This window comes from Primulina eburnea, chromosome 17 (assembly GCF_022965805.1).
Source record: "Primulina eburnea isolate SZY01 chromosome 17, ASM2296580v1, whole genome shotgun sequence".
Classification (NCBI taxonomy): domain Eukaryota; kingdom Viridiplantae; phylum Streptophyta; class Magnoliopsida; order Lamiales; family Gesneriaceae; genus Primulina; species Primulina eburnea.
The window spans coordinates 169,367-376,096 of NC_133117.1; the positions used below are offsets into that span (position 1 = coordinate 169,367).

Sequence of the window (206,730 nt, forward strand, 5' to 3'; positions counted from 1 at the left end):
AAAGTTCTAAAATTTTTAGTTTGGTTCAACTTTTGAGATATTTATGTTTTGACTGTTAAACTCAAAATTCTAACGTAATACTTCAAATTAATTCAAACTTGTATTTATTTTTCAATGACAAATTTGCTCCCGTCTATAAAATTGTCCTTCCTCTTTGTCAAATACGCGATAGATGACAAGGTAAATCACTTAGATGTATTTAAGTTCAAAACTTACTTACACATTAATTTATCTGAGTTTTATTACACAACATAGACTTTTCGTATATGGTCGGTCGGTCGACCCAATTAATGATCCAACAAGTGCTTAAATGGATTGATGTTGCGGATTCTTGGGATTATTTCACCCTACCCCTGCAGGCACTGCCTGCAGAGATACATCAAAAGGTCAGAATTTTTTCTGGCTCAATTTTTTATTTTTTTTATAATTTTTTTTTCCCCATGATATGAATCTCAACCCTTGATCCTGGGTGTGGGCACTGCCCCCACACCCAGGATCGAACCTTCCGGATTCTTGTAACACTGTCCTAAAGATCGATCCAATAACCATCAACCACAGCTGATTTTTACGCATGAGTATGCATAAATAGCCGTCCTACTAAGATCGTACCAAGAGATCACTTGTTCAATATTCTCGTGTTTTTGTTATCTTAGTTTTGAGCATATTATACAGAGTTTGTCCGTTGTAGTTTATCATTAGCATAATTAGCAAATTATAACGTTGATAAGTTAAATTTATCCTGAACGCACTAAATATAACGATGAGACGTGTAGGACCGAGTGCTTACCGTTTTACCAATAGCTATAACTAGTGGTAATAGTGCAACTCAAATCTTTTAAACCGCACAACAACACAAGCAACACGGTTCGATCGCTCTACCAAGCAGGGACAATTATTGCACCCAACAATCTCCCTCCCAATAATTGCACTCCTTGCAATCAATGAGAATCGAACCCGTGACCTTGGCTCTGATACCAATTGTAGGACCGAGTGCTTACCGTTTTACCAATAGCTATAACTAGTGGTAATGGTGCAACTCAAATCTTTTAAACCGCACAACAACACAAGCACCACGGTTCGATCGCTCTACCAAACAGGAACAATTATTACACCCAACAAGACGAGATTTCAAAAGTTTAAAAAATAAAATAACGAATAAGTGCAGATGTTGCATTGCTTCTCAACCAATAATTGAGTCTTAAGTAAGCATCGATTCCTAAAATTTTATTAATATTATAAAATTCATGTAATTATTACATATCCATTTTGAAAAGAAATAGAGACTGCTGCTAGAACTAATTTACAATGTCATTTCTTGGTTGCTTATCTAGTTCTGCGCCACGTAGGAAATAAATCCAACATATGTATATATTTGTTTATTTATATTATATTATATTATATATACGTGCCTAACCGCGTAGTAGAGCGTGAACGTTTCCTGGAGATAAAAGGAACAACGTGGTCATTAAGTTATATATTTGGATAGATCCAAATTAATTGTTTGTCAAATCTTAATACCAGAATGTTGACGTGACCAAGCAGAGACGGATCTATGCTAGAGCTATACTGGGCTGTAGCCCAGCCCATTTTTTTTAATTTAGCGACGGTTTTAGCGACGGTTTTTGATAACCGTCGCTACTTTTGCGACGGTTTTAGTAAACCTGTCGTCGATGTGGATCGGCGACAGTTTTATCAAAAACCGTCGCAATTATTAGCGACGGTTATTGCTAAAACCGTCGCTACGTTATTAAAAAATAAAAAAAAGGTGGATCGGCGGTTTTAATTAGCGACGGTTTATTCAATAGAACATCATTACCACTTTGATGTTTATAATGCAGCAATAGATTTCATTTTGATGGAGTTAAATACTCGGTTCAATGAGTCATCGGTGAAACTTCTTTCTCTTAGTATAGCTTTAGATCCTAAAAATTCATTTGACTCATTTAACAGTGATGATATTTGCAAGCTTGCGAAGAAGTTTTATCCTGGAGATTTCACAGATCAAGAAATTGTTGTTTTGAAGTATGAATTGATACATTTATAAACTCGATATGATGCAGAATTTAAAGGTTTCTACACTTGTTGAGTTGTGTCAGCAATTGACCGAGAGTGGACGGTCAAGTGTTTATGTTATGTTGACTAAATTGATTCATCTTGTTTTGACATTATCTGTGTCTACTGTCACTATTGAACGGGCTTTTTCAGCAATGAAGCATGTGAAGACGGCACTTCGCAATAAAATGGAGGATGACTTTCTTGCCGATTGTTTGACACTCTATATTGAACGAGATTTAGCTAAACATATTGATGTAAATTCTATTATTAATGAATTTTATGTTTTAAAATCCCGTAAGGCACAACTTCGTTGAACGATATAATGTACTTTTTTTTTTAATAATATATAACTTATCATATTGAGTTCAAGCCCACCCCAACTCTTATTCCTGGATCCGTCCCTGTGACCAAGTACTGGACATGTGACAAGTCTACTTATAATCATAATATATTTATTCTATTGGATTAAAGAATAATAATGAAAATTCTACTACATATGTAATAAAAGATCGAGAGAAAAATATTTAATAAGATAATTCTTGGATTTTATAGAACTTTGGCAAATATTATATCATTGTACTCTCGTTTTGGTCAGGTTTCATACATTTTTTTGTCTTGTAGATTTATTGACTGAGAAGAGGGACAAAGTCAAATAATTAGAAATCGAGATCCCAATACTAGTTCAATATCACACACTGTTTGTTTGGTGGTGACGTGTGTAATATCACGTCAACAGTTTCGATGAAAAAATAACGAAACTATTAAAATTCTGAGAATAAAAGAATATGTCTGAAATTTGATTGCAAGAACCACATCAGGGACCAAGCTGGTTGTCTGCTGAATTGTTTTGCCTGGAAGTAATGCAAATCCATGATCATTGACGCCAATCTCCCCGACAATGAAGAGTGAGTTTTTAAGAAATTCTGTGCAGTCTATGGAAGAAGAAAGAAAATATCTCAGTAAATAACCATTCCACCATTTTTAATACAAAAAAGAAAATCCAATTAAATATCATGGAATTCAAGAGGAGAAAGAGTGGATTACCTTTGGTGGCAAATAGAACTGAAGTGGGCAAACATCGAATCAAGTTGTACGTGGAGAGAGGTTGATGTAACTGGAGATGAAATGTTCTTGGCTTTCAAAAATTGTACAGGCAGAGCGGTACGTGGCTCCGGCCGTAGCAAAGTTGTTTCCCTTTCTGAAGTCTGCATTTCTATCTTGGTACGAATGGCAAACCAGATTCTATAGCTACAAATATATTGCGAAGCTCGCTTATCTTCTGCTGCTGATATGTCCAATGTGACATCAACGTTCTTATGGCAGATATATAAAACTAGGGGAAAAAGTGTAAATGGATTAAGACCGTAGAATCGTAGATTGATTAATAATATGATAAAAAAAATAAAAAGAAACGTACAAGTTATATGACAAAAATGTAATTTCTCCGGTTGATGTATTTGTATGTCGAAGTTATATGAATTATTAACATAAAATATGAAGACTAATATAAAAAAATAACTCTAGAACTAAATCAAAACTCAAACAGTAAATGTAATCGATTATAAGAGCAAAGGCCGGTTGGCTTCGCCATAAGGCAGCCTTGCTAATGCTCTCACGAATGTAGTTCCCAGTATCCGACGAGGAGTCCCCCAATTGGTATATCTTATCGATGTTAATATTTCTCCAAATCAAGTGCATTAATTCAATCCAAAAACACAAACAAACAAGAAATGAGACCAATAAATTCAAACTCCGGCATTTTGTCCAATGAAAAATCAAGAATTTGATGTGTTTCTGTAGTGGTGACATATATATCTTGCCCAAAACGTACGTGCATGGATTTATACCAAAATTAAGGCGATGACAAGCTGGCTAGTTAGGGTAATTGGATTAATTATTACAATCGTTTAGTCCATATTCAAATATCATCAAATATCATTTATGAGGTTTTTCTTTTCTTTCAAAATTTCTAATCAAGATAAACAATTACAATTTGGATGCATTTTACAGAGATTTAAATATATTATTAGATTTGAGTAACACACACACACACAATGTATAATAGATAGAAAGTATTTTTTTTTTCCTAATTATGATAAAAGTTAATATGACACGAAAATAGTTGTCCAAGTGTAAAAAATAGCTAGCAAAAAAAAAAGGATAACTGAGAGTTAGATTAATTATACTGACGAATATTTTAGTCATGACAACAATAAAATACAAAAAATTGACCGTTGGTGATTTGATGGATATTGTACAAGAAAATCAAGTTTACAATAATGTTGAAGAACTTGATTTTTTTTATGGATGATAGTGATAATAAAAAAAATTATTTTTTGAGCTTATGGAGTTCTGTCATGGACAAACTGAATGAAAAAATAGCATTAATATCATGGAAGATGATTAATATATAATATATGAATTAAGAAATGAGATAAATATGATACAAAAATATAAGGGTTTATTAGCTGAAGAAGATACAAATAAATATTATGTTGATATATTGTGACAAACTTTTATTAATAAAAAATGATGGTCTATTATTTGAGGGATCCAATTTTCAAGTCCGTCTCAATCTTTTAAATCAAATCACGTTACTTAGATAAATCGTATTGAATAAATTCTGTTTGGATGTTCGCTCGAGAAAATGTTGATAAGAAATCAAACTCATGATAATTGTCAAAAACTCTCTTACTATACTAATCGAAATACTTTTAAGAGACTATATATTTAATTCGAACATAATATAAATTTAAAATACTTGTCTTTTTGAATCACGTTCAAATTTAAATATATTTGGTTTTAATTAGTTTGGTTTTATTCTTTTTTTAAAAAATCGTTAGTATTTGGGTTTTTCTTGAAGGACCCTAGCCTCAATCTCGAACTTTTGTTGTCCGAACAGATTTGGCTACTTCTCAAGTTACTGTGTATCTTTATCAGATATTGTTTTGATTGGTCTACTAGCTGAAAAGTGAAAGATGTAATTTTTTATGGGCAACTTACGTATCAGTACAAGAATCTTTCAAACTTTAAATTTAGTACCTAGCTTCCCATAATACCCTTCATCCTTTAATTTTTAAATAATTGATTTTTCTTTTATAAATAAAGGCCCATCATGCTTCCGTAAAATAAAATAAAATCTTATACCTCTTTGACCGGAGTACCACCGGGTTATATCCACCGTATTTTACGAACTGCTCCTCACAGTCTAACCACACGATCGCAACCGATGGTTACAGACGTAGATTCCTTCAGCAGCACTTGGCACAACTCTAATTCGTTTCCTACCTTAGAGTGTACGGTATAAAATAAAATTTTGAAAATAATACATGAGAGGGGCTTAGAGCAAAGATCTCTTTTATTCAAACACAAACATTTATTTATTACATAGTAACCTCCTGTAGAGGAGGAGAAACTTGTTTAGCTACTTATCGTAGCTGAACTCTTAACACTCATAAAACTTGAAAAGAAAATATTACAACCTTGTATGAAAGAAATGGAGAAAATATTTGATAATCTTCACTTCCTTCTTCTGCCTTATTTATAGAAGGCTCCTTCGGATTTGAACTTCGGATTTCAAATCTTCATAAGCCTTTACAGCTTGCATTGGGGACCATTTGGTGGTTGAGGGGTCCCTGTCTAGATTATCAATCTTGACACCAACTTCTCATCCTCTTTTATCTCTCTCAGATACCATTGACGATGAGTTTCCAATATATCGGCAGTAATTTCATCTCCTTTATATTCTCGGAAATGATTTACTAACCATTTAAGAGCTTCTGCCTCTTTTCTCTTGTATGTTAATCTTCTTTTCAAAACTTTCAAATATACCCTGTACATTTTTAAGTTTTGATTCTGGTGTGTTAACTGGTTTCCATTATGTCCTTTTATAGATGAATTTTTGGGACCAGTTAATTTACTTTTTTATTCATTGGATTCCTTTTGTGGTATCCAATGTGTCATCCACCATCTATTATTGATGGTCCATTTGTCCTTTTCCACTAATTAGTGGTTGTCTTGTTTCTACCACTCACATGGTAGTGGTCCTGCTTTTGTAATTGGGGGTCACATGTCCCTTTTAATTTTGTCGAGGAATCTTCGGCTTTCGGCTTCCTCGAGGAAATCGTGAATGTGGTCCATCCCTACTTGTACTGGTATCGGTAAAGTGTTTCCGATCAGATCTCGGTTTGAATCCTTTACCAAATTCCGGTTCCTTCTGGTTTTGGCATTCTGGACAGATGTTTTCAGATCATCTTCCTACATGTGCCATATTACAGAATTTCCGACGAGTTTCTTTACTTGCCGGCAGCTTGCTATTCCACAAAAGATTTCTTTTCTTTTCAAATAGATCTTCTGCAAAACTTGTTGTTTTTCTTGTCATGGTATTTAACAGGAATGATCCGTTCACTGAATGATTGTAGAATTTGAACGGAAACTTGACTTTGTCCATCTCAGTGAGACAGACCCAAATACCCCAAGCTCTTCTGGTAGAAATGTCATCTTCAGTTATTGAAGACACCAGGGGTGTTTCTTCTGTCGGAGGGTCATTGATAAATTTCTGGACATTTGAATCTGGCCTCCTTAGCTTGATGAAATGAAAGGCTTCGTGAGAACCTTTCCCTGCTGGTTCTGGTGCTGCACTAAAAAAGTATAGCTCCAAAACATCTCCTCTGGACAAATAATCATTATTCGCCCAAGTTTCGTGAACAGCTTCCTGGATCCATTTTGGTAGACCTGAAATTTCTGGAAAGCTGTGTGATGTAGTATAAACTGAGGCAAGAGCCCCGAATTCATACCACGCTTTAACCTCCTTTGGATACGAATTTTGTTTCATCCATACCCTTGGATATTTTCCTGAAACATCAACCCTATTGGTAGCTGGGTTAATGTCAATTCTTGTTTTTAATTTCTCCCAATTCTGCTGATAGACCTGAAATGGAGAAATTGTTGATTCGTTGGTACCAACCTTAGTTTTGCCTTTGTCAATACGAGGCTTAAGGTTGATCTCTCCCTCTTCAATCCCCGAGGTGAAGGGTTGACTTGATGACTCAAGATAAGGATCAGGAGTCTCAATTTTTGTTTCAGTCGACTCATCTGGTGATGATCCCGACTTAACACTTGTGCAAGGGGTATTTGAATCCCCCGCTACAGGTATAGAGTCCTGTACTCGAAAACTCTCCATTTGAGAAACCAGTGGTCTCTCAATGCCCTGGAGGATAGGCCTTTGCGTTACAGACCATAACTGAGTATATGCCTGTAAACATCCTGTAATTCGATCAGAGACAATTCTCTTATCAGCTTGTTGTAGCCTTCCCGCAACTTCTGCGTTAACAGCTAACTTGTTGAACTCGGTTTGAAGCATTTCAAGGTGTTCCCTCAAATGCCTCTGCATCTTGATAATAACATCAATGTCAATGCTGTCCATCTCTTGTTAAAAAATCTGCCAGAATATTTTCATGAGATTTTATTATCATAATATCAAAAATATAATTTTGACATAAAGCTTGCCATCGTAATAATCTAGCCTTATCCGGTTTAGACTCAATTCTATTCCTCAAAAAGGCTTTAACTTGAGTGTTATCAACTTTCAAAGTGAATTTCTTTGCAAGTAAAAATAACGGCCATTTTTCAAAAGCCCTTTTTACTGCATAGAATTCCTTTTCGTTGATATGCCATCTTATGGCTTCTGCATCTGAGAATAACCCACTATAATATCTGCATGGTTGTTCTCCATCTGGTGTGAGCTTGGTTAGTACTGCAGCCCACCAATGATCACTGGCATCGGTATATAATACCAGATCATCCTCGTCTTGAGGAATAGCCATCTTTGGAAGATTTTTGCAAACCTTCTTTAAATGGATAAGTCCTTTTGTGTGTTCTTCTGTCCATATAAATCTAGCATCTTTTTTCAACAATGGACTGAACACTTTCCTGTGTTTTGCTAGGTTTTTGATAAAAATCCCAGCAAAATTAACAACCCCTAAAAAACTTTGAAGTTGCTTCTTGTCTTTGAGATTCTCTGGAAAATTCTGCACCTTTTCCACTATGTGTTCTTGCAGAATTATTCCTGACTCATCGATTTCAATTCCGAGGAATTCAATCTTTCTTGTAGCAATGACTGCTTTCTTTTCCGATAAAACCAGTCCTTCTTTTATACAAACATTAGAGAAAATCTCCAAATGTTTAACATGTTCATTCATATCTTTAGATGCTATTAAAACATCGTCGATGTAAACAAACATAAACTTAAAATAATCTTTAAAAAGATTATCCATTTTTCTTTGGAATATCTGTGGTGAATTAGCCAATCCCATTGGTAATACCTCCCAGATATAATGTCCTTGTGGTGTGGAGAAAGCTGTGAATTTCTTGCTTTCTTCCTGCATCTGAATCTGATAGAATCCGGACTTGCAATCAAACTTAGAGAATATCTTGGCGTTGCGTATGCAACTAATCAAGTGTTCTCTACTAGGTATAAAATACCCATCAAACTCCAGAATCTTATTAATTTCTTGATAATTAATAACCAATCTGGGTTTCCCTCGTTTAATCTCACCATGATTTCTTACCAGAAAACCTGGACTGCTATATGGTGACATTCCTGCTTTGATCAATCCAAGGTCCAAATGTTCCTTGATTATAATCTGCATATCCCTCTGATCAATGATGTTCATTGGGATGGGTTTACAACGGACAAATTCATACTCTTTGCCTTCCTTAATCTTAAGGCAAGCCCTGAGTTGATTTCTGTCCCACCATGCCAAGGGATCTTCGTTGTAATTTTCTTTGATCCTCTTCTTGACATCTTCCAATGATACCTTAGACTCGAACTCTACTTCATTTGTTTGTAGAGTTATATTAAGGCATTCTATATCTTCTGGTTGGAGTTCTTTATCTGCTCTCAACTGGAGCATTGTTTCTCCAAACCGTCTTGAATCCTTCATTTTTGGGTTCAGAAGTTTTCCTGAATCACCACGCTTGCTGCGAAACTGGATCGGCAATTTTCTGTAAAAATGCTTCTCGAAGTCTCTGGACTATGATTTTGTGATCACATGGTATTGTGAACACTAATCTTCTAGTCTCATTTTCTTGTGTATAGGATTTGAACATTTGTAGGAAATTATTTCCTAACAATATGTCAGCTCCTGTATCATGAAAATAAATTGGTGGTGTTTTTACCTTGTACCAAGGTGTTTGTCCAGCACCGCCAATCATAATTTCAGTCATCTTAATCCCTTTACATAAGATTAAGATTCTTCTGGAAAAATCTCTTCCAGCAATCTTTGGTAACTCTTCTTCCAAATTATTTGGAAAAACGCCTCGTTTTGCTGTACATATTCCAGCACCTGAATCAATATATGCAGCAAAGTATTCTGCCTTATATTGTTCATACAACATTCCTACTGGAATGTATATGGAGAATGGACTTGTGGTCATTGGATTTTCCACATTTTTTCTTCTGCCATAAACTCCATTCCATGTTCTAGACGTTTCCAAGGTTTGTGTTCCTCGAGAAACTCTAGTCCAAGAATCAGTCGATTTGATTCTTTTCCCGGAATTCCTTGAATATGGACTTCCAATTTTCCGATATTAATCAGTCCTTGGTAAGTTCCCATCGCAGGTTGTTCTAAATAGTATATTGAATTACAAGGAAATTGATTCCTTTGCTTTGTAATATCAAATACTATTTCAACCTCCTTCCTCCCTTCCGGGCATCTAAGTTTTCCTATTGTAGAAAAACTTTTCAGCTCCTGTTGGGTGTCTATGACAGGCCTTTTATCCCATCTGTAACTTGTAATTCTATCTCCTTGAAAAGATAGCCTTCTTGATTCCAATCTAAGACTATGATTCCTTTGTAGAATCGGTTTGTCTTGGATCTGGATATCTGTTTCCTGTATTAAAGGAAACTCGACTCTTTCTGGATAAATTGCTTGTGCAACTTTTCCGAATATTTCAGGGATTTCTATAAACTCGTTTCTAATAAACAATTCAGAATGATGTGTATTAGATAGAGCATATGAAATCTGATAGGTAATAGAATATGGTCTATTACCTTCTTTCATCAACCTTTTTTCCTTGAAGTTCTAATGCAATGTCAAGGCTCGGCTGAAATCTCGATCTGCCAGGTTGTAGGCTATCCTTGGATAGATTACTCCTACAATTTTTCCTGCACAGAGGTTTCCTGAGATTGTCCCCAGTACTGAATCTTGTAGATTCCCCATTCTTTTATCGTATATAGCGATATCAATTGGTGAATCTATCCCTTCTTTGAAGGTAGCCTTTATCATAATCTGGATTGCTCCTATATGAATCCAGGACATAGTCCTTGCTACTTCTATCTTGAGTTTTTGTAATTCCTCCTTGATTTCTTCGGAAGGAATTAGCTGCATCTCCATTCTATTTCCTGTAAGTTCCATTGGGATTGCCATTTCCCTTCTAGAAACTTTATAGATTAGATGATGCTTTCTGTTTCTTAGGCCAAGACTTCCTAAGAACTTTTCTACCTGTCCTGCAGAGAAACCTTGATATCTCTGTAGACTCGGATTTTCTCTCATGATTCTTTGAACCATGTTATGAGATATTGTTGTCTGACTGAAAACCCAGACAGATCTTCATGTGTTTCGTGTCGAAACACCTCTTCTTCAGTCAGATTCCGATTCTGTTCCATCAGAGTCTTCCTGACTTAAGACTTCTTCTTCTTCATATATACTTTCATCTGAGGCGATGTCCTCAAATCGGTATACTTGAATAAGATCTTGGTAATAAACTGCTTCTTCAATATTCGGGGTAGGATCAAAGCGTTTAATACCTCTGTTTTCATTTTCTGGACAGTTGGTCGATATATGACCTCTTGCTCCACATGTCCAGTAATTACAATCCTTGAAACTTTCATTGGCTCTAGTATGAGCTCTTCTGAAAGTTTTCTTTGTAGGTGTTCTTCCTGTGCTTCGAGATGAACTCGATGCTTGGGATGATATCCTACTTCTCGATGGTCCGCTTCTTTGTCCAGATTTATAAGATCTGGCTTTCTGTCTAGACCATACGGTTCTTGGTTTCCAAGAACTTCTCCCACTTCGTGCATAAGGATGAGTCCTAAAGCTTTTCCTTTTATGCTTCTGTGGTTTACTTCCAATAATTGTTGGAAGATCATTTTCTTTACAACACAAAGGAGTTCTTTTGTTGATACCCCTTAAGCGTTTGTAATTCTTTTGTAATGCTGCCATATGGCACCATTCTGCCAGTTTTCCTTTAAGGAAAGAGGCTCTTCTTGCCAACGTATCTGGATTACCAAGTACGTATTCCCTTATGAGCATTTCTCTCCAAGGGCTCGGCATTTTTGCGAAGAAAAGCTGCATAGCTATATCCTCTTCGACTCCTGAATTCCATCGGTATTTAGTGAATAACATAATGTATTCATCCACCAAACATATGTCATGTAATTCAAGACTATACAGAGCTTGAGTGTATTTCTTCTTCTTCTCTGTATCTTGACTGTTGAAATAGTCTACCCCTATAAAGTGTGCTTTAAATAGGGTAGCCATTTTTCCCGCGATCTCACTAAGAGATTCTCCAACTAGGACTGACTCTTTCATGTCTGATGAAGTCATGTCCCAAGCAATTTTCACTGATCCCATAAGACTCATTTCCAAAAGTTTAATGAATCCTTCTTTGTTGAGATCAAGTGTTCCTGCTGCAATTCTCATAGCAGATGTCCAATCGTCTATGAGATCTTCTCTGTTTTTGAAGTCTAATACATCAAGGTTAAGCATAACCCCGTAAGGATGTATAGGATCTAAAACAGTTTTCCCATAGGGTGTTTGGTGCAAAGGAATTTGAGTTCTCCTTGCCCTTGTTCCCGCCGGGTGTGATCCTCCACCAGTATGGAAATCAGTCTGAGATTCTCTCATATTTACATTATGAGATCCCATACTTTCCCTTAGTGGTTCCTGAGAAGATGACCAGGTTATTGCAGGTGGTGTTTCACCTACTGCTGTGTTCATTTTTAGATCTACTACTTTGAGATTGGCGAAAGATTCCGCAAGCTCTTGTAGATCCTCCAAACCAATCCTTTCTAAAGTTGTCATCAGATGAATTTCTTTTCTGAGACAGATTTGATTAGATTGATCATCTTTTCTTCTTCAGTTAAAGGTTTTGACACCACTCTGGCCTTTCCTTGTTGATGTAACAAAGGTTCAGTACCAAAGGATGGTGGTAACCAACCTCCTGAATTTCTTCTACTAGAACTTGGTTGTTGTTCTAGTTTCTGAATTCTTGTTTGAATATCCTTTATTAATCCCAGAATTTCTTCTTGAGTCTCAAGGATCTTCTCAACTCGTTGTGGTACAAAATACAGCATATTGCCATAATTTTGGACTGTCTTTTGAATTTCTCTAAGATCTAAAGAGAGCTTAGAGGAGTCTGGAACTATCTCCAGAAACTTATTATTTTGTATCATAAGTTTACCTGAGATTTTACCTGAGGGTGCAGTAGCTTCCCTTCGTAAATCTGCTGTCTATACAGATCCATTGTTCTCTGAAGAATTTCTTCTGAGTAGATTTTGAAGTATGTTTTTACGGTTCTTTAGACCTTGTAAACGCATACCTTTTGTGCTGAGTTCAGTGAAGCATGTACTTCGCTGTAATTCTTGCTCTAATTGAATTATTTTTAGCGAAATAAGTTCAATTTCGAACTGGATGGTAGTTCCTGACATATTTAACAGATCAATGAAGATCTGGTCTTTTTGGCCTGTAAGAGTCTACCTTTTGTGTATGCAACGTTTTGCAAACACTGCTTTCTTTTATCAGGGGATGAGTTTCCTCTGTTCTCCCGTTTCTGATCTCTAACAATAGTTAGATAAACTTGTGTATATTCCAAAATATTGGAATAGTTCTTGTAAATTATTGTTCTCGAACTAAAGTTCGGATTCATAATTTTCGAAATTCTCCTTCTCGTACATTTAGTTGCTAGTAATAATAAAATTTGTGTTTGAAATAAATCAACCTTCGGCTCTGATACCATTTTCGGGAGCGCGAGGATCAATTAAAATCAAAATAAAAGACAAGGATATTTTTGGTATTTTTAGAAAAATTTTCATCTCCAGGTACTAAAACCAAATTTTATATGTTTTGGATACTGATACCCCATTAACCCATTTTTTATTACCAGGTATTCATTCTTTTGCTTGGTTTTTGTTTATGTGATCGATCCAAGGTTCTTGAACTTTTCCCCTATGGACGGTGTAGGGAGACAGGGTGGGTTCTTGAACTTTATTTTTGGTGTAGTGCGTGTTTCTGGAGCCATCAAGGGTCAGAGACAGAGAATTCGCGTGAATTTCCGAGGTTTGATTTCTTTTGCATCGATGAATGCCTCTTGTTTTCCCTGTATATGAGTAGCTCAATCCACAATCTACAAATCAAGTACGTCCAATCATTGTTTGCAGTATGATACGTGTCCCATTAGTTCTGTTATAAAAAAAAAAGAGACTTTTTAGCTTTCTTCGTATTCAATTTATGACTCAACTAGTCGGATATCAAGTATGCCTTGATTTGTATCTAGGTTTTCGGGAGTATCAAAGGACCTTTTAGCTTTATTCGTATTCAATCAACTCATTTCGATAATGCGCGAGTTTACCAGAAAGCAATTGGTGTCATGTTTTTGGTGTATTCATGCTACATTGCTACTGATCGTGGAACTAATTTGTTTGCTGTTAATTGTTGTGGAAAATAAATCGTCTGCTTTATCGGAAGCGATGAAGGAATTTTTTAAATAAGGGGGTTGCTGTGTATTTGAGGAAAAAGAATTGAACTTTATTGTGAAATTTTGCCGCTGGCTCTGTCCTTCTTCCAGATTGAGAAAGGTTATATATGCGATTCTACTTTACTCGTTGTCTTATGTGAGAACAATTTTTTGTTTTGAATTTTATAGGTATTGTATAACAACTGTAAATAAGTGAGTCGTATAATCGTATTAGACCACAAGCCTAATACAAACGCGTGAATCGAAATTACCAGCCTTCTAGGTGGAAGAATTCTTCAACTTTGTATCTCACTTCACAGTTCATCGTGGAGCCAACATGGGATGTAGCAATTGCCAAATCCCCGAGAAGCCAATGCTTGCTGTAGCCCACTATAAATGGCTTTCATTCACCTATCAATGTTTGGTGCAGAGACCATACTCCAGCTATAATGTGAACATGGACCACATCGTCAGCTCTCGATAGTGTTTAGTAGCTCTTTTCTATGTTGTCGCTTTCACTGTATCGATTTCTAGAAGACTACCACATTTAGACCATATGTTCAAGAGGAGAGTATAAATGAAATGACTAGCTTTCTAGGTGGGAGACTTTAAGCCAATCAGCCATTCTACATTTGTTGTTGAGCCAATACAAGGCATGTAACAAACCATGTGGTAATATTGTGAAAAAGGATTGAATGAGAGGCATGTCTTGTGTTTTTGGATTGAGAATTGCATATTCAGTGAAATAATGTTTACACGATTGAGAATATATAGCATACATACGACTTGGTGTGATCTTAAGAAAGGAACAAAAAACTTGGTGTTAGCTCACCTGTTTATAATATATCTGCTCTTGCTTGGTTGATGATTAGGTGTGAGGAAATGGCAACGAATGCATTAGAGGATTCAAAAAAAAATCTGAACCTAAATTGGTGAAGCTGGACAGATCATTCAAATTGGTACGCTTCTTGCTATGTAACTGAGGGGTCTTGTACATGGCAGAGATAAGAAATCAGTTGTGGAAATGATTTTCTTAGGAAAATGCTTTCTGAAAGTTGCCAAAATTGATATGTTTATAGATTTGTATTTTCAATTGAAACCTGGTCTCCTAAGAACCTTTCATTTGATATTCCGATGTTTTAATTCATTTCTTTCCTGCATACTCGATTCTCGTCATAATCCAATGGGCACCATGGCTTACGTCAATGGTTTCTTTGTTCTATTGGCATGTAGTAAATGCAACATTCTAAAAGATGTTCACAATGAATCATCGTATTATATACAGGCTGAGCAATGGGTCAATAACATGAGTGCATCCTCAATAAATGATGAATCCGCTGTGGTGGAATTGGAAGGGTGGCCTGCTAGGTAAGTACACATCTTCGCAGTTGAACTTATAGCTGTGTTTTTATAAGCGTAGAACAACATCTTTAAGATTTTGTAGGCTTGGTATTGGTGCGACAGTTCCCAGAGTGTCCAGAGTTACGCTCTCAAATGATCCTATTGAAAGAAAATTACTTGCCAAGTTAAATGCCTACAAAAGAAAAGTCGTTGAGAGCTGATGATTCGGAGCCATCTGCGAGAAACAGGCGTGTGGATGAAGAAAGTGAGGAAGATGAGTCCGAGAGTAAAACCAAGGTCTTTGGGAAGAAGAAGAGACCCATGAGTTTGTTCAACGCCGACTGTTGTTGCGAAAAGGAAGCATAAGTAGACATAGTTGATATCTTGTGTAAGGTAGCAATGGTCAGATGGGAACCGAAACTTGGGGCAGTTTAATTTATAGGCCTATTAATAAAAAATCCATACGGCCTATTTTTCAAAATCCACTCGAAACTGAAGTCCGAGTGACCACAACTCACACCACACACTACCATATTATCCTTTAAGGAAACCTTCCCAAGGGCTTTATGTACTTCGTGTGTCATTATTTTACGTACGATTGGTGATATAAATTAGTATCATGGGACGGACACACCCTTTCCATATAATACAATATAACAATGATTACTCTAACTTCGGAAAGAAAGAAGGTTGATTAAACTGTAATTATAGTGCTAATCATGATCACTTGTGTGTTAAAACATTGAATACTTCATGCATCTAACTTGGCATTACCACACGTATCTCTCTCTCTTTATATAGTTTTGATATACTGATCACTCATCATGTTCATCTCCGTGCTTATCAATTAGATGTCACTTATCTATTGAATATGATGACGACTGTCGTCTCATTGATACACACGAAGACGGTATATATCACAATAAAGCAAAATGGCCATGACTAATTATTATCTGACACCTATGTTTTAATTTGGGACGAGATATTGGGTTGAAAATCCCATTATTACGACTCTTCCCTAACCAAAAATAATAATAAATTTTTTTTTTAATGAAAGTGTAAATCTATTTAGAATAGAAATCCTAGACTGATTCAGAAATAATTATTTGGTGATGGTAGTGATGTCTGAAGGTTAGGAACATTTAACTTTCTAATATAATAGTTAGAGGTCCAAAGCTCAAGTGTAACAAAATGATATTTAGTCTCAGTTGGAATCTGTTTTAATTTTATAATAAAATTATGGTATAAGTTAACTCTCTCGTTGCAATAAGATATGTATTCCCTGTTATCTGTACTTTCACGTCGTTGTACTATACAATATGCTATACATATACATCAATTTAATTTTTTTTATTAAATTGGTGGAGTCAAATGTGGCGAATCATATTAATTGAATCAATAAATAAGTAGTATTATTCAAAATGATAATATCGTAAGGTAGAGGAAGGGTAGTACTCCCCATTTCCAATTTTCCATAAAATAAATATCCATATATAATTGTTTAGAAAAAAAATGTAAAAGATCTCTAGTTGTATAAATCTGAAATTTAATGCGAGTTAGTTCTTGCTTTACGATAATCAATCTAATATTTTATTTATGATATATTTCTAAATAAAAGCATCCCATTATTACCATATATAATTAATAAATATACAGGTCGTAGATAATAATGCAAGTGAGAGTGAAATAAAAATAATTAAGGCGCAGGAACAATCCAAACGTGCGAGGCGGTCTATTACAATCCAAACAAGACCCAACCTTAACCATCGGCCCAAGACCTCATTTGTGCACGCGCACACACACACGCGCGTGCACACACACAAATATATATATTAAGTTGTAAGTCATATTTTTATGTATTTTATGAGATTTTATTCTCTCTTAAATATGCCAAAGTGGTCGCATAACAAGGATGCCCTTTCGAACTCGCTTGAGTGCTTTGGTTCTTGTCTAGCTAGTTGGTAGATGCAACATGTCTTTAAAATAATGGAAAATATTATGTGTGGCCATTATCCTAAGAACAAAATTTACGTGCATTTTCTAATCACAGCTCATGCCATTCTGGTTCTAATTTTAATTTTCTAAAAAATAATCACCATATATAAATTAATTATTACATGAATTTGATATATATATATATATATATATATATATATATATATATATATATATATCACTTTAATCAAGGAATTAAATATGAAATTAGTGGCAAAACACTACCAATTTACAATTTATCTTGAAATTCAATGTACACTTTTTATATTAACTAGTATACTGATACACGCGTTGTGTGCTTGTACAAATTTTTTATAATTCATTTGATTTATATTTAAATGATAATCAATGTAATTATAAGAAATAGCGAGGGATTACACTGCAATTTTCATATAAAACTATTTTGGTGAATTTGTCCATAATGGAGGGGCAAAATAGATATACATATTTTGGTGTCCTCATGGTTTCTATGATTCTATCATGTCCTCATCTTTAATAAAATAGAGTAGATATATTATTTTTATTCCAAGAACCAAACCTTAGTTTACATGTTAAGTGGCAGCATTTAAAAAATGACATATTTAATATTAACAATCTTAAAAAAAATCTATTTATTATATTATTAACTAAAAAATTAATCACAATAAAATTTTTAAAAACAAAGATAGCAGGTTGATTACGCAAATGGCATTTAAATTTTTTTTTAAAAATGGAAATGTGTACCATAAATTTTTGGACAGTTATACAAGTTATTGGATCCTAGAGACCCATTTAAAAAAAAAATGTTCGTATGCTTATCTTTAATTCCTCAAATCAAAATTAAACATGGATTTAGATTTTATTTTTTAACATAAATATCATCATGTACTCAATCTTCTTGACAATATCACAGCTTGCTCAAAAAAGTATTTCTATACTAATCAAACACTTGTTGGTTTTGGACCTATTGCTCCGATTTTCTAAAGCAGGATCTCAAGTTTGAATCTTGGAGCTCTAAACATATTATTAATTTCATCGTGACACCGTTTTCCGTGAAAAATGATACATTAATTATTTTTCATTTCATCCCACATTTGACTCAAGTTTTATAAAAGATCAAAGTTATAAATTATTATATTATCCATATAGATTGATTTATTGTCCCTTTATTATCTCATTCCACGAGTAAAAGTGTAAAACGATGCCTAATAATAGTGTTCACCGTTCAGTTTTCAAGCAGGAAACATGAGAATTGTTCCATATACTAATTCGTGTAACACTTCTTAATCTTGTAATGTAGTTGGAGTTCTAAACATTACACACTCTCTCTTTATTTATATATTATATATATATATTTATTACAGTATCAAGATTTAGATATTTTTTAAGGTTTTTTTGGAGCATTAGGACAGGAGCTAAGCTTGGGAGAGATCGTGTCTGCTGGGGTTTGTAGAAAATGATATACGCGGTTGTCCGACTCATCTCCACGTCCAGTTTTCTTTTGTAGATGATGTCACTTTCACTCACCAGATATGTATATCATCTAGGGTTAACGAAATATTAATTAATTAAGAATAATGTTGTAATCTGATAATGATTAATTATATAGGTTTAGGAGAGTAATGTGTTTCTTAATTAGGGATGTGTTTGTGTAATAATTAGTCGATATATAGAAATTTCATATGCTGAACATCCACCGTAATCGTTGAGTTGTACGTGTAGGTCTCATGCCATTATTATTACTTAATTAGTAAATGAAGATGATATGATCTCTTTCTTATAGGAGTAGGTAGGTCTCTTGTGATATTGTCTCACGAATCTTTATATGTGAGATGGGTCACTCATATCGATATTCACAATAAAAAGTAATACTCTTAGAATAAAAAGTAATAAGTTTTCATGGATGACCTAAATAAAATATCCGTCTCACAAAATACGATCCGTGAGACCGTTTCAGACAAATTTTTGACTTGTGCTTCTAGGTTTTGTTTTTGCTCCTTTTAAAATAACTTAAAAAATCCAACTTATTGGAATATGACCAAACTAGAAGCTTATATAGGACTATCTTTAGTTGCAATTTCTTCGGGAAAAACATTATTATATATTCACCATATTTCATATATTGTTTTAATTTTATAAAATACCAAATGATAGTAATACATGGTTTGATAAATGAATTTTTGATTTTTAAATATTTTAATACTTGATAATAAGTTATGAGCACGTATTGCTTGTATTCACCAACCAAGCAGTATAATAATTAACCAAATAATATAATATAATTTATCTTTAGCTAGTTAAGGTTATAAATAATGTCTTCTCCACCTCTCAACACTTTCAAGAAACCTAGCTAGCAACTAAGAACCAAGACACCCATCTATTGTTTAAAATTTCAAGATATTTTTTTAAAAAAAATCTATGGAACTTCTTGGTGCAGTGTATGAAGGGGAATGGGGTTCATTCAATGGAACGTGCTCAGATGAAGGGGATTTCATGTCGAGTTTACCTCGAAACTCCTCGGATACATACGACATATGGGGTACTAGTTCTAACTTCTCAATTTCATCTACTTTTTGGCCCGATCAGGGGTCGATTATGGCTGTTTCTGCATGGGCCGATGATCGTCAAATAGAAGCATCACAGGGGAATGATATTCTTCGTCCCTTCTCAAGTCATGAAACATGCTATCCAATGGCAACGGATTACGGTTTAAAGGAGATTAAAAACGACGGTTCCTGGTGTCATTCATTGACGTATAATAATGTCATGAAAGGGGATCATGGGTTCCTATACCAGGAAACAAGTAGAGACAGTGTAGGATTAAACGAAAACCTGCTCGAAGCGCCAATGTCTTTGCCATCAGAACAAGATAGATTCAGCTGCAACCCTAGGGAATCATCCAAGAAAAGACTTAGAATGCCTACAGAAGTAAGTACCATGCATACACTTATTGCCACCTTCTTATTTTATGATACATGGATCATATACTAGTTTCAAAGAGGAGAAATGAGTTGATTTTTTATAGTTTAATTACCTTTTCATTTGTTTATTTAGGTTCACAAGAACAAGAGAAACATTAAGACGAAGATTCTTGACGATAACAACAATAACGACTGCAATAATACCGAACTTATGAGGCATAGCACAAGTAGCCGCAGCACGGAAGCTGATTCAGCCTATGGTTCACACGAACTAAACGGAGGGTTGCCTTCCAGTTCAGACTCGAAAGGCAGTGGAAAGGCTCGGGCCAGCCGGGGTTCAGCAACTGACCCTCAGAGTCTTTATGCTAGAGTACGTACATATCTTTAGGGTCATTGCAATTTTGAATCTTTAAATATCATTCAATAATTTAGATGTTTGAGTAACTAATTAAATTGTCTTACTTAATAATTTGCAGAGAAGAAGAGAGAAAATCAACGAGAGATTGAGAATCTTGCAGGGTCTGGTTCCCAACGGAACTAAGGTGAGAACAGTTGATAAAAACTGGTGTTCTATATATATATATATATATATATATATATAAAATTCTATTACATACATTAATGTGGATGGCCACACGTAAATTATTCCCAGAAATTAAAATATTCAAAAAAATTATATATATTCTCTAAAAATGTGTGGACTGAATTTTGAGTCCATGCTCCAAGGAGGATCTGAGAATTAACTGGGTTTTTTTTCTCCTTATATGACAGGTTGATATCAGTACTATGCTTGAAGAGGCTGTGGAGTATGTAAAGTTCTTGCAACTTCAGATCAAGGTAAGAAATATATATTCTCGAATTCTTTTTTCTTTGTTTTTTCTTCCCTTTTTCCCAAATATAATACACAAGTCGATCGGTACAAATTCAATGCATTTCAATATTTTGATTATATTATGTATGTCTAAGTTGATTTGCCAATAAATACCAGACACGAGACGAACATCCAACTAATATATCATATATCGATAGGTTCAAAAATCTAAAATATTCATAACTTATTAATAGTTTGGAAATTGAAATGTGTATTTTCAAAGAAAAATCATACGACTTCTTCCATTAATTTATCTTTCAAGATCTTAATATTGGCTTTCTTTTTACAGCTTCTGAGTTCTGATGAGCTATGGATGTATGCTCCTATTGCTTATAATGGAATGGACATAGGGGCGCTTGATTTAAGGATCAAAGCAGCTCCAAAATCACAAAAATCCTAAACAATGAAGGATTCTGCCCGACACCAAACCCGGATTATCGTAACCCTAATGTGGCTCCAAAACAGGGGATCCATACGAGATACCACATTTTGTGCGAATGAATAAACACCGCATACCATATTGCATGCATGCATGGTAACCATTTACGAAGTGATTTTTTTCGGAATCGTTATATTTTATTATTATTATTATTATTATTATTATTATTATTATTATTTTATATATATATATATATATATATATATATATATATATATATATATATATATATATATATAAATGGATTTCATTGTTCTTATACCCCTTTTTATACAAATTTTCTTGACCTTTGAATTGTACAAAAGGCTGAGTTAAGGAAAAGAATTATTGTATTGTGAAAATATATAGTCTATCGATCCATATATATATATATATATATATATATATATATTCTTTTCTACGTGTGTCGACATGATCTTGTAACTTATCCTTTGAAAGCCTTAATTTATTAGCATATACCACCATGATGCATTTGTGAACTCATATATATTATATATATAGAGTCTCAATCCCAATGAATCATCCTTCATGAACAATTTGGGAATATTATTACAATTTTTTTTAGAAAAGAAATCATGTCCAAAATAAAGCCTTGATCTGCTACTTTTATGCATACAAAATATCAAAATAAATATTTTTATTCTCGAAATATTCTTTATCAACTTGACTTGCAATCCAATCCGTCAAAGTTTGACATAAAATTGTTAATTAAGTGTGACGTTTTTAGGTAACACGATCTTTACAAAAGTAATCACGCACACACATAATGATAATATTTTTTTCCATTTCGACGCCACTTCTATCTCGAGTCAAAAGTAGGCAACAAAAGATAATCTTCATTTTTCTACACAGGAAAAATTTCTTAACCTGCACTTATTCATAGAGTGTGCATACAATTTATCCCCAACTTTCTTTTAAAAAAAAATTAAACAAATATGGCAATTACAACGTCAGTTAACACAATAAAAAAAAGTGGTTGCTTCTCTGCTACCACAGCCATGGATGGTTCGCCTAGAATGAAAGAAAATCACCGGTGTTCGTTACATAAAACGACCATAATCGATAAGTGAAAGAGGAACAAAACCTTCTCACAAACGAAAAAAAAAACGTCACTTTAATTAGGACTGCTCTTAGACTTCGATGCAATGATATCATGTAAAGTTACATGGACTATGATACCACAACACAAGCTAAACCAACTTGGAGATTTTAATTATCCGTGTTTTCGCCTAAAGTATACACTTGGTCACCTTAAAATAGACTAGATCATCTCCATGATAAATCATGCAAGCAGATTGTAATCACATTATTGCATAATGATCACTGACCCTCTGAACTTTATTTTATTCTAAATTTATTTGAATAGGAATATAACTACTGTCTATATGTGATATAAAATCTGACACAGATAGAAAATCTTGAATATCAAGAAAGCCGGTAGATCCACTTTCCTTGCAAGCTAGTGGTACTGATGCACAATATTTTCTGGTACGCCTTGGATTGAGTTTTATATATAGTTTAGCAGATCCAACTAAATTTTGTAATATGATTCAAACCCAATATAAGTTTCATCTATGTGACTGTGTCAGCAATTCTTGAGATCTATGCAATTTAATGCTTAATGCTAAAAACAACATTATCTGAATAGACAGAATTCTCAAGCACCATCATTCCAAAAACACACATGCTGTATATTAAAAAATTTCAGACTCTGGCTCATCGATACAACGTTTGACTCTCTCAACATAAATGTGCATTCACGGCGTACATCAAATAGGAAGAAAAAGTCACGTACGACTAAGGGATCTCGATTAATTAAAGAGGGAACAACCTGTCACATTATAAAATTTACAAAGTGATGACCTTTTCTTATACCTTAACAAGATCGTGATTTGGACATGTTCAGTATTGTGAACCAAGTTTTACAAAACCAGATAATTATACCTTCAAAAACTTTATGATGGAGACAAAGGTCAGTGGTACAAGTCCCCACATCAACCTTGCAATAGAACAATTGTTTGGATTCAGTTTCAAGCACGATTGTCATTAACATGATTGGGAACTTCGTTTTGGCTGTCTAGAGGCATGTATTGTGCCATTATAGCCCTGATCTCCGAGTCCATGTACATCTGAAAATGAAAAAAGGCAAAAGATGAGCTGATCACAAAATGACTGAAGTTCCAGTTCCAGTTAACAAAATCACTTAATGTTCAATGTTCAACTTCTCCAAAAAAAGAACCTATTTTTTATCTACATTAACATGTTCGGAGTCTACATTTCAAAATAAGGAAGTGAAGAATAGACAGAGAAATTTCGACTTTTGAGGTCAAATGGATAAACTAATATAGAACACTGACGTGTAGAAAACTCACCCTCAACCTATACTTGTAAATGATATACGCCCCACCAGAAGCCATGGCCAATACAATCATAACAATCCAAACAGCTGTCCAAGCAGACTTCACTTCGGTAGCCCTCTTACCTGCACAAGAAACAGAATTAAAAAATGTGAGTCTCAGACATGCACCTTAGATACTGTTGAACCTGCGTCTGTTGCTAGTCTGCTACACCAAATGACCTAACCCAATACTGATCATACAACTAAAATATTTTACAATAATCTAAACAGTGTTTCAACCTATTTCACACGAAAAAACACGCATCGTAGCAAGGACAATTTGCTGCTTTCCTACATACACAGAGGGTGATGTGTAAATGAACTCACTTATGCATGTATCATGGTCCCTGATATATAATAGATCCCCACTACAGGTACATTCGTAACCTCCCCACAAGTTCTTGCAGCTGCATTCTGGGCACTGACATGCTTTCTTTTCTTTACATTCATCAACATCTGTTTTTTAGAAGAAAATTCAACATGGACAGAGGTTAAACCAAGAGAATATGCTGGTGTAAACTGTTGAGATTATGGACTTTTATATACAAGTCACAAGAAGTTAATCCGGCCGACGTGGAACATCTAACACCTCATCGCCCATGAATGAACATCTAGAGCGTGAAGTTTACAAAACATTAGCGGGTAGTCTATTAGAGGAGTCCAACGCATGACGGTGGATATAGACTTTGATACCATGTTAAGATTATGAACTTGGTCCAGACTCCACCCAAAAAACTAGTTCAAGGGGATGATTATCAAAGTCCATATACATAACTCCCAAGAACTTACTACAGTCGATGTAGCACATATAACATAAACTCTAATTCAAAGTTTCAGACCCAGGATTGACATTAAATGACGGGGAACTTAGTGTCTGCTTTAAAGACATAATTCCTAACAACTTCAGGCAATTATTACAATTCTCGAATATATTTCCATCAATATAATTCCACAATGTCCTTTTAAAAACGTAATATAAATTCCAAAAATACCAAGTGAAGATGGGTTCATTGTTCATGCTAGTAAATGATATTTATGACTTAGCATATGGGTGTTAGTATTAGGCGCCAGGGAGTCGTTCACATTTAAAATGAACAACATTGAACTAGTATCTGTGTTGCATTGAGGTTTAGATTAATGACAAACAGTGGATTGAGATGTGCTCAAACATGGATGTTATCAGGTCCATTAGTATGTGATCTGAAAAAAACCTTACCGTCACATGTTTTAACGCCGTCACCTTTAAATCCTGGAGGACATGCACATTTTCCCTCCTCATCATCCTACATATATAATACAGGGATTCCCATCTGAATCAATTGTCTGGCAAAAATTAATAACAATATAAATACAATTAGAAAATTAAAAAAATACAAACCAAACAAGCGGAGAAAGTGACTCCATTTCTGGTTTCGTGCCAACAGCCTCCGTTACTGATTTGGCACCGCCCAGGCCCACTTGCTGCATGGGGAAAAAGGAATATAAGACAATATCATTGCCATGCCTTGAGATATTTGTACAAAAAAGAAACAAATCAAGGATCAGAATCCTTCGGAACGGTCACAAATATGAGTCTGACCCTCGATCAAGGGATGGTGAATCCAAAATCAAGGGTTATGTTGCCTGCAATCAAAGGTAACCTGAAAATAAGGCTTTTGGTTTAAAATTAGGGATAATACCTATTTCTTGTCTCCATAAATTCATATTTTGGCTATAAACTGAATTCATTTTATGGATGAATTCTTCAACGAGGAGAATTATTTTCTTCAACTTCTTCTCACATGATAGGTTGATCTCTAAGAATAGAGAAAAAAGCTGTATAAACACTAGGACGCGACAGTGCTATCCAACTTCAATTGCCGCAAAGCCTCCCCCGTTTAGGTTCTATAATTCCATTCTCCAAGCCTTAGTTTCCATTGGTAGAATAATTTTTATCTTTCTTAAAAGAAAACTTGAATTGTGAGTCAAGATAGAGCAATACCATTTTACTCTAGTGTGACCAATATTTTTCGTTCCTTGTGTTTTTTCCATTTAATTTAACTTAAACATACAAAACGACAAGCATGAAACACCCCTCTACAATGTGGAAGAGTGATTTCACATAGATAAGCACCATTTAGTGCCGATTTGTGGTGGAGAGGCATAAATGGAGCAACTCAGCCTTTTAAGACTACTTATCCTGAAATCATCTTTGGGTGACAAATTTTGTAATCAAACAACAATGAAGATATATGGAGCAACCAGAATTTTGCAGCATTGTAAATGGCGTTAGGCGGAGGCGGGGCGATCAGTCGGTCACTCAGCTGCATAGGTGGTTGAATTTATTTTTTCTATTTTTATATATAATAATGCAATATATACAAAAATTAAATGTGGGTGAATGGGTTGACTATTATGTTTTGAATAGAAAGTGTATAATGTATTAATAATTAGGGTTTTTAAACTTCTGTTGAATTTTGACCCCTTCGCCCGCCCGCCCGCCCGCCCGCCTCGCCTTCCCCGGCTCACCTTTGACCGCCTACAAAACTGCCTAAGGCAAAGGCGGTGCAGTTGATGGCCACCTTGGCCGCTATTTAGAACACTCACACTTTGTGATATGATTATATGAATTTGAAGACCAACGCGAGTGTGATCAAAATATGCATCACATAAAAAATTAAAACATGAGCTTCATAATGTCCAAACTGCTTGAAGCTCATAATTATTTCCTGGATGAATCGATATATGAAGAGAATTATTTTACTCAACCTTTTCTCACAGAAATATATACATACAAAACAGACGTGCACACCAGTAAACAATCAAGTAACTTCGCTAAAAAATAAGAAAATAATGGGAAAGATTTGAAGAAGCAAGAACTGTTATCCTCGTTAGCAGCAATCAAAATACTCAATTTGCATTTATATGGTCTCATATAAAGTATATGCAAAAATAACATAATTCTGATGTGAGATAACACCGTCGGTCAAATAGAAGAACATATTCATGCCAACTCAGACTGGTCAATATCTCTCTTTTTTGGTTTACTGTAATACCAAAAGAAGTGTAAAAATAGTGGAATGATAAATTACATGATTTATGGGTTTTCAGATGTCCGGTTATTTTTCCACTTTATCTCCTCTTTATTTTTAGTTTTCAGCTGGAAAGAGCACCAGAGGTGTGTTTTCAAGGTATTTCCATCAAAATTTTCTGTTGTTTGGATACTATTCCTCCTATTTGAGTCACATCGATGTAACCAGACATAAGTGGAGAATATAGTGACAAAGAAATCTCCAAGGTGGATGTGGACAGAATAAATTTGGAAAAGAATCGATCAACGTCGGATCAGTAGGAAGAGCGTGCAGCACGGGGGATAATATGGAAGAGGATAGGGGTGTTAGACCTCCTTCAAAATCTGTTATCATTACAAACACAACGTCTGAACCAAAAAACCAAACATCCAAGGCAAAGGCAATGAAGATACTGAGAAACCTTGATCCAAAAGAAGCACATAAATTCAGATGTTCTTCTATTGCTTCTGTGCTTATTGACCAAGGTGATGAGATTTTCAACAGGGAGGGATCAGATTTAAACAACAATATATTCAACAAGTTTGGGAAAAGCTATTACAGAAAAAGGAAAAAGGACAGCACACGAAGTACAGAAGGAATAAAATTAGGGGGGCATTTTGTATCAGACATTCATGTCACGGGGCTCTGTGGGAAGATGGAAGCTGGTGACGCCGAAGGATCTGAGGAAATCGCATTTGAAGACTCTCCAGAAGAATTATCTGAAGGGGAATTTGACTCATCAGATACAGGTACAATGGGCTACATTAGCTCGGAAGCTCCAGAAACCGATGAAGATGTGGCAAAAGAAATGGATACATTGTTCTCATCACCAAAAGGAGAAATGACTTTCTCAAGCTGCAATTCATTAGAAAATCCAGCAACTTCAGTGGGACAGGTTCTTGCACAAAATCACTCTATATCTTCAATCCAGTCATTGTCTCTAACTGTTATTTTACAATCTCCTTTTACTTACTTGGGTCTGTCTAGAGGATTTCTAGGTGGGGGGGTAGGAATAGTTGGTGGAAAGCCAGGTAATGGGAAATGCATACCTTCAAGGAATGTGATGGAGAAAAGGATAGTGGAAGTAAGAGAGGAGGCGACAAATGGAAAAGTTATCAGGTGTGGAAGAGGGGTCAAGATGTCAAATGGCAGTTTAAAGAAGGAATTGTACAGACTTCAGTGTGGTATAGATTACGAAAAAGGTGCTACTTCGAGGGGTCCCAGAGTGTTACAATGAAAATATTTTCATGGAATATACGAGGTGGAGGGGCTGCACGAAGAAGACAGTTGGTAAAAGTGATCATCCGCAAAGAAAAACCAGATATTGTTATACTACAGGAAACAAAACTTGAGAGGGTGGATAGAAAATTTGTGACAAGTGTGTGGAAGTCAAGATTCGTAGAATGGGTATATCTACCTTCAGTGGGAAGATCGGGGGGCATTATTGTGATGTGGGATCCACGAGAAGTCTTAGTTACCAACAACCTAATTGGGGAATTCTCGGTGTCAATTGAAATAAGAAGGAATGATGATATAACCTGGTGGTTCTCGGCAATATACGGACCGGTGAAACCAAGAGACAGAGAGTTATTTTGGGATGAATTGGCGGGGTTGAAATCGCTTTGTGGGGTTAATTGGTGTTTGGGAGGAGATTTCAATGTGGTAAGGAATGTGGGAGAAAAAATTAACAGTCAATCATCAAATACAAGCATGGCATGCTTTGATGCTTTGATAGAAGAGTTGGAACTCGTAGATCCTCCGCTGCTGAACGCTAAATTCACGTGGTCTAACTACAGAACGGAACCGATTTGTTGTCGGTTAGATAGATATCTCTTCTCTAGGGGATGGTCGATTTTATTCCCCGATTTCAGACAAAAGGTGCTACCTAGAATCACGTCTGATCACTGTCCTATTGTGCTTGATACCGTGAAAACACGCTGGGGGCCAGTACCTTTCAGATTTGAAAATGCTTGGATGACTCACCCAGAATTCAAAAAACAGGCGGAAACTTGGTGGAGCAAGGAGGGAATCCAAGGATGGGAGGGATACAAATTCATGCATAAGTTAAAGACGTTAAAGGCAGAGGTCTCCAAATGGAATAAAGAAGTCTTCGGGGATGTCAGAGTGAAAATTCAAGACCTGAGTGACAAGATTAATCAACTGGATAGGCTTGAGGCAGAGGGACTATGGTCTGAAGAGCTACACGCTGAACGGAAGAAAGCAAAATGTTCGCTGGAAGAATTGTCTTTTAAACAATTTCAACTAAACAGCCAAAAAGCGAAATGTTCATGGCTCAAATATGGGGATCAGAATTCCAATTACTTCCACTCTTTATTGAATAAAAGAAGAAACAGAGCAATGATCGATAGATTGGAATTGAGTGATGGCAGTATGGTTACGGACAGAGGACAAATCGAACAAGAAATCTTGGAATTCTATGCGGGTTTGTTCAGAAAGACGGGAGGTGATGTAGTGAATTTCGAGGACGAAGGGAGAGGTCTTCAAAGTATAGAATGGAATCCTATACAACACTCATTCGCAGATGAACTAGAAAAACCTTTTGATGAGGCAGAAATTAAGAAGGTGGTGTTCGAATGCGATGGTAATAAAGCACCGGGGCCGGATGGATTCACAATGGCATTTTATCAAAAAAATTGGGAAACAGTGAGGGAGGATTTGTTAAAGGTATTCGACGAATTTTTTAACAACGGGATCGTCAATGGAATCACGAATGAAATGTACATATGTCTCATCCCAAAAATAAGAGATGCAAGACGGATCAAAGATTTTAGACCAATCAGCTTGATTACGAGTTTGTACAAGATCGTGGCTAAGGTATTGACTACGAGACTGAAGAAGGTCATGTGCGATATCATTGCGGAGAATCAGTCTGCTTTCATAAGAGGAAGACAGATATTGGATTGTAGCCTCATAGCGAATGAGATTGTTGAGGAATATCGAAGGAAAAAGAAGAAGGGTTGGATCCTAAAAATTGACTTGGAGAAAGCTTACGACAATGTTGATAGACAATTTCTAGATTTCGTGTTGGATAGAAAAGGATTTGGGGAAAGATGGAGGAGGTGGATTAGAGGATGTGTATCGAATGTCAATTTCTCGGTTTTTATCAATGGAAAACCGTGTGGGAAAATCAAAGGAGAGAGAGGCTTGCGACAAGGTGATCCGTTGTCTCCCTTTCTGTTCAACATTGTCGTTGATGTGTTGGGGAGGATGATAGACAAGGCAAAGGTGGACAACAAGGTCAGGGGACTTCAAGTTGGGAAAGATAAAATTGAGATATCACACTTACAATTCGCGGACGATACACTTTTCTTCGCAAATAAAAGAGCTGATGTGGTAGCAATTGTGGAGTTAATAAAACAATTTGGAACAAGCTCAGGGTTGAAAATTAATTTAGGAAAAAGTGTGGTTTTGGGATTGAGTTGCTCGGATGATGAAGCAGAGGACTTGGCAATAACTTGTGGGTGCAAAAAAGAAAATTGGCCAATCAAATATCTTGGACTACCATTGGGAGGCAACCCCTCAAAGCTGCATTTTTGGGAACCGGTACTTTCTAAAATGCACAACAAATTAGCAAGCTGGAAAAAATCGTTCCTATCAAGGGGGGGAAGATTCATCCTGATAAATTCAGTATTAGGAGCGATGCCATCGTACTTCATGTCATTGTTTAAGGTTCCGAAAAGTGTCGCAAAGTCTATGGAAAAAATAATGAGGGACTTTCTTTGGGATGGTGCTGACGGGGAATACCATTGCCATGTGGTTAGATGGAAGCAGGTAAGCAAACCAAAGGAAATGGGAGGGTTGGGAATGGGAAATATTTGTCTAAGGAACAAGGGTTTACTTGGTAAGTGGTGGTGGAGAAATTCGGTGGAAAAGGAGTCATTGTGGAAAAAAGTGATTATGAGTATCTACGGCCTACATGATAACGGATGGGATTTAGGTTTGGCGGAGAAGGTGACATTCAGAAGCCCTTGGAAGTGTATATCCCGATCATACCAGGCTTTCCATCAGCTAGTTAGGGGGGTGCTAAGACAAGGTAACTTAATTCGTTTCTGGGAGGATGTTTGGGTGGGTGAGTTATCGTTTAATGTACGGTTTCCATCTTTATTTCGAATTTCTTGTTTTGTTAACAAACCAATTAGTCATTTCGTAGAATTCGTCATTTCTGGGGGTATTTCAACAATTATTTGGGATGTGAGATTTAGAAGAGCTCTTAGCGAGGGTGAGATTCACGAGTTCACAAACTTGATGTCAGTGTTAGATCGAGTCAAATTGCAGGAAGGGGTTCAGGACTTTAGAGTGTGGTTGGGGGACGTTTCGGGGATCTTTTCGGTCAAATCTTTTTACGGGTCTTTCTTTCAAAACCCTTCCTCTATTTTTTTCAACTATTACAACAGCATTTGGAAAGTTCATGTCCCACAGAAAGTCAGGATTTTCTCATGGATAGTAAGCTTGGGGAGGTTGCCGACATGTGATTCTGTGCAGAAAAGGTGGAAGAATTGTGCCTTAAGACCGCAATGGTGTTGTCTATGCCGAAATCATGAAGAAAGTCAAGATCACATTCTGTTACATTGTCCTTTCGCAACAGGTATTTGGAATAAAGTGCTAAATGAGCTGGAATTTCAATGGGCTGCGCCAAGACATGCAAAAGATTTACTTCTTGACAACTCTTGGTATCCGTTCGCGAACAAATTTAGAGAGTTTTGGTTTATCATCATTCATACCATATTGTGGACAATTTGGTTGGAAAGGAACAAAAGGATATTTCAAGATGCTTACGAGTCAAATGACCAAGTATGGGAGAGAATAAAATTGGGAGTGGCCACTTCGACGGTCAATCTTACTCAGTATCAACATCTAAGGGCCTCCGATCTCTATAGGGACTGGAAATTTGTATGGTCTTGAGTTTTTGTTTTGTGTTTGGTGTGATTAAACATGTTCAAAACTTTGTGGTAGTGTAGGAATGTTGCGGATTACTCATCCGTACATATGATGTAATTAATCCCTAAATTAATAAAATTTGTTTCTTATCAAAAAAAAAAAAGAAACTATATCTGAAGCAAAATGCTCATTCGTAGCAAAGTAAAGCATAAAGCACTTTGTGATAAAATTATGTAACTAACCATATCCAAGAAAAAGAACAAATTGCATTCACTTACATACCCACACAAGAACTGTAGCCATCTCCCTTAAACCGCACACCATTAACTATGGGGCATTCACACACTCTTCCTCGAAATGTGTCCTGATATAAACATCGTCAAACCAAATACATAACACTCATTTTTATTACTCAGCAATTGAAAAAAGTACCTTGCAAGCTGAAAAGTTAGCTGTCTTGTCTTGCCAGCAGCCACCATTATTATCCAAGCACTCATTTGTTTCTACATCTATAGTTAACAAATCATAAGCTCCAACTTTATCATAAAACCAATTAAGCTAAAGACGTTAAAATCTTCCTCAGAGTGGAGATTACTTACCACCACTCAGACAAACAGATGGTTCTGTCGTTTCCTCAAAACCTGCACAGAGAGCCTTCAAAACAGAACCTTTCTCCAATTTCCCTGAAAAGTAACCATATAAGACAATATAATAAATTTTATAGCTAAAAGGAAAGATAATGTAGTACAGTCTAACCTCGATATTGTCGATTATTGACAACAAGCGTGGGCAATATGGTCACATCACCCCGCGATCCTTTTCCAATCTATAAGTACATATTTTAGTTCTCACACAATGAATGCTATTCACATAAAAATATGAAATAAACACATGCAGCAATATGATGAAAAACTTATGTCAAAAAAGTTGGTCACAAAATCTCACTTGTGCATCCTGTTCTAACTTAAGAACTGGATTGTCTGAATCAGCCTCAGGATCACCCATGCACGTTTCAATTTTTTTCAGATCAAGACCTGAAGGAATAAACAACAGTATGTTGACATTCAGTAATGAACGTGGCAATATAATATGAGAAATGAAAACCTTACCTAAAGATTTTATAACACTGTCTGCACATTCTTTGTTGTACTTCTTCTCTTTCATGGGGCATCTAATTTGAAAGTCAGTAACGTAATCCCACCATATCCATGGTTTATTGGTCTCATTGGTCACTTTGAACACGCAAAGCTGTCTCAGATTTTCAAGAACCACATCTCTTCCTTCATAGCCTGTGCTAAAATCCTGTTCAGGGTCCGGAGCACAATACCTTCCATGGTTTATGCATTGAGACTTGCACTGTTTGCTAATGGTAAATGCCTGCGGGCAATACCAAGTTATATAATGTGGTGTAAATTGAGTATAACCGCCTTTCTCAAGAATTTGAGCTGCTCCCTTAAAATCCTTTACAAACTCCATCAACATATTACACTTAACGCCACATTCATCATTGCTATTAGTCCACAGTTCATATTCCACTCGATCATCTGGGTGTGGAACAGCTTCCCTCCAGTCAAGATTCACATTCACCATATCTCCCCCACCGATTGCTTTCTTCAATTTCTCTCCAAAACTTTTGTCAATCAGTGCCGATGGAATTGTTATGTTCTTAATATAATTTGCCGATGAACCATCCTCTTCAGGTGAGTCCATAGTTATTAATGCTTCCTCGACGTCATCAGCCACTAGAACTGCAGCTGCCCCAGCATTTTGGGCATTCCAGACTTTTAAAGCGAAAAAGCAATCTGTGTAGCAAGCCAAGAAAAAGATCCGTAAACTTATGTCTTATTAAACGCATGTGCAATAGTACCTAGTGGAGTATCTTAAGAGACTAACATTAATCAGAATTTCTCAAGCCATGCCATTAAAATGGTAGTCAACATTTCCAAGCATTAATTAATAACAGGAAAGGTGAAATTGTAGAAAAATTGTACATTCTAAACTATGGAAAATCAGGACATGGTGGATTTCTCCCAAGAAAAATACGGGATAGATTGACAAGCTATGCTTACGCTTTCTAATTTTATTTTCATGCTTTGAATGAATCTCCGAATCCTTTGGTAACAAGAAATTATCCAGCTTTCAGCAAACGTTAAAGTAGTCTAACGCTAAGTCCTACTAAGAATCCAATTCGAGAAGTTGCCGTAACCCTGAAGTAACTATGTCAAGAACAGTGGTTCTTGTTAGCTCATCAGAATCACCTCCTCACCGCTAGAAATTCCATTTTCCAAGAGACTAAACTTATTGCAATCACAAAAGGGAACATATTATGTATGTAGAATTCAACTTCCATGTAGAAATCTAGAGAAGTTCAATCCACATCACTGAGCCTTTAATACCAACATTTCATTCATGAGAAATCTGCGAGTGGCAACATGTATGTGACTTAATTTCCATCCAAGCCTCAATTGATTAACATTCTTAGAAAGAGCTTACTCAAAAAGATCTTTGAAGAGCTATAAGAGGCAAGTCGAGAATGATCCACACTATACACATGCTTGAGTGAGAGTTTTCGAAACCGCTGCATTTGTGGATTTCTACCCATGAATTAAGAGAAACTGGTAATCTTTTCATGTGCATGAGCCATGATTTGATAAGACAAACTTAAAAACATATTCCTCAACTCCATAATTCAAACAAAACAAATGATGATTAAAAAATTATAAAGTATTCCTCCAAACCAGACAATTATTTTGCCCGAAATGAGAATGTGATTGAATATAAAGGCAGAAGGAAATCAAAATAACCTATCCAGATAGATCATTTATTTGAACACTGAAAAGGGAAATTTATCAGAAATTACCAAAAGGAAGTCTTTTTGTAATGACCCGAATTCTTATTTTGAATGAAATATTAATTAAGAGATAATTAATGAGTTGTTAATTTAAGTATTATTAAGGATTAATAATTCAGGATCAAGTTGTTGGTATCCACCGAATTTTAAATGGATAACCCGACCTACTTCGGATTACATTATCTCGAGAAATCCAACTAGACCAATGAGATTCCGACACGTGGCAGATAAGATTGGTTCGGATTTTCTGAAATAGTCCGGATGCAGCCTATAAATGGAAGCCGATTCTTTTGTTTCTTTCACCGCATTCTTCAGAGAAAGTGCTAGTTTTACCATAGTTTCTAGTCAGTTTCTAGGGCACTTTGGTGTCGGGAAGTTTCGGAGCTAGTGTCGACTCGAGGAGGGTCGGTGAACTGAGATCGAGACATCATCAGCAGGCTGACGACGGACGCAGGTATAATCCTAAATCCTTAGATAGTGATTTAAGGATCATAGGGAGATCTTTGTAGCATGTTTGATCTGGTTTGTTAGTGATTTCATTATGTTGGTATTGTCTAGGTTCAGAGCTTTCTGTCAGATTGTTTTAGTGAGGTACGTGATGTACTGACTGAGATATCCAAGCGTAGTATACACACTTATATGCTGCATATTTATCTGTTGCATGATACATGTTTTACTGCTTTGGCATATTATGCATGACATATCATGTTGAGCCTGATATCTTTTGAGATATACCTCGTTTGTTGGGGCCGCTCAGCCCTATTCTGTATTGTGGACGATGGGGCATCGAGAGCTACAGTGTCCGACGGGACCCGCGGGCTCTGATGACCTGGACATTGCAGGTCCACGTCTTGATGATGAGTGTGGGAGCCAAAACATGCCTAGGGCAGATCAGAGACTACACACTCAGGCGCCTCTAGACTGAGCATGAGATTCTTGACTTGATCCTTGATATCCGAGCATATTGCATTTTGCATGCATCATATCAGTTTGTATACTCGTACATTCTCGTATTGGGCGATTGTCGCCCACGTCCTTGTTTTCATCTTGGGCACCCCATTCCACGGGGCAGGTCTTAGGTTGGACGGTTCGGACGACCAGGACAGTGGCTAGAGCAGTTGGGTTTTCGGTGATGATCCAGTTGAGGTTTTCTGTGGTTTATCGTTTTCTCGTTCAGGGTTATGTTTTGTATTTGTTATGGTTGTATTAATGTTTAAGACTGTCGTTATTGCTTTGTTTTCATTTGGGTTGTAAGATGATTACGTATTTGGTTTCCGCTGTTTAATTGTTGGTATTAAGTTTAATGTTACATGTTTATTAGTCTGTTTAGTAGTGGCTCGGGTAAGGGCGCTACACTTTTCCATCAAATCCACTTCAAATAAACAATTATCCTCTAAAGACGAGCGTTCTCAAATTCAACCTCAAACCAGCAAACTAGCGAAAATGGACTAAAGTACATGCACAAGAAAATAACAATTCACACCTCAAACAAGAAGGTCAATCACTGCATACTTCTTTAAAAGTAAAGATAACCCACGCCATAAACTGAAACAGAGAAATAACCAAGATAAAAGAAATGACAACTCTAGATATCACAATGGAAATTTCGGCTTAAAGTAACCGACAAGAGAAAACAAAATCGAAATCTCCAAAAAGTAAAAGAACAGATACCTCCACGATCAACAAGTACAAAATTCGGCAGAGCCCCAGGCTTGGCCTTGAAAGAAACCCCAAAATCGTCAAAAATTTTACAGCCTTTCTTGTTATCTTTTGGGTACAATACAGTTCCTGCCATACTTCCCCCGTACTGCGGAATCCCAAAGTTTCCAATAGCACTGTCTTGAGTCCCCTTTATGCTCTCCGGTGACGTCACCCTCAAGCTGTTCTTCTCCACAACAAACCGACCCATCACTGATTCTGCGAAAGCCAGCAGCAAAAACCCCAGTGAGATTGCAGACCTTGGAATTTTAAAAGAACCCATTTGCTCGAACAGAATCAAGAAGAAGGAAGTTCCAGGCTTTTGCAACTGCAGCTTAGCTATATGCTGGTTATTTTGTTTTTGCTTGAAATTGATTTCATGGAGTTCCTATAATGTGAAGGTGTTGTGAAAACACGCGCTTTTGTGCGTGAGAGTTGGTTGACAGAGAAGGAAGTCGTAGTTACAGCAAGAAGCGTCCTCTCTCAATCTTGGGAATATTAATATCAAAATAAAAATAAAAATAAAAATAATGAGATTTTTTTTTTATTTTATTTTTTTTTTTACAAGAAATTATTAAGTTTCATAAATTGGACAACGCCATTAAGCTAGCTAAAATACTTCTTTCCATTTGTATGGTATCTATCAACATATTTTTATGATTCCTGACTTTTTTTGGAATGATTATAATTCCTAAATTTGTTACTAAACAAATTGTTCGTTTAGGAAAATAAAGTAGAAATAAATTAAAGTAACAAATCACATATTTATCCATGAAAAATATTATTTTTTATGTCAAAAATAATATTTTTGACTTCAATATAGATCGAGTAAATCCGTTTCACTTATATAAATCCATGAGATTGTCACACATAACATCTACTATTGTTTGATTTTCACAAAAGCTATCAACATATTTCCATACTTGAATTTTAAAGGTTTATCTTAAACAATTCAAAAAATTCATGTGAAACAGTCTCATGGATCAATTTTATAAGATAAATATTTTATTTGTGTCACTCGTTAAAAAATTATTTTTTTATGTCAAAAGTATTATTTTTTATTATAAATATAAATATGATTGACATGTCTCAAGAATAAAGATTTATGCGACGTGCTATAAACAATTTTATCTTGTGTCCATTGATAGTCCATTCATAGTTGTATGATTTGAAATAGAATAAAAATTGAACATTGATAATGAGATTTTTAAAGCTTTATTATTTGGCAAAAAATTGTGTGAGCCGGTATCACAGGTCGTATTTGTGAGACAGATCTCTTATTTGGGTTATCCATGAAAAAATATTATTTTTTATACTAAGAGTATTACTTTTTATTATGAATATGAATATGTTTGGCTCGTCTCAAATATTAGGATCCGTGAGATGGTCTGACATGAGACTCACTCTTATTATTTTTAAGTACTTCTCATTTTTAAATTATAATGGAAGTGGTTCTTGAACATGTTAAGTTAGAGATAATTCCAAATAAATTTAGATAGCTAAAGTGTTGGAAAAAGTTAAGTTAAATGGTAATATACTTGTTTCGATTGTAACAAAAAATTCGAGTGATTGAAGTTGGACAACTACTTTCGAAGTCGTAGATAGAAAAACAACGAATAATTCATGTTTACATGGTTCCTACATTCAAATTTTTTAAAAATGATAAATTATGCTGAATTCAAATTAATTTTAAATGATACCATTTTTTTCAAGTCATGTTACAAGTACAACAAGATTTGTATAATAATTTTTATAACACAAAAAATAATATAAAAATTATACTTATCAAAATCTCTCAATAAATTCACATAAAATTTTATTATCTATTTTATAAGATAATAAGAAAATCTTTTTTTTTTTTGAACAAGAAAAATCTTATTATATACCGTAAAAAAAGAAAATGTTATTATATAATTGATGAATATTATATTTGTCAAAAAATTATTTTATTTTAGCAATTTCACCATAATTTTTTTGGATAAATATAAATTTTCCCAAAATCATTTTCCATTTCCTGCTACTCCGTAGGGATGGCAATGGGTAGGGTATGGGTCGGATTTCATACATCCATCCCCATACCTATTTATTAAATTCATCTCCATACCCATCGGGTATTGAATTTCATCTCCATCTCCATCCCCATCGGATTATCGGATACACATACCCTACCCAAATACTCTATTATCATATACAATTGAATTTTTTCAAATTTAAATTGTTTTAATGAAGTTATGAATATTTAAAAATTTATTTAAATGAACAATAAGAAAAATTATTAATGATAAAAATTTGCAAAATAAATTTTATAGAAAAAATAACAAAATTAAAATAGCCCAAGTTAAAAAAAAAAATATCAAAACCAATAAAAAAACAAAGTCACGTACATTTCAAACTCCCAAAATTAATTGGTTAAAAAAACACTAAAATGAATTGGGAAATATTCAAACAAAAAAGGAATACAATGAACCATAATCAAGAAATAAAATATTTTTCAATTTTTGAAGTCAAACATTGAATAAACTTAACAATGGAGACGATGAGAAATTGAATGAAAAATAAAAGAGTGGTAAAACCTTGAAACGTCAAAATGAAAGTGAAAGGAGAGAGAAAAAAAAAAATACCGATTTACTTGGATTTGAGAAGATGAATATTTAATATAAATAAATATAATTACTATATATATATATGTATTTATATATATATTAATTTAAACGAGTATTCGGGTCGGGTGTGGGTCGGATTATATCAAACTCGCTTCCATACCCAAATCCGAAAATCCACATATCCGATTACTCAATTATTTAATCGGATCTAAAAATCCCTCCATACCCTCTTCTATTCGGATCGGATATCCCAACGAGTTCGGAGGAAATTTCCATCCTACTACTCCGGTTTCAGATTCTCGAAGCTCCAAGCCATGAAACTCAGGCTCAGGTCCATTGAATCCAAAGAAACCCTAAAAATGGAAGCCCCAAATCCATGTACTCTTCGTCAACTCAAGAAGATTATTTCACAAAACCTCCCGAATTTCCCGTCGCCCGCTTCGATTCGCCTATCCCTGAATCGAAAAGACGAGCTTCGACCGGACTCGCCTGGTGGCGAGGACTCTCTCCAGCTTTTAGGGGTAGCCGCTGGTGATCTTATATTCTATACCCTCGACCCTGATTTAGTGCAGAATTATCCGCCTGTTTCGGAGCGAGAAGTTGGAAATGATTCGAAGTCCGTATATATTCATCCCTCCTTGGAATCTGAGGCTTCTCAACATTTGAATGCCGGTGATAGCCCCAGCGAACCCAAGATTTCTGAGTTTGATGGGCTGGAAAGGAAAACACTAGATACGGCAACCCAGTTGGAGGAATCTACGGATTGCATGGAATTAAATGATAATTTTGATGAAAATTACAATATTAGTGGTGGGTTTTCAGCAGACGTAGTCGAGGAGTCATTTTCTGTACCTGGGTATTTGAGGAAAGTATTCATGGACGAGTTGAATGATGATCGTGGACGTGATCATGAGTTGACTGTAGTGGCAATTCATGCTGTATTTTCAGAATCTGGTTTTGTGAGATTTGATCGAAATTCAATTAAGCAAGTTGGTGGTTTTCAGTTTAATGATTGGCCTTCAGGTAGTTTTATGCCGTCAGTGTCTTACACTTTGCCAGATATTGTTGCCCGGGGTGATGGAATTGACAGCATTGTCTTGAAATTTCACAGCTTAGGGAAGTTCATGTCTGTCTATGGATCATTAAGGAATGAATCAAGGGGACACGGTACACACTTTTTAAAATTGAATGAGGATCAACTAGTGCCACTTTTGAATGTTGTTTGGGCGAATTGTGGTGTGACCGAAAGTTTGAAAGGATTCGGTGGAGGTGTTTCAACTACGTCACCGGAGAAAGAGCTGTTTAAGTTTTGGAGAGATGTAAAAGACAATCTTGCATTACCATTGTTGATTGGTTTATGTGAGAAAAATGGTGTAGCACTACCTCCCTGCTTTATAAGACTACCCACTGATCTAAAAATGAAAATCTTGGAGTTGCTGCCTGGTGTTGATGTAGCTAAAGTAAGCTGTGTGTGCTCTGAACTGCGATACATTGCATCAAGCGATGACTTGTGGAAGTTGAAGTTTAATGAGCAATTTCAAAATGAGAGAACGGAGGGATATGCTAGTTGGAAAAAGGCGTTTGCCGTGGCTTGGGAGAGGGAGAAGTTGGGGAAGGTTGAGGAAAGGAGGAGATCAGAGCAGCACCTAGGAGTACAAGACATCTGAATCCATTCTTTGCCCCTCAGGTACCTCGTGTAATAGGCGGTCCACACGATATTTGGCCTGTTCTTGGGGATGATACACTTGCCAGGCTCCGTTTTCCGGTCAATCCTCTGATTCAGAATTTTTCTCCTCGCTGTAGACTTGGAGGGCAAAACAACGTGGAACTTATCTGAAAATAGAAGGTGGTTTAATGGCCGTTAGTTCAGCTTTTATGGTAGTAATGACCGTTGTTGAAGGCGAGCAAGGAAAAGTTGCCTTTTGATTTATAAATTCATCATATTTATGAGGATGGATCGTGGGGAAACGCCATGTCTCTGTCATACTCGGTGAGTAATAACCGTCGGACAAAATGCATGGGTCTCACAATATTACAACATGCTATCCAAATATAAAAACTACGTCGAGAGTTTTATTCTACATAGAATCTATTCTGGAAGACCAAAGATTTTGGATGCCATGTTAGAAAATTACACGAAGTCTGAATTTGAACAAGATTTGGACGGTTTGAATTTGGAGTCTGAACAGACAAGACTCCCGATGCAAATTGAAAAAATTATTATTATTTTTACTAATCGATCAACTCATTAATAAATAGTAAATAAGAAATTCTCGGGTCTGTGCTTGGATCGAATTTTTTCTTCCTTTACATGTTGCACACTATTAATCTATATTATGATATTGTCTGTGAGCCTTATTAAAAAATTTATACCAAGTTCATAAAAATAAAGCGAAAAATTTTAAAAATCCGAAATTAGACACGTGAGAATCGCCATTGTAGTTTATACCTACATATTGTTTTCCAATAATTATATGTAATAATAATAATCTAATAAAGAGTTTAGCAAAAAAAATTAAATCAATATTTTTAAAAAGTAAGTCTTTTATAAGATATACTAACAAACTGACTTCATCTATATTTACAATCAAAAATAATATTTCTGAAATAAAAAACAATATTTTTTCATGAACTAAATGGTATTGAAAATCGATTTCACAAAAATAATAAATGAAATAATATCTTATGTTAGTTTTAAGTACGAATATTTTTAACAAAAGTTGGGTAATAGTACCTATCCTAACAACAAAAGACAACCAAATCAATGATTTACTCCAAAAGATTAGGAAAGTTATTTATTTTATATAGTGCCGTATGCTCACGGCACCTCACATGTACGTATATATGGGTATAACCAATCCGGCATCCTCCACATGTTCATTATAAGATATATGCCTAACATACATGATTTAGCATCAAGTGTCGCATCACATTTGATGATCTGAAACATACAACTTTTGAAGATCAAGTGAAAATAAGCTACAAAACAGATGTTACAGTGCTGAAACTTGCCGCAACATCAACCATGTTGACCAAAAGATGTGCTAATACACGAAAAACTAGGGGGGAAAAATCAGAAACTCGATTATTCCTGACTGCGCTTCATTCGACAAATGACTACTGAGGACTGGTTCCATAACTAGCTAAAGTCCAGTTAGTGTAACTAGAAAATTATTGCCTATACAGGGTGTTGCGTAACGAGTACCCCAGATTTAACCACATTGTCACGTTATAGTTGCACACCCGGTGTAAGCAAAAGTCTCAAGTAAAACCTGCTAACAAAAAGGATGTACAAAGATTTACACGTCTCCACAATGCTACGCTGCAGGAGGTCTCTGTTTATTGTGTTTGTTTTGCACCAGACCAAGAACAAAATCAGTAAATATATGTTCATATTCCGGCATTTTCCCATATCCTGCTAACATGGGTAAAACGTTAGCAATTCACGTTTTCATACTTTCATGATCCAAAAAAAGGAGTAAACAAAGAAACAGTTTTGTACTTGAATCGGTAAGGGTCCCTAAAACAAGAAAATCAATAATCTAGAATAGGAAATGGCTGCTCAAGTGATCTGATCTAGGGATTCAGGATCTGAGGATAGATACAACCAAAGATTAAAGGTAAACTACACAGGCATCCATTGAGGCTGGTTAGTTACAAAGACAAACCTCGCTCCTAAAAAAACTACAAAAACCACCCCTGCGTCTAAAGAAAATTTGAATATAAAAGCATTTGTTATGACAAGTCATCATTGCCCTTCACCTCTTATCTTCTTCCTCAGCCAACTATAGAAATTAGTTTATGGCCGCCGACAGTAGCACATAACTGCCAACACCACCGTATCCTTTCCATCACTGCTACCTCCCAACCCATTTCAGTGTTCACCATCTCTTCCTGACATTGACATACCACTCGTTACCATCTCCCTCACAATCGCTCCCCCTCCCCAAGTTCTTTCTGTGCACCACGTCCTTTGTCATTTTACAGCCACTTTTAGTTCTTTCAAATTTCTCTCCACCGCCATAGCAGCGTTACCCTATCGCCCCAATTATGTCCTCTCCCTCCAACTTATCATTAAGCCACAACCCTCATCCCCGTCCTTCGTCGTTCTACAGCCACTTTTGTTCTCTCACTTTTCTCTCCACCTCCATAGCAGTGTCACCCTATCGCCGCAATTATGTCCTCTCCCTCCAACTTATCGTTAAGCCACCGCCCTCATCCCCTTCTTTATTCCACTTCCTATTGTTAGTTTATAGCAGAAAAGGAATAAACTCTCACAAGAGTAATATAAGAAATGAATTTTTGAGTTTGATTTCGTTCAAATAACTGATATCAAATCTTCTGGTGTTGCAGCATTTGGGTAACCATGTAAATTAATTCCAAATCCGTATAATATTTTGGTAAAATATTTTTAAAGTTTAGGTGTTTCTATAACTGATTGAAAATGTTGTACCTTTTAACTGTAAAAGATCCGAAGTCTTTCCATTAATTTACCAGGAATTTTATAATTACAGTTTCGCTCCTAAAGGGCATTTTAGTCCGGAAAATTGTCCAAACCCTTATTATTGACCTGAGGATATTCCCAAAAAACGTTAATACTATGACATCAGTAGATTTTTCAGAGCAGCACGCCAAAAAACTGTTGGACAGTGTAATGCCTAAGGGCTGGTTATTGTAGTTAAGAAAACTCAAGGGTGGTTATTGTAATTTGGAAAACCTAGGTAGGTGTGAGGGTAAATTTCCGCAAAAGAAATCATGTACAAGCTCAGATGATACACTTCATAAAACAAACACGCTACAAGGGTTGAAATAACTGTTTATGAGGATTCAGCACTTAAAAATCAAATGAACTCAAATATCATCACTTTACCAGGGAAGTAGTTGATGTCAATGACGTAATACAGATCTTTGGTCCCCTTTTGCCTAATCATATCAACATTAAATAGCCGGAGACCCTAAACATCAAGTAAAATAACACATCACACATAAATGGTAACGACACTTTATATACTGTAGCATCAAAAGTAGCAGAAGACTGAAGTTCCCATATAAATTGGAACGGAATTAAAATTTTGTTGGAAAGATATTCACCAGTCGATTACGAAGTTCTCTTGCAAGTCCCTCAAGCAAAGGTCTTGGAGGAAGTTCTACATCAATCAATGAATTACTATGAAATAAAACTTCACGTTTTGAATAAACATAAATAAGACAGCAAAACATAGCTGACATGATCTTATGGTTTGTCCAACTCAGTTTATGAAAGTTGTGAATTAAAAAAAAGATAACAATGATCTAAAAGGCCATAGATGGAAGTTTTTGAGCAACTATACTTGAATGGGGTATATCGTGTTTAAATCATTTCAGATAGTGATGGTTTATTGTCCCCGTGCACCAATGTATCATCACTTTTTTGGTTGGTGAATGAGCACCCAGTACACATACCACCTGGCTTAAGATATATTGAAGTACCAAAGAAGTCCTATTTGCAACAGCGTAGATATCACTGCTGTAAGGGGACTCAAACTCACCAGCAACAGCAGGATCCAGATCAGCCTCATCTGCACTAGCTGCAGCGCAGGAAACTCTTGGGAAGCGGAAAACACCAGAAATTTTAGGTAAGTCACATTTGGTTATATCAGGCAGAGAGAAACGCCGGACAACATTTACGGACTCGCCGATGACATAAACTTTAAAGAGAACGCCGCCTATCATTTAGCAATTAAACATTCATAAATCATACAGGCAACACCAGAAAATAATGGTGACGAACTAAGGAGTAAGGAATACACATACCGTGATTAATGAACTCTTGTAAAACCATTGGAGGCTCTAGTTCTGAGGGGGACAACTGATCGTATGCAAGGAATAATTCATGCGACTTAGCACTTCCATCAACAAACAGAGGTTTCACAACTGAAAAAATAGCATTTGAAAAGTTTATGTCAACAATTAAATATTTAAGCAGAGAATACAAAATTTACTCATGGAGTGACAACATAAGAAAAATCTAATGTATTGCACAACAGAGTATCGGATTTTAGTATTTCAAACTAGGTCAACATCACATTCTATGGGAAGAAATCTTCAACCACTTAAATAAAAAAGATATCTGATTTTGAAACAGCATGCTTCTTCCAGTAATACACAGCCACTACAAGTATCCTTTTTGTATAATCAATACAAGATCCTTTTACTGAGCACGAACAAACCCCCTTCCATGATTAGAGGGAATTGGGTAAAAGCTAGATTTCCTACAGTATTTCTTATAGTGTCAATGCAATAATAACGTGCATTCTTCCAAAATAAAATGGAACAATACTAGCATACCGAGAGGTAATCTTAATCCAGCTTTAGTAACTTCATCTGGTATTGCAGCTGTATCTTTCATAACAACCAATTGCCTTGGGATGCAAACTTTTCCTATTGCAGTTCACAGGAAAAAGTAGCTAGTGAAAAGGAGATAAAAAAATTACATCGAAAGTCACCTCAGAGAAAATACTAACATCAACAACACACATGGTAAGAAGAAAGGCAACATTTTAAGTTTTTTCATTTTTTTGGTGTGGGACTGCCTACATGGTGAGAAATATATGTCACACAGCCCCAAAGAAATGAAAGTACCATAGCAATCAGGCAATTTCAGTTCAGCGACCTCTTCAAGCATTGATTGGCGGTTGTGAACATGTTTTATGGCTTGAGGAGGATCCAGAATTATAACCTCGGGATATTCTCTCTGATAATCCTTTATTAAAAATAAAACTAAACATCAGTGACATTGAAAGGAGGCTGTTTCAGTAAGATAAAAATCATTTTTTAGTCACTATGATTGGCCAGAAAAATCTAGACTGTTTCTCCATGTTGGAAGTCATTTTAGTCACTAGGTGTTCAAATCTACCACCTTCAGACTATAACCTGGCATAAAGTATCTGGAATATATCTCTATCCTAGCAAGAGAACACCTAGAATTTGACATTAGAAATATTGGAAACACAATTCCACAGCATCATCGGAAAGAATTAATTGTCATTCCATACAATTTTCGTAAAAAACACTATGAAGATTGAGAGCACGAACCTTAATAGATTGGGACCACTCTTTTCCAGCTAACTAAAAGAGAAGGGAAAAATCAATCAAGAAAATGTTAAACTCGAAACTTTTAGAAATGGCAGCAGGAAAATAATGAGGTTGCCAACAATATGATTTCATTAGCCAGACCTTTTTACTGACAGGAATTCCTGCTGAAGGCAGGATGAATTGACAATTTATATCATGATAAAAATCAAGCATTCAATTCAAATAGAGGTTTTAACCAATTAACAGATGGTAACTTATTCTCCAATTCATACACATAGATAGCATTCCCATTGGATTTTAGGGTCAACATTTTATAAGCCGGATAAAAAAATACCGTTTTCAGTCATCACATATTTGTATTTTCATATTCCAGAGAAATTCAGAATCTAATATTTTTATATAGCTAAGGAAAAGGAAATGGATAGAGTTGTGACAGCTGAAAGTTTTAAAAAACTAAGATTCTGTGCTCTCCTATTGTAAAAAGTGAGCTACCAAATAACATGGAGTTGGATTCGGATAATAGCGGTAAACTCCAGTATATTTTGGTAATATTAATAAGAACCAGTGAGGTGTCGTAGGGAAATGCCGGTGGCAAGTAGCGTGTGAATAAGAAGAGAAAACAGATGAAAAGAAAAGAACTCTTGGAGATAAGATATGAAACTATTCATTCATATTGAGAAATGTTTGAATTTTTGTTGACTAAGATAAGTACGACAGTGGACATTTGAAACCATATGTTTGTTTAATGGGTCAAAGCCAGCTTTTATCCATCATTCATTTTTTGACTTCTAACTCTGCATATCACCTCTTTGGCACAAACAAACTAAATGTTTGACTCATAGAGATTACAAGTTCCTTGATAACTTAATCCACAGGATGCAGGTGAAAGATTTGCCATTGTTTTGTTTCAGCACTGAAAATAGTTACTGTGCAGATCCCTTGAAATTATAATAGGATTACAAAACATGTACAATCACTTTACAGAGAGTTCAACTCTGACCTTTTGTAAAATTATGTCAAATGGTCCTTGCTCCAATAAAGGCCTGTTCAAGTCGATGGAGACATATTGTATCCCTTTACTTCTGCATCGAATATTATATTTACAAACAACGCAATAGAGAAATCTTAGGACACACAAACCTCAAAACAAATTTTGCAAACAGACAGCCGATGTAAAAGAATATAACTAAGATAAAAAGAGTTAACAACACATGACAAGTATAACAAAAGGTTGCAAAATTAGATAGCTTTATTTCTTTCACCAGTATGTAGAGATTTAAAAGTAGTAACAAATTCCAATTCAAGGCAATTCCCCAGGTATCGACGAGGGAGGCAAAGTACTAAGAACATCGCTCTAATATATCATATTCCCAGCCAACAATATGGCTTCCTACAATTGGCCATTCCTCAAGGGTTTAATGAGTAAAGTGGAGTCAGAGTGGCATAAATTGAAGATTGAGAAATACAGAAAATTCCCTTCCCTTTTCAAAATAACAATAATAATGATTCCCTTTCGGGCAACTCGGAAGAAACAAAAAAGTGGATGTAGAGCAGAAACACAAGAAACTTGAAATTTTTACTCTGAAAAAATTGAATTTGGAAGATCTTAATTAACGACATGCGAAGAAAATGATTTCTTTTCAGGGAAATACTCATCATTAATAACAAAGTTGGCTGGGACAAGTTTTCCACTTGCACAAGGAAAATAACAGGATTGACTTCGGTAAGATCACCAAGAAGTCAAAAAATACTAATCACCGCAGGTTAAGGCATATATTATGGAATATATCATACAATGATACAGACTGTAGCCTAAAGAGAATATTATTATGGAATATACCCGATAATAAGTTACAACTTCCTGCTAAAACCATTGAAGTAAATGTACAAGTCAAACAAGTATTGACCAAGAATTGTTCAAATCGTACACCACAACAATCCCAAATAAAACTTACAGTGCGCGATTTTGGTGTACTCGAATTAATTCCTTTTGATTTTTTAAGAAAAATCTAAAAACTTTAACCAGATCATTTATCCTTGAACACTAAATAATAATGAAAATAGTAAAAAGATTTGAAGCATCCGAGTACAATATAAGAAAAAGAACTCAAATACACCTGAGTATTATTCCCAGAAACAAAAACACGAAGGTCTGTAGGCGCAAGGATCTTTAATGTATTAGAGCATGAACTACCTCAGCAACACAAAATAAAAATTTACGCGGCGGACATCTACAGGGGCAAATTCAATTGAAACATCACATCAAACGGCATAAAAACACTCATTTCACACAAAAAGTACGGTTAAAAGACACAATTGCATTCACAGATTTAGTTTGCAATGGTTACCGGGATAAACGGATAAGTTTCTGCTGCAAGAAACTCTTCTTCTTCTTCGAAGTAAGAGCACAGCCGACCACAACACTAGGCGATGGCGACAATGACGGAGACGTAGGCGGTGAAGAGGAAATGTCGGGCCCGCCTGAATTCACATGTGTTTCGCCAATCTCCTCTTCTTCCTCATCACGGATGCATGGATCCGAAATCTCTCCGTTCAACTGCATACCCACCAACGCTTCACCAGATTAAAAACCCTAGTTCCCGTATTCAACCCTCAGATTCCCACTCGATTTCGTCACGAAATCTTGGAAAACTGTCTCAAATCCTTCGCCTTCTTTCTTGGATTGTTAGATATACCAAAACTATATGCGAGTGACTGTTAATTTGTGGAATGGAAAACTTGAATCCTCGATCGTCTTCCCAATTATTAATATTTGTTTTTTGGCATAACATAATACATTTATATAATTATATATATATATATATATATATATATATATATGTATGCATACAACGGAATATATACGATCGAGTGCTTCGCAGATATATATAGTAGGCTCCTCAAGTGGCATCCCTTTTTCGATATTGGGGGAAGGGATCTGCGCGCAATGTGCCACCAGCGCCATCCCATCGTAAATATATATATATATATATTCTAAAAACAGCATATGATCGAAGCTTGTTTACTGTCTAAGAATAAGAATATATATTCGATTTTTACAAGAGCACAAATATTTATTGTCTGAATTGGAACTTTTCGAGAAAAAATATTATTTATTATGTTAAAAATATCTTTTTATAAATATAAATTATGTCAATTTGTCTCGCTAATATATATCCTTGTCTGAATTGGAATTTTCCGAGAAAAAATATTATTTATTGTGTCAAAAATAATTTTTTTATAAATATAAATCAGATCAATTCGTCTCGCTATAATAACTTATTAAAAAAACATGTTTTTAGTGTAATTAATTAACAATTAAAATGTATCAAGCGGGACCACATATTCAATACATTTTTCTTTATATGCCTATTTTATATTTAGTTCCAAGTATTTGTTTAGATTGATAATTCCAAATCCTTCATATAAATTTAAATCTATATTAAGATTTAATTTCATATATGTATAATCCAATGATATATGTCACATCTCAGCAGTTATCGGGTACTAATAAATTTTTGGATTAACGTAATAACGGCAAATCATATCAGTCGTATTGGACAAACTTTGTGTAAGAGACTATCATGAGAAAATGTTGAATAAGAAATAAAACTTCTTATCGTTAAAGCAATATTCAATATTTAATCTACCAAACCAAACACTGGACATAATTTTTTTAAAAAAATTCGGCTATAAGATAGAGATAGAGCAACCGGATTAAAATTTTATGACTGAAATTTTATATTGTTTGGAGATATTGATCAGTAAAGAATAAGGCAAAAACTTGTGTGAGACGGTCTCACGGGTCGTATTTGTGAGACGGATCTCTTATTTGGGTCACCCATGAAAAAATACTACTTTTTATGCTAAAAGTATTACTTTTTATTGTGAATATGGGTAGGGTTGACCCGTCTCACGGATTATGACCCGTGAGACGGTCTCACATGAGACTCACTCAAAGAATAAAGATGATTGATATTCCAAATAAAAAGAGAAAAATCCGGATATTTTTTGCTATCCTCGATGGGTAAAGTCAAATTATTTTTCCAACGATTCTTGGAATTGCGTCTATATCAATGGAAGACTCCATTTTTATCTGATTTTTTTAAACGTCGGTCAAATATTTTTTTAAGACAAAAATGATCTCCTCAAGTGTATTTAAAATATATTTCTAAAAAAAATTCCCAAAACTCAGGTTGTTTCTCGCTTTATTTCAATCTCACTTGGATTCGAATGTGTTTTGTAGGCGTGTATTTCGATGGACCATACATAGATTTTGTTTTGTTTCATATTTGGTTCATGCCGAACTCGAGATTCTTGAGGAAAAGGGGATCAAGAATCTTGAGTCCTCAAGATTGTTGCGTCTCAAATTGTTGCTATATGCGTCTACGCAATGTGTTGTGTGGATGTATTTTGCCAGGATGCGTGATTTTTGTGTTCATGTGTAACTTTTCTACTTGTTTTACTGGAAAAGTTGTTCAGTTTTGCTTTGGTAAAATCACACATGCATGCACAGCAATGCTACGACAGAAAATAGCAAAAATACACAATGCCGAGTTATATATTTCGTTTTCTTGATTAAAAAAAATATTTAGCTCTTCTCTTTTTGTTGCCAGCTTTATTTTCTCAATTTCATACTGTCTTTTGAACTTTGGTCAAAATCTTGATCGACAACGTGAATGGTGTGTGCGGGCCGGGGAGGACTAGTTTTTCTGCTCAAGTTCATATTTCTTGAGTATTGTGTTTGGTAAATTTTTTTAAAAAAACTTATATATATAAACTGAATTATAAAAAAATTTGGGTATCCACACTTTTTTTTTTCTAATTTGAATTTAATTTAAATATCAAATTATTCTCGTGAAATATAATATATAAATTGGTTAATAGCAAATTAATATCATTATTAAAATAATATTTATTTATTATTATTATTATTAATAACAACTGTAATAGTAACTATAATATTAATACACGTAATATCAAGAATAGTTCTTGCTCATATAAATATAATAATTATAATCAGTTTTATAAGTAATATTAATTTATTATAGCAGTAACGAAAATATTTATAATACAATAATGATGTTAATAATCATGTACTTATGCTAATTAATTATTACTGTTAAAACAGAAATATTAGTTTTATTCAAACATTTTAACAACTTATTTTGAAAATAATACCATACAACTCGTAGAGGTAATACTATTTTAGTTTCAATATTTTGTTCTTGTGTCGTACTTCTTGTGCATATTGTTCTCATAGAGATAAATCCATCAATTTGCATAACTAGTTGTTTGACAAAAATTTGTGTGAAACAGTCTCACGGGTCGTATTTTGTGAGCAGATTTCTTATTTAGGTCAATCATGAAAAAGTATTATTTTTTATTGTGAATTTCGATAGGTTGACTGTCTCACAGATAAAGTTTCGCGAGACTGTCTCACAACAGAACTGCTCCTAGTATTTTAGCATACTCAACCTTCAAATTTTATATGTTCTGCTTGGGTTCTTTTTTGGAAAAAGATAATGTCAGATCTTATTAATTAATTATATGGAGCTTATTTGACCTTTTGATAATATTTCATTGCGGCCAGTAGTTTTTTTCCATGGAGGCCCCGGAGGAGGGACTTCACCGAGTTACAGGAAATTCTTTGATCCTAATTTTACAGGATAATTTTGTTTGACCAGGTTTATTATCTGAACTGTCTGGTATTGGAGGATACTAAGTTTTAGTCATATTACATTTCTGTACGTGAAAAATTATTCTGTCAGCAAGGTGCTGGTAAAAGTACGTACACCTCATGCTCGCCTGGAGGAGAATACAACATAGGACCTTATTGAGGACATCGAAAAGTTGAGAGAACACTTGAAACTCACAGAATGGATGATAAATATTTTCTTCCTTACGAACTTTGGTCATTGCTCCGATATGTGCATCCCATTAGCGGACTTTGCAGGTTTTTGGTGGTTCATGGGGGAGCACATTCGCCATAGCATATAGTCGGTCACCCATATAAGGTTTCAATAGGTCTTTTGTGTTGGAAATTTGAATCAAATTTAGAGTTTGGAGAAAAATAATGAGAACTGAATAGTATCAGGGAGAGTCTTGTGTGAAGTATATCTTAATTTACATAAACAGTAGAACAGTTCAAGGATATCATGTCTACTGGTTAGCTAGTAAAGCAAATATATTTTATAAGGGAAAGTTCAAAGGTAACACCTACATATCCTATGCATGATACAACTGTAGAACTTTGTCACCGAGGTTTGTATCAATTTTCACTCATGTGAGAGATTGTTGAAAATTTGAATCAAATTTAGAGTTTGAATAAAAATTACGTCTTATGAATGTAAGAGTGTCTTTTGGCTCTCCACATTCTTGAGTTAATTGAAGAGTTTTGGCTCTTCATATTCTTGAGTTAAGGAAGATTAATTGATTTAATTAATCTTGCATGAGTCTTGGTGTGCATTTTGGGACTTATAAATACTGTGTTCATTTCCTTATTTCATATACATTAAAATCTTATCTCTTTCAAGTATTCTCTTGCATTTCATATTGTTAGCTTTCCATTTGGGCTCCATTAAATTTTGGTGATAAAGTAAATGTACGTTTTCAGTTCACCGTAGTAGTGTCTCGTGCTAAGTCACTGCTGGTTGTTCCGTTGTATCCTGAAAAATAGACATCCAAGACGATCCTCGAAGCATGTACAGGAGGAATCTGTTTTAAAGATATTGTACTTCATACATGTCTCGGTTAAGTTTATTTTAAGCTTTGCTCTAATGTAATTTCCTCACTATTTAGTTCATTGATTTTTACGAAAGTTACTGTATCGTTCCATAAGATCTTGCAAATACTAGGAAGAAAGATTATTGCATCATAAAATATAGTTAATGAGAATATATTTTATCTAAGACAATAACGAAGCCAATTATGCAACTTATCTGATAGTGTATCTAAAAATCAAAACATCACACATCACAAATGTGCGAAATTGCCACAATACATAATTCATTCACGAACCGTTTCTGAATTCATGAAGACAAAAAATTCTGAAAAACGCTTGAAATCAACAAAAAAAAATTATGCTCAAGAATTCGGGAAATGGAAAAATATTTCATAATTTAGCAGCGACGTCTTCGAGGGGCGTAGAAAGCGAGGGATCTTTCTCTAATTCGGTCTCGAGCTGGCTGTAATTTCCTTTGGCCTTGAAAAGTTGGATATGGTGGTGCTTGCAGTAGAGCTTGCCCTCGTGTGCTATGTAGTTGGATGGACTAATGGTGCAGCCTCCATGAGTGCACTTGAAGCAGCTCTTGTGGTAAGATTTTCCATTCACGGTCACCTTTTTGCACGATAATATATATGTCATATAAGATGTATCCGTCTATATTTTGTCATCTATGTTTTTTGAATTTTAGTCTTTTTTTCGACGCTAAAGTTAAAATTTGAAAATTACTAAAATCTTGAAGATGAATGATCCACGGCAAATGCAATTTCTCCATATTTTTATGACGTGAAAACTGATCAGAAGATCGGACATACCTTCTCAATTGGGTAAACTGTGCTGCTACATCCCACACATTTGTCTCTCGTACCTCCAAACATACTTGAAACTTTGCTTGCATTCTATTCAACATTACATATATCCAAAATCAGAGTCATTCGTTCAATTATTAAAAGAAAAAGAAACAATCCTCTGCGCCAAATTGGCGCAGAGGCATTCCTCTGCGCCAAAATTTGGCGCAGAGGAGTGCCAAAATAGCGCAGCCCCCATTGGAGCAAGAAATGCTGCACCATTTTGGTGTTTTGCACCAAAATGGTGCAGCGTTGGAGATGGCCTAAGGATGAAAATTACCTCATTTTCCGATGCCTTATCTGGTTTCAAGACTTTAGGAGTACCTGGAGAAAAAAAAAAAAGAAATGAAGCCTAATAAAGAAACCAAATTCAGAAATTTAGAAATAAAGTTGGTGGTAATGAAATGATGATATATATAGAGTACCCTCGAAACTTTTCTCCAGGCTACCAGTTCTCTTGAAGATCTGATCATAGTGAGGTCTGCAGTACAGCACCCCGTCAATGGAGTTGAAGTTTCCGAGCTGAATTCATATGATCAAACAAAGGTAATCAATGTTAGACATGGAGTAGATCCCGATATAATATATAAACCAAACCAGATTTTGCCTTATCCGCTCAAACATAAAATATGTACGTACCTTAAGGGTGCCATTGCAATGGTGGCACCTGAAACAAGCCTTGTGATAAATCCGGTTATCCGCTGCCAGTCGATCGACCAGATACACAGTCAGGCTACAAGCTCTGCATTTCTGTGTCGTGCCCGCAAACGCCATCTCTCGTTGTTTTTATTCTAATCCGAATCTGAGAAAAAGAGAGCAATCTTTCAACTTAGATTGCCTCTCTTTCTCAACTTTTTTTTTTATTATTTCGTTATAACAAAATCTTATTCAAATGTTTATAGAAAGGTATAAATGGGCACGAAGATTGAAGAAAATGGAAGAGTGGACAGCAGCGAATTGCGGGTTGGGATTTCGGAAACGAGAATACATAATGTTTCAAGGGAATTCTCTGATAGCACATCATTTCTTGCGAAGTATAAGCAATCTTGTTGGAGGCTTATGTGTGACGCCCACTATATTTGGAATATGATTATGTGCAATTATTAGTCATTACGAGAAAGTAGTTGGCCTTCTCCTTCTACCCAAAAAAAACTATAACTAATGTTATCATTGTCATTGAAACGAACTTTTTGGATTTTTTTCTATCAAATCTTATTCATATTTATAATAGTAAGTAATGATTTTTGGTATAAAAAATAATATTTTTCATTGACAACTCAAATAAAAGATCTGTGTCACAAAATTGATTCGTGAGATTGTCTCACGAAAATTTGTGTGAACACAATATAATTCAAAATTGTTAAAAACTAATAATAATACTAGGGAATAATTACTTAATCTTAATAATAATTTTCTTATTAAACTTTTCAAGACTATATTTCATTATCATTTTTTAGTTTGTAATTTGATGTCCGAATCGAAATGATGCGGATCGTATTAAAAAACAGACAGAAACTTGTGTGAGACGATCTCACGGGTCGTATTTTGTGAGATGGTCCAGACGGATATCTTATTTGGGTCATCCATGAAAAAGTATAACTTTTATGATAAGAGTATTATTTTTTATTGTGAATATCGGTAAGGTTGACTAATCTCACAGATAAAGATTCGTAAGACCTCACAAGAGACCTACTTTAAAAAATTTAAGTTTTGAAAAGAATTTTAAGGTTGCAAAAATATATAAATTTTAATATTTAAAATTAAATTATTGAATCGGTATAAAATTTAAATACCATTATTTATAGAGCCAAACACAGCAGTAGCGTGGCCGGAGCTTTGGTTTCCGGATGGCGCATAAATCGGTTTTCGATGCTTCCGCCGTCAAATCCGAGTTCGAGGTGGCTGGGATTAACCCTAATTTCATCCCCATCATCTGGAAGCACGTTTTGCAAAACCCTAATTGCATGTGGGATGAAATCCCGTCTCTGCCTGTTGCAGTTTACTCTCTCCTCCGCTCCAAGTTCAAACCCTCTACCTCCACTCTCCATTCCGCCTTAGATTCCATTGATCAGACCACCACTAAGCTCTTGATCAAATTGAAGGTAAATTTGATATTGAGACTACCCCTGCAAATCATGTGTTCATGGTTCACTGGAACATCTGTATCACAGATGGGATGTAACTTATGCTATAAAGGACGTAATAGAGGGCCGGAGGATTGGTGTCGGTGTGGAATATAAGCAAAGTTCCATAAATGGTTGTGATGCAGTACTGAAATTGCGTGAAAATGATTTTGGTGATAGGATGGTATAGAGTGTTTGCAACCTCTAAAAAAATTGATTATTTGATTTTCTTTCACTTAGTATATTTTATCTGTTATATAATTATATAATATGTGAGTATTTATTAACTACCAAGCCACAATGGCTATCATTTCTAACTATAATCACATTCCTGCATTTAATTTATCTGTGTAGTTGATATTATTTGGTTTATCTGTACCAGCCTTATAGTCTGTTAGAATATTTTCTTGTTTTCCATACATTTTTTTGTTTGCTAGAATGGAGAGTTTGTGGAGGCTGTGATAATGAGATATGATACCCGACTGGGAAAATATAATGGAAAGCCTCGTCCAGGTGGTCTTAGGTCGACCTTGTGCATATCTTCACAGGTTGGAGATTCTCGTGTCTATGCCCACATGTAGTCATTTTTTAATCTAAAAAAACTTGCTTACACGTCACCCTCCGTACTTCAATCTTTTTAGTCATTGATTGTCATTAATTCTGATATTAGGTTGGATGCAAAATGGGTTGCAACTTTTGTGCTACAGGAAGCATGGGATTTAAAAGCAATCTTTCATCTGGAGAAATCTTGGAACAACTAGTGCATGCTACTCGCATAGCATCTATACGAAATGTTGTTTTTATGGTATAATATTTTTTTCCATATTGTATGCTCAGGTTTCAGTATTTAATCAGATAATTTGCACATCAAGGTTTGCTAATTGTGGACTGGATGATATGTATTTTTTTACCTCAATGCAATAAGTAGTAAGAGTTAGATGTAGTTATTTGTAGTTTATGCACTATGTTGGTGGTTGAGCGCCATTGTATCAGTCCCTTTGAAATTATGGTTTTGCATTGTTCTATCACGTTGCTTTTGAGGAACCTAAAAAATTACTGGCTGAATGTAAAGCTTTGAAGTTTGCTTATTTAGTTATTTGTGGATTTTGCTGTTGTTAAGTGAAGATCAACTTGTGTGAAATGTTATTGTTCTGAGCAGGGAATGGGAGAGCCACTTAATAACTACTCCGCAGTGGTTGAAGCTATCAGAGTTATGACAGCACCTCCATTTCAGTTGTCACCGAAGAAAATTACTATCTCAACGGTGCATGACATACTTCTCTCATGCTATGAAATATCTTCTTCTTTATTCTGCACTTATAAGTTATCAGTTTTGTTTAGTTTAGACCTTATAGAATTTTATCAAAACCTCTGCACTTATTCATTGTAATGAAGATATTTTCTTCAGTTCGTATTTATATGCAATGTTGTGCCTGCTCTATGGCGGGAAGTATGTAGTATTTGTTCTCATTCACATTTAGCTTGTTCAGGTAGGCGTCATCCACGCTATCAGCAAGCTTCACAGAGATATACCAAACTTGAACCTAGCTGTGTCCCTTCATGCACCAGTGCAAGAAATTCGCTGTCAGATAATGCCTGCAGCAAGGGCTTTTCCATTAGAGAGACTGATGAATGCATTGCGGGACTATCAAGCTTGCAGGTTTATTTCCCCCTGGTATCATATGTATATCCATTCCTGAGCAGTCATATGCGTAAGATGAAGAGAACATATCTCTATCTCACTTGTTTGTTTTGTTGTAGCCAGCAGAAAATATTTATTGAGTACATAATGCTCGATGGGGTGAATGATGAAGAGCAGCATGCGCACCAGCTTGGCAAATTGCTTGAGACGTTCGAAGTGGTATGCTTTACAGTGAAGAAATACTAGCTTTGCATACTATGTAATAGTAATCCATCCATTTATTGTTGACGTCGATCTTTGTCGTATGCAACAGGTTGTGAACCTAATTCCTTTTAACCCAATCGGTTCTCTGAGTCGTTATAAAACCAGCGACGATCAGAAAGTCGCGATTTTCCAGATAATACTAAGAGGCACTTACAACATCAGAACGACTGTTCGTAAACAAATGGGTCAAGATATAAGCGGCGCTTGTGGCCAATTAGTAGTGAACCTACCTGGAAAAGGGTTAGTAGTGAATCTACCTGGTAAAGGGTCCTCTCGAAGCGCGGATCATATAACAGACATTGAAGATCTTCGCATTTGATGCGAGATGGATTTGCTTATGTAAAAATATATTAGTTAAAAATTAAAATACCCTTTCTGTTCTTTTCAGTGTACCAAAATCATTTCTTTCCAAACTTTTTTCTGTTTTGTGCTTGTATTGTTTATATGTCAAAATTCTTTGAACTCTTTTTTTCATCAATTCTTGTACAAATTACTAAACTGGTTGGTTTCTAAAGTATATTTTCTAATTGAATATTTACACGTTAATTATTATATACCCTACTGATCCTCTTTTAATTTGGAAAAATGATTGCTGGAAAAAATACCACATAATTATGTATTTTTCAGTCATTTCAACAATCAAACTATTTTTGAATATTTATTGCAAAGGTCGGAACAAAGATTTATATTTGTCGAGGAAAAACAAGTCATGGGGGATTTTTGGATATTTTTACATATAAAAAATAAATAAATAATCAAGAAGAACTCGTGAGATATAAAATTTAATATTATTTAGAAAGAGTTTTCAATGTTCAATTATATAGTTTAGTTATCGGTTAATAAATTATTTATTAATACAGTTTCAATCAATTAACCTTAAAATTATTGGGATAACCAATAAAATTCACGTGTTTTCTTAATTTAATTTACCAAACACAATATACAGTTAAACTTGATTTTTTTCGAATTAAACCGTGTCGAGGTGGTGAGTCGTGTCTGATTTTGACACCACTGTCAATAATCGATTAAGTACAATAGTGATTTATATTGATTAAAAATAATTTTTTACTTTATGAAAATAATTAATACTGAAAATCTAACAATGTAAATCCAGTTATGTTGATTTATTTATATTAAATGCTTTATGATAACGGAACACAAAAAAAAAAAAAAAAAAAAAGTCCGAGCTCAAGAAAATAGAAATGCTGCTGCCATTGACATACACTGCTCTCCCACCTATTCTTTTGCTGTATCACTATCAACACTCTTCCGGCTTACTCGGGTACCCTTCCTTTCCACCTCGAAACCGGGTCGGTTCATCTTCTATATATTTTACTGTGAAATGATTAAGAATTATTCTCTCTGTTTTTTAAAGTTTATTTTTGAGACGTAGAGATGTATTGGTGTTGGAGAAATATATGTTTCCATGACTATTTATTGACTTGATGGTCTTAAGAACTATGTTTTCCCGACCGCAAAACCTGAATACACCAGAAAGCCACAAGAATTTACATCACATCCCAAGTGACGAGGCTAGCAAAATATTTACAAACCTGAACTGAAATCACAAGCTCCAGAGACATTGGCATCCTTGAAATGAAGGTTCACAAAATCTGCTTTCACCTGTATGTCATTTTGCCAACAAAAACCATGCTGATAAAGGAAGCTCCATCTGTTTTACAGGTATAGGAAGAAGTCAAGGTGAAAGTAAATTCAAGGTGGTTAAATATAATGCTCACACTTTCATGTGGATGGTACTCGATTTTCAAGATACTATTTATCGACCATTCAAGACAATGATGAATCAGCCCACAACCCTTTCACTTCTTTCTCTTCCATGTCTCGGCTGGAAATATGCTTCATCTACCCATATACTGCCTCTTCAACTTCTAAGCCTATCGAACCAGCTCAGCGACCGACGGATGAGTCTTGTTTTGTGACACAGATAGCTCGGATTCGCTCTAGTGTTGTTTGATTTCAAATAAGCGGCCTAATACATACTCCAAGGCTTCCAAATCCTCCCTCCAGCTTCACCGTGTCAAATGCATGCTCTCAAAGCTCATTTCCAAGACTAGCTAGGGAATCGGTTTCCTTTCCAAACCAAGATTTACTCGGTGACTCCCCGAAAATAGCATGGAGCAGAATTTATTTTCTAATCGTATAGTGAAAAGAAGTCAGAAATATTGAGAGTATGCCAATTATTAATCCACTCAACCAGATCCATTTTGTGTGAAGAGCATGATATCACTTGAAATGATCCGCTGTCTCCTACCACACTGAATGATATTCACGTCACTTGATCATACTTGATTTTATTATAATAATTTCTATGCTACGTCGAGAGTTCTTCACTCGTTTTTATTAGCTATAATGCATAAAATCTCTAAAAAATAATAATATAACTATAAATTATCAATTTTTTTTGAGTAGATCTCTTGTGAAACGGTCTCACGAATCTTTATTTGTGAAACGGTCAACCCTACCGATATTCACAATAAAAAGTAATACTCTTAGCATAAAAAGTAATATTTTTATGGATGACACAAATGAGATATCTGTGTCACAAAATACGACCCTGAGACAGTCTCACACAAATTTTTGTTTTTGTTTTTTTAAAAATAAATAAATAAATGAACACAGTTAACCTTGTGTTAAAACGGGAAGTTTTTGGATTTTGAACGTTTCCAACTTTTAATAATAATTGTAAAAAAGTTATAGGATGTGTTGTCTAATCAAGTTTAATTTATTTAAATTTAATTTAAATAAATTATGAAACATCATTTAGAAATTTCCGATTCCGATAAATGCTTTCATAGATTCACCAGAATCATCACGCACGCGTACAGAGACTTTCCGATTGCCGGAGTGTTTCTTGAATCAAAAAAGAATATGTTCACCCTCAAAATCCACACCATCGACTTCCCTCAACAACTCCATAACACCGTGATTTTCGCCGCCGACAACGCGATCGACGGCGAAGAAGATGTGAAGCCCGCGGAACTGATCGGCGTGGCACACCTCTTCCGGCAGCTTCCAGTGACTGCTTCTGCTACCGTCCTCTCCACGGTGGCAAACATAAGCATACGAACCACCCTTGTCTTTGTGGTGGCCGTGCCCAATTACATGTCAACGGATGATTTCCTGATCTTCTGTGGGCCCCACCTCTCTAGCTTTACCGATATCCTCTTCCTCAGGTTAGTCGTGCCTCTTCCATTCGGTATGCACGTACTCTCCTCCACCTCTCATAATATTTTCCATTTATGGGTTGCCGTTTTCTTGATATTCGAAATGGTATGAAACCCGTTTCCATTAATATCGGGATTTTGGTTACTCCTGGATTCAGATGGAAATTAAAATGAATGTCATTGTGTAAACATCGATGGATTCTTACGTGTTTCTTGGACTTACCGCGACTGGCGGTTGAAGACAAGTTCTTGTGCGTAGTTGTAAGGAAACTGATGATGCATTTCACAACAGCTTTTACACGAGAATGAAGTTCATTAATTTATTCCATAACTTCATTTGTACAAGAACTTGATTTGTTGAACTAAATAGTTCTTTTTCATATGTTACATACTGTAGAACTGAATCTTTTATTCTATAGATGCTTTATTATGCGTTTGTTCATTCTTATTTGCCAGGAATGAAGGAATGGAGGACCGGTACAGTGTGTTAATATGGTTAGAAAATCAGTTGGCTGCTGATGGATTCTATTGTAGTTTCAATGGGAAGAGATTCAAGCCATCCGAGGTACTAGAATTGATTTTACTCGAAAAAAAACTCCATTGTACATCTGCTTTTACTAGAGTTTTACTATATTTGTTTGGGTGTAACGGCTTGTTATGTTCAGGTTGAAGTTTGTCATATATATTTTTCCCAGTCACTTGAGTATACTGAATCAAACGAACTTGCTCGCATACCTCCACCTGATTACACTGAATTGCCATCATGTCCAGTTTGTCTCGGTACCTCACCTTACTTTAATATTTATACATTTTTAGCATGTCCGCATTCATCTTTGTGTTCTTCTGTGCATTGCCATATGCATCAGCATCATTTTTAGCCAGATTATGATGCACTGAATGACTCTTTTCCTGATTGGTACTTTTTGATGAAAACTTTAGAGAGATTGGATCCAGATACTAGTGGAATACAGAGCACCCTGTGTGACCATTCGTTTCAGTGTGCTTGTGTTTCGAAGTGGACCTACTTGTCTTGCCAGGTCTGTTACCTATTGTTCATGTTGTAGTTTTAATTTATTTATCTCTTCTTTTTCCAGATGTGATATCTATGTTAAGCATATCGGTCGTTCAATACCTCGCTTCGCTTTTCTATTGAATATTTGGTCGAGTTACTTCTGATTATGTTCCTATCAACCTACTAGAATTTAGGCGTGTTTAGATTGGAAATATAAAAGAATTTGTTAAAACACTGGAAATATAAAAGAATTTGTTGATTTTAACGTGGTATTTCTGTTGTTAGTTCTTCAACTTCTTGAAATTTCTTTAATCAAGAAATTTTGTTGGACTGATGATTGAGATGTTACAATTGAAGCAGTCTAGAAAGTGCCAGTCCATCAAACTCGGAAAGACGCTTTAAACCATTGAACTGGGGTCCTTAAGTTTACAGGAGATGTAGTGAAGGTGTGACAAATTCATGAATAAGTATTTTGTAACTCTCTTTTGAATGAGTGAACACTGAAGAGCTCAGTTTAACCAACGCAGTCAGCGTGGTTCCAGAGTGCCGAATGAATTCCACATTTATCCCTTCTCCTTCGCTCGACATATTCATGGTCTTTCCTGTCCCATCTTATTTGCAGGTTTGTCGACTTTGTCAGCGAGGAGATGAAAAACCTGCCTGTGCTGTGTGTGGAACTTTCAAGAACCTTTGGATCTGTTTGATCTGTGGTTTTGTTGGATGTGGAAGGTAAATTGTTTCATTTAAAGTTTTCTAATTTCAGGCTTTGAGTATTGATGTTCATGACCATTTTTAATTGTTCATATCTTGTCTCATTTGATGTCAAATTATCTTCCTTTTTTTGGCACTGCAGGTATGAAAAAGGTCATGCTAGTGGACATTGGAGTGACAAGAAACATAATTTTTCGCTCGAACTAGAAACACAACAAATCTGGGATTATGTTGGCGACAAATATGTTCATCGGTTGAATCATTCAAAAATTGATGGGAAATCAGCAATTGTAAATTCGCGGTGTAGTTCAGTTGACGAATATGGTTCTCACGGATATAATGAAGAGGAGGGACTAGGTGGTGCCCTCATTAGCAGCAAAACTGAAGCGGTAGATCTAAAAGCAAGATAGTATCAAGCCTATCAGAATAGACTACATAGTTTACTTATTAATAACCTTTGTATTTACATGTATTTTATTTTTATGTTTTTTTTTTATTTCTTTTGCTAATAGATTCTGGATGAGTACAACCGTCTTCTTGCAAGTCAGCTGGATATCCAGAGACAAGTAAGTTCAGCCAAGACTATTTGAGATCAAAGTATTGATTTGAATTTTACCTTGATACTGTAATAACATTGTTTATGATATTTAAACAATACTACTCGCAAAGAGATGTCAAGTTGGTGGACGATAATACTACCTTCAAAAATCATAAACGAGTTTTAAGAAACCTATCGACTTTCATGTAATTTGTTGATGATTATACCTTCTATTATCATGCAGCATTATGAATCTTTACTTGAGGAGGCGAAAAGTAGAAAAGATAGTTCAATAGTGAAAGCAGTTGAAAAGGCCATATTTTCGAGGACCCATGATTTACAATATAAGTTAGAAAAATACTCAGAGGAAAAGAAGGCTGTCGAAGATGTGAGCTTCCAATTCTCTGTCAGAACTCTTGGATTTCATCACGTGATTTTTGTGTAATTACCTAAAATAGTGTCCCTTAACATTTTGATGTAAAATGTATTTTAATTTTGTGGTTGTTTCAGAGGAATCGAGAACTTACAAAGAAACAAGAATTCCTGCAGATTAAGTTGAGGGAACTCGAGGAAAGGTAACCCTCTTTCGCCACCTTTAGTTTCATCTTAACTACTTGGGGCTTGGTATAAATCCGTATTGTACTACTCAGAACAATCATCCGTTCTTGAAATGCGACTTTGGGGTTAGAATCAAGAAGTTTTCAGTTACTGAAATAAAAACTATCCTGGATATTTCAAGGCTTGGTAAGTGAATTCATCTCAAGAAAACTTTTGCTTCCAGGGAAAGATTGTCTCTCAAGTCGAGTGATGAAAAAATAATGGATTTAAAAGAACAGGTATTGGTTTACTTATTCACCTACTTACTTTCAACTTCCTCATTCACCCATCAACTTAAGAAGTCACGCGTTTTGATTGCAGATTAGAGACCTAAAGGTTTATCTTGAAGCCCAAAGAAAACTTGAAAACATGACAGATTCAGATGGTATTAGAGGAGGGACTGTGTTGCCTGTAGAATCGACTCAAATGGTTTCCGACAATTCGAGACGACATAAAAAATCCCACCGCCGACGACATTAGATTTCATTTCATCTCCGGCGTTCCAAGAGGGAATCTTCTCAAGTTCAGAAGCAACTATACCATCTCTTGTAGTCCATGTGGCATAATAACAGAATAGTGCAATGGTTTTTAAATTGCAATTTCTGTTTCATAGAAACTAATTGATTCACTCCACAAGGAATTTTATCAATTTGTAGTCGGAGTCTTCATATATCAGTGAAAAATTCATGGAAGATTGTACCAATCATAACTGTGTATAATTTAAATTTGTAAATAAAACAAGGTAATGTGTATATCTATATTTGTATTTTCTATATATGTATATATATATATCATAATAAAATACAATAGTGTACCAGTGTAATTTTTAAAATCCACAAAATTACCTTACGTTCCTTTAGTTTCCATGTTTTTTATTTTTTATATGAAAAATTAAATTTATGTAGAAAACATCTTTAAAAACTTATTAAAAATCAAAATATTTTAAATTGTCTTTTAAATATCGATATTTTTTAACAAAGGTACTAGTGAGAAAAAACGATTTAACATGTACACAACGGTGCATTGTATACATTAATATCATATATCACTAGCATACACATCAGTCCATCAATCAGATCAGCAAAATTCTATATATTTATTATCAAGTTCTAAAATTCGCTATTGGCATTCGTCGAGTCCTAGACCAGCGCATAGCATCTAACCCGCCTAGATGGAGAATAGGCGGGTTCATAATAACAAGTAATAATAAAAAAAATTATGTTTAATGTTTTAATTATTAGGGATTAGACCCATTTATTAATGAGTATGTCTTTTGTGAAACGATCTCACGAATCTTTATCTGTGAGACGGGTCAACCCTACTGATATTCACAATAAAAAATAATACTCTTAGCATAAAAAGTAATACTTTTTCATAGATGATTCAAATAAAAGATCCGTCTCACAAAATACGACCCGTGAATTGAAACTATCTCACACAAATTTTTGTTTTTTATTATATTTTTCATTTTGCCCTTGTTCTAACCGCCAGAGATAACTATCATTCTCTCTCTTCTTCCTAGAAACTCATCAACTATATAATTCCAAAAGATTGTCGCTTCTGAAATCTTAGCTGTTCGTGTTGCATACATAACAGATACAAATTTGCGCTGAAAAGCTAAAAACTCGATGTCAAATTCAATGTTTCCTCCATTTCACCGTCATCGAGCCCCAAACTTTGCGATACCTCTTTCACCAATCTTTCGATGTGGTCGAAGAGTCTTCCTTTTATCATCATCTAGCCCCAAACTCGATTGGTTTTAAAATTAATCAGATCGAAATAATTGTTTTGGTTCAAAATTTTGATTAAAAATATTACCGATTGTATAATTATATAATATTTTTAATTGTATATAAATATCATTAGTATTATGAAAATCCATCTTACTTTTATAAATTTTAATTTTTTCAATTATTTAAATTGAAGTTGAATGGCCATCGAAGCTAAATAGCTCATTTTTAGGCGTAATAGCGGATGATGGTGAAGTTTTTTTAAAAAATCTATTTCATCTTAAGATTTTTTTATTTTATTTTTTCAGAGAAAATAATGTTAAATTGTTTAATATCTATATCCATAATGATATTTGTCTATTCACAATAGTTAGTTTAGAAAATTTAAATTATGTTTTAAAAATATTCAAAAAAATTATTTGAACAAAAGTTTTAAAGTGACTATACAAACCAAGCCGAATCGAACCTCGATTTTTGTTATTTTTAAGGATGATGAACATTTCAGTCCAGATTCGTAAGCAGATAAATTTATCCTGGTCTGAATAAACGTGGTACCACATCCATACACAACCTGAAGCTAGGCCGGGTTGTCATAATGAAGAAAGAGGATTCACTTGGAGTAATGGGATTTTCCCAAAACATCAGTTCAAATACAAAAATGTTATTTACAACCACCCAGGCAATTGCTCCCGTAGAGTTGAGGATGCAACACTCGGACCTCGTGACGACCTTTACTCCGAGATTATTTTTTTATTTAACAGGGGATCAGGAATGACCTGAGGTTCGAATTCAGGCTTTAAATATCGATCGAGCAAATCTGCATACAGTTCATATCGAGCAGTCATGCGAAATCCCCACTTGTCTTTGAGTTGCCTACAAAGGTTGAGATCCATGTCTGATATCAGTAACCCATCTCTGTTACGGGATAGAGATGGGGTGCATGAGGCATCGGGTGCTGAAACGTAGCTGGAGCCATAGAAATGGCCAAAATCTGAATGCTGCGGTTTTCCATCTCCTGAAGTGAACGGATTGGGAAAGACCTCGGTCCCAACACGATTGATTGAACAAACGAAGTAGCTATTCGCTATTGCCGCATTACGAGCCTGAAAATTCAAGTTCGTAGCTTGCGATGAAAACAAGCTAGATCACACGAGTGCTGCCTGGATCATTTTTCTCCAGCAGAACTTATTCGAAGAGGAGATTTACAAAACATGGAGGTTCAGAGAAACATTGGCAAATATATCATCAATATAACAATGTGTTTGGTTAGTGATGCCATAGAAGTAGAACCATACAAATTTAATTAAAAATAAAATCACGTCGAGAGATGTGAAAATGCAATATAAATATGTTTTTGATGATTCGTACTGGAGCATATATGTCCGTCGGATTTTATTTTCAGAGATGGAAAACATGATTTTAAAAACAACCAAACACAAAGTAAATTGTTTTTCATGCAAAACTCGTCAATAGAGATAAGAAGTTAATGATTCATTGAAACAATAAAGGAAAACAAGAGAAATAATGAAAGGGTACCTCAACAGGCCACATTGGTTCACTCAGTTCGCCAACAGTTGCCGAAGGGTTAAAAACTATCTCAGCACCATTCAAGCCGAAAGCTAGCCAATTCAGAGGATGATGTCTTCCATAACATATATTAACTGCAATCTTTCCAAAAGCAGTCTCAAATACAGGATGGCCGGTATTTCCTTCCATATAATACGTACTTTCATTGAAGTCCCCAACTCTAGGTATGTGATTCTGCAAATGCCATACAATTACGCTTGGAAATATGGTATGTGTCAGGTAAATTCTATTCAAAACTTGGTTGATGCTCATGTACCTTCCTATGCTTTCCAATTATGTTTCCGTGATTTCCAATTATTACAGCAGTATTCCATAGTGTCTCCCCATGTTTCACATCCCTCTCAAGAATGGGACTTATTATGACCATATTGTACTTCCGTGCAAATTCCACAAGAAATTGTGTTGAATCTCCATCAATCGGCTCTGCAAATTCACACCATTTCTTCTCACGAGTGCAAAATGCAAATGGCATCATCCAAGCCTCCTGAACATGCACAATATTTAGCTGACGATGTTTTGATAAAAGCCTAACAGCGACAAATTATTCAATAGAAGGGACAACTACCTGTAAGCATAATATATTGACTCCTGAGGTGCCAGCAGCTTCAATAATTGGCGTCAATTTCCGAAATATGGCTTTTTTCTGGTCCAAAAGGGGTGCCGTTGTCGGAAGAGCTACAGAGTTCTGAATAAGACCCACCTTCACATCGCAAGGTTGTCTCAGAGATTCTTTTTCGGCGCGAAATGAGAAAGCCTAGATGGGAAAAAAAACAGAAGCGAAATGTTAGGATAGGAGTTTATTTGAACTCTATTTCTTCTTCCTTATCTTATCTTTAGTCCCTATCTTATCTTTTCTTTAAATTGTTAGTTGTTGGGTTTATCGGGTTTATCCCTGGTTCTTTGCTAGTAGTTAGGTTTTATCCTTTCTCAAATGTATTATTTATGCTACGTTTGATATTCAATGGAATAGAATGTTTTTATTCCCTAAAACTTACATGGTATCAGAGCCAGGTTACGTTAACCTCTCATGGCCGCCAACAACGGAATAAATTTTGGCTCGTTTGGGCTAACCTCTGAATCAGAGGCAACATCGGGAATTTCTGCCTCATCCTTGCCTCACGACATGACATCCACCTCGATTCAAATTACTGTCCATCGCCTAAATGGGCAGAACTTCTTGGAGTGGTCACAGTCCGTCAAGCTTGCAATTGATGGACGTGGAAAACTGGGGTATTTGACTGGAGAAGCAGAGAAACCGGCTGAGACAGAGCCAACATACAAAACATGGAGATCAGAAAATTCTCTTGTGATGGCATGGCTTCTCAACTCCATGGACATCTCAATCGCCAGACCCCATATGTTCATGAAGACCGCGAAAGATGTATGGGACTCTGTAAAAGAGACATACTCAGACTCCGAGAATTCATCTCAGATATTTGAGTTGAAGGCAAGGCTTTGGAATCTGAAACAAGGTGACCGTGAGGTAACCATTTACTATAATGAAATGGCGGCTTTGTGGCAGGAGCTGGATCAACACTATGATGATGTCTGGGCCAGCAAGGATGACTATGCGAGACAAAAGAAGAGGGAGGAGAATGATCGGGTCTATATGTTTCTGGCTGGAATGAATCAAAATCTCGATGAAGTTAAAGGACGAATACTTGGAAGAAAACCACTTCCGTCGATCAGAGAAGTTTTCTCTGAAATTCGTCAAGAAGAGAGCAGGAAGAAGGTGATGCATAACCAGGCCGAGAACAATATTGGCCCGATAAGTGATAACTCAGCCTTGGTATCTCGGGACTCAGACTCAACTCCGAATACTGATAAGAAGAAGAAGCCCTGGTGTGACCACTGCCAGAAATCCTGGCATACTCGAGAAACTTGCTGGAAGCTTCACGGAAAACCACCTGGTTGGAAGAAACGATCTGAGAAGGAAAGGGCGCTACAAACCATGACTGAGGCCTCTCAAGGAACTCCAATCACCTCTGGACAGCTTCCATTCACTCAGGACCAAGTAGACAAACTTGTTAGGTTACTTCGAACCTCAAATCCAGCCCCTTCCTCCACAAACTGTTCTATCACTCAAAATGGTAAACGTCCTATTGTTTCTCTCATGTGTCCTAAACCCAAATGTACCTGGATCATAGATTCAGGTGCAACTGATCACATGACTGGTTCGTCTCCTTTTTTCTCCACTTACAAACCGTGTGCAGGTAATAGAAGAGTGAGGATTGCTGATGGATCCTTCAACCCGATTGCAGGGATAGGAGAAATCAAACTCACACCATCTATTACCCTTTCAAATGTCCTCCATGTTCCTAAATTGTCTTGTAATCTTATATCTGTTAGCAAACTAACTCAAGACCTTAAATGTCAAGCTAAATTCTCTAAGTCTCATTGTATTTTTCAGGAGGTGGACTCGGGGAAGATGATTGGCAATGCTAGGGAATATGGTGGACTCTACTTTCTTGATGAGGAAATCGACTCTTGTAAAGTTGCTCAAGCATTCTCTGGTTTGGAGACTACCTCTATTGATCTGAATAATGAAGTTTATTTATGGCATTACCGTTTAGGACACCCTAGTTTCTTTTATTTGCAAAAATTGTTTCCTAAGTTGTTTCTGAATAAAAATCCTTCATTGTTTAAATGTGAAATTTGTGCTCTCGCTAAGCATCATAGATCTATGTATCAACCAAAAATGTATCAACCTAGTAGACCCTTCTCACTAATCCATAGTGATGTTTGGGGTCCCTCTAGTGTTACAGGTCTTCTTGGAAAAAAATGGTTTGTCACGTTCATAGATGATCACACACGTGCTTGTTGGGTTTTTCTATTGAAAGAGAAATCTGAAGTAGAACAAATGTTTAAAATCTTTCACAACATGATTGTCAATCAATTTCAAACAAGTATCCAAATAATAAGAAATGACAATGGAGGGGAATATTTTAAAGAAACCTTAGGCAAATATTTTAAAGAGCACGGTATCATCCAACAGAGCTCTTGCACTAATACTCCACAACAGAATGGTGTGGCTGAGAGAAAAAATAGGCACATATTAGAAGTCACCAGAGCACTTATGTTCTCTAATCAGGTCCCGAAATATTTGTGGAGCGAAGCAGTTCTAACAGCAGTCTACTTAATTAATAGATTACCATCTAAAATCCTCAACTTTAAAACTCCTCTAGGTATTCTCAAAGACATTTTTCCAAACTCGAAATTGTTCTCTTCTTCTCTACCTTTACGTATGTTTGGATGTACTCTTTTTGTGAGAAACCTAGATCGAAACATGGGTAAATTAGATCCTAGGGCTAAAAAATGTGTTTTTATTGGCTATGGTTCCAATCAAAAAGGTTACAAATGTCTTGATCCAACTTCAAAAAAACTATATGTACCTTGTGATGTTTCGTTTTTTGAAGAAATTCCGTTTTTTGGGACTCATCTTCAGGGGGAGATAAGGACTAGTGAAGATGATGGTTTAGGTTTTTTATCGCCCCTTTCGGTCTCTAACAATCAGAGCATAAATGAAAATACTAAAGATCCTAATATTTCTGTTGAATTAACTTCCAAGAATAAAGAAACCATCCCTGGATTATATGAGGACTCGATTGTAGTACCAGCAAGTCCTGAAATTGGGGGAAACATTGACCACTTAAATGTGGACCATTCAAAAATTTTGCATAATAAAAATTCTTTCCCTACTAGCCCAAGTATTCCTCAATCTTCACCAATTGATAAAGGTAGTACTCAAAGAGGAGAATTCTATGAGCATGTCTACCAGCGAAGAGCTCCACATCAAGAAGGGAGAGACATCATATCTCAACTTGACCATGAGTCCAACTCAGAGCCATCTTCTGAAGGTAAGTCCCCTACCCCTCTGGATCTCCCAATTGCTATACGAAAAGAAAGAAGATCATGTGCCAAATACCCTATATCAAACTTTGTCTCCTATTCTAGACTGTCTCCACAATTCTCCAGTTTTTCAGGTAATATCTCCTCTGTCCATATACCACGAGATATTCAAGAAGCCTTAGAAAGTCCTGAATGGAAGAAAGCTGTACACGAGGAACTTGGTGCACTTGAGAAAAATCAGACTTGGGTTTTTGAGGAGCTGCCTGTGGGGAAGTCTACCGTTGGGTGTAAATGGGTTTTTACACCGAAATTTAATGCAATGGGGACACTTGAAAGATACAAGGCACGCCTTGTGGCCAAGGGCTTCACACAAACATACGGCATCGATTACTCGGAGACCTTTGCACCCGTTGCGATGATGAACACTATCCAGGTGCTGCTGTCCATTGCTGTAAATCTGGACTGGCCTCTTCAACAACTTGACGTGAAAAACGCTTTCCTAAATGGAGTGTTAGCGGAGGAAGTGTTCATGGATCCTCCTCCTGGATTTGAAGGTACATGTGGTAAGAAAGTATGTAGATTGAAGAAGGCTCTATACGGCCTAAAGCAATCCCCAAGAGCCTGGTTTGAAAGATTTACCAAATTTGTGTTGAAACAAGGCTATGTGCAGGGGCAATCCGATCACACCTTGTTCACAAAGTTCTCGGGATCGAAAGTCTCGGTTTTGATTGTTTATGTGGATGACATTATCCTCACAGGTGATGATATTGAAGAGATGAGTTCGTTGAAGGAGAAACTATCGAAGGAATTCGAGATCAAAGATCTAGGTGGTCTTCGGTATTTTCTAGCTATGGAGTTTGCTCGGTCAAGCAAGGGGCTGGCTGTTTCTCAACGCAAATACATCATGGATTTGCTAAAAGAGACAGGCATGAGTGATTGTAAACCAGCTGAGACTCCAATAGATGCAAATAAAAAACTCGGGGAGACCACCACTAAGAATGCCGCAGATATGCATCAGTATCAGAGACTTGTAGGTAAATTGATTTATCTATCTCACACTCGGCCAGACATAGCATTTGCTGTGAGCCTGGTAAGCCAGTTTATGCACGCTCCATCTAGAGACCATCATGAAGCTGTTAACAGAATCCTAAGGTACCTAAAAGGGTGCCCAGGGAAGGGCTTATGGTTCAAAAAGAGTGAGAGCAAGAAGTTGGAGGCTTATACAGATGCTGATTGGGCTGGATCCATCTCCGACAGGAAATCAACTTCGGGCTACTGTACTTTCTTGTGGGGGAACCTTGTCACATGGAGGAGTAAGAAACAGAATGTTGTAGCGCGTAGCAGTGCCGAGGCCGAGTTTAGAGCTATGGCTAATGGGATATGTGAAGCTATTTGGGTCCATCGAGTGTTACAGGACCTGAGGATTGAGGCTACTCTTCCAATTAGACTGTATTGTGACAATAAGGCAGCGATTAGCATAGCTCATAATCCAGTCCAGCATGATCGGACTAAACACATTGAAGTGGACCGACACTTCATAAAACAGAAGCTAGATAATGGGCTGGTCTGTACTCCGTATGTCTTATCAACCGAGCAAACCGCGGATATCTTCACCAAGGGGTTGTTTAAGCCAATGTTTGAGAGTTGTATAAGCAAGTTGGGCATGATAGACATTTATGCACCAACTTGAGGGGGAGTGTTAGGATAGGAGTTTATTTGAACTCTATTTCTTCTTCCTTATCTTATCTTTAGTCCCTATCTTATCTTTTCTTTAAATTGTTAGTTGTTGGGTTTATCGGGTTTATCCCTGGTTCTTTGCTAGTAGTTAGGTTTTATCCTTTCTCAAATGTATTATTTATGCTACGTTTGATATTCAATGGAATAGAATGTTTTTATTCCCTAAAACTTACACGAAATTCAATCTCCGACATAGAAAATAAAAAAAGATTAGCAAGTAAATAATTTCCTCGATACGTTTAAAAGGAACTGGAAATCTTAAAAAGGCCAACAATCTAAAGAAGCAACATGTGTTTTGCATTCTTGTTAGCTCTTCTAGATTTTCTTGATAAATTTTATAACCAGTACCTTTTATCAGTTGGTGCGATTCACAATAATTCCCTTAAAAAGATGCTATTTTCTCACTACATCATTGCTTTCATAAATACTCACACACATGAAAATCCACATTAGTTCATAAAAATCAGCAGGTCTTATGACCAACAGCAAAACCAGTTCTTGGAGATAGATAGATGTAAATCAAATTTCACTAACATAGATGTAAATCAAATTTCACTAACAATTTCAAAATAGCATACAACTCCGAAAAGGAAGACTTGGTAACTATTAACATCATTTACCTGAAGATCAAAATCATGTTTCGAAGAAAGAGACTTTGCTGGTTCGGCGATAGTCATAGTAGAAAGGGCTCTTCCACAGTTGAGCCCAAGTAATATGCGGCTGACTTCCTGATACCCACCGAAGATGACAACAGTGAGGTTTACCGTCAATAATCAGCATAAATATCAATCCCACAAACAAAAAGAATTGAAATAAAATTTTAAAAGATGAGGTGAGCCCATTTATTGATGTTTATTAAAAAGTACAAAAAAAAAAAAAATTACTTACATAGCTCAAATTGAAATCCCTATAATTTCTAGGCCTTTAATTATATATGGTCAGTCTCAGTTCTAACATCATGTGCATGATCGGGTACAACAAACTGAACCACCATTAAAGATTACAAATTTATGGATTAACGATCAAAGAAACTATAAAAAAGCGCTTTAAACGAAAAGTGGGTGAGAGCTTAACCTGGAAAAGTTGGGGACTGAGGGAAGATTGGAGTAGCCGGTGAAGGGAATCGAACCCACAAATGGAACCATCTTTCGGGATCTCAGAGTTTCTATCTCCTGCAACAATTTCTTCTTCCTTCCTCTCCATTTTTTTTCGTTCAAACCGAACCGATGTGAAGGAGAAATTTTGACGTGAAAATCAGGGACGAAAAGGATTCTGATGACAAATACAATTAAACAGAATGGATTTGTTACACACCCCCGAAATAAGGATCGGGTTAAACGAATTGTTCGTTTTTTAGATGTATCGATGGGTATTTTTTACCTTAAGAAACAAAGAACACTCACCGTGTATATAATATATACATGGCAAAAATTTGTGTGAGACGGTCTCACGAGTCGTATTCGTGAGACGGATCTCTTATTTGAGTCATCTATGAAAAAGTATTACTTTTTATTCTAAGAGTATTGCTTTTTATTTTGAATTTGAATAGGGTTGACCCGTCTCACGGATTAAGATCCGTGAAACGGTCTCACATGAGACTCACTCATATATATATGAGTAGGTCTCTCGTAAGACAGTCTCACGAATCTTTATCTGTAAGACACGTCAATCTTACCAATATTCACAATAAAAAATAATAATTTTAGCATAAAAAGTAATATTTTTTTTTATGGATAACTCAAATAAAATATTTATCTCACAAAATACGACCTGTGAGACCATCTCACATAAATTTTTGCATATATATATATATATATATATATATATATATATATGTTTCATTTTAAATATAAATTATTTCATAAAATTAATTTTTTTAAACCTACTTGAGAATTAATTATTTATTTTGAAAAAAAAAATTCGCCTTCATAAAATTTATTTTCTTTACGAACAACCACTTGAAAATTATTTATTTATTTTGAAAAAGATATTCTTGCCTAAACAAGTCGAAGAACCCTCAAACTGCAGCATTAAGTTCTATATGATCTCTGCAAGGCTCAACATATGGGGCATCGCTGATGATTGGAAAACATGATGAGGAAAATACTAGAAATGAATTGCTTTACATATTCCATTTCAGCCCTTGATTTTTAAGGAACTGAAACAAAAAAAAAATTATCGTTTTGCTCTCTCTTTGCTTCATTTGGGTTTCAAAAACTAGAGAAGTCTCCCTCGTTGATCACACAAAAGAGAGAGTCCTCAATGTTCTAATCTTCCATGCTGCCATAATCGAGTCACCAAAATGTAAACCCGACATTCTTGCGACTAAGCATGAAAAAGAAATACATGACAAGATTTGTATAGCAAACATGCTGCTACCAAAATTCTCCACATGAGCAATATCCATCTCTATAATGGTGAAACCGATTGTTATCCCGGACAATAATCTCCCGATTCGTCACACTGGAGGCAACCTTCATAAACTCGTGACAATCCCCACAGATCCTAAGGTTCTTCATGATTCTTATAGGTACATTTGGAGGTAAGCACATTAGCCCAAAAATAAAGGCTAGCTTCTCGCTATGGTGTTTCAGTAGTTCCCTTTTGCAGTCATCTTCGACATCATGCAGTTCAAGTTCGACACGACCTTTGAAACCCCGTTTCTCCACATCTTCAAGAAAACTATCCAGCCTTGAGTGAATCTCCGAAATTCTTGGATGAGTACTCTCCCCTGCCATGAATGAGTGAACTTTGTCCTTAATTTCAATCCAACTCTTACCTCTCTCCTTCTTAGCGTCACTACTTTTCAGAAGCTTCCTTGCAGATGCAACGTCCTGCCATTTCCCATTTGCAGCATATATGTTGGAGAGAATTACATGATTCCCTGCGTTATTTGGTTCTATCTGAAACAATTTCTTTGCAGCAATCTCCGCAATCTCAACAGCCCGGTAAACCCGACAAGACGCTAAAAGAGAGCCCCACATGGAGGCTGTTGCCTCGAGCGGCATTTTTTCGATCAAATCCTTAGCTTCTTGGAGATGTCCCGTCCTACCTAGGATATCAACCATACATGAGAAGTGAAACACATTGGGTGTCAAGTTATGATCTTTTTTCAGCATGTCAAAATATTTGCGCCCCTTGTCATCCAGACCCATATGCGCACAGGCAGATAACATAGAGACATATGTTACATCATTCGGGCACAAAAGCGTCTGCTGCATTTTCTCGAATAATATCATTGCCTCTAAAGATCTAGCATGTCGAGCAAACCCCGAAATCATTGTGTTCCATAGCACAACACTTTTCTCTTCTGTGTTAACAAACACAAGGTGAGATTCTTTAATGCTTCCACATTTAGCATATACATCTATAAGAGCAGATGAAATGTATACATTTGTCCAAAAACCGGATTTACATGCTACCGTATGTACTTGCCTCCCTTCTATTAATGCAGCCAAGGCAGCACAAGCACTAAGAACCGATGAAATGATGAACATATTAAATTCTACACCGGACCTTTGTACCCTTTGAAACAAACTAAAAGCCTCTTCATGAAGCTCGTTGTGTACAAACCCAGCCATCATTGAACTCCAAGTCACATCACTTTTTTCAGGCATCAATTCAAATAACTGAAAAGCATCACCAATTAAATGACACTTGGCATAAACATCGAGCAAAGCAGTACTCACAAATGTGTTCGATAACATGGACACCTTGACTGAAAGGGCATGCAATTCCTTGCTTTCAAACACTAAAAGGTTTGCCGCACAGGCGCAGAGAACACTTGACAAAGCAAACTCGCTGAACTCAGAAATTTCTCTCAACATCCTCAAAAAGAGTTTCAGAGCCTCTTCTCCGTTACCATTTTGTGTATACGACCCAATAATAGTGTTCCAAGAAACCACACTTCTATTACGCATTTCATCGAACGCTTTCCGTGAGTAACCCACATCGCCGCACTTAGAGTACATGTTAACAAGCATGTTCGAGGTCCAAGTGTCTGCTTGCAAGCCGAAGTGCACAACCTGAGCATGACAAGCTTTGCCTTGAAGAATTATTCTCTGCTTCGCACATTTTTTTATAAAGTTTTGCAGGATATCAACAAAGTTGGATTTCGTACAAATTCCAACATGGTACTCTTCTTGGACTGAAGGCTCAAGTTTAGAAGAGGCAATAGATGAAATGTATACGTGAAATTTTAGATTAAATCTTGAGCAAGGCTTGTTGATCAAACATAAGGCGTTCATAAGAAAGAAAGCAAAATTAATTAGATTACACAAGCGGTGTACATCAAGATTAATACAGTCATGTGTGTGAGATGACACTCACTTAATATAGTCATATATATAGTTTCATATATTGTTCGTATACTACGAGCACATATGTGAATACTGCTGAGATGACACTCACTTATTTATATGTGATAGAATAGTATATCCGATACCTGATGCTCCAAATATTTTAAATATCGTCTCACCTCTAATAAACAATGTTAATTTTATGGATAAATATGTATGATTTTAATCAAGATAGATTTCTTGGAATAATTACCTTTCACATTATATTATTTTGCTAAAGTAATGGTAAGAAGTTATAAATATTGTCATAATGTTACATATATATTTTTAAAGTTTCTAATTATTTTTGTTAAATTTTTTTATATTTTTTTACAAATTTAAATGTGTCACATGTTTAAAGTTCAATCACCCTATTTGATGCCACGTATGCCTTTCCCTTATTGCTGATGGCTTCATCAGAAATCGAAGTCGTCACCGTCGGCAACGAACAAAAAACATCCGAAGGAAACACTGACCAGGAAGTCGACATCATCGACGTTTTCTCAGCTTCAGCATACGGAGACTTCTTCAAGCTCCGGAAATTCGTCGAGAACGACGGACTTTCGGTCTCTCAACCCGACGGAAACGGCTACTTTCCCCTGCAGTGGGCTGCTCTCAACAATTTTGCGGATATTGCTCAGTACATCATTGAAGTAATATGTTTATCTTTTCAGCTACTTTTGTTCGATTACTCTTGATTTGTTTATATCTGGTCGTGGTCGTTTATAAAAAATCTCTTTAAAGTCCCGAACATACGAGACTTTATCATAGATGTTATTATTAGTTCCATGATATATAGCTCAAGCTTTCAGATTATAGTCGATTCATCGAAAACTAGTAACGGATTGACGGCCATCAGGCCTGTTGGAAGGCAACATTATTATTAGCAAAGTTAATATTGGGATGGTACTAAGCCCTGATATTCGTTAGTTCATTTATTTTAGCATGGTGGAAATGTGAATGCCAAGGATAACACCAAGCTGACAGCATTGCATTGGGCCGCTGTTCGAGCTTCTATTGCTGCGGCTGATGTGTTGATGCAAAATCGGGCAAGTGTCGAGGCTGATGATATTAATGGTTACCGGGTAATTTCTCTACAGTATCTTGTTGAAGTTTTCGTCTCATATTTTTGTGACAAAAGGATTGATATTATATGCCATTTTTTTACTTTATTCCTGTATTAATGTTACTGAAAAGAAAAACATGGACATGATGCTGAAGATTGTGTGGAGGATTGGATTATTTTGTTTCCTGTTTGTATATTACCTAGTTTGTATTAATGATTCATGGTTGTGAGCTGTTTCATTATGTTAAGTGAATTAGAAGAGATGAAAAAATAATACAGACTCATGTATCTTGCAGATTGTATCACCTAGCAAAGAAAGTTGTAAGTAACAAGTTAATGATTAGGAAATATTATTGGTTTGGGTGTTATTATGCAACCATGCGTTTATATGGTGTATTATTTATGGCATGGTTGTCACCTCACAGCAATCAGGGTTTTAATCCCTCATTCACTTGTTGTCATGTGTGCTTTGGAGCGTTTTACCTTATTGCTATCTATCTCGACTGGAATAATAAAATATTGTGGTTTGGCGTTAAAAAATTCCATGATAATATGATATAGATTATTGACGTTAATGTCATTGTTGATGCTGAACAGAATTTGGTAAAATACTTAAAGAATTTGATTGCAGGCAGTTCACGTTGCTGCTCAATATGGGCAGACAACATTCTTGAATCACATTATTGCCAAGTATCATGCTGATTTTAATGTACCTGATAATGATGGAAGAAGCCCTCTTCACTGGTATGGTAAATGGTGTGGCAGTAAATACACTTGACCACTCTCGTTATTGAGTTTATGCTGATTCCTTTCATTTATTTCGTTTGTAGAATTTGACAATGTACCTTAGAAGGCACATCTCATACTTGAAATTTTATATTAATTCACTATTGATGATCTTTTGCGTAAATGCTGTTGATTATATGTTGTGAAGCATTGATTGTACTTCTCTTGACCGCAGTTTGACTTCTCTTCTCTTCTCTTCTTCTGACTAGGGCTGCATGCAGGGGATATGCTGATACTATTAGATTGCTTCTATTTAGAGATGCTTTCCAGGGAAAACAAGATAAAGAAGGTACAAAGTAAAATGATATTTTAGAGTTATATAAAAGAGAAAATGAGAAACAAAAAAAACGCGAATTTGCAAATGCGTAAAACTCATGATATGTGTGGTCCTAGTTCGCCTAGGTACTGGGCTCAATTAGATGCAGCCCATGATCCCCCCATGCCCCTTAGCCATTAGGTGTAGCCCTTTCAAAAAGAACATGCCTTTTGTGTGGCGCAAATTTGATGAAAATAAGAAAATAAGGGAGTATATGGTGCACAAATTTGCTAGATGTATGAACAGTGTAAATATTTCACTTTATTCCGTGAAATATGATAGCTTTGAGCCACTAATTGAAGCTATTTTGGGATGAAGCTCCCGATTTATTTTGAAGATAACTTACTTGAAACAGGAGTTGGTGGTACATGCTGAAATTTTTTGAAAGACCACGAAGATCTTGAAATTTTGTTTGCACTCTAATGACTAATTGGTTGATAGGTAGAAAAAGAAGATATTGATCAAGTTCTTGGTAAATGGTCCAAAAGGTAGTGTGTTTGTTGAATCTGTTGTTGGGTCAAGTTATTCTTCCTAGGAGACAATGAAGGTTTTTTTTATTCATGCCAATTATTTACTAATGAATATTTAATTTATATTACTGCTTAATATTTTGTAAATACATATTTTGTGCTATGTGATATTGTAATAAATTTAGTTCATATATGCATATCATAAAAAATCATGTCTGGTTCGCCTTATTAATAAGGCGCCAGTCTCCGCTTTCACTTTGTGCACAAGGCTCCACTCCATGTGCCTTTGATAAATATGAGCGTGAGATAGATGTTATGGGCGATTGTTATATGTTAAAACTGTTTGCCAGCTTGGCAGCTTAATCTTACCTCTTAGGACATTTCTTGTGCTTAAAGCCTGTTCGTATAAGTGGATATGAACATTAATGTAATTGAGGATAAATGATTTTAAAAGTGAGTTTTGAATAACGGGTTTATTTTGGCATTATAATCTACTTTTTTTGTTTAATCACCATGCATTTATGAAACCTAGTAGCACGATACTTGCACAATTGCACGTGGATGGATCTACACAGGTTTTGAAGGAGGTATGGGGAGTGCTTAGTGACCATAATATTTCATTCTTCGCAGCGGGATCTGATTTTCAATTTTGATAATGTCAATAATGTTTTATGTTTACTAGGTTGTACACCTCTGCACTGGGCAGCTTTGAGAGGAAATGTTGAGGCATGTTCTGTGCTTGTACATGCTGGAACTAAGGAGGAATTAATGGTAAAAGACAAAGCAGGAAACACCCCCCCTGGAGCTTGCCTCTGACAAAGGTCATCTGCAAATCACAATTTTCCTTGTATGTAACTTCAATGGTAATTATTATCGATTTTTTTTTTGTAAAGCATGGACATGCCCCCAAAAGATAATACCTATGGTTTAGGCTTTCCAAGATTTGGTGCAAACCATTTAATTGTGTGTTATTGATGATAGATTGACTAATGCTACAAACAATTTTCTTGCTTATTTTCTCCCAAGGGAAATTCATATTTGTGGTGCATGGTAATCTTGTGCTGACGAGAGGTAACAGCTGTACCTTGGTTCCACTTTGTGCACCCGCACCTGGACAGTTATCGGGTTCTATCATAGTTATAGGCACATATGAGTGCTGCTTGGTGAACTTCTGCTTAAAATTAGAAGGAAATACATTGGTAATTTGATGGATTTTAACTACTAACACTGTGGATACATGGAAATATCCACATTACCAGTGGGAGTAAAATTATATCTCGCTTTTCAGTATCCTTCTCTGGATAATTTCTCATAAGTTACCATTTTTTCGAGCGTAACATAAAACTTTCTGATGCAGTCAAATGCACGGAGTGCACTGAGCAAGCGTGGGAAAGACAGACTTTGTTCAGGAAAAAGAGGGGAAGTTGGTTACGCACCTGTTCTCTTTTCTGCTATAGTTGCTAACGTGATTCTCTTTATTACCTCAGTCCTTTTTGGTGAGTATCTGTAACATATTTTTCTTTTTATCGTGTGGTTTAATTCCTTTGCTGACTTTTAAGTTCTCTCGTGCTAGCTCCTAATCTCACAAAGGTTACTGCTTTTGTTGCACTTTGGGGCTGGGGCGGGATTTCTCTAGCAGTTGGTTCTTTATTTATGTTTGTGCGCTGCAGTAGGTAGAGCTTTTCCATAATTTTGAAGGATATATGTCTTAATTAATTGAGCTTCTTGTCATTTATTTTTATACATTTAGTGAGGTGTGTGAAAGAAATGATTTTAACTTTATAAATTAGTGATGTTTTATTTGTAATTATTTGACGGTTAGAAAAACATTCGTAAATCATAAATTCAGTACATGCATTGTATGATTTATAATTTAATGTTGCCTCTTCCTAATAATTGCTGGATCAATTTGAAGATCTTAATATTATCAATCTTGTCCCAATTCATTCTTTTGGCGTCTTGTGTCTGGCTCAATGATGTGGATGATTGGGTGTTTCCCAGTTGTGATTTTTCAACTACTGTACTAACAAGTGAATGCCACAATTTTGTTCTATTATCAATCAGTGTGCAGCTCATTAAATTGATTTTCTGAATGATGTGGGTGATTGGGTGTTTCCTAATTGTAATTTTTCATCTGCTGTACTAATAACAAGTAAATGCCACAATTTCATTCTATTTTAGTGATGTTTTAATTTTTTTTTATGTATTTCATCAAGCAGTGTGTAGCTCATTGAATGGATTTTCTGAATGTCTTTTTCGAAGAAAGATGGCACTACATGTATGGACAGATGTATCCTTAAGACTTTGAGGGGAAATGAAATTTTAATTTGACAATTGATACCAAATATTACCAACACCCAATGGAATGTTAAACGTAGGCAATGAACATTGTTTTTCACATTATTCATCTTGTGCTTTCACTCATGGTTTTCTGAGAAGGAGGCTCATCTTTGTCCTTTTGCATTAGCTTGTTGATAATTTTCTCTAATTTGTCTGCAGTAAAGATCCAGGTTATGTAAAAACAGGAAAGGCAACCCCGTGTATTTCATCAGAAGTATGTATCTCTTTTGTTAAAGTTGGTTTTTGGTCTATTGTTTGCATTGGATTTTCCTAGACTAGTTACTTTTCTACCTGTTTGGAACTAATGAATTGTGTATCTCATGCAGGATCCTTTGTTGAACATTAATCTGAATGACAGCTCTATATGGGCAGGGAACTGGTCTCAGCTTTGTCCTACTTGCAAGGTTCATCCGTGATGTTGCTTTGTCTGCTAATACCCAATACCGATAGTTAAGAAGCAGTTGACATCTCTCTGATGCATTTGGGGTTGATGAATTCGTTAATCCATTGTTTTTTCCTTTGATTTTAGATAATAAGGCCTGTTCGCTCAAAGCATTGTCCTACATGTAAGCGCTGTGTGGAGCAGTTTGACCATCACTGTCCCTGGATCTCAAATTGTGTGGGGAAGGTACAAATTGTTTCATGCATGGAAGATGATTTTTTTTCCCTAAAAAATGCACTGATATGTGGATATAAATATTTTTTTTTGCCTGAACCACATTTTGTTTAACACTGATATGAAGAGTGACACTGAAGCCCTGTCTTTGATGTCAAATTCTTTATAACATCTGAAAGTTCTTGACTTATGCCTTCTCACCAACAGCTCAAGTAAACAACATTGTGCCATAATAATGTGGTCATAAGGGGACTTCATTGGACAGAAAGCCATGTTCCTGAAGCCCAAGTCTAGTATTAACCTATGGTTGGAAGGTATAGTGGAGTCCATTAACCACAGCTCAAGTAAACAACATTGTGCCATAATAATGTCTTTCACTGTTCATTGTTAGTGTGATACATCAAAAGGCTCTATCCTACGTGAAAGTATCCCTTTCTCATCCTATTTAATATTTGGTTAACTGACAATCAATCTCACTGTCTGACCTATTGCCAACATTGAGTGTAGTAATTCTCATACTGTGACAAATGGATTATAGCTGTGGACCAAAGCTAATAATACTCATAATAATGTTAAACATGTGCAACTCTCGTAGTTTTCTATAATGGTGGGGAGTTTGACAAGTTTCTCATTTTCATTGCAATTTCATTTTTGTCTTTGCAGAGGAATAAGCGGGACTTTTTCGTGTTTCTCTGCATGGGGTTTATGACAGCATTGACTGGTGGAATAGTTGCTCTACAAAGTATGTTGGATGATTAACTTCGACTAATTTTAAGTTTTAAGTTTTAAAATCTACAGTTGATAACAAAGTCCCTAGAGTTTCAATGAAGTCTTGTTTCAGTCTCTCAGAGTTGCATTTTTTTAAAAATGTTGTCAAAGATTTTTGCCACAGTTTAGTTATTTTAGATTAACTTAAAGGCATGGATAAAGTTTCTGAGTGGGCAAGTGTGTTATACGAGGGCCTTTGTTTATTTACCCAATACTTGTAGCATGCACCTACTTTCTTAGCACGACTCAAAAAGACTGGCACGAACTTGGCTCACGGGCATTTTGTGCTCACACTATTGATTATTTGGAACAAATCAAGACTAGGTCTAAAAGTAGGGATTGATGTTATACAATAATGACTACATTAGAGTGAAAGCGATTTACCGTGGTCAAACTCCGACCATGTTCTGAAATGTATATCTGATTTCGAACTACAGGAATTTGGACATCAGTACCACTCTTGCAAACTGGGGAAACGTGGATTAGGCCCGTGCTTTTAAATAATCCAGGCATTATTGCTTTCTTGGTCATGGATGCGAGTATCTTAATTGCTTCTGCAACTTTACTATCTTTTCAGTCTATACAGGTGAAATTTGTCTTCTGGTTGATTATTTCGTTTGATGTTCTAAAATTTGTGGTGGATTTTGTTCGTAACACTGTGGCTCTCTCCTTAGAATTGCACTTGGTGGTTGTTAAGTTGTTGATGCCAGCTTCTAACTGTCTACTCTCCTACTGTCCTTGCATATAGATGGCCATTAATTATTTTTTGCCCCAAACAGCAGGATTTATATGGTCTGGGAGGTCGTAACATTGAATATTGCTTTTATACTATTATTTCTAGATATATTTCTATAGTCGGAAAAATTACCTTTGCAAGTGCTCCATATTGTTATAAATTTGTTAATACATGCAAATTTTAAAATACCTTAATGGTACAAATTGTGCCGTAGGTCCTGCTTCCCTCGTTTGCAACATATAGCATGTTGCTGGCTAAAATTGGTTTGATGTTTGTGTATTAGACATAACATTTGAATCTTAGTAATCACCCGATGAAAGCCAAAGATATCACATTGTTGCAAAAGAGAAGTGGAACATCAAAACTTTTGAAGTTTGTCATTTCACAATAGCAAGATATTCTATTTGTGTCTCCATTGTTCATTGGGTCTTAAAAGGTGACTCCAACTAAGGTTTGGGTGAAAATAAAGATGATAGATAGCATTGATGTTTGCTTTTACAGATTGCTCGGAATATCACCACCAATGAATTAGCCAATGATATACGCTATGGTTATCTGTGTGGCCCGGATGGGCGGTTTCGCAACCCATATAATCATGGTTGGTGGAAGAATTGCTCAGATTTTCTCATACATGGCTACACAAACGATGATGAGGTTGCTTGGCCTTCCCTACAGCAGGTTACTAGGTAGTAATAGTATATATTTCTTAATGACGTAGAAACCTTTGGTTTTTGGATATTAGAAGGTACAAAAAAATACTTTTATGTATATGACTACACAAAAGCTCAGACAGAATTTATTGTGTATTCAGTACTCCTACATTCACACAAATACTAGAATGCCGATACTCGTTAGATATCTCGCTCTTACACTTCATTGGTTCCCCCCTGTCTGAGGAATTTGCTCCCGTTCCCTTTCTTGTTTTTCCGGGTAAATATTTCTTGTTTTTTCCCCAATTTATTGGTTATTCCTGGAGGCTTCGAGTGGACACCCTATTACATGATATATCCCTTCGTTCGGGGGAGTATTAGACGAGAGATTAATTACTAAAATCGTGTCGGATACTGATAATTGATGGATACTTGATTTATTTTAAATCTCAGAAAGATTAATATTTTGTTATTAAATTTTAAATTATTGTACTGGAATTTAGAAATATGATTTTAATTGAACTAAAATATCTAATAAAACGATAATCAATTGAAACTTTAGAGAATGGAGATCAAAACATTTCCAGGTACAGGAGTATTTTCACATCTTAATATTTTAAATACAAATTAAATGTTTGATAAAGTTCATAGTTAAAGAAACTTTCAAAATTCAAATAAATAGATATGCAAATAAGGAGGAAATGCTCGTGTTTTGATCTAATACATTTAAAAAAAAACCACCATGATTCACGCATTTGGTTAAAAAAAATAAATTCATCATATATAGACATGGGTAATCTGTCCGCTGGAGAAGAAGGGTCATTCAAATTACAATTCATATAACTACACATATTGAAGTTTAACTGAAAATATTCAAGATTTTCAATATACTTGGCGTCAACTAGGATAATTATGTAAAATAAACAAAAGTCAAATTAGGATGGTTCGCCTAGAGATGTAAATAATCCAAATCAAATCAAACAGTATCAGGTTTGAGCTTGACTCGTTTAAGATTGATAGAGGCTCGAGCTCGATCCGAGCTTTTATCATCAGATTCGAGCTCGATTTGTTTTGAAATTACTAAACTCGCGAAAAGTTCAAACTCAACTGTTTAAAAGCTTGTTTATCATAAACGAGCTGAACTAGAGCTCGAGCACGCGAACCTATTAACGAACATATTTGCAAGCTCACGAGCCGAATTTTTTTAGACTTGAGCTTGATTTGATTAAATTGTTGAGCTCAAGTTTGGTTTGATATGATTAACAAACGAATTCAAACGAGTTTTGTATCGAACTGAGCTCCAAATAGCTCGCGAACGATTTAATTCGTTTACATTACTTTCGCCCTTAAAACTGATTACAAGGTTTTAAGCCAACAAAAGACACGACTATGGAGATAACAATTGTCCTTGCTGGGATAAGGATCCAAATTTAACATTTAAAATAGCAAATTTGAATTGTATCATTACTGTCAGATGACTTTGGATACAAGAGCAAGTGCTCAATCCCACAAGATGTTATACCATACGATTTTATACATTAGAGCCAATCTGTTCTTTATGCAACATTCCCCAATTTCTGTAACTACAAAAAAAACTCAGACATCGACAAACAACTCTACTCTGCCACAAGAACTTCAGCGAATCATGTGCTTTACCAGTTACAGCACGTAACCAAGAACCAGAGTGTTATGGACCCAAACTCATTGGGCCCAGAGACTTCTAAGTTAGCAAGTCCAGAGAATGAAGAGCCCAATAAACAGAGGCCCAAGATTGTAAACGTATATTCTAGAAGAAGGAAGGAGAGAGGTGGGTGAGAGCAATGTATAAAAAGAGAGGGGGGTAAGCTAGAGGGCATTCAGTTATATAGATTGATGAGTCACTAACAGTTTGTTAGTGTGAGAGAGTGAGAGTGATTGTAACAAGATTCTGTTATTCCCATTTCATATATTTCAATACATATTTTGGTTGCAAATCGGAGGTTCCTAACAATTTGGTCCGACCTGCCGGATCCGCTCGAGCTAAAGAAACATGGCCAGCACACGATCAGAAGCGAAGATAGATGGCATGGAAAAAACGTTGATGGGGATGCAAGACCACATGATGCAAGTGCAGGGTCGATTGGACAAAATCGACAGCGCGGTGGGAGGATTACTGGGACTGAGGGAGATGATGGAACAAATTATTAAGGCACAAGGGGGAGCAGCTGCTGCATGCAGTGAAGGTGGCGAGCAACATGGGATTGGGGGTGATATGTTGGGGAAGGATGAGAGTGTGCGTCAGGAAGGGAGACGAGAGGAGGGTGAAGAAGTGAAGTTGGCACTTAAAAAAATTGATTTACCAGGGTTTGAGGGAGAGGACCCGTTGGGATGGTTGGGGAGGATGGAGCAGTACTTTGAGGTCCATGAAACACCAGCAGGGTGTAAGCTCAAATTGGCTTACATCTGTATGCAAGGGACCACGGTACATTGGTTTCGGTGGATGAAGGTGAGAATTCCGAACATGGGGTGGGATAGGTTTGCGGAGGAGCTGATCAAGCGTTATAGTGGATATGACGCCAACCCCTTCGAACTCATGGCGTCATTAAGCCAAGGCCAACAGTCAATAGACGCTTACATCGAGCGTTTTGAGGTGCTGGTCGCACAACTGGGGGACGTCCAGGAGGACCAATGCTTGGGCTATTTCCTGAGTGGACTGAGGGAGGAGATACGGCGGAAGATGATCGTCCACTCTCCCCGAACGGTAGATCGTGCGATGATGTTGGCTAGGGGACTGGAGGAGGAATTGTATGGGACGGCGGTAGACAGGGGAAGAAATAAAGTTGGATCGGGCCTGGGGCATACGCAAAAATCGGTAACTAACATGGGCTGGGCCAATCCATACCCAGTACATGATAGGGACCGTAACAAAAATCTTTCAGGGCCCAATGTTAACATGGGGTCTGCTGGTCAAGGGGAGCAACGAATGAGAAACCCAATTTCGCAGCAAGCCTACGGCAGTGGGCCTCGGGGCGTACCAGGAGGAAGTAGCGGGGGAGATCGCGGTGGGATGGCAGCGAGGGTACCACCATACCAAAAAAATCGAGATGGTAGGGTGGTATCTCACCAAGAATTTTTACACCGACGAGAGAAGGGGCTGTGCTTTAAGTGTGGGGAACCTTACCACCCAATGCACAGATGTGTCAACAAAAGCTTGAGAGTGACAATTCTAGCGGAGGAAGAAGGAGACGAGGGTGAATGGGGGCAAGCAGAGTCAGTAGAGCATAAGGATGAGGTGACACGAGAAGCAGGGGAAGAACGAGAGCCCGAAGTGGAATACAATACTCTAGAACTACCCTTGTATTCTGTAAATGGCATCAACCATCCACAAACATTGAAGATGAAGGCAAAGGTGGCAGAGCGAGAAGTGATAGCCATGGTGGACAGTGGAGCAAGTCACAATTTCATATCGAGAAAATTAATCACGGAATTGGGGCTTGAATGGGACAGGAGCGTGTTTTTTGGGGTATGTCTGGGGGATGGCTGTCGGGTGGCTTGCCAAGGGGTGTGCAGGGGATTAGAGGTGGATATGGGACAATGTCGAATTCAAATTGAAGGGTATTTGTTTGATTTAGGGGGAGTTGATCTTATTCTGGGGGTTGATTGGCTTCGCACATTAGGTGATGTCCTGATCAATTGGGGCAAAATGGAGATGCGGTTCAGCTGCAATGAGCAAACAGTAATCTTAAAGGGGGATCCATCCCTCAGCAGATCATTAATCTCATTAAAAGGCATCTCCAAAGTGAGTGAAGTAGAGTTTTGCGGAGCAATATTGGTCAAATGGAGTGAAGAAAAAAAAGGAGGGGCAGACATGAAGGGAGATGAGGAGGCCATCAATGACATCATTGCCAAATATGGGGTGGTATTCCAAGAACCCAGTGGATTACCCCCTTGTAGACAACAAGATCATGCCATATGTATTAAGGAGGGATGCGGACCAGTATCCGTCAGACCTTATCGATATGCCCATCATCAGAAGGATGAAATTGAGCGAATGGTGAAGGAGATGCTTACATCAGGGGTGATACAAATCAGTAACAGCCCCTACTCAAGCCCAGTAATACTAGTGAAAAAAAAAGACGGAAGCTGGCGGTTTTGCATAGACTATCGGGCCTTGAATGATATCACTATCGCTGACAAGTATCCAATTCCGGTGGTGGAGGAACTATTTGATGAGTTGCATGGAGCAATGTTCTTCTCAAAGCTGGACCTTAAATCTGGCTACCACCAGATTCGGGTGCGAGCCACGGACGTGCACAAAACCGCGTTCAGGACACATGAGGGCCACTACGAGTTTTTAGTCATGCCTTTTGGACTAAAAAACGCTCCGGCCACATTCCAAGCCACCATGAACGAGGTATTTCGCCCTTACTTGCGAAAATTCGTATTAGTTTTCTTTGACGATGTTTGATTTACAGTAAAGATTGGGAAAGTCATATGCAACACGTCGAAGTCATATTGGCATTGTTACAACAACACCAGTTGGTTTTAAACAAAAAGAAATGCCAATTTGGGTTGAGACAAGTTGAGTACTTGGGGCATATCATCACGGGCCGGGGAGTGAAAGTGGATCCCAACAAAGTTGAAAGTGTGGTGCAGTGGCCCCAACCACAGAACACGAAAGGATTGAGGGGATTCTTGGGACTCACCGGATATTACCGGAAATTCATTAAAGATTACGGGAAAATTGCAAGGCCACTCACTGAGCAACTAAAGAAAAACAATTTCGGGTGGAATGAAAGGGCTCAAGAAGCCTTCGAGTTGCTGAAGCGAGCAGTTGTGACCACGCCGGTATTAAAGATGCCAGATTTTTCGAAAGAATTCACAATAGAATGTGACGCATCAGGGACTGGAGTAGGGGCTGTGCTAAACCAAGAGGGCAGGCCTATTGCTTTTTATAGCAAAGCTCTGGCGGACCGAGCATTAACCAAATCAACCTATGAAAGAGAGTTGATGGCATTGGTCTTGGCAGTTCAACACTGGCGTCACTACCTGTTGGGACGGAAGTTTCTGGTGGTGACAGATCATAAACCATTGAAGAACCTGCTGCAGCAACGTATAACCACACCAGACCAGCAATATTGGTTGGCAAAGTTGCTGGGATATGAGTTTGAAATAAAGCATAGAGCGGGGAAAGAGAACGGAGCAGCAGACTCTTTATCACGAAGGGAGGACATTGGACTTTTGGCTGCTATCTCCAGGGCAGAATGGGGAGGAATAAGGGACATCCAACGGGCCGTGGAAAATGACCCAGCATGTAAAAAGATAATAGCAGAGATGAGCACGGCCCAAGGCAGTGGCAAACACTACTCAGTAGTTAATGGTTGTTTACTTTTTAAAGGAAGGATAGTTATTCCACGAACCTCACAGTGGATCTCCACATTATTGAGGGAATTCCACATGACTCCAGTGGGGGGCCATTCAGGAGCCTTGAGAATGTATAAAAGAATAGCAAGCAATTTTTTTTGGCCGGGAATGAAGAAGGATGTGTACACATTTGTTTCCGAATGTGAAGTATGCCAAAAACAAAAATATGAGGCGGCTTCCCCGGCCGGATTATTACAACCCTTGCCTATTCCAGAAGCAATTTGGGAGGATTTGGCCATGGATTTTATTACGGGTCTACCTAAATCAAAAGGGTTTGAAGTAATCCTAGTGGTGATCGACAGACTCTCTAAGTATGGGCACTTCCTACTCCTTAAGCATCCGTACACTGCTTGCTCAGTAGCTGACATCTTTGCACGTAATGTGATCAAATTGCATGGGGTCCCGAAAACCATTGTCAGTGATAGAGACGCGGTGTTCATGAGCCTATTCTGGTCCGAATTATTCAAACTACAAGGGACTCAACTCAAGATGAGCACGGCTTACCATCCAGAAACGGATGGGCAAAGTGAAGCTTTGAACAAATGTGTAGAAACCTATCTTCGGTGTTTCTGCTCGGAGCAGCCCAAGGGTTGGTCGCAGTGGGTACACTGGGCAGAGTATTGGTACAATACCTCTTTTCAAACGTCGGCTGGAATGACACCTTTCGAAGTAGTGTATGGGAGAAGACCACCAACTCTCATTAAGTTTCTTCCTGAAGAAACTAAGGTGCCAGCAGTAGCCCAAGCATTAGAGGATCGAGATGAGTTATTGAGGCAGCTGAGATACAATCTAGAAAGGGCCCAACAACGCATGACCAAATATGCTAATAAACACCGTCGGGAGGTTCATTACCAAGAAGGTGGTGTGGTGTACCTGAAGTTGCGACCACACCGCCAAAATTCAGTTACTACAAGGGTCTTCCAGAAGCTGGCAGCAAGGTACTACGGACCCTACAGAATTTTGAAGAGAGTGGGACAAGTGGCATATCGCTTGAAATTACCGGAAGGGTCCAAAATACATCCAGTATTTCATGTATCTTGTCTGAAAAAGGCAATGGGGCATGACCCGAATGAAGTTCAGTTGCCAAGAGAGGTAGACACTAACTTGTTCCTCGTTTTTGAACCCGAGGAAATCGTGGCTGAAAGAACAAAAAATAAAAGAGGGCACTTAATCCAACAGATACTGGTGCGGTGGAAGGGAAGAACATGGGAAGAAGCAACATGGGAAGACAAAGAAGAATTCAAGGCACAATTTCCAGAATTTCGCCTTGAGGACAAGGCGAATCTTGAAGAAGCCGGGCATGTTATGGACCCAAACTCATTGGGCCCAGAGACTTCTAAGTTAGCAAGTCCAGAGAATGAAGAGCCCAATAAACAGAGGCCCAAGATTGTAAACGTATATTCTAGAAGAAGGAAGGAGAGAGGTGGGTGAGAGCAATGTATAAAAAGAGAGGGGGGGTAAGCTAGAGGGCATTCAGTTATATAGATTGATGAGTCACTAACAGTTTGTTAGTGTGAGAGAGTGAGAGTGATTGTAACAAGATTCTGTTATTCCCATTTCATATATTTCAATACATATTTTGGTTGCAAATCGGAGGTTCCTAACACAGAGATATAGCACACCAAATGTAATCTGTTTGAATCAGATTATGTGAGATCAATGCTCCAGGTGGAATACATATTCCGTCAACTGCTGCAGTTTACTGGGATCCACTTTCTGCTCTGCTGCAACCACCCGCTTCTTCACTGTGAGCATTCTCGAGGTGGCATCCAGGGTCCAGCCATGCTGCAGCGTGTCTGTAAGAATTTTTATCATTACGTATTCCAAAAAATTAAAGCAAAAATGTTTTCCTCATATTTCGGCGGTATTGTTCAGAGTAACTGCAGCTGCTTAACATACTCATAATGATGTTCATGATTGCTAAGAGTAGACAAGATGTTTGAAAGGTAAAATGAGAAGTTGAGAAACAGCACAAAAAATGAGTATTGATAGGCATACCAGGTAAGATACAATCAAATTAATTATTCTTTCAGGATTTACATGCATTAGCCCACAGGGGAAAGAAAAAAATATGAATCTGCGGATCAGTTTGTGGAAATTAACATTAAATTCTATCCCACACCCCAGAAGTTTATCATTCATTTTCAGAAGGTATTAAGGTAAACTTGAATGAATTGGCAGCAAATTGGCTTTATAATGAACGCTAAGCAAGGAAATAGACCTCTTTTACAATGAAAAGAGTGCTTAATAATTTAAAGAGGGAAAATTAGAATCGTAATCTGTTGCAGAAGCCATCCGAGTGATAAATTTTCTAAATTGAAGAACCACCCTTCAGTTAATTTAAAATCTATGCTTTTAAATCACTTATGCATGAAGATACAACTTCAACAGAGTGACATCGATATTCTCTATAAACAATTCACACTTCATGCAAACAGCAGTATGTCATAGAACAACCTATTAACCACATGAACATTCATGTAAAATACAAGTTGTATAAAGAAAGACTGGAGCTTACAGTTAGTAGCATCATCTTCATTCATTCCAAGGAAAAGAGCAGTATCTTGGATGCTAATGATCGAGTAACCAGAAAGCAGCAATTCAAACATCCTTTTGGTGTAAAGTTCTGCAGTGGATTCAAAATTCATGAAATTTATACTGAAATCCGAGGAGTCATAGCTAATAATAAAATGGCAGAAGACTTTTGAGAAAAAACATGTAAAATACATAAAGACAGTTTTAGTTTCATAAAAAAAAACTCCCCCACATAAAATCGGGGGATGCTAATTGAGGCCAGTGGTGAGTCGCCATTTTTATTGTATTGTAAAGTTACAAGACATCTAAATTTTTTTTGGTATATCTTTATCTACCCGAGTGAGAAACCTGGAACTTTCAACTGAAACTGATCAAGCGTGAATATAATAGTTAGCAAGCGACAGCAACCAGGTAAGTGCTTTAGTTAATCATGCAATCCAATAAAAAATTCCAGAGTTTTCAGAGTTTTTGCAACAAAAAGCAATGGATGCATACAAAATGTAAAAATTTGACTGGATGACATACAAGAATCTTGAATAATTTTCAATTCAAAACTTTAAAAATTGCACAAAATAAGATATAACTGGATACTTTAACACTCGACTACGACAGACTATAAAACAAAAAGACAATCCAAAGTAGTAATCTAGAACTTCATTTAGTTTTTACAAGTAAAAATGGTAGGATTGCATTAATACGCTTTTATTAGAACGATGGTTTATGTATTGAGTTAAGCTGGAATTTAAAAAGTAACTTATTCAAAACAAAATCGTGTTAGCTTATATCCAGAATTCAATACCAATTTAAAAAATAATTTTCTAGTCGACACTTCTTTCTACGCAGTAACTATTGACTTCAGATTTGCAAGACGTTGGTAGCTGCGGATACCGCATAAATAAGAAGTAGCATTCCACAGCGCAATCAAGCCATAACCTTCACAACTTTTTCTGAAGACATCATAAAACTAGAAGAATAACACTAAAGAAGCCACAATACATAGTTTATTTCACTTTAAAAATAATTCACATTTGCAAATACATTGATCTACCGGCATTATAACTTACCTGAGAAAGCTGCCACAACGCTCTGAGTATCAGGACTCCAATTAAACTCCCGAATCGCCTCATGAACACCGACATGATCCCTTGCCCACAGCCTCTGCCCAATTTTCCAAACAGCCGAAACCTCTGGCTGGCTATCCTTCACTGCCAACGGTATCATCTTCCACAAAAATCTAGCACTGTTACTGCATCGAAACCAGTAATACAGTTAAGCAAACCTCAAGCTCTAACCCTATAACCCTAAAACAAACGCCCTAAACAGTTCATAAAACCGAAAACAACAAATTAAGAATGGCCAATGATTGAAATTACATGTCATTGACGTAAATGTGGCCCAGAAGATGAATGGCATAAGGCCAATCTTCCTTAAACGCGACGCCTTCGGAAGAAACCTGAACAAGTGAAGAATACCGGGTACGAAAAGATGAACTGTGTCAATAATATCTTGATGAGAGGAGGGATAGATTTTGGGACTGATAGGGAGTAGAATCGGACAGTGCATAGTTCACCTGGAGCATGAGGTTGTCGCATATATCCGCGATCTGGTCATAGGACTTGGAGGCCAAGGCACCTGACAGAGCCGTGAAAGCCATCGGTTGCGGCGGCGGAGTTAAGTCTTCCTCTTCGGCTCGGCTTCTCGGGAGACGGGACTTATTTGTCCATTGGGCCGATGGGCCATCACTTTCTTGGGCTTTGAAGACTGGCCTTCTTTTTTATTTATAATTCCTTAATGAAAATTAATTATCTTATTTTTTAAAATCAAATATGTGTCCCTCTTTTAAAAATATAGAGTGTTAAAAGACATTTAGTTTTTACAAAATATAAAACCCAAATAAATTTAGAATTAATATCACGTACACCACTGCCTGGGATCGAAACTCGGGGATGCACGTACACCACTGCCAAAGATGGTGAGTTCTATGAGAAAAGTAAGTTGGATCGGGTCCAAAAACTGTGATTGCAGGGTCCATAAGTGACAAGCGCAGAACTTTACAAAATTTGATTTCTTATTTTAGTCGATTCTTCTTTTATAATATTTGGGATTGCTTGCAAGTAATGAATTGAAATTGCATTTTTCTTGATGCTTGAACTTGATTAAAATGGCCCGTGAATAATTTATTTTCTATATCTTTGTGGTCACTAGACATGTCGAAACAGGCTCGTCCGTCCGTCGCTACTTGTCATTAGGCGGGACGGGCCTCTAAATGGCCAACCCAGCCCAACCCACTTTGGGCCGCGGGTTAGACGGGCCAACCCACTTATTATTTTATTAAAAAAAATGTTAAATAATATCGCAGTAAACATTGAAAAAAAATATATTTTAGTCAAATAGTTTCATAAAATACTTAAAATCATTGAAATGGCTTTCTTTGGTTATTATTTTAATTTTTTTTTATGAAACTCTAGAAAGGAGAAACACTAACTATGCCAATTTAATTTTCTCTGTTGAAAATACTTGTCTTTGCTTAAAGATAGCTTCTCGAAGTAGTTAAACTATTCAACTTTACTTCTACTGAAATAGATTTGTTGGTCAGACTCTTTGCTGTCTAAATATTTTTATTCTTTAATATCTATGACAATTCTCCGGTCTTGTTTTTATCTTATCCGAAATTGAAAGTCTAGGCCAGAATCCTTGCTCAGCTTCAGTCTCTTGAATTTGCTGAGAACAAAATACGATTCGAGAAGCTATCTTTAAGCAAAGACAAGTATTTTCAAATGTATTAATTTAATTTAAATAGTTAGTGTTTCTCTTTTCTCGAGTTTCATAAAAAAATTTAAAATATAAAATTTTATCTTAATTTGACGGGTCAGCCCGTCCCGTTTAGGCCCGATGCGTCTTGGCCTGCAATCCAAACGGGCTAAGCTCATTTGGCTCACTTCCAAAAAAAATTATTGAAATTCATAAAAACGAAATGATATGATTTGACATGTTTGAAATTCAACATGGCATAATTTTAGATTTGGTAAAATTTATTTTAAATATTTCTCTAATATTCCATATTCTGTTTTCACGGGTTTTATTTTATTAGACAGATTTTTTATTTGAGTCATCCGTAAAAAAATATTACTTTTTATACTAAAAATATTACTTTTTATTTTAAATATAAATAAGATTGATCGGCTCATATATAAAGATTCGTTAGACTACAAAAGACTTACTCAGTGAATTAATCATGAAAGTTGTGGAATTTACTTTAATATGTTAATTCATGTGTATAATGTTTTCAGACATAAAACAATGCTCTCATGATTTTGGATTTTGTACAAAGTTTGTGACCAACGATTATATTTTGAACGAACTGTGGCGGTTGGATCTGTATCAGATGTAGCTTAACATTCCCAACAAATTCTTCTGAACCGTTTCGCCGAGTAACTTCTCTCCGTTGATTCGCGTGATCCGGTGATTTCACAGGTACTATAATAATTTATTCTCGGTATATTTTAAACCCTGCGTGATTAGAATTCTGATTTGTTCTAAATAAGATTTTACCTTGTATGGGCCTGTTTCTCGCTCAATTTAGGGATCCAATTATCTAGAAGTAAGTGATTTGTGCAGCGTGAATCAACACTCGAACTAAATCTATCGATCTGGGGAAATATCGATTCTACATTACTGATTCAGATCTAGGTCTTTGGTTGCAGTCACTTATGGTAGTGGGCATTTGTGTGTGAAGAAATTAATGGGAATGAAATGTCTTGTTGAGATTGTTGTGAATTTGATTTCTCTTTTCTATTTTCCAAGTGTAGTTAGGTGACCCGCTTCTTCATTTCCTTTTTCTATCCGGTGACTGTTGGTGGAAGTTGAAGGAACAAAATGGTAAATGTCCTCATCATTTTTTTTGCTAATTTAATTAGATTGGTTTTGTTATTTTTATGATTATCTTTGTTATATGTGATGCAGGTTGTGCTTGTCGCCAGCATTATTAGTAAATCTGGCAAAGGTAGCCTTCTAAGCCTCGTTATATCAAAGTTCAGCTCTTGGTTCTTTTATCAGTAACTTGGATGTGTATGGTGCTATTATTGATCATCGCACCTTCTGGTTTTTGAGGATGTTGTCTATTTTCTTGGAGTTTAATATGACTGTGTTTGAGTTTGATATAATGGAAAATTGGTTGAAAAATCTCTGTCAAATTGGGTTAAATTTTCATTTAGAATTGGCAGGTCATTGGAATCCTTAAGTTTGTGTCGGTATGTGAAGCTTTGAGTACAGACTTCATCTCAACTTCCTGACATTTTTTGATGAGACAACTGGGGTCTTCTTCCTTATTAAAAGTTTAATTATTTATTTTTATACGAAAAACAATCTAGTAAGAAACTCCTTATAGGATGTGGCCTTTTTGATAAATCCCTAAATTATGACCTTAGTTTTATATTATACAGAATAATTGCTTCTCTGGCATGCATATGCCATAGATATACTGGCAACTCAGTTAGGAATTGAACTCTTTGAAGAGATCATGATAGGATGACTTCTTATTTTGGACTTTGGTTTGAATATGGTGGTGTTTGTATTGAATTTTTTTGCATCTTGTATTGAATTTTATTTGCTTCTATTCTTCATGTTACCAATTGATGTGAATGTCACTGCATTAGTGAAGACCTGGTATAAGATAAAAATTGTATCTATTCTTCATGCTATCAATTAATGTGAAGGTCACTGCATTAGTGAAGACCTGGTATAAGATAAAAATCGTTTCATGATGATGTCAGAGTTAAGGGCTTGGCACTGTAGTTATTTAGAGTCAAAATTGACCATGTCATTGGTTTTCAATTATTGAAATAGATGTTTGTCAAAAAGTTATTGTTTATTGATCAAATTCAGTTGTATTTCTTGACCATTTATTGCTTTGCTTTTTGGTCCGTTGTCTTCGATGGAAATTTGATCGGGTAGGTTTGTCACAAACTTGAAACTACTTGGAATTTGTGCTAGGGTTATCCATTTCCCGTGTTGTTTGCTTAATGAATTTCTCTTTTCCATTGTTTCTTATAAAAAATGAATTTCTTTTTTTCTGTGGCGACCTGTTTTTGCCTTGGTTTTGTATTTTTAACTTGGAGCAATTTTAGGCGTATAAATCTTTGTTTCCCACTGTCCTTTTTACCCTTATCATTGTAGATGTAGTATTTTTTGGTTATTTTTTGCGTTCAAATCCAATTTTGTTTGCTATTACAGTTTTTTGTATCTCTACTACTGATGACCATGTTAAACTATTCGACTTTATATCTCCCACAGCCCTCGTTTCAAGGCAGTTCGTTGATATGTCTCGGATACGAATTGAGGGATACCTTGCAGCCTTCCCCAAATTGGTTGGAACAGGAAAACAGCACACATATGTTGAGACTGAAAATGTTCGTTATGTATACCAGCCGATAGAGTCCCTGTACTTGCTTCTTGTCACAAATAAACAGAGCAACATTCTTGAAGATTTGGAGACATTGAGGCTACTTTCAAAGCTTGTATCCTTTTTAACAGCAAATGGATAGTGTTAATCTGAAACTGTTATTGTTTTTATTTTGAGTATTGCTCAACCTCGCTAGCATTATATTTTGTGCTTTCAGGCTAGGCATACTTATTTATTTCCATCAGAAATTGTAGCAGTAAAAATAGTCTGTTCTTGTTCATTTATATTGCATGCAGCTGAAATTGTTTTAGTTTTCTTTGAACGGTATTTTCCATGGGACAATTTTCACTTGGTGCATTTAATTTTGTGATACTATTTCCTTAATCACATTTAGGTTCCTGAATATTCTTATACACTAGATGAAGAGGGCATTGGCAATACCGCTTTTGAGATTCTTTTTGCATTTGACGAGGTCATCTCTCTGGGACACAGAGAAAATGTTACGGTTGCACAAGTCAAACAATACTGTGAAATGGAAAGTCATGAAGAGAAATTGCATAAGCTGGTATTACAAAGCAAAATCAACGAGACTAAGGATGTCATGAAGCGTAAAGCTAGTGAAATTGACAAAATCAAGGTAATTGGTCGAGGAACAACTCGTGATTCTTATCATCTATCAATCATTTTGTGGATCACCAGTATACTGATTTACTGTGTTAACTTTGTTTAGATTGAGAGGAATAGGGGTGATAAAGGAGGATTCATGTCTTTGCAGTCGATGGGTTCTGGAAGAATTGACACTGGCTTTGGCAGTGACACCGGCATATCTAGTAATAGTGGTGGTTTTGGGAGTGGCTCAGTCTTTGGATTGAGCACAGACTTGGAACCCCAATCCTCTACTTCTAAAGGTTTATTTCCGCTTTACCTCTTGAAATTTTAAAAAACTGCTATATATATTCTGTTCTACTCTGTGAAACATAAAAATTATGGTGCTATATTCTTGTTACCGAGGAATTTATTATGATGTCACATCGCTTTCATTTTAGTTTCTTGAAATATAAAATAAGCAGCAGAAGAAGAGAGTGCGAGCGGGCAGGGACAGCAAATGAACCGGACGAGCGTTATATATGACGGACGAGCGAGATGAACACTGGGGTATCCAATCAATATTAGATTCGATGGAGCCCGTAAATTAAACCACTTGTCCATTTTATCATGTGATGAAGTTATTTTGTTTACTGGGTTTCCCCTGGGAATTGAAATATGAAAGTATAGAACAACTCAACGTCACCCTATGATGTTTCAGAAACTAAAAATGGGTCTTCAAGCTATGCAGTTGGTCATCCTTCCTTGGCTTTTCATCTTATGATATACGAGACACAGCGTGTATGAAGCAAGAGGATATGTTGAAGACAAGAATTTTTATAATCGAAGTATCGAACCGATCAACTCCGGTTTTTGTATTTGTGGGTGGCTTTTGTGGGGCAGTGCGCCATAATGATCTATTTTCCTTTCATTTCAAATTTAATGCACAGATAATTGAAGTAAACCACCATGGTGAAGAATCACAACCGTTATCATGAATGTATGGGTTGGTCATATTGGTTTATGATGGTTGCTGTAGCAGTACAGTAAGGCACCGTGTAGCTATAGTTTCCTTTGAAGGTTCCTTTTTTAACAGTTGGCATTTAAAAAATCAATCTACATCTAGTATAAGCTACGGCATGTTGTTTGCTGGAAAAAAGCTAGATGCATCATTTTTATGAGAACCATTAGCATGGGCCTATGACTGATAACCATTGGCTCTGTATATAATTGTTTTAAATGATTTCAAGTTGTTCTTCGTGTTCTATTGTCGCATGCTTAGCTTGGTGTTGGTTGTGTAATACTTTTTTGGTGATAGGTTACGAGATACATGATTTGAGTATAGCTGATGAGATTGTTGCTTTTGAACTACTATAATTAGGTCGTCCACCAGCATCTGCATCAGCTCCACCAAAAGGTCTTGGTATGAAGCTGGGGAAAACTCAAAGGACCAACCAATTTTTGGAATCTCTCAAAGCTGAAGGTGAAGTGATTATTGAAGATGTGAGACCAAGCATTGGTCAGTCCAAACCAGTTGCACCACCACCCAGTGATCCTGTTACATTAATTGTCGAAGAAAAGCTTAATGTAACTTTAAAGCAGGATGGTGGTATTGGAAGCTTTGATTTGCAGGGTACACTGTCAATCCAAATACTTAACCAAGACGACGGACTCATCCAAGTTCAGGTCTCTAGTTTTGTCTCTCCATTATTGCTCCTTGTGCACGCATGATCTTCTTGCTATTTTGTTTAGGAAAGATTCTCAGTTTTGTGTTTATGTATCAGGAATGTATGTTTCATAAATATACTGTTATTTCAAAAAAATTCAGATTGAAACTGGTGGCAATCCAGGAATCCATTTTAAAACACACCCCAATGTCAACAAAGAACTGTTTTCGGGTGAAAATATACTAGGTCTCAAGGATCCAAATAAGCCATTTCCTACTGGTCAAGGTGGTGATGGTGTTGGTCTGCTGAAGTGGAGAATGCAGAGTGCGGATGAGTCTTTTTTGCCATTATCAAGTGAGTTTTGCTGCTATCAGATCTCGTGCTCAACATCACACACAAGATGTTTTTTTCGGGCTTTTTAGTTATTCACTTTCAGACTTCCATTGCAGTTAACTGCTGGCTCTCTGTTTCTGGAAACGAAACCTATGTAAACTTGGAGTATGAAGTTCCACAAATGTTTGATCTACAAAATGTTGTCATTTCAATTCCTCTTCCTGCTCTGCGAGATCCACCAAGAGTACAACAGATTGATGGGGAGTGGAGGTGATGGTTTATATTTTCATGTTTTATTAAAAATTATGACAAATATCGTCATCAAAGTGATATTTCCCAGATTGGTTTGTTTCATTTGTTGAATTGTGTATAGTCAGTCTTGTTTGATCGGGGGTGTGATGACATGGAAATTTACATCGAGTTCCGGGCACTCTTATACTGTTTTTTGTTTTTTAATTTAGCATGTGCACTATGGTTTTGGGTCAATTGTTCAAAGTAAGATGTTCTTCAATTGCTGGCCCTTCTTCATCTTTCGTCGAGGGAATAATGGGAATAAATTATAATGGAATGTGGGTCTAGTCATTTTTTAATAAGACGTCATAGAACGACTGACTGAAATTCTTGGGAATTGTGTAGTTAATAAAGAAAGTAACTGTGTATCATACTTGTTCTCGTAGTCTTAATTCCAAATTAATTAGTGGTTACAGCAGTGTCATGTTGATGTCCACTGCAGGTATGATTCCAGAAAGTCTATTTTAGAGTGGGCTATCGTGCTCATTGATAACTCAAATCGCAGGTTGGTTTACTGTCAAAATAGCTAATTCAGTTTCATGTGAACAAGAATCTGGTAGCGTGCTTATTTGGTTTGATTGGCTGGCTAACTTGCAGTGGATCCATGGAATTTGTAATTCCTGCAGTAGACACTTCTGAGCTTTTCCCAATTTCTGTGCGTTTTACTTCTACAAGCACTTTCAGTGATCTAAAGGTTGCTTTCTGCCCCATTTTATTATATCTTTTCGTTGTCATTACAAAATTGGAAAATCTTCGTTTCACAGCATATTATATCACTGACGAAATTTAAGCAATCCACCATCATGAGAGTGACTGTATTTTTGTAATCTTTTATTCGGGCTTGGGACTGAATACTGATAATGGAAAAAATGAACTCATTTCAGAATTCAGATGGAGTTCTCCTGCATGCTTCTTCTGTTCTAACTTACTGTACCCAATCTTACAAATGTCCACCTGAGCATGTGATTCTTGAAAGAATAAACTGCTATAGGTCTTGTTTGTTTGGCCTCTTTGAGTGGAGATTTATTAACTAACATAAGATATATGCACGCAAAAAACTTGCTAGCACATGAATAAAAAATTCTGACTTATGTAGGTTTTAGCCATGATTTGGGAACATATCGGTTTTTATGCATTTTGATTTTAACAGAGGGCTTTGAGCACATTGTATGCAATTTACGTCTATGCAAAAACATAAATCAAAACAATTAAGTTTAAACAATTTCTTTCTAAACATATTTTCAAAATAATAGGAACTTCATTAAGATTGCACTTGGCACTTTTCTTCTTTCTAATAATTTGGGATTTTGACTTTTTCAATATTGGCAGGTTATCAACATTTTACCACTGAAGGGAGGGAATCCACCAAAATTTTCCCAGAGAACACTGCTTTCTACAGAAAATTACCAAGTTGTGTGATCAATTTACCTGGTAACAACAGCTACAATAATTTAATTACTTCCATTTTTTTCTCTGGGAAATCATCTTCCTTCAAACTTAAAGAGTAAACTTTACCCTACGGTGGCTTTGGATTGTACTGAAGCCTGGCATCTCATGCCAAGTTATTGCTTTTTTTTGTAAATTTCATGACTTGATGAGATAATACGGAAAATGTTGATTTATGAGACGAAATATTGAAGATTACACTTTTTGTGAAAATGCTGAGTTCCAATTTAAAATTTCTACAAATTCAAAGAATTTTGTTACAATGGTCACCACATCCTCTACCGATGGAGTTGCAATTCCAACATTAAGTATGCTATTATATCAAAATTAACATGTACACTTTGAAGTTACCAGATGTCACACACCATCGAATCCCAATATTACCCCAATGATTTGGCTGACTCCATAGTGATTCGAATCAATACGGTGACGATGGAAGTTCGAATTTGAGGAATTCCAAGAAAAATCGTTGATTTCCATTTCTTCAGTGTGGATATTTCTTCGTGCATAGCAATTTTTTGCAATAAGCATGGAAAGAAGAGCTCTAACCGATTACAAACTGGATTTGACTCGATTTGTCGGCAAGCCAAGGATTTATCTCATTTGTATAAATTTTCGGCCACCTCAAGTTCGATAGCAAGTGCTTCTTTAAGTTTGTTCTGTTCAGCAAAAATAGCACGTGGGTTTTTGTCGACAATTGTTATGGAGTTTGGGAAAGCGTCATTTTCTTTGAATTTCTTGGGTTTTTGCTTCGAATGTGCGAGTGGGGAGAGTGATGTCGATACTTTGAACCTGAAGGTACCATTGTTGCCTGTTGGGTTGTGTTGGATATTCAATGGGTTTGGAGGGAAAGAATGAATGAAAATTGGAGGTTTAAGGCTGAGATTGTGGCGGCAGAGTGCCTCCATTAAACTTCAATCAGCTCTTTGGACGAACACTAACTTGAAGCCGAGGTTTATAATAAGAATAACTTTTTTTGTTTAACTATAAATGTGTTTATGACGAAGTGATATAATTTTTTATTTTTTCATTTTTTAATATATAAACTAAAGAAATAATTTTTTTTTCTCTTTCCAACATTATTACAGGGCACTAAAAATCAATTCAAATTATAATAAATTACTTTAAAACGGCAATTTTTTTAAGAAAATTTAAATACTTTTCTGCAAAGTTGTAATTCTTATGCAAAATCAAATATCCTCCGTTTTAATCTTCATCATCGATTGTTGACGGGATCTTTAAACATAGATGTTTAAATTTTTGTTGCGTTCTCTGTTTGATTTTTAAAAAAATGAAATATGTATTCGTCTATTAATATTTATTTGAAGGTTTTATATATTTTAAACTTTTAACAAGAAGTTTGTGCAATTAACCCTCTAATCAAATGTAATTTCACCCAATCATAATAGGAAAAAAGGGGAAAATGAATTAATATAGTACATACAAAGTTGAAGTTTCAATAAAAGTAATCTTTCGTTTTACTTATTTTGAAGTAAAAACGATTATGTATGAATCATTTTAGATTTCAATAATTAATGTTACATAAGCAAGAATCATTTTTTCTATGTTTTTGTCATGTTATTTTTATCATACATACTTGTGCAAGGAACGGGTTCCTTGCTCCTAAATGTTCGAAATCCTCGCCTAAAGGCTTAAAGAAAAAAAACACTTCACAGTCACGCACAAATCAAACTATAAATTTATCAAAAACAAACAAAACAAAACAAAACAAAAAAAGAAAAGAAGAAAGAAATCAAACTGAATTTACAACCAAATAATATAAGCATTGCTAAAATGCATATATTTTAGTGTGACTTCATCGCTTGCCAGACATGCTGAAGGACGTAATTTTCTGGGGCGTCGCAACGACCAGTGGAGCTTCCGGAGAGTTGCTGAATGCGAACTTATCGTGCATGAACCGACTTTCGATGATAGACTCATCCTTGGGAACAATTTTGTAGCAGTAGCAGCTCTTTAGCCCTTGCTGATTCTGGTAGCAATGGTGTCCACTGTTCTTCACCTGCTGAAAGTTCCACACGACACTGAATTTTCCAACTGTTGCAACCAAGTGTTTTTCCTGTTTCCCGCTTTCAGTAACCTGACAACATTAGAAAAAAAGAAGAAAAAAAACAACCTGACAACATTAGAACGAGGGTCAAAGCAAAACGAGGGAGCATTGGTACATGATAAATTTATCCCAAAAAATCGCGAAAATCATAATTATCGGAACCAAAAAAGAAAATTTTAGTTTGAAACGATAAACTGAAACCAGGAAAACCAAAATTTTCGGCTCGTTTCAAACAGGAACCGAAAAAACAATTCAGTTTGCGGCTTGAAGGTCTATCGGATTTAAAAAGAAAAAACCAATTCGAACCAGAGCCAAAATCGGCACTTTTTATTTTTACTATTATATGATTTTTTATGAAAAGATTTCAAATTTCATTGACGAGGTTCCATTTTTTAGTCAACATAAAGAAAAACAGGAAGAGCAAAAAACAGAATCTGTTGGTTTAGAAAGCAGCTTAAAACGAAACCAACAGCTTATTTTGGTTCGATTACGATTCGGTTTTGGATCGGAAAGTTTTCAACTCGGGACAGGTGGATTCAATTTTTTCAAAACCAAAACCAATTAACACCCTTAGCAAGCATCCACTCAAATTTAAAAAAAATCAAATTTCTATTTGTCCTTCAAGATCCACAACTAGACACATTCACAGTCACATCAAAACTTGAGATCCACTGTGTTATTAGGCTCTGTAATAGATTGTGCATCACAATTTCTTTTAAAAAACTGGATTTTCCTAGGCTATGAGATTATCCAGCGATAAAAATTTGGTGGCATCGGACTACGAGGTCTATTGGTACATCAGAGATTAAAGAAACGTAGCTGAAGAATAAATATTAATTTACTTGCCACCTTAAAAAAACTGAAGCAATGCCCAAGCTCTAAATACAGGAACAAATTATTCATAAGATCAATGGCATGTAAGTGCGCACGTTCCAACAAGAAAATGTGCACACATATAAGATTTAACATTTTCATTCAGAGTTCAAGTAGGATTGACATTGGATTTCAATATAAGGCATTGAGTCAAGGCACGCATGGACAACACCCGCAAAATATTAAAGCAATCTCATCCTCGTGACATGCAACACATTTAGATAGGCAAGCAAGTATCAAATACTAAAAATTCCACCAAGACATCCATATAATTCTAGGAAGTATAAATAACTTACCCAAGAGAAATGTCCGGCATGGAACTTACTACCAGATCCAGCCAAATGGGCATCCACAGGGGTCAGCTTCAGCAACCTTGGAGCTGGGATTTTGTTCCCCATTCGGCCGCTAAAACCAGTCTTAGTTTTACCGTCCTTATCAGTGAATAAGGTGCATATCAAGATCAAATAAGTGTCAGTGGTTCCCAACACCCATTTACCATCATAAGTAACATCAACTGAAGTAATGGGTGAACCAAGCCCCGGAAAAACAGTCTTTGCCTGCCTCATTGAAGTCCTCGAGTATAATCTTATTTTCCCATCAAGCGAACCAATAACTATAGATCCATCGCCAGCAGTTGCAAAACATTGAAAATTTGTGCCTCTTGAAAACTGATGCCCTTGATTCCAATGCAATACAGGAGATTTCGAGTTTGCGATATTTTGAACTATCCCCTTCTTGTCACGCATATCCCACTGACACAATCTATTATCATCCAGACCCAGGAAAGTTGACTCCGATGGGTCCAACTGAGACCCCTTTGCATCACTTGTAATATCACTTATCGTAATATCAGTGCCATCCTTCTCAAACTTCCAATTTGTGACAATCTTCCCAGTCTCAATATCCAATTGGTGGAGCCCTGAGGAGTAAGGTTTGCCTTCCTTCAGGGGACTCATTAGCATCATATTTGTTTCTCCCCTCATCAAGAGGGCCTTTTTAGGAGTCGCTCCAGAGTTCCCACCACCAGAACCTAACTTTTGGTCATCAAACTTCACATAGACCCCCTTCCCATGAATCCCATGGCTAAAGTTCTTCACAACTTGAACCCCTGAATCACCAACCAAGAAACTATTATCCAACGCCCCTAAAGCCAAGCTCTGGATCCCACCACCGGTGGCCGCTTCCTCAAACTCCTCTAACAAGTCATGGCCATCTCTCACCGAAAATTCAATCGGCCTCTTCTCCGGAGTCCTCCAGTCCCCATCATCTGCATCCTCCCACATAGAATCATCCGACTCCTCTGGCTTTAACCATCCAATGAAATCTTTCCCGTAAGTCTTCAATTTGTTTTCATCTGTCGGCCTCAAACCATAAACGTTCTCAAACAAACAATCCTGAAATTTAGTCACGAAGTTTCTGTAGTCCACATCCGTAAAAAACTTCATGGCCCAAACTCCACCTTCCACAAAATCAACCCGCCTCTGCTCCCCAAAATATTTCATCTGCATATCAGTAGAAACTTTCACTCTAATTTTATTTCCTACCTTCAAAACCCAAAATCTCCGACCTCCACGTAATCCACCTTCATCATCATTATCATCATCCTCATCACTTTCGGCCGCAGCATCAAATTTCTTAACAAACTTATAATGAGCAAGCTTTTCGGAAACTACCCATTTCGCGTTCGGCGTGTTTCCACCAATATGAAGGTAAAGCTTAACAGCATTTTCGAGATTCACAGGTTTTCTAGGCGAAAAAGACGGGTCTTTCGGGTATTTCAGCTTTAAAGCCTGAAGCCTAGAATCAACGTCATCTAAGATTTTCGCACTCACCTTTGGACTCCGATCATCCGCATCAACATATTCTTCCGAATTCTGCTCCTCTACCTCATCCTCGTCAGAATTGTCAGATGAATCAGAAAGCTCAAGTCCTTCACGACTTTGTGAACCTCCCATAGCTCAATCTTTCAGACTAATCCAATAATCGACAGTAACTAATTCGGGTATTTAAGAGAAAAATACACAGATCAAACTCGAGAATTTCCACTAGGAATATGCAGCGTTTCGAATGAAGAATCTGATGAATGTAGAAGAGAAAGTTTCAGAGATTTCGTAGGCGGTTAGGGCTTTAAACTGGAGAACATTCTGGGAGTTGGCGTAGATCCCACGTACGGAGACACATGTAAGTCAGCAGCTGCTTTGGTTTCGAAGTAAACAAATAAATGGTTTTCCTGTAATCAGCCCAACAGTATTCGGCCTGTTGGCCTCTAATCAAATCTATCTTAAATATCTTTTTTTTTTTTACTTGAGAGATTTATAAATCATTATATTATTTTTATTTATCATTTTTATATAGCAAAAATTTGTGTGAGACGGTCTTACATATCGTATTTTGTAAGACGCATATCTTATTTGGGTTATTAATGAAAAATATTATTTTTTATGCTAAGAATATTATTTTTTATTGTGAATATCCGTATAGTTGATTCGTCTCACAGATAAAGATTCTTGAGACCATCTCACAATAGACCTACTCTTTTCATAAAGCTTTCCAACAAAGATTCTTGTGTGCTTATTCAATTTCTTGAGGTTTGTGTGTGTATAACATTCATAAAATTTTGGGAATTTTAGAAAATAAACTTCGAATTCAGTATACATAATAATTTTAAAGTTAATTACAACTGATAAATTCATCCATAGAAAAATATCATCAATTCAAAATTAACTTTTCATGAAGATCGATAGTTAATTTTCTTATGAATTTCTAGGACTGTGTGTAACGCCCCGAAAAATTTTTAGGTCTACGTGAACCACATGCATATAAATTATTAAATTCTCCTGTATTTTAATTAATTGTTTTAGTTGCATTAATTAATTATGTTGTACATATTTGCATGTTTAAAATATATTTTTCTACATTATTGCATTAAAATGTATTTTTAAAAGGTTATTCGAGTTGCGATCGAGGAACGGAGACCGATAGCTGAAAAATAGAAAATGTTTTTATTATATAGTTGTTTTTAATTATTTAAAATATGAGCGATGCTTTTTCTTATTTTTGAAAATAAGGAGTTTTGAGGTGATTTTATACGCCGGGACGTAAATTTTATCGGTGTTGGATTTTCAAGAAAAATACGAACGTTTTGGCAACCCGGCTAATAAATTCACAAACTTTATTTAAGCAAAGTTATTTTTAAATATTTTAAACTAACACTAATGGGATAAGTAGGCTTAATTAAGTTATTAATGGGCCTAAACTTTTGTTAGTGTTACTAATTATTATTTAAGGCCAAAACCCCACCCCATAACCCATTCAACCCCACGCCCACCTCCCCAATTCAATCAAACAATTTCCACCAGCTAACTCTTGGCCACACCCCTTTCAATTAAAACTCTTCCCCACCCTCTTAAACTCACGGTCCTTTCCCCAACAAATAACAAACCTTTTGTTCCCTCAAGTACATGGCCACACACTCTTTTAAATTGAGAATACTCTCCCCAAAGACACACAACATACACGACACAACACACACAACTCTTAGAAGAGTTTTCGAAGGAGTTCAAGGGAAGGTTAGCCAAGGTTCGATCCGTTCTTCGTCGTCAACGATTATTCGTGCGTATAAAACGCAAAGGCACGCCATACATCTCCTTTTTCTCGTCTATGTATCACATCATATTATTGTTTTAAATTATGTTTGCATGAAGTTATGATTTTCTTATGAATATTTTCGGATTATTGCATATACATGTGGTAAACTTGTGTTTTTGCTTTCCAAAATCATGTTTTTACATTGTAGAAGGGGCTGCCATGATTAGGATAGGTGTGAGGGGTGTTTTTACACGTTTTAAAGGTCCCTAGACACACACAAAACACTGCACGTTCATGAATAAAAGCTGGGACCTGCAGATTGTTGTCAAGGTGGTTGGAGGGGTTCAAAACTTGAGTTTTTACTACCAAAATCATGTTTATGTATTGTGTAAGGAGCTGCCATGTTTAGGACCGAATCAAGTACTGATTTTCATGAATATTAGAGTCCTAGTTCATCACCAAATACCCTGCACAAACGAAAACACGTAAGCTGGAAGCATGTTTGAAACCGTGCATCTTAGGTGATCGGGCTTCTTGAGCTGGTGGCTTGGCTTGGTTCGACTGGACCAGGACTGGGATAGAGTCTCGTGAGGGGTCTGAGAAGGGGTCCTAGCCACGCTAGGGCTCGAGTTATTGGGCTGGGAGGAGTCCTTGCCAAGAAGGACTCCTACCCGAGAGTCTTCAAAGTCACGCGCAGAAGCTGCGCTGGCTTGCAGGGAAGTAGGGGCTCGGTTTGTGGCTCAGGGGCTGGGCAAGGGTGAGTCCTAAGAGTCCTAGTATGGTGCTTGAAAGGTTTGTTCAGGGGCTGGGGCGGCTGGCTTGCTGCTAGCTCGAACCAAGAGTGCAAACCGTGAAGGAAAGCCATCAAGCGCAGGTTTGCTGCTGAACTCAGGTGACTTCGCTGCTGGGTTCTAGGGGTTGGGTTGGTCTGGGCATGGTTTGGGCGTGGTCCAGGGAAGGTTAGAGTCGTGTGGGCTCGGTGGTGGCTTGTTTGGAAGAGTCCTAGACTAGTTAGGATACCTACACATACTAGGAAACTCATGCACAAGTACACAGATTTTGTGTTCACTTTCCAGCGGGTTTTCGAGTGGGCCGGGGCGTGTTTTTCGGGCTGGGATTGAACAGTAGGGGGCCTAGATGGGTTGGCTAGGTTTTGGCTCGGGGTGGCTCGGGCGTGGCTCGAGTAAATCGAGAGATGGCTCGGGTGGTTCGATGACGTGTCAAAAACTAGAATTTAAGAACAAAAAAATTGAATCTAAGGGTCCACGGGGGTGGCTCATGACTTGGGAGGGTAGAATAAATCATAAAAATGCTATGTTTAAAATTTGGGATCAAAATAATGAATTTTGGATTTATTCGGAATTTAATCGTCGCACGAAACGCTAGTTAACGAGTTAATTGAAAAGTCTAGTTTTAAGCCTTATAAAATTATGAAAAACTAGATTTAAGCTTAAATAATTATTATAAGTCTAAGTTTTTAATTTGGGAATTTTATATGAAAGTTTGGGATTTTTCGGGATTAAACCGCATTAATACGTCTCATTTAAAGAATAAATTAAAAGTCATTGATTTAGGCCAAATAAAAATATAAGAAAATTCACGTAAGCTTAAATAATTATTTGGGACATTTTAGAGTCATGAAATCAAGAAAATAGTCGAATTCGTAAAAAGTCGAGTCCAGGGGTAAAACGGTCTTTTTACACCGGAAAATTAGTAAAGGCCATGGCAGTGCCCGAAATGCTATTTTCATGTTATTTATGATGATTTTAAATGTTTATGGATTTCTCATGATTTAATTATGATTTTTAAATGTCAAAAGGAATTTTTATGAATTAAAGAAGACATTTAAAATACACGTTGCATGCTTGGTTTCGAAAAGGAACACATAAACATTATTCACGGTTTTTCTAAGCGATGCGAATGAAAACGTTGAAGGATGTGAAGTTATTGTGACTAGTTCGTTAATGGTGGTTATGTCGTGAGGGTTATGGTCCCAGTGGGAGCCCGACGATCGTGTATCTATCATTGCGAATTCAGGGTATCAAGTTTTATGGTAACGTTAAGAATGGGAATGACGTGAGGGGAAAAGGCCCCAGAGGGAACCCATGTTCTGGGAAAAGGCCCCCGAGGGAGCCCCGACGAGCGTATTTCTATTCGATCATGATAGGCCAGGGCCCAGTTGACCGGTGAGAGTGTTGCTGGTGTCCCCCGCCGCCCAGTACTGTGGTTAGCTAGATGGATCCATCGTTCATGTCATGTCATGTCAGGGAAGTCACAATTAACGATCTGAATTCAACAAAAGGAAAACGATTTTACTCATGATTCATGCTCAAGGATTCATGTCATGTCACGTCATGTTAAAGAAAAAGATATCAGGTTTTCATGTCATGAAATGTTATTTTTACTTAAAAGTAATTTCACTGTTGCATGCGATTTTATTATTACTACTCGTTATCAAGATTATGGGGTGTTGAGTCTTTAGACTCATTAGGTGTGATGGATGCAGGTGGTATTGATGGGGTTCTTGACGGATGATTCTACTGGGCTGGAGGTGCACACAACCCGAGGACCGGCGCGTCATTTCCGCATTATGCTTTTTGATTTTATGATTAAAGTTTTTAAGACTATTTATTTATGCTTTGTGAGGGATTTTTAGAGATTTAGTATGGGCTATACTTTTCAAATTATTGCTTGTTGGGTTTGGTAAAACAGTTGATGATTTCATTTTATGACTATTGCACTTGATTTTAAAATGCTAGATGGTTGATACTTTATTTTAAAAGGGTAAAATATTTTTCATGTGGAAAATATATGTAGCAGAAAATTTAGTGTAAAAAAAAATATATATTCTAGTACTTTTGAAGCAATAAAAATGACAGGACGTTACACTGTGCATCTTCATTTCGATTGATCCTCTTTTGTGTCGATTTGGTGCAATCAATAATAAATTTGTGATCTGTTTTAGAGAAGAGAAGATCAGCATGGATGTATTTATGTCGGTGGATTGGGGGTACATTCTCAACCCACGTTTATTAAAAAATTAATAAATTAATTAAAAAAGCCACATGTTGAATATCCACGCGGGCAGGAAGAATGGACAACGTGGGAAATATTATCCTCGTACTTGTACATCCACGTGTTAAATATGTATCAGAAACTTTGTCAGCAGCACTTTTTCCTTTATACATCGCTGTATATATGATGTTACGTTTCAACATATTTATGACATAATTAGTATTTAAGGGAAATTGAATAATATTTTGTGTATGAGGAGGAGGACAAAATTGTAAAATAGAAAAAAAAAATTGGTCTTTTGGAGTTGCAATTAAATCAGTCCGATTCATAACTGAAGATTTTTTTCGCAATTCATCGAAAATTAAAAATATGGTAAAAACACAAATTTTTTTATACAAGAGCATGGGAATTTCTGTTTAAACTGCTTTTTTTTATTATAATACACGCGGAGAAATTCGAACTCGGAGAGCCAATTAATTTAATAAGAGCTGAACTTAAAAGCATGGGTATTGGAGTCTCAAGAGAAAATATTCCACAATATTTCATTATGATAACTGATTGCCACACGTACCTAATTTCAACTGTTTTTCTAACTGACATGAGTAAAAACTCCACACGTGACAATGTTACATGAAATATCATAGATGGTTTTTTTTCATGGCACCTCATCCTTATCACTGAACTTGAAAATAACTGATTAAGTGAAAGAGTAATAATATTGGTTGATTGTCTCAAAATAAATCAAACATATTGATTCTTGTCATACCATACATTATTATTATATTATATTATTCAAAAATTATTTATTCTTGTCATTTCCAAAGGTTAATTTGTTTCACTATTATTGTGTAAGAAAAAGTTTGTATAAGTATCGCATATAGATGAATGGTAATTGAATATTGAAAAACATCTAGCACAAAATTGAATTAAATAATTTTAAAAGAGCACACTCATCCTATGTAAAACTATCGATATATCCTATATATGGAGTGTTTCCCATTTGCCGAGTTCGTTGAATCAGCATCAAATTTCATCATCTTCCTCACGAGTCTTCAATTCTCAGAATTCGATCCTTTTGGTTAATTATGATTATTACTGCTCGTCGGTCCAGTTTCTGAAATCCCCTCCATGTCATGCGGTCAGCGTCGTGTTGTAGGCGGTAGCGGCTGTGGTGTAGTCTGCAAACGGGAAATTGAGCTTCGCTCTAGGGCCGCGGAACTCGATCGCCTTCCTATCGTAAGCTCTAGCTGCATCCTCCGCCGTCTCAAATGTCCCGAGCCATACACGCTTCGCCTGACGGGGATCTCTTATCTCGGCCGCCCATTTTCCCCACGGCCGCTGCCTCACCCCTCTGTAGTTCTTCTGCTTCTTCTTTCTCTTCCTATCCTCCATCTTGTCAGGAACCTTATAACTCTCCTCGTCCATGAAAAGATTGCACCCCAGACACCCATCGATTCTGCATAACCCACAAGTCTCCCCATCCTCAGAAACAGACAAAGAAACCCCAGAAGAAGTTGTGGCGGCGCCTCCATCGAAATGCCACGAAGATACAGTCAGCTGATCATGTTCAGTGGCAGCAGCGCCTCCAACACCTGCTATGACATTCTTCAAAGCTGACACCATGATGGAAACTTCTTCCTCCCTGCTCATCCGCGCCGCCGCCGCCGCCGTGGGAATGCTGCCGTTCATTTGACTACTTACTTCACCTCAAAAGTCTGGTTTTCTTGTCTGACCTTCGTATGTTGTCTGAACACAGCTGACTTTTTGAGGATTAATCTCACACAATCGTATATATATCTCAAGCATGTACACTGCATTTACACGGGGTGATAAAAAGGGTCGTGCTTTTTATGAGCTGGCACGTGGAAATGGCACGTGGCAGTTGCTCGTAAATTGGTGGTGGCTGATGTCATCAGCGGCGGGACCGGCCGGTTTAACGCGGGAGATTTGACGGGTGAGACTAGAAGGAGAGAATATGACGTCATCACTTGCGTTCGCCCATCTAAGGCCAGCCCAAAACGGCCAATTTTGGAAGGGCTGCTGGAACTATAGCCCGGCTTTTATCGCTATCGCCCAGTCGAGAGTCGCCCAAAAAACGCCTCCTTGATTATTACTACCATGCCCATGTAATTTTCTTAATGGGTCAACTTGTATTTGACAACATGGTTCGCCGGAATGGCCGTGACGCGGCTGAAACGGCCATTCCATAGCTGGAACGGTGACCGCCGTTCCAAAGTTCCAAGGCAAATCGGTGAGTATTTTGTAGCGCTGTTCTTCGGCTTTTTAGCGGCTATGCGAAACGGAACTGTCTTGCGGAACGTGAAATTCGAATTTTTAACTTTCACATTGACATTGAATTTTGTTTTTGTTGATGGAGAAGAAGATGATTGAAGTCATGGTTGGACGAAATGGGAATGGAATGGCCGGAACGGGCGTCTCGGAACCGGAACGCAAGCAATCTTGACGAAGTTCCGGGGTGTGTAGGTTGATGGCTTGTATCGGCGTTTCATATACCGAAAACAGGGATTTAACGACGGAACGGAACGGGACACGTGGAACGGCACGGAACGGAAAAGATTTGTACAGCTGCAACAAGAACAAAAATAGTATATTTAATTTTTGATATGGTTGGAAATATTTTAAATATAATGACGATATAAATTGTGTTCAATAAATTGTTAATAAAATTTTAAAAATATTTTAATTTCTTATTTACATCAAATAATCTATTTAAATGAAATTTATTTTAATTTTCATATTTCTAAATATTTTCCAAATTTTTTAATTTTTATATATTTATAATATTTTCTTAAAATACTCGTTCCGCGACCGTTCCGCGAAATTTTATTATAACTGGAACGATAGCATCCGTTCCGAACTCCGCGACCGCGAACCATGTTTGACAAATGTTGACGCCCGTGCACTTTCAGCTTTCCCTAATTTTTGTATGTCTTGTTGGGTCACACTCGAAATTAAGACAAAAATTATAGAGGGTATCGAATTGATTTTCTTTTTCTGATTTGAAAATGTGTTAGCAACTTGTTCAAAAAATTGGGGAAAAAAATAGCAACCAGTCTATATATTCGCGGAATTAGGCCGCAAAAATGATTCAGAAGTACATTTTCAAATATCGATGATAAATAAAATAAAAACAAAAATTGGGCAATCACAAAAACCCCGATTTAGAAAATTGTAATTCTTGTAAAAAAAAAGGATATATGTATATATGATATACATGTACCATGTACCCTAGGCAAGTAATCAACCAATAAACTCCACAATCAAACCGCAATTAACTCAAAAATCGCTGAAAGCAAGCTGACTTCTGAATTACAAATCATTTACACATCTCAACAATCCAGACTCATACAAAGCAAGAGTAGGAAACAAACGTCTATTCCCTACATAGATATATATATATATCATCTATACATCAAACAAATGAATTAATGTGGCATCATTCTCTTGCCATAAGATTGAAAACATGGCGCGATCTCTTAACATGCAAATTGACATTAAAAACCTTGGAATTGGCTTGCATTGACGGCACAACAATTCTTCCTGTTTTAGTTTTCCATCAGAAGCAAAGCCTCAGCCCGCGAATGAGAAAAGGTGGTTTAAAACAGCTCAGTCATCTGTTTTATGGAATTTCTAGTGTCACAATCCGAAAGAACAAAAACATGGATCTGTAACAGATCTGACAAAAATTAATTGACTAAAGAAAATAATCTCCAGGAGTTCTGTGATTATACTTTAACTACCTGCTAATGCTGTCTTCAATCTCTTTGCCTGAGACTTGTTATTTGAATTATCTTGATCCACAAAATTCTGCCCCATACCCTCTGCAGGAAAAACGATCATTTGAATAATTTAATGACCAAAATGGTATAAAAACACTTGAAAGCTGAAATTTGTTTGCACTTATATTATGCGCAGAGACAGTAGCACTACTGGAAAACCAGAAACATGTTATAAAATTAATGGCAAACACTACCTGTCGCAATAGATTGCATAGGCTTACCCGAGTTTCATATGTCAGTGTTTATGAAAATTTTTAAAAACACACAAAGGTCGCATATGATAACTGCAAAATGATGACATGATAAAAATATTTTCGGTTTAAAAAATTAGTTTTACTACTGGAACGCAGGAAATGAGAAAAAAAAATGTCAATCACCATCTGCCAGGGAGGGGGGGTGGGGGGTGGTTAGAATTGAATCACTATATTTTCCTCCGTTGAAAATTCAAGTAAATAGCAAAGAACCTTATCTTTTGAATTTTGATGCTTCAACTTTCAGGTTTTATATTCATTTTCTCTAATTTTGCTGGTAAAACATACTCAGCACACGCAGTCTATGGTAAAACATAAAGACTTGTAACATGCCAATCATACTCATTTCTCCATGAGCATTACACTAGAAACAATATGAATGTTCCTTCATACTTCTTCAGACTTAAAGCTCAAATTCATACGTTGGCGATGCCAGACATTTCAAACTTTAAACTTGAGAAGTGCAGCCAACATTGAAAAATGTATCATCCAGGAGATAGCTATATAATTATTAATAATATATGAAAGTCAAAAAGGGGCAATGGAGAAGAAGCTGCCCTAAAATTTTAATTAGAATATGCTGGCATGCATATTGCATGGCATCAATAACTCATAAGCAAGAAATGGGGGCTCAGTTTCTTAGAATCTGAGTATTTAATGCTATATACTTCCACTTGCGCAGGAAATGCCATTTCACATTCATACCAATAGAAAATAAAAAGCCTCATCGCACTCATAAAAGAAAATTCTAGTACCAGCAATTTGAATCCACAGCTTCCTTGACAGAAATGAGGAAAAAACAAAGCTAAAGGACTTAGTCATCACCAAAAGATTAAGTTGAAATCACCTTTCATTACGTGAAATGAATCAGCTTTTACTGGTTTACAGGCAGAAAATTGCTTCGAACATGTTGCCAACTGAGGAGAGACTATCACTTTTCCGTTTTTGTGTTTCTTCGTACAGTGAAGCTTTAGGAATTGATGCATGTCAGTTGACAGTGGCTGGCGATACCTTTGGATGTATTTGAAATTATCTGTGCATCGGCTCGAGAGAGAATTATGGGTATCAGAAGAAACATGGGAAAAAGGCTTGTCTCTTTCATTACTGATGCTTGGACAATAACCATCCCTTGAAACAGTAAACTGGGAAAGGAAAATAAAACAAAAGGTCAATTTGGTCATGTATGCAGTTTGTTTGAAAACGTAAATTGAGAACTTCAATGTCCTCAACCTGCTCAGCAGCAGTTTGGACATTCGCTGGTTGCTTTTGAGAAATATTTTTGTCTGCTTGGTTCTTCCCAGAGTTCTGCACAAGCAAATCCATTGAACGATGCAAATGTTTTACAAATGACACTTCCAATTGAGTAAGATATAAACTGTGCTTCTCGTTTGTCCACTGAGCGCAGTCATCCTGAGAAAAAGCATTGAAAACAGTAGTAAAAAATATTAACTTTAAGATTTTTGGGTCTCCGTGGAAAATATCCTCTCTTTTTGGTATGCTAGGAAGTCTGATACACGAGACTAACGTATGATTAAAAAATTAAAACACATACAGCTAATTAACTAGGTCGATGTCAAGGGCTTATTTTTCATCTCTTTTACATCTACCACGGCTTCATGAAATCCAATGAACATTAAGACTCAAAAATGAATTTTGAAGCCCCTTCTGCCCGAAAGTTCAATCAAATCATTGAGCTACAGCTAGCAAAATAGAGGACAGTATTTTAACGGAGGAGTTGGTTGTTATCCAAACCAAAAAAGTTGCATTAAGCTCAGTTAACATTTGCATAAAAATGTTTAAAGATGATTGAACAGCCAATATACCATACAGTGAAAATGAGAACATATTAAGTACAGAAGGACTTTTATTTTTATTTTAACATTCAAGTGAATCTACGTTGCTTTGAACTTTCCATAAATAATTACCAACCTCTCTCTTTTAAGAGCTCCCGTTTCATTTACATCCTAAGTTTTTTTCCTTATAACAACCATCTTAAGAACAGGTTACATGTGTTTTCGAATTCGACAGTTCCAGTGAAAAGGATCAAGACAATATTTTTCCCGCTGCATAAGGCATAATTTTAAAGACAAAAATTAAAAGTTTAATCAAAACTTCAACATGAAAATCATCCGTTCGAAGAGTTGCTTTTCCTTCATATAAGGAAACAAAAATCCACTTTTATATGAAGTCGAGCAAGCCAAAATGAGCCCATGACATCAAAAAACGAAGCCGGAAGTACAACCACCAAAAAAAATAGGACCGAGCAAGCGAAAGTGAATAAAAAAAATAACGAACAACACGGGGATCTCAAAAGCAATTCCAATCAACCAAACAAGAAGCGTGCAGAAAATTCTCAAGAGATCAGACGAAAGCTAGAGTCCAGAGGTCAAGAGGACGAAAACAAAAAATATCCACAACGAAGAGTAATAAAATAATAAAATATAAAACTAATAGGAAAATTACCGGCAGCGCTTTCGCCGTGCGACGTAAAATATCTTCGCCATTAGGAGCTAAAGTGTCCAAGTTCGACCGAGTTAACTCATTAACGCAACCAAAATCCCCCCGCGGCGCCGACGGCATCTCCGGCAGACAATTTCCTTCCATAAGGTCGAAATGGCAATTGCACGAATCAAACCGGATAAATCTGAAGAAAATTTATGGAACAATTAGGAAAAAAAAACCCTTCGCAACTGAGATGAAGGAAGGAGGCCCCACGATAAGGCGCTTTTCACACGTGTCGGTAACAGCCAGAATCAGACACGTCAGGCAGCGCTGATGTCAACCAGATATTTTCGTAGCCCGAAGCCCAGCTCGGCCAAAAAGATAAGCCCGTGGGCCATAAAGGCAACTGTGCATATCCTGGACCAAATTTTGAAAGAGAAATTTAAATTAAAATAATTTTAGTTTTTCAGATTAAAATCATTTTAAAAAATAAAGCCTTTTTTAAGGATATTATTTAAATAAAATATTCAATTTGAAATGAATATAATAATTTTTTAGAGTTTGGCACTGTCAAATATAATTAATATAAGAGAAGTAACTTAAGATTAATATAGAGTTAAAAAATTTAATATCAAATTGCATCATATGACTAATTATATGTAGATATAGATACATGTAGTCTATGTCACATGTCTTTCGATTCAATATTATCCGATCAGTTACTATTTAAGACGAGATCTCGAGATCGAGACTCGTATAAATACACAGTCCTCACCTTTAAAAAAATGCAGATGCTGCCTAATTATTATTCCTCTGGTTTGAAATAAACGACAAATGATTTGCTATGTTGGGCCCTGCATTATTTGATTTGATTCTTAATTCAAGTTCAAGCAAAATATCAAGGGACAACAAGATATTTTAGTAATATGCTACTCGTACAGCTAAGATAACTTTTTTTTTTTCTTGATTTTATCAGCTTCAAAAATATTTAAATACGTGTACTCACGATAACACAAAAAAAATATGTGAGATCGTTTCGTGGTTTAACTTTTTGAATTTTTAATTATATAGAGAAAAAGTTTTTTATGAGACGATTTTACGAATTTTTATCAATGAGATGAGTCAACCTTATCGATCGTCATAATAAAAAGTAATTTTCTTAACATAAAAAGCCATATTTTTTCATGGATGACCCAAATAACAGATCTGTCTCACAAAATACTACCCGTGAAATCGTCTCACAAAATTTTTTACTTTATATAGATATATAAAACGGTATTACAATAGACTTATTCTCAGGTCAAATGGATCTAGTATTCTTGATAAGGCCCCACACTTTGAATAATTTCCAAAGTTGTTGTTTAATTTTTTTTTATATTCTAAAAACGACGTCACTTGCTACATTTTGTGCTAAATTTCATGGGTTTTTTTAAAAATATTATATTTTTAAAACTTATTTATTAAAATATAGCAGATTTTAAAACTTTACAAAAATATTGTAATCCGGAGTATGAACTCGCGGATTCAGAATCCGAGACAGAATGACACGGATTCTCAGTCGGCGACGGTTTAACCAAAACCGGTATACCAAACACCGTCGCACATTGCGACGGTTTTAACAATAACCGTCGCAATGGCAAGGATTTTCATCCTTTATGCCTATAAATCGCACCGAGTATTTGGCGAATTCATCCCATCTTTCAGCTCAACTTTTCAGTTTCGGCACTCTTCTTGAGCAGTTTTTTTTCTTCGGTCCGTGTCTTTTTTTTTTTAATAAAAATTCAGTGATTCTCTTTCTGTCGCATATCAATTTATCTCATCCTTCAGCTCAAAATATATTTTAATTTCTCAAAAAATAAAATAACGTTATTTCACATATAAATTTAATTCCATAACAATAATATATTAAATTTAAAAAAAAATAATGTTACCTATTAAGATTTACTTGTATGAAATAACCTGTCAAAGTTAAGCTTTATTAAAAAAACAAAATTAATATTGACCGTACACATAAATTTTGTAATTTTGATTAAATATGTGTAAGGCCAATATCTTTGTAATATATTATTATGTGAAATAAATTATAACTTTGTGATTGTGATTGAATAAAATTTTTTGATTCATCAATTTTATTTTTATTGAATTAATGTTGTTTTATAATTTTTGTTTTTGTAATAAAGCTTAACTTTGACCGGTTATTTCATACAAGTAAATCCTAAGAGGTAACATTATTTTTTTTAAATTTAATATATTATTGTTATGGAATTAAATTTATATGTGAAATAACGCTATTTAATTTTTTTAAAAATTAAAATATATTTTGAGCTGAAGGATGGGATAAATTGATATGCGACAGAAAGAGAATCACTGAATTTTTATTAAAAAAAAAAAAAGATACGGACTGAAGAAAAAAAACTGCTCAAGAAGAGTGACGTAACTGAAAAGTTGAGCTTAAGGATGTGATGAATTCGCCAAATACTCGTGCGATTTATAGGCATGAAATTGTGTAAAGGATGAAAATCCTTGCCATAGCGACGGTTGTAGTTAAAACCGTCGCAATTTGCGACGGGTTTTGGTTTACCGTCGCTAGTAGACAAAAACCGTCGCCGACTGAGAATCCGTGTCATTCTGTCCCGGATTCTGAATCCGCGAGTTCAAACTCCGGATTGTCATATTTTTTTAAAGTTTTAAAATCTGCTATATTTTAATAAATAAGTTTTAGAAATATAATATTTTTAAAAAAAACCCAAATTTCATCCACGATACGGGTGCATTTGGCCGGACCATGATGATATTTTGGGTCTGATTGCTTTATCTTTCAAACCGATCGTATATTCTAAAAAATAAAATTAAATATCATTATCTTATTTTCAATCTATTTCACAAAAACATATTCCTATACAGTTTTATGCTTCGAAATATATAATAATTATATTTTGATTCGATTCTTCTAAATCTTCGAAATATATATATGACCCATGTGAAACCTTCTCATACAATTTTTTACTTTTTATTTTGTAGCTTGACTATTATTTTATCTGGTTTTATGTTTTTAGTAGTTTGAATATTTGTTAAATTTTTTCATTCTTCTTATCATTAACAAAAAAAATGCAAACCAATGATTGACTGAATTTTATTATTTCAAAAATTTATATTATTAAAATTAGTTTAACGTAATAATAATTACAAAATTAAAATTGTTTTATTAAATATTTAGTATTAGTTAAATAATATTCTTTAATATTATTTTCATATAATATTTTTTCAGTAAAAAAATGTATATATTATTGTTAAATTTATATATTATTGTTATTTAGTAAAAGTATTTGAAACCTCCCACTATCTTTGTAAAGATAGTAAAAAATTTACGCATGTTTTGCACAATGTATGTACATGATACGCTGTCGGTTCAAATTTATGTTATAAAACTTATTGGTTGATAATTTGTACAAATGGAAGACAAAATTTTATATTAATCGCTGGCAATAAATAACTTACATTGCATATGAAAAATACAATTTGTAGCAATTATTTTTGATATATTTTCTTAGGAAAAAGTACTCAATATTTACTGTTGCACGTGTATCATTAATTTATACAATGAAAATCTAATTAATACTTAGTTGGGTATACTGATTTTCACTTATAATACTTAAATGAAATTAAATCATGATAGGCTTATAAAGAAAAGAAATCTCTAGAACATTATAACTCGGTAATCTGTTATGGATTCTAAGAATCCGTGTCCCACTTCTTTTTTCTTTAAAAAAAAAATTAAAAAAAGTTAGAATCCGGACAAATAAGTCACGGATTGCAAATGAATTGTTTTTAAATTAAATCGTGACAGGCTTATTAATTTTTTAATAAATCCCTTTTTTAATTTTTTAATTTTTTTTTAAACAACTATGAATCCGCAACAGCAAATAACAGATTGTTATACTTTTGTAAATCCTTTCAATTTGCAACATTTTTATAATTATTTATTAATTTATAATATATTTTTAAAAATACCCCAGCCACATGGGTCGAGTGAGCGATCAAATCTTTAAAAGGAATTCTCATTTCCCACTTTTCGGTTTATTTCATCCTACCCATGTAGACATTGTCTTCATAATAGTCTAAAATGTTAATTGGGGTAGATTAATAATTCTGGCCCAACCATCGAATATACATCCAAATACTAATACAATGAGATAATGCACTCAACAATAAGTTTTTTGTTTTTCTATTGTATGTGTATTCTAGTTGTATCGTAATAAGCGTTTCGGTAGAAGAAATATCTTTCTGTAATGTTTCATTATCGAATTCTAGTCGATCATATACTATAAATCACAACATAATTCTCAATATAATCCCTAAAATCAGATTGATACATTACCGCATGATGTCTGTGATTATATCTTATTTCAAGTGATGTATGAAAGCGATGATCAATTCGATTTGTCAATGATATTGTTTTACGACATTTCTACAACAATTCGAAGTAAGAGACGACAATTTTTTAAATCAATTCGTGTCCCCACATCTTGATAAGAAGATTGACGACCTTTGTTAATTAACATGTTTGCTTCGATATTTTGTTGTCTCGCATACGAGGAGAAAAATAGGTCACCGTATTAGCTCGACTCGTAATTAAAGAGGATGTTTCAAAACAACGACATTAATAAAATGAGTAGACGAATCTTTATCTGTGAGACGGCTCAACCCTACCAATATTCACAATAAAAAGTAATACTCTTAGTATAAAAAGTAATATTTTTTCATGGATGATCCAAATAAGAGATATGTATCACAAAATAAGACTCGTCAGACTGTCTCACACAAGTTTTTGTCTAATAAAATTGGGAATCAACCGGGGAAAGCAAAGAACACACAACTCGAACATCGCACAACACTTGCATACTCTTTGCAAATTCCAGTTTTAGATATTCAATAATATTCCGGTTTTTGTAGTCTATTTTTATTCCAATTTCCAACAAACTTATATATATTTTCTATATTTTGTGAATTTATTGTGATTTGTAAATACATAATCATGAAATAAGTTTATTTATCCAATTTACCGATTAAGTTTCTTCGTTTTAGGGTCACATTTTATTAAAATAAAAATTAAAAATAACAATCATATTAGATCGAGTTCTTTTATATTATAATATGTATGACCAGACCTGATCGATTTAATAAATATATTGAATTTTATCGTTTGACAAATTGACGATGAAATCCATGTTAGAAGTCAAAAAATTAATATATTTTTTTTTAAAAAATATTATTCTTTCTAGAGAGTACCAAAAAAATGCCGTACTCCGCGCCGAAATCCCAGCCAATAATAAGCCGCCATTTGACAGCTTGTCGGAATGTATGAACGATCCACATACTCCCACGTAGAGTCCTCTGATTGGCTAATCTGTCATTTAAAGGACTTCATTTTCATTGGTCCACGTGGAAAGATGGCAGGCCGATTGGCGAAAATGATTAAAATATGTAGCAACTATGATTTTATAACGAAGGGACTACTCGTGTCGAAATGGCACAACTGCACAAGACACTTGTCGACTCCACCAACAAGCCAGTCGGTGAAGAAATCTCTCTCCAGAAGGTGATTGGTGGTCTCTATAATGTTCTAGAGATTTCTTTTCTTTTCTATTTTTCCTTATAATTTTTTTTTTTTCACTTAGCTAATTGCTTGAAAAGATGGGAAGTTATTTAAATCGGTTTCATGTTTTGGGTTATAGAGAGTAGATCGATGTTGATTAAGCATTTCTTGTGTAGTTTTTTGTTTTTGTTTTGAATCGATTACCGGGTTTATCATAAGATTTGGCAAGATTAAGGTTTAAGTTCTCCTTGTTTTGAATTATTGGTAAAATTAGGCGAGATTTATGTTAATGGGTTCTGTCTGCTTCTGGTTGTTCAGTGTTGACAGATTAGGAAAAAAAGGGGGTGGGGTTCTTCTTGAACTTCTTACACTATGTTCAACTGATTTCGGAGGCAGCAGAGATTTGAGACATCATTTGATTATTGGGAGTGACGGACATGGTTAAGTTTAGGATTTGGTTATGGTGGTGTTTAGAAATTGAAATTTACTTGGTGTATCTTTGTTTTAAGACGAGTTTTAAAAAAGAAAAGGAAGTGAGTAGAAATAGGAGCCATGCCGATTATCTTGAAGAACACCGTGTCTTTGGCCTTTTGGGTCCCTTTGCGAGTACGCAAGCATGAGAATTACTGTAAACGGTATTGCATATCTTGGTTTACTCTACTAGTGTGATTTGGAAATTGAGTATTTAATCTCGCTATGACTGAAATCTTTTATTACATAAATATATTTCCACATAATCAAGTGAGCTACATTGCTCTTGTTTGAGGGATTAAATAGAAGAAATTGGCTCCATGTGTTGTAATATTAGTCAAATGCATCATTGAAACCATGAAGTGGGATCTTAATTCGTGTTGAGCCTCTGAATTTGCATGTTTCATGGGGGCAACCATTAATTTGATGTATCGAGTCGGTCTAGTTTTTGGATGGTTTGAAGTATGATACTGATTACATTCATGTACTTTTACGTGAACTTTGTATGTAAATGGTTGTGTTGGTATTGTTGTGTAGATTATCAAGATCTGAACTGGTGACTACTGTGAGTTCAGACAGCTGGTTGCTCCGGTCTGCTATCCTGTACTCATGGGGTCTTACATGAACTTCAAGAATTTTGAAGACACCTCCCAAACAGATGACAATGGTTGGAATCAAACAAGTAACCCCTCCTTTGCGCGACAGTCTTCTATATACTCCTTGACTTTCGATGAGTTCCAAAACTCTTTGGGTTTACCTGGGAAGGAATTCGGATCCATGAATATGGAGGAACTTTTGAAAAGCATTTGGACAGCTGAAGAAACACATGCCTTGACTTCTACCATGGGAGATGGGATTGCACCGAATGGGAGTTTGCAGAGGCAGGGTTCATTAACTTTACCGCGCACACTTAGCCAAAAAACTGTCGATGAAGTGTGGAGAGACGTTCTCAAAGAGACCATTGGCGTACAAGATGTTAGCGCTAGTGGTGGCTTGAACTTGGGTCCTAGGGAGCCCACTTTAGGTGAGATGACATTAGAAGACTTTTTGGCAAAAGTTGGCGTGGTTAGAGAAGATGCTCAAACTTCTGGAGGGCCAACCAGCAATGGAGTCTGTGCTGGTTTACCTCTACAAAATGGCAATAATAATGCTGGTTTAACGACAGAGTTTCAACAAGTACCATCTCAGAACAATGTTGTATTGGGCAATCAACACTTTCTTACTTCGGCAAATGTGGGGATCTACGCAAGTGGTGTTAGTGTAACCTGTGTTGCATCACAACCGGAACCACAGCCACAATTACAGTCTATTCTTCCTAAGAGAACAACCTTGGCCTTTTCTTCTCCTTCGAATGTGGGAAACAACTCCCCAGTGAAGGGTTCAATGGCTGGGATAACGAATGTTATGGATGATAACGTGTATAAAAATGGAGCGAGGGGAATGGGGGGATTATCTAATGGAGTGACTGTCACACAAAGTTCGCCCAGGAATTCTCCTCACTGTAATGTTATTGTTAAGGGTTGCATAGATTCACCGTCCCTTTCTCCTTCTCCTTTGCCTTATGCATTTGATCAAGTTGGGGGACGAGGGAGGAAACCAACTGCTTCTTTGGAGAAAGTAGTGGAGAGGAGGCGGAGGAGAATGATAAAAAACAGGGAGTCTGCTGCGAGGTCTCGTGCTAGGAAGCAGGTGATTCATCACAAATGTTTCATGTTAAATAGCACTTTGTAGTCTTGTAGACCTTGCGACTCATCGGGTTTCATATTTTTATTGACTATGATCCAATATGTGAAACATATGCAGGCATATACTTTGGAATTGGAAGCGGAAGTAGCAACACTCAAAGAAATGAACTGGGAGTTGAGCAGAAAACAGGTATTTTTTTGCGACAATAAGAAAAGGCTCCAAAAAATTAATCACACGAGTTCTTGATTCTAACGTATCTTTACTGTTTCTACGTCTCTTGTTTGCTTCAGCAAGAAATTTTGGAGATGCAGAAAAATCAGGTACTTAATTCTTGCCAACTCTTAAATTGCTTTACTTGCGAAGTTTCTACGGACAAATTTTAAATTTCGGGTATTTCGGTTCCCATCTTTTCCTCCAAGTGTTTCTTTCGGTGTACTGCGAACCTTTATACCAATTATGAGAAAACATACGGTAACTAAATGTTTCATATTGTATGTTCCAAATATTCAACTACATTCCACTCTCAACATGTGTAGGGTATACATTTCGAGTTGTATGTTTTCACATGTTACAAACAGTGTCGTGCGCCATGTATCTTAAAGTAAATGGTTTTTGCATGTGAACAGACGACAGAGACAACAAAGAGACCAGGGGGAGTTCAAAGTAGTAGCCTGCGGAAGACGTGCCTGCGGAGGACGTGCACGGGACCTTGGTAGACTCGGGAGGAGGGTGATAATTCGACCCTTCCCTCTGTTATTGTATAATTAAGGTTCAAAGTATTATGGTAACTGACTCAGTATCTTTTAAATGGATGGTGTGCTTTGTGCATTAACCTGCAGTGTAACACCAGCGTATTAAGGTTCCTTTTTTGTTCATGTAAAATTCTGTTTGCTTCTCGTTGAAAACCATCTATCTATAGTGTAACATTGCTGTAAATTTTTTGAGGTTCCTCGTTTGTGTAAAATATGCTTGTTAATCAATGAAAACTACTGTGCTTCCTTGTGCCCTGATCGTTATTATTTTCCGAATTGATTTTCTCCTCTCAAATAAAATATATGTTAATATTCTTAGTAGACTATCAAATTTTGAGGTAAAAGGAATGATTGTGCCTAAAATTTGAAAAAAAGCAAAAAACATCTTATCGTTAGCAAATAATCAAAGATATTAAAATGGTAGGTTAACTTTGCCAAGATGGTGTTCTGACCAAGTGCCTCCCCAACATGCCAAATAAAACCATCTGTTAGGACAGCCGGATCAATCCACCCGTCATCGAAAATAAGTGAATTGGATTGATGACAATTCAAGCTACAAAGGCAAGTCGGCTCTCCTCGCCTAATGGTGGGTTCAAATTTTGTCAAACACAAAACTTCAATTACAGATACGATTAAACATCTAAACGGACTTCGAAGTTATGAGCAGTTTTCAAAATTGATAAACTACAAAACTCATTTTCGATAGGACTACCTCATTGAGCATGCAATGTGGATTATTTGCCAGAAACTGCTCGTTTCTTGGATTTCACGATTTTCCGATCTCCTGGAGAGAACATGTAACCCTTCTCCCAGAGAAAAATGGTAACCGGCTGTCACCTCGTGTACTTGAGAACCAAACCTTCAGCCACGCTCCTCGCTCTTGCCTCCCCAAACAGCTTGCTTACAATAGCTAGTGCAAAATCAGTTGCAGTGGCGTGTCCTTTGCTGGTAATAAGTTGCTCATCAATGACACTCGAGCACCAGCCGCCACATGATCGACGTTGCTCATCTCAGAGGGGTGAGCTGTGGCTTGCCTGTCCTGTTAAAAGAAAAGAAGAGCCGGAATGAGTTTTGGATTCAAACAAAAGATACAGAAATGTTGAGGTATGAATCCCATTAGCATCGCACCTTGAGCAACCCATAACCTTGTAAATTGGCGGGCGAGGAACAGACTGCACCAAAAAACCTTCCAGCGGACTCTTGTTCTTTCAACAATTTCTTTAAAATTCTCGACCTATGCCTCCAGACGCCTCAACCTCAAGCTGCTGCTCCACTGATGCCAAAGTTACCTCTGCACCTGCGCGACGAAGAATATCAATCATTATCACTGCCTCCATTTCTTCTGTCCCGAATCCAATAGGCACCAGAACCCATAAACTGGAAAATAAAAACAAGAGGGTGACCAGCAAATTATAACTTACTAACTGCAGGAAGGCGATCAGAATGGAGGGGGGAAACAATTTTTATGCTAAAATGCCAGGGAGCTATAAAAAGAAAATTTGATACACGCGGCCTCTCTACAAATCTAAGTTTCATCCAACCCCCGGTACTAGTAGCCACTGCCCCCAAACCACTTCCTGAATCCACCCTATGACACTGAATACCTTGAAAACCTCTTAATACATGAGGACGGATAACAAAAGTATGAAACTAAATGCAAAAACCAACTTTATTATGATTGGAGTCAAAAGGTGTTCTCAACAAACAATAAAACAAAATATCACATTATATTGAATTTTAAAAAAAAACTAACATGATTTTAAGACCGTAATGAATGTTAATTAACAATATAACATATTTGTACTCACAGAAGCGCCCGTGGCCTAATGGATAAGGCGTCTGACTTCTAATCAGGCGATTGTGGGTTCGAGTCCCACCGGGCGTGTCTCATGTAAATAAAGTCTGTGGTGTTAATTGGTCGCTTTTGTGGGAATCCGACTTATCCGAAAAACTAATCAGGTGATTCGAAAAATTTAATTTTTTTTAACAAATATATAATTAAGAAATATTAATTACATTTTTTACATTCTATAAAAAATATTTATTGTTTATTTATAAAATAAATTTATATATTTTTAAACAATTATTTATTCGATTTAGTAAATATATTTAATTTTTTATGATTAGATTTTAAAATTTAAATCTATATAAGATAGTTTTTGTTATTATGTGTTTACATTAAAATATTATTAATATTTTTTGAATTTTATTTAATTTTTTTAAAAAAATCAATATTGAGTTGATCAAGTTAAATCGGATTAGTCGGGTTTGAGTTGTGAATTTTCGGGTTCGGATTGAACAATTTTTACGTAGTAATATGTATCGCTTAGACGCGATCTACAGAAATTGACACCCGTATCGTCGTACATGTTTTCGACCAGTTCAGTGGACCAAAAATCTTGCTAATTTTTTTTTAAAATGTATGGAGAAAATTTTTCTCGATCCTGAGATCTCAAATTGTTGTATCTTCGAGGAAAGGGAAAAAAGGTTGAAAGTTAATAAACAAAATCTACTCCATATTTTATCAACAAAACATCTTAATCATCGATGTCGCCGCAATCAGGCTACCAACAACCACATGTTTTGCAGCCACCATTTTTGCAAATTCGACGACCAGTTCATGCCCCCAGGCTCCAAATGAGGAATGTTACGATGATCTTATCTTCGTTTTAAGAAACTTTAAGAATGCTTTAGCTTAATCGCATGTTGTACTGAATAATAAATCGGATTTGGCGGCGTTCAAGAAACTGGAGGGACATGTTATGCAACATATCGTTGAACACTTGAACAAATATCATAACTTGTCCATCATATATGGCAATGATTCTTCAGTCATCCAAATGGCAAACCACTTTCACCACAATAACAAATTTGAAGAACTGTTGTTTGTCAAGAATCAAACAGAGTATGTTTCTTAGAACCACTTACATTGGGGAGCAGCATAGAATTTGAGCTGATTCAACAGCGAGCCTAACACTTTCAAAACTACCGAGTTCCTGAGCAATGGCGAAGAATGGATACACACAACTTAATCAGCTGGAGCCCGAGCAAAACCTTGAATGTGCTTCTAGGAGACTAATTAACAGGATGTCACAAGCTTTACGAACCTAACCCTCATCTTGAAAAGGCCTACTCCCACGATGATGAAATGTAACAGCTGAAACTGAAAAACAAATACACCTGGGCAGTAACAATAACAAAAGAAACTCCTCATCCAGCTTCAGCATATAGTTCTGTACTTTCTGAACTAAAAAAAAAATTGATGTTTCTAAAAATAATGCTTTTATTGACCTCCTTCATGGTTGTTTAAAAGAGCTGTATTGCTAGCCACTGGCAAGCCTTGAGGCAACAAATCCAAAAAATTAAATAAAATGTTCGTGTTCTTGTAACCTGAATTCATCCTAATTATTTTCTTGCTCTTCTAGCCAATGCCTGTCTTATTCCTGAGGCTTCCTCTTGCATCATATTCTCCCCTAATCTGCCACTACTTTGAAAGTGAAAGTCACCCTCATCCAACTCTTGGCAAAACGTCGAATAGTCCTCCCTCCCCAATAACATGTTATGAAGTATCGAGCAAGCACCAACATAAGCAACCGCAACCTTGTATTCCTCCTTCATTGCTCCACTCAAAACACCCCATTTTCGCAAACTCGAAACGACTTTTAACGAAGAAACACACATTGATTTGTATACATTATTGAAATTGTCCTCAACTGATCCTGCCTCAGGATCCACGAAAGGTACTAATAAGAAAGGAAGCAAAGGATACTCCCCATTTCCTACTAAATACTGAGGTACACACACATCATTCACATGCAACGGTCTCGAATTCAGGATCACACCATTTTCAATATCTTTAAACAAACTAGTTGATCTCAATATCCGTGAGTCAGTTTTATTACCACGAAATCCAGCAATTATGCTCAATATTCTTGATGATGAGTCCACCACGATTTGAGCAGCAATGCTATCTTGTTGGGCCTCGTCTTCTATCATGGCATCCGAAGAATTGCCTTTTTTGATCAAGAACCTAGCGCAATTCACAACTCCACAGCAATTTGGAAGACCTGTGAGACTCTCGAACTGCGTTGACACAGACTCTAATTCGGGTTGACTTGGAAACCCTACCCAGAATCGAAAGTTGGTGCAGAGCACTCGGCAGAGCTGTTTGACGCAAAATCTTGAAGCAGCCTCAGAAACACAGAAACGGCCAGAGATCTCAGGGTAATCGGCGCCAGTGACAAGCCGGAAAACGCCGATCCCGAGCCTTACCTCAGCTGTTAAATTGAGAGGCGACTCGACCGGGTCACGGCAGTCGAGCAACGGTTCAAGGAGCCCACAGAGCCATTCAAATGTAGATATCCTCATGCCAAAAAATTGCTTGAAAGACTCAGGGTTCCGAGGAACCGTCGAGTCCATCCGGAGAGATTGTCTGAGACCGAACCCGGCTCCATCTTCTCCTTCCGACACATCCGGGTTTTGGAAATGAGCCCGCTTCCGCTTTCTTGAAAAAGAACAGAAGGACAGTGTGGCAACAGTATTTGAAGTTAAAAGACAATGGTGCAGGAGAGGAAAAATAATTTCTATGAAATCTTGAGAGGGAGTAAATGAGGCTGAGAAAATGAGGACGAGGAGGAGAAGAAGTTGGGACATCAGAGAGGAAAGCGAGGCGGCTAAGGCTCGGGGATTCATTTTCTGCGTCCCAAGTGCTATTTGTGACAGAAAAATGGAGTGAAGTTTTTCGACTCCCGTGCAGATGGAGACAAACAGATTTGTAGGCTGAGTTCTTGGCAGGTAGATCCGACACTTGTTATTGGACACTCGTTTTTTAACACGAGGTCAAATATGAATATAAACTTTTTATTTTTCATATATATTAAGAATATTTTATTTGAATATTTTATTTTATTTTATTTTATTTATTCATTCAGAAAATATTTACACTTCAGTAAAAGACAAGAAAAAATGCTTCTAAATTTAGAAATTGAAAAATATATTTAAGACAATAGATAAATAAAAAAGAACCTATACAATCGAAATGAAGTAGGTCTCTTGTGAGACGGTCTCACAAAATTTTATCTGTGCGACAGGTTAACCACACCGATATTCACAATAAAAAATAATACTCTAAGCATAAAAAGTAATATTTTTTCATTGATGACCCAAATAATAGATCTGTCTCACAAAATACGACCCGTGATCGTCTCACACAAATTTTTGTTATCGAGACGAAGGAATACAAGTTAATACCTTATAATTTCAAAAAACCCTGAGAAATTTATTGTTCCTTGCGGTTTAATTAACCATGTTTTTTAGTTTGTCATTTATTATAAGCAAAAATTTATGTGAGACGATCTCACGGGTCGTATTTTGTGAGATATGTTTTTTATTTGGATTACCAATGAAAAAGTATTACATTTTATGCTAAGAATATTACTTTTTATTGTGAATATCGGTAATGTCGACTCGTCTCACATATAAAGATTCGTGAGAACGTCTCACAAAAGATCTACTCATTATTATAAGTGACCAAAGCAAAAGTTTCTTAACCCAAATTTCTTGGTTTGTCATCCAATTTAATTTTTAGGCTGCAACCACAAACCACATAAAAGAAACGTGGTTTAAAATTTATCAGGAGAAAAATATATGTATTTGATACTTTGGCTAGAGGAAAGTGTGAAAAATGATAATCGAAGTGTCGATGGTGACCGACTGTCATTTTGACAAGTCCAAAAATTACTAACTTAGCTCATCGATTTTATGAGACGAGATAGATCTGACCAATTTTGTGTTAGATTTAGCTGATTTTAATGGGGTTAGGGTTACGTGTCAAATAATTTTAATATAATATTATAAAATACAAATTTTCGAAATATTTTTTTGTTCTATAGTAAAGTAACCTTGATTTTTAAAATTTTCCTGCTAAATTAAAATCGTCAAAGCTTAAACAAAATCTAGAGAATTCAACCGAAAATTAAATGCCAATGTAGCTGGACATTCATCCTCTTCCTTTTTCCTTGTAGCTTTTCAATATAAAAAGGAAAATACAACTCACTGTAATCGAATGGCACTGACGAGAGCACAGTACGGTGTAGGCTTTAATGCACCAGATATCGAGAGGAATACGAAGAACATGCATATTTTTAACGTAGTTGGCCTCATTTTCTTACGTTATTTCAAGAATATAATAATCACATCTTCCCACGGATCACGTGTTTTCGCTTTTTTACGGGAAAAAAAACATAAATTTAAGTGTGTCCGATTCGAGCCACGGTTAGAATTCCTTTTGATTTTCTGGTGGTGGTCTTTTTGGGTCAATGGAGGATTAGACTAGGAACTTGAGCCAAGCTAACACCCCGAGTCTCTGTCTGGGAGAACAGGTGGAATGGTGGGGACCAATGGCCCATCGGGCTCCAAGCCGAATATGGGCATGCCGGAGAGGCCACCGGTGACCAAGAAGTCCAAAACCGAGCCTACCGACGCCTCAGGCTCTGATGATTATTCCCAAGCAGAAACACACCCTCCGGGCCCCATCTTCCCCGCCGGACGCCGCTTCTCTCCAATTCCATCTGTCAATTCCGCCTCATCCACCGCTACACCCGCAGTCACTTACCTCGGCGGTGGAACCAGCAGCAACGATAGTGATGATGCCTTCAGCTTCAATTTCTCCGATCGGGACTACGTCTTCCCATCCAATCTCGGCCCATACTCCACTCGCCGAAACCTCAGCATCAAATCTTCTTCTTCATCTTCTCTGTCGAAACAGCAGGGGTCAGCTCAATTTCCTGCTCGTAGCACTTCCATGCCACCAAATTTGAGTGGCTCTGCAGTAGACTCCGCACGCCGGAGCAGTAGGACGAAGCTGAAAGCTGACAAAGATTTGAAGGCATTGTCACTTCAAGCCTCCACGGCGGGTTTAGTCCCTTCTCCCAGAGTAGCATCAATTCGTGATCCAGCCCATTCCAGTAGTATGCAGGAGAATTCATCATTCGGGAGCGCTTGGAGATTAAAATTTGTGAGTGGTTTTTTTTTCTTTTTTCCGTGACATGTTCTTTTCTTTCTTTCTTTCTTTCTTTCTTTCTTTCTTTCTTTCGTTTTCAGTGTTTAGTTGATTATTACTTCATACTTAATATTGGAAGATCACAAGGGATCTTGAATAGAGTTGGATTCTTGCTCTTAATTGTTGTTACGTAGGGTTCGTGTACTGTCCCATTTGCTTCTTAGGCTTCAATTGTTGCTTGGAGCTATTTTCATTGATGAATTTGTGATTGTGTTCTATGCTTGCACCTGCAGCTCATGTTTCTCAGTATACTATCACTACTGTACACAGTTGGGTTGCGATATGAAATTGCAAGGCTTGAGGTAATTTCAAAGTTCCAAGTAGAGTGTGTCTATTTTCATTTTTTGTCATGTGAATACCGCAGGAATGTTGTGGCTGAATGCAAACTTATAGCGCCTTTTGGTACCCTTTGTTTCTTATGGTGTTTGGTGTGTCGATTGGGTATATCATGATATATACCAAATGACGTTACGAATATGATTTGTCATTAAATCCTGATTAAGAAAGATGGATGTGTTTGCAGGAAGAAAACGCCGACATACGTAGGTTATGCTTTCATAAAAATTACATTGATAGAAATCAGGTAAAAGCTATGGAGCTTGAAAATGGAAGTTCATTCTTGTGGTTAGGGCACTGTGACAGTAGAACTATTGCTCTGTACACTGTTATTGTTACTCTCGTTACTCCATTTATGGTGTACAAATATCTTGACTATCTTCCACGGATCAAGAATCTTTCAAAGAGGACAAAAGATAACAAAGAGGAGGTCCCGTTGAAGAAAAGAATTGCCTATAAAGTTGACGTGTGTTTCTCTGTTTATCCTTATGCGAAGCTTCTTGCACTTCTCTTTGCGACACTGTTTCTCATCGGATTTGGGGGCTTGGCACTGTATGCTGTAAGTGATGGCAGTTTTTCTGAAGCTCTTTGGCTTTCTTGGACCTTTGTGGCAGACTCAGGAAATCACACCGATAGAGTTGGTACAGGTCCAAGAATTGTCTCAGTTTCTATAAGTTCAGGAGGCATGCTTATATTCGCCATGATGCTTGGACTTGTTTCCGATGCAATTTCAGAAAAGGTGGATTCATTGCGTAAAGGCAAGAGTGAGGTCATTGAAAGTAACCATATCCTCGTTCTAGGATGGAGTGATAAACTGGTAATTCTATAACAAATATTGCTATAAGCGATTGTGACTTGTAACTCTGTCCGGCCATATTGTGTCTCCTAGGGTTTTTGATGTTATCTCACAAAACAATGCAACTTAATTTAATTTTACCTTTTTCTTTCTCCTCAACTTTAAGGAGAAACAGGTGCTTAATAGGTATGTGTATGCTTTTATTCCTTATCATTTTGACGCCCCCTGCTGATTTGCTGTTTGTAGTTACACTCTACATTTTTGTCTTCTCCCGTAGAGACTATGAGAAATACTATCGTTCAATGAGCGTCGTGATATGTTGAACGTCGACATGCAATTGAATTTTGTGATTGTTCAATTAGATAAATTTTTTTTCTTAATTGTTAGAAATTATCCTTTATTACAGGGTTCACTTTTGAAGCAGCTTGCAATAGCAAATAAGAGCATTGGTGGTGGTGTTATTGTTGTACTTGCTGAAAGAGACAAGGAAGAAATGGAGATGGACATAGCAAAGCTTGAATTTGACCTGATGGGAACATCGGTTATCTGCAGAAGCGGTAGCCCTCTTATACTCGCTGACTTGAAAAAGGTAGCTTTTTCTATTCTGACAATAACCCATATATATTCCCCCTTGTCGTAGCAGGATACTGAGATGTATTTTTAAGAATTAATCTTCTACAAAAATCAAATTCTTTTGGTCATCCCAAAGTCCCACCCCTGACCGCCGACCCCAACTGAGCGCAATAATTTTTTCTTTTATCCTATACCCTGTGTTTGTCAAGCAGGTCTCAGTCTCCAAGGCACGGGCAATCATCGTATTGGCATCTGACGAAAATGCTGATCAGGTCCCTACTTTTATTTCAATAAGTCTTCTTATTGTTAAATTTTAGAGTCGCTAGTTGCTTATTTCTTTGGAATTTCATATTAGAGTGATGCACGTGCTTTAAGGGTTGTGCTCAGTCTTACTGGTGTGAAAGAGGGTCTAAGAGGCCATATCGTTGTGGAAATGAGCGATCTTGATAATGAGCCTTTGGTCAAGCTTGTTGGAGGAGAACTGATAGAAACAGTTGTTGCCCATGATGTGATTGGGAGACTGATGATACAATGTGCTCTCCAGCCTGGCCTGGCTCAGGTTAGCTATGATTCTGTAGATCTTCATATACGTTGTACGATTGCTAGTCGAAATGAAGCTGGAGTATCTCAATAACTTATCATTCATAGAGCATACCTTCTATAAAGGTGAAAATTGTGGAGATCCTAGAACATTAGTCTTCGAGTTAACTATAAATCGTGTTTCTGTCCTTTCCTTTATTGTTTTGTCAATGTCTTTAACATGTCGAATATCATTTACCCCTTTTTTCTTATCATAAATTTGTATTCACAATCACATTACATTCTTATTAGTTACTACAGATTTCATTAGTGATGAACTAATAGTGTTGGCAAATGATCTCGATTGTTCGTTCAAAACTTGTCTGGGTGGAAAAACCAGGTTTCCCTTATCATCTAAATATGATTAATCAAAGGAAGTTGTGACTAAAAAGAGCTATATGTTAATTCGTATATTTCAGAATTATAGGACTGTAAGTGTTATCCATGATGTGTTGATATAGTAGACAGTTGACAAATTATTCAAGGCTGCCTTCTGCATCTACATTTGGAAACTAAAGTTTGAAATACGGTTTACACAAAACTTATTTGTCTCGGTTTCTTGTTCTCCAATTACAAGGTCAAAAACTTGTAGCCTCCACTATAAAATTTCTGGAAATTTGCCAAAAAAATGAAGGAGTAAAATTCTCTCTCAAGTGTGCTAAACAATGATCCATTGAACAAGACTCGCCATTGTTACTATTTGTCCACAGGTGCCTAAAAAGTGTAGATTTGCATCTTTGCATAATTCAACAGTAGTTAATGGAATCCATTCTCCAACAATTAGATGAATTATTATAGTTCCACTTGGCAGATATGGGAAGACATTCTAGGGTTTGAAAATGCTGAGTTCTACATCAAAAGATGGCCTGAACTGGATGGTACTCGTTTTGAAGATGTACTTGTATCTTTTCCTGATGCAATCCCTTGTGGAGTTAAGGTTGCTGCAGATGGCGGAAAGATTAAAATGAATCCAGGTGATAAATATGTTCTAAAAGAAGGTGATGAAATCCTTGTCATTGCCGAGGATGATGACACATATGCCCCCAGTTCCTTGCCAGAGGTCAACCTCTTTACTCCAACTTTATGATAAGATCACTAGTATAACATTGTTTAAAATATGGAGATCTTTGACTTGGGATGTGAAGGCTTAATCTTAGATTTATATCACATTTATACATGAATAGTTTTGTCTGGCTCACTGCTCTCAAATTTCTATTAATGGACAGGTTAATAGGTTTTGTGTACATTATCTGTAGGTAAACTGGCTTAAAATAACCCATTTAAGAATCCTTGTCACATGGTCTGAACATTGGTTTTCGCTTTGTGCTGCAAAATGACAGTAACTTCGTGCTGAGCCCATCTAATATTTTGCATGTCGAAAAAAGAAAAGAGAAGAAAAGAAAAAACAGAGTTGAATGAGGTAGGCATTGTATAGATTTGTTTGTCACTATCTTTTAAAAAGGTTAATATTTACACCTTTTTTTGGATTTAAAATGCAAAATATTGATAATGGGTGTATTGATGTTCAAATAGTTGAGGTACCTTATGACACGAGGTTAGGTCCAGTAGCACACATAGTTAATTGATTATCATGATTTAATTTTATTATTCTCAAGTACTTTTCTCGCATTTGTTTTGTAAATTGGTCTCCTCCTGGGAAGACATATATTTTGGAAAGTCTCAAAGCATAAACTTTCATCTCCAAAGATTTTTCGACCTAAATGCTTGTGATATTTATTGTCATTTCATGTTTCAGAGTTGAACAAATTTTTTACCATTTGTTGTTCCCATCCTATTGTCATCTTGTTAGCTTACTCTTAACGAGGCAAGTTAAAATAGCGATGCATACTCACATGGTATAGACACTATATTATAGCTGTGATTACACTTTTTTCTAGAATGGTGTTGTTCTCATGTACGCGTCTTGCTTTCTGCAGCTCCGGAAGGGCCTATCTCCCAGGATAACTGATCCTCCGAAATTCCCTGAAAAGATTCTATTTTGTGGTTGGCGACGTGATATTGATGATATGATTATGGTGATTTTTGCACTTATCACATTCATTTTCCTCGACTTTCGTACTTATCTTAAAAGTGACTCTAGTTTCCTTTCATCTTTTATGGTTCTTTTGATTTGCTGTAATTTGATATTGATGACCAAGATTTTCTTTGCAGACTTATCACATTCTTTTACTTTGACTTTCATACTTATTTTAAAAACAGCTCTTGTTTCTTTCAATTTGCTAAAATAAGCTGATCTTGTGAGCTATATTTTCTGTGTCTAGAGCTGGCTTTGGCTTCCTCAACAAATTGCTGTTGCTCATTTTGAAATTTAAGTCAACTGTACTAAAGGAATGTGGAAGAGAGTATTAAAAATGAAATAGAAGGTGGCACATTTTAGCATGCGTTAGTTTTCAGGCTTTACCAGATCCAGACATTAAGCAACTGCTGTTCTAAATATAAATTAGCTTACTCAACACGACTAATTGCAATTCTACATATAAATTAATCTAACCAATACTCTACTTATTGCAATGAATGCACAATTTAGTTTTACCAACCCTCTAAAACCTATATACTACAGTTCGACACTGGTAATACACGAATAAAGTGGTTTAAATCTAAACTTGTAGACTGTCCTATTACTTGAGAGTTGGTAATGGGATATACTTGGAACTGTACTAGTCGATCAGCAGAGAAAAATGGTTATTTTACTTGCTTGTGGATAATTTAATTAAAATGGAAAATCTCTTCTTGTGGAGAATGGTAGATAACAACTCATAGCACTCCATTAGACAATTACGAAACTTATCATGTGTGTGCTTGCTTTTGGTCTTTCCCTCTATATATACCAAAAATTGATACTTACTCTTCTATTTGACTTCTCTTGTAGTGTTTTTCTTAAAGGAGAGAACCTTGAACACGTCATTTCATTAAAACCAGCACATATTGATTTGTCTTGTAACCTATCTAGTCAGAATTTTCCGAGTTTGAAGACGTTTTCTAGCCAAGTCCTTTTCAAGTGTAACGAAAGTTCAAAACCAATGATACCCTTGAAGATTAAATTAGGCATTTGTTGGAAACATGAAATATTAAGAATCTCACTTCTCTAATAACTGAAGTTTTGAATAAATTAGCCAAGAGGGTTCTGATCTCAAATCTCACCTTCACTCATAGATGGAGAAAGAATTTCATGTACTAAAATTCGATAAAATAATCTTGGTTCCACATGAGGGACCTGGTTGAGCACATTAACAATTAATTCTTTAAATTTCTGTGATATTAAGCTTTTAGATGACGTGCTCTTTTGATGAAACTGCTTATATGCAAGTTCATACAAAGCTTCACTGCTTGATAAGTTTCTCAAGCCTGTTTATGAAATTGGAAATGTGTGTTTAATCACACACTATATAAATGAAAAAAATTGTCGGGATTTTTACATCAAAGTTTGTTGTATCTCATATATAATAGTTTGGTGCACACTGCCATTTATAGGTGTTAGAAGCATTGTTGGCTCCGGGATCTGAATTGTGGATGTTCAATGAGGTTCCTGTGAACGATCGGCACCAAAAATTAACAGATGGTGGCCTTGATATTCTTGGGTTAGTGAATATAAAACTAGTCCATAAGGACGGGAATGCCGTCATCAGACGGCATTTGGAGAGTCTTCCTTTGGAGACTTTTGACTCTGTAAGTTTCATCTTTAGAATGCACCAATATGCTGGAAATTATCTAATTGTGATAGTTGTGCTATTGGAAAATTTTCAAATGGGACTTGGATAGAGAAGTATTTTGTTTTCTGATCTAAAGCATTTTGCACTAGAATGCTATTGTTTTTGTTATGGCATCTTAAAATTATTTTGTTCCATTATGGGATTGAGATTGAGGCAAACAAATGCAAGATTTTGATGTCTATATTTTCCGAACGCAAAAGGTCCGTATTGTTATTCTGGAAAAACTTCTTGGTCAAATATCAGGTTTGCATATGCTGTTCCTGACTTCTTGTGATTTAAAAGAAACTGTACTTGCATTCGCTCTTGCCTGAAGTTTAGTTTTATAGCATTACTCTATGACAGGGCTTCGAATAAGACCTTCACCTTTGTAAATCAGGCAGAAATTGTTATCTGCTATTCTAATTCTATACCATCAGGTTTGGCATTGCCAAGGTAGGAATCATATTGATCATGCCCTCATCACATTTCCATGATAGAGAAGTGGCTCTAAGTTCTATTTGTTAAAAAATGTTTTCAGCTTCAGATTTTTGTTTCTACTGATGTTACTGGGATTAGGTACTGAATTTAAATGAAGACTTCTGAAATTTATGTTTTGATCCACGTTGTCGTGACCATTACTAACTCTAAGAGAACAGATTTTAATTCTTGCAGATGAATCTGTGGAAGACTCTATTGTCCAGTCTGATTCACGATCTCTTGCTACCCTCCTCCTTATTCGTGATATACAGGTCATTCTCTATCTGTGTTTGGTAGATGCATTTATAATATAATGTGATTCAATGAGTTCCGGTTGATTACTATTTGAATTCAAGACCAAGTTCTAATTGTTTGAGCCATTTTTAGTCTTTTAAATGTAATTGGGCCTGCAGACATTACTTTTAATGTTTTATCTTATCGTTTCCTTTTGTCATGCATTATTTAGCTTACTTCTTGGAATAGCATTCTAAATGAGTAGTATAGCCGTAAGGCATAAGTGTTGGGGTCTTATACAAGTGATGCCTTATTAATAAGTATTATTCGGCTTTTAACTTAATTTATATTTCATTATTCTTGTATTATTGTATTGTGAGCAACGTAGAAGCTTGTTTTGAGAGCCATAAATAATTCCGGACACCTGTAAATTTTCATGTACGATGTATAAGGTTAAAATACGTTTTGCCCTTCCTAAACTTTTAGTATTTTAGTTTTGTCCCAAAAGTGTTATTTCAGGCTCGGCTACTCTTCTCAATGTTATGTTCTAAAATATAAATCAAATTAGTTTGGTATCATATATACGTGTTTAAACTTGATGCAGTATCGATCTAATAATATGTGCATGGAAACCTTATTTTAATAAAAAAGAATTTCTCAAGTTCCTATGTCATTTGTACAAATGTAAATATCCTTAGTTTATTTTGTTTGAGCCGAATTTTTTAATGCAACTCTGGTCCACGGTTCCTACCGGGGTTTTTCTGTCTAATTTTTCGCCACGCATGTTGATTCTATATCAATACTTGGTTACTGATTAAAGTACTTGGATAATTATTTACTCCAGTCAAAACGGCTGCCATACAAGGATGCAAAATCCATTCCTTTAAGGCATTCAGGATTCTCACAAAGTTCTTGGATTCGGGAAATGCAGCAAGCTTCGGACAAATCAATTATTATAAGTGAGATATTGGATTCTAGAACTCGAAATCTTGTGTCTGTGACAAGGATCAGTGACTATGTATTGTCAAATGAGCTGGTGAGCATGGCTCTAGCCATGGTTGCAGAAGACAAACAAATCAATCGTGTACTTGAAGAACTATTTGCTGAGGAGGTATGCTCATCACCAATCTAGCTTTCCGAGGTTTCCTTCAGTAATAATTTATATATAGTAGGGCAGTGTAAAACGTCAAGACTGGTTGGGGGGAACTGATTGAGGGTGATTTAGTAGTATCAACCTAATTTTTGTTTTTCTATTTCATGTGAAGTTTTATTCTCGTTTGATTTTACAAGTCGTCCTTCTCACTACCTTTCCCCCTTTCTTCGTCCGAACAAGTCAAAGAATTTGAAATCTATAACAAATTTTATTAATTCCTGCACGAGCTTAGTAATTTTCCAAAAATAAGTTGCATGATAATGTTCATCACAGACAGCGGAAGCTTTTAAACGTTCTTCTATTTTTATGTGATTTAGTTATCCCTTTTTACTCATCTGTGAGGAGTTTGAAATTGGAATTCTGAAACAAAGTTTTCTTTCAAATTATAAAACTGCAAACTCTGCAGAAATGTATATTGGTCGAGTATTCACTTACCCAATTTTGACACATATCTGTTCCGACTCTTCAGGGAAACGAGATGTGTATAAAGCCTGCAGAATGCTATCTTTATGACCAGGAAGAGCTTTGTTTCTACGAAATAATGATCAGGGGACGTCAACGCAAAGAAATTGTAATTGGGTATCGTCTCGCAACAGCAGAGCAGGCTGTGATCAACCCTGTGGGCAAATTGATGACACAGAAATGGTCTATAAATGATGTTTTTGTCGTCATTTCGTCAGGTAAATGACGAGGAACAAAGAAGTGCCTGAATACTGATCCCCAAAATATTGGGACGACAAAGTTTGCCTAATACTATGCTACACGATGACAAAGTTCGGAGCAGTCGAGCAGCACACCCTCACATCGAGCAGCAACTACGATGGTACTTTTGCTACGCCATGTTTATCAAATTTATATTCGAGAAAGATGAAGGGAACTTCAAATGTGGAGAGAGGCGCATGCACTTGGCCTTCTTTTCATTAATGCTAGAACAATGCAATCGCCGGAATCTATTTCTAGCTTTTTTGTTGTTCTTAATGTTATCTACAGTTCAAAAATTAAATAAAATCAGAAAGCACTTGAAATGTTCTAATATAACCAAAAGATAGTAATAAGTTTGTACGATTACTAGTTCTTCTTAAGATGGGTTTATTTTAATCATGGTTTGAAAGATAATTACGTACAAAGGCTTACAGCACATAAATCACAAACCAGAACGTACCAAACAAAACAGAAGAAATTCAATATCTTAATGTACAATACAATGTTGTTAGGACATCTCTTTCGAACTAACACTACTCAAGTACATCCATATTTAAACGAGATCTCTAAAGCATTTTATTATACAAGTACAAGTAAATATCAAGTCAAACTATAACACAGCAAGAACTCAAATTCTTCACTATTTATTCCCATGGAGAATTTGGCAATTCAAGTATCACCACCCATAGCGTTATCCCATGCCTTCATCCCACTGTGGCCATGTCGCGGACTCAAAACAACCGGGTTCATAACCACATTCTGCCTTGAAGGCGAGTAGTAATTGTGAGGGACAGGATCAACTTGGTAACTCACCCCCTCAACTCGGCCTACAGACCTCACAGACATAAGCCTTTCGGGCCCAACACTTCTGTTGAAATCAATAGGTGGCTTGGGAGATTGGTAGGCAGGATAGTGTGGCTGTCTATAATTCTGATAATATTGGTGAGGAATTTGATGAACATAATGGCTTGTTTGTTGTGGAGAATTTAAGCTACATATGCTAGGCATACTGTGCACCTTGTGCATATTGATACGGCTACTTTGATGGTTTCCATGAATCATGGCTTCGTTGTTTATGGTTTCCGTGGTGCAGCTATCTGGTGACCTTGGGGAAGAGCATGCCGAGGAAACTAAAGAGCCATGTTGAACGGAATTGATAGTTGGGTGTTGTTTCATGCTGAATGGAGTAGAGGGGATCATGCCATTGATAGCATCAATATACCGTTGCTCGAGCCCGTGGGGATCAACATATCCCATTTGGTTCTCCAACGAAAAGGGGTTTGCAGGGAACAGGAATGCTCGAAGTTTTGGAGCTCCAGCAGCTTCATAATTGATCGCTTCATCCATCATGTGGCGTAGATCTTCATCAGATCTCACCGAGACCAAGGAATCGAGGTCCTCGGACAAAACTTGGTACTTCAGGATCATTTCTCCTTCGATTAGATAAGTGAGCTTCTTCATAAGTTCTGTAAATAATGAAACCACTCACAGTGAGAAAATTTAAAGCCAGGTTCCAAGATTCAGCATCTTCTCTTCTCAAGAGACATTCCATTGTAAATCATGCCTCAACTCTAAATCATTGCATTTGCAATCCACCACCACAGAAAAGTTTTGCAATCCAAACCGTACAAGTAATATGAATAAAGAGATGAGTAGAGATCAATGCATAACAATATGCAAGAATTTTAGATAACTATCTCATCTACCATATAAATTATAGATCAGAGAAAAGATAATCGATGACCTTGAAGTCGAACATTTTTTTTCCGTAAATAAAGAAAGTCAGGCGTTGTGATCGACTATTTCATTCTGCAATCCATATCATTAAGGCTCGTTATGTTTGAGGGGTAAAATCCATCCCCTTCATGCAAAAAATTCTCAAAAAAATACAATCGTTCCAAATATCTAACTTCTTATTTTAGTTACCAAAAAAAATGCGGATTAAAAAAAATGAAAACGCAGAGAGTGAAACTCTGAACCTTGGAAAGGAATGTCCCGCGGCACAGAAATGACACGGGTTTCGCCGCCAACATACTTGAGGTGGCGGTCGGCGGGGCGGGGGAGGATCTTTCCGCCGTGACTGCACAAGAACTTGATCCTGTTCTTGGGCGAATTGGGGGCTGAATTTGGTGCCGAACCCGGAGCAATCTCAACACCTTCTCTCGACATTGCAATGGAATTTTGTAGGCAAAAATCAATGGGAGAGAGAATTCGAAGAGAGGGGATGAGAACGTAAGAGTTCGTTGGTATTTATAGGCACCATAATATAAATTAAAATATTGATTATCTTATTATTTAATTAATATTTTTTAAAATATTTGACTAGACAAAAACTTGTGTAAGACGGTCACACAAGTCGTATTTTGTTAGACAGATCTCTTATTTAAGTCATCCATAAAAAATTTTTATTTTTTATTGTGAATATCGGTAGAGTTGATCCATCGTGACATCGTCTCACAAGAGAACTACTCATTTGACTAATAACAATCAGAAGTAGCAATGGATGAGATTGGATTAATTAGCTTTATCATTCAATGTTTCCTCAAATCTCTCCGCCGGTCATTTAATATACAAATCTCTCCGCCGGTCATTTAATATACAACTTCTCCTATTTTTATACAATTGTTTAAGTGAGATATTTTTAAAAAAAATTAGCACTATTGAAATAGGAGTGTTCATTGGTTGGTTCCACTTTACAAAAATTTATTTCGTTTTTCTGTTTTTGGTTTTAGAAATATGTAATCTGATTATTTTTTGAGTTACTATACATTATTAAAACTCAACACGATTTATTTTACATTTTTGATAATGAAAAATAAGACACAAAAATATCTTTTCATGGTAAATTTATTTGCATGAAGAAAAGTTAAGATATTTTCTCATTAATTTAAATTAAGATGGTAAAAAATAGTAATTAATAAAAAGGTTGATACTCAATGATATTATGTGCCTACGGTATATACATATGGAGCTAGGCTACCGACCTACCAATGCATTTTGCAAAAATCGAACTAAAGAGGGAATCCGCCAAAATGAAATTATGAAATTCGGAGCAACATTCTGATAATTAGCATTTTCCATTCCAGATTTATCTTGTTAAATAAATCAAATTAATCTTTTACTTTATACTAATCACAATATATTTAAGGATTGCTATAGATTTCAAATCCTAAAAATTTTATTGTAATTAATAAAATTAAAGTAGAGATAGATTCGAGTTTTTTTAATTATTTAACAACGAAAATAAATTCGAAATAATAGATTTCAAATGACTCCATCTAAGGACGATCTATTTCGTGCACGGTACAAAATGGGGTACAGAACCAGTCCACCATAAGCAACTTATCCATGAGCAGAACTAAAAAATTCTAGCTTTCGAACCTTCAAGTAAATTCGCAAATACGAAATTGGGAATTTAAAGAAAATATATATCTTCCAATACGCACACTAGCAACAATTTAAACCCAGGCTACGACATTAATAAGAACACAGGCCAAATTTTAAAAACGAGAAAATAACTACTCTTCTTTGTTCTCCTCAACAACAATGTCATTATTTGTTTCTGCTTTCACTACTTCGTCGACCCTTCGAACATTTTCATCAACACCAAGCACGTCATCCATCATATCGTCCTCCGCGACATTTATATCTTCCACGTCATCCTCATCTTCGTTGTTGCTTTGTCCAGGGATCTTTCTAGTTTTGGGCCCGTGCTCAAGCTGATGAGTCTCAAGTTCTTTGTCCATTGTCTCTTGTAAGTTTGTCGCATCATTGTTTGCTATCCAAGTTTTTCTTCCATTTTGCCACCTTTCCAGACCATTTTCCACATTCGCAATGTACTTTTCTGCAATCTCCTTCTGATACTGTGATAGTTCACTTCTCCTAGCAGACTTCCATTCTTGAAACATCTGATGACAAACAAAGAAATTGCTATATGGAAAATTTATTCTAGCTGAATAGCCCATCTGCAGTTCAAATATTAAACTTGCTGCACATTGCTTCAAGCAATCAAGAAGCAGAAGTTAAGTCTCAGAAAAAAAAAACTCACCTGTTCTTTTTCTTGCTCAAGCAAAGCTTCATCACGATCCTCCAGAGGCTTGGCAAACATGTAATAGATCGGAGGCTCTGTCTTTGTCCTGAAAGATCACAAGCATAGAAAATAGGAGAAATATGTCATACTAAATACAATAGAAATTCATAAGAGCATCCTAACTCCAGACAGCAAGAAATCCGGGTCATTTAACTGCTTCAAGGTTCTGCATATGAATGGACACTTATCTTTTGTGTCAATAAAATTGTGAATATGGACACTTTTTGGAGCAAAATTAATAATAACCTGCACCGTGTAGAAAATAACAGAATCAGCGGTTTTTCCATGCAAGAGGATATTCAAACTATTACCAAAGAAAATGAGGGTACCTTATGAAATTTCCAAGTTTTTTGTGATGCTCACTCCATCGAAGAAACAACAATTCCAATTTCTTTTCCTCCGCCTTCGCAGCAATACGCGCTCTGAGAGTCTGAAAATAACACAGGCAATAGAAAAAAGAATTCGGAAGTGCTACTCTGTTGCTACTATTTTGCATACAGCGGAAAGAATAACATAAAATTTCAGTATATAAACAGAATAGATCAATATTAACATCAAACCAGGTCCCTTTTCCTCTTTTCTGCAATCTGCTCACGCTCTTGCTGCCTCAGCTTTTCACTTTCTTCACGTGCTCGTTGTTCAGCCTCCATGAGCATTTTAATTCAAGTTAATAGACATGGAAAAATTATTATCTTAAAATTTTAAAAAGTACGCAAATCTCTAAGTTCAACTTTTATAGTCACAACTCACAAGCCAGGACAAGCAAGGAGAACAAGAAAAGGGAAAGAAAGTCGCACCCAGTATTTGATAAAATTTCTTCTGGCATCCTCAGTAAAATAATTCAGAGTCTAAGCATACATATGCAAACATATACGAATTTATCAATGCTCTGTATGGACATACACAGGCCCTATATAGAATTAGCCATCATAATCAGTTTTCAATTTAGATCCTTGCAACTTCAGGTTGCTAATCCAAGTACACAATAACTATGCCCACATACGCAAATCAAAGTTTCGTTGAAGTTCATAGTTTTTATAGAGCCACATTGCAGAACCAGCAAGATAGTCCAAGACAGCTAATTTTTCTCACCCGACTTTTAGGATACGCTAGTCCCTGGTGTTTCATTTTGTTTACTCTTCAAAAGGAAAAGAGAAAAGTACACACACCCTTTTCAAAGAGTCAGACCTCCGCATGTATGCTTCCGTACCCGAAAGTTGCTTGTCTTCTTTCCTGAACCTCTGAAAGGGGGCAAACAACAGTAAATGTCCAGACCTCCATTCATCAATCTTTGCACTAGGGGAAAGACAGAATCTCAATACGACTTACAAAGAGTAGCACCTTATAGGCAATAAGCCAAAAACAGACATCTCACTCAAGTTAATACTCCAGAAAGTTCAAATATATAATGATCGGTAACAAATCCAGACCTTTAACAGAGAATTCAATTATTTACATGCTTCTTTGAGATTTTGGCTGAGCTAAATCATAAACGATAAGCAGTGAGCATACCTCCAAAGTCCCAAGAAGCTGACCCAGCATCCTCTTATTCCTGCTAACCAAACTAGGATCCTCATCTTTAGGCAATACCCTTGGAACATGCTCTGCCGGAGGGATTTCAAAATCCTGCATACACCAAGTACAGAACAGAAGAAAACAACTTAAATCCAATTGTCAACAGAACTTCAACACAACAATAGTTGGATAAAAAACTCAAGCACTCAAAACTCAAATTCTTGTACCATTTTAGAGGGCAAGGGCCTCTTATTGCCATCCTGTTGCGGCCAAAGAGATGGCTTCTTTCCACTCTGACTCGCATTTGTATTTTCAATTTCAACAGGTAAATCTTCCCTTTTCACGTCTGTCGCAGCTTCGGAGCCATCATCAGCTATCTCCCCATCCTCAAGCTTCAACACCCAAAATTAAACAATTAGTTTAAACTCGAAATTGCGTACAAGCATTCTCAGCTCCATTCTCAGCTCCACACTGCTAAAATTATTCAAGGGATTTAAACACCTTCACAACAGCAGAAGAAAGTCTCTTTTTTGCTGCTGGCTGGTCCTCCATTTCATTTCTCTCCGCCTGATAAATCAATTGACTTCCAATTATTTCTCTTTCTTCAGCATAAATTATAGCAAGGGTGCAAAAGGAGTTAATAAGAGAATTACGGGCCGAACAAAGCCACGCTGCTTGCCAGTAAAATTGCGAGGACCGGAGTTCGATAAACCACCACGGCGAATCCCCCTAGGATCGCGAAGCCGCTCTGAAATCTGCGTAGAGGAAAACGAGGTATCATGGATAAATACAAAAAACTAAGGCAAAAAAACATCTCCATTAAAATAAAATCACGAGCTTCAGACAGTAGATTTTCGACGTGTATATATATATATATATACCAAACACGGGTATCTACAAATAAATACAAGAAAAAATTTACTTCTCGTTGCTGGCGGTGGAGTTCATCGATCTCTCTGCGGAGTTCTTCCTCTGTCTTTTCAACTACAACCGCGCTGCCCATTGCGTCAACACTGAAACGAAGAAGATCGTGAGCTGCAGATGCAAAAATAAAACCCTTGCGAAGAATTAAGATAAAGTAATATATAAAAATATAATTATTTATATATATATATATATATATATATATTATATTATACTTATTTTTTTTTTTAAAAAGCCCAATCCTTTTTAATGCCAAAATCTCAAAATTTCTGGATTTTGTATAGCCACAATTATATATTAAATTCTGGCAAAAATTTGTGTGAGACAATGTCATATTTTGTAAGGCAAATATCTTATTTGGATCATCCATGAAAAATATTACTTTTTATGCTAAGAGTGTAACTTTTTATTGTGAATATCCGTAGAGTTAACTCGTCTCACAGATAAATATTCGTGAGACTAACTCACAATAAACCTACCCTTAAATAAAAATTAACTCACTTTAATCCCAATAACATATCTCGAATTAGCTTGGTAAATAAAATTAAATTCAAATATTATTAATTTAAATTTAATTACTAGAAAGTTGATATTGTTATGCTTCGAAATATTTAATAATACAAACATTGTTTCGACAGAACTGTCCATTGTCTATCTAAAATTGATGTTTTGTGAAATATCGTTAAATATCATATCGTTAGATAGTGGTACTTTTCATGTAATAAGTGCAAACAAAACGTAAAAACAACCCAAAAACATTATTTATCCCTAGTGGATGTTCGAGTTGATTAATTATATGTATACTTGATTAATAATCACGAGTTTAATTTTTCACATCAACATTTTTTTGGACAAATATGTTGCACATAGTTTGTTTAGTACGATTCATAAGACTAACATGATCTGAAGCTTAATGTGTTAGCTCGAGATATTTACCTTGTGTACATCGAAAGAGAATGAATGTGCTTTCTATTGTCCTTAAAAAACATTATCTGTTAATGAATTTAAAAATGTTAACATTGGTTAGGTGATCAGTTTGATCCGATCAACCACATAAAATAGGGTAGATGAGATCCTACCTATGTGGATACTACCTTCACTTCATTCCAACGGGTAAGATCTTGCCACACGTACAATTTTACGCATAAAATTGGACAAAAAATCTGAATTATTTAATTGAATTTTCTACATATGTTTTAATATTTTTAAAATTAGTACAAAATAAGAAGACTAAAAAAATAAAAACAAGAATAGATCTCTTGCGAGACGATTTCACGAATCTTTATCTGTGAGACTGGTCAACCCTATCGATATTCACAATAAAAAATAATACTTTTAGGCTGCGTTTGGTTGCAGGATAAAATAAACTAATGATTAGTACGTAAATGATAAAGAAAATGATTGTCATAGATATGTAATATATGATAATATGTTTGGTTAGATTTTTAAGTATATGATAATTTTGAAATTTTTGATGAAAGGACAAAATTGCCCTTCTTCTTTTTTTTCTTCTTCCACTCCGGCGCGGCGTTCTGGCGGTGGTCCGGCAGCCGACGTGGCGGCGACGGCGTCGGTCCGACGACGACGGTCAGTCGACGGTCCGGCGGCGGCGATGGCGTTCCGGCAAAGGTCCGGCGACGGCTATGCGGTGCGGTCCGGCGGCGGCGGCGGCAGGGGTCCGGCGGCGATCCGGCGAGGGTGGCGACGGCGGCGGTCCGGCAGCCGAGGTGGTTCAATAGCGGTGAAAGAAGAAAGGTAAAATTGGAAAGTGGGTAGGGATAGAGGAGGGATTAATAATCCTATGGAAGAAGGAGGTATTATTTTATCACACGTAATATTACCTAATCACTCATAGGAAGGATTGAGCTGGTTTACTAAGAATCGTACCAAACGCAGGATTAGGTGTGATAAAATAATCTATCACACCTAATCCGCCCAACCAAACGTTGCCTAAGCATAAAAAAAAATAATTTTTTATGGATTATCTAAATAAAGATCCGTCTCATAAAATACTCTGTGAGATCATCTCACATAAGTTTTTGTACGAAAACAATATCATAAAAATGAAAGTTCAATGAATTTAGCAGGAGGTTTTTTGTTTGATATAATAGTAAAAAAAAAAAAAATTTAAAAAGGAAAAAACAATGGTAAAATTTGAAGAGCTTGTTTTAGAACGAACCCCATGGCGTATCATTCACTCCCCCCGGGTTAATTCATTCCACGTATAGGAGTTATCATTCGAGAAAGTTGGCGATTAAATACTGCAAAAATCTCGCGCTGATCAATTTCGAGGAGCAGATTTTGAAAAATGTACATACATATGCGCTAGTAGATAATCAATAACTTGATAGACGGATGGCGGAGGAGGGATCGGAGAGGGACAATGGGGGTTTAGCTTCTATGGATTCGATGGAGTCGAGATGGGTCTATCAAGTCGAGGAAGGGTTGGATAGCGATCACGAAGGTGATTACGTCAACGGCCGCGAGGGTTCTCCACAGCGGTTTTCCGATGACGAGGATAATGCGGATCAGAGGTTGATTCGCACGGGCCCTAGGATCGATTCGTTCGATGTGGAAGCACTAGAAATTCCCGGCGTTCATAGGAATGAATTTGAGGTATTACTCTAAAATTTTCACGAGTCTTCATCTGCTATAGCTCAAAATGTGCGGAGCAGTTTCCTGGTTTTTGTCTATCGTTGTGTCTCTGTTGTTGTGTCGGTATTAAACGACCAAGGAAAATATTAAACTTGAAATAAACCCTGGCTAGAATTTAATAAATTTATGTCATTTAAATAGTCCAAAGGAAAAAAGTGAAAGGCGATTAGTTATTGCGGATGTTGACATGAGGTATATCCAAAGTTAGAAAGATCAAATGATAGAAAATTTACGGCAGCTGAATAAAGGAAATTTGTGTCGTGGCTCAAAGCTGACCGTGCTGTCTATCACAATGAGTTCATATTCTGCTCCATTTTTTCATGACGAGCTCAGTGAATAAGAAGTAGATGGCCTAATAAATTACGAATGGAAAAGTGAATTGGTCTTAGACATTCTACAATATTTAGCAGAATAAATTGTTGTGTGGAGTTTGATGTTTTTCATATATCTGATATGATGCTACCTTAATTGGCCGCAAAATTGTTATCTCCTTGCATTTTTTTTTTGAATTTTTTGCATTAAGAAGTGTTTCCTGGAAAATAACCATGGCAGCTCCGCTAGTATCAATAAAGATGTCTATGGGTGCTTGTACTTCATTTCAAAATTTCAGTCGCAGGATTTCACCATGGGCAGGAGAGTGATATTGGCCTTTCAGACACTTGGAGTTGTTTTTGGTGATGTGGGGATTAGTCCATTGTATACCTTTAGTGTGATGTTCAGCAAGGCTCCAGTCAATGGGAATGAAGATGTTCTTGGTGCATCATCCCTAGTTTTGTACATCTTAATTTTGTTTCCGCTGATTAAGTACATCCTTATTGTTCTTTGGGCGAATGACGATGGTGAAGGTATACAGTTTCTGAGCTTTTGCCTTTATGTATATAAACATAATCTACGTATGAACTGGACGCATGACCAAAGTTATTTTCCCAATTGGTGCAGGTGGTACATTTGCTCTGTACTCCCTGATTTGTAGACATGCCAAAGTTAGTCTCTTGCCAAACCAACTTCCATCAGATGCTCGTATATCAAGCTTTAGACTTAAGGTGCCATCAGCCGAACTGGAGAGATCTCTAAAAATAAAGGAAAGACTCGAAGCTTCTCTGACACTGAAAAGGCTTCTTTTGATGTTGGTCCTGGCTGGTACATCTATGGTGATAGCTGATGGTGTTGTTACACCTGCAATGTCAGGTGCTTTTTAGCAGATCCATTTCAATATATTTTATTATTCCTGCTGGATTTCTTTGGTAGGACAAGAAAGGATCTCTTTTTTAATCAAAAAAGACTTTTTTGCTTATTGAACTTGGTAAATTTATCAACAATTTTTGTGCAGTAATCTCTGCTGTTGACGGCTTAAAGATCGGAGTCTCATGGGTAAATCAAGGTGATTGATCCACTCAACTACTGGGACTCAGCTAAATTTGTAAATTATGTTAATGTGCAAATTTGCATGAAATGTAGTCTTTTCATGATTGAATTCCCTGGTCAACTTAAGATGATATGAGATTCAAAATACCGAGAACTGCCATTTTCCCAAAAGCAAGTAGTTGAACTTAGATCATCAATACTGGCTAAACATGCTGAGCTTATCAATCACAAAATTATCAGTGTTGACCATCACATTCACCAAACCGCCATCACCACATACTTCATACTTAATGGATTCTATATTGCATCGACTATTACTTCAGTTGTCTTTTTAAACGGTTATTCCATAATTCGAACAATTTGTTCATCTCTAAGTGCAAATTAAGCATGCAAATTTGTTGTCTAGCTGACAATTGATTTCTGAATTGCAGATCATGTAGTGATGATCTCGGTCGCATTTCTTATAATTTTGTTCAGTGTACAGAGGTATGGAACTAGTAAAATTGGGATTGTAGTTGGTCCTGCCTTGTTCATATGGTTTTGTTCTCTTGGAGGCATTGGCATATACAACCTTGTCAAGTATGATACCAGTGTTCTGAAGGCATTTAATCCAATTCATATCTATTATTTCTTCAAGCGCAACTCAACCAAGGCTTGGTATTCCCTAGGAGGCTGTCTTCTTTGTGCAACAGGTATGCTGTCTCGGAATCAATCGACTGTTATTTTCCGCTTTTATCTAGTGTCCCCCCGTATACAGCTTACTCTGTAATAAAAGGCATATTCTATGGTCTTGTCTCGCCCATTCTTTTCTCTATATATATATATATATATAATATTTTAGGTTCTCACAATCACATATTTGACCATATATTTTTTCTTGTATTGCAGTTTGCGAAGTATATTCTATATTAGTTTAGCAGTTTGCTCGCATGTGATCAGCATCACACAGTTGTGAGCATCAGAAATGACCCTGATTTCTAATGTGGATGGTTTAAATATAAGAAGTAATATGAAATAAAAGTGATAAAGGAAAGTCTGAAGTAACTTAGAAAGAGTTTACACGTGCTTTAGTTATGTGACATTATTATTAATCTCCTCAGAGCAGCTTATATGCGCCAAATTCTCTTTTTGACCCTTTACTTTGTTCTGAAAGAGCTGTATATCAACTTTCAGTTATTAAGCTATCATATTCAGCTTATGCTCTCCTTAGAAGAACTGTCTTAGAATGTTGCCCGTATTTACATGTTTAAATAACTTGGTTTCTAAAAAATAATCAGTAATGTATCACTTTTTACTGCTCTCTACAGCTTACATACTTGTTGTTACAAAAACACGTGTGATTAATTTCTGATTATCAGTTTTATGACTCAGGTTCTGAGGCAATGTTTGCAGATCTTTGCTATTTTTCTGTAAGATCAGTGCAGGTAAACTGCTGGAGTTTGATTTGTATCTTTATTCTCTGGGTGAATGTAGAAGATTTAATGTCTTTTTTTCTTTGGAAATTATATTTTCTTATTCAAGTTTGTAAATATGTTTGTGGCAGCTTACTTTTGTATTTCTTGTATTACCTTGCCTTCTACTGGGATACCTGGGTCAAGCTGCTTATCTGATGGAGAATCATGCTGATACAACGCAAGCCTTTTTCTCTTCTGTTCCAAGTAAGCATGATTCTTTTTTTTTAATCAAATGTGATTCACTTGTTTAGATTTGCTTACCATGATCATAAATGCTCTCTTTCCTGCTAGATCGTTTATTGATTTTTGATTATTGATATTAATATCTGTATTTCAATGTGCTCTTGGAAGAAGTACAAGGGTATTGATAAATAACCTCCAATAATAAAGTGCTTTAATTCAAATTATTTGCAGGTGGAGCTTTCTGGCCTGTCTTCTTCATAGCCAACATAGCTGCATTGATTGCTAGTAGGACTATGACTACAGCTACATTTTCTTGCATCAAACAGTCCACAGCACTTGGTTGTTTTCCTCGTCTAAAAATCATCCACACCTCAAGGAAATTCATGGGCCAAATTTATATTCCGGTCATGAATTGGTTTCTGCTGGCTCTAACCCTGATTTTAGTATGCAATATCTCAAGTATTTATGAGATTGGAAATGCATATGGTTAGTCTCTTAGCTTATCGATACAGCCGAGGTTTCTTTTTACCATATTCTTTGCTGTTCTGTTCATTTGCCTTGATGTGTAGCCGATGCTTCCTCTATTGTTGATTACAATCCACAGGTCGGTCTATTTTGTAAATTTCCCCATGGTTTGCTGGTTAACTGCCAGTATGTAGAGCCTTGGGTCCTAACTGTTCCTGCTGTGATTAACATGCAAGAAAATTATAGAACATAAATATTTTTTTAATTAAGCTGGGCCCTTATTAAGTAACAGCTTCTTTTTCAAATGCTGTATAATAATTATACGCATGATTTAAAACCATTACGTCATTCAAATATAATCATGTCATCCATATGTATCATATTTAAATAATTTAATGTTTGAACACTCCCCGGCAAACCAAACTAGCACTAGTATCAATAGTGTACTAATTGTTGTGTATATGAATGAATTTTCAAAAACTTCCTGCCTTGTCAATCTATTTGATAGCAGTGGCGCTGTTTATATCATATTGTAGTTAATTCCATCTGATAATGGAGAACTAACATGTAACGAACTTTAAATTAGTGTAATTTCACATTACCGTTGGTGATCAGTGAAAGCAAAATAGTGAATCATTTATATTATATCTGACTTTGTACTACTCTGGTATAAATAATTTTCTAAACCTTTCTATTTTATCTGACTTCATATTCCTTTAAAACACTCACACACACACATTGTTCGGACTAGCATAAACTATTTTTATGGTACCTTATATTTCCTTATTTGACAGGCATTGCGGAACTCGGAGTCATGATGATGACTACAATCTTAGTGACTCTTGTAATGCTTCTTATATGGCAGATTAACATTTTTGTTGCTATGAGTTTTGCTATACTTTTCTTGGGGTTGGAGTTAACATTCTTTTCGTCAGTTTTATGGAGTATGGGGGATGGTAGTTGGATCATTCTGGTATTTGCCATTGTAATATTTTTTATAATGTACATTTGGAACTATGGGAGTAAGCTTAAGTATGAAACCGAGGTAAAGCAAAAGATGTCGATGGATTTATTGCGGGACCTAGGTCCCAACCTTGGAACTGTCAGAGCTCCTGGCATTGGGCTGCTTTATAATGAACTAGCAAAGGGTGTACCGGCTATATTTGGACATTTCCTTACCGCTCTTCCTGCTGTGCATTCGATGATCATATTTGTCTGTATAAAGTATGTTCCTGTGTCTGTTGTACCTCAGAATGAAAGGTTTCTGTTTAGGCGAGTCTGCCTTAAAAGCTATCACATGTTTCGTTGCATTGCCAGGTACCATTTCTCCTGCAGTTGTACCATATGTTGCATATCCTAAATCTCATCTTGACTGGAGTAGGTAAAGATATTTGTATCCATATATATAATCTATATGACAAGTGAGATAGGCCATTGCAATGGTTGATTCTGCATATATTTAAATATCTTTGACAGTTTGATTGTACTAAGACGTAGGAAGAGCATCTTTTTATTTCTTTCAGTCAGGATTTCACATTTCCATAGTTTATGATATTCTATTTTTGGCTTGACAGAGGTACTTGTGTCTTCTCTAAGTTGTAACCCTTCTGTATGCTTTTCACGTGGGGTCTTCTTGTGTAACTTCTAGGTGATTACCATAAACTATTGGGTGCTGCAATACAAAAATGTTATATGACGATACACCATCATATATGTACATCCCGTCACATTATTCATAGGACACAAGCATCTAAAAAGAGGAATGTATTCTACGTCGTTTAAAGATGTTAACATAGCAGAAGCTGGCCAGCCTGTAGATGTGATGGGTGGATTTCATATTTTGACAGATATGGTTACAAGGATGTTCGCAAAGAAAACCACCAGACCTTTGAGCAGTTGCTGATCGAGAGTCTCGAGAAGTTCATTCGTCGGGAAGCTCAAGAAAGGTCATTGGAGAGTGACGGTGACGACGACTCAGATTCTGAGGAAGAGCGTTCTTTCTCAAGAATTTTAATAGCCCCCAACGGTAGTGTTTATTCACTTGGTGCCCCATTATTGGCGGAATTCAAGGATGCCAACAAGGTCATCTCCGAATCAAGCATACCAGAAGAGTCTAAGCAAGAGCCGTCTACCGATGAAATGGCTATAGACCCAGAGCAAAGTCTTGAGAAAGAGCTTTCTTTCATACGCAAAGCCAAGGAAAGCGGGTTCGTGTATCTTCTTGGTCATGGAAATATCAGGGCAAGGAAAGATTCCTGGTTTATCAAAAAGCTTATCATCAACTATTTCTATGCTTTCTTAAGAAAGAACTCTCGGAGGGAAACAGCGAATTTGAGTGTTCCTCACTCACATCTGATACAAGTAGGCATGACGTATATGGTATGAAGTAAAACTATAATCGAACCTGCACTTTATGAATAAGTTAAAGTTGCTAACTTGTGAAGAAAGGCTCGGTGACCTTTTCCATCTGTGAGGAATGTGGAATTCGAAACACAGTCGACTCAGAGTTGTTTTCGTAATCAAATTTATTATTATTTTATCAATCTAAAAAAATATTATTATTTATTTTCGAATTGACTTTAAAATTTGAGCTTAGGCGTTCGGGTTGAAAAAAATTGGCCTTCATATCATGGAATGAATTCTTAACCTAAATGGGAGAGCTAAGAGATAGTGACGGATAAAATAGTTTCAACCAGAATCCAATAAGCTTGGAAAATAATGTGATAATTTAAAACTCTTATTGAAGGAAAAGATTTCGGGGAAAGAGGATGTTTATTTCGTTGGTGTTCTCAAAATACCACATATTTTTATCTTAAGAGAAAAAAAATTCGTAAGAGATCCAGGGACCCCTCTAAAAACCATTTTTCACCAAACAATTTGGACTAGAACTAGGAATCATCTAATCAAGGCACCACCCTAGGACATTTCTCAAATCATTGTACTGAGAAAAAAACCACCCTCCTAGCAATAATTGTCTCTACATGCTAAACGATCAAAGCATTATATAGAATAAAAGATTTAACTTGTAACATGACAATCTGCCATAGCTGTAGATAAAACAATAAAATCTCGATTTTGCGCCATATTTCTACAAATTAAGAGCACGAGAACATGCAGCAAGCACCAAAAATTAAAATGCACATGCAAATATATGATATAAAATGATACGCAAGTTTTCTTCTTCATAACCCAACAACAGTCTGTCTACAAATATGGAGCTTATAGAAAAGGCATTGGACGAGTGTGAGAGACTGTGTGTTTAAAAATATGAGTCTATGACAGATACATTAACTCCTAATGCAATACACGGGATGATCCGCACAACTTAGCAAGCCACACATAAAAAAACTGAGAAGGGCCTCTTTTCGACACAAGATTAACTGCAGTTCTCCTACAAGACTGGAAATCGTTCCCCAGAATATGTGGCACTGCAATAAAGAACAACAATTGCAAATCATTGATATGGCCTTGAAAAGTGATAACAGACGGATTTCTTGGAAGGGTATCAGAAAAAGCACATGGAAAGTCTTATAATGGATTTAAGAAGAAATTACAAATTGTGATCGTTTGGGACGTGAGAAATCTTCATCGTTTTATGAAGAACGGAAAAACATAAGATGCACTACATGAAAGTGAACCAACTTATAAGAATATGAAAAGACACAGACAATTAAATCTGAAAAAAAAAAATGGTCATGCCATCAGTTCCAACCTCTCACAGAATTCCATCAAAATTTTAAGCAAGGACAACCCATCTTGCAACATTAGCAACTTCACTCAACAACCCATGTAGTCTATTTCTATGTAATCTTTTACCTTTCACACCAAATGGGAACAATTACCTTTTGACTTCGAGAGCAGAAGCTGATAAGTCAGTAATACCAGAATCAGAAACCATGAGGATTCATGGAGAGACCACCATCTAAGTGCCCAGAGATTTTATCCTTGCAAGTTGGACACATATAGCCAATGGATTCTGATGGAGCTTCTGATTCAACACTGTCAAGTTTGAACTCGGCTCTGCACCATACACACACAGTTGTCAGCTGATTTACATCTAGTGCATTAAACGTAACATCCTCTGAACCAAACGTAACTGAGGAATTAAACCCATCAACAATCCCAGCCATATTTCCCAAGTTCATGGAGCTTCCGGACAAAGATCGCAACTCTTCTCCATTCATAAAACCATACTTGAAGGGTTCCAGGTCATCAAACCTCAGCTCCTCAAATTCTGTAGCATTCCCAAGCTTATGACCAGCCAAAGAAAATTCATGTTCTACCTGCAGTTATTGCATTTTAAATAGAATTTATTAGCAAAATGCCAGATCAATTAAGCAGGAAAAAAGCGCTACTACACTAGTATAATAAGACAAGAAAATGGATGATTTTGCTTAATCCCGGAAATGATATTTTGAGTGCATGTACAGAGTTGAGCTCATTGGCATTTAGAGAGTCACAACAAATAGGATGCATTTTTTATAATTGACAAGACAAATAAAATAATAAAATAAGATACCAGTTTCCAAATAGGAAAGAAATTTTCAGCACCTGTATTCTTGGAGCAGCGAAAATAAAGTTTGTCAAAAAAATTTAATCATACAAACAAGATCAAGATCAGTCTACCAGACTTAATATCAATTTTATGTATGCGACAACTGACTCCAGGTACCTATGAAATTATCAACCCCACCCAATGAAAACAAAAGAAAAATTATAAGCTAATTATTCACCTTATTTGACATAGAGTCCAAGGAGGGGAAGAACTGAAATGATTGAGTCAAGGGCACAGAAGCAACTGCACTTGGAAAACCAATTTCTCCAACAGTTAATCCATGAGCATCTTCTAGATGATCATTACTTGGATTCGAACATTCATTACCAAAATTCATCTCCAAATTTCTGTTTCCATACTTATCAATGTCATGTAACCCAATATATTCCGAGTCATTTACGCACTTGTCATCAATTTTAATGTCCATATTTGAAGTGTAATCATGAATCACCATACTATCGGTATCCATCAGGGATATGCTACCATGTGCATTCAAGTCTATATAAGCAGATCTGTCAACCTTATTTTCTTCCTGTGCTACAGGAGCCGAAAACAAATTTAATTCGTGACTACCACAGGCAACTGGAGTTTCTTCCAAGTTAAATGCGACAGGAGGAAGATCTTTTGTGGTTTGTTCACAAGTTTCAACTTTTGGGGTTTCATATATTGAACTTTGGGCTATTTCAATTAAAGCATCCATTTTTGATGTCCTTGGAAGCAATGCCTCCTGCGATGAAGATTTTTCATTCTTCTGGATGCTTGGAGGAGAAGTCATTTCACTGGAATTTTTCCCAGAACTCCTCACATGGACGCCAACATGGCCATTATAACTTCGTCTTTCTTCAAAAACCTTGTGACAGAACTGACATTCATATTTTCCATCTTTGATGATCACTCCTTCCCCAACAGGAGTCCCAATTCTGCACCTTTTCGTTGTCTTTTGGTGGAATGCAAACAGATGCTGCAAGTACACATTCTTCTCATCAAAAGTCAACTTGCATTTGGCACATTCAATTATGTCCTGAACTTGAACTTCAGGAAGGTTTTCTATGCTCTTTGAGAATTCATTATTCTCGTGTGCACCAGATGAGGCTCTATCCAAAGTAGAATGCGGTGGCACGTCATGCCATGTAGCACCCTTTTTGACAGCAGAATGTACATTCTGTTGCATACCAAATTAGTTTCATTCACAAATTAATAAGAAGATGATAAACACCAAGTGCTTACCTTTGCAGTTGACTTGACAGATGCCTGCTGAATGCTAAAAGTCTTCTGATCCCTTGGACGATCTGCATCACTACTCCCAAAATAGGATTTCAGAAAGGATGCAGCCTCCTGGCATGAAAAAAATTGTTGTCCAGTAGGGCTGTGGTTTTTTTTTTTTTTGGGGGGGAGAGAGCAGATAAACGGGTTAAAACTAGTAATAATTTAAGAAAACAAGGAATCAAAGAAAAAAAGGAAAATATGAATACAAGGGGTGAAAAAAGGAACTGTTTGCCAGGCAACAAGGTAACTGGATTTCAAGAAGTGTATTCAGCTTTAGCATAATCACAGCAGTAACAAATCTGAACAATCAATCACTAATTCACATTTCCTAACCATTGTGCATTGATATCCAGAAACAAACTACTTTCACAAATCCCAGTAGCAGCATTGGCAACAAATTGAAAGAAACGTTCCTAGAGCTCAGCTGAAATAGTAAACAATGTCAGGTTATTTATCTGGCATTGCAACCAGAGTTAGATATTTGTCAAGAGGGGAAAAAACCTAACAGATACAAATGTAGGATACCTGAAGAATATAAACTCTTGACCATGGCACAACCAGAAGGCTTAACACTCCTAATATAAATTTTAGAAACATTGGGGAATGATACAAAATGACTAGCTAGACATGCATTATTTCTCTTCTCAAAAGCGGCGCCGGCTATTAATCAGATTCCACCAATGAAAATTCCTATAGGTCAGAAAATAAAAATAAAACTATTGCAACATCGAGGTCATTTATTTGCTCTTAGAGCATACATCAAATGCAATTCAAGAACTTCCAAATATACTGGATGTTTAAGAAGGCAATTAACTCATTAGGACAGTCAGAAGGTAAGGGCCGAGCCCTATGTTGTATTGAAAGCTATCTCAATTGTTCCACATATGTAAAATTGGTAGATTTTATACTGAGAAAGAGAAGCTCTTCGCATTATATATTCACGAGTAAGGTGGGAAATAAAAACAAACCCACCAGGAATCGGCAGAACTACTGTTAACACCGAAAGGCATTACAAATTAACATTGTCACATATTCACCCGAAAAAAATCAAGAAAACGAAGAAACTTGCTAAGTTACACAAAATGAACAACAATGCTTCAAATGTGTATTTTCTATACTGCCGCACAAACCAAAAATGTTCATCTCTCGATATATATGCACTGCACAGTAAACTTCGATGTGCGTTAAATCCATTAACTCCCAATTCCAGCATCAAACATACGTGCTACACATTGATCCATTCATTGGTTACAGAGCCTTAAGTGCAAACAGTGGAGCTTTTGTGCTTACTACCCTTAGAAGAGACTGTTAATCTCTTCACAGCCTAAATATATCATGTCCGGGGCAATGCACAAATCCATTTTCCTTGTTCAACGAAAATTTGTTCATTAGCAAAACGTCCTTTTGGTTTAGAAATCCCAGCATCACATTCTTTTTTATCCAACATCCGCCTGAATGATGATAAACAAAAGTTCCTTTCTTATTCATCAATTGCTCCGGATTTGATCTTTCATATTTGTCAACTCATATATATCATTTTAGATAAATACATTGATCACTTAGTCAGTGGTAGTAGGCTCGTGAATACTACAGGGACAAACATAATAGCGCAGAGAATGGGATAGATATAATCATGAAAGTAAACATAGATTTTCTAACGTTACGAAAAATATTGGGAAAAAAACGCGAAATTCTGCAACCTTATGCATCTTCGGCAATAGATGGAGGGGCGGAAATCTCGCCTCCTGATTCCAAGCAAGAGCTTCCAGTCAATAGGCAATGCATCTCCAAACATACCTGCATCAACATACTTCCTCTTCTTTCTAGTGCTACACCATTGCCCCTCCAAACTCCACAAGAACCCTAAAACATCCTCCTCGGTTACCAATCCCGCAGTCCTGCTCCTCAATTCTTGGGCGAACAATTCATCACCATTCTTCTCCAGTTCGTCCAAATTCACCAGCTCGCCCTTACTATTCACTTTTTGCAGCTCACCACCAATGCCACTCTCCAAGAAACCTTTTCTGTTCAAATTCATGTTTTTTATCGCCCTTTTTCGCTTCTTCTCCGCTGCATGGAGTTTGATCTTCAGATTTTCTTGTGATCCTTGAAAACGTGATTGCTTGGAGTCCTGCGTCACCGACAGCATCGCCTCCGCCTGCGGAGGAGGAGCCGGAGGCGGAGCAGGTGGGGGAGGATTGTGGTTGCCATTCACAAAGTGCTTCAGATAGTGGGTGATGGAGTGGTTCACGGGGTCGGAGGAGGGGTGGGGATCGCGGGGTGGTTTAAGGGATGGGTGTGGGCCGGGGAGTCGGAAGTGAGAACGGTGCAGGAGGCGCGAGTAGGTCTGTCGGCGGCTGCCCGCGGACTCGTTGAAGACCGAGCGATCGAGTTGGGGACAAACAACATCGTCCGTACTGCTTAGGTCGAAGAAGGAAGCGGAGCAAAGAGAGAGAGCTTGCAGTTCCAATTGGGAGAGCCTTGAGACGTCTATGCACTTCAAAGCTTCCACCTTTACACAAGCATCTCCGCCGGAGGATGAGTACCGTGGAGGTGGCGGTGGTTCGGTGGAGGCAACAGTAGCCATTTATCGGCCGGCGTTACAGTGAAAACCATTCACAGTAATAAAGGAAAATGGAGGAACCACTTCGTAGGATCACTGGATTCCTCAAACGACACCGTATTTAAAGTATGATCATGATTAATGATTCATATTGGATATTTGATAATAATTAATTATATAAAATAATTTCATAAAACATTATTATTTTCCATTTTCCCCAAAAATATACCATATATAACTAATAAATTTGTGATAAAATTAATTGTTTTAAATCAAGTTGATAAAAGGTTATTAGTTAAGGGAAAAAGAGAGGAAGGAATTTGATATTTTGGATTACTTGAATGAAAAATATTAGAAAGGATTTTTAAGATAAAACAACAATTATTAGTTTTTTGTTTTTATGAAAACTTTTGTCATTCTGATTGTATATAAGAAAATTATATATTATTCTTTTTAAAGACAAAAAACAAGGATAATATTATTTTGTTCTTCAAAAATAACAAATACAATTTATTTCGACTTTGATTGTATATAAGAAAATTGTACACTTTTTTTAAAGACAAAAAAGCAAGAGTAATATTATTTTGTTCATCAAAATTAACAAATGCAATTTGTAGTCTTGAATCTTAAACAATCAAAGCCCAAGGTTTTGCCTTGAAAAACACCTACTCAGCGTCAGTCTTTTGTTTTTCTTGGTTTGTTTATATGTTCTGCCCCTCGTTTGTCTGAAATTTCTCCAAATTCTTTGAAATCCCAACTGGGGTAATATTGTAACAAGAAGCTTTTTTTTTCCTTCTTGATTTCTTGAGACAAATTATCGCCATAAGAAAAAAACCATGGCTTTCAAAGTTTCACTCAGCTCGTCGGTGGCTAGATACGGCAGTCTTCCATACTTGGACTTCCACAGTCATCTATTTAATCTGACGCCAAAGTTTATCAGCCCTTTTTGTTCTAATGTCCGGCCAACTGGTGGGAGTTTTGTGAAGCATGATTTTGGTAATTCTGTTAAAGTTCAGAGGAGTTATGGCCGTGGCGGCTTTAACGCTGGAGACGGCGGTTATCGTCCATCAGCTACGCCTGCATTTGTTAGTCTTGCTTCCAATAATGGGGTCTTCTCTCCTTCTGGTACAATAATGATCATTGCTTTTAGTTTTGTATTTTATTTCCCGTGCGTGTATTTACATGGTTCTCTAATAATGCTGTTGAGGAATTTTTGTATTGATGTGAGGAATTTTATGTTATTGGTTAAAAGATGGATCGAAAATATGAGAAATAAAATATTTTTTCATGTTATGCAGATTTGTTTGTTTTTCCGAGAAATTAAGTATAACCCTCCCAAAAACAAGATCATCTCATCAATTGTGTAAACTCGTTTTGATAAACGAGTACAAATTTTAATTCATTGTAACATATATGCAACACGTATTTTTGTTTTCGTAGTGTTTGCTGCCACACATATTTTGAAAATCCGGAACCACAAGCAAGTTGAAGGGAATCAAATTTCAATTGGTCTCATGGTGTTGCTCAGTTTAAGTAAGATATGAAGAGGCATGAGACCTCTTTGATTTCTCTATGAAGATAAATAAGACCAATTATTAGATATTGTTCATAAATTGCATACCTAGTGCCCAAAGATTCACACTGAACTTTCATGGGAGTTTCTATCTAAGAAATAATATATTGATCTCTAAATCGATTCGTTTATGCTGATGAACACCAATGACATCGTTGGAATTATAAAAAAATATTTACAGTTTTGATTTTATCTGCCGTGAGAAACAAACTGCACTTAGCGTGCTACATGGACGTTGGGCGATTTGACCATTTTTGTTGGTATAATTTTAATTGATAAACAAGAGTACTGATTTTGTATACGTATGTCTTTGTTAACGCATGCTATTTGCCATTGGCATTCAGAGGAAAGAGTGGTGGTGTTGGTCATCGGAGGAGGTGGCAGGGAGCACTCACTTTGTTATGCCCTGAAACGTTCTCCGTCCTGTGATGCTGTGTTTTGCGCACCTGGGAATGCCGGAATATCTAATTCGGGTGATGCAACTTGTATAGATGACCTTGATATCTCTTCCAGCTCATCAGTGATTGCCTTTTGCCGTGAATGGGGAGTTGGATTGGTTGTGGTGGGACCAGAGGCGCCTCTTGTTTCTGGTCTTGCTAATGATCTTGTTAAAGCTGGTATTCCTACCTTCGGCCCCTCTTCCGAGGCTGCTGCCTTGGAAGGGTCGAAAGACTTCATGAAACGTTTATGTGACAAATATGCAATTCCAACCGCCAAGGTATTAAAATCCATAAGGATGTGGAGTCTTATCTTTTGCATCAAACAGTGTTTATGGCTTATAAATTTTAACTTAATTTATATGATATATTTTCTCATACATCTAAATTGTGAAATATAATTACTCAGTTTGCAAAGCTTTGATAAGTCATACCCCTGACTTGGGCATTGAGCCTAGGCTAAAGGCCAAATGTGTGCCTTTAATAACTATACTTAATTTTTTGCTACCTATTGTGCTCTTACCCTATCTGCTCTGATTTTGCAGTATCAAACTTTTACAGATCCGTCGGCTGCAAAAGAATATATAAAAAATGAAGGTGCCCCCATTGTTGTAAAAGCAGATGGCTTAGCGGCAGGAAAAGGAGTTATCATTGCGATGACATTACAGGAAGCATTTGAAGCTGTCGACTTGATGCTTGTGAAAAACGTTTTTGGATCTGCTGGTTATCGTGTCATTATTGAAGAGTATCTGGAAGGAGAAGAAGCATCGTTCTTTGCTATAGTAGATGGAGAAAATGCCATACCTTTAGAATCTGCTCAGGATCATAAACGAGTTGGTGATGGGGACACCGGGCCTAATACTGGTGGTATGGGTGCATACTCTCCAGCCCCTGTATTAACAAAAGAACTCGAATCTGTTGTTATGAAATCTATAATTCTTCCTACGGTGAAGGGAATGGCTGCAGAAGGCTGCAAATTTGTGGGTGTTCTATATGCCGGACTTATGATCGAGAAGAAGTCTGGATTACCGAAGCTGATCGAATATAATGTTCGGTTTGGAGATCCAGAGTGTCAGGTTAGTCCTGGTTGGTTTCTTTTTGGATGTCCTCTAATTTAAGTTTCTCCAACTCTATGGAAATTATATGTGAAATGACTTCTGCTTTTTGTCCGCCCAATAATCACTGGAAATTGTTTGAGATCTTGAAAAAAGAGTGTATGAATAAATAGCCGGCCATGTGGCATCTTACGTTGGTTTAGGGAGAGATGACTGCTTGTGTGGCTTGTTAAGGAATTTGATTTCCTTGCTCTGGTTTCCTGAGTTGGTATTGGTTTGAGCTTGTCATTTACATTATGATTTCTCACTCTATAGTTTTTATTCCTTACGTTGTATTTTGTATTCGAGGATTCTATATTTTGTGAAATCATTTCATTTCGTTGTTGCGTGATTTAAAAATTTGATTGTTGATGGAACCATTAGAAAGCTTTTCTTTTTATACAGTTTCCTAATTGCCTATGCTATCAAGTCCTTTTTTCTCCTAATTATTCACACTTTCATCAAATTTACCAAGATATCTCACTTCTGGCCCTTTCACGATTTGCAGGTACTGATGGTTCGTTTAGAGTCTGATCTGATACAAGTTCTACTTGCAGCTTGCAGTGGAAAGCTAAGTGGCTTATCCCTGGAATGGTCCCCTGGCTCAGCCATGGTTGTTGTCATGGCAAGTGAAGGGTATCCTGGAAGCTACAAAAAGGGGACAGTAATCCGAAACCTCGAAGAAGCAGAACAAGTAGCCTCAGCTGTCAAAGTTTTCCATGCTGGTACTGCTTTCGACTCCAATGGCAACTTCATTTCCACCGGTGGACGTGTTCTTGGTGTCACTGCTAAAGGGATCGATCTCCACGAGGCACGGGATTTAGCGTACCAAGCCGTCGAGCAAATTAACTGGCCAGAAGGGTTCTACAGGCGAGATATTGGATGGCGAGCTCTGCCTAGAAAGCAATATGTGACAGAAACTTGAAAACTACTTTACTGTCACGACACAAAATTTTTTGAGAGATTGGCCAACAATTTTTTTCCTCAAAATCAGAAGGTATTGAATATTGATGAGGTGAGTTCTCCATTGAAGATCCACGGTCGTTCAGATTTAAAGACATGAAGGATCTGCTTCAAGTGATGCTAAATTTTATTGCTTGACATTTGGTAGCTACACAGACGTTCGAACGATTTCTTTTGTTTGGTTACTTTTTGTTTGTAACATAAGATTGGAATAATCCTTCAGCGTGAAAGAAATGTTGTAGACTATGACGCGTTGTCGGTTCTTGTCTAAATATGACTTACCTCATGTTATATGTAGACAAGGGACCGAGAGGCATGCGTTTCCTGTGTGTTATGCGTTGTAAATTATCCTACTGCTGAATTCTGTCTACAAATATGCATATTTGACCAGTATACAGCCCGCAGCTGCAGGACTCCCGTCACAAAAAAAAAGAACAGAAAAGAAAAGAAAAAGAAAACAGTTCGTATCATAACATTTGCCATGATTCTTTATAATTTGTGGGTCCGTAGTAACTCAGTGTCAAGTGTAATAATATTTGAATTCATCGATACCACTATGATTATCTTTTACTTATTCTGTGAGAAATGCTTTAAACTAGTAAATTTTTACACCTTCTCTTCACATAATTGCTTCTATTCTCGACAAATCCACAACATCGTCTGTTTAGCTACACTTACAACCAATCGACATGCTTGGTTGAGACACTTGTCTTCTTTGTCTTCACCAACATATCCCAATCGCGTATCATCAAGAGACTTCTTACTCATAACAAAAAATATTAACATTAGAATTCATATAAAATTTGATAATATAAAATATAAATTAAATATTTTTCAATATGATACATTTAAAGGCATATATATTTCCTAACAAGAATCACATTTTACCTTGCTCGTCGGATCTGAAAAATATTAAAATATGACGATACAATTATCCCCGATACGGTCTTATATGAATTTTTATGTTAGTTGAATAGTTTATATTTGATTCTTACCCCCCAGAATAGTTTATAAATTGGTTAGTTCGCCCAAGTTGATCGATTCGCCCAAGTTGATCGAACATCGATGTCTTTTAGAACAGTAAGTTCACAGAATCAACTAGCGGCCTGCCTATCCATATTGACGAGAAAAAGAACATATTCTTCATTTGTTTCTGACCCTTTTCCAATCGGCAAGAATCATCTTTTAGCGATCTTTTCTAAGTCACCACGCTTAAAATTGTTCTGTGTTATCTTCTTAGTCACTTTAAGCATCAGAATATCTTCGCCTTTTATGTATCTTATCTCCATGATTCGCTGTAAGACAAGCTTCTACATATATATTTGTTCGTGCTCGAGAGTTTGTCTCCAATGTAATAGTTTTCCATCCCTTTCTTCAAGAAAATGTCGAGTTTCAGCTTTCTAGACATCCAATACAACCTCTCGAAGAGAAAATTCTTGAAGAAACCTTCAAGAATGTTTTCAGGGGATCACAGGCAGAGCTCGAGTTCGAAGACGTTGCCTGTTTACTTACCAAATATGCAAGAACTAAAACAAGTATTCAACAAATTCGACACCAACAAAGATGGTAAGATATCTCCAGAGGAGTATAAGGCCATACTAAAGGCCCTAGGCAAAAAGAATCTCCTCTCAAGAGAAGTGCAGAAGATTTTCGAGGTCGCGGATTTGGATGGCGATGGATACATCGATTTCGATGAATTCGTAGAAGTGCAGAAGAAGGAAGGTGGAGTTAAGACCGTGGATTTGCAACAAGCTTTCCGGGCCTTTGATAAAGATAACGACGGGAAAATCACAGTCGAAGAAGTTTACGAGCTGTTGCGTAAACTCGGGGAGAGATGCAGCATGAATGATTGTCGGAAGATGGTGAGAGCTGTGGATACTAATGGGGATGGTGTGATTGATAACGATGAATTTATGTACATGATGACTCGTACTATGATTACTTACTAGCTAGCTAGCTAGAAATATGCTGAAGATCATGAATTATCTATGCACTGTTTCAAATATCATTTGCGTATTAGTGCTTGTATTTATATGTTCATAATTTCATCTGTATACTTTCATATTCTAGCTGCAAACACGTACATTATACTAAATTTCAAATCTCTTCCCTGCTTGCGATGTACAGTACAGCCATAATCGCAACAAGTATGTTCCAGAAGTATGGATTCTCGCAAAAATAGTGCTGAAAATTAACATATAGAAAGCCAAGATTCTCCTACTTGCAGATGAATTTGAAGCCATGAATATGCTAACACCCAAAAATTCACACCTATGTATATCAAGAACTCTACAATGCATGATTCCGGTATTCACCAACCACATTAAAAGGACTATGCAAATGGTGTACGTATAGGCTAATACATGATGCTACAAATGCATAACAGTCTGGTGTTACCTTTGAGACTCGATCTCGCTATGTATTCAGGCCTTCTTGTTAAGAATTCGAGTCGAAAATCCTTGATGACTCGAGATAAAATTGATTGAAGACACAATCTAGACACAGAAACCGATGCCATGACCTTATGTTTTCTTTTACTGAATTTGAAGTTTTCATGATAAGGTAATGGGATACAATGTGGTATTCACAAAAAGCAATGCTCTCCTCAGGGGCTTATATACAAGTGACAGTTTCTCGAGGGTGATCCCGCAACATTAACGTCGATCTCCGAATGGCATAGGTCGTTGGCCTTGAGCTGATGGGTAATAGGAGAACCTAAAAAGACCATTCTCCCATTTAGGTTCAAGTTTGAAGGAAAAATCACCAAAAAATCAGACAAGAATACTTTCATACATCAATTACATTTTTCCTCAGAAACCCATTCTCTTATTGTTCATACCTAAACTCGAGTGGTCAAAGTTTGGCATTTTCTCCCTTGAAACTGACATCAACATATTTGATGAAAAATTACAAAATGGGCTTTTTGAAAACATTTCAATCCCTACATGAAATAATTTTTAATAGGCTTTCATGAAGTTTTCAAAAAAAGAAAAAAGAAATGATATTAACACAAGATTCTAAAGATGTACGAACTTCGTTCTTTTCAAAAGTGTAGAAGAGAATCAGTTCAAGAATCTGAAACAACTAAAAGTTTCATACCTTTAATAATTTTGGAGCTAAAATCATCACTGCTGCTTTCAAAATTAGAGCATGGTTCATTTTTTAATTCAAGATTCTCCGTTGGAGTAGAAATATCGAGCAGAAATGGCTCCACGTACTCCATTTTCCTACGCTTCCTATTGTCTGTCTTCACAAGATCCTCTTTCAAACACGAAGTACCACAACATAAAATTTAAAAAGAATAGAAGACATCCATCACTGAACTGAGCAATGTCTAAAGCAGAGATTTTCATGAAATCTATACTAATATAAATATATGAATTGAATTGTGAATTTACAAAAATATCCTTACTTTCATTTAATATTAATCATTAATATACATTTTCATATTAATCATTAATACATATTTTCTTTTTCATTTTCTATTTCATAAAATTAAAATTAATTAATTAAAATCTATCTATATCTATACTATACTAATATAAATATTTGAATTGAATACATGTTTTCTTTTTCATTTTCTATTTCATAAAATTTAAATTAATTAAATAAAATTTAAAATTAATTAAAATTAAATTAATCTATCTATCTATACTAATCTATACTAATATCTATATATGAATGTGAATTGTGATTACATTGACATCAAATTCACACAAAATCACTTTATTTTTTTTTCAAATTCACAGAAAATCACTTTATTTTTTTATATTACAATTTGTCATATTAATGGTGTTATTTAAGTCATTTTTTATTTTAGTTTAATAAGATCATTAATAGTGTATTTAACTCAATCAAACTAACTATTATTTTAATTTACTTTAAATTTAATTTTAATCTATACTAATATAAATATATGAATTGAATTGTGAATTTACAAAAATATCCTTACTTTCATTTAATATTAATCATTAATATACATTTTCATATTAATCATTAATACATATTTTTTTTTTCATTTTCTATTTCATAAAAATATCCTTACTTTCATTTAATATTAATCATTAATATACATTTTCATATTAATCATTAATACATATTTTTTTTTTCATTTTCTATTTCATAAAATTAAAATTAATTAATTAAAATCTATCTATATCTATACTATACTAATATAAATATTTGAATTGAATACATGTTTTCTTTTCATTTTCTATTTCATAAAATTTAAATTAATTAAATAAAATTTAAAATTAATTAAAATTAAATTAATCTATCTATCTATACTAATCTATACTAATATCTATATATGAATGTGAATTGTGATTACATTGACATCAAATTCACACAAAATCACTTTATTTTTTTTTTCAAATTCACAGAAAATCACTTTATTTTTTTATATTACAATTTGTCATATTAATGGTGTTATTTAAGTCATTTTTCATTTTAGTTTAATAAGATCATTAATAGTGTATTTAACTCAATCAAACTAACTATTATTTTAATTTACTTTAAATTTAATTTTAAATACTTAAATTTATACATTGTCGTCAAATAATAATAGGAAGACAAAAGAGATTAGTCGTATTGAATAAAAATAAAGTATTAATAAATATTAAGGTCATACAAAATTTCTTTCTCTCATTTAGAATAAAAATATTTTCAGACTCCTCATGTGTCAATAGAAATATACGATTGAGAGAAATATTTTTCTGTAATAGATTTCAAACACTGTTTTTAAGTTATTTAGTCAATTTTTTTATAAATGCTGCTAAATAAATATTACTAAATAATATGCTCTATTTGATCATTTTTTGTTCTTGCAATGAGATGAGTTTTTTTACCCTAGCGTTAACATGTTTGATTGTTATATGTCATTTGTATTGATCATGTAATTGTGTTTGGATTGTTTTTGTGATTTGTTTGTTTGCACAAAGAAAAGAGAAAACAAAATCAAATATCCAACAAAAATGGTTATTTTTCAATTTTTATTATTAAGATATTTTGTTATACACATAATGCATGTTTTCTGTTTGCTTAGATTACTTAGTTTAAAGTAACTTAGAAAATATTAAAAAATTGAAATATTTCTTCGTTTTTACCTTATGTCTCAGAATATCAAAAGATAATATTTTTTATTTATTGGGACAAATATATTTCCAAACTTCTGTATATAAATCAATATTTAAATTTTTTACGACATTATTATATTATCTAATCAATTTTTTTTACTTAGATTGATAGAAGGCATTTTAATTTGAGTTTTTATGTTCTTGTTTATATTATTTTTGTAATATTATTTATTATGAAAATAATAGGTGAACTATAAAAATTGGTAGGTCTAAGAGTCTTCTGGTAAACGACAAATATGGATAAATTATTAAAATATATAATATCCAGTAGATTTTTGGCATGCAATTTTGTTCAAATTCAATGATTATGCATGATTCTAAATTTTAATTATATCACGAGTTAACGCATGTTTTGTTGTTGCTACATATATTTTGTCAATAGTCTAATATTTTTCTATGGTTTAAGAAAAATTGTGTGACTTTGTATTATATTTTTACAGCTGCTTTTCTAAATAGTTTTATTATGATTTCAAGGCACCATTTTTCATTTGTGTTTTTTAAAGATGTGGAATGAATATCTATAAAACGATGACATTGTCTTCTCTTTATTTAAAAAAATATTGGAAAATTTATACAAATTGTAAATAATATGGGATAATATTTAATTTGAGAGTGATTTATGCTTTTTATTGCTCGTATATACTTCAATTTCTTTGTTATTGTACTAAATAAATTATTTTTGAACTTTGAGTTATCATTTTTTTTTTATCGAGATTGTTTGTGTTATGATTTTTTTATTCGGTTTTGTTAGTATTGTTGGCGGTAATTGATTTTTCTGATATTATATGATGTGTCTTGTTGTTTATATAAAAATAAGTATGAGAGTACACCAATCAAACCACGTATATTGGGTCTTCTGTTCTATGAAGAGAATAATAAATGGTTTCTGTGAATTATATAATTTCTTGGTTTTTCATATATATAGTCTACGAAATGCGTCAAATTTCGAACAAAAAAGTTTCGACAAACATAGTGGATGAAAAAAAAAAGACATGTTAAATAAAAAAAATATGTTGTGTATTACTATGTTGGGTGCGATAATTGTCCCTGTTTGGAAGAACGGTCGAACCGTAATGCTTGAGCTGCTGTGCAGTTTAACAGATTTGAGTTGCACAATTACTACTAGCTATAGTTTTTGGTAAAGCGACAAACGTTCAGTCTTACAATTTGTATCAGAGCCAAGGTCACGGGTTTGATTCTCATTGATTGCAATGAGTGCAATTATAGGAGGAAGATTGTTGGGTGTAATAATTGTCCCTACTTGGTTGAGCGGTCGAACCGTGGTGCTTGAGCTGTTGCGCAGTTTAAAAGATTTGAGTTGCACAATTACTACTGGCTATAACTTTTGGTAAAACGGTAAGTGCTCAGTCCTACATACTTTGTCCTAATTTCTGTATGATATAATTCAAGCACATTTTTTTATAGATATTTGAAATTAGGTCCAACTAAGTAACATGAAACATATACATATATATTAAATCATATTTAAAGCAAAATTTTAAGATCAAGAATGATTCAAATTTAAATTTCAACGAAGCACAATGAAGAAGAAATTGAAGAATTGTATGTGTACATTAAGTGTTATATAATGATTATGTTGCTACTTCATGGTTGTGCGACATATAAATGTCAATATTTCTCAATAAAATAGTTTTTCAAAAAGAAAAAATTCTTCATTCAGAAAAAAATACATGAAAAACAAATTGTACATAATTTTCATTCTATTTATAATGGTATGAGAACAATTCTAAAACTTTGTTGTCACAATATAATAGATGAATTCTGTGCATTTTATTGAGACATCGAGCCAGTTTCACTTTATTTCCTCCAATATTATCTCGATATATTTCGAGGTGATACGAGATTGTTTTTGTCTCTTTTTTTAGTCAAAGTGTCTAACCAGCTAATTCATAACATATATGATGTAGCATAGAAAACTCCTTGTCAAGTAAATTCACTTAGCCAAAAATTTAAATTCAAATAAAATTCTTCAATATTTCATCAAATTAATTTTGACTATCGTAAAATGCTCATGAAATTTAAATGGTTATATTATTAGATGAGATATTGAATAAAAGAAATACTTTGACATATACTAGAATGATATCTCATATGCATATCTTAATTACATTATTCATATCTATTCTCAAGATTTTTAAAATACAATAAATAATTTTGTATGTCATTCTACAAGATAAAATATTATAAAACAAAATATAAACTCGCTAGAAGAAAATTTGTTTTGTTTCAATGAATAATATAATATTATGTTCTAAACGCAACAAATGAGATTGAAACTATATCATCCTCATGACATGATGCACACAATCATTATTGCAAAGCTTCCAAAAAATGACGATCAAAGACGATTTTCTTGAATCGTGTCAAATTAAATGAGGTCACAATTCTAAGATATAGTCATTTGAAGAGATTTCAAGTAATTTTTCTCACAGTGATTGAAAAATAGTTGTTGAAAATTTATTAATCTTATAGCTATAGACGATTAGATATTTGCTGAGCATACCAAAATAGTTATATGCATATTATAACAAACTACGACAAAGACAGGGGCGGATCCACTGTAGGGCCGGAGGGGACCACGACACCCTTGAATTTTTTTAATTTTTTTTACTAAGTAAGATATATTTTATTATTTAGTATATATATTATTTGACCCATCAAAATTTTAAGTATCTATAATTAGTCTAATGGTTAAAGACTTTCGAGGTTTACACATATGGTCCATGTTTAATTCTTTTTATACGCTGTTTTTTGACATTGTTCTGCAATTTTTTTTTTTTGAAAACCTAAATAACGGGCTTTTACAAAGTCCCAACTTAAAACCTTTATAGTTGGTTAATACAAACACAATCAAGAAAGCCATTTGAAATAATAACCTTTTGCAAAACATCTGCTATATTGTCGACTGACGAGTGAAATATTGTGGGACGGGAGTTCGGAGACACATCAGAAGAAAAGACAAGGATTCTTGGAATTTTTTCTACGTTCAGGAATTGAGGTAGACCGGGCCCCCAAACATATCATTCTGGATTCGCCCCTGGACAAAGAGTTGTTGAGTTGTCAAAATCAATCAAGAAGCATATTGGAAAGTGTGTCAAGTGGATAAGATAATTTCTCTGATTCATATACCGTCTATGGTCATGATTTTTTATTTTTTATGGCTTAGTTTGTTTTATTTGATAAATATTATTAACCATGTTTTAATTCATTTAAATATTATCAAAATTTCGTACATATATTTTCAGCAGTTTAGGTTTTTACGTGCAACGCACGTGCATTTTTCTAGTATAGTAAAAAATATAAGCCATCAAATTTTCATTTGTTGCAAACTATTACCTTCAAAGAACTAAAGTGAAGTGGCCACAGCACTCGACGCCTTCACAGATAACTTTTTTGTGTCTTGGACTAAGATTATAATTGATTGCAAATGTATTTATTTTTAATCCAGAGTCAAACACAAAGTGAACCAACCCAATATTTTGTATAGACTTGTTAGAAAACCCTCTAACCAAGAATACAAGAAAAAACATGCAAAGAGTCGAGAAAAACCAACCAGAATGATCAGTTCCTCTGCGGGACACATCCAAATTCATGAGACAAAGTGCCGCACTCACAACTTCTGAACGATTAACTCTCGCTATGTGTACCTAGAGAAACAGTGGTCCATTAATATGGCAAGCCAATTTTTGAATCTAACCAATCTCAGATGCATGCAAAAATAAATAAATAAGATAATGCATGTTGATGTCAAAGAACTAAGAAATCTGTCAAATTTAAAGAAGTAGAGATGCTGTAAAAGGACAATATCAGATAGAACATAGAATGGGTGCAAGATGTGTGGGCAATTTCATTGGGTCGGGTTATGTAAACGATGAGAGATGAGAGCACGACAAGATGTGCCCAAATCAGAGATTTTTCTCCATAGAAAAGCTGGTGCTGACCTGCGCCAATGATGTGACCAGAAAAAAATGGGTGCAAGATGCGTGGACAATTTCACCAGGTCGGGTTATGCAAATGATGAGGGATGAGAGTACAGCGAGATGTGTCCAAACCAGAGATTTTTCTCTCGAGAAAAGCTGGTGATGAAGGATGTCTAGCGTAACCACTCCGATGCTAAAGTCAGCAGGTGAACGAAAAGAACAAATATAGCAAATAAAATGGTGTGTAAGTGATGTATATTCTAGAGGATAAATGATATGGGCAAGATATATGTCAATCAATGCCTTAATGTTTAAACTAATCTGGTATTTTTAGAAAGAAAGTCAATAATGACTTTGTTTTCAGTGCTCATTTAATAATTATGACAATATGGTTTTTCATACCCTGCTTTTCTGACACGTCAAACTGTCCATTTCGTCTTGTCAAATCCATGTGATTTTGTCAATAATGATTACCAAGATAAGGTATCTCATACTTGTGCACTCGAGTGATGTGCTATTATCGAGGTAACCAGGGTAGAAAGCTATCGCCCGAGAACTCGTCTGGAAGCCCGAGCTTCTGGTAACCCCGGGGATGATGTCTCGGACATTCATTTGCCCGACTATTTGCCGAATTGGCCCAAAACTTATCATAACCTAATCCATGACCCAGGATTACCTAATACCCATGACCAGGGCCTCCTGGGGTATCACTCCTCATTCAAGAAAAATGTTTTTGCACTATCTGAACTCATATTTTTTGTCGGATAATAATTAAAAAAATTAAAAATATGATATTAATATATGATATTTGAATATCAAATATTTCAGATCTAATATTAATTTATAATTTTTGAATACCTAACATATATAACAAGTATTTATACTAATGGCTCATGTCTTTTCTCATGTGAAATCAGTATAAAACATAAAAAATGTGGCAGTGATAATATGAAATTTGAAAACCAAATATTTAAGAGATTATACTACTATATGGATTTTTAGTACCTAAATATGTATAATAACTTAATAAGTATTGATATTAATGAATCATATATTTTCTCAAAAAAATGGTACAAAACACGAATGTGGTATTGATAAACGACATTTAAATATCAACTCTTTCAATCTGATATCAGTATATGACATTTGGGTGTCCAAACAAAAATAGCAAATATTGATATTAATATATTTGTTCCAATTTTTTACTCAATATTTTATCTTTTGTACATGATATAAAATAGACGTACTCAATAATCATATATTTTCAAATTTTTGTATCGATTTTCATCAATGAAAAGAGGTGTAAACCCATAAGTACTGAATCTTTTTTTGTGTGCGTGAATTAGGAAATGCAAAAACTTTTCTCTACAGCGAGAAGCGATCACACATTCGCATAGAATTTAGAGATTTAAAAACAAGTCGTCCTTCAAAATAACCCTTCGGATGTGTATTTTGCAAATTTTCATAAGACGGACGTTTTACTTCAATATTTGTACCATATCATATCAGACTTTGTCTTTGCATTTCATGCTTCTGTTTATAGCAACCCTTCTGGTATCACCAAAAGAGAGATACATCTAAAAGTTTGTCCTACTACTAACTACAACCTTAATATCATCACAGATGTGTTCAGCAAAAACTGACATAATCGTCACTACAAGTAGAGAATTTTTCACCATGCAGCGCGTGCGATGTCTCCGAAAACAACGCCAAGCTCTCGATGTTCAACTTCAAGATCATGAATCTCTGCATTAAGCCTTTTAACCACTGCCTTAACATTCAAAAATTTTGCCTCGAGAGCTTTCATCTGGCCTTCGACCTCGTCTCTCTCTTTTTTCTTTGATTCCATTACAGCACGTGACTCTTGCGAAAGGGTAACTAGCTGATGTATTCGTGATCGTAGAAAACCAACGGCCATGACTAAATCCTCAAACGCTTTTAGCTTTCTCTCCCAAGTTTCTAAATGACTGAGAGGGGTGGTAAGTCTGGCAGATTCGATAGCATCGGCAGTGCTTACAATCTCAGAGATCATTCCTGTGACCAGCTTACTGTTTAGGCCTTCGACAAGATTTTCATGAAGAAACTTACTTTGACTACAGCAGAGATCGTGATACTTCATTCTAAGCTGCGCAGGTACTTCGGAGTTGAGAAATACGCCATTCACATGAATGTTGAAATCTTCGAAACACTTCATGTCGTTAAATTTGATGTTGGTTTGAGAAAATCTGATGTGTTCCAAATTTTCGGATCCAATATCATCGTGGATCTTGCCAGATTGATCGGCAACAACGGCATTATGAGAAGACAAGATATGCGTTTTATCGTCTACTGAAATGGGCTCCAGATATTTCTGCTTAGCTATTTTAGTACCACCACTTGAATCATCTTCTGGCCGCTGGACTGTTTTCACTGAAATCACATTTGAAGAAACGATGATCTTTGTTCTCTAGACAACTTTTGAATAATGTATTACAAGATTAAAAAGGGAGAACAGTACCAGGATTAATCTTCCTCTCTGAATTGAGATGACTGCTAGCCCCATCGACTTCTGTTAGACTGCTAGCTCTCACAATATACACCTTTAAGATATCAAACATTACATTACAAGAAAGGCAACATTACAAATTCATAGGTACATGCAGAGAACACGTTAATTTAGGATATCAGGTTAGGAAAGGACCCGATTGTAAAACAGTAGTCTTAGAATATCCCAAATTTATCCACAACTCGACAATTTTTTATCGAGCAAATGTGGGATCATAAAATTGCCCCCTCTTGAGCATACAACATTATTCATACTGACAGATAGTAGCTATTTCATAGTTCGTCTCTTCCACTTGATTGATTCTCAAAATGAGCACCAATATTAAGCCACAAGTTCAAAAGGAGAGCCCAAACCCCAAAAACAAATAACCTTGCAGGTAGGAAAGACCCAGGAACGTATTAGTCACTCCACAATTTCTCGTGGAGTTGAGGTGAGTTCACAGCAGTTACTTGTCAAGGATTCATTTTCACGTAAATCATCAATATTTTTTTTAAATTCTTCAAGTGAAGTTTCTTGTTCTTCTCCTAGGTAATCCCTTCCACTGCATCCGATGCATCTCAGAAAGAGCTACTAAACCATAAGACTGAAAGGAGAGCCTGATAAGCACGAATTATATAACGTTTTAGAGTCTTTATTTTGTCGTTTTCGTGCTTATCTGGCATGTTTTATTCCGAGTTTTGCGCTTAATTCGTACTATTATGGCAAATTGTAGGTTTGACCAAAAGAGGATGAAAGCCAAAGAAATGAAAGAAAAGTCAGACTCCGCAATGCCACGTCAGAAATACCCGGAAGAAAAGAAAGAAAGTATGAATTGAAAACACAGACCCTTACACGGATCCCGTGTAAGGGTCCGTGTACATCAACCCCATTTGAAGAGAAAATTCGAGACTACCCGGACCCTTACACAGACCCCGTGTAAGGGTCCGTGCCATTCAGTTGCCAAAATGCAATTTACAGAGCCTCGACGGACCCCTTGACGGACCCCTACACGGGGTCCGTGTCCCTTATCACCCGAGAACCCAACTTACAGTATGTGGACGGAACTCCAGACGGACCCCTGCACGGGGTCCGTGTCAGCCATTCTCGAGAAAGAAAGAAATCCAGAGCCTACACGGACCCCTCTCCGGATGCAGGCACGGGGTCCGTGTGTGCAATATCAGATCGAGATTTTGGCGAAGATTTGCTCGAGATTTAGAGGTAGAATAAAAAGAAAAAAACCTAACACGAAGAGGGGGGTTGAAATTCTGAGACTTGGCAGCCGACTTTGGGAAAAAAGGCGCAAGCTTTGAGATCTGGAAGAAGGCAACGGCTCGGGGAGAAAATCGAGGGAGAAAACAACGCGCTTCACACGCAGATCTGCGCGCCATCGCTGAGATTTTCTCATCTATTTTAATTTCTTAGTTTTATTCATGAATTCAATTATTAAATTTGATTTTAGTTTTGAATTCATGGAGTAGTTTTCTTTTATGATCGGGACCACGATAGGAACAAACGATTGATTTTTGTTATTCATTGAAGTGTTTGATTTATAAAATTGTTTTATGTTATTGATTAATGTTTGCATAAATTTCGTGCTTTTAATTTGGCCAATTATTTGCATGTTTGTTGTTTAATCTTGACTCGAAAGAGAATTGATTAAATTTAGCTTCAAGAAAAATATTAATCAACACGCGGTTAAACTGACTAGAAATAGTATTCGGTTTCAGTGTGCGATTTTAGGCGACAGCTGTGATTCTTTCGTTGATGAATGCGTTTTTGGGTAATTAAATTCAATTAGAAATAGTTGGACTGTTAAATGAAAATAGGATTATAAATTCTAGAACTAGATTTATAATTAATATAGAGAATCGCATCGTAACATCAAATGATCTATAGTTAAATAATTCCATTGCATGATATTAATCAAAAGTCTGTTACCGTCGTGTGTCCCGGTCATTCTATTTAAATTTGAAATAACCCCCAAGTCCCAAGCTTCTCTGATATTTGATTCAGTCATTTAATTAGCATAAATTAGTTTAAAATTTACGTAGTTGCAATAATAATCAAATCATTCATTTTTATTTGCCTAGATTAAATAAAATAATTGAATCTTAGTAATTAAATAATAGTCTCTGTGGGATCGATACTTGGACGTCTGTCCATTTACTATAACTTGACCTAGTCCATTTACTATAACTTGACCTAGTCCGCTTGCTAGAATTAATCCCAACCGAATTCGTCGGTCAAGTTTTTGGCGCCGTTGCCTGGGACTATTTATTTAATATTAGGATAAATTATTTGTTTGAGACTAGGCTTTTATTCTTAGTTTTAAATTTTTCAGTTATTCTATTCTTTAGTATTTTAATTAATTTTGTTTCAGTTTTTCTTATTATATATACTCTTTTGGAGCTTAAATTGTGCACTTAAATTTTTGATTTCAGGGGTTAGCTCGTGTTATATGAACCGTGCTCAGGACGTCAAAAATCTAGTGCCACTTGATCTGGAGATTGAAAGCACCCTTCGAAGCATCCGCAGAAATCGAAGGAACAACAACTTGTCGTTTGAATCCGAGTCTGAAGCAGAACCTGAAATAGATCTTAAACCAGAATTCGAAGGAATGGCCGGAGAAGAGGATAACCGTACATTGATGGAGCTTCATCGACCAGCATTCGAAGGTTATGGGTCTAGTATAATCCGCCCTACGATTCAGGCAAATACATTCGAGCTGAAGCCAGGCATCATCCAAATGATCCAAATGCAAGTAAAGTTCGGTGGAGCACCATCTGAAGACCCCAATGCACATCTGGAGAATTTTCTGTCAATCTGTGATACGATCAAGTGCAATGGGGTGAGTACTGATGCCATTCGACTCAGACTATTTCCATTCTCCTTGCAAGGAGAAGCTATGGAGTGGCTTCGCGACCTTCCAGCTGGTTCTATCACTACTTGGGATGGGCTAGTTGAGTTCTTCATGCACAGGTATTTTCCCCCTACTAAGATTACACAACTGCGAAATGAAATCACTTCATTTAGACAGAGAGATGGGGAATCACTGAATTCAGCATGGGCGAGGTTTAAAAAGATGTTGAGAATGTGCCCGAGACATGGTTTTTCAGTAGGCCAGCAGGTGGAGACATTTTACTATGGGGTAGATCCTTCTGTGAGATCTATGCTTGATGCGGCATCAAATGGGAGTCTATACAGGAAAACGCCAACCGCAGCGCTCGAAATCATATCTAATATGGCCGAGAGCAATGTGGGTTGGCAAGACAACCGCAGGGAGAAGAAAGTAGGATTCCTTGAGATGGATGCTTTGACAGCGATTACAGCAAAACTTGATGGATTGACACATCAGATGTCACAGTTACAAACGCAGAAGTCAATACCAGTCAAGTCAGTGAATCAGATCCAAGGAAATGCTGAAATAGTTGGTGGTCCATCTTGTGACATGCCATTCATGCCAGATATGCCTGGTGAGGAAATACAGTGTTTTGGAGGGGATTCAGTAAATTATTTGGGAAACCAGGGGCGTCAGCAAAACAATCCATACAGTTTCTCGTATAATCCAGGCTGGAGGAATCATCCAAATTTCGGGTGGAGACAATCAGAAAATGCTGTTATGCCATTACAGTTTAATCCTCCACAACATCCTATGCAGCAAAAGCCTTCTCAACAACCACCTAAGCCTCCACAAGGTGCTGGACCCTCTATGCCACCCGGTTTCAAGCCACAAGATGGCAAGTCAAACCTTGAGGACATGCTTGCAAAGTACATAGCAGGAAATGAGATGAGATGGCAAAATCATGATGCCATGATGCAAAGAGTGGAGACTCAACTAGGGCAGTTAGCGACACAGATGGCTACACGAGCTCCGGGTTCACTACCTAGTGACACGGAAAAGAATCCTAAAGGTGTCAATGCAGTCACGGTGACGTCTCCCATAAAGCAAGAGGTGGTTGATATCGATAAGTATGTAAAGGAGAAGGAGTCATCAAAGCAAGGATCCAATGACACGAAGGAGAAAGGTAAGTCCCTAAACTTCAACTCCAATGTTGATATAAATTCGCTCCCCTTTCCCCAACGAGCTAAGCAACTGCAATTGGACACTCAATTTTCTAAATTTCTTGAGATTTTCAAAAAGTTGCACATAAATATCCCATTTGCAGAAGCTTTAGCTCAAATGCCCTCATATGCAAAATTTCTTAAAGAAATCTTATCAAACAAGAGGAAATTGGTTGACTTTGAGACAGTTAAGCTTTCGGAGGAATGTTCTGCTATTTTACAAAATAAATTACCTCCAAAGCTTAAGGATCCAGGTAGTTTCTCTATCCCCTGTACCATAGGAACTTCATTTTTTGCTAAAGCCTTGTGTGATTTAGGTGCAAGCATTAATTTGATGCCTTATTCATGTTTTGAGAAACTAGGAATAGGTGAAGTGAAACCAACTACAATTTCTCTACAGCTAGCTGATAGATCAATTAAATTTCCTAGGGGAGTTGTAGAGGATGTGTTGGTGAAAGTCGACAAGTTTATTTTTCCAGTGGATTTTGTTGTGTTAGACATGGAAGAGGATCGTGAGATTCCTCTAATTTTAGGAAGACCATTTTTAGCCACTGGGAAAGCTCTGATAGATGTACAAAAAGGTGAGTTGGTGTTGAGACTGAATGATGAGAGTGTGGTGTTTAATGTTTTTCAGTCCATCAAATATCCTAATGATAAATCTGATTGTTTTAGAATTGATGCTACTGACGAACTTGTCGAGTGCAGTTTGCAGGAATTGGTCGGTGAAGATCCTTTGGGAGTTTGTTTGACTGATTCATGTTCAGGAGAGTTGGAGAATGAGGATGTCAAGGAATACATGCTTTATCTGGAAGCAGGCAGACCGATCTCGAAAACGGTAAACTCTAGGATTGGGGAGCTTGGGCATGTCCCAAGACCTTTAAGGTCATCCATTGAAGAAGCCCCAATCTTAGAGATGAAACCTCTTCCTTCTCATTTGAAATATTTATTTTTGCTTGACAATGATAAACTGCCAGTAATTGTCTCATCTATTTTGACAGGTTTGGAGGAAGAAAAGCTGCTGCGAGTTCTGAGGGATAACATCAAAGCAATTGGTTGGAGCATTGCAGACATCAAAGGGATCAGTTCATCCATGTGTATGCACAAAATTCTGATGGAGGCTGACCACAAAACTTCTACCCAACCTCAAAGACGACTGAACCCAGCTATGCAGGAGATAGTAAAGAAAGAGGTGATTAAGCTACTGGACGCAGGTATTATTTACCCGATTTCTGATAGTAGGTGGGTTAGTCCAGTGCAAGTAGTTCCGAAAAAGGGTGGGATCACTGTTGTCAAGAATGAGAATAATGAATTGATCCCTACTAGAACTGTTACAGGGTGGCGTGTTTGCATTGATTATAGAAAACTTAATGATGCCACCCGTAAAGACCATTTCCCCCTCCCTTTTATTGATCAAATGTTGGAAAGGTTAGCTGGGCATCCTTTTTACTGTTTCCTGGATGGTTATTCAGGTTATATGCAAATTCCTATTGACCCTGAAGATCAGGAGAAAACCACTTTTACTTGTCCCTATGGGACATTTGCATATAAACGAATGCCATTCGGTCTATGTAATGCACCAGCAACTTTCCAACGATGCATGATGGCAATTTTCCATGATATGATTGAGGATTTCATTGAAATATTTATGGACGATTTTTCTGTATTTGGCTCTTCATTCGATACTTGTTTGATTAATTTGTCTAAAGTTTTGGAGAGATGTGAGGAGTCAAATTTGGTGCTGAACTGGGAAAAATGCCATTTTATGGTGAGAGAGGGGATAGTGTTGGGGCACAAAATTTCTGAAAATGGGATTGAGGTCGATAAGGCTAAGATTGAAGTGATAGAGAAACTCCCTGCCCCAACAAACATCCGAGGAGTGCGTAGGTTTTTAGGACATGCAGGGTTCTATAGACGGTTTATCAAAGATTTTTCCTGCATTTCTAAGCCACTGACCAATTTACTGATAAAAGATGTGAAATTTGATTTTTCTGCGGAGTGTGTGCAGGCATTTCAGGTCCTGAAGGAGAAATTGATCACCGCACCAGTGATGATAGCACCTGATTGGGGGTCGCCATTTGAGGTGATGTGTGACGCAAGCGACACCGCTCTAGGGGCAGTGTTGGGCCAAAAGAGGGATAAATGTATTCATGTCATCTACTATGCTAGTATGACACTTTCCGCTGCCCAACTGAACTATGCCACTACAGAGAAGGAGCTTCTTGCCGTGGTTTTTGCTCTTGATAAGTTTAGATCGTATCTGATAGGGAGCAAAGTTGTCGTGCATACTGATCATTTAGCCTTAAAATATTTGATGGCTAAAAAAGACGCAAAGCCAAGACTAATTCGTTGGGTTCTTCTGTTGCAGGAATTTGACTTGAAGATCATCGATAGGAAGGGAACAGAGAACCAAGTTGCAGACCATCTCTCGCGATTGGAGAATCCAAGTACAGGTAATGAAATTATTCGCGATGACTTCCCAGACGAGCAACTGTTTGCGATAAACAGTCTACCATGGTATGCCGATTTTGTTAATTATCTATCAAGTAAGTTCATTCCTCCCCATTTTACATACCAGCAAAAGAAGAAATTCTTCTCAGAATTGAAGTATTATTTGTGGGAGGATCCTTATTTGTTTAGAATATGTGCAGACGGTATAATCCGTAGATGTGTTCCCCAAGAAGAGGTAAGCGAAATTTTGTTTCATTGTCATGCTGGTCCGGCTGGAGGCCACTTTGGGGCCACTAAAACTGCATCCAAAGTCCTCCAGTCCTGTTTTTATTGGCCTACTTTGTTTAAGGATGCGCATGAGTATGTTACAAAATGTTCAAATTGTCAGCGCACAGGTAATATCTCCAGAAGACATGAAATGCCTCTTAATAATATTTTGGTATGTGAGATATTTGATGTTTGGGGTATAGATTTCATGGGGCCGTTCCCGGTTTCTTTTGGGAACAAGTATATTTTGGTGGCTGTAGATTACGTGTCTAAGTGGGTAGAGGCGGTTGCATGTAAAACTAATGACTCTAGGGTTGTCGTTCAATTTCTTATGAAAAATATTTTCTCACGTTTTGGCACACCTAGAGCCATCATTAGCGATGGGGGTACACATTTCTGTAATCGTCAATTTGACAGTCTTTTGGCTAAGTATGGGGTCCGACATAAGGTGGCAACACCTTATCACCCCCAAACTAGTGGCCAAGTCGAGGTTTCGAACAGAGAACTTGAACGCATTCTTGAGAAGACTGTCGGTGCTTCGAGGAAAGAATGGTCTAGGAAACTCGACGATGCACTGTGGGCATACCGCACTGCTTTTAAAACCCCCATCGGCATGTCCCCTTTTAAATTGTTGTATGGGAAGTCATGTCACCTACCTGTAGAACTTGAACACAAGGCTTATTGGGCTACTAAATTTCTGAATTTTGACGCTAAATCCACAGGTGACGAGAGAGTGCTGCAACTGAATGAACTGGATGAGTTTCGGCTGGAAGCCTACGAGAATGCCAAGCTTTACAAAGAGAAAACCAAACGCTGGCATGATCAGAACATCGTTCATCGAGAATTTGTGGTGGGTCAACAGGTATTATTATATAATTCTCGACTGAAGTTGATGCCAGGTAAGTTGCGTTCACGGTGGTCAGGACCATACACCATCACGCAAGTTTTCCCCTATGGAACAGTGGAGATCACTAGTGACACAACTGGACCTTTCAAGGTAAATGGGCATAGGCTGAAAGTTTATCATGGTGGTGCAATCCCCGACGTGCCAACCACTGTGGATCTGCAGGATCCAAACTAAACAAGGGAAGTACAGTCAGGCTATCGACTCTAAATTTAGCGCTTACTGGGAGGCAACCCAGTGTTTAATTTTATTTTTTCTTTCATGCCTTAGTTTATTTTAATTGTTCTAGTTTACTTTATTTTTGTTTTTCTAGCATTGCTCGAGAGCTAATCTCAGTGAATGGTGGTGCAGGTAATTTATCTACTAGAGGTGGAATTTCTAAAGTGTGGGGGAATTTTTCAGGGTGCTCGACTTCAAAACCTCAAAACAGACCAGGGAAGTTTCTGTACAATTCTTGCATCTTGTGTGCTTAATTGAGTTTCCAATTTTATGTCTAGATTTATAGAAGTGTACATTCATGGCGTCACAGTTGGGTTTGGTTAGTGATATAAAAAAAAAAATAAAAAATAAAAAAAAAAAAAATTATTTCGTCTCTCATACCGAGCCTCCACGGACCCGTTAACGGATCCTCACACGGGGTCCGTGTTCTTAACCTTCGAAAGTGCCAATTTCCCGAGTCTAAACGGACCTTGTCCCGGACCCCCACACGGGGTCCGTGTCTATCATTTCCAAACATGCCGAAATCCAGTAGGTGCACGGACCTCTACACGGACCCCTCCACGGGGTCCGTGTCTCTTATTTTCGCGGCATATCAGAATAAAATCGCGATTTCTGCCACCCAAATCCCTAAATCCCCTAAATCGAAACCCTCCTCTCCTCACAACCGCACCACCACCGCCGACCACGCCACCTCCTTCCGTCGCCGCTGCACACGCCGCCCTAACCACCACCGCCGACCACGCCACCTCCTTCCGTCGCCACTGCACACCGCCGACCACCGCACCTCCACTCCAACCGCACCACCACCACCGCCGTACAACCCTCTTCCGCGGTGACCTCTGTCTGCTAACTGGTAAACGTGGCTCTCCTTTGTTTTCGGCCTCCGAATATCTTATGCCACTTCAGATTCAGTGTTGGGAATTGATTTTATATTGTTCGGTTGTTGGGCATTCATTGTTCGTGGATTATCTAGCTAATATTTTTGCGTAATTGAATCGGTCATTATTGTTGAGGATATTGTTGTGGACTGCGTAACGGTGCGTTGGGATCAAATTGCATTGATTGGGAATAATTGGATTAAATCTTTGGATCATCGATATTGAATTGCTGGGATTTTGTGTCTTGTCGTTCGTTTCGTTTGGTGAGTGGTGATCAGTGATTGGGTTGTTTGGTCTGGAGTTGTTGCGCCTGAATTTGTAGAGGATTCGGATAAAGTCTCTTGTTCTAAGAAATGCCTCCTCGTCGATTCACGAATAAGCGTGCGCGAAGCGAGGCTTCCTCATCATCTCGCCGCGCCAGAGTGGAGTTTGATGCCTCCAGATTCACATCCCTCGAGAACTCGGAATGGTACTCGGCCATGCACGAGAACGCTATGATTGTTGAAAAGTCTATCCACCCCCGGATTGATAACGAGGTGCCACTGAGAGCTGAATTCGATAAATTTGGGTGGGGATCACTGTTGGACATCACCGGTCCCTACTTCCCCGAGTTGGTATGGCAATTTTATGCCAACTTTGACGACAAGAGTACTACTGGGCTGCAGCGCATCCGCACTTTCGTAAAAGGGGTGCCTATTGAATTTGATACGGCCTATCTAGCCGCTCTGTTGAATGTACCGAATGAGGGTCCCCCGGTGAGTCATAATCAGCTAGACTTGTTCTTCTCTGACGTCTCTTTTCGGATCCCCGAGGCCCGACAACGTCTTGACTACTCTACTTCTCCGACCGGGTCTCGCTGGAGCGTCCTGCCCACTTCCCTCCCGTTGCTTGATCGCTTAATCTGTTATTTCACGGGAGCCAACATTGTGCCAAGGAAACCAGGGAACAACGAGGTCAGAATTATAGATTTATACATTATCGATAAAATGTTGAATGGGTTGGGGGCTATTCCTGGGATTCCGGTGGCTTCGATCATACTCGAACATATGCGCTCTAGTCGCACATATTAACCCCACCAAGAACAAGCGCCCATATGCACCTTTTCCGATCATCATTTCCAGGATTTTAGCGGCCCACGGCGTCGATCTCACCGGCGAGACGTCCCTCGCCCCCACTTCTACACAGATGCTCACCCCTCAGGCTATGCAGGGGATGTATTTCATTTTCAGGCAGGGTGCGTGGTATCGAAATCCTGAGAGTCGACATATCGACCATCATCCCCGTGACCCACCGGTGCCTCCCCCTGCCATCGATGACCGCGCCTGGAATGCCCGTGGGGAAGAAGAAGCGGCATTAGATGCCGGAGCCGGCCCTCAGCATCATGTGCCACCACGACAGAACGCGCCGAAGGGTACCCGACAGGTCTTCTCGGCCATTTTTGATTGTATGGACGACATTCGCACCCGCTTGGCTCGACTCGAGCAACAGTCCCCCGACGCTTCTGCACCACCTTGGGACAGATCTACACTGGATGCCTTAGATGACTTAGAGTTGGGGTCAGACGATGAAGCGTAGCTTTATTTTGGACTATGTGGAGGATTGTATTCATTTTGTTTCACTTAGACATTTCGTTCGCTGTTATTGATGTTTTGGGATATGCTATTTATGTTTATTATCTTTTGGACTTTATTGGAGCGCTTGTGTGTTATTGTCTTTTCCTTTTTACGTTTCCTGGTGTACTCGATGTCGTGTTTTTCAGGAGTTGCTGATCTTTACCTCTGTCCACCACGTACTCGACATCTAACCAGGGAAGTGTTTTTGTTTTCACATTCTCGATAGTTCTTTTTATATTGTTTTACACTGAGGGCAGTGTCGAGTTCAAAGTGTGGGGGTGAGTCAGTTTTGTTACACATCGTTGCACAACACTTAACAGCACTTTTCACGCAGGATGGAACTATTTGTAGACTAAGAACTCGTGTTTCACTTGATAATCGGATTAATTTGTTAGATTTTGGGATCACCCGGAAAATTGCTTCATGCCTAGTATTGAGTGAGAGGAGTCGTACTTTCAAGGAGAGAGTCTAACATGAACCAGTTATGTATCAACATTTTGTTCAATGCACGTGGTCAAACTTTTAATCATTGATAGTGAATTGGTGAATTGTGAAAAAAAAAAAAAAAAAAAAAAAGTTATATCGAACAATGATCCCTAGAACTTGTCTGATTAGTCCTCGAAGCGAAAATACGAACGATGGTGACTTAGGGATGATTTAGGCGATCTTTGGACCGTTTGAGCCTTTCAAGCCTGACCGACACATCATTCATTGCCCCTAGCGACCCCTTTTGAGCCTGAAAAAATCGAATGGTGTGTGTCAATGACACACAGTTAGCCCCCATTCGTCAGTTATTCAATGTCCCACATCAACTACCTGAATCATAGCCTATACACTTTTTCCTACCTACATGTGAGAGAAATAAAACTCCTGTGCACATTGAAATGCTTGAATTACTCCAATGGATTGAAAAAAATATGTGTAAAGGAATCGATGAAGTTTTATTCAAAAAAAAAAAAAAAAAAAAAAAAGAAGAAAATGTATAGTGTTGAAAACACCCGAGAAAAAAAAAAAAAAAAAAAATCTGTGGGTGAAATTGGGTGGACAATGAGAATGAAAAGGAAGCGCTAGAGCTCTGAAAATGATGAAAAGACAGTAACTGTTGACGAATCAAAGGTGAATGAATGTGCTACAGGAATACTTTTTATTGCATCTCACTCTTGATTCCCTATCTTTTATTGTACCCGTGAGCCTTGGCCTTACGTTATAAGCTTAAAAAGACCTATTAACCAAGTCACTGTCGTTCAACATTTAGTAGAGAGGGGTATGAAAGTCAAGCATATGGGGCGTTTCGATAGCAAATGAAAATAAGTGATCATGAAACCAAGTAGCTGGAGATGAGTACGAGTCTGACCAACACACTACACACATTTTGTTCTGTTGAGCTTTACTGGGTAAATGTTTGATTCTTAAATTGCAACGAAAACGAATCTTGTGATATGCGAAGCGTGATCTTTTGACCGGGGGTGAAAGAGTTTGACAAGTTGAGAAGTTTTGATTGTGTCACTTGAGTTCTGAATCTAAAATATTTCTCATCTTTATTTTTGTCTGATTTGTTCGAGGACGAACAAAGATTAAGTGTGGGGGAGTTGATAAGCACGAATTATATAGCGTTTTAGAGTCTTTATTTTGTCGTTTTCGTGCTTATCTGGCATGTTTTATTCCGAGTTTTGCGCTTAATTCGTACTATTATGGCAAATTGTAGGTTTGACCAAAAGAGGATGAAAACCAAAGAAATGAAAGAAAAGTCAGACTCCGCAATGCCACGTCAGAAATACCCGGAAGAAAAGAAAGAAAGTATGAATTGAAAACACAGACCCTTACACGGATCCCGTGTAAGGGTCCGTGTACATCAACCCCATTTGAGGAGAAAATTCGAGACTACCCGGACCCTTACACGGACCCCGTGTAAGGGTCCGTGCCATTCAGTTGCCAAAATGCAATTTACAGAGCCTCGACGGACCCCTTGACGGACCCCTACACGGGGTCCGTGTCCCTTATCACCCGAGAACCCAACTTACAGTATGTGGACGGAACTCCAGACGGACCCCTGCACGGGGTCCGTGTCAGCCATTCTCGAGAAAGAAAGAAATCCAGAGCCTACACGGACCCCTCTCCGGATGCAGGCACGGGGTCCGTGTGTGCAATATCAGATCGAGATTTTGGCGAAGATTTGCTCGAGATTTAGAGGTAGAATAAAAAGGAAAAAACCTAACACGAAGAGGGGGGTTGAAATTCTGAGACTTGGCAGCCGACTTTGGGAAAAAAGGCGCAAGCTTTGAGATCTGGAAGAAGGCAACGGCTCGGGGAGAAAATCGAGGGAGAAAACAACGCGCTTCACACGCAGATCTGCGCGCCATCGCTGAGATTTTCTCATCTATTTTAATTTCTTAGTTTTATTCATGAATTCAATTATTAAATTTGATTTTAGTTTTGAATTCATGGAGTAGTTTTCTTTTATGATCGGGACCACGATAGGAACAAACGATTGATTTTGTTATTCATTGAAGTGTTTGATTTATAAAATTGTTTTATGTTATTGATTAATGTTTGCATAAATTTCGTGCTTTTAATTTGGCCAATTATTTGCATGTTTGTTGTTTAATCTTGACTCGAAAGAGAATTGATTAAATTTAGCTTCAAGAAAAATATTAATCAACACGCGGTTAAACTGACTAGAAATAGTATTCGGTTTCAGTGTGCGATTTTAGGCGACAGCTGTGATTCTTTCGTTGATGAATGCGTTTTTGGGTAATTAAATTCAATTAGAAATAGTTGGACTGTTAAATGAAAATAGGATTATAAATTCTAGAACTAGATTTATAATTAATATAGAGAATCGCATCGTAACATCAAATGATCTATAGTTAAATAATTCCATTGCATGATATTAATCAAAAGTCTGTTACCGTCGTGTGTCCCGGTCATTCTATTTAAATTTGAAATAACCCCCAAGTCCCAAGCTTCTCTGATATTTGATTCAGTCATTTAATTAGCATAAATTAGTTTAAAATTTACGTAGTTGCAATAATAATCAAATCATTCATTTTTATTTGCCTAGATTAAATAAAATAATTGAATCTTAGTAATTAAATAATAGTCTCTGTGGGATCGATACTTGGACGTCTGTCCATTTACTATAACTTGACCTAGTCCATTTACTATAACTTGACCTAGTCCGCTTGCTAGAATTAATCCCAACCGAATTCGTCGGTCAGAGCCCAAACCCCAAAAACAAACAACCTTGTAGATGGGAAAGACCCTGGAACATGATTTAGTCATTCCACAATTCCTCCAACAATTGATGTGGGTTCATATCAATTAATTATAAGGGATTCACTTTCATTTAATCATCAATATTTTTCATTATTCTTCATGAGAAGTTTCTCGGCCTTTTTCTCATTTCATTTCGTACATCAAACTAGAATCCACTATAAGAAAAACTTTAAATGAGAAGGCGCATTATAATATGAGCCTCGAGGAGTCACCTTAAGCTTGTGCGGCTCGACAAGTTGGAATATTAAGACATCTCCCTCAAGCAATTTATGAGCAATGGAGAAACCTCGCCATCCACCACTCAATCCATTTTTGTTTACCAAGTACTTCGTATTGTATTCTTGTCCATCCTCATCCACCAAAACCATTGTATCATCTTGCTTTGGCAAATGAAAGTCACAAAACCGCTTTGGTAAACCCTGTAATTGAAGAAAACCTTCCCGCAACTTTAGTCATTGGCCATAATTTTACCTTAGAGCATAGATATAACCTCAACCTACCAACCAAAATCCTCCGCTGACATGGGATCCGAGCATCAGTTTTAAAAAACTAGGGGATTGTGGTGAAAGTGTTTTCTGAACCTTTAGTGCCCGCACCATTGCAGGGGTGGAGGCGCCAATGCAATTATCAGGATCAAAGCTTGCGATCGGCTCAACTTCATAACTGTAAAGATCAGACTTACAACAGTACAAGACCCTAAATAACAGGAAAATTACCTTTTCAACCATTGATATCTTCATCACTTACCATACGGTAGGCAAAACAATATTTCTGGCGTCTGCCTGCTCCAATAAATGACGAAGGTATCCACATAAGCAACATAATAGATTTTGTAGGTAGAGTTGATTGATTAAGGAGCAAGAAAATGCTCCGATAACATTAACAAAATCAATCCCCCGAAAAGGAGAAACTTGGACCGCAGATGAAATAAAGGAGAGCAAAAATGACATATAGGCCATTACTTGGAGAGAAACTACTAAAACACATAAGCCACTCAACAAATATCCTAGATTCTCAATCAGAAAAATGAAAAGGTTAAACAAATAAAGAGTACTGTAAGATGAAGATTCATGTAACGAACGTCCTTTACACTCACTTTCAAAATTATTAAGCCCGAAGGTTCTTACATTCTTATTCTGAAGATCATCAAGATCCTTCAGCCTTCTCTCGGCCAAGTTTTTCTTGGTCTCCCATGTCACCCTGTTCTTCACCAAATTTTTCTTGACTCCCCAAAGCTTCGTAAGCTGTTACAGATAAAGAAACCTAAGTATCTCAAAACCCATTTCTTCCATTCACCAAAAAGCTTCATTTTTTCGTAAAAGCAAAACATTTTATGGAAAGAAAGAGATAAAAGAGAGTGATAATATAAATCACAGACATTTGGCTTGGATGAAGAAGAAACAGGGATCTTTTTACAGGCATGTTTCGGAGAAACAGCCATAGTTTTAGGCCTTCCAGCTGCTTCACAAGAGCAAGAACTCCACCATAGACACCATCACGCGAAAATCGAAGTGGGTACCAGAAAAACTGCTGAAATATGAGCTTAAATCAGAGTTGGTAGCAGCGTCCAAGACTCTTTTGCTTCGTAGAATGCAACACCGAGTTTACCTGCCGTGTTTGCTTGGGTTTTCAGGGACCGGACCAAAATGGTTTTATATATCAAAATAATCATTCTTTCGACATACATATTTTTGGCAAGATTTCAAGTCTTCAGACCGTATCATCATTTCTCATTTTAAATATTTTCTTATTAGGGCATCCACACAGTGGTGGATATAATCCAATCTACGTCATCCAAATATCCGTTCCATCTAAATATTCACCACTACACAACATTGAATGGTGTGCCACGGCAATATCCGGTTACAAATTTGTAACCGGGTATTGCTATTTTTTTTAAATTTTATTTTTTGGGTCGTGGTGGGTCGAGGTGGGTCGAGTATCGTGTTTTTTTTTTTGCCTAGCACGACCCAATCACGACCCAAGCACAAAAGCGAGACCCAAACTCTTCACTATTTTTAGTGAAGAGTTTGCTCGACCCAAGCTCTTCACTGTGAAGAGCTTGGGTCGAGTAGGGTAGTTTTTTATTTTTTATTTTTTTTTCACTTTTATTTAATATTTATTTAATTATATATAATTATTAAACTTTTAATTTTACATTTCAATAAAAAAATATAATATTAAATAATAGATAAAAATAATTAAAGTGGTGAAATGATTTTATTTAAATCAAAATAAAATATTAATTAAATTGATAGTGGGACCCATAAATATTTGGTTGGTGTGAGATATTTGATTGTGAAATATGAGATATTTGATTGATGATGTGGAGTAGGGGGTCCACATGTAATGCCCGGAAATTTAATCCTAGTAATCTATAATTATTGATATATAATTTGATATGATTATGAAAGGATTAATCGGAACACGAAAATAAGACATGAGAGGTGAAGCCGGGCGTCAGTGCATTATGAGCCAAGATTCTGGACAGAACCTCTGGCGCTCGAGCGGTAGAAAAGAACCGCCCGAGCGCAAGTGTTTCACAAAAGTAGGATTGGGGACAGAATATGTGGCGCCCGAGCGGTAGAAAGTTACCGCCCGAGCGCCAATGGCTAAGCATCCGGGCAGAACATTCCGCGCTCGAGCGGTAATGTTTAACCGCCCGAGCGCCGATCGAAAAATATGAAAATGTGCCACGTTTCTTGATGCATGCAAGTTGAGTGTATATATATATATATATACACGAATCTTCCTTCAGAAATCAGAAAAAGAAACGAGGAGGAAGCTTTATATCCTTACGCCTTTTTATTTCAATCCGTCCGTCAGATTTTGAATCTGAGTACAGTACCGAGTTCCTATCAACGTAGGCTATAACTGGACGTAAGTTTTGCTACATTTTGACATGCTTTGAAATTATGCTATTGTCAGAATTGAATAGGATTAACATATGATGTTCTTAAGATGTTAGACATTGTAGAAGCGAAGTCAGATTGAGAAACGAACCGTTTATGTAATTGTTATGATTTTCGGAGTCGATGTGACTGAGAATTCATTTCAGATATGTATTGTTATTGAGATTATGACTGGTATCGATATTGATTATGAGTTCTGGTATTATATCTGTGATGTTTGGACTGACGAGGTTATCGAGACTGTATTGTTATACCGTTGAAACATCAGTTAATTGATATTGATCAGATTCTGTAGTGATTTCGATTATATCGTGATATGGTCGATATGGATTAGAGTGTATCTTGACTGGATATCGATCAGCATATATTTCGATTTGAATATTAATCAGAACAGGTATTGAATTGAGTTGAATATTGATATTATATCTGTTCGGTATTGTTATTACCAGATTGAGAATGGACCGAGATAGAGTCGGGAATTCTTCTTCTTCTTCTGAGCGAGGAGATAAAGGTATAAATTAATGTTGAGTTGGGATTGCACAACTCGAGTGAGGTTTGACTCGAGTTTCCCTAAATCACATACTTTACTTTATTGCATTGATATTTGCATTGAGTTGATTGATATACTTGTTCTCTTGAATTATAGATAACAGGTATTAGACGAATAGTCTTATGACAGAAGTGCCTGATAGTGGTGGGATCACCACGGGCACATTGCACGATGTCATGAGATATTGTATTAGCGGAAGTGCCATAGTCTGTCACTGGATAATTGGCTATCGATGTGGATAGAATGATAGCTCCTTCTATTACTGGTGATCAGTACTGTATCGATGTGGATAGAATCATAACTTCTTCTATTACTGTTGATCGATGTTATATCGATGTGGATAGAATTGGAGTTCCTTCTATTACTGGTGATCGATACTATACTGATGTGGATAGAAACAAAGCTTCTTCTATTACTGGTGATCGATGCTATATCGACGTGGATAGAACTGGAGTCTTTCCTATTACTGTTGGTCGATATGGAATGCCAATGTCTGGAAACCGGGATCCCTAGGCTAGTCTAAAACGTGGAGTCACAAGTCTGAGTGATAATTATATTGATTTATATTTATTGATGTTGGTTATGTTCCTGAATATGGTTCATATTCCTTGCTGTTCCTGATATTGGTACAGGTTTAGAATAGGAATTATTCTTGATATTGATTATGTTCCTGAATAGGGTACATGTTTAGAATATGATTTATTCTTGTTATTATTTCATGTCATGATTTTGATATGGGATATGATTTTCTGTTATATGCTTTTATAGTGTTTATATGATTGCATGTATACATGATTTATACTGGGATATTTATATCTCACCGGAGTTATCTGGCTGTTGTCTTGTTTTGTATGTGTGCATGGCAACATGTAGGCTAGGATCAGGGTCAAGAAGAGAACGAGGCTGGACTAGATAGCGTGGAGATCCGGACTTTGAAGCAACTTAGGATTTAGCACTGACTTGTAGTTGAACCTAGTCGGATTATTGTAGATTATACAATAATTGTATGTTATGTTTAATATGTAATTTGAATTTATTTACATTACATTCCGCTGTGTATTTAAAAAAAAAAAATTTAGACCCTATTTGTACTAATTGATTAATTAGTCATAATTATGATTTAGAACATGATTAACGTCCGGGTCCCCACACCACAAATATTTGTAGGAAATATCCTTATTAGTGTGGATGGCCTAACATCTTTACGCCATACACTGAAATCTGAGTAGCAACACATCATGAGACATTTCAAGTCGTTTTTGGTGGGATGTGTGTGTTTAGACACACATTTTTTAGTAAAGCATTCGCTTGATTATTTTAATTAATCTATAAAATGACAAAAAAATAAAATAAAATTGTTGGACGATAGAAATTTTTTTTATCATCGTCTTGAATACTATTGCGGGTGTTATATTATATTTTAACCCAGCATATTTAATTCTAAGTTTTTTTTCGAAAACTTATATGCCAACAAGAGGACAACTAAATGTAAGTGATATGACATTGCTGACCTAATAGATGTTTATGCAAAAAAAAAAAAAAAAAACAATTCCATAAAAATTTTAAAACAAAAACTAAAAACATTTCCAGTACAATTTCCAGAATATAATTATTATAATTTTTGTAACTGTAAATAAAAAAATGTATTCATACAAAATAAGTACAAATACGCTGACGTTCATCAATGTAATTAGGTAGAACTGGATCAGTTTGGTCGATTTCAATTGGGTTTTATTGAGTTGAGTTGGCATAAGTGTGATTTACATCATATCTTTGTGTGTCAACAGGTTAGTCAACTAAAGTGTCAATCTGTCTAATTGATTCGTCAAACAACTCGAGTTCTGGAATTTAAGTGTTTTTTTTAGCAGATTTCATCTTCAATTCATTCTCCAGATTGATTTCTTTAAATCGGTTGATCAATTTAGTCGGATCAGTTGATCGGTCGTCACAGTTTCACCAAATACATTATATACATATTTTTCAACATTTAGAGTTATTTTGTTGAATACACGATAAACTTTACCGACTGAGGAGTAATCAATAAATATACCATCATCTGACTTAGCTTTAAAGACAGATGATTTTTGTCATTGTTGTGTTATTTATTAATTTGCTGAGAATAATAAAAGAAAATTATATAAAAATTAGCAAATTAAATATTATAAAAATAATAATAAAATATTAAAAACTGTTTATCCTAACATCATTATCCAACAAAAATAACATCAACCATATACTAATAATTTTATTCATTACATCCAACTAATGTAATTGAACAAAAGCATATTAGAAATAATATCATAGACGAAAAATCACACACATACACACATATACATATATATGAACTTAATCAGGTATTTAGGTCGAATGTGGATAAAATTATTTAAAACTCACCTCTATCTTCATATTCGATTATTCATTTATTTAATCAGATAAAAACTCTCTCATGTACTATCACCTATTTAGGTTGATTATCAGATTTTCTGTTGATTTCGAAAAAAAATTATCATTCAAGCTAGTGAAATATGACACAATTTATTCTTGAAAAACAGTTTTGCACAAATTTTAATTCACCATCGACTCGATTTTGCACCAGACGTCTTGTATGATTGATGGAATAAGATTTATGGACGGGGCATAACGATGGATTAAAGCGCAGCCAGTAAACCCGTTTTCATATGAGCCCAAACGCGACTATAGCTGATAACTATCATAACGACAAATTGAACAAGGCATGGATGGATAACTCTCAGTTCTACAGCGCCGAAGGAACAAACTCCTTGTAAATGAACTCAACCACCCGGTTCATCAACAATGGAGCCTTTTCGGAATCCGGGTCCAACAAATGGAAAACATGACCCTCTCCGTATGTCTCGAAGAACTCAAGCAAACCATTCCAATCACTGTTCTTCAACGCCTGCCGATACTTCACGACCTTTTCCTTCAAGAAATCCTTCTCCGCAATGCAAACAAGAACCCTCTCGCACCGCAGATTCGACAACAGGTTCCTATGGGCAGCAGGGTTCAGCCTCGGATCATTCGGGCCAGTCGTTTCGGGGCAGATGAAATCCCACAGCTTAGTAGTATTCCCACTCCCGAAAAACGGGTGAATCAAAATCAGACCCTCGATTTTGATACCCAATTCAGATTCCGCACCAGAACGGACCACCATCTCATGAGCTATGTTTGCACCGGCGCTGTCGCCCGCCACGAAAACCCGTTTAAAATCAACGTGATCAGTTATCCAAGGGTCATCCCCTTGCCCGACATGGTAATGAGACTCCACCCATTTCATAGCAGCCCAGCAATCCTCGTAGCACGCTGGAATCGGGTGCTCCGGGGCCAGCCTGTATTCAACCGACACGACGACGGATCCAGATTCAGCAGCCAGGGAATTGACGTAGTTGTGGTACAGTGAAGAGAAGGCCGATTCGACCGAGAAACCGCCTCCGTGGACGTAGATGATGAGGGGCAGTTTCGGGTCTGGCGCTTCAGTTCGAGGGAGGTAAATCCGAGCCGCGACATTGTTTTGCGGCGAAACAACGACGTCTTTGGAAAGAACCCCGGTGTTCGGATGTTTAGATGGGGGTATGAAATCATGTTCAATGTATCTTTCGATGCGGCCGGTGTTGTGCACACGGAAGAATGGTGGGAAATCGTGGGTTAGATGATCAGATTGGTGATCCATCGGTGAAGAAGAAGAAGTGAGTCCAAGAAGATGAAAAAGAAATGGGTCCACTGGGTTACCAGTTCCACCATGGGTTTGGTTGTTGAACCAACTATCAATTCCATACAAATCAAAATATCTAAGTAAAAAATTTATTATGATATATATTGGAAAAGCTTGTGTGAGACCGTCTCACGAGTCGTATTTGTGAGACACATCTTTTATTTGAGTCACCCACACAAAAGTATTACTTTTTATGCTAAGAGTATTATTATCTATTCTCTTATATTAGGTTTGAACACATAACATTAACTACGTAGGAGGATACCAACTTTTCCTTCCTATTTTACCATAATACTAATATTACACTTTTGTTTTTTGCTGTTTTGTTTTGTTTTTTAAATTTCAACACACTTTTTTTTTATTTTTATTTTTTTATTTCAACCATTCAAATATCAATTTAGTCACTCTATAAATTGTCAAATTACACTTTAGTTCATCGATAATGATAAAAAAAATTTATACACAAGCATCGCGTGTGCATAGTAACTAGTTTTTATTATGAATATGGTTAGGGTTGATCCGTCTCACGGATTATGATCCGTGAGACGATCTCACATGAGACTCACTCATATTTTTTTTTTAGAAAATCAGATATTATGCATTAATTAACTCATAGTAGCTACATTCATCAATCACGATTAGTTTATTATCTAGTAAATATAAAATAAAATAAAATTCAGATTATGTAATCTACAAAAAATTATTACAATATTTTCCATCATAAATATTCATCAACCACGCATTTATCAAATAATATTTTATACACGAATAAAATGAATGAACATAATTGCTACAACTTACTAACCCATTAAACTCTTTTAATAACTCAATAAACTCTCATATGATGCTGTATCCACAATTTTAAAAAATTATTAATTCAACAAAATAGACTAATATAATATCTGGGAGACTTTATTTTAAGTGTATTGTAACTTTATACATATAATTTTCAAATATTTTATTGACTAAAAACATTTAAACTAAATTATTACAAACACCGCTAAAATATAGTTGACATCTTACAAAACAATTTGTAAAATATACTTACTCATATGAGTATCTTTCCAAACTCTAGTTCAATCCAAGTGTTGGAAAGAAATAACAAATAAATGGGAGTCATAGAATAAGACAAGACTTGAAATGAAAATGAAGAACTTACAATAATTAACTAGAAATTATATTTTTAAAACTTCGAACATTACTATATAAATGGCAGAATATTTAGCAAATTTTTAGTGTGATTTATTGGGGTTTAAACCAACAAATATATGTTCTTTTTAATAAACTTGAAATTATTACGATGTAGGAATAGTTTTCTTTAATATTTTTTTAAAAAAACTGACCAACAAAAAGTTCTAAAATCGTATATTTATCTTGTAGATAATTTTTTTAATTAAGTTCTAAAAATTTTCATTTGGCAACCGTAGAAGGAAAAAAAAATTGGGTGCACAAGTAAATTGTGAGAATACTCAATTAGCCAAGCCTATATTTATTTGGAATTAGAATTAAATTTGGATTTCATATTCCATCCTATTACACACCGATAACGGCGTCGTATCCAGGCGTTTAACACGCGCCGCCGCCACGATATCTCCGCCTTGTGTTATCAGTGGCGGAGCATTCAGGATTCACTATGTTCACCCCCTTCAATCATCTTTCTCTCTAGGGTTTACTAGTTTGTTTTTTTCGATCTTCCAGAAATGGATCAATCTTTCATGCTTATGCTATCAAACCTCCTCCACCTCCACAACTACCTTGACCCCTCTACATCTTCACTCTTCTCCGACACTGCCTTCTCCGCCGATGCTTCCTCTCCTTCCAGTCTCCTCTTCTCCACCTCCGCTGCCCCCCTCCTCTTCTTCACCCTCGCCTCCGTCCTTTCCTACCTCGCTTCTCACGGCCCCAAGAAAACCACATCCGCCGCCGCCGCCGGTGCTAAAACCTCTTCTCCGTCTTCCTCGAAAGGCCCTTCAGAATTTTCCGTTGCGGCCTTCCGGGCGCTGTCCACCGAGCGTATTTGGGCTATGGAAGCCCCTCTTCGCGATGCCCAGTGGCGGTCTCTGTACGGCCTTTCGTATCCCGTCTTCACTACCGTCGTGGATAAGCTCAAACCTTTCATAACCCAATCGCAGCTCTCTCTTCCCTCCGATTACGCCGTTGCGATGGTCCTCTCCCGCCTCTCCCATGGCTTAACTCTCAAAACCGTAGCTACTCGTTATGGCCTCGAGCCCTACCTGATTTCCAAAATTACCAATATGGTTACCCGCCTTTTAGCCACCAAACTTTACCCTGAATTCATCAAGATCCCTGTTTCACGTCGACGTTTAGTGGACACCATTCAAGGGTTTCAGGAGCTCACCTCTCTGCCCAACATCTGTGGTGCCATCGATTCAACTCCAATCAAGCTTCACAAGCTCAGTCCCGATATCATTAATGGTTCTATGTACTTTTGCAAACATGGGTTTCCATCTGTTCTGCTGCAAGTTGTCTCTGACCATAAAAAAATATTTTGGGACGTTTGTGTGAAGGCACCCGGTGGATATGATGACGCCACCCATTTTCGGGACAGTTTATTGTACAATAGGTTAATTTCTGAGGATGTTGTTTGGGACAAGGTTATTAGTGTTAGAGGACAGCATGTAAGACCTTATATCGTTGGGGACTGGTGTTTCCCATTGCTGCCATTTTTGCTTACGCCATTTAGTTACGATGGAACAGGAACTCCCGCACAGAATACATTTGATGAAGCTTTGATTAAAGGGAGAAAGGCAGTGGAAGAGGCGATCGGGTTGCTAAAAGGGAGGTGGAAGATCCTGCAAGATTTGAATGTAGGATTAAATCATGCGCCTCAAACGGTAGTTGCATGTTGTGTGCTGCACAATTTATGCCAGATTGCTAGGGAGCCAGAACCTGAGTTGTGGCAGGAGCCAGAAGAAAACGGGCAGGCTCCTCGAGTGTTAGAGAATGAGAAGTCCTTGTACTACTATGGAGAGAGCTTGAGGCAGGTTTTGGCTGATGATCTGTATCAACGACTTTCGTCGAGATGAGGACATGAGACGAGGTGTAGACTTATTAACTGTATTTGGTGAAGATAAGGCGTGATTCAGCTGATTTATTTCCCCTTTCCTTTTGTTGGCAAGTTATATAGCTTGTGGTGATTGTAGCAAACTAAATTGATTTTAGAGTTGGAAATTGATATGGGAAGATTTGGATTCCAAAAACTAATGTAGCTTTTTGGCACATTACTTCTAGAGTTTGATCACTTGGATTGTCAACTTGATATTGTCATTTGACAGTTAATGTTAGCATAGGATAGTAACAATGTATGACCTTTTCGGTTCGAGCACGAACTCGAATCCTTCCCCGTCTCCCTGTGCCACATCTCCTATTTTCTTTTCCCTCCTCAGAAGCTCGGACACAAAGAAACATAAACCAAATCATATGATCGTTTCAACAATCAACAAGTACTAAATATAGTAATACTTGTACGTGTTACATTGAAGATGCAACGGGATGAAATACAAATTTTCGAAAATTGTACATAAATTTTTTATTAAGTCTGAATAGCCTATCTCGAGTGTCACCCCTTGTTTGCTCCGCCATTGGATGCAATTATCTATACGCACAATCACAAACTTTGAGAAATGCAAAGCTAAATAACGTGTGTGTGTCTATATATATATATATATATATATATATATATATATAGTGTGTCATTCAAGTAGAAGGGTGCATTCTTGATCGCCCATTCCGTGTAATTATACCCAAATGCCAACTTTCAGACCCCCCGATCACAATTCTCTAAGGTGTTCATGGGTCGGTTCAGTTTGAAACCAGCACTGTCATTCTTGTGCCAATTGCCTTCAGTGCGCGGATCCAATTCCCCGCAGTATCTGTCCAGTTCTTGTTAGCAACAGCAATCTCAGACATGGAAATAGCCACACTAAGAACAATAAAGACTCCACTTTTCAAAGCCACAGCTATAATCTTCCAGTATATTATTAATATTTGAAATTAGGAGAAGAGACACGTGAATATCTGTTGGTAAAAAAGAATTTAGAGCTTTAGTGCATGTGTGAAAATCGAAAAGTTGTTTCTTGTTAATCTTTGTTCCAGTAGAGACGCATGATGTCAAATCATTAATCTAACAAAATTTTGCGTTACATGGTTATTATAATAAAAAAATTATCTTTTTTGAAACATGTTCGAGTTATTTCCATTTCGATTGTGGTCTAATTATCTGAGCATAAACATTATTTGAGAGAAATTAAGAGAAATAGTTCGGTTGCTTCAGGCATTGTGAGCAGGGGTAAACAAATCAAATATGTTCGAAAAGTTTTTGATTTGCACCCGAAATTATCGATATTGAGTTCAACTCGAACATGTTAAAAAAAATCTTTGAGCCAAACTATAGCTCAAATTAATTTTTTCGATAGTTCTTAAGCCGCTCGCGACTTTAATATTTTATTAATTTAATATAGTTATATATTAAATAAATATATTTCGAGTAGTTCGCAAACATATTTGAATATTTCGAGTCGAATTTTAACTCGAGTGTGATAGTTACTTAACAAGTTATACATTGTCTCGTTGGTTCTTTGCACATGATGTAAATGTTTATCCCCTCACTCATTTTCTTGTTTGTGTTGTATTCAATTAATCAAAAATTTTAAATTAAATAAAATTTATATTCATAATTAATAGAAAACAAAGTCCAAAGAGAAAATGGTGCAGAAGATTTTGATCAAGAAACAGAGGTGAAGTTTGAAATTTTGTTCCTCAAAATCCTGTTTCAACTAATCTTGGGTAGCAAGCACAATTGGTTGTTTAAAACACATCTTGTCTAATCTCTCCATAATATTTTTCCAAAATTCCTAGTTTAATATAATCTCAGTCATAACTCCTTATATCAACTATAAAAAGAAACAGGAATCTCATTCTTTCATCCACTATCCGACTCTACAAAGTCAAAAGATGACCAATATTTACTCTATGCCTCTAAAGAGCACATGGTAAAATGAGAAAAAAAAAATCAGAGATAACTAAAAATAACAGAAATAGTGAGGTGGTTGTCACAGGCACTGGAGTTACTAACCACACGGCCGGATCACGCTCTATAGTTGAGCATATTTTGAAATTGTTGAGTTTGATCAGATAATATATTTCATTCGTTAATATTACAAACTTCGTATATTTGAACTTATTTGTGCAAGAGGCGGATTTAAAGCGAAAAACTGATTGTTGGAAGGTGTTTTGATTACACATCATCACAAGGCGATGCTCGATCTCAAGCTATGGATGTAAGTATTAAAAAGTTATTAGTAAATAATATAGTTTTACCATTTTCAATGCTTGAGTGCTAAAAATTCATTTTTTTTTGTTGGATTTAATTTTATTTGCTGAATTTTTTTTCTTTGACATAGGATAATATGATCACAAGAATTTCCGAGATATCTCAAGTTACTACAGAGGAGGATGAGCCACACATTCATCACAGAATGCCATAAACGACATATATTACGAGGTTGTTGGAGGGACAAAGAAAAGATGCATTTATGGACTTGGCTCCCAAGCAAAAGTTGCTTTCCTCATGCGACGTCTGCTTCTATGGGAAAAGTTCGTCCAAGTAGCTCATGTGTTGAGATACAAGAGTTGATGATAGAGAATGCAGATTTGAAGACTCGAGTTACTGATTGGAGGAAAAGATGCGTGAATTTATTGCTTGTATGGTGTTTTCTCAAACACTAGACCGTCTTTTCTTCACCCATTATAGATTCTGATGAGACTCAAGCTCCTTAGACACCGTCTTAGTATTTAAAGTTTGAGTTTCGATTGGATTGACTTTGAAATGTTTGTAACAATTTGTAGAATTAATTGACCTTTGTTTTAAATATTTGACACTGAATAGTTGGTATAAATATTTGTATTGATTTTGGTGTTGATAAGTTGTGGCTTGGAATAGTTGTATTGATGTTAATACTATGTTGTGCTTTTTGGATGGTTATATTGATTGATTATGCATATTGTGTTATGTTCGAATTGGTGTAAATAACATAATCTGAAGAAGGAAAAATAATATCTAATTTAGAGATTGATTCTGTGACATCGGTCTCTCGTATAGCGACCAAATTATGAATCGTTCTCAATATTAGAGATTGACTTTAATTATTCGATATCTAAAGTAGAAACCACATATAAAATCAGTCGTTAATTTAGAGACCGATTAATATTCTCAGCATAAAAAGTAATACTTTTTGATTACCCAAATAATAGATCTTTTTCACAAAATACGACCCGTGAGACCGTCTCACACAAGTTTTTACTTATATTATAATAAAACAACATTCCCCGTTAACCCTTCATTATTCCCTAAACACATCAATCGCTCCAATGTCTGTTCAATTTGAAACAATAAATTCAAATATCACATATTGATATTTTCAGTTTACAGCGGAAGTGAAATAATTGTTCTGATATTGTTTAAAATATTTGGATCGCACAGTTAATATCATTTATATCTTTCCGTAGTACTATTACGCCCCGTTTGGTTTGATGGATTAGCAGGGATAGACTAATTTATCCAGCCCAATCAAGCGTTTGGTTCATTTTAAAATAAACCTACCTTATCCCTCCTAGGTATGATTAAGTTATATTAGGTAGGTTAAAATAATACCTCCTCACCCCCTAGGATTATTTATCCCACTCTTAATACCTCCTATTTTTCCAATTTTACCCTTCTCCTAAATTCAAACTCACCACCACTTCCCGCAACCACCGCCGCCTCCACGACCGCCGCCGGCCGAC

General features: G+C 36.4%; 26 protein-coding genes, 3 long non-coding RNA genes and 1 other non-coding gene across 52 annotated transcripts; 15 read left to right on the forward strand and 15 right to left on the reverse strand.

Annotated features, from left to right (window-relative positions):
• The first annotated feature begins 13,212 nt into the window (after positions 1–13,212).
• Positions 13,213–15,752, forward strand: LOC140818796 (uncharacterized). Of its 4 annotated transcripts, XR_012115058.1 has the most exons (5): positions 13,213–13,472; positions 13,612–13,912; positions 14,067–14,750; positions 15,077–15,159; positions 15,236–15,752. It is a non-coding gene; the product is annotated as an uncharacterized lncRNA (long non-coding RNA). The 4 variants fall into 4 exon arrangements; XR_012115056.1 differs by having other exon boundaries at positions 13,213–13,912; XR_012115057.1 differs by having other exon boundaries at positions 13,213–13,912; positions 14,664–14,750.
• A 3,772-nt stretch (positions 15,753–19,524) lies between these two features.
• Positions 19,525–21,298, forward strand: LOC140818679 (transcription factor bHLH84-like). Its single transcript, XM_073178723.1, has 5 exons — positions 19,525–20,034; positions 20,161–20,397; positions 20,504–20,569; positions 20,799–20,864; positions 21,188–21,298. Exons 1-5 carry the CDS (start codon positions 19,525–19,527, stop codon positions 21,296–21,298), a joined length of 990 nt encoding a protein of 329 aa, XP_073034824.1.
• Positions 21,299–23,129: 1,831 nt separating this feature from the next.
• On the reverse strand, positions 23,130–36,706 carry LOC140818438 (vacuolar-sorting receptor 3-like). 2 transcript variants are annotated; one of them, XR_012114981.1, is made up of 13 exons: positions 36,207–36,706; positions 32,794–33,486; positions 32,630–32,718; positions 32,441–32,510; positions 32,284–32,367; positions 32,117–32,193; positions 31,967–32,048; positions 25,114–25,196; positions 24,952–25,018; positions 24,063–24,191; positions 23,710–23,819; positions 23,282–23,466; positions 23,130–23,168 (listed from the first exon to the last, which is right to left on the reverse strand). XR_012114981.1 is itself a non-coding variant. In XM_073178390.1 (12 exons), exons 1-12 carry the CDS (start codon positions 36,514–36,516, stop codon positions 23,368–23,370), a joined length of 1,893 nt encoding a protein of 630 aa, XP_073034491.1. In that variant the 5' UTR covers positions 36,517–36,706; the 3' UTR covers positions 23,130–23,367. The 2 variants fall into 2 exon arrangements, 1 of the variants encoding a protein (XP_073034491.1); XM_073178390.1 differs by having other exon boundaries at positions 23,130–23,466.
• A 2,391-nt stretch (positions 36,707–39,097) lies between these two features.
• Positions 39,098–41,123, forward strand: LOC140818616 (F-box protein SKIP22-like). Its single transcript, XM_073178639.1, has one exon. The coding sequence runs from the start codon at positions 39,151–39,153 to the stop codon at positions 40,501–40,503; it is 1,353 nt and encodes a 450-aa protein (XP_073034740.1). The 5' UTR covers positions 39,098–39,150; the 3' UTR covers positions 40,504–41,123.
• Positions 41,124–41,896: 773 nt separating this feature from the next.
• Positions 41,897–48,852, reverse strand: LOC140818038 (inositol-tetrakisphosphate 1-kinase 4-like). Of its 2 annotated transcripts, none has more exons than XM_073177845.1 (10): positions 48,259–48,852; positions 46,911–46,989; positions 45,911–45,943; positions 45,458–45,578; positions 45,164–45,256; positions 44,630–44,749; positions 44,365–44,541; positions 43,928–43,983; positions 43,707–43,791; positions 41,897–42,251 (listed from the first exon to the last, which is right to left on the reverse strand). In XM_073177845.1, exons 1-10 carry the CDS (start codon positions 48,471–48,473, stop codon positions 42,154–42,156), a joined length of 1,077 nt encoding a protein of 358 aa, XP_073033946.1. In that variant the 5' UTR covers positions 48,474–48,852; the 3' UTR covers positions 41,897–42,153. The 2 variants fall into 2 exon arrangements, with proteins under 2 accessions (XP_073033946.1, XP_073033945.1); XM_073177844.1 differs by having other exon boundaries at positions 46,911–46,992; positions 48,259–48,850.
• Positions 48,853–52,831: 3,979 nt separating this feature from the next.
• Positions 52,832–54,363, reverse strand: LOC140818257 (LIM domain-containing protein WLIM1-like). Its single transcript, XM_073178166.1, has 5 exons — positions 54,122–54,363; positions 53,908–54,004; positions 53,763–53,806; positions 53,450–53,533; positions 52,832–53,249 (listed from the first exon to the last, which is right to left on the reverse strand). The coding sequence occupies exons 1-5, from the start codon at positions 54,254–54,256 to the stop codon at positions 53,025–53,027; spliced, it is 585 nt and encodes a 194-aa protein (XP_073034267.1). The 5' UTR covers positions 54,257–54,363; the 3' UTR covers positions 52,832–53,024.
• A 914-nt stretch (positions 54,364–55,277) lies between these two features.
• Positions 55,278–57,983, forward strand: LOC140818557 (uncharacterized). 2 transcript variants are annotated; one of them, XM_073178556.1, is made up of 7 exons: positions 55,278–55,584; positions 56,043–56,153; positions 56,276–56,410; positions 56,765–56,869; positions 57,096–57,280; positions 57,367–57,466; positions 57,561–57,983. In XM_073178556.1, the coding sequence occupies exons 1-7, from the start codon at positions 55,330–55,332 to the stop codon at positions 57,828–57,830; spliced, it is 1,161 nt and encodes a 386-aa protein (XP_073034657.1). In that variant the 5' UTR covers positions 55,278–55,329; the 3' UTR covers positions 57,831–57,983. The 2 variants fall into 2 exon arrangements, with proteins under 2 accessions (XP_073034657.1, XP_073034658.1); XM_073178557.1 differs by having other exon boundaries at positions 57,096–57,265.
• A 2,329-nt stretch (positions 57,984–60,312) lies between these two features.
• LOC140818526 (BRAP2 RING ZnF UBP domain-containing protein 1) lies at positions 60,313–64,310 on the forward strand. The gene is made up of 11 exons (XM_073178520.1): positions 60,313–60,705; positions 61,153–61,261; positions 61,362–61,476; positions 61,636–61,733; positions 62,331–62,437; positions 62,562–62,808; positions 62,932–62,985; positions 63,202–63,345; positions 63,468–63,532; positions 63,739–63,793; positions 63,876–64,310. Exons 1-11 carry the CDS (start codon positions 60,401–60,403, stop codon positions 64,032–64,034), a joined length of 1,458 nt encoding a protein of 485 aa, XP_073034621.1. The 5' UTR covers positions 60,313–60,400; the 3' UTR covers positions 64,035–64,310.
• A 1,484-nt stretch (positions 64,311–65,794) lies between these two features.
• LOC140818102 (beta-ureidopropionase) lies at positions 65,795–73,804 on the reverse strand. The gene is made up of 6 exons (XM_073177952.1): positions 73,532–73,804; positions 73,078–73,185; positions 67,437–67,625; positions 67,128–67,355; positions 66,821–67,045; positions 65,795–66,387 (listed from the first exon to the last, which is right to left on the reverse strand). Exons 1-6 carry the CDS (start codon positions 73,658–73,660, stop codon positions 66,016–66,018), a joined length of 1,251 nt encoding a protein of 416 aa, XP_073034053.1. The 5' UTR covers positions 73,661–73,804; the 3' UTR covers positions 65,795–66,015.
• A 732-nt stretch (positions 73,805–74,536) lies between these two features.
• LOC140818661 (pentatricopeptide repeat-containing protein At5g04780, mitochondrial) lies at positions 74,537–76,732 on the reverse strand. The gene has a single exon (XM_073178702.1). The coding sequence runs from the start codon at positions 76,702–76,704 to the stop codon at positions 74,833–74,835; it is 1,872 nt and encodes a 623-aa protein (XP_073034803.1). The 5' UTR covers positions 76,705–76,732; the 3' UTR covers positions 74,537–74,832.
• Positions 76,733–77,157: 425 nt separating this feature from the next.
• LOC140818431 (probable protein S-acyltransferase 23) lies at positions 77,158–84,736 on the forward strand. Its single transcript, XM_073178384.1, is given in 14 exon segments — positions 77,158–77,447; positions 77,739–77,879; positions 78,492–78,604; positions 78,856–78,935; positions 80,115–80,227; positions 80,229–80,279; positions 80,790–80,928; positions 81,006–81,105; positions 81,932–81,986; positions 82,099–82,176; positions 82,302–82,400; positions 83,052–83,130; positions 83,594–83,742; positions 84,394–84,736. Coding segments are annotated over 14 exon segments (1,632 nt in total). The 5' UTR covers positions 77,158–77,201; the 3' UTR covers positions 84,583–84,736.
• Positions 84,737–86,571: 1,835 nt separating this feature from the next.
• On the forward strand, positions 86,572–88,989 carry LOC140818680 (uncharacterized). The gene has a single exon (XM_073178724.1). The coding sequence runs from the start codon at positions 86,572–86,574 to the stop codon at positions 88,987–88,989; it is 2,418 nt and encodes an 805-aa protein (XP_073034825.1).
• Positions 88,990–91,487: 2,498 nt separating this feature from the next.
• Positions 91,488–94,223, reverse strand: LOC140818234 (COP9 signalosome complex subunit 8). Its single transcript, XM_073178137.1, has 5 exons — positions 94,051–94,223; positions 93,854–93,933; positions 93,545–93,726; positions 92,464–92,571; positions 91,488–91,741 (listed from the first exon to the last, which is right to left on the reverse strand). The coding sequence occupies exons 1-5, from the start codon at positions 94,132–94,134 to the stop codon at positions 91,602–91,604; spliced, it is 594 nt and encodes a 197-aa protein (XP_073034238.1). The 5' UTR covers positions 94,135–94,223; the 3' UTR covers positions 91,488–91,601.
• Positions 94,224–95,773: 1,550 nt separating this feature from the next.
• Positions 95,774–103,068, forward strand: LOC140818152 (coatomer subunit delta-2-like). Of its 4 annotated transcripts, none has more exons than XM_073178022.1 (13): positions 95,774–95,954; positions 96,080–96,193; positions 96,290–96,359; positions 96,444–96,483; positions 97,773–97,996; positions 98,276–98,518; positions 98,612–98,789; positions 99,848–100,152; positions 100,295–100,487; positions 100,583–100,736; positions 101,200–101,262; positions 101,355–101,451; positions 102,087–103,068. In XM_073178022.1, exons 3-13 carry the CDS (start codon positions 96,357–96,359, stop codon positions 102,174–102,176), a joined length of 1,590 nt encoding a protein of 529 aa, XP_073034123.1. In that variant the 5' UTR covers positions 95,774–95,954; positions 96,080–96,193; positions 96,290–96,356; the 3' UTR covers positions 102,177–103,068. The 4 variants fall into 4 exon arrangements, with proteins under 4 accessions (XP_073034123.1, XP_073034124.1, XP_073034122.1 ...); XM_073178023.1 differs by having other exon boundaries at positions 96,099–96,193; XM_073178021.1 differs by lacking the exon at positions 96,080–96,193 and having other exon boundaries at positions 96,285–96,359.
• Positions 103,069–103,879: 811 nt separating this feature from the next.
• Positions 103,880–107,347, reverse strand: LOC140818044 (protein CYPRO4-like). Its single transcript, XM_073177852.1, has 2 exons — positions 105,441–107,347; positions 103,880–104,301 (listed from the first exon to the last, which is right to left on the reverse strand). The coding sequence occupies exons 1-2, from the start codon at positions 107,097–107,099 to the stop codon at positions 104,020–104,022; spliced, it is 1,941 nt and encodes a 646-aa protein (XP_073033953.1). The 5' UTR covers positions 107,100–107,347; the 3' UTR covers positions 103,880–104,019.
• A 766-nt stretch (positions 107,348–108,113) lies between these two features.
• LOC140818459 (uncharacterized) lies at positions 108,114–111,461 on the forward strand. Its single transcript, XR_012114988.1, has 2 exons — positions 108,114–108,775; positions 111,239–111,461. It is a non-coding gene; the product is annotated as an uncharacterized lncRNA (long non-coding RNA).
• Positions 111,462–112,631: 1,170 nt separating this feature from the next.
• Positions 112,632–113,521, reverse strand: LOC140818298 (ethylene-responsive transcription factor ERF109-like). Its single transcript, XM_073178223.1, has one exon. It carries the CDS (start codon positions 113,434–113,436, stop codon positions 112,879–112,881), a length of 558 nt encoding a protein of 185 aa, XP_073034324.1. The 5' UTR covers positions 113,437–113,521; the 3' UTR covers positions 112,632–112,878.
• A 1,518-nt stretch (positions 113,522–115,039) lies between these two features.
• Positions 115,040–118,496, reverse strand: LOC140817742 (cold-regulated protein 27-like). Of its 3 annotated transcripts, none has more exons than XM_073177504.1 (5): positions 118,262–118,496; positions 117,029–117,208; positions 116,646–116,940; positions 115,509–115,589; positions 115,040–115,382 (listed from the first exon to the last, which is right to left on the reverse strand). In XM_073177504.1, the coding sequence occupies exons 1-5, from the start codon at positions 118,400–118,402 to the stop codon at positions 115,375–115,377; spliced, it is 705 nt and encodes a 234-aa protein (XP_073033605.1). In that variant the 5' UTR covers positions 118,403–118,496; the 3' UTR covers positions 115,040–115,374. The 3 variants fall into 3 exon arrangements, with proteins under 3 accessions (XP_073033605.1, XP_073033603.1, XP_073033604.1); XM_073177502.1 differs by having other exon boundaries at positions 115,040–115,411; XM_073177503.1 differs by having other exon boundaries at positions 115,040–115,433.
• Positions 118,497–123,772: 5,276 nt separating this feature from the next.
• On the forward strand, positions 123,773–126,997 carry LOC140817741 (ABSCISIC ACID-INSENSITIVE 5-like protein 7). 3 transcript variants are annotated; one of them, XM_073177498.1, is made up of 5 exons: positions 123,773–123,839; positions 124,845–125,996; positions 126,111–126,182; positions 126,284–126,313; positions 126,620–126,997. In XM_073177498.1, the coding sequence occupies exons 2-5, from the start codon at positions 124,917–124,919 to the stop codon at positions 126,707–126,709; spliced, it is 1,272 nt and encodes a 423-aa protein (XP_073033599.1). In that variant the 5' UTR covers positions 123,773–123,839; positions 124,845–124,916; the 3' UTR covers positions 126,710–126,997. The 3 variants fall into 3 exon arrangements, with proteins under 3 accessions (XP_073033599.1, XP_073033600.1, XP_073033602.1); XM_073177499.1 differs by lacking the exon at positions 123,773–123,839 and adding an exon at positions 123,891–124,471; XM_073177501.1 differs by lacking the exon at positions 123,773–123,839 and adding an exon at positions 123,891–124,450.
• A 204-nt stretch (positions 126,998–127,201) lies between these two features.
• LOC140818605 (uncharacterized) lies at positions 127,202–128,381 on the reverse strand. The gene is made up of 3 exons (XR_012115008.1): positions 128,167–128,381; positions 127,874–128,042; positions 127,202–127,784 (listed from the first exon to the last, which is right to left on the reverse strand). It is a non-coding gene; the product is annotated as an uncharacterized lncRNA (long non-coding RNA).
• Positions 128,382–128,557: 176 nt separating this feature from the next.
• On the forward strand, positions 128,558–128,630 carry TRNAR-UCU (transfer RNA arginine (anticodon UCU)). Its single transcript has one exon. It is a non-coding gene; the product is annotated as a tRNA-Arg (tRNA).
• A 4,177-nt stretch (positions 128,631–132,807) lies between these two features.
• LOC140818786 (probable ion channel POLLUX) lies at positions 132,808–142,460 on the forward strand. 3 transcript variants are annotated; one of them, XM_073178832.1, is made up of 12 exons: positions 132,811–133,760; positions 134,039–134,107; positions 134,329–134,958; positions 135,344–135,526; positions 135,723–135,782; positions 135,866–136,069; positions 136,901–137,149; positions 137,988–138,125; positions 139,582–139,776; positions 140,456–140,548; positions 141,355–141,621; positions 142,133–142,460. In XM_073178832.1, the coding sequence occupies exons 1-12, from the start codon at positions 133,131–133,133 to the stop codon at positions 142,349–142,351; spliced, it is 2,937 nt and encodes a 978-aa protein (XP_073034933.1). In that variant the 5' UTR covers positions 132,811–133,130; the 3' UTR covers positions 142,352–142,460. The 3 variants fall into 3 exon arrangements, with proteins under 3 accessions (XP_073034935.1, XP_073034933.1, XP_073034934.1); XM_073178833.1 differs by having other exon boundaries at positions 132,813–133,760; positions 138,027–138,125; XM_073178834.1 differs by lacking the exon at positions 142,133–142,460 and having other exon boundaries at positions 132,808–133,760; positions 140,472–140,548; positions 141,355–141,514.
• A 362-nt stretch (positions 142,461–142,822) lies between these two features.
• Positions 142,823–144,590, reverse strand: LOC140818787 (uncharacterized). Its single transcript, XM_073178835.1, has 2 exons — positions 144,345–144,590; positions 142,823–143,831 (listed from the first exon to the last, which is right to left on the reverse strand). The coding sequence occupies exons 1-2, from the start codon at positions 144,532–144,534 to the stop codon at positions 143,035–143,037; spliced, it is 987 nt and encodes a 328-aa protein (XP_073034936.1). The 5' UTR covers positions 144,535–144,590; the 3' UTR covers positions 142,823–143,034.
• Positions 144,591–145,753: 1,163 nt separating this feature from the next.
• Positions 145,754–149,037, reverse strand: LOC140818297 (uncharacterized). The gene is made up of 10 exons (XM_073178222.1): positions 148,893–149,037; positions 148,624–148,725; positions 148,472–148,537; positions 148,198–148,362; positions 147,968–148,081; positions 147,625–147,696; positions 147,016–147,099; positions 146,785–146,885; positions 146,414–146,501; positions 145,754–146,273 (listed from the first exon to the last, which is right to left on the reverse strand). Exons 1-10 carry the CDS (start codon positions 148,971–148,973, stop codon positions 145,884–145,886), a joined length of 1,263 nt encoding a protein of 420 aa, XP_073034323.1. The 5' UTR covers positions 148,974–149,037; the 3' UTR covers positions 145,754–145,883.
• A 2,003-nt stretch (positions 149,038–151,040) lies between these two features.
• LOC140818047 (potassium transporter 7-like) lies at positions 151,041–157,581 on the forward strand. 4 transcript variants are annotated; one of them, XM_073177859.1, is made up of 10 exons: positions 151,041–151,510; positions 152,166–152,394; positions 152,489–152,737; positions 152,880–152,930; positions 153,346–153,606; positions 154,286–154,338; positions 154,458–154,572; positions 154,783–155,037; positions 155,811–156,333; positions 156,864–157,581. In XM_073177859.1, exons 1-10 carry the CDS (start codon positions 151,250–151,252, stop codon positions 157,399–157,401), a joined length of 2,535 nt encoding a protein of 844 aa, XP_073033960.1. In that variant the 5' UTR covers positions 151,041–151,249; the 3' UTR covers positions 157,402–157,581. The 4 variants fall into 4 exon arrangements, with proteins under 4 accessions (XP_073033960.1, XP_073033959.1, XP_073033962.1 ...); XM_073177858.1 differs by having other exon boundaries at positions 151,042–151,510; positions 152,160–152,394; XM_073177861.1 differs by having other exon boundaries at positions 151,042–151,510; positions 152,160–152,394; positions 156,665–156,890.
• A 592-nt stretch (positions 157,582–158,173) lies between these two features.
• Positions 158,174–163,519, reverse strand: LOC140817801 (uncharacterized). Its single transcript, XM_073177590.1, has 5 exons — positions 162,538–163,519; positions 160,799–160,937; positions 159,750–160,733; positions 158,859–159,299; positions 158,174–158,444 (listed from the first exon to the last, which is right to left on the reverse strand). Exons 1-4 carry the CDS (start codon positions 163,422–163,424, stop codon positions 158,904–158,906), a joined length of 2,406 nt encoding a protein of 801 aa, XP_073033691.1. The 5' UTR covers positions 163,425–163,519; the 3' UTR covers positions 158,174–158,444; positions 158,859–158,903.
• A 516-nt stretch (positions 163,520–164,035) lies between these two features.
• Positions 164,036–167,701, forward strand: LOC140818545 (phosphoribosylamine--glycine ligase-like). The gene is made up of 4 exons (XM_073178539.1): positions 164,036–164,525; positions 165,318–165,691; positions 165,956–166,486; positions 167,013–167,701. The coding sequence occupies exons 1-4, from the start codon at positions 164,237–164,239 to the stop codon at positions 167,427–167,429; spliced, it is 1,611 nt and encodes a 536-aa protein (XP_073034640.1). The 5' UTR covers positions 164,036–164,236; the 3' UTR covers positions 167,430–167,701.
• A 1,073-nt stretch (positions 167,702–168,774) lies between these two features.
• LOC140818266 (calmodulin-like protein 30) lies at positions 168,775–169,745 on the forward strand. The gene is made up of 2 exons (XM_073178175.1): positions 168,775–169,492; positions 169,707–169,745. Exon 1 carries the CDS (start codon positions 168,850–168,852, stop codon positions 169,414–169,416), a length of 567 nt encoding a protein of 188 aa, XP_073034276.1. The 5' UTR covers positions 168,775–168,849; the 3' UTR covers positions 169,417–169,492; positions 169,707–169,745.
• An 8,352-nt stretch (positions 169,746–178,097) lies between these two features.
• On the reverse strand, positions 178,098–194,445 carry LOC140818216 (B3 domain-containing protein Os01g0234100-like). 5 transcript variants are annotated; one of them, XM_073178109.1, is made up of 7 exons: positions 194,113–194,418; positions 193,482–193,978; positions 193,235–193,397; positions 192,947–193,153; positions 179,041–179,122; positions 178,920–178,952; positions 178,098–178,871 (listed from the first exon to the last, which is right to left on the reverse strand). In XM_073178109.1, the coding sequence occupies exons 1-7, from the start codon at positions 194,173–194,175 to the stop codon at positions 178,216–178,218; spliced, it is 1,701 nt and encodes a 566-aa protein (XP_073034210.1). In that variant the 5' UTR covers positions 194,176–194,418; the 3' UTR covers positions 178,098–178,215. The 5 variants fall into 5 exon arrangements, with proteins under 5 accessions (XP_073034210.1, XP_073034209.1, XP_073034211.1 ...); XM_073178108.1 differs by having other exon boundaries at positions 178,102–178,952; positions 194,113–194,264; positions 194,343–194,445; XM_073178110.1 differs by having other exon boundaries at positions 178,102–178,952; positions 193,482–193,519; positions 193,862–193,978; positions 194,113–194,400.
• Positions 194,446–198,724: 4,279 nt separating this feature from the next.
• Positions 198,725–199,986, reverse strand: LOC140818130 (probable carboxylesterase 13). The gene has a single exon (XM_073177988.1). The coding sequence runs from the start codon at positions 199,882–199,884 to the stop codon at positions 198,952–198,954; it is 933 nt and encodes a 310-aa protein (XP_073034089.1). The 5' UTR covers positions 199,885–199,986; the 3' UTR covers positions 198,725–198,951.
• Positions 199,987–206,730: the final 6,744 nt, after the last annotated feature.

Bases quoted from the DNA above. Each gene is read 5' to 3' on its own strand.
- LOC140818679 (XM_073178723.1), top strand. From the start codon at position 19,525: ATGGAACTTCTTGGTGCAGTGTATGAAGGGGAATGGGGTTCATTCAAT. The intron at 20,398-20,503 runs GTACGTACATAT...AATAATTTGCAG, and splicing joins CTCAGAGTCTTTATGCTAGA to AGAAGAAGAGAGAAAATCAA. The intron at 20,865-21,187 runs GTAAGAAATATA...TTCTTTTTACAG, and splicing joins TCTTGCAACTTCAGATCAAG to CTTCTGAGTTCTGATGAGCT.
- LOC140818438 (XM_073178390.1), bottom strand. From the start codon at position 36,516: ATGGGTTCTTTTAAAATTCCAAGGTCTGCAATCTCACTGGGGTTTTTG. The intron at 32,194-32,283 runs GTAAGTAATCTC...TGTTAACTATAG, and splicing joins ATCTGTTTGTCTGAGTGGTG to ATGTAGAAACAAATGAGTGC. The intron at 25,197-31,966 runs GTATGTAAGTGA...TTCCCCATGCAG, and splicing joins TGGCTACAGTTCTTGTGTGG to CAAGTGGGCCTGGGCGGTGC.
- LOC140818616 (XM_073178639.1), top strand. From the start codon at position 39,151: ATGAAACTCAGGCTCAGGTCCATTGAATCCAAAGAAACCCTAAAAATG.
- LOC140818038 (XM_073177844.1), bottom strand. From the start codon at position 48,473: ATGCAGTTGAACGGAGAGATTTCGGATCCATGCATCCGTGATGAGGAA. The intron at 46,993-48,258 runs GTAACCATTGCA...TATTCGATGCAG, and splicing joins AAACTTATCCGTTTATCCCG to AAGTAAAGGGATACAATATG. The intron at 42,252-43,706 runs GTAAAGTGATGA...CCATGTTAGCAG, and splicing joins TGACATCAACTACTTCCCTG to GATATGGGAAAATGCCGGAA.
- LOC140818257 (XM_073178166.1), bottom strand. From the start codon at position 54,256: ATGGCGTTTGCGGGCACGACACAGAAATGCAGAGCTTGTAGCCTGACT. The intron at 53,807-53,907 runs GTACTCTATATA...TTTTTTCTCCAG, and splicing joins CCTGGAGAAAAGTTTCGAGG to GTACTCCTAAAGTCTTGAAA. The intron at 53,250-53,449 runs GTATGTCCGATC...TCGTGCAAAAAG, and splicing joins CAGTTTACCCAATTGAGAAG to GTGACCGTGAATGGAAAATC.
- LOC140818557 (XM_073178556.1), top strand. From the start codon at position 55,330: ATGGCGCATAAATCGGTTTTCGATGCTTCCGCCGTCAAATCCGAGTTC. The intron at 55,585-56,042 runs GTAAATTTGATA...TTTGTTTGCTAG, and splicing joins AGCTCTTGATCAAATTGAAG to AATGGAGAGTTTGTGGAGGC. The intron at 56,411-56,764 runs GTATAATATTTT...TGTTCTGAGCAG, and splicing joins TACGAAATGTTGTTTTTATG to GGAATGGGAGAGCCACTTAA.
- LOC140818526 (XM_073178520.1), top strand. From the start codon at position 60,401: ATGTTCACCCTCAAAATCCACACCATCGACTTCCCTCAACAACTCCAT. The intron at 61,262-61,361 runs GTACTAGAATTG...TGTTATGTTCAG, and splicing joins AGAGATTCAAGCCATCCGAG to GTTGAAGTTTGTCATATATA. The intron at 61,477-61,635 runs GTACCTCACCTT...TGAAAACTTTAG, and splicing joins ATCATGTCCAGTTTGTCTCG to AGAGATTGGATCCAGATACT.
- LOC140818102 (XM_073177952.1), bottom strand. From the start codon at position 73,660: ATGGAGAGGAAGGAAGAAGAAATTGTTGCAGGAGATAGAAACTCTGAG. The intron at 67,356-67,436 runs GTAGTTGTCCCT...GTGCATGTTCAG, and splicing joins TCAATATATTATGCTTACAG to GAGGCTTGGATGATGCCATT. The intron at 67,046-67,127 runs GTACATGAGCAT...TGGCATTTGCAG, and splicing joins TAATTGGAAAGCATAGGAAG to AATCACATACCTAGAGTTGG.
- LOC140818661 (XM_073178702.1), bottom strand. From the start codon at position 76,704: ATGAACGCCTTATGTTTGATCAACAAGCCTTGCTCAAGATTTAATCTA.
- LOC140818680 (XM_073178724.1), top strand. From the start codon at position 86,572: ATGGCCAGCACACGATCAGAAGCGAAGATAGATGGCATGGAAAAAACG.
- LOC140818234 (XM_073178137.1), bottom strand. From the start codon at position 94,134: ATGGCTTTCACGGCTCTGTCAGGTGCCTTGGCCTCCAAGTCCTATGAC. The intron at 93,934-94,050 runs GTGAACTATGCA...TCACTTGTTCAG, and splicing joins GCGACAACCTCATGCTCCAG to GTTTCTTCCGAAGGCGTCGC. The intron at 92,572-93,544 runs GTAAGTTATAAT...AATCCACTGCAG, and splicing joins CGTTGTGGCAGCTTTCTCAG to AACTTTACACCAAAAGGATG.
- LOC140818152 (XM_073178022.1), top strand. The intron at 97,997-98,275 runs GTATCCTTTTTA...AATCACATTTAG, and splicing joins TGAGGCTACTTTCAAAGCTT to GTTCCTGAATATTCTTATAC. The intron at 100,153-100,294 runs GTCTCTAGTTTT...AAAAAAATTCAG, and splicing joins ACGGACTCATCCAAGTTCAG to ATTGAAACTGGTGGCAATCC.
- LOC140818044 (XM_073177852.1), bottom strand. From the start codon at position 107,099: ATGGGAGGTTCACAAAGTCGTGAAGGACTTGAGCTTTCTGATTCATCT. The intron at 104,302-105,440 runs GTAAGTTATTTA...TAATGTTGTCAG, and splicing joins ATGCCGGACATTTCTCTTGG to GTTACTGAAAGCGGGAAACA.
- LOC140818298 (XM_073178223.1), bottom strand. From the start codon at position 113,436: ATGAACGGCAGCATTCCCACGGCGGCGGCGGCGGCGCGGATGAGCAGG.
- LOC140817742 (XM_073177502.1), bottom strand. From the start codon at position 118,402: ATGGAAGGAAATTGTCTGCCGGAGATGCCGTCGGCGCCGCGGGGGGAT. The intron at 117,209-118,261 runs GTAATTTTCCTA...GCTTTTTCTCAG, and splicing joins GCACGGCGAAAGCGCTGCCG to GATGACTGCGCTCAGTGGAC. The intron at 116,941-117,028 runs GTTGAGGACATT...TTCCTTTCCCAG, and splicing joins TCCAAACTGCTGCTGAGCAG to TTTACTGTTTCAAGGGATGG.
- LOC140817741 (XM_073177498.1), top strand. From the start codon at position 124,917: ATGGGGTCTTACATGAACTTCAAGAATTTTGAAGACACCTCCCAAACA. The intron at 126,183-126,283 runs GTATTTTTTTGC...TGTTTGCTTCAG, and splicing joins GGGAGTTGAGCAGAAAACAG to CAAGAAATTTTGGAGATGCA. The intron at 126,314-126,619 runs GTACTTAATTCT...GCATGTGAACAG, and splicing joins TGGAGATGCAGAAAAATCAG to ACGACAGAGACAACAAAGAG.
- LOC140818786 (XM_073178832.1), top strand. From the start codon at position 133,131: ATGGTGGGGACCAATGGCCCATCGGGCTCCAAGCCGAATATGGGCATG. The intron at 135,783-135,865 runs GTCCCTACTTTT...ATTTCATATTAG, and splicing joins CTGACGAAAATGCTGATCAG to AGTGATGCACGTGCTTTAAG. The intron at 139,777-140,455 runs GTAAGTTTCATC...CTAAGAGAACAG, and splicing joins CTTTGGAGACTTTTGACTCT to ATTTTAATTCTTGCAGATGA.
- LOC140818787 (XM_073178835.1), bottom strand. From the start codon at position 144,534: ATGTCGAGAGAAGGTGTTGAGATTGCTCCGGGTTCGGCACCAAATTCA. The intron at 143,832-144,344 runs GTTCAGAGTTTC...CATTATTTACAG, and splicing joins GCGGGACATTCCTTTCCAAG to AACTTATGAAGAAGCTCACT.
- LOC140818297 (XM_073178222.1), bottom strand. From the start codon at position 148,973: ATGGGCAGCGCGGTTGTAGTTGAAAAGACAGAGGAAGAACTCCGCAGA. The intron at 147,100-147,624 runs GTGTGTGTACTT...ATGCTCATGGAG, and splicing joins GGTCTGACTCTTTGAAAAGG to GCTGAACAACGAGCACGTGA. The intron at 146,502-146,784 runs GTACCCTCATTT...GTGATCTTTCAG, and splicing joins AAACTTGGAAATTTCATAAG to GACAAAGACAGAGCCTCCGA.
- LOC140818047 (XM_073177858.1), top strand. From the start codon at position 151,250: ATGGCGGAGGAGGGATCGGAGAGGGACAATGGGGGTTTAGCTTCTATG. The intron at 152,395-152,488 runs GTATACAGTTTC...CAATTGGTGCAG, and splicing joins GGCGAATGACGATGGTGAAG to GTGGTACATTTGCTCTGTAC. The intron at 153,607-154,285 runs GTATGCTGTCTC...TTTATGACTCAG, and splicing joins CTGTCTTCTTTGTGCAACAG to GTTCTGAGGCAATGTTTGCA.
- LOC140817801 (XM_073177590.1), bottom strand. From the start codon at position 163,424: ATGGCTACTGTTGCCTCCACCGAACCACCGCCACCTCCACGGTACTCA. The intron at 160,734-160,798 runs GTAAGCACTTGG...GGTATGCAACAG, and splicing joins CTGTCAAGTCAACTGCAAAG to AATGTACATTCTGCTGTCAA. The intron at 159,300-159,749 runs GTGAATAATTAG...CAATAACTGCAG, and splicing joins TGGACTCTATGTCAAATAAG to GTAGAACATGAATTTTCTTT.
- LOC140818545 (XM_073178539.1), top strand. From the start codon at position 164,237: ATGGCTTTCAAAGTTTCACTCAGCTCGTCGGTGGCTAGATACGGCAGT. The intron at 165,692-165,955 runs GTATTAAAATCC...CTGATTTTGCAG, and splicing joins ATGCAATTCCAACCGCCAAG to TATCAAACTTTTACAGATCC. The intron at 166,487-167,012 runs GTTAGTCCTGGT...CACGATTTGCAG, and splicing joins TTGGAGATCCAGAGTGTCAG to GTACTGATGGTTCGTTTAGA.
- LOC140818266 (XM_073178175.1), top strand. From the start codon at position 168,850: ATGTCGAGTTTCAGCTTTCTAGACATCCAATACAACCTCTCGAAGAGA.
- LOC140818216 (XM_073178108.1), bottom strand. From the start codon at position 194,175: ATGGCTGTTTCTCCGAAACATGCCTGTAAAAAGATCCCTGTTTCTTCT. The intron at 193,398-193,481 runs GTAAGTGATGAA...TGATCTTTACAG, and splicing joins ATTGTTTTGCCTACCGTATG to TTATGAAGTTGAGCCGATCG. The intron at 178,953-179,040 runs GTACTGTTCTCC...ATGTGATTTCAG, and splicing joins AGAGAGGAAGATTAATCCTG to TGAAAACAGTCCAGCGGCCA.
- LOC140818130 (XM_073177988.1), bottom strand. From the start codon at position 199,884: ATGGATCACCAATCTGATCATCTAACCCACGATTTCCCACCATTCTTC.